Source organism: Orcinus orca, chromosome 3 (genome assembly GCF_937001465.1).
Source record: "Orcinus orca chromosome 3, mOrcOrc1.1, whole genome shotgun sequence".
Classification (NCBI taxonomy): Eukaryota; Metazoa; Chordata; class Mammalia; order Artiodactyla; family Delphinidae; genus Orcinus; species Orcinus orca.
Window position 1 is genome coordinate 6,158,142 of NC_064561.1, and position 229,580 is coordinate 6,387,721.

General features: G+C 51.4%; 10 protein-coding genes and 3 long non-coding RNA genes across 36 annotated transcripts; 6 read left to right on the forward strand and 7 right to left on the reverse strand.

Moving 5' to 3' along the window:
* Window positions 1-7,408: 7,408 nt before the first annotated feature.
* Window positions 7,409-8,041, reverse strand: LOC101290477 (60S ribosomal protein L18a-like). Its single transcript, XM_033400993.2, has one exon. The coding sequence runs from the start codon at window positions 7,990-7,992 to the stop codon at window positions 7,462-7,464; it is 531 nt and encodes a 176-aa protein (XP_033256884.1). The 5' UTR covers window positions 7,993-8,041; the 3' UTR covers window positions 7,409-7,461.
* A 6,835-nt stretch (window positions 8,042-14,876) lies between these two features.
* Window positions 14,877-20,105, reverse strand: LOC117195704 (uncharacterized). Its single transcript, XR_004475482.2, has 3 exons — window positions 19,965-20,105; window positions 16,946-17,216; window positions 14,877-16,042 (listed from the first exon to the last, which is right to left on the reverse strand). It is a non-coding gene; the product is annotated as an uncharacterized LOC117195704 (long non-coding RNA).
* On the forward strand, window positions 20,013-25,413 carry ANGPTL4 (angiopoietin like 4). Its single transcript, XM_004277317.3, has 7 exons — window positions 20,013-20,348; window positions 20,524-20,634; window positions 20,761-20,878; window positions 23,120-23,233; window positions 23,561-23,656; window positions 23,745-24,026; window positions 24,748-25,413. The coding sequence occupies exons 1-7, from the start codon at window positions 20,013-20,015 to the stop codon at window positions 24,927-24,929; spliced, it is 1,239 nt and encodes a 412-aa protein (XP_004277365.1). The 3' UTR covers window positions 24,930-25,413.
* A 117-nt stretch (window positions 25,414-25,530) lies between these two features.
* Window positions 25,531-29,963, reverse strand: LOC125963924 (uncharacterized). Its single transcript, XR_007476374.1, has 3 exons — window positions 29,666-29,963; window positions 28,154-28,308; window positions 25,531-26,067 (listed from the first exon to the last, which is right to left on the reverse strand). It is a non-coding gene; the product is annotated as an uncharacterized LOC125963924 (long non-coding RNA).
* A 4,358-nt stretch (window positions 29,964-34,321) lies between these two features.
* RAB11B (RAB11B, member RAS oncogene family) lies at window positions 34,322-45,161 on the forward strand. Its single transcript, XM_004277320.1, has 5 exons — window positions 34,322-34,757; window positions 41,768-41,963; window positions 42,828-43,021; window positions 43,373-43,453; window positions 44,116-45,161. The coding sequence occupies exons 1-5, from the start codon at window positions 34,718-34,720 to the stop codon at window positions 44,259-44,261; spliced, it is 657 nt and encodes a 218-aa protein (XP_004277368.1). The 5' UTR covers window positions 34,322-34,717; the 3' UTR covers window positions 44,262-45,161.
* A 6,862-nt stretch (window positions 45,162-52,023) lies between these two features.
* Window positions 52,024-66,366, forward strand: MARCHF2 (membrane associated ring-CH-type finger 2). Of its 3 annotated transcripts, none has more exons than XM_004277322.4 (5): window positions 52,024-52,178; window positions 56,003-56,230; window positions 61,633-61,828; window positions 63,295-63,504; window positions 65,750-66,366. In XM_004277322.4, the coding sequence occupies exons 2-5, from the start codon at window positions 56,055-56,057 to the stop codon at window positions 65,906-65,908; spliced, it is 741 nt and encodes a 246-aa protein (XP_004277370.1). In that variant the 5' UTR covers window positions 52,024-52,178; window positions 56,003-56,054; the 3' UTR covers window positions 65,909-66,366. The 3 variants fall into 3 exon arrangements, with proteins under 3 accessions (XP_004277370.1, XP_033256897.1, XP_033256896.1); XM_033401005.2 differs by lacking the exon at window positions 52,024-52,178 and adding an exon at window positions 52,270-52,842; XM_033401006.2 differs by lacking the exons at window positions 52,024-52,178; window positions 63,295-63,504 and adding an exon at window positions 52,228-52,842.
* Window positions 66,367-68,875: 2,509 nt separating this feature from the next.
* HNRNPM (heterogeneous nuclear ribonucleoprotein M) lies at window positions 68,876-107,951 on the forward strand. 12 transcript variants are annotated; one of them, XM_049708722.1, is made up of 17 exons: window positions 68,876-69,021; window positions 77,587-77,756; window positions 85,154-85,206; window positions 86,108-86,115; window positions 86,201-86,294; window positions 87,411-87,449; window positions 87,567-87,602; window positions 88,265-88,418; window positions 89,285-89,334; window positions 90,217-90,277; window positions 92,851-92,952; window positions 94,215-94,259; window positions 94,713-94,790; window positions 102,311-102,364; window positions 104,419-105,221; window positions 105,883-105,934; window positions 107,525-107,951. In XM_049708722.1, exons 1-17 carry the CDS (start codon window positions 68,909-68,911, stop codon window positions 107,686-107,688), a joined length of 2,076 nt encoding a protein of 691 aa, XP_049564679.1. In that variant the 5' UTR covers window positions 68,876-68,908; the 3' UTR covers window positions 107,689-107,951. The 12 variants fall into 12 exon arrangements, with proteins under 12 accessions (XP_049564679.1, XP_049564678.1, XP_049564671.1 ...); XM_049708721.1 differs by having other exon boundaries at window positions 87,411-87,602; XM_049708715.1 differs by lacking the exons at window positions 68,876-69,021; window positions 77,587-77,756; window positions 85,154-85,206 and adding an exon at window positions 98,788-98,886 and having other exon boundaries at window positions 85,385-86,294.
* A 1,227-nt stretch (window positions 107,952-109,178) lies between these two features.
* On the reverse strand, window positions 109,179-117,309 carry PRAM1 (PML-RARA regulated adaptor molecule 1). 4 transcript variants are annotated; one of them, XM_049708723.1, is made up of 11 exons: window positions 116,682-117,308; window positions 113,910-114,263; window positions 113,147-113,837; window positions 113,000-113,057; window positions 112,850-112,938; window positions 110,284-110,341; window positions 110,060-110,168; window positions 109,748-109,910; window positions 109,626-109,659; window positions 109,507-109,541; window positions 109,179-109,369 (listed from the first exon to the last, which is right to left on the reverse strand). In XM_049708723.1, exons 1-11 carry the CDS (start codon window positions 116,682-116,684, stop codon window positions 109,329-109,331), a joined length of 1,635 nt encoding a protein of 544 aa, XP_049564680.1. In that variant the 5' UTR covers window positions 116,685-117,308; the 3' UTR covers window positions 109,179-109,328. The 4 variants fall into 4 exon arrangements, with proteins under 4 accessions (XP_049564680.1, XP_033256892.1, XP_033256894.1 ...); XM_033401001.2 differs by having other exon boundaries at window positions 113,147-114,263; window positions 116,682-117,309; XM_033401003.2 differs by having other exon boundaries at window positions 112,850-112,926; window positions 113,147-114,263; window positions 116,682-117,306.
* A 999-nt stretch (window positions 117,310-118,308) lies between these two features.
* ZNF414 (zinc finger protein 414) lies at window positions 118,309-128,328 on the reverse strand. 2 transcript variants are annotated; one of them, XM_049708724.1, is made up of 8 exons: window positions 124,459-128,328; window positions 123,442-123,751; window positions 123,023-123,130; window positions 122,813-122,918; window positions 121,931-122,274; window positions 121,800-121,850; window positions 121,195-121,368; window positions 118,309-118,689 (listed from the first exon to the last, which is right to left on the reverse strand). In XM_049708724.1, exons 1-8 carry the CDS (start codon window positions 124,459-124,461, stop codon window positions 118,472-118,474), a joined length of 1,314 nt encoding a protein of 437 aa, XP_049564681.1. In that variant the 5' UTR covers window positions 124,462-128,328; the 3' UTR covers window positions 118,309-118,471. The 2 variants fall into 2 exon arrangements, with proteins under 2 accessions (XP_049564681.1, XP_049564682.1); XM_049708725.1 differs by lacking the exon at window positions 118,309-118,689 and adding an exon at window positions 120,929-121,101.
* Window positions 128,329-128,454: 126 nt separating this feature from the next.
* On the reverse strand, window positions 128,455-159,873 carry MYO1F (myosin IF). 4 transcript variants are annotated; one of them, XM_004277328.4, is made up of 28 exons: window positions 159,719-159,873; window positions 151,579-151,716; window positions 151,089-151,178; window positions 150,911-151,005; window positions 150,434-150,521; window positions 150,217-150,306; window positions 148,145-148,276; window positions 147,845-147,979; window positions 147,473-147,605; window positions 147,070-147,266; window positions 146,221-146,301; window positions 146,026-146,112; window positions 145,113-145,199; window positions 144,465-144,632; window positions 143,210-143,295; window positions 139,819-139,900; window positions 138,227-138,333; window positions 137,679-137,777; window positions 137,446-137,590; window positions 133,190-133,304; window positions 132,927-133,096; window positions 132,128-132,273; window positions 131,620-131,766; window positions 131,285-131,433; window positions 130,678-130,761; window positions 129,889-130,084; window positions 129,642-129,811; window positions 128,455-128,914 (listed from the first exon to the last, which is right to left on the reverse strand). In XM_004277328.4, the coding sequence occupies exons 1-28, from the start codon at window positions 159,719-159,721 to the stop codon at window positions 128,838-128,840; spliced, it is 3,297 nt and encodes a 1,098-aa protein (XP_004277376.1). In that variant the 5' UTR covers window positions 159,722-159,873; the 3' UTR covers window positions 128,455-128,837. The 4 variants fall into 4 exon arrangements, with proteins under 4 accessions (XP_004277376.1, XP_049564665.1, XP_033256902.1 ...); XM_049708708.1 differs by having other exon boundaries at window positions 145,113-145,259; XM_033401011.1 differs by lacking the exon at window positions 159,719-159,873 and adding an exon at window positions 158,261-158,323.
* Window positions 159,874-159,944: 71 nt separating this feature from the next.
* Window positions 159,945-202,351, forward strand: LOC105748395 (uncharacterized). Of its 3 annotated transcripts, XR_007476816.1 has the most exons (5): window positions 159,946-160,230; window positions 160,377-160,800; window positions 200,294-200,440; window positions 201,349-201,439; window positions 201,706-202,351. It is a non-coding gene; the product is annotated as an uncharacterized LOC105748395 (long non-coding RNA). The 3 variants fall into 3 exon arrangements; XR_007476815.1 differs by having other exon boundaries at window positions 159,945-160,800; XR_004475484.2 differs by lacking the exon at window positions 200,294-200,440 and having other exon boundaries at window positions 159,946-160,800.
* Window positions 161,190-180,575, reverse strand: ADAMTS10 (ADAM metallopeptidase with thrombospondin type 1 motif 10). 2 transcript variants are annotated; one of them, XM_004277329.4, is made up of 26 exons: window positions 180,521-180,575; window positions 178,109-178,187; window positions 176,609-176,795; window positions 176,024-176,370; window positions 175,517-175,673; window positions 174,301-174,518; window positions 172,748-172,831; window positions 172,504-172,649; window positions 172,042-172,085; window positions 171,788-171,893; window positions 171,556-171,702; window positions 171,218-171,359; window positions 168,248-168,355; window positions 167,706-167,851; window positions 167,545-167,608; window positions 166,714-166,816; window positions 166,349-166,482; window positions 166,127-166,250; window positions 165,039-165,119; window positions 164,787-164,950; window positions 164,565-164,691; window positions 164,340-164,469; window positions 163,794-163,998; window positions 163,378-163,554; window positions 163,125-163,284; window positions 161,190-161,961 (listed from the first exon to the last, which is right to left on the reverse strand). In XM_004277329.4, exons 3-26 carry the CDS (start codon window positions 176,694-176,696, stop codon window positions 161,852-161,854), a joined length of 3,312 nt encoding a protein of 1,103 aa, XP_004277377.1. In that variant the 5' UTR covers window positions 176,697-176,795; window positions 178,109-178,187; window positions 180,521-180,575; the 3' UTR covers window positions 161,190-161,851. The 2 variants fall into 2 exon arrangements, with proteins under 2 accessions (XP_004277377.1, XP_049564667.1); XM_049708710.1 differs by lacking the exons at window positions 161,190-161,961; window positions 163,125-163,284; window positions 163,378-163,554 and having other exon boundaries at window positions 163,855-163,998; window positions 164,340-164,465.
* Window positions 202,352-222,845: 20,494 nt separating the features above from the next.
* Window positions 222,846-223,709, forward strand: NFILZ (NFIL3 like basic leucine zipper). Its single transcript, XM_033400710.1, has one exon. The coding sequence runs from the start codon at window positions 222,846-222,848 to the stop codon at window positions 223,707-223,709; it is 864 nt and encodes a 287-aa protein (XP_033256601.1).
* The last annotated feature ends 5,871 nt before the right edge of the window (window positions 223,710-229,580 follow it).

Genomic DNA, 229,580 nt, shown 5'->3' on the forward strand with positions numbered 1-229,580 from the left:
TGGTAGAACACATGACCCTTCTCTGTTCCACCCTATCCCAGGCTGAGGCTTGAGCCAGAGGAGAGGAGAGCTAGTCTCCTGGCCACTCCATGACGCACGTGAGCCTCTTGGGAGCCACCTTCAGCTCCTTTGCCAGTTCAAGGGCCTACTGGAAACTCCGGAGCAGCCCTGCCCTGGTCTGGAATGTCCAGCTGTCCCAGAGAGTCTGTGTCTGCCCTTCAACACTCACATCCCCAGCCCTGAGGGCTCATCAGCCCCAGTTGAGGGTCTCAAAGGGCAGCATCTCCTTCTGCCCAGTCCCCCGCTTCGCCCTCCACCCTCCTCCCCAGGCTCAAAATCTAACTGGTCCGTCCACATCCTATTAGTTTCACCACCTGAGTAGTTCTGGAATTTATCCGTCTCCCCATCTAGTTACTCAAAGACCCCACCATCCCAGGCCTCCCTGCTGCCCTCCTGCCCCCCACGCCCGTCCCCAGCTTTGAACAATCCATGTTTATCCCCAGGCAGGAACGTGCTGGGGTTTCACATATGCCGATGTATCTCTTTCTGAGCCTGGTTGAAATTTACATGGATGTGCATTTCATTGTTACTCTTCCCACTTCACATGTATGTTAGAAGCAACCTTTTCAGCCTGTTCAGTATCTATTTAAAGCAGTTATTAAGGGACTTCCCTGGTGGCACAGAGGTTAAGACTCTGCGCTCCCAATGTAGGGGACCTGGGTTCGATCCCTGGTCAGGGAACTACATGCCGTGTGCATGCTACAACAGAGTTCGCATGCCACAACTAAGACCTGGCACAACCAAATAAATAAATAAATTAAATAGATATGAAAAAAAATTATTAATATCAGGACAGTTGATTCAGGCCAGAATCCTCAATGGATGAGATAGTCAGTGAAAGTTCCGTGAGGAAACAGGATATTTGTGTAGTTTCAGTGTAACCACCCATAAAATACCCATTCATGACAGAGGAAAAAGTTGTCACTTCACAGAGGAGAAACAGAGAGATAATGCTTCATCAAGTGATCATAGTTAAAATGACCAGGAATGGGGCAAATGGACAAATCAAATCCTAATATACTGCATAGAGAAGGACACACCATCACTTCTGTGGTATTTCTTCCAAAGATGCTTAACCTGAATCTATTCATGAGGAAAATCAGACAAATGCAATGTCCCCAGACAAATGCAATGTCCCCAATGTCCCAGACAGGGATGTTCTACAAAACGACTGGCCTATGACCTTCAAAAATGTCAATGTCAAAAAGTCTACAAATAACAAATGCTGGAGAGGGTGTGGAGAAAAGGGAACCCTCCTACACTGTTGGTGGGAATGTAAATTGATACAGCCACTATGGAGAACAGTATGGAGGATCCTCAAAAAACTAAAAATAGAGCTACCGTATGATCCAGCAATCCCACTACTGGGCATATATCCAGACAAAACTCTAATTCAAAAAGATACATTCACCCCAATGTTCATAGCAGCACTATTTACAATAGCCAAGACATGGAAACAACCTAAGTGTCCATCAACAGATGAATGGATAAAGAAGATGTGGTATATATAAATACAATGGAATACTACTCAGCCATAAAAAACAATTAAATAATGCCATTTGCAACAACATGGATGGACCTAGAGTTTATCATACTAAGCATAGTAAGTCACAAAGGGAAAGACAAGTACCATATGATACCACTTATATGTGGAATCTAAAATACCACACAAATGAACCTATCTACAAAACAGAAACAGCCTCACAGACATAGAGAACAGACTTGTGGTCGCCAAGGGGGAGGGAGGTGGGGGAAGGAAGGATTGGGAGTTTGGGATTAGCAGATGCAAACTATTTTATACAGGATGGGTAAAAACAAGGTCCTACTGTATAGCACAGGGAACGATATTCAATATTCTGTGATAAACCACAATGGAAAAGAATATGAAAGAGAATATATATATATATATATATATATATATATATATATATAAAACACTGAATCACTTTGCCGTGCAGCAGAAATTAACACAACATTGTAAATCAACTATACTTCAATAAAATTTTTTTTAAAAGTCAATGTCATGAAAGACAAGGAAAGGAGAAAGGACATTCCAGGCATGACATTTGTCTGCAATGTGTGATCCTGGATTGGACCAGAGACCAGAAAATAAAAATTACTAAGAAAGACATTATTGAACCTTTGATAACATTTGAATATCTGTAGTTCAGGTAGCAAGATTAGATCAGTATTAAATTTCCTGATTGTGATCATTATACTGTAGTTATATAAGCAATGGTTCTCCACTGGTTGGGGGAGGGGCACTGTCTGTCATCCAGGGGACATTTATGTAATGTATGAAGACATTTTTGGCCGTCACAGCCAGGGTGTGTGTGCTACTGACACCTAGTGGGTGGAGGCCACGGAGGCTAAAAATCCTGCAGTGTAGGACAGCCCTCTACAGCAGAGAATTATCCAGCCTCGGTGTCAATAAGGTAGAGAAACCCTCCATAGGAGAAGGCCCTTTTTCTCAGGAAATATAAATTGAAGTATTTAGGAATAAGAAAGAGTCATGTCTGTAACCGGCTCAAAAAAGGTTCAGAAAGAAAATGTGTATCTATATCTATACCTCTCTCTCTATATATACACACCTAGATGTGTGTGTGTCTTCCTTACAGCAAATGCTAACCTGTTGCCACATTTGTGTATTTTTTTCTCTGTCTGATTCTGCCCCCAGCCCCCCACCGCCAACCCGAACTTCTTAGTGTTCCTCGAACTCATCAGGCACATTCCTGCCTCAGGAACCTCAGGAACCTCAGGGCCTTTGCACTGGCTATTCCCTCCTCCTAGAATGCCCTTCCCCCTGATATCTGCCTGACTGACCTCTTCACATCCTTCACTTCACTACTCACACACCCAGTGAGACAGTTCCTGACCACTCTAGTTTAAATTGCCAACATCCCCCCATTCTGTATCTCCCTTCTTCGATTTATTTTTCTTTTTAGTACTTATCACCACGTAACATGCTATATATTTTCTTTATTTGTTTACTGTGTCTCTTTCACACAGCCATTGTGCCAGCTCCATTAGGGCAAGGCCTTTGTCCCTGGTGCTTAAAAAGGGGCCTGGGGCTTCCCTGGTGGCGCAGTGGTTGAGGGTCCGCCTGCCGATGCAGGGGACACGGGTTCGAGCCCTGGTCTGGGAGGATTCCACATGCTGCAGAGCGGCTGGGCCCGTGAGCCATGGTCGCTGAGCCTGCGCGTCCGGAACCTGTGCTCCGCAACGGGAGAGGCCACAACAGTGAGAGGCCCGCGTACCGGAAAAAAAAAAAAAAAAAAAAGGGCCTGGCACACAGTAGGCGCTCAGTTCATTGATGAACGGATGAATTGCTGGTAAGTAAAAGAGATGGCCTGAAAGGAGGAGGAAGTTGGGGGCGGGGAGGAGGGAATAAGAGGAAAGTTGCTACTCATCACCTCCACATCTCCCTTTGCCTCCTCCTTTGAATCCTTCATCTTCTAGGACAAGACCTCGAGGCCACTTCTGGGGGGCCCCTCGGCCCTCAGGAATCGCGCACAGGGGGCGCTCAGCAGCCACGGGCACTTTCCTTCCCTCCCGGGAGCCCGTGACAGCGGAAAGGAACGCGCGTGAGCTGCTCTCTGATTCGCCACCAGGAGGCCACTTCGGGTAAGAATTATTCTTCAGAAAATTTTTAAAAGAAAGGAAGGAAGGAAGGAAGAAAAGAGAGAGAGAAGGAGAAAAGAGAAAGAGAGAGAAAGAAAGAAAGGAGAGAGAGAAAGAAAGATAGAAAGAAAGGAGGGAGGGAGGGAGGAAAGAAGGAAGGAAAGAGGCAATCTCTAGCTTTTTCTTATTGTTACAAAAATACTTTCTTAAAATTAGCACATTCATGGGATTTCCCTGGTGGCCCAGTGGGTGAGACTCTGCGCTCCCAATGCGGGGGGCCGGGGTTGGATCCCTTGGTCAGGGAAGTTGATCCCACATGCATGCCGCAACAAAAGATCCCTCATGCCACAACTAAGACTTGGCGCAGCCTAAATAAATAAATATTTTTTTAATTAGCATATTCATCATAGAAAATTAAGAAACTAAAGAGAGAAATAAAAATTGCTGCGCTAGCCCATCAAAATTGGATCTACCAGGGACTTCCCTGGTGGTCCAGTGGTTAAGACCCTGCGCTCCCAGTGCAGGGGGCCCGGGTTGGATCCCTGGTCAGGGAACTAGATCCCTGATGCCACAACTAAAACCCGGCACAGCCAAATAAATAAATAGTGGGGAAAAAAATTGGGGGACTTCCCTAGTGGTCCAGTGGTAAAGAGTCCGCCTTACAATGCAGGGGATGAGGGTTTGATCCCTGGTCCGGGAACTAAGTAAGATCCCACTAAGATCCCAATTGAGCCCCCGGGCTACAACTACTGATTTTGGAGAATTTTAAACCAAAAATAGTAGCAAAATGTACTTGATGCCACTAAACTGTACACTTCAGAATACTTCAAATGGCAAATTTTATTTGATGTATATTTTTCCACAATGAAAAAAAAGTAGATTGTATAACATGAACACCAGTTATCAACTCAGTCTTGTTTCATCTCCTCCCAGGTTCCCACTTCCTCCCATCTGGATTACTTTGTTTTTGTTCTTGTTTTTTTTTAAGTGTTATTTTGGTGAAATCACATACAACTTAAAAAAAATAAACTTATTAATTTATTTTTGGTTGCATTGGGCCTTCATTGCTGCACGCAGACAGGGCTTAGTTGCTCCACAGCATGTGGGATCTTCCCGGACCAGGGCTCAAACCTGTGTCCCCTGCATTGGCAGATGGATTCTTAACCACTGTGCCACCAGGGAAGTCCCTGGATTATTTTGAAGCAAATCCCAGATGGTCCCTCACCTGTAAATATTTGAGCGTGCATTCTAGGAGATATGGACTTTTTTGTTTTGGGAATCATTTCTTTTTAAAATACCCATAATAGCATTATTATACTTTAAAAACTTATTATCGTCAAATGTCCAGTAAGTGTTCAAATTTCTAGTTGTCTCATAAATGTTATAATTTGTTTTATCTTTTGTTTTATTATTTTAGAGATGTTTTGAATAAAGATATTTAAATATCCATACATTGCATTTGGTCAAAATGTTTTAAAATCTCTTTTGATCTAAAAATTTTCTCACCAGCTTTTTATTTTTTATTTCTTATTTATTTATTTGCAATTTACTTGTTAGAAAGAAAAAGATTTATCCTCTCACAGTTTGGATTTAGCTGACTGCACACCTGTGGTGTCATTTAAGATGTTCTCCGTCTTCCATATTTTGTAAAATTTGTTATCTAGATCTAGACCAATGCTGTCTAATAAAAATATAATGTGGGGCTTCCCTGGTGGCGCAGTGGTTGAGCGTCCGCCTGCCGATGCAGGGGACAAGGGTTCATGCCCCGGTCTGGGAAGATCCCACATGCCGTGGAGCAGCTGGGCCTGTGAGCCATGGCTGCTGAGCCTGCGCGTCCGGAGCCTGTGCTCTGCAACGGGAGAGGCCACAACAGTGAGAGGCCCGCGTATCGCAAAAACAAAAAAACAAACAAAAAACCAAAAATATAATGTGAGCCACAAATATGAATGACGTGCAATTTAAATTTTTCTAGTAGCCACTTTAAACACAAAAACAAAGAAGATGAAATTTATTTTAATCATTTTTTATAATTACTTGTATTGAAGTATAGTTGATTTATTTATTTGTTTCTTTATCTATTTTTAAATTTTTTTAGCTGCACCACTTGCCCCCAAGGGATGGAACTCTTGCCCCCTGCAGTGGAAGCACAGAGTCCTAACCACTGGACCGCCAGGGAATTCCCAAATATAGTTGATTTATAATGTTGTGTTAATTACTGCTGTACAGCAAAGTGATTCATTATACATATATATACATTCTTTTTCATATTCTTTTCCATTATGGTTTATCACAGGATATTGAATATAGTTCCCTGTGCTATACAGTAGGACCTTGTTGTTTAGCCATCCTGTATATAATAGTTTGCATCTGCTAATCCCAAACTCCCAATCCTTCCCTCCCCCAGCCCCTGCCCCTTGGTAACCACAAGTCTGTTCTCTATGTCTGTGAGTGTTTCTGTTTCGTAGATAGGTTCATTTGTGTCATATTTTAGATTCCACATACAAGTGATGTCATGCGGTATTTGTCTTTCTCTTTATTTTGACCAGTTAATTTTAACCTAACATATCCAAAACTTGATGATTTCAACATGCAATGAATATTAAAAACTTAGATATTTTAACACTTTTTTTTTTTAACCAACTCTTCCAAATCTGGTGTGTTGTTTACATTTAGAGCACATCACATGTCAACTTGGAATGGCCACGTTTCAAGTGCTTGACGGCCACAGGTACCTCATTGCTGCAATTTTGGATTTTGGACATTCTAGAGAATTTTTTAGGTTCAAGTTCGATTTTTCAGCACAGTGACTTCATTGGTGGTGATGGGCACTGCCAGTAAGAGATGCAGAGCTGCCTCCCTTTTGTGATCTGGGCATCAACAATTATCTTAATGAATAAATGAATGTTCTCACAGAAACCCTGCCTGAGATTATTAGTCCATTTCTCTGTTTCTCGCCAGGCTCTTTTCTCATAAACACGTTTAAAAAGAAACATTGGAACAGAAACACTTTGCTGTACACTTGAAACTAACACAACGTTGTAGATTAACTGCACTTCAGCTAAAAAACAGGAACGGAAGAAATATTGGAACGCTACTGGATACACAGTTTGGATTTCTTGTTTAACACACCCTATATTTTTCCTAGGTCACTAAGTACTTCCTTGAAATAGTTTGCAATTTGAAATCTTGTTGCACTTGATGGCTGTTCCTTCATGTTGGAACACTTAGGTTGTTTCCAGACTGTCAGCCAATCGCTGTTACAATAAGTCATTGGTTAGGGAAGTGGTGTAACTGACTCATTAAGATGTTGTAATTTCAATCAAATAACTAAGCATGAAAATAAAACCATAAATGTTCTGCAAGGGAAAAAGAGGGAGAATTTTATCTTGCAATAAGGATTTTCTGTGACAAAACCTAGAAGACCTTTTTTTTTTTGGTCTTTATTTTTTATTTTATTACTATTTTTATTTTATTTTTTTTTTTTTTGCGGTACGCGGGCCTCTCACTGTTGTGGCCTCTCCCGTTGCGGAGCACAGGCTCCGGACACGCAGGCTCAGCGGCCATGGCTCACGGGCCCAGCCGCTCCGCGGCATGTGGGATCTTCCCGGACCGGGGCACGAACCCGCATTCCCTGCATCGGCAGGCGGACTCTCAACCACTGCGCCACCAGGAAAGCCCTGGTCTTTATTTTATTTTATTTTATTTTATTTTATTTTATTTTATTTTTGTTTTCCCAGCGAGTTTTATTTGGGCAGACCTGGGGACAGGGAGGTCCTGCATCTAAAAGAAGGTGTTGGGCCTCTTGGTGCTGAAGCGTGGCTTGTGCTGGCGACGGAGGACCCGGTGGGGCAGTGGGAATTTGATCTTGGGGTCGTAGAATTGCTTGACTGCTGGTCGGCGGCACTTGCTGGCTGCGATCTCCTCCACCTTCATGATCTGGATCGAGTGGGCCCGGGCACGGTGCCGGGCGCCCATGTCTCGGTAGCACTGGGTGACAGCACCGGCTGTGGTCAGGTCCCGGTACTCCCGGTACATGTTGTGGGTGCCACTGCGGGAGTCATAGCGCAGCCAGATGCCGAAGTTCTTCACCCGCAGGGGAGATTTTTCAAACACCTGTCCACAGTAGACAATTTCCCCTGAAGACTTCTTCATCTTCTTCAGCTGAGATACAAAGTACCAGAAGCGGGACTTGGCAACAACATGGTTAGGCACAAAGATCCGCATGCGATAGAGGGGCGGCGTGCGGCACTTCGGGGTCGGCAGGCAGCGCCCCACCACTTTGTATTCTCGAAGCGTGCCCGAGGCCTTCATAGCGCCCTATCCACGCTCGCCACCACCCTCGAAAAGCTGGTCTTTATTTTTTTAATTGAATTATAGTTGATTTACAATGTAGTGTTAGTTTCAGGTTACAGAAAAGTAACTCAGTGATACATATATATGAATACATGTACATTTGTATATATAAATGTATACATATACATTTTTATATATAGATTCTTTTACAGATTCTTTTCCACTGTAAATTATTACAAGATATTGTATATAGTTCCCTGTGCTATACAGCAGGTCCTTGTTGGTTATCTATTTTATATATAGTAGTGTGTATCTGTTAATCCCAAACTCCTATTCTATCCCTTCTCCTGCAATCTAGAAGACATTTTTAAAAATTGATTAGTTTGCTCTCTCTCATACACACATAAAATTTCTGTATGGCAAAAAATATTTAAAGCAAAGTCAGAGACAAATGAAAAGCTGAGAAAAAAGTTTGCAATTCATATCACAAAGACTTAATCTGCCTAGTAGAAATCAATAACAGAAAGAAAAAAAAATAACAGAAAGAACAACACAAGAATTTTTTTAATAGGGCAAAGGAAATACAAATGGCTATTAAGCATCTGAAAAGGTCATCTCATACTAAGACAGATGAAAATTTAAACTATGTGAGGTGCCGTTTTCCACGTATCAGAGTGGCAAAACTCCAAAGTTTAATAAGGTAATTTACTGACAATGCTGAGAGAAAATAAGTGGTCTCTCATTGTTGGTGCCAGTGTATACTGGCCCAACTCCATGGAGGGCAATTTGGTAAAATTCATCAAAATTACGAATATATATCCCTTTTGACCTAGTAATTCCACTTTGGGAAACTCTTTCTCCAGGTATAATTGCATAGGTACAAAATGACAGTCTGCAAGGTTATTCATTAGTGCATGGTTTGTAATAGCAAAGGATTAGGGACAACGCAGGTCCTTAATAGGGACCTGGTTAAATACAGTACAAGTATAAATGGAATACTATTCAGCTACTATATAAAAAATGAGGAACCTTCTATGGGCTGATAAGAACTCTGAGATTTATGTCAAGTGAAAAAAGATACAAAACAGTGCATGTGACATGCTATCTTCTGTGTAAAGATAGTGGGGAAAATTGCTTATATCTGTATAAATAAATGCAAGAATGACAGAGGAGAAACTATTGACAGTGATTTTGGGTATGAGTGAGGGGAACTGGACAGATAGGGGACAAGAGTGTTAGGGAGATTGAAATTAAAATTTTTAATTAAAAAATCTTCCGGACTTCCCTGGTGGAGCAGTGGTTAAGAATCCGCCTGCTAATGTAGGGGACATGGGTTTGAGTCCTGGTCGGGGACAATCCCACGTGCCACGGAGCAACTAAGCCTGTGTGCCAGAACTACTGAGCCTGCATGCCACAACTACTGAAGCCTGTGCACCTAGAACCCATGCTCTGCAACAAGAGAAGTCACCGCAATGAGAAGCCTGCGCACCGCAATGAAGAGTAGCCCCTGCTCACCGCGACTAGAGAAAGTTGCGCACAACAAAGAAGGCCCAACGCAGGCAAAAATAAATAAATAAATTTATTTTAAAAAATTTCCTCCAAGAGAAATGAAAGCACTCTCCCATCAAAAACTTGTATGTGACATTGGATGCAACTAGAGATTATCATACAAAGTGAAGTAAGTCAGAAAGAGAAAGACAAATACCATATGATATCACTTACATGTGAAATCTAAAATATGGCACAAATAAACTTATCTATGAAATAGAAACAGACTCACAGACACAGAGAACAGACTTGTGGTTGCCAAGAGGGAGGGGGGATGGGGGAGAGAGGGATTGGGAGTTTGGGATGAACAGATGCAAACTATTATATATAGGATGGATAAGCAACAAGGTCCTATTGCATAGCACAGGGAACTATATTCAATATTCTATGATAAACCACAATGGAAAAGAACATAAAAAAGAATGTATATATATGTATAGCAGAATCACTTTGCGGTACAGCAGAAATTAACACAACATTGTGAATCAACTATACTGCAATTTTAAAAAATTGAAAAAAAAAAGTGTATGTGAATGTCCATAACAGCTTTATTTTTAATAAACAAAGACTGGAACAACCCCAATGTCCTTCAACAGATGAATGTATACAGAAACTGTGGTTTATCCATATCAACGTTAAAAATAAATATACTATTGATACACACTCCAACAGAGATGAATATCAAAATAATTGTGTTAAGTAAAAAAAAAGCAGGCAAGAAAGGAGTACATTCCATGTACTCTATGTGATTCCATTTATATAAAATTCTAGGAAATGCAAACTTACCTGTAGTGACGGAAAGCAGGTCATGGTTACCTGGGGAAGGTGGGAGGAGCCAGTGGGAGAGGTTCTTAAGAGGCACAAGGAAGCTTCTGGGTGTGATAGAGATTTCCATTACCTTGATTATGGTGATAGATTCACAGGTGTTTACATAGGTCAGAGTTGATTAGATTGTGCACCTGAAATATGTACAGATTATGGTATGTCAATTACACTACAATATACTGCCAAGATGCTTTCCCCACCATTTTTGTCTTAGTCCTCTTGGGCTGCTATAACAAAATGCCACAGGCTGGGTGGCTTAAACACAGAAATTTATTTCTCACAGTTCCGGAGGCTGGGAAGTCCAAAATCAAGGTGCTGGTATATTCGGTTCCTGGGGAGAACTCTCTTCCTGGCTTGCAGATGGCCACCTTCTTACTGTATTCTCATATGGTGGAGAGAGAGAGAAAGCTCTCTCCTGTCTCTCTTTCTAAGGGCACCAATCCCATCATGGGAGTCCCGTCCTCATGACCTAATCATCTCCCAAAGGCTCCACCTCCAAAGACCATCACACCTGGGGATTAGGGTTTCCACATAATGAATTTTAGGGGAACACAAACATTCAGTCCATAACAATTTTGAAAAGGAAAATGTTTAGACATACAAAAAAACTTCAAAAGTGATTATGAATAAACCTGGATAAACATTCTCAAACAAAGTTTTAGGTGGACACACAATTAGGAAAAGGGAGACTTCTCCAGCTATGGTTTTTATTTTATTTATTTTTAAAATTAATATTCTCTTTTTTAAAAAAATATTTATTTGTTTGTTTGGCTGAGCCAGGTCTTCGTTGCTGCATGCGGGATCTTTAGTTGCAGCATACGAACTCTTAGTTGCGGCATGTGGGATCTAGTTCCCTGACCAGGGAGTGAGCCCAGGCCCCTGCATTGGGAGTCTTAGCCACTGGACCACCAGGGAAGTCCTCCAGCTATGATTTTTAGAGTTTTGGGGTTTGGCACAATGCAAATGCCTTCCCCATTCAAAATTGTAACTTACAAAAACAGACAGGATTAAAAAAAAAAAAAGATTGATTAGTTTGGAACTAGAGAGAACTAGGTTGAAATCTTGGGCTTTCTAAGCTGTCTGTCTTTGGCCAAGTATGTGAACATCTCAGAACATCACAGTTTTCCTGTCAGTCCAAAAGGGAAAGGAATGCTTTCGTTTTCAGGGCTGATTAAAGGGTGACAAAACATAGACTATGCAAGTGCCTAATGGGATAAAGGTGGGTGCTAAATTAATGTGCACTGTTATAATTATTATTCTTACCTTAGTGAGTTCAGGGCTGTTTGCCCTGGTGTCCAAAGGCGGCAGGTTCACACACACGCAAGCTCCCAGGCTGGGAGGACTCTGGGAGACGGGTGGCGATGGGGAGAGTGTCTTGGGCAGAGGCCACTCCATTCCTTTCTGGAGCCCCAGCCCAGAATCTGAGTCATTCTTTCTGCTCTGAGATTCTGAGGCTCCTGCCCTAAAACTGACCTCTCCTGATGACCTGATGTGACTAAAGGCTGACAGGAAAGGGCATGGGCAGTTGCCAGGGGTGGCGGGGGCCACTCCTGGGGGGCCAGCAGCCTTGTTTTGGGATGTCCACATACAATGTCCCTCTGGGCTCGTCTGGGAAGAATCAGTCACATATCCCACGCTACAATGCATTACACATGCTCTTCCCCAATCTGGGTCACCCATTCCATATCCTTTTCATCTGGATAATCTTACTGTTCCTCAGCCCCAGGGCCCCTGCCCAAAAAGCCTTACCTGCTGGGATAGGTCCCTTCTCTGACCTCTTCTAGGCCCCTGTGCTTCCCCATTACAGCACTGATCATCCAATATTAAAGTTAAGTGGTCAAACAGACATAGAGAACAGACTTGTGGTTGCCAAGGGGGAGGAGGGGTGGGACAGGGAAGGACTGGGAGTTTGGGATTAGCAGATGCAAACTATTATATATAGGAAGGATAAAAAACAAGGTCCTGGGCTTCCCTGGTGGCGCAGTGGTTGAGAGTCCGCCTGCTGATGCAGGGGACACGGGTTCGTGCCCTGCTCCGGGAAGATCCCACGTGCCGCAGAGCGGCTGGGCCCGTGAGCCATGGCCGCTGAGCCTGCGCGTCCAGAGCCTGTGCTCCCCAACGGGAGAGGCCACAACAGTGAGAGGTCCGCGTACTGCAAAACAAACAAACAAACAGAAAAAAACACAAGGTCCTACTGTATAGCACAAGGAACTATGTTCAATATCCTGTGATAAACCATAATGGAAAAGAATATGAAAAAGAATGTATATATACATATAACTGAATCACTTTGCTGTACAGCAGAAATTAACATTGTAAGTTAACTATACTTCAACAAAATAAATGTAAAAAATAAAAATGCTTAAAATAATCAAAATTAGGTCAAAAGATACAAACTTCCAGTTATAAAATAAGGAAGTCCTGGGGTTGTAACATACAGCATGGCAACTATAATTAATAATACTATTATATATTCAAAAGTGGCTAAGAGTAAATCTTAAAAGCTCTCATCATAAGAAAATAATTTTTATTTTTTGGCCGCTCCGTGTAGCTTGCAGGGTCTTAATTCTGTGACCAGGGATTAAGCCCAGGCCCTCAGCAGTGAAACCACAGAATCCTAACCACTGGACCACCAGGGAATTCCCAAGGAAAGAAATTTTGTAACTCTGTATGATGATGGATGTTAACTAGACTTATTGTGGTGATCATTTGGCAATGTATATAAATATCGAATCATTATGTTGTACATCTGAAACTAATATAATATTATGTCAATGATGTCTCAATGAAAGAATTTTTTTTTTCTGCGTTGGGTGTTCGTTGCTGAGTGCGGGCTTTCTCTAGTTGTGGCAAGTGGGGGCTACTCTTCGTTGTGGTGCGAGGGCTTCTCACTGCAGTGGCTTCTCTTGTTGCAGAGCACGGGCTCTAGGCCCACAGGCTCCAGTAGTTGCAGCACGTGGGGTCCGTTGTTGTGGCGCTCGGGCTTAGTTGCTCTGTGGCATGTGGGATCTTCTCGGACCAGGGATCAAACCCGTGTCCCCTGCATTGGCAGGAGGATTCTTAACCACTGAACCACCAGGGAAGTCCCAAGAATAAATTTTTAAAAATCACAATTAACGGTGCTAATATGGGCAAACAGATTTGCCCCCTGGTACTATGCCCGGAGGTCACAATATCACTGCCAAAAAATGCATAGTAATCAGGAGGAAGCATCAGACAAATGCAAAGTGAGGAACATTCCACCAATAACTAGTGTGTGCATTTCAAAAAAGTCAATGTCAAAAAAAATGGTACAGGGCTTTCCTAGTGGTTCTGTGTTAAGACCCCACATTCCACTGCAAGGGCCATGGGTTCGATCCCTGGTCGGGGAAGTAACGCATGTCGCAAGGTGTGGCCAAAAAAAAAGAAAAAAAGGTACAAATGAACTTATTTACAAAACAGAAATAGAGTCACAGATGTGGAAAACAAACTTATGGTTACCAAGGGGGAATGGAAGAGGGATAAATTGGGAGATTGGGATTGACATATACACACTACTATATATAAAATAGATAACTAGTAAGAACCTACTGTATAGCACAGGGAACTCTACTCAATACTCTGTAATGACCTATATGGGAAAAGAATCAAAAAAAGAGTGGATATACGTATATGTATAACTGATTCACTTTGCTGTACACCTGAAACTAACACAACATTGTAAATCAACAATTTTTAAAAAGTCAATGTCGTGAAGGACAAAGAATGATTGAGGAACGGGTCCAGATTATGGAGGACTAAGGAGACACAACAAGTAATTGCACCATGTGATCCTGGATGGGACCCCAGAGGGGGAGAAAACAGCTGTAAAGGACATGATGAAACTGGAATCTGGACTGAAGATTAGATAACAGCAATATGTCAGGCTCAAACTTCCTCAAGTTGCTATCTGTGCTGCAGTTACGTAAGTGAAAGGCCTTGTTCTTAGTAAAAGCACTAATCATGTCTGCAGCATACCCTCAAATCATTCACACACAAAAAAGTGTGTGTGATTATCTTTTTTCTATGTGTATTTTATATATACATGTATATGTGTGCATTATATATGTGCATGTGTATAATAGGTGTGTGTGCATATTATATGTATATACATGTGTCTCTCTGTATATAAATGTTTCTCTCTCTCTCTCTCCTCCTCTCTTTTTTTTTTTTTCGGTACACGGGCCTCTCACTGCTGTGGCCTCTCCCGTTGCGGAGCACAGGCTCCGGACGTGCAGGCTCAGCGGCCATGGCTCACGCGCCCAGCCGCTCCGCGGCATGTGGGATCTTCCCAGACCGGGGCACGAACCTGTGTCCCCTGCATCGGCAGGCGGACTCTCAACCACTGCGCCACCAGGGAAGCCCTACTCCTCTCTCTTTTGTACAAGAATCATCTCTGTTTTATTTATTTCACAGAGTAATGATTTTAATTGAATACATTTGGACACAGTAAATATTTGACATGAAAAGTAGTTGTATCAGAATGGGCATCAGAAAAATAGCAATTCATCTTTACACATAATAAGTAGAAAATATTTTTTCTGTCTGTTCATGTAAGTGTTACAAATCCTGAGAATGTTATACACTGAACTAGGCACTACCTTATAATTAAATCTTGCATACATATATATAGAGAGAGACAGAGAGAGACAGAGAAGAGAAATATATATGGAATATATATATATATATATATATATATATTTGTGTGGAATATATATATATATATGCCTCTCTTCCTTTATGTGAGGGAGGATCACCAGGGAAAAGAACTGCTCAGCTGAGTCCACTGGATGTGGTTTTGAGCCACTAAGTTTGGGGAATGTTTGTTACACAGCAAAAGAAAACTGATTGGGCTTCCCTGGTGGTGCAGTGGTTGAGAATCTGCCTGCTAATGCAGGGGACACGGGTTCGAGCCCTGGTCTAGGAGGATCCCACATGCCGCGGAGCAACTAGGCCCGTGAGCCACAACTACTGAGCCTGCATGTCTGGAGCCTGCGCTCCGCAACAAGAGAGGCCGCGATAGTGAGAGGCCCGCGCACCGCGATGAAGAGTGGCCCCCTGTTGCCACAACTAGAGAAAGCCCTCGCACAGAAACGAAAACCCAACACAGCAAAAATAAATTAATTAATTAATAAACTCCTACCCCCAACATCTTCAAAAAAAAAAAAAATATGCTCCTGATTTCTAAAAAAAAAAGGAAAACTAATACACTAATGCTGTTAAATAATAAAATATGTTCTATCCTCCCAGTTTTAAAAATATACCTTCAAAACAATATGAAAGGCCAGATTCAAATTTATTATTTCTTTTTTGTTTTAATAAGATTTGGGTTTTTTTTAGATTAGAGTTTTTAAATTGTGGTAAAACATACATAATAGAAAAAGTTTAACCATTTTAATGAATACAATTCAGTGGCATTAAGTACACATACAATGTTGTACAACTTCTACCTAGTTCCAGAACTTTTCCACCAGCCCAAATGGAAACTCAATGGTCTAAAAGGAAGTCTATGGGCTCCAGTAAATATACCCATTGCTCCCACAACTCCTTGCCTGGTGGAGGCATTCACCCTCCAAAGTGCAGTGCCATAACAGAGGTCCCTCTTGCCCTGGTCTGAGGCTGGCACTGGCAACAGAAAAACACCAGCCCAAAGGCAATGATCAGAGGCTTAAAGGATCTGCAAAAAAACAGAACATGGAATGGCCTGTGTCGCACAGCAGTGATGGGGCGGGAGGGCTTCCCTTGGCCAAAGAGGGCAGCTCCCCTTCAGCTTTGGACCGTTGCAAACAAGCAGGACTGCAGACCACTCCTGTTGGACCTTCCAGTTTTTCAAGAGAAGCAGAAATTCCGGATTTTCATTAGAAATCTCCTGATACTCAAAATTCTGGGCAGAACAAACCAAGCATATCTTCAGGTGGAGTTTGACCTGTGGGGTCCAGCATAGGATCATGCAGGATCTGTGCCTAAAACATGGGTGAGGGAGACTTCCCTGGTGGTCCAGTGGGTAAGACTCCATGCTCCCAATGCAGGGGGCCCGGGTTCGATCCCTGGTCGGGGAACTAGAGCCTGCATGCATGCTGCAACTAAGAAGTCTGCATGCTGCAACTAAAAAGATCCCATGTGCAGCAACGAAGACCCGGCTGAGCCAAAAAAAAAAAAAAGGGTGAGGGATGGGGTGGGTGGGAGAGCAGAGCTGGCAGAGGGGGCTTGGCTTCTGTGCAAATTTGAGCAGGAGACAGGATTGCAACTCATGGGAGCAGCATTAGTTGCACTCCATGTCCGCCACTGGCAGAATTCAAAATAAAGCATGGTTGGAGCAGGTTTAAGCTCAATAATAATCCTAGTCTTCCTGGGAAACTTTATTCCCCCCACACCTCCTCTCTCAGACTATGTGATCTCTCTGTACCTCTGTTTCCCCTTCTTTAAAATAGAGACCTTACAGGATATATTAAGTGAATGAATATATATAAAATACATAAAATAATGCCAAGTGCAGGGTGGGCACTACTTAAATGTTGGCTACTGTATTAGCTGCAGAATGAGTGGCTTAAAACAACAAGACACATTTATTATTTCTTACTTTTCTGTGGGTCAGGAGTTTGGGAGCAGCTTAGCTGGGTGGTTCTGGCTTGGAGTCTCATGAGGTTGCTAACAGATGCCAAGTGAGGCTACATCATCTGAAAGCTTGACTGGGGCTGGAGGATCTGCTTCCAAGATAGCTCCCTTGTGTGGCAGACAAGCTGATGCTGGTTGTTGGGTGGAGGCCTCAGTTCCTCACCTTGCAGATCTCTCCAAAGGGCTGCTTGAGTGTCCTCACAGTATGGTGGCTGGCTTCTCCCGGAGCAAGTGAGCTAATCAAGAACAAGAAGGAAGTCACATGTTTTTTATGACCTAACCTCAGAAGTCACACACATTGTCATTTCAACAATATCCTCTTGGTTATATGATGGAGAGGAACTACACAAGAGTGCAAATATCAGGAAGCAAGGATCACTGCGCTATTATGAATAAAGGTAGCATGGCTGCTAAGAGCAGAGCTGTGAGTCAGGCAGCCTGGTTTCAAATCCTAGCTCTTTCTAGATAACTGTGAGAACTTGGACAAGTACTTAACCTGTCTTTCACTGCATCCTCATTTATAAGATAGAATAACAGTATCTGCTTCATTTGCAGTTGTTATTGGGATTAAGGGAATATATAATCACTTTAGAACAATTCCTGGCATATAACAAGTGCACAATAGTGCACAACTTTTTTTTTTACTTGAGTTGTACACTTCATTATTTATTATTTATTTATTTATTTGGTTGTGTCAGATCTTAGTTGTGGCACGTGGCTCCTTAGTTATGGCACGCAAACTCCTAGTTGCGGCATGCATGTGGGATCTAGTTCCCGGACCAGGGATCAAACCCGGGCCCCCTGCATTGGGAGCATGGAGTCTTAACCACTGCACCACCAGGGAAGTCTCTGCTGCTACTTTTTTATACACAGCCCCTCCAATGACAGATCAGCTCCTCCCATACAACCCACCAGAAGCCCCAATGATTGAAGACTAGTACAGAGGGACTGAGGGGTCCCCAGTAATCTAGGTCCTAGAGATACATACAGATGGAAAGACACTGTTCATGAGACTGTGTCCTGCTCCAGACTGAAATTTCCCAAAGGCAGGGATTTTCCTTTCAGCTGCCCACAGACAGACAAAAATAAAGAGTCAATTTTACTGCTTCGCTTTCTGATGAGAGACTCCAGCCCGCATGTCACCTTTCTAATGCCATTTACTTCACCCAGAGTAGCCTACATTGGGTGGAGGGGGCATCTTGCCCACCATTATGGACCCAGCATAGTAACCAGCACACAGCAGGTACCAAAGAAACAATTGATCACGGTGATATGTTATTGCTGGGTCAGAAGTATATTCCACAGAGCAGTTTTTTAAGATATAATTCAGGGCCAGCTCTGGGTCCCTGGACAAACTCTTTTGTAGCCTGCTCACTGAAGGTGCCTCTAAGAGGCTTGGGTGTACTTTGTACCCTCTGAAACACAGCACAGAGGTAGAAGCTACTTCAGAGTGGATCAGAAAGAGGCCTTCAGGTTGGGAAGGTAATTGATCATTTTTCTCAGTGCAGGGAGGAGGAGAGCTCACTCTTGGATAGCTATGTCCCCCACTCAGAAGGGGGCCAGGGGCTGGGGGCTGGACAGGCCGGCTGCCAGGCCAGATGGTGGCTATCTGGATCTATTCCTTGCCAAGGTTTTCCTCTGTGCCCTTCCCACCTGCCTGTCACTGCTGCCGGGATCTGCTATCCTGGCATCTGGCCCAGCCAAGTGTATGGGGCACACAGTGTTAGATTCCAGAGGCTGAGCTGGCTCGGAGCCCTGCTGAGTCAACTCTGTTTTTCTTGCCTGTTCTCTGAGCCATCGTGCCCTGGGTTTTTCCTGGCAGGCAGGTTTTCTATGCCAGCCTCAATTTTCAGGCAAGGTATAGGGAAGTTGGTGGGAATGGAGGGGGAGAACTTTGGTAAAAGTTTGTTGAATAAATGCTTAGCCTTGTGAAATGAAAGTGGTCCACCTCACAGCCTCACTCAGTTCTTCCTCTGTCCCAACTCTGTCCCTACCCGAGGCTCGGAGTGTTGGGGTCTCTCCACCAGCCTGGGAACTCCATGTAGGAGAGCAGAGGACTGTTTTTGAATGAATGAATGAATGAATGAGGGAGAATGGGGAGAACTTCCTTCCATGTATCCCCTCTTTCTGTTCCAAGGTTCCTGCTTTGATTCAGGCAAACACTCTGAAGACCCTGAGGGTAGAGAGTGGGCAGTGGGGAGAGAGGCACCCGCTGGAGACCGAACAAGACAAATCTGGTCCCTGCCACCTGGGCACTAAGTTGTGCGGAGTGGGATGAGGGACGTTAAAGAATCCCACAAACGCATCTGCAACGACCAAGCCTTGAGCGGGAAGGAGCGCGAAAGCCCGAGATGTCTCCCCGGGAGACCAGCCTGGTCTTGGGATGCTCTCCGGGAGGCGTTCCGGAGGCGGGGATGTTTGAGGGGTCCCGGGTTTCCGCCTAGCCCTGATGGACTGAGCGTACCAGGACCCTCTTCCCCAGCTTTTGACTTGGGGAGGGGGTCAGGAATGCAGCCCGCACGCCCCGTCCCCGCTGACACCAGCGCCTTTTCCCCACTGGGCGCGGCGGGGGCTGGGGGGGGGCTCGAAATTCCGGCGCTTGGAAAGGGACCGCGGGGAGAGGAAGTCACGTCTCCCACGGTCGACAGAGAAGGCACGGCTGACCACGCACGTCCGGGCCTGGTGGGAGGAGCCAGAGTTTTGCACCTCCCAGGGCACCCCTCACCCCCAAAACTACCCGGCCTCCAGCAACTGAACCCCACCCCCGGCCGCACGCCCCGGCCCCGGAACTCCACGCGCCCCGCCTCCCAGGCTCCGCCTTCTACTCCCGCACTGTGCTTATAATAGAGGGCGTAGCGGGCACAAGCCAAGCTGTGATTCGAGTCTTTGCTCTCTGGCTTCTGCACCCAAGCGAGACTCCACCAGGGCCCCCGCGTCTCCACCCCTCTCATCTCGACCTCCGAGTCCCCCTTGCGCCCCCTCACCCCTGCCTCTCCGATCCCCGCGTCCCGGCGTCCACACCACCCGGAAGGATGCGCTGTGCGCCAACAGCCGGAGCAGCCCTGGTGCTGTGCGCTGCCACCGCCGGGCTGCTGAGCGCGCAGGGCCGCCCGGAGCCTCCCGAGAAGCCGCGCTTCGCCTCCTGGGACGAGGTGAATGTGCTGGCGCACGGGCTCCTGCAGCTCGGCAACGGGCTACGCGAGCACGTGGAGCGCACCCGTGGGCAGCTGGGCGAGCTGGAGCGGCGTCTGGGCTCGTGCGGGGCCGCCTGCAAGGATCCTGAGGGGTCAGCCGCACCGCCGTTCGCCCCGGAGAATCTGGTCCCTCCTGGCGGCGATGCAGTCCCGGAGACCCTCCGCAGCTTTCAGGTACGTACGCTCCTACTGCCCTGGAAGGGTGTGGACGGGAGGGGGCGCATCCCGGACTCCCTGGGCTCTCCTGCCCGGGCCTCAAAGGATGGAGAGTTGGGAGTAGGACCGGGGATGAATGGAGAAGTTGGCGGCGGAAGGCCAGATCCTCACCAGGGTTTTATACTCTCCCCAGACTCAGCTCAAGGCTCAGAACAGCAGGATCCAGCAACTCTTCCAGAAGGTGGCCCAGCAGCAGCGGCACCTGGAGAAGCAGCACCTGAGAATCCAGAATCTGCAGAGCCAGGTGCCCGATGCTTGCCCCAGGTGGGGAGGGAGGTTGAAGTTGGACCTATGGGTCTGGACGTGGAGCTAAGCAGGTCGAGCAGCCTGAGCCAGCCAGACCTGACCCCCTCCTCCTGTCCTGTCCCAGATGGGCCACTTGGCCCCCATGCACCTGGGCCATGGGGTGGCCAAGCGTGCCAGGAGGAAGAGGCTACCCAAGATGGCCCAACTTGCTGGCCCAGCTCAAAATATCAGCCGCTTGCACAGTGAGTGTCCAGACCTTTGCTGTTCTCCGGAAACCACCCCCCACTATTCTTGCCCCCCACCCTTGTCAGGTCCACCTTACTGAGAAGGAGAGAGGCCCCGGCCCTGCGTCCCTGTGGGCTGACGGGCCTCTGGTGAAGGGGTGACTGGGACACCCCCTCCTCAGTCCTCTCCCTGCCCCACGGGGCCACCCCACCCTTCTTCCCAGCAAGCCACTGGGATTTCCCACGGGCCACTAAGTGGAGCAGCAGGCGGCTGGGAAACAGGGTCCAAGGGGGACTTGAGCTGCAGGGCTGTGGGAAAAGGGGTGGTACAGCTCAGGGCCACCTTCCTGGAGGTTGGAACCTTCTAGGAGGGACAGGATGGGGGACGAAAGGGTGCCAGCTAGGGAGGCTGGAGGCTGGAGCCCTCGTTGGGTGAAGAGAGAATGGCGGCCTGGGAGGGGAGGTTCTGATGTTTGGCCACCACCCACCCACCATGGGCTTTTAGAGTGTGGATCTAGGAGGGGAGGCTAGGGCAGGGAACCCCCATCTCCTTGGCCAGATGCATCACTCTTGCATCTCTTACAAATCCAGGGCTCCTGACTCACACACCTCTTCCGTCCCACAACCTTCTATTGGCCCGGAAGTCCCTGATCAGCCCTTCCCACGCCCCCCCCCCCAAGTTCTGGTTCCTTTATTGTGTATGCCCCGTAGCACCCCAGATCTCCTAACATGTCTGTAGGTATCTGACACAGATTCCCAGCTCCCGGTGTCTCTGTCCTACTGCTCCAGAGCTGGCTGGCTTCCTTGTGGTCCTCCTACCCCATCACCCACCTTGGCATCTGCAGCAGTCTGCAGCCAACTGGGTGAAAGTTCAGATCTCCCTCTTCACACCCTCGGGCTGGTTGCTGGCTTCACGCCCTCTAGTCTTGAGGGCTCTGGCACCTCCCCGTCCCACCACTTTCCCTCCCCTCCCCAACCAGGAAGGGTCCATTACACCCTCCCAAACCGTAGCCCTGGTATGAGTGGCTTCTGGGTGGGGCCCGCAGGCATAGATCCAGGCTGGGGAATGTGATGGGGGGGGGGGGTCATGTGTAGGTTTGGGGACTCCAGGCTCGCCTCTGCCAAGTATGGGAAAGTTCAGAGCTGCGGAGACAAACAGCTGGTGTTAATGGAAGCCACATTGGTGGTTTGGCGGGCTGCCTGTTGTGATTGGAAGAGAGGAAAGTAGGGGAAAGGGGAGCTGCTTCAGGGACCAGAAAATGCCTCCAGTCATCCGGGCCCGCCCCCACTCCCACAGTGTGGACACATTCACCCCGCGACCTGAGCCTTCCCCTCCCCCTGCGACCTTTCCCCTACTTTCCGGGCTGGGCTGGGGCTGGGCTGGGGCTGGGCTGGGCTGGGCATGGGACGGGCTGGGGGCGGCGACTTCCCCGGTCTGCCGATGTGCCCTGGCCATCCTTCCGTTTTTTCCTCCCTCCTCCCTCCTTCCCTCCTCAATCCTTCCCCCTCCCTCTCTGATATCTGGGAGCCCAGGCAGGGCCTCTGTGGTGTCCCCAAGCCCCATCCGGGCCTGATTCCCCTCCCGCCACTGGACAAAGCAGAGCCCCCTCCTGTTTATCGCAGTTCTTGCCCCATCCCCACTCTGGTCCAGCTCCTTCAGTCATTCCTTCATGGCATCTTTAGTAAACACCTGCTGTGGGCTGGGATCAGCCTGGGCACCGGTGCCAGATGGTGGGCAAAGAGCCATTCATTGTCCCTAGCCTCATGGACCTCCTTCAGTGTGGGGAGTTGGAGAGAGACCATCAGATGACCCCAGTGTTGGGGAGTAGGAAGTCCTCAGTGCCCCTAACCTGGTCTGGGTGGGATGGTCAGGGACATGATCCCTTTCAGAAGCTGGGACCTTTAATATGAGGCAAGGAAAGGCATGAGGGAAGTGGGTCTCAGAACAGTAGCACGTGCAAAGTCCCTGTGGCAGGAGGGGGGTGTGGTACCAGGAAGGCTATGTGGCCAGAGGGTGGGCGTGCAGTGCAGGAGAGGGAGGATGGGTATAGCAACCAGTCCTGGGGTGCCTTGTAGACTGTGTCGAGGAAAGGCATGGGGTGCTATGGAAGACTTTAGGCAAGTGGGGGGTGTGTCATGAGCTCTAGATTGCCCCCTCCCGTCTCTGTCACCCGCTGCCCAGCCCCCAGACATGCCTGTTTCCTGGAACCCCCAGGACTGCTCTCTGCTTCAATCCCCCCACCCTTGTCTGCCCTGCAGGACTGCCCAGGGACTGCCAAGAGCTGTTTGAAGAGGGAGAGAGGCAAAGTGGATTGTTCCAGATCCAGCCCCGGGGGTCCTCCTCATTCCTGGTTAACTGCAAGATGACCTCAGGTAGGGCTGCTCTGGCCCCCCAGGTACCCCAAATATCATGGGCCCGGTTGTCTTTCTGTCAAATGCAGCTCACCCCCCCTCCCTCCCTTGCTCCCCGCTTTCTCCTTCCCTGCTGGATCCTTGGGACAAAGATCCAGGCAGAGCCCTCCGCCTGCTGACCAGCCCATCTTCCTCCTTTAACCATCTTCCTCCAGTCCTGCTGGGATGGATGAGAGGAACATTGCTCTCCCCTGGTTTAGAGGTGGTTTGGGGTTTGGGAGCCAGATGGGGGAGTCAGGGTCTCTTGTAAAAAGAATCCTCCTGGTGACTTTGCACCTTTCTGGGCAGATGGAGGCTGGACTGTAATTCAGAGGCGCCAGGATGGCTCAGTCGACTTTAACCAGCCCTGGGACGCCTACAAGGATGGCTTCGGAGACCCCCAAGGTGGGTGTTTCCTGCAGGCCAGAGGCACAGGGGGAGGAGGGGGCCACGGAGGTGGGTCATTCTCACAGATGGGCCTTTCCCACTGTAGGTGAGTTCTGGCTGGGCCTGGAGAAGGTGCACCGCATCATGGGGGAGCGTGGCAGCCGCCTGGCTGTGCAGCTGCAGGACTGGGAGGGCAATGCCGAGTCATTGCAGTTCCCTGTCCACCTGGGTGGCGAAGACACAGCCTACAGCCTGCAGCTCACGGCGCCCGTGGCCAGCAAACTGGGTGCCACCACCTTCTCACCCAGCGGCCTCTCCCTGCCTTTCTCCACTTGGGACCAAGACCACGACCTCCGCGGAGACAAGAACTGTGCAAAGAGCCTCTCTGGTGAGCAAGCAAGCTCTGTCCCTCCTTGTCTTGCCCTTTGCCACACAGCTGGGACCTCCCCTCCCTACCTTTCTGCATCCGTCCCCTGCCTTCAACTCCATCTATTCCCTCCCCACTTTTCTCCTTACGTGCAGCATACCCTTGGGCAACTGACTTAACACTCACTTACTCCATCTTCAAAATGGGTAGAACCATACCGTCCACGCCATAGGATTATTATGAACATATGATGAGATGACGTTTGTGGGATGGTGGCTGGTGTGTGGCAAAGCCATGGAGACAGACCCCATCTTGTTCTAATGAAATCGGAGGCAGAGCCCGGGCCCTGTGAAGTGAAATATATGAAACTGCCTTTTGGTGGGTCAAAGAAGGATGGAATAGTGGTTAATTTCATATGGTTCAATCTAATATAAACTAGTGAGATGCATGACAGTCATAGAGAGGCTTTAATAAATGTTTGCCATGTGCCAGGTGCGGAGAAGTCACTCGCCAGGGTCACAGGCATAAAAGCTGCAGTTACCGGGAAGGGGGGTACCCAGAGCCCCTGAGGTGCCTTTGTCACAACCTGGGGTTCCTCAGAACACAGTTTGACAACCACTGCCAAAGACATCTCATCTAAAGTGTGTGACATCCAACACCCAGCCTCATCCCCATCCTGGGCCCAGTGGAGGCCCAAGGACCCATGGGCCTAACCAAGTCCCCTTTTTTCTGACCCCGGCAGGTGGCTGGTGGTTCGGTACCTGCGGCCACTCCAATCTTAATGGCCAGTATTTCCATTCCATCCCGCGGCAGCGGCAGCAGCTTAAGAAGGGCATCTTCTGGAAGACCTGGCGGGGCCGCTACTACCCGCTGCAGGCCACCGCCATGCTGATCCAGCCCACAGCGGCCGAAGCAGCCTCCTAGCCTCCTCGCTGGGGCCTGGTCCCAGGCTCCTGGAGGACAGGGACTCTGATTCTGGCCCAGCATGTGGCCACTCCCTGCCTGGGCAGGGGCTCCAAGCAGGGGCCACCTGAAACCTCATGGACAGAGAAGATGTCCACGACTGGAGATGCCCCCGCGATGAGTGGGGGGGCTGCAGGAAATGCCCTCTGAGAAGAACAGAGCTGCAGGGCTGCAGGGCACAGACCCCGAAAGCGTGGGACATGGGGGCATTGAAGCCCACTCCTCGCCCGCCCGAGGAGTATGGGACGCAGAGGGACCACTCGGGGGCAGCCAGGCCGGCCCTTGATGGCGGATTCAGTCACGTTGACTGGCTGGGGGACCAGGACTCCCGTAGACCCCGGGCGCCCTTGTGGTGCTGTAGCGTGTGGGTGCTATAGGCGAGCCCACGCCGACGGCATCTGGGCTGAGCCCACGGAATTCTTGGAATAAAAACAACCTCAGAACATTTCGTTCCTTTTCGTCCTTTGTTTTTGTTTTAAAAAGTGGACAGTTTTCAAAGTCCACATAAACATGTTCCCAGGGTGGAGGGTGAATGCTTCCGGGGCTCTTGAGGGCAATGCTGGTTATCCCTACCACCTCCGACAGCTGATTTCAATTTCCTTCACTTATGATTTCATGATGTGTATCTCATTTTTTACTTTCAAAGTTACAAAATAAAACCCTCATTCAGTCCTTCTGGAAGCAGGTAATAGAGAAAATAAGAAGCTCTTCCTGACCATACTTAGGCATATGAATCACTATTAACTTTTTAGTGTCCTGCCATCTGATAGAAATATGATGTGAGTTGTGTGTTTAATTTTTTTTGTAGCCACATTTTTTTAAATATTTATTTATTTTTGGCTGTGTTGGGTCTTCGTTTCTGTGCGAGGGCTTTCTCTAGTTGCGGCGAGCGGGGGCCGCTCTTCATCGCAGTGCGTGGGCCTCTCACTGTTGCGGCCTCCCTTGTTACGGAGCACAGGCTCCAGATGCGCAGGCTCAGTAGTTGTGGCTTATGGGCCTAGTTGCTCCGCGGCATGTGGGATCTTCCCAGACCAGGGCTCAAACCCGTGTCCCCTGCATTGGCAGGCAGACCCTCCACCACTGCGCCACCAGGGAAGCCCTGTAGCCACATTTTTAAAAAAGAAAAAAAAAAGAAAAACAAGTTTTACAAGAAAGTAAAAAAAAAATTTAGGAATATACGTCATTGAACCCAATATTTCCAAAATATTACTGTTTAAACATGTGGTCAATATAAAAGTTATTGATAAAAAAAAGTTATTGATGAGATATTTGACGTGGCTTTTTGTACTGAGTCTTCCAAATTCAGTATGGATTTCACACTTATGGCGCATCTCAGTTTGGACTGGCCGTATTTAAGGGCTTAGTAGCCACAGTGGCCAATGACCACCATCTTGGACAACCCAGCTCTACTGTGTGACATTAATGCAGTGTTTTGGGTAAATCCTTCCCATTTTTGGCCATGTCTGCAGAAGTTTTCCTTTAAATTGGCTTTAAAATATATATATATGTGTGTATATATATATATATATATATATATATATACATATATATATATATATATATATATATGTATCTTGGGACTTCCCTGGTGATCCAGTGGTTAAGAATCCACCTTCCAATGCAGGGAACGCAGGTTCCATCCCTGGTCAGGGAGCTAAGATTGCACATGCCACAGGGCAACTAAGCCCGAGCGCCATAACTAGAGAGCCTGTGTGCTGCAACTACTGAGCCCGCGCACTCTGGAGCCTGCGTGACACAACTACAGAGAAGCCTGCTGGCTGCAATGAAAGGTCCCACATGACGCAACTAAGACCTGACGCAGCCAAAAATAAATAGATATTAAAAAAATATATATATATATATGTATCTAAAATTCAGCTAATATTTCTTGAGCACCTACTACAGGTCAGGCCCTGTCCCAAGTGCTTGGGCTACTCTAGTGAACAGAAAGATCCCTGCCTGCACCAAGCTTGCCTTCAAAGCCCCTCCCATTACAGAGAAGGTGACCTATAATTGATGGTCCAAACTGGAGACACTGTTGAGAGTGAAAGGCGGGGTGTTGTTAATAATTACGCCAGATGACAGATGTAAAGCAGCTCACCCCCAGGCATATAGGGACTTACTGACCCAGTTTCTAAAAATGTAGTCATATATCTTACAGTGTGTGGAAAACCCTGCCATAAATAGGTTAGTAAAACTAAACTCGGTGAAAACAAAACAATGTAAATGCTTTCAAATTCCAGCTAGAGGGAATTCCCTGGCCGTCCAGTGGTTAGGACTCCATGGCTTTCACTGCTGTCAGTGTGGGTTCAATCTCTGGTGGGGCAACTAAGATCCCACAAGCCCCGCCGCCTGGCCAAAAAAAAAAAAAAAAATCCAGCTAGAAAACTGATCTATGGTGAAAAAAAAACCCCACAATAAACGAATAGTGGTTGCCTCTGGAAGGGTGGGAGGTGGGATAGGGATTGACTCGGAAGGGATATAAGGGAACTTTCCCAAGTGACGGTGATGTTCTGAACCTCAGTAGAGGTGGGTTACTCCCGTGTTCACCTTTGCCTAGGTGAGTATACACTTAAGATTTGTGCATTTCATTGTATGTAAATTTCACCTAAAAAAAAAGCTATAACAGTCATAAAAAGACATGGAACTCTAGTTAATGGTATGCATGCTGAAGTGTTTTAGAGGTGCAGTGAACTGATGTCTTCAATTTTGTTTTTTTAAATTTTTTCCAGCTTTATTGAGATGTGATTAACACACAATAGGACTTCTCTGATGGCGCAGTGGTTAAGAATCCGCCTGCCAATGCAGGGGACACGGGTTGGATCATTGGTCCGGGAAGATCCCACATGCCGCGGAGCAACTAAGCCCGTACTGAGCCTGTGTTCTAGAGCCCACGAGCCACAGCTACTGAAGCCCACGCACCTAGAGCCCGTGTTCCACAACAAGAGAAGCCACTGCAGTGAGAAGCCTGCACACTGCAACGAAGAGTAGCCCCTGCTCACTGCAACTAGAGAACGCCCGCGTGCAGCAACAAAGACCCAATGCAGCCAAAAATAAATTAATTAAAAAAAAAATAAAACATTGTGTAAGTTTAAGGTGTATGACATGTTGACTTGATACACATATACTGTGAAACGATAAGCACCCTAGCATTAGCCAATGCCTCCATCACATCACACAATTACCTTTTCCTTTTTGGTGGTGAGAACATTGAAGATCTACCCTCTTAGCAGCTTTCAGGTACACAATACAGTGTTACTTGTAATCACCATGCTGTCCATTAGATCCCCTAAATCTTCAACTTCCTTTGAAATGCATCAAAAAATTAGATGACGGGTGGCTAGAGGAATGGATATGCAATAAAGCAAAATGTTAATAGTGCGATCTGGGTCTGGGTATTCTCTGTACAATTCTTTCCATTTTTCTAAATGTTTAAAAAATTTCACAATGAAATGTATGTAGGGAAGAAAATCCTAACGAGATCCTGTTGCCTTCTAAAGGCTCTCATCCTTCGTCTGAGCTCAAAAAGGGAGATGAGGATTAGATAATTGTTGAAGAGATATGAGCAAGAGAGAGTGAGCCTCTCTCCTTGATGGGTAATAAAGGTCTTCAAGAATTGAATAAAAAGGGAGAGGGATAAATTAGGAGTTTGGGATTTGCATATACATACAAGTATATATAAAATAGATAAACTACAAGGACGTACTGTGTAGCACAGGGAACTCTACTCAATATTTTGTAATAAACTATAAAGGAAAAGAATCTGAAAAAGAATGTATATGTGTGTGTGTGTGCGTGTATAACTGAATTACTTTGCTGTACACCTGGAACTAACACAAAATTGTAAATCAACTATACTTCAATAAAAAATTTAATTCATTAAAAAAAAGGAATTGAGGGCTTCCCTGGTGGCACAGTGGTTAAGAATCCGCCTGGCAATGCAGGAGACACGGGTTCGAGCCCTGGTCCGGGAAGATCCCACATGCCACACAGCAACTAAGTCCCTGCGCCACATCTATTGAACCTGCACTCTAGAGCCCGCGAGCCACAACTACTGAGCCCGTGTGCCACAGCTGCTGAAGCCCGCGCGCCTAGAGCCTGTGCTCCACAACAAGAGAAGCCACCGCAATGAGAAGCCTGCACACCGCAACGAAGAGTAGCCCCCTCTCGCCGCAACTAGAGAAAGCCCGCGCACGGCAACAAAGACCCAATGCAGCCAAAAATAAATAAATAATTTTTAAAAAATTGAAAAAAGGAATTGAAAAAAGGTAGGACTTTCACAGTATGTGGTTCAATGTTATTTAATGCACTGCTTACGATTATCACCCCTATCATATGGCGCATTATCATAGGGCACGTTTGGGAGAAACAGTATTTGCCTGTGCCCTGAGCCCCAGCTGCTGTTTTAATAGAGAACCTATTTTTCCAATATTCCTAGGGGTTCCTTGGGAAGGTAGTGGGGGCCTCTTTCACTAGAGGAGAGCCTCTGTGTTGGGGACACACTAGCTTCCCTGGGGCCCTGGCTGAGCATGGGTGACGATCTCCTCAACACTTGGAGGCCAGACCCTCTCCAGGATCCTTGTTTGGGGGTGTCCTGTATCGGGCAGGCTTGGAGAGTCTCCCTTGAGACCACTGTGGCTGAACTGGTGGGGAGTCCAGTCTGTTGAGGTGGGGGCAGAGCCCTCCCAGTTACGTACTCTTTATTCTCAGGTTCGGCCAAACAGGGCTGATTGCTCCAATGCTGCTGCTTCTTCTGCTATCACCTCCTCCTCCAACACAGCATTTCCTGCCCCTCCATCACTGGGAATGACAGAAAGAGTAACCACCATGGCTGGGAACCAAACAAGAGCCAGGAAGTGAATCCTGACCCAGCCAACTTCAGAGCTGGCGCCCTTAACCATATCACTCTCCTGCGGAGGGGCCAGGACAGGACACTCAAGCTCTGTGGCCTCAGCTCCTGCATCTGGAAAATAGGGATGGTCTGGTACCCCACCCTCCCATCCGCACCACCCCTTCCTGTTCTCCAGGTACTGTGAGGATTTCATGTAGCATTACATGAAAAGCAGTCTGAGTAGTGTCTGACTCATGGTGAGCACACAACATAAACGTGAGCCATCATTACTAACACTATCATTACTGTGAGCCATGCTGGATGGGCGCTGGAACAACATGACCTAGACAGGAGAAATGCCTTCATGGTGGAGGTCACTTTTGAGTCAGTTTTTTTTTTTTTCCTTCTTATTTAAAATGTTTATTAAGAAGGTTTACTTTTTTAAAAAATATTTATTTTATTGAAGTATAGTTGATTTACAATGTTGTGGGGCTTTTTGTTTTGTTTTTTTTGGCCATATGGCTTGTGGGATCCTAGTTACCCGACCAGCGATTGGACCCAGGCCCTCGGCAATGAAAACACGAAGTTCTAACCACTAGACCGTCAGGGAATTCCCTACAATGTTGTGTTAATTTCTACTGTACAGCACAGTGATTCAGTTATACATATATATGTATAATTTATATATATATACATATATATAAATTCTTTTTCATATTCTTTCCATTATGGTTTATCACAGGATATTGAATATAGTTCCCTGTGCTATATAGTAGAACCTTCTTGGGTTTTTTTTGTTGTTTTTTTAAGGCCTTTATTGAATTTGTTACAATATTACTTGTTTTATGTTTTGTTTTTTTGGCCCCAAGGCATGTGGGATCTTAGCTCCCTGACCAGGGATGGAACCCACACCCACTGCATTGGAAGGCGAAGTCTTAACCACTGGACCACCAGGGAAGCCCCGACCTTCTTGTTTATCCATTCTATGTATGATAGTTTGCATCTACTAATCCCAAACTCCCGATCCATCCCTCCCGCATGAGTCAGTTTTCAAAGGATAAAAATTCTACAAAGATGGGGGAGGGGTGTGGCACCGCAGCAGGAGAGCACTGTTTGAGAGCAAAAGCCTGGCTGCCTTGGAAGGAAGCACGGCTCCTGTCTGGAGAACTAGTGCATTGCCCCACCTGGCTGCAGCGAGAGGCAAGAAGCTTGGGTGGTGAATGCGGGTGGGGTGGGGAGGGGGTTTGGGTGGGAATGTGCTGGGCTTCAAGCCAACAGCCCAGGAGTGTGCAAAGGCCACTAGGGTCCTCCTGGACTGGCTTCCAGACGGCCTCAACTTTTCCCCTAAGCTCATCTCTGGGCCCTTGGACTCAACTCTCCAGCCACTGTGGCCTCCTGGCTGTTCAGAGCCATTGGGCTCTCTCTCACTTCTTTGTTTTGTCTGTCTAAAATGCTGTTCCCACCACCTCCTCCCCCTCCCTCGGACTCAGTGTAAATGCCACCTCCTCCGGGATGCCTTCCCTGCCTCCTTAACTAAGTAGATCCGCTGTCACATAGCCCAGTTTATTCCTGGGCTCACTGCACTCTGAAATTTCTTGTGCGTGCTGTTGTTTACTTGCTTCTTGTCTGCCTGTTCCACTAGACTGTCAGCTCCCCAAGGGCTGGGACTTGGTCTCCTTCAACTCTATGGCATCTCCAGCCCATAGAGCATTGCCTGGCCTGACTTATGTTTTAAAAGACTCTCGGGGGTGGGGGGGATAAATTAGGAGTTTGGTATTAACATATACACACTACTATATATAAAATAGATAACCAGGGACTTCCCTGGTGGTCCAGTGGTTAAGACTCTGAGGTCCCAATGCAGGGGGCCCAGGTTCGATCCCTGGTCAGGAAACTAGATCCCGCACGCCGCAACTAAAAGCCCGCATGCCTCAAAGAAGATCCTGCACACCGCAACTAAGACCCGGTGTAGTCAAATAAATAAATAAATAATTTTAAAAGTATATAAATAAATAAAATAGATAGCCAACAAGGGCCCACTGTATAGCACAGGGAACTATATTTAATATCTTGTAATAACCTATAATGGAAAAGAATCTGAAAAAGAATATATATGCCACTGAATCACTTTGCTGTACACCTGAAACTAACACATTGTAAATCAACTATACGTCAATTTAAAAAATATTTATTTATTTATTTTTGGCTGTGTTGGGTCTTCGTTGCTGCGCACGGGCTTTCTTTAGTTGCGGCGAGCAGGGCTACTCTTCGTTGTGCTGCACGGGCTTCTCATTGTGTGGCTTCTCTTGTTGCACAGCACAGGATCTCGGTGTGCGGGCTTCAGTAGCTGTGGCATGCAGGCTCAGTAGTTGTGGCGCACGGGCTTAGTTGCTCCGCAGCATGTGGGATCTTCCCAGACCAGGGCTCGAACCCGCGTCCCCTGCATTGGCAGATGGATTCTTAACCACTGTGCCACCAGGGAAGCACCCCCAATTAAAAAATATATATATATATTTATTTATTTGGTTATGCCGGGTCTTAGTTGCAGCAGGCAGGCAGGCTCCTTAGTCGTGGCATGTGGGCTCCTTAGTTGCAGCATGCAGGCTCCTCAGTTGTGGCACACAAACTCTTGGTTGTGACATGCATGTGGGATCTAGCTCCCTGACCAGGGATCAAACTTGGGCCCCCTGCATTGGGAGAGCAGAGTCTTAACCACTGCGCCACCAGGGAAGTCCCTATACTTCAATTTAAAAATACATAAATAGGAATTGCCTGGGGTCCAGTGGTTAGGATGCAGCTCTTTCATTGCTGAGGGCCCAGGTTCAGTTCCTCGCTGGGGAGCTAAAATCCCACAAGCCATGCAGCGTGGCCAAAAAAATTTTAATTTAATTTTAAAAATAAATAAATAAAAGACTCCATGTGGCTGCTATGGGAAGAACAGACTGTGTGAGGTGAGCTCAGATCAGGGAGCTTTGGGAGCAGGAAACTACACAGGTCCGTGAAGTGATGACAGGGCCAGTATAGGGGTGGTGGCAGTGGTGAGGGTGAGAAGTGGTCAGAAATTTAAGAGGGAGGAGGGACAGAGTAAGGCAACTGAGGGAGGGGTTGGGAGAGAGGGGCGGGGGAGTAAAGGACGAGGAGGAGAGGGGAGTCCACCACCTCTGGCTTTGATGATGTGGGTGAATGGATGGAGTCACAGGAGGAGGAGAGGATATGGGAAAAAGAGGCCAAATTTGTGTTTGGGATGCCTGATGGACATCCCAAGGATGACGTCCAGGAGGCAATAATAATTATTATTATAATTAGCACATGAGCTATACTTACATGATCACTAATCAAACATTTCTGTGACTTTCCTGGTGGTCCAGTGGTCAAGACTCCGCACTCCCAATGCAGGGGGCCTGAGTCTGATCCCTGTTCAGGAAACTAGATCCCTCATGCCGCAACGAAGATCCCACGTGCCACAACTAAGACCCGCGCGGCCAAATAAATAAATAAATAATTTAAAACAAAACACGTTTATTGCCCACTGGGGACACAGCAGCGACTGCCACAGACACAGCCCCTGCCCTCACACGGCTGATGTTCTGTTGGTGGGGGACAGAAACTAAATAGGATTGTGAAAATTTAAAAGAGGAAACCTTAACTAAAACTGGAGTCAGGAAGTCTTGCAGAGGGAGCTCTTATGCTCTGCCACTCCTCAGTTACCCCAAACAGGAAGACATCAATTACAGACCCCAACCAGAAGAGATGTACGTACCCTGTACTCCCAAACAGTAACTGCAATTACTTTACTAAAACTGGAGAAGAGATTTTCTTCCCTCCCAGCAACAAGCCCAGCCAATGGAAACACCACAACTTAGCCAATGAGAAGCTGCCCTCACCTGAACGCTTACTTTCCTCCAAATTAACTTTCATTTCACTATTGTCCGTGACTTCTTGTCTCACCGTCTTTTCTATAAAAGGCTTCCATTTTGTACAACCTCTGGGAGTATCTCTGCTTGACAGATGAGATGCTGCTTGATTCATGAATCTTTTAATAAAGGCAATTAGACCTTCACACTTAGTAGAAGTTTGTTTTTTAACAGGATCGAGAAAGAAATGCATACTTTAATGTCAAGTAGGGATAAATCCTTGGGGTGGGGGATGGAATAAAACAGGATAAGGGGACAGAGAAGGCGAGACAGTCTGACACCGAGTAAGGATTTACGAATATTTGTTAAAGACTTAATGACAGACAGTGGGTGGTTGATTTAGTATGTGTTTAGGTCAACGATCTAGTCATACTCCAAAGATTCCATAAGGTGAGTTTCTCCCGTTTTACAGAGGGAGAAAACTGCAACCCAGAGAGGAGAGGAGACCTCTAAGCTAAAAAAGTCCCCACTCAGATGTTCCCCCAGAAACTGCCATTTCTGGGGGCAGCGGGCGTGGGGGTGGGGGTGGGCGGCCCGCAGAGCAGCGCGCATTGACCTATGACGTCATCGGGACGGTAAATAGCGTAACACTACCTGGACGTAGCCCCATTTCCCCTCCCGGACAGGTCCTCTGCTGGTCCGGTACTGCCTGAATCAAACCCCTCATTGGCTACTCTTTCCGTCAATCCGTTTCATTCTTCCAGTTTTTCCGCCCCGCCTTCCAGATCTCGCCTGTGATAGGCTGGCGAGGCCGTCACTTCATAAAGGTCCGCATTCCTTCCGCCTTTCTCCAGGAGACCGAGAGAGAAGAAGGTGGATCTCCGGCGGCGCCCACCCCGGGGGCTCTGCTTCCGCCTCTTATTGGCTTCTCTGGGTGCCGGTCGCTACGCCATCCATCGCTGATTGGCCATCCGGCCGCCACTCTGCGCGGCGCCGGCTCCGCCCCCGTCGGGTGTTTGTGGTGGGGCTGCGAACTCGCCAATCCCGCCGGAAGCGCCAGGACAATGGGGACTCGGGACGACGAGTACGACTACCTATTCAAAGGTGCGGTTGGTGGGGCACAGACGGGCGAGCGGGCGGCGGCTTGGCGCCGGGCAAGCACCCAGGCTGCGCTCCAGGCCTCTGGGCCCAGGCCGGAGCCCGAGGCTTGGGGCCTGGCAGGCCAGGCAGCCGGGATGGCCAGTGCAGGCCGGGCTTGGTCAAGTTCGGGCCGGGATGCGCAGCCATGCGGGGCAGGCTGTCCAGAGAGGTTTGGGGGCCCGGGATGCTCCGAGGCGGGGCCAGGGCCCAGGGGGGTGGGGCCCGGGGCAGTGGGAGAGGCCGTTAGGGGCGGGGCATTCAGAGGGGGCGGGGCCGCCCCAGCATTTGGCGGGCCGGGCTGGGTGGAAAGCTTCCTTCGTGATGGGGGCGTGTCCGTCAGAGGCGGGGCTAGGATGTGGTGGGCGTGTCCAATAAGTGGGCTAGGGTGGGCGGGTGGGGGTGGTGCTGTCATGGAGTAGGAGGAGCCAGTCTTGATTGGTGGCAGTGCATCTGGGGGCGGAGCCCTGGAAGGGAGGGGCGGACAATGGGGGTTGAGGTGCGTGTGTGGCAGGGGTGGGGGCGTTTACCCTGGATTGGGGAGCAGAGTCGGAATTGCGTGTAGGGGCACCTGGGGTGGTGGCGGGGGACTGTGTGTGCTGAACCCAGGCCTGGTGGTTAACAGCAATAATTATGTCTTAACTCTTAGAGCTCTTGAGAGCGCTGTCCAAGCACCTGCACTTTTCTAAGCACTTTACACACATGAATTCATTGAAATCCTCACCACAACCCTGTGAGATCCATATTATCCAGCATCTCTCTTTATGGACCTGGAAACTGGAGGGACAGTTTAAGTATTAAAGCAAGATTTGAACCCAGACCACTCAAGGAGTGTATCTGGGGGGGCTTGTGGCCAAGATCTGGGACTGGGGTTGTCAGACGGGCTCCTCCAACCTGCTGGAGGATCTTCCCTGCCAAGGCAACAGAGGACTCTAGGAGCCTCAAGTAAGGCCTAGGAAGGTCAGGCAGCTTAGGGGTCACTGACTTTCCAGTACCTTCTGTGTCCACCTAGGCTTTGGCCAGGTCCTGTGCTGCTGTGCTGGGCTCCCTGGCTGGCATTGGTCACCCTTGAGAGCTAACCCCTGGATGCACACAGGACACTTTTGCCATGCTGCCTGCTGCGTGAGGGTGTGCTTCCCATGCCAGCCATTGACATCTTTCCCTTGTTGGGGGAGCTTGGCCATCCCTGGGAGTGTGGCCTGTGTGACACTGTGTGTCTATGGTATTATCCCTGGTTGGGTCTGGGGTTCTGGGGACCTTGGGAATGTAGAAAATGGGATGGAGCACTTCCTACCTGGGATATCCACGTGGTAAAAGGTTTCTGGGCAGAACGAGTCCCCATGCAAAGGTCCGGAGTTGTCACACAGCACCATGGGCTCGAGGAGCTGCCTGCAGGCTGATACGTTGCTGCCAAGTGAGGCTGTGTGGTCGGCAGGCATTGGGCCCAGGCCCTTGTGCCGACTGAACCTTGGGGTCTCACTTTAGAGGCAGAGGAAGCTCTGTCAGGGCCTTGGGGACGGGTGATAGGTGGACTGGACGCCAGTCCTGCTGCAGCTGGTGCCTGTCTCTACCCAGCCCACCCTGAGGCAGCTGCTCCCCAGGTCCTGGCTGGCACCCACCTGGATGTGTTACTACAAGGGCAGGGGGCGTTCTTCCCAGTGTTTCCGTGGTCATTCCCCACTTGTTATTTTCAGCCGTTTGCTGTTGTAAATAACCCAGCTCCAAGTGTTTGCACGAGTCATCGTTTGCCCTTTGGGTTATTTCCTTGAAGTATGTTCCCAGAAGTCCAGTTATTGGGTCAGGGGCAAGGGAGCAGGCTGTGCGCTTCTCAGGATTCATCTCCGGAGTCCTCTTCCTGGAAACACTAGTACCACAGCTGGTGTGGGGGGGGCGGGGGCGGTGCCTGCCTGCCCCGCTGCTCTCTCCCACTGGGCTCCTTTTCTGAGTAGAGCAGGTGCCCTGCTGACTGTCTCAAGCCAGGTCAGAAGCGAAAGTGTAATTCACAAGGTCAGTGTTTACCAAACGGGTCCTCTGAGACCTCACCTTCACATGTAAAGCCTTGTTGGAGGACCCTCTATTATGTTTTAATATTTGTTTGTTTGTTTTTATAAATTTATTTTTAATTTTTATCTGTGTTGCGTCTTTGTTGCTGTGCACATGCGGGCTTTCTTTAGTTGCGGCGAGCGGGGGCTACTCTTCGATACAGTGCGCGTGCTTCTCATTGCAGTGGCTTCTCTTGTTGTGGAGCACAGGCTCTAGGTGCATGGGCTTCAGTAGTTGTGGCACACAGGCTCAGTAGTTGTGGTGCATGGGCTTAGTTGCTCTGCGGCATGTGGGATCTTCCCAGACCAGGGCTTGAACCTGTGTCCCCTGCACTGGCAGGTGGATTCTTAACCACTGCGCCACCAGGGAAGTCCCCTAATATTTGTTTTTAAATCCACTCAGTTTTTGTCTCACTTAAATAGGAAAAGGAAATTCTTTCTGACTCATGGAAGGAAGGAAGCCAGCAGGTAGGCAGGCCGCCACCATGGCATCACTGGCCATAAATATGGCAGGTAGACTGAAACGTGAATACACTGCACCCCACAGACCCTCCTGAGACCCCGTGGCCTGCAGAGGGTCAGGCCTAGGCAGTACAGAGGTGTCCAGGACACAGCTGTGCCAGAAGGGTTGACAAGGACCAGAAGGGTTGACAAGGACCGGTACTCTCACCGTACATCTCCCCAGCCCTGCTGCCTGGTGCGGGGATTCCTTCAGGAGTGGAGGGGGGCTGTGATCCTCTCATCCCCCATCCCGTGCCCAGCCTCCCCCAGGCTTCAGTCACCTTCCCCAGGCCCTGCCCTGGGCACAGAGGGGCCACACCTCTCACGTGGGACGCTGGCTGCCCCCTCTCCAGCCTTCCCACCACTGACTTGCTTTTTTTGGCAGCCACGTCACAGGTTGGCTCTCCTGACCCCCCAGCAGAGGCCAGCAGATCCCTGTGGGTGTTCCACCCCCCCCCCCCACAGTCCCCGTGTGGCTTGTTTTCCTCCCTGCTCATCCCCAGCCCCGCCAGGAGTGAGGCTGTTTATTTGCACCTAATTATAGATCCTCACATTTATCCTGCTAACATTTTATCCTTTTCAGCGAGGGGCCATTTTCCCAGCCTGCCGATCAATCCCCGGGGGCGCCCCAAACTCTCCTCTGATGGACTGGGCGGCAGGGGCCACAGTGCGAGCAGCTAGGTCCCCAAGGGCCACCAAGGCCTTCCCAGAGCTCCCACCACTCACTCACTCCCAGGGAACAGGCCGGCCCCAGTGCTCACCAGGTGCTCCCGAGGCAGCCTCCTGGCTCTCCAGCCTGAGCAGACCTCACACCTGGCCGGCTGGTCTGGGACCCGAGCACACCAGCTCCCCCCATTATGAATGGTGGCCCTGCCTGTGCCCCGGTTTGGGGCACCTGTCCTCTGCTCTCTGATTCCCCCGGGGAATAGCTCCTGGGGGGAGGGGTGGAGCCCTGCTCTGCCTGGAGTCGGGGAGCCGAGCGCCCCCAATGGCCACTCGGTGACCTGAGTGTCAGAATGGGGGCCCCAGATGTGCCACGCTGTTGTGGGGCGGGCCAGAGGACCAAGGGCTTCCAGGAGCTGCCAGCTCTTTGTTTTTGCCAACTGGGCTTGCCTGCTCTGCCAGCCAACTGGTGTGCCCAGGGGGACCGTGTCCCGGCCAGTGATGCCACCAACTCCTGTGGAAATGCTGGGGGCTGCGTCCTCAAGGGCCCTTTCTTTCCCGGAGACAACAGATGACTTGTATCTTCGACAATGCCATTCTCATTCCCAGCCTGCACACGGGACCAGCCCGGCCGCTGCCCTGCTGGCCACTTCTGCATTGGGCACCGCGTGCCAGGGACCGCGGGGGCAGCCCCGCCTCCCCGCCATTTGTCCGGGCAGCGGCTGGTGGCCGTTGTTCTGCTCTGGCCTCCACTGTTCTCACTGGGTGACCTTGGGCCAGGGAACTTGGTCACTCTGTATTGAGTGTCTCCAACTGTACACGATAACATGAACATCTGTCGCTGGGGTGGCCCTGAGAGCTCCGTAACAAAGCCTTTAGGGCTGGGCCCGGCCTGAGGGGCTGAGGAGGTGGTTGGCTGGGCCGGGGCAGAACCCCGATGTGGCAAAGGGGATCCCGAGGCTGGACAGCTGGACAGGGCAGGAAGGGAGTGAGAGGGTGGGGAGGATACAGGCAAGGGCCCAAAAGGACCCTCCTCCTCATTTCCTGTTCTGTTCCTGAGGATATGAGAAGTATGTACAGACCTCCCTGGCTTTGGCCAGCTTCCTGCAGCCGCCGTGGGCACGAGGTGATGGGGTGAGAGTGTGGACAGTCAGTCCAGTCATGGCCCCACTGGCATGGCTGGGCGCCCTTGACCCTCAGCCCCAGGCCCATGTCCATTCACCTCTTTCCACCTTTCTCTGAAGTCAACTTGGCATTCTTATGCTGGGTGCCCCCAGTGTCAGGGGAGGACGCTGACACTGTCATCACAGATGTTGTGGGCTAGGCCACGTGGTGGTTTGGGAGAAGAGGAGAAGCCTGCACCCAGGGATTCTGAAGGACAAATAGGAGTTTGCTAGCTACTCTAGGGGTTCAGGATACCCCAGATGGTGGGAGAGGAGGAAGCTGAACCCAGACCCCTGAGCTCAGCCCTGGATCCAGAAAACCTGCGTTCACATCCTGCTGGACCACTCTCCAGCTGGGTGGCCCTGGGCAAGCTGCTGCTCGCTGCACTTGGTTGGGGGATGGGAGTGAGCCTGCAGTCATGCACGGACTCGGACCCCAGCTCTGCCTCTGGTGACCACGTGCCTTAAGCTGGTCATTCCCCCGTCTGCACCTCAGTTTCTCATCTGTAAAATGGGTCATGTGATGCATATGTGAGATGATGGCACGGGACGTTCTTCCTGTTCTTGTTGTTCTTGGCTCTAAAGCAGCCTGTCCAGAGAGGGTGCTGGGTCCTGGGGGCTGCCTGGCCCGCCCCCTCCTTACTTGTGGCCCAAGGATGGTGACCTGGCCATCTTCCAGTGTCGGAGGAGGTGGGCCTGGGAAGCTCCGCCAGCCACTTTGGCGTTTGTTCATTCGACAGGCATTGCTCAGGTGCGTCCCGTGCGCCGGGCAGTGCACCAGGTCCTGGGGATACAGCAGGGAACCAGACTGTCTGAGATGGCTGCCCTCGAGGCAGAATGACAAAAAAAAATCTATAAGGGAAACCTGGTGAGTGTGAGAGGGTAGGGAGAGCTATGGGGGAAAGGTAGGGAAGGGGAATGGGGAGTGTTGGGGGGAGTGGGTTTTGGGGTTTTTTAAAATATATATATATATATTTATTTATTTATTTGGCTGTGCCGGGTTTTAGTTGCGGCGTGCGGGATCTTTAGTTGCGGCATGCCGGCTCGTAGTTGCAGCACGCGGGATCTAGTTCCCCGACCAGGGATCGAACCTGGGCCCCCTGCGGTGGAAGTGTGGAGTCTTAACTACTGGACCGCCAGCGAAGTCCTGGAAGGGGGGTTTTAAGAGGATGGCTGCAGGGAGCCTCCTCGATCAAGTGCCATCCGAGGGGCCACACAGAGGAGATGAGGGCAGGAACCTGGTGGGTACCCAGGAAAGAACACTCCAGGCAAAGGGTAGCGTTGCAGGGAGGCCTGTGTGTCTGGAGCAGAGTGAGCGAGGGAGAGAGAGGCAGGAGGTGAGGGCAGGGAGGGGACGGGGCAGGTCATGCATGGCCCTGTGGGCTGCCAGGAGGACTTTGGAGGTGGGAGCCCTGGAAGGCTGTAGGCAGAGGAGGGATGGGACCCACGCAGGGTGCTCACAGGCACCCTCTGGCGGCCAAGAGGAAAACAGCCTGTTGGCTGAAGCTGAGAGTAAATGTAAGGGCGGGCACTAGGGAGGAGGCTGTCACAGCAACAGGGAGTGACGGGAGTGATGATGGCCTGGGGTCGGGGAGCAGTGAAAGTGGTAAGAAGCAGCAGGAATCTGAACACGTACATGTAGAAGTTCTCATCAAGGAAAAACTTTACATCGGGGCCTTGGGTGACCAAGTCTGCAGCCCCCGTGGCTCCCCACGAGCCAGAGCCACCCTGGGGTACCAGAGCCTAAGGCCCACACTTGGGGGTCCCTGTGGTTTCCAGCTGGGACGTCCGGAAAGAAAGGCTGTTTCTTCTGCGCCGCACACACACCTATGCACACACTGACACGAGTCCCCATTGTGTCCTGGGTCTGAGCACAGCCCTCCAGGCCCGGGCCCCTCCAGGACCCTCCAGCCTAGAGCTTGGAGCAGCTGGGCCCCTAGAGGCAGGGCTTCTTCAGGTGGGGGCAGGAAGCTCAATAAAGGGAGGGATGGAGGGAAAGACCCGCCTATGCCTGCCCTGCTCTGCCCTGCGCTGCTCAGGAGGGCCCTTGTTCCCACCTCCCTGCAGGACGATCTGACCCCCCCACCCCCGCCCCGTCTTAGCGTACGAGATGCTGGCTGAGTTCTGATCCCAGGCATTCCCGTGTGCCCCTCCCCGAGGTGGCTCTTGTTACTGTCTCCCTTTTCACACCTGTGGAAAAGGCAGCCCAGAGACGTTAAGTGACTTGCCCAAGGTCACCCAGCCCTGGGGCTTTCTCAGGCATGCCTGGCTGCCCAGGTCACCAGGGCACTGTGGAGGTTTGGGAGTTGATGGATCCCCAAGCTGCCTTCTGCCGGGATGCCTGGATCCCGTGTCCCATCAGAGCAGGGGCAACCCTGCTCTGAAGGACCCTATTCGCTTCTGTACCAGGAAGCGTGGTTCCTCGGGCCAGTGGCCCCAGGACAGCTCCAACTCTGCCCCGTCACTGGCTGTCGCGTGTCTGCAGCACCCGGGGCGCCACTGTGAAGGTTCTGTGGGTGGACGTGGGCAGCGCGTGGGGTCTTGGCTCGGGGGCGCTGCCCCCCTCTGACCCTGGGAGGCTCACTCGTATCCCTCCCCGCCCCCACAGTGGTGCTCATCGGGGACTCGGGCGTGGGGAAGAGCAACCTGCTGTCGCGCTTCACCCGCAACGAGTTCAACCTGGAGAGCAAGAGCACGATCGGCGTGGAGTTCGCCACCCGCAGCATCCAGGTGGACGGCAAGACCATCAAGGCACAGATCTGGGACACCGCCGGCCAGGAGCGCTACCGCGCCATCACCTCGGCGTGAGTGGCGGGGCCGGGGAGGCCGAGGGCCCCAAGAGATGGGTAGGAGTTGGGCTGGGGGTGGGGGCGGAGGAAGGGGAGAGCACAGACCTGAGAGCAGGGGGCGCAGGGTGGAGGGACAAGACCCCCAGGAGCTGTGGGACCCTCTGAAAGGCCAGTGCCCAGGCTTGGTCAGGCTGTGACCCCAGGTGGGCATGTCCCACAGCCCCTCTACCCCTGGCGTCCCACTGAGGCACTGCAGTGTTGCCGGGTGCTGGCTACACGGTGAGGGCTGTTATCAGGCTCTGCCCGCTCCCCAGCCTGCCTGCTCGGCCCGCCCTGCCCAGCCGTGTTCCCAGCCTTCCTTTTCCAGATGCAGCTCTGGCACCCCTGGCCCTCCTGTGGCCACCCCACCATCAGGACCCCCTCGACTGCCTCTTCCCTGACCCTCCCAACTCCTGGCCCTTCCCTGTCGGTCACTTGCTGTCTTCTGGAATCCCTCCACCGGGGCCTGGTCACCTTCTCGGCTCCTCGATCCCTTGGAGTGGATGTGCGTCCATCCATTTCCTTGGTGCTCTGGGCGGGCAGGGCCACGGCAGGCATTAGAGCTTCTGCCCTTTCCCTGCATAGTCACTGTTTTCCTCCTCCCCTTTTGATGGCTGACCCCGTGGGTGTCTTCTGATCCCAGATCCCAAACCTCCCTCCTTAGGCCTCCCCATTCCTGAGCTGAATCTGGGGAGTGGAGCTGGGGCCTCAGGACACGCACCCCTCCCTCGAGGCCCTGATGGCCACCCCTCGGGCCAAGGAGCCACTGCCCACAGAGACTGGGGGGCCCCCAGGGACACGGGCTCGGCTCACACCTGGGCCCTGCCCCCATCCCTGCAGGTACTACCGTGGTGCCGTGGGTGCGCTGCTGGTGTATGATATCGCCAAGCACCTGACTTACGAGAACGTGGAGCGCTGGCTGAAGGAGCTGCGGGACCACGCCGACAGCAACATCGTCATCATGCTGGTGGGCAACAAGAGCGACCTGCGCCACTTGCGGGCCGTGCCCACGGATGAGGCCCGCGCCTTCGCAGGTGAGCGCACGCCGGGCCAGAGGGCATGGCCAGAGGGCTGCTAGGTGTCAGTCCGGGCCATCTGCTCTGGCCAGGGCCTCTAGGTGCCACACTTCTGAGAACAAGACTCTGACTGAAGCATCCGAGAAGCATCTGGAATGCAGGCAGCTCCCCTGCACCAGGTGCATCTTCCCTGGCCGTGCCCATGGCTGCAGGGGTGGGCATCTCCATCCTACCCCTTCGGCCCCAGCCCTTCATTTCCTGGGCCAGGTGAGCGGACAGGCAGCCACGGCCCCCAAGAGGAGGGTATAGGGGACCACCCTCCCCCGCCTCCACCAGCTGACTCACCTGGGCAAATATTCTCTCTTTCAGAAAAGAACAACTTGTCCTTCATTGAGACCTCAGCCTTGGATTCCACCAACGTAGAGGAAGCTTTCAAGAACATTCTCACAGGTGGTCACAGGGCCCAGCTGGGATCACAGAGGGTGGGCGTGGGAAGGGCACCAGCCACACGGGTCATGTGCTCCAGAACGCAGCCCCTGAACCTACCTTCCTTCCTTAAAACTGCTGTTCAGTCTGGACACGAGGACAGACAGGGCACCTTGCACAGCGTGAGGCCAGATCCCACCCCTGCTGGCACTCAGGGCACAGAGACCCTCTCAGCCCAGCTCCCGTAGATGGGCCCTGCCATGGCTTCACTAGAGAACAGCCCACAGGGTCAGCTGGGGAGGCAGGTGGCCTCAGGGTCCCAGAGCCGCTGGGCTTCTGGGAGTTTCTCCTGAGGGAGGAGGGCCTCTGATCTTAAAGAATGCGATACCTGTGCTGGGAGTTACATCTGCAAACAGATATGGGTCCTTCCCTTGCTGAGTACACAGCCAGCATTGGGGATGGGCAGGGAGCCTCCAGGAGCCCAGCCCATGGCATGGCTCCCCCTGACGTGATGGGGGCGCACAGGGCACAGTGGGAGCCTTTGGAAGGGGTTCCAACTCAGCATCCAGGGCGCTACCGTGAGGAGGTGACATCCACATGAGTCCCGTGGGAGGGGGAGGTAACCGAGATTGGGGGCACACAGTGCATTCACCCTGTGTCGTTCTCCCCACCCCCGCCCACCGCAGAGATCTACCGCATCGTGTCACAGAAGCAGATCGCGGACCGCGCAGCGCACGACGAGTCCCCCGGAAACAACGTGGTGGACATCAGCGTGCCACCCACCACCGACGGACAGAAACCCAACAAGCTGCAGTGCTGCCAGAACCTGTGACCGCCCCGCGCCTGGTCTCAGCGTGCGTGCACGTCCTCATCCTCCGCCCACCCCTCACTGCCCTGTCCTCCCTGCCCACCCCCTCCGCCCCTCTGTGACTGGCTCCTGCCCTCCCATCGAGCTCCGCACGAAGAACAGGAGTTGAACGGCATCTCCTGTCCCGCCCAAGGAAAGCTAGAAGCCCCGGCTGCTGCACCTGCTGTCCTTGGGTCCCAGTGGGCATCTCAGCGGGGCGGGGAGGGGAGGGTGGCAGGATGGACCGGGCCGGCCAGAGGCCAAGAGGATGGGCACACCGAGCAGGCTTCTCCAGTTTTCCACGGTAGCCTCCGGGGAGCCATCGCCGCCCTCCCTCTCTGGCCAGCTGGCCCAGCTGGCCCCTGGTCCCCACCCAGAGCCCCATTCCAGGCTGAAGCCCGAGGAGCAAGGCGCCAGGGGCCAGGCAGACGGACACTCTTGGCTCTTGGCATCCCGCTCCCCCGCGCGCAGCCAGCAGCGCACATGCCTTCGACCTCTCCCGTGCGTGCGCAACTCCAGCTCCTGCCTGTAGATTTATGCTGGGAGAAGACCCTCTCCCCACCTTACCCTCCTTTTTGCACGCGGCGCGCTCTCCACCCACCACCCCCTCCCTGTGCCCTTCTCTCTGTCTTGTCTCCCTGTCTGGTCAGGAACCTGTTTGCAAGTGAAGCAATATCTCCGTGTTTTGTATATACAACCGCTCTTGTAGCCTTTGGTTTTTTTGTTATTGTAGAGAAACACAGATTCTTTATACACTTTGTAAGATTTATGCCAAACCCTAGCTCTCGATCTCTTATTCTTCCTGTGGCCCCTGCACTGTTGTCCCGATGCCTCGTTTCTCTCGCCCGGTTACTAAAATGTATAATCCGACTTCCTGTACAGAAACCTGCCGCTGCGCCTTTGTCTTCTTTCTCTCCACCAGGCGGCGCTCCCGAGCCAGGGTCCGTCGCTGCAAGCTCCAGCAGCCCTGGCTCAGCCCCACCCCCCACCCCCGCCCCGCGGACAACGCGGAGCACCCTGAGCTGACCACGGGGGTCCTGGGGTGGGTGAGGGTGTTGTTGGGTGGACCTTCTTCTTGCTGCCCGTGTGGCAGGGAGGAAGGGAAGGCGAGGGCTTGGGCAGGTAAACTCCCTGGCCCTAGGACAGCCAGCCCTAAGACCAGAGGGTGCCCCTTGGGAAGGGGTGGGCTGTGCCCGCTGCTCCCTGTTCTCAGCCCCCCCGGTTGGGTTCACTGCTTTCATCCACTGCCCACCCACCTAGCCACCACCTCACCTGTCACCTTGCCCAGGGAGGTTGGCGATGCCAGTCCCACCCCTGCTCCCTCCATCCCAGACTGACCTATGAGGAGGGCCCACGGTGGGGGGGGGGGGGACACTGGTGATAGAGGAGAAGCGCACAGGCCGGGGGGCAACTGTTGCTCTGCCCCTCCTCAGGACCCAGCTTCTCCCGCTGGTCTGGGTGGCAGGGCTGGCTTGAGGGCCACTTGCCACTGCAGAGGAGGCTTATAGCCATCCCCCCAGGCCTATATGGGCCCTCCACCCTACCCTGCACTGATCACATGACCCAATGTGTGTTTCCTCTCACCTGAGTTCCGGCAGCTGTTCTAGAAGCTCCAGCCTCTGGCTAAAGCCACTTGTGACCTTGACCCCTAGGAGAGCCACCAGAGAGGGGGATGCACGCCCTCCAGGCACTGGCTGCCCTGCCTGGAGGGATGGGCGAGCCCAGATACATCTCTCCCTAGGAGCTCAGAGCCACAGGGAATGTTCCGAAAAGGGGGGTGGAGTAAGTCAGGGTGTGTGGTCCAGGCCAAAGGGGTATCCTGGGCCAAGGACGTTGGTGGGAGAGCTGGGGGTCTGGTGGGAGCCGTTCATAACAGCCCTTGGGGGCGCTGACTCCCCTGGGTTTGGACAGGGCAGGGCCTGGAGAGGGTGGGTGGTGGAAGGTCGGGAGGGCCAGGAAAAGTGGTGAGGCACCCTGAAGGGTTTCAAGCAGCCAGAAGATGAAATCTGGGACTTCCCTGGTAGTCCGGTGGTTAGGACTCTGCGCTTCCACTGCAGGGGGCACGGGTTCATCCCTGGTTAGGGGAACTAAGATCCCGGATGCCCTGCAGCGTAGCCAAAAAAAAATCAAACCTTTCTGGAGCCTCTGTGATTGGCCAGCCCTGGGGCACATACCTGAGAACAAGAATGATGTGACCCTGTGCCCTTGGGGGTCACAGTACAGCGATGTTGTTTCAATTACTCTACATTCAGTGATTTACTAAGCACAGCGTGTTCTCTCTGTGCCAGGCACTTTTTAAAAAATATATAAATTTATTTTATTTACTTTTGGCTGCGTTGGGTCTTCATTGCTGCACACGGGCTTTCTCTTGTTGCGGTGAGTGGGGGCTTCTCATCGCAGTGGCTTCTCTTGTTGCGGAGCACGGACTCTAGGCGCGCGGGCTTCAGTAGTTGTGGCTCGTGGGCTCTACAGCGCAGACTCAGTAGCTGTGGCGCAAGGGCTTAATTGCTCCACGGCATGTGGGATCTTCCTTGGATCTCGCCACCAGAGAAGCCCCGGGAACCAGGTTTTTCACCGTCACAGAAGGACTTTAGAAACATGTAAAGCGGCTGGAATAAACCTTGGTGTTGAATTCGAATTAGAGATATTGGTGTGCACTCATGCGTTTAAAGACATAAGATAATATGGGGACATATTGTAACATATTACAATGAGAGAAGCAAGAAATAATGATACTGGCCTTCCCTGGTGGCGCAGAGGTTAGGAATCCGCCTGCCAATACAGGGGACACGGGTTCGAGCCCTGGTCCGGGAAGATCCCACATGACACGGAGCAACTAAGCCCGTGCGCCACAGCTGCTGAGCCTGCGCTCTAGAGCCCCGTGAGGCACAACTACTGAAGCCTGCATGCCTAGAGCCCGTGCCTAGAGCAACAAGAGAAGCCACCGCAATGAGAAGCCTGCGCACCACAAAGAAGAGTAGTCCCCGCTAGCCGCAACTAGAGAAAGCCTGCGCGCAGCAACGAAGACCCAAGCAGCCAAAAATAAATAAATAAATTTGTTTAAAAAAAAAAAAAACTTAAAAAAAAAAAGAAATAATGATACTGTGGTAGCAATGAGCCCACCTGGCACCCAGATCTTGGTTTCTAAATATTATTCCCCACTAAACAGAAGGAAAGCTCCTTGGAGAAAGGGTGGAGTCCAGAGCTGGGCCGGTAAAATTTCAAGAAAAAACCACTCTGGAACATCTTGTTGAGCCAATAAGGAAGGAAGTGCCAAAGATGGAATTAGAAAACAATCATCATTTAGCAACCATTATCTGATAGAAGAGACAGACCTGGTGGACACCTCCGTGCCACTCCCTTTTTCCTGCCTTCATTGAGGATGTGCTGCCTGGAGCCACAGCAGCCATCTAGCTACATGAGAAAAAGGCCAAGAGAATCTAGGTCATTAACCCTAATATCATTTGACCAAATCAATGCCAGCAGCCATCCTCCTCCAGAATTCTTGTAAATAAAAATAAAACCCTCTTTGCTAACAACAGCAACAAAATTTAATTCAGGCAAGAATCATCAATGAATATTAAATCTGGTGGGTGAAGGTCTGTTGAGGAGCAGATATTTAATCAGTTTCATGGTATTTTCCAATAAGGCACTTACTGATAAGTGCAACATGAACTCATGCTGGAGAAACCTGGAAGACACCATTTAATTAATTAATTAATTTAAAAATATATATATTTTTTTGATGTGGACCATTTTTATTTTTATTTTATTTATTTATTTTTGGCTGCGCTGGGTCTTCCTTGTTGCGTGCGCACTTTGTCTAGCTGCGGCAAGCGGGGTCTACTCTTCGTTGCAGTGCGTGGGCTTCTCAGTGCGTTGGCTGAGCACGGGCTCTAGGCACGCGGGCTTCAGTAGTTGTGGCTCGTGGGCTCTAGAGCGCAGGCTCAGTAGCTGTGGCGCACGGGCTTTGTTGCTCCGTGGCATGTGGGAACTTCCCGGACCAGGGCTTGAACCCTTGTCCTCTGCATTGGCAGGTGGATTCTTAACCACTGCGGATGTGGACCATTTTTAAAGCCCTTATTGAATTTGTTACAATATTGCTTCGTTTTATGTTTTGGTTTTTTGGTCGCCAGGCATGTGAGATCTTAGCTCCCCGACCAGGGATGGAACCCACACCCCCTGCATTGGAAGGGAAAGTCTTAACAACTGGACCTCAGGGGAAGTCCCTGGAAGACACCGTTTTAACATAATCAGGTTAATATAATTAGGGTAGGTTATAAGTAGTGGAAGAAATCAACATTCTTTGCCTCCTGATACATGCACTGAGAACACAACATCACTTCTGTGGTTTCTGTCCTAAATGCATGTCATGAGGAAATATTAAAGAAAAGCAAATTGAGAGGCTTTCTACAAAATAACTAGCCAGTAATCTCCAAAAATATCAAGGTCATAAAAGACAAGGAAAGAATGAGGAGTTGTTCCAGACTGCAGGAGACTGAATTAGACAGCAAAATACAACATGTGATCCTGGGACGGATGCTGGAGATTTAAAGAACTTTACTGAAACTCTGAATGGGATTTGGGAATTACCTGGTGATATTGGATCCATATAAATTTCCTGATTTTGAAGATCATACTGTGATTATGTGGAAGAATGTGCTTTACTTAAGAAATAAACTGGGGGGCTTCCCTGGTGGCACAGTGGTTGAGAGTCCACCTGCCGATGCAGGGGACACGGTTCGTGCCCCGGTCCGGGAAGATCCCACATGCCGCGGAGCGGCTGGGCCCGTGAGCCATGGCCATTGAGCCTACGCGTCCGGAGCCTGTGCTCCGCAATGGGAGAGGCCACAACAGTGAGAGGTCCGAGTACCCAAAAAAAAAAAAAAAAAAAAAAAAAAAAGAGGAATAAACTGGGACTTCTCTGGTGGTGCAGTGGTTAAGAATACGCCTGCCAATGCAGGGGAAACAGGTTCAAGCCCTGGTCCGGGAAGATTCCCCCATGCTGTGGAGCAACTAAGCCTGTGCGCCACAGCTACTGAGCCTGCGTTCTAGAGTCTGCAAGCTACAACTACTGAGCCCACGTGCCACAACTACTGAAGCCTGTGTGCTCTGCAACAAGAGAAGCCACTGCAATGAGAAGCCCGTGCACCGCAACGAAGAGTAGCCCCTGCTTGCCACAACTAGAGAAAGCCCAAGGGGAGCAATGAAGACACGATGCAGCCAAAAATAAAAATTGATTAATTAATAAATTTTAAAAAGTTAAGAAAACCAATCGGTTAAAAAAAAAAAAAAAGAAAGAAACACTAGGGACTTCACTGGTGGTCCAGTGATTAAGAATCGGCCTTCCAATGCAGGGGATGCGGGTTCGATCACTGGTCAGGGAACTAAGATCCCACATGCCTCGGGGCAACTAAGCCTGTGCACCTCAACTACTGAGCCCACTTGCCACAACTAGAGAGAAGCCCGCCTGCCTCAAAGAAAGAAAGAAACACTGAAGAATTAAGGGTTAATGAGACACCATGTGTGTATCTTATACTCAAAGGATTCAAAAATGTTAACAATTGGGGAATCTGGGCAAAGTGTTTATGGGAGCTCTTGCATTCTTTCTGCAACTTTTATGTAAATTTGACATTATTTTAAGATAAAAAATTAAAAACCCAAATGCACAAAGTTGAACATTTGATGCATTTTGATCTGCAATCATTATCCTTATTGAGGATCAAATTGTCCAGTTTGTGGACAATGGAAGCTTCTTATTGGCTCCCATTGACATTATCTCACCAGGTAATGTCTTTGATAACTCCCTTTCTGGTATATCAAGATGTGCCATTTTTGTCTGTACATTTCCTGCCCCTGACTCAGAATCAGATTTTTCCTCAGTGTTCCTGGCTTCTTTCAATTGGAAATGGTATTTAGAGACCACGATCTGGGCTTACGGGGTGCTTATTAAGAAGGTTGGTCTTTGTTTCAGACTTTTTTTCAGTGGACAGAGGTAGGAAATGTTTGCTTTTTATAAAGATAAAATATATCATGATACTCCCAATTCAAATTCAAGACCACAGGGTTTTTCTTTAATGTGATCAATCTTACATCTGTACCTCCTTCACTCCCTCTGAAAAGCTCAGTTCTTGACACCAACATAATCACTCCTTTTCTTTATCCCAGACTAAATGTGCAACAAGCTCAGAATAACAATTTTAACACCACCACCACCAATATAGTGGTATGTACAATCAAACTGTGGAGTTTTAAAGTCACTAGTTCATCTCTGCGTTGTTTTGTCACCAACTGGATACACAGGTTAATTTGTTTTATCTTATTTTTGTTTTTAGGGATATCTTATATTTAAAATTTTGTTTTAAAGTTATATAAAATATTTACATGGTTGTAAAGTCAGATATCCAAAACAAGGTACAGTTTTAAAAGTCTAGCTTCTATCTTTGTCCCTTCTATTTTACCCCTTCCCTCTATAGGTAACCTTTTAAAAACTGTTATGATTTATTGTTCCTTTTTTTTTTTTTTTTTGCGGTACGCGGGCCTCTCACTGTTGTGGCCTCTCCCGTTGCGGAGCACAGGCTCCGGACGCGCAGGCTCAGCGGCCGTGGCTCACGGGCCCAGCCGCTCCGCGGCATGTGGAATCTTCCCGGACCGGGGCACGAACCTGTGTCCCCTGCATCGGCAGGCGGACTCTCAACCACTGTGCCAGCAGGGAAGCCCTTATTGTTCCATTTTTGAAAAATGTAAGCTAGTACAGCACAGAAGAATTTGATTAAGGTAATTGAGCTGATCTACATATTCAATAAAGGCAGGGGAAGAAAGGAGTATTGAGGCCATTCTCCATCCCACCTCAAGCTCTTTGCATCCCACCTCAAGCTCTTCACCATTGTCAGTTCCATTGCTTCTTTAGGGAAATATTTTTGGACTTTCCAAATATTCCATGATATGCCTCCCTCACTCGCTATAATTTATCACCTTTGAAATTAAGAATTACATAATTGACTGCTTAATGTCTATGTCATTCCCTAGACTGAGGTCCATGAGAGCAGCAATATTTACTCAACATTGTGTCCACAGCGCCTAGCACAGTGCCTGGCTCATAATAGGCCCTCTTATTGATGCTTATTACATCTAATGAATGAATTTGTTGTATGTATGAATGAATGTGAATGATAAATAAATGATGTTGGCTTTATGCTCTTCCACGGCCCCTTAACCTCTCTAGACTTCTGTAGTTCCTCTCTGTAAAATGTAATCGGACGGTTCATCCCTCCCCCAGGATTGGCGAGAAGCCTAAGAGAGGTGACGAACACTTACAAATCCCTTCGCTAGTGTCGCGTTGAATTCTTTTTGTTTTTTTTAACATCTTTATTGGGGTATAATTGCTTTACAATGGTGTGTTAGTTTCTGCTTTATAACAAAGTGAATCAGTTATACATATACATATGTTCCCATATCTCCTCCCTCTTGCGTCTCGCTCCCTCCCACACTCCCTCGCGTTGAATTCTGTAACTGGTCTTCTGCAGGTGGCGCCACGTGCCCCGCTCGTGCCCCGAGTCGGCATGGGGAGGGGCCAGGGATGGGGGCGGGGCATAGACTGGGGTGGAGCCAGGACGCAGCAGGGGCGGGGCCAGCAGCTGCGGCGCCGCCGGGCCTGTGCGGCCCAGGACGTCCCCGTCGCCTCTGGCCCCGCCTCCCAGGGCGGGAGTTCTACGGCGACTGGCCAGTGTAGGCGAGAGGCGGTCGCCATTGGTTCGTGGCGCCGTCTGCTTGGCGGGCGGTGTCCCGACGCAGGTGCCGGCCGGAGCGGAGCTAGCGGCGCTGACGAGACCGGCCGGGCCGGGACCAGGGCCGGGGCAAGCGGAGGGGCCTGCGCGGCCGCCCGGCCCGGCCGCGGATCAGGTAGGCACGGGCGGGAGGATGGGGCCGGAGGGTGCCGATCCGCGGGCCGGCCCCGAGTTTGAGGCCCGAGCCCGGCCCCCAGGCGGGACGGCCGGGCTCGGACAGTCGGCCTCAGCCTTCCCAGGGACTAGGTGATCGCAATTTCCGTCTTTGCAGAAGTCAGGAGGTCCTCTGGGGGCCGCACACAGTAGGTGCCTCTCTGCGCCTCGGTCTCCTCATCTGTGAAACCGGGTCATCCTAGTACCAACCTAATTGGGCTGTTGGGAGGAATCAGGAGGTGGCAAATGAGGAAAGCGCTCTGCACACAGTAGGCGGTCAGTAAATGACCAGTCACCTTCCCCAACCTCCTCCTCAGAGGGGCTCTGCCAGGAAAATAGTAAATATAATGACCCAGGCACTTGGTTAGCAGAGTGCCTGCCTGTTCGTGTGTGCTCAAAACGGGATAGCCAGAATTTATAGGATTAGGTCATTTAGTCCTCTATCGACCATATTAAGTGGAAGTACTAGAAACGTTCCCTGCTATACGGATGAGGAATCAAGGCTCAGAGAGGTCAAGCCTTTTGCACAGGGCTACACAGCGAGTAATGATCAGAGCTGCGATTAGAGCCTGGCCTTCAGTGCAGGGCCATTCAAGTACTGAAGGGCATACAGGAGCCTCTCTGTGGTAAGTGAAGAGGAATGAATGCATTTGACAGGCTCCATGTTTATCCTAAAAAATAATAACAGTGAGCATTTGTTGAGTGCTTACTGTGTGCCAGGCACTGGCTGTGCCTTGTCTCATCAAACCCTACCAACAGCTCTATAAGCTGATGACGGTAATTATCAATAGAGCTAATATTTATTGACTTTCTCATATTTATGCATGTATGAGCTGGGTTTCACTGGGACCCCCATTATACAGAAGAGAAAACTGAGGCCCAGAGAGCAAAGCAGCTGGACTGAGATGACACTGTGGGGAGCTAGGGCCCTCTGACTCTTCTTCCCTTGGATTCCTGCCCTCAGAAAAAAGGAGTCTGGGTAGGTGTGGAAAGGTTGTGGTTCCCCAGCGCCACCCCAGACAAGCCTAGCCAAGGGCGAGCTTCGCTGGAGGAATTGAGCCTGGCTGCTCCTTCCCAGGAAGCCCTCAGCAGACACAGTCCACTAGCTTCATCAACTTATTTGACAAAGGAGAAAAATGAGGCCCAGAGAAGCCAAGTGTCTTGTTCCAGGACAGACAGCATTAGTAACAGAGTCAGGACTTAAAAGAACCCAGATCTCTTGAGTCCCAGACCCACCCACTGGACTAAGTTCAAATCCTGGCACTGTCCTGACTTAGCTGTGTGATCTTGGGCAAGAAGCTGCCCCTCTCTGAGCCTCAGTCTCCTCACCTGTCAAGTGGGGGTAATTATTGGACTTACGTCATAATTTTGTTGTGAAGACTCAGTGAAATCCATCTCTCAAGCACTGGGCCAAGTTTGCTTGAGGCATGGGCTCGCTCTGCCATCCCAGCAGCCCCAGAGCTGCAGCCACCCTATCCTTGCATCCAGCCTCGAGTTTGGCCTCTTGCAAGCCCAAGCCTCTGTGCTTTGCACAGATCTCTAGCCTCTAAATATTTCTGATTCCCGTCATGGGTGCTGGCAGACCAGGGTCTGGGGGGCGGGGTCAAGAGACCTGGCTCTCCCAACCCTGCATTTACACAGAGGAGGGGCTGAAAAATTAATGCAGGAACTCTGTACTAGACACAGGGCCAGGTGCTGGAGAGACTGATGAGTGGAAGACAGACGTGGTTAAACCAGTAGATGGAGAAATAAGAGCATTTCATGGGAATTCCCTGGCGGTCCAGTGGTTAGGACTCTGCTCTTTCACTGCTGAGGGTCCAGGTTCAATCCCTAGTCGGGGAGCTAAGATCCCACAAGCCGTGCGGCGTGACCAAAAAAGAAAAAAAGGGAAAGAAATAAGGGCATTTCAGGCCCGTAGGCAGAGAGTCTTCTGCGCTGTTCCTAAGGCCGCTGAGTCACTGGACCCCCTGGGTCTGGCCGTTGCCCGGTTCTTGGATGGATCGAGAGGGAGCCCACTGCGGCCGTATGCCTGAGCACCCTCTCCAGTAGCTGCTGACTCAGGAATAAAGGCGGCATTGGCCTCTCAAAATAAAAAGGAAAGAGCATTTCAGAGAGGGGTACATTCTGTAAGCGCAATAATGTGGACACCAATGGCACTTTGACCAGAGTGGTCAGGGAAAGCCTCTCTGGGGAGGTGACCTTTGAAGGGGACACTTATAACAACTGTTTGAGTTCAGTAAGCTTAGAACAGTACCCGGCTTGCAGTAGGTACTTAATAAACAGTAGCTGCTATTATTATTTTGGTGATTTGCAGGCCTTGCATTAGCAGATTTTACCAGTGTTTTTGTTTTTCCCTTGACAGTAAAAGAAATGATAGAACTTAATATACAGTAGCTGTGATGTTTCTTGTGATGCCCAATTACTTGCAGAAATGTGAAGGCCAATCCTTGGAGGGGCAAGAGGAGTGGATTCCCCTCTGCCTGCATTCCCTTGGGTAACCCAGCGACTTCCCTGCTGGCCTCTGAGCTGGAAATTCTGGTTGCAGGCACTCGGAAGGGACAGCAGTGTACACAACATGGCAGGCCTGGCCACTGCCCTGAGGATGTTATCTCAGTCATGCAGCCTTCCTCCCAGCCTCCTCCTGCCTCTGGGCTGACACTTGCTTATGTGGCCAACAGCAGCCCAACTATAGAGGCTCAGAAGGGCCTGCTGAGCCTGGAGGTCTTCTGGCTGAGCTGTTCAGAGACTGTTGATCTGGCAGCAGACTGTCCTGGTGCAGAAAGTTAGCCAATGACTTACACTGCTTCCCTCCCGCCCCTCTTTGGGTCTCAGAGTTTGACTGGCAAGGGTTGGTGAAAAACAATTGTGGGGGGACCTCAGCGAGTGTTTCGGGGGTCTCTGGATCATAGTTCCTAGGGACAAACGGTGGAGTATGAGACAAGTTTGGGACAGAGATCCTTAGCTCCAGAGCACCTGTATTGGCTTCAAGAGGCCTCTGTTACTTTCATGAAATTCTCCAAGGGAAACACACAAGACTCGCTGGCTGGTTCTGTGACGGAAGAAGAGCTTGCCAAGGGTTCCTTTTGTCAGGTCAGACCCTGGGGTGGGGGACAGAATCCTGCTGAAGTCTCCCACCCAGAGCAGACTCCAGATTGCTCCGGTGGCCTTTCCTTGGGGACAGAGGCATGGGTTAGAGCAGCTGCTTTGGTGGGTGGGGACAGAGACTGTCATGGTCCTCCCCAGCCTGGGCCACTTCCTTGATAGCCTGAGTTATCAAGGAGTTCAGAGCCCCACAAGAGGCCGTCAACCAGGAGGGTCAATGTGACTCACCATCCTGGTCTGCTGGGCCAAGTTTCTAGCTCAGTTCTGGCCCACTCAAAGGTGGGCGTGAGCCCAGGCCCAGCAATCCAGTCCATGGAGAACAGTCTCTACATGGTTGGCGGACATGGTTCTGTTCCTGGAAAGCGCCAAGCACAGGGCCTGCTACACAGAAGGTGTTCAGTCACTGTTAGGTGCTGTTATTATGTCTGGAAAGGTGATATTGGGGGTGACCTGCATGCTTTGCAGGCTGGGCCGGGCTGGCCTTTCTTAGGAGGGTCAGAGGTAATATAATCAAGCCCCTGAGACGTGCCAGGCCTGGGCTGAGCTGCATGTGTGACCTTATTGAATCCTCACAGCCCCCTCCAAAGCCCCATTGTATAGATTGGGCAACCGAGGCTCAGAGAGCTGGATTCGGTGTGTGGCTTGCTAACCTTGCCCTTAATCTTCCTGCCGGCCTCTCCCCAGGCTCCTGGGACCATGGGCCTCGGGCCCTGAGGACGCGGGGCTCCCTGTGGCCATGACGACGGGTGACTGCTGTCACCTCCCTGGCTCCCTGTGCGACTGCTCCGACAGCCCCGCCTTCTCCAAGGTCGTGGAGGCCACGGGCCTTGGGCCACCCCAGTATGTGGCACAGGTGACTTCAAGGGACGGCCGGCTCCTCTCAACTGTCATCCGGGCCTTGGACACACCGAGGTTAGTGGTGGCCAAGCAGGGATCTTTGCCTTCACTCACTTCGCTCTCGGGCCCACGGGATTTCCTCCCAGCCCTGCCTGGGGTCAGAAATCCAACTGCGGGAATCCCCCGGTGGTCCAGTGGTTAGGGCTTGGTGCTTTCACTGCCGGGGCCTGGGTTCAATCTCTGGTCGGGGAACTAAGATCCCACTAGCCGCGGGCCAGAAAAAAAAACAAAAAAGAAATCCAGCCACCTAGAGGGGCCAGGTGGGCAAATAAACCAGTAATCACCACGTGGAAACTGGCTAGCCAGGTCTGATTCTTCATGAAAAGCAGAAACTCCAGATTACTGGGTGAAATCTGAAGGTCCAATGTTGATGAGTAGCTCACGTCTTGGGGAGGCTGCTTGAGGAAATGGCTGGCTGTGGACTCAGGGTGCCTGGGCTCAGGTCCTGAGTAGAAGCCTCTCTCCCTGTACAACCTGGGAAGAGTTGCTTCACCCCCGTATCTCTAAACTGGGGACACCTTCCTCACTGGGTTGTTTTGAGAGTACGTGGCCGTGGTCCACATAAAGTGCCCGCAAGGGGCTTTGCCACCTCCTAAGCAGTTGATGAATGTATTTAAACCTCAGTGCCAGCCTTCCAGACCCACGTGTGAGCTGAGTCTGCCTGGTTCACCAACTTGTCACCAGTTCCAAGGAAAAGAGATTTAAGGAAACCCCACACAAATTTAAATCCACTTTAACTCATTAAGATTTAATCTGGCCCCAATTTTTCAAGTTTAATGTATTTTCATGATGTTTACTTGAGACAATTTAATTCATAAGCTTTTCTTTCCAATTTTTTTTTATTGTTACGATATAACACAATTTATCTTCTTGGCCATTTTATTTTTATTAAATTTATTTATTTTATTTATTTATCTTTGGCTGTGTTGGGTCTTCGTTGCTGCACGCGGGCTTTCTCTAGTTGTGGCAAGCAGGGGCTACTCTTCCTTGCGGTGCGCGGGCTTCTCATTGTGGTGGCTTCTCTTGTTGCAGAGCATGGACTCTAGGTGCGCAGCTTCAGTAGCTGTGGCGTGCAGACTCAGTAGTCGTGGCTCGTGGGCTCTAGAGCGCAGGCTCAGTAGTTGTGGCGCACGGGCTTAGTTGCTCCGTGGCATGTGGGTTCTTCCCGGACCAGGGCTCGAACCCGTGTGCCCTGCGTTCGCAGGCGGATTCTTAACCACTGCGCCACCAGGGAAGCCCTCTTGGCCATTTAAAAGTGTACAGTTCAGTGGCTTTAAGTACATTCACAGTGTTGTGCAACCATCACCACCATTCAACCCCATAACTGTTTTGATCTTGCAAAACTGAAACTCTGTCCTCATTAGACACTCACTCCCCAGCCCCCGGCCCCCACCATCTACTTTCTGTCTCTGTGGATCTGACTCCTGTAGGGACCCCCTGTGAGTGGAATCAGACAGTATTTGTCCTTTTGTGACGGCTTCTTTCACTGAGCATCATGTCTCTAGGGTTCATCTGTGTTGTAGCAGGTGTCAGAGTCAATTCATAAGCTTTTCATTCAAAACATAAAAAGAAGCAGATGGAAGCCTTGCAGTGCTTTGGAGGGAGCCCACTGCCAGTCACCCTGTAAGTCTTTGCCTGGCATCACTTCTTTCAGGAAGCCTTGCCTAAGCCCAGATGAGATTGGCGTTCTCCTTCTGGGCTTCCTCCAGGGTCTTGGTTTTTATGTCTGCATCTCCATCAGACCCCCTGAAGTCAGGACAGGGTCTGTGCTGCTTGAGCCAGGCTGGGAGCAAGGGGACCCTTGGTGGGCCCAGGGGCCTCCTAGCCAGAGCTGCCGGGGTGGGGGGCAGGGAGGAAGTCTCCCTCCATGGGGTTCCTGGGGGCCACTGAGTGAGTTGACGTCACCTTGCCCCACCCTCCCTTTTTACACCTGGGGAAACCGAGTCCCAGAGGGAGCTGGACCCCTGCCAGTGTCACTGAGCAGAGCTGAGGCTTGAACCTAGGGCTCCCCCTTGGGTGTGGGGGGCAGGAGGAGAAGCCTGTTCGGTCCCATCAGCCTCCCCTGCAGCCCTCAGAGACCCAGGCAAGCAGCAGTACCAGAGCGGCCCCTCCGCGGGCAGCTGGTGGTCAGGACAGCTCTGCCCACTGAGACCGACCGCAGGGCCCTCCTGATCTGCCCCTCTGCCATTTTTTTATTTTTTTGGCTGGATTGTATGGTAGTGCTATTTTTTTTTTAATTTTTAAATTTTTATATAATTTTTAAAGGTTACAGTCCATTTACAGTTATTACAAAATATTGGCTCTATTCCCGGTGCTGTACAAGACATCCCTGTAACCTATCTTACACCCAATAGTTCGTACCTCCCGCTTCCCGACCCTCACGTTGCCCTTCTCCTCCCTCTCCCCTCTGGTAACCACTAGTTTGTTCTCTATATCTCTGAGTCTGCTTTTTGTGTTGTTATACTCACTAGTTTCTTGTATTTTTTAGATTCCACACATAAGCATATAGTAATTGTCTTTCTCTGTCTGACTCATTTCACTCAGCATAACACCCTCCAAGTCCATCCATGTTGCTGCAAATGGCAAAATTTCGTTCTTTTTGACGGCTGTCTCTTCTGCCTTTTTGTTTTGTCTTGTTTTTGGGCTGCACTGTGAGGCATGTGGGATCTTAGTTCCCCGGCCAGGGATCGAACCCGTACTCCCTGCAGTGGAAGCACGGAGTCTTAACCACTGGACCGCCAGGGAAGTCCCCCCTCTGCCTTATTTTTTTTTTTTTCTTGCCGTACGCGGGCCTCCCACTGTTGTGGCCTCTCCCGCTGTGGAGCACAGGCTCCGGACGCGCAGGCTCAGTGGCCATGGCTCACGGGCCCAGCCACTCCGCGGCACGTGGGATCTTCCCGGACCGGGGCACGAGCCCGCGTCCCCTGCATCGGCAGGCGGACTCTCAACCACTGCGCCACCAGGGAAGCCCCCCTCTGCCTTTTGATGCAGCTCAATCCCAACTTGCCCAGACTGAAGGCCAGGGCAGAACAACCCTTCCTAGAGAGAGGGCTGCTGTTTTCCCAGAGGGTTGTCATCATCCAGGGATGGGGCCCTCTTTACAGCCTCCTGGCCGATCTCCCCAGGAGGAAGTGAGGATCCTCCACTGCCACTGCTGGGAGGTGCTGGGGTCGGCAGAGGCCACACAAGCAGGTCACTGTCCCCCTCCTTCTCTTCACTCACCCTGTAACTCCTCCTCCCAGCCAGCCTGTGCCATCTGGGAGCAGCAAGGGTGGGGCTGAAAGATACTGTCCCCAGCACCTGGCTGGTTCCATGACCATAAAATCAAGCCTTCCATTTCACTTCAGAGGAGACCCTGATTCCTGGGGGTGCATGGCACCCCAAGTGGGGCAGAAAGTTCTGGACCCTGAAACCTTCAGAGGACAAAGAGGAAGGCCCAGGAGGTATCTCCAGGCCCCAGGACAATCCACAAAGGCTCAAGGCTTGAGGGCCAGCACCTGGGGCCCCTCTGGCCTCTGTGAGGCCTCCATTCTCTCCGCCCCCTGGTCTGTGAGCCAGGCCCTCCTGGAAGCTGCCCTGAGCATTTCCACACCCCCCAGCCCTTCCACCTGGCCTCCTCCCGCTGCCCGATTCCCCATGGCTTCCATTTCCATCTCCCTTCTGCCCATGGAGCATGCTCTGGTCAGCTCCACTGGGATCTGTGGATGTCTCACCCGCTCCCCCGTCCCATCTCCTCCTCAACTGTATCATTTGCATAATTTTCCTCCCAGAATTTCGGGAGTAAAGCCCATTTCTCTTGCCCTACTACCGGTGGCAGGCAGCCTAGTGGCTCAGAGTATACAGGCCTGGAGTGACTTCCTGGGTTCCAATCCCAGCTGTGCCCGACGACTGGCTGTGTGACTTCTGCACAAACAGGTTAACCCCTCGATGCCTCAGTTTCCCTGTCTGTAAAACAGGGGCAAAAAGAGCACCTTCCTCCCCGGCTCCCTGTGAGAATGAGAAAAATTAACCCAGATGTTGCCCTCCAAATTGTGCATGGGACCTCATCAGTGCTCAATCATAAATCAGTGTGTGCTTTGTTTTCTTGTGTTTTGTTTTCTCTGAACTTGCACCTCTGAAGTAGGGTTCTTCAGGGACAAACCCCAAAACCGACGTGGCTCTCCCTCAAGGTCCTCGTCACTTCCACTTCCCGGCTTGGTTTCCGGAGCAGGGATCCCTTTCCTGTTCACTTGATGTGTGTGGGGAGTGTGGGAGCAGAGGGGAGCCGGGCATGCCCTTTTGACCTTGGAGGAAAAAGTAGCAGCCCAGGCACAGGATTGAGGACCAGAAAGCAGACCTGAGGGGTCAGCTCAGCTCTTGGGTTTCAAAGCAGCCAGGCCCCGTCCCACAGCAGGAGACACTGAGAAAAGGATAGAAAGTTTCTGAGGGGAAACTGGCGTTATCTGGAAAACAGCTCTCCTGCTCCGCCTCCTCCGTGTGTTCCCGCAGTCCTCTCTCTGGGCAGAAATGTCTGGAAAACAATGACTCATGTGCTGGACAGCCGCTGGGGCCACCAAGGCCACGCCCCTGGCCCTGAGCTGCCCCAGGAAGGACCCAGCATCCCCAGAGACCAAGCTGGGGCCGAGACTTCCCTGAAGCAGCTTCCTGCAGACGCTTTTTATGTCTGTTTTCCGAGCCTCACTAGAGCAGAAGAGCCAGGGAGCTCTTCTCCCTGGACGCACAGGTTTCTTAGGTAGCATGGCCTTCAGGTGCGGCTGGATCCAGAGCTTCTGATGGTGTCCTTGAGACTCTGCTTCTCCTTATCTCTTGGCTCCACCTTCCTCTGTTTCCCTCTGTTTTGGCATCATTTACAGACTCCACGTGGGGACCAGGCTGCTGCCAGCAGCTCCAGACTTACATCAGCCATGCTGCCTGTAGTTCTGGAGTTTAGGGAAAAAAAAAAAAAAAAAGAATTTCAGGAATCAATTCCCAGTGGCTCTGATTGCATCACACATGCTATTCCCTGAATCGGCCCCTGTGACCAGGGACGTGTGGTGTTTTGATTGGTCAGGCCTGAGGTCATTAGGGGTGTCGTCTTGAGGACCAAGAGTTGAGAGTGGATTGGTTGCCCAGTACAATCATGGTGGCATTGTAGGAGAAGGAGGAGTGGACGCTGGGCAGGCAGGTACAAGTGATGCTCACCCTGGGCTGAAAAAGGTGCCACGGGAAACTTGGGGAGGGAGCACATCACTCCACCTGTGGGAGTCTGTGAAGACTTCCCAAGGGAAAGGATATTTGGAGCCGGGCGTTGAAGGATGAGTAGGAGTTTGCCAAGTAGCAGCATATAGGGGTGATGCTGAGCTTGTGATCCAGTGCATGTGAAGTAGGCATAGACAGGAAACTTGATCGTTACTCATGTGTCCCATCTCTGTGTCTAGCGATGGTCCATTCTGCAGGATCTGCCATGAGGGAGCGAATGGGGAGAGCTTGCTGTCTCCATGTGGTTGCACCGGCACACTGGGCGCTGTGCACAAGAGCTGTCTGGAGAGATGGCTTTCCTCATCCAATACCAGCTACTGCGAGCTGTGCCACACGGAGTTTGCAGTGGAGAAGAGGCCCCGGCCCCTCACAGAGGTATGCTTGGGAGTCTGAGGTTGGAGTGGGCAGAGGGGAAGAAGGTAGGCGTGGGGCAGGAGGAGGGAATTGCCCTGGAGGATCCTGGGGGGCTGGGGAAGCAGCTTCTCTATAGAGAGGAACCTTTCTCCTGTCCCCAGGGTCAGTTCTGCTGATGGGGGTGGGGAACCGGGCCTGAGATTCCAGACCTGACAGACCCTGTGCCTCCTCCCTGTTTTGATCACTTCAGGTGACCCTAAGGCTTAGACCTGAGGAATGAGAAGGGAGTGCCCAACCTGAGGAAGGGCAGTCCTGGCAGAGGGCACAGCAAGTGCAAAGGCTCTGAGGCCAGGAGAAGCTTGGTGTTTTTGACAAAGCCCACGTGGCTGGAGTGGAGCTAGTTAAAGGAGGAGGAGAGTGGCCCAGAAGGAGGGGTAGTGGCCTTGCCGGGGGGCTTTGTGGGCCAAGCCTGGGAGCTTAGACTGTAGCCTGAGTGTGCTGGGTGGGGGTTGAGATGGGATATTCCCAGGCATGACGGGAGCCACATGGCTTTCCAGAGCATTGCTGGTTGCCCGGGTGCCCTCCAGGCTCCTCTCTGCCCAGCTTGGCTTGGCATGGGGCAGCTGAGAGCTGCAGGGGGATGTCACTGTGCCGAGGTGTGGGCTCCTGGAAATGCCCCTGGCCCACCCGGGACATTGGGCTCTTAGGAGAACAGTTGGAGGGAGAGCCAGCCTGCCTGCACCGCTCCCCCCCACACGCTCCCACCCCAGTGCCTTTGCACATGCTCTTTCTGCAGCCTCGAGCGCTGTCCCCCCCATTCTTCACCAGGCCCCTTCTGCTCATTTGGTTCTCTGTGGTGTCACCTCCTCGGCATAGCCTTCCCCATCCGGATCATTCACCCTGTTTCATGCCTCCCCCGACTAGCATGGGAGCTATGGGCAGGGACTTTTTCCTGCCATCAACTGTGGCAGGCAGTGTAGCATAGAGGCCAAGACGCACAGGTCCTGGGACAAGACTTCCTGGGCTCCAGTCCTGGCTTTGTGGACGACTAGCCATATGAGTTTGCACAAATGGGTCAGCCTCTCTGTGCCCTCAGTTTCCCCCATCTATAAAACAAGGTCATGGGACTTCCCTGGCGGTCCAGTGGTTAAGACTCCGTGCTTCCACTGCAGGGGGCATGCGTCTGATCCCCTGCACGGCCAAAAAAACCAAAGAACCAAAAAACAAAAAACAGGGGCAGAAGTGCCCCGCACCTATCCGGGCCTGGCCTGTCATCGTCATCGTCTCCATAAATATTTGAAAGAAGGAATGAACGCAGGGAGGTGCCAGGCAGGAGGCTGGTCCTGCAGGGCCCAGTGATGAAGATGGGCATCAGCAGAAGGGGCGGAGGGCCTGGCGGTCCTGCACCCCATCCCCCCGCAGAGGCTCGAGGGAGGGCGGTGCATGACGGTCTCTCTCAGCGGCTCCCCCTCCCTTCTTCCCCGCAGTGGCTGAAGGACCCAGGGCCTCGGACAGAGAAGAGGACACTGTGCTGCGACATGGTGTGCTTCCTGTTCATCACGCCTCTGGCCGCGATCTCAGGCTGGCTGTGCCTGCGTGGGGCCCAGGACCACCTCAGGCTCCATAGCCGGCTGGAGGCGGTGGGGCTCATCGCCCTCACCATTGCTCTCTTTACCATCTACGTCCTCTGGACGCTGGTGAGTGGCTGCCTGCCACAGAGCAGGCATCTGCGAGCAGTCAGGCCCGGGGTTTGGTCAGTGGCTTGGAGGGGGTAGGGGGCGCCCTGCCTGCCTCGGTTTGTGGCTGGCCCTCGGGTGGAAGCAATTCCCAGCATCTCATGGAGCTCCAGATTCCAAGCTGGTCCAAGGTCCAGGGAGCCAGGCGTGAACCTTCTGCCCCAAGGATACAAGGGCACGTGATCACCTCTGCTGAGTGCAGGCCCTGCCAGCCACGAGCTCCACCAGGACTGTACTGGCGGTGGAGGGCGGGTGAGGGGGTTGGGGGGGGAGAGGCAGAGGGACACCAAAAGGCTGCGGAAGAAAGAGTAGGAGAAAGAGAGACAGAGAGAGAGGACCATCAAGAGACAGAGAAGGGACTTCCCTGGCGGTCCAGTGGTTAAGACTCCACGCTTGCACTGCAGGGGGCATGGGTTGATCCATGGTCCGGGAACTAAGATCGATCGCCCCACACGGGGGTGGGGTGGGTGCTGAGAGAGAAAACGACTGGGGTTGAGAGAGAGGGAGTGTAGTGGGGTGTTGTCCCCGGCTTCTGGCAGGCATGAGAACCCTCACTCAGAGAGGAAAGGTCCCCAGAGTCTGGCCCCTCAGACAGAACCACTGGCCTCCAGCTGTGGGGCACTCCCTCCTCAAGAATTGTTTCCCAGCACATCCACCAAGCAGGTTTTTTTTTTTTTTTGTGGTAGCGGGCCTCTCACTGTTGTGGCCTCTCCCGTTGCGGAGCACAGGCTCCGGACGCGCAGGCTCAGCGGCCATGGCTCACAGGCCCAGCCACTCCGCGGCATGCGGGATCCTCCCGGACCAGGGCACGAACCCGTGTCCCCTGCATTGGCAGGCGGACTCTCAACCACTGCGCCACCAGGGAAGCCCCAAGCAGGTTTTTTAATACAAGTAGGATGAAATCATAGGTCCTGCTTTGCAGTCTGCTTGTTTTCACTTTGCTAATGTCCTTTAAAAAAAAAAAAAGGCAGCCACCCAACAATCCTTGATTGTATGGGCATGCTGTATTTTTTTAACTAATCCCTTTTGATGGACACTGGGATCATTTCCAATGTTTTTTTTTTGTTGGTTTGTTTTTTTGTTTCCCTTCTTTTTTTTGCCGTTATAAACTGTGTTTTGGGTGCCACCTGTGCAAATGTTTCTTGGAACTGGCTTGGTTAAAGAGTATGAACCATTGACATTTATTGGAAAAAAAAAGTTTTTTTTTTTAATAGATTTGACTCATTAGAGCAGTTTGAGGTTAAACAGCAAAATGGAGCATAAAGTACAGAGTTCTCCAAAATCCTCCCCCACACCTGCAGAGCCTCCTCCACGATCAGCAGGGCACCAGAGCAGTGCATTTATCACAGTCGATGAACCAACACTGACACATCATCACCCCCAGCCCATAGTTTACATGGGGTTCACTCTTGGTGTTGAACAATTTGTGGGTTTAGACAAATGTATAATGACATGTATCCACCATTAGAGTGTCATACAGAGTATTTTCACTGCCCTAAAACCCCTCTGTGATCCTCCGGTTCATCTCTCCCTCCCCCAAGCCCTGCTAACCACTGCTTCTCTTACTGTCTCCATAGTTTTGCCTTTTCCAGAATGTCCTATAGTTGGAATCATGCAGTCTATAGCCTTCTCAGTGAAAGCACCGAGTCCTAACCACTGGACCGCCAGGGAATTCCCTGTAGCCTTTTCAGATCTGCTTCTTTCCCTTAGTCATATGCATTTAAGCTTCCTCCATGTCTTTTCATGACTTGATAGCTCATTTCGTTTTGGTGCCAAATAACATTCCATCGTCTGGATGTCCCACAGTTTATTTATCCACTTACCCACTGAAGGACATCTTAGTTGCTTCCACATTTTGGCAGTTATGATCCATTGACGTTTGGCCCCTTCCAAGAGGCTTTATCACTTCACTGCCACCCTCTGAGAGACAGAAGGGGACCCCCCCCCCTTCCACACACACACACACAGACTCTCTCACCTTTGCAGGGCCCTCAGTGCTGGTGGGGAGGTTCCCCAGGTGAGGGAATGGGTGTGTGTGCACTGTCTGTGTGAGAAATGCCTGGATGCTGCCCCTGCTTCTGCAAGCAGGAGCCTGGTCCTGGTTAGGTCGAGGCAGATGCCTCAGGGGCCCGCTTTTCCTCTCTTGGGGGTAGAGGCTGGATGGCCAGAGGCTGGCCCTCCCACTCATCTCCACCCTGCCCTGCAGGTCTCATTCCGCTACCATTGCCAGCTGTACTCCGAGTGGAGAAGGACCAACCAGAAAGTGCGCCTGAAGATCCGGGCCACCGATGGCCCCGAAGGCACCCAGCACTCCCCTCTGGCAGCTGGGCTCCTGAAGAAGGTGGCAGAGGAGACGCCTGTGTGAAGGCCGGGCTGGCAGGGCCAGAGGCAGCTGGCGATGCCCTGGTGTTTGGAAGGACAGAAACTGCCCGACACTTCCGCACAGCTGGAATGCTTCTTAGGCCAAGAGATGCCAAAGTGGAGCTGATTCCGTGATTCCCGTGTGAAGCTATTCTCAGATCGTTTTGCACACTCTTACACACGAGGAGAACAGACGGACGTGGTCCCGAGCTTCGGATGGAGCAGGCACCCTGATCTCATTCTGAGGTCTACCTGGCCCCTCCTGGGCCAGCAGCCATGGCCAGAGGCGAGTCGCGGGCACCCATCGAGCTGGGAGGTTCCGCAAGCTTCTTGCACTTTTCTGCACCTGGCAGGCTCACATTCCCGGCACCCTCAACTTTATAAAGTTGCACCGTGTTTCAAAACCCAGCCCCCTACCCCACCCCCCCCCCAATGAATAAAAGGAGCCCTTGCTGGACAAAACGGACCTGTCAGTCACGTTTCTGAGGCCTCAAAGTGAGGGCACGGGGACCGAGGGGAGTCAGGACCACACAGAGGTAACAGCAGCAACAACCAATGCTCTCAGCTGGTTTGAGGGATCACAGGGCTAGAAGCAAAGTGCGAGTTTTCAAGTGAAGAGCAGGTAGCAAGGCTATGTATTAAATGATTTAAAATAAATATACATAAGAATAGTGTCTACTTCCTGTGTGTCTCCCGTGGGTCAGATACCCCGCTGGGCCCTTTACACTCACTCACAAGTAATGTCCACACTTACCGAGGGTCACCCTGAACAGGGCCCAGTACTTTTTTTTTTTTTGGCCACATCATGCAGCATGTGAGGTCTTAACTCCTCAACCAGGGATCGAACCCTCACCCCCTGCATTGGAAGCACAGAGTCTTAACCACTGGACCGCCAGGGAAGTCCTGAGTTGTAGTTTGGTGCTAGGCTGACTTTCATGACCCTTAACCCTAGCAGAGAGAGAGCAAGTCTTAGACTCAGATGCTTTGACAGAGCGTATGACTGAATTTACACTTTAACAGCATCATTCTCTTATTTATTTTTTACAATAAGCTATTTATAGTAGGGTTTCAATGTGGGCTGTGAGGTAAAGCAACATTTTAACATCCTGTTTTTCTTTGACTTCACTGGGAGGCTTGCAGGATCTTCGTTCCCCAACTAGGGATCGAACCCAGGCCTTGGCAGTGAGAGGGCAGAGTCCTAACCACCAGACTGTCAGCGAATTCCCAAAACATCCTTCTTTTAAAGAAAATAAAGTGTCAGTTACAGGAAAGAGTGAAGGAATTAATAGTGCAGGCGATGGCTAAACCCAGGAATCTGGGCAGTGTTGGATTAAATCAACCAGCCTATAGAGGAGCACAGCCTAGTAGAAGGTTTGTCTCCTCAGCCTGGGCTTGGCTTGTGGCTCATCTCCAGTCACACCCACTGCCGGAGAAGGGATCAGAGAAAAGGTGGCTTCTTGTCCCCGCTGCTTTGTATTCGGCCTCCTCTCCATGATTCTGACAGACTGCTGTGGCCTCTTCCGCCATTTCTGAGCCCTGTTGGGCGAGGGAATTCAGAGATTCATGAGGCTTCTTCTGGTCCAGGGGCCCCTCTGGTCTAGAGAGATCTAAGGGGGAGGGGGGAACTTCCCTGGCTGTCCAGGCCAAAAAAAAAAAGAGAGAGAGAGAGAGAGAGAGAGAGGTCTAACGGGGAGGAAAGGAAACTGAGGTAGATTCCAGTGGGACCATGTGAAGAGGGTTGGTGTGCACAGGGGATTTTAGTAGATCAGAGATTTCCGGGGGGAGGGGCGGGGTGGGTGGGTGGAGATGAGAGGAGGGGCTTGCAGATGGGCAAGAGAAAGGAGTTCTGAGACAGGTGAGTCTGGGAAGTTCTTGGGAATGGGAGCTGGAAAGAGAGGGTGGGGCCTATCCTCTGCCTTAGCCTGGGCTATTGGACTTATTCTCCGGGCCTGGAGTTCTCAGCCTGGCTGGATTAAGTATTTAATTTGGAGGAAGGTGTGGCAGGTGAGATAGTTCCTCAGAGCCTGATGAAATGTAGTTATTTTGTGAGATAGGGGGAAAAAAACCCATTTTTCCCATTGTGAGCTTAGAGTTTGGTGGTTAGATGGGAACTTCTTCAAGATCCAGTGAAGCATTTATTTCAAAGTACCAGAGACAACAGAGACCAGGGGTGGCTGCTGGGTAAGGGAGCCTGAGACCTCTGAATGCTGGGGGCTCTGGCCTCTTCCCAGGCCACTGTGGCTGTCCCAGGACATGGTCCTGTAACAGCCCTGAAAACCCATTTGTGGACAGGGCCAAGCTCTCAGGGCAGAGGGACCCACGGTCAGGCAGGAAGGAGCCTCCATCGTGTGATTTCTATCACCATGTTTGGCTTCTTGCTTGTTCATTCACTCAAGAAACATTCATAAGCACATTCAAAGTCTCCAGCTAGGCGTCTGGTTGTTGACGGCTGTTAGTGAGAGAGACCTAGGCCATGGGCTCTGCGCCCAGGACTTCTCAGAGTGGTGGGGAGACAGGTCGGATAGAGCCCAGATATTCTTGGTGCAGGACGATACTTGCTTAGAGAGAGAGCATTTTACACATTTGTCCTACGGCCTGGTCTTTCAGTGTCCTACCCTTGCCTGCCTAACTCCTTTCTAGCCTAGTAAACAGAACTTTCGCTGCCCTTCTGCCCTAGCTGTGATTACAGAAAGCTGGGAGTGACGAGGTCCACGTGTGGGGGGGTGGAGAGATGGTGCCTCTACCAGACCTGGAGAGCGGATGGAGTATCCAGTAGGCGCCAAACGCAAGTTAGTTGCGAGAATGAATTAGTAACAGCTGACGATGCGCGCCTGCGCGCGGCGGGGGCGTGGCCCGGAACAGGGGCGTGGCCCGGGGTTGGAGGGAAGGAGGCGGGAGGCCGCCGCGGCGCGAGCAGACGTTACTGGTCGAGCTGGATCACGTGAGCACGCAGGCGCAGCGCCGCGCATCCCGCTCGCTCACACAAAGCCCAGACGCGGAGAAAATGGCGGCAGGGGTCGAAGCGGCAGCCGAGGTGGCGGCGACGGAGCCCAAAATGGAGGAGGAGAGCGGCGCGCCCGGTGTGCCGAGTGGCAACGGAGCTCCGGGCCCGAAAGGGTGAGTACTCCACGGCTCCTTGTCCCTGGCCGGGCACTTCTGCGGCGGCCGGCGGCGGCTCTGTTAGGTCTTGGCGGCTTCCCACCGGCGCGGCCTCGGCCGGGCTTTCCCCTCAGGGTCTGCCGAGGGTGGGGGCCGCCCAGGCCGTGAGGGATGAAGCCGGGCGGCCCCGGGAGCGCCTCTAGGACAGCTCCTTCTTCCCAGGTCTCGGGCCTCAACTCCCCCGGTCCCTCCAGGCCGGGTCCGACCCCGACCCCGACGCAAAGGCCTCAGGCTGGGCCTCTGCGCGCGGGGATAATGGCGCGCGGGCCACGGAGCCGATGAGCCCCGGAGTCCGCGACCCGCTCGCCTGTCGGGTGACCTTGGTTGGGCGCGTGGTTTCACGTCTCTCCGCAATGGCCCGGGGCCTCAGTTTCCCGATCGGTAAAGTGGGGGGAGGGGAGGGATTGCGCACGCAGGATCTCGCCCGTGGTCGGTCCGGGTAAACGGTAGCAGAGGCGGGTGGGTATCGGGAAGGACCGCGAGGCCGGCTCCGGGAGCCTCCTCCCCCCCCCCGCCCCCCGGCGCGCGCCGTTCTCCTCCTTTCCAGCCCCCCCTCCCCCGTCCCCGCGATAAGTGCCTCTGTCGGAACCGCCCCTCGCTCCACGCTCTGGCCACGGCTCAAGTCCCTTACCTCCTCCCCAGGTGCGCAGTAGGTATTTGTGGAGAGATCGGACCTGCTGCTCAATGTTCAGCCGTAGAAACAAACTATAGGGGGAAAAAAAAAAAAAGGAAACATTCTCTTCCGTGTTCCAGGGGAAGATTTTTCCATCATCAGGCGGGTTCACCCATTTCCAAACTCCGTCACCCTTTCAGTCCTGGTTAGAGGTCTGTCTCGGGTCCTCGGTTTTTAAAGTTTCCATAAAGCTTTAAAGCATCACCTTATGTCCCCTTGAACCCCATTCATTCTGATTACAGGCGCCTGAAAGATGGAGAGACGTTTTGCCTCCTCCCGGCAGCTGTCGGGGGGAGGACAGGGGAAGGCTGGGCACACATTTGATTTGCCACATACGTTTTTTTAAAATTGTGGTAACATACGTAAGGTGAAATTTACAGTTTTAGCCATTTTTAAGTGTACGATTCTGTGGCGTCAACTGCATTTGCGGTGTTGTGCAGCCATCACCAGTATCCACATCCAGAACTTTTTCATCATGCCAATTAAACTGTAACTTCCTCTTCTCCCCCTCTCCTGGTTACCTGTGTTATACGTTCTGTCTCCTATGAATTTGCCTTCCCACAAATTTTTAATTGGAGTTCGTGGGGATTAAAAGTGAATGTAGTTAAAACGCTTTGTTAATGAACACTCACTAAATACTAGCTATGTTGTTGAACTTTCTCTCCTTAGGTGGGGAGGAACAAAATACCGTGGTTACTGGTCCTTGGAAATCAAGAGAAAGGCATCTTAGAAGTATTCCCAACCCTTTATTATTGAAAACTCTGGAAAAGGATGTGTTCATTTAAACTTTTTTCATTACCTATTTCCTTTATTTCTTTATCACAGGATGGAGTGCTGCTAGAATCGTGCTAGGTGAGAAGTTATTAGTTATAGATTATAGCATCTGGGGTACATTTTTCAAATTTCCCATTTTCCACTGTCCATTTCCAAATAGTCATTTTGTGACTGATTCCAAATAGTCATTTTGTGACGAACGTTAACACATGGGCTATTAGAAAGAATCTGAAGGTTTCAGAGCTAAAAGAGCCCTTGTTGGAAAGAACCTCAAAGTCTAGGACTGCTTAGTAGAGACTATTTTAGAAAGTTACGAACACTTAGATCTGTTTGGGAGGGCCATTGGAAAAGTTAGTGTTTGTTGTGTTTTTTTTGCATCACAGAGTTTTTAAAGCAGAGTTCTTTAGAAAACAACCCCCCTACCCCCACAGGGAAGGCCAAGGAATATTTTTGTAGTAAAGTAATTGTTCTGTGGTATTAGTAAAAGGAGTTACTAGGTAGGGAGCATGGAGGGGCTCCCCTCCCCCCAACCTAACCAGCTGGGGGCAGTTAAGAGGTGTTCCTCTAGGGGGAGGAGGATGAAAGATGATGGAGAGAGGCACAGGAGAGTGTCCAAAGACTAGGGATTTTTATATATTTATATATTTGATATGTATTTATAAAGAACCCAAACTGCTGGAGCACTGGGGGCCAGCTGGTGGGCAATGAATTCCAGACGAAGGAATTTAGATTTTTATCTTGAAAGCCTTTGAGGGATGGGAAATGAGTGAGACTGGATTCTTCTTACCTTTGTCTCCACCAGGAGTGGAGTGTGCTGTAAACCAAAAAGGCAGTGAGATAGCAAGCTTGATGGGGACCCCAGATGGGACAGCTTGTTTTGCAGTTCCTTTTCTTCTGGGTATAAGAGGAGGATTTGTTTTATTTTGATGAGAAATCTGTTCCATCTAAAGACAGTCAAGGGACTTCCCTGGTGGTGCAGCGGTTAAGAAGCCGCCTGCCAGTGCAGAGGACACGGGTTCAATCCCTGGTCTGGGAAGATCCCACATGCCGTGGAGCAATTAAGCCCGTGCACCACAGCTACTGAGCCTGCACTCTAGAGCCTGCAAGCTGCCACTGCTACTGAAGCCCGCGTGCCTAGAACCCGTGCTCTGCAACAAGAGAAGCCTCCACGGTGAGAAGCGCGCTCACCACAACTAGAAAAGCTTGCATGCAGCAGCAAGACCTAATGCAGCCAAAAATAAATGAATAAAAAAAAATAAATTAAAAAAATAAATTCTGAAGTTAAAAAAATAATCAAGATTCAGAGTTAGAGTATATTAATCAGGAGGTAAAAGCGTTCATTTTAGAGGACTATGTAGGCTTAGGTTTGATTTTTTTTTTTAATTTAAAATTTTATTTTTTAAAAATAAAGCTTGCACTGTCCATTTAAAATCAGTGACTTAACCTACTCCACTTTCAGAGTAACCTTGTGGCTGAATCAGAAAACTGAGAGAGAGGCTATTTTAAAAATGAAACTTTGTATTTAGTATAAATTCCTGGGGATGTAATGTTAGTGTTGACACTGTTTTACAGTCAAGAAAAACTTTTTTTTTTTTTTTTTTTAAACAATTGAGAAGACCCAGGTTAAGGAAATTGACCCAAAGAATCTGGGGGAGGCCATCTTGACTCCAGGTCCTTTGCTGCTTCCACACACCACCCTGGTAACCTCTCACTGAACACAGTTATTTAAAGTGTTTTTTTTTTAACCAGATTCTCCGTGCTTTGCAATGATTTGAGTGTTTGCTGTACTTTAAAAAGTGATGGTATACTTGATAATAATTTTGAGGCACATTTGATTGTGAGCTCAAGATTAGAATAGGGGCTGTAGGTTGTTTGAATGCATGCTGCCAGCTCTTTGCTTTCACTTTGCTCTTTGATTTTATTCATGGCTAGGCAGGGAGATGCTAGTCTGCAAAGATTAGGTTGCTTGTTTCATTTAGGAGTTTGCAGATGGTCTCTCCCATTACCGTGTTTTGCAGTCATAGAGGTGAAAGCTGAATTGCTCCTTTGGTAGTCTGTAATGAGTACAGTGCCTAGGTTTCCTCAGCCACGGCCCCAGTGGGCTTATTTTAAAGCTTAATCAGTATGTGCAATGGTAGAAGGCAAGGAGTGAATCATTCTCCAGAAAATTTTTGGTACAAAAATATATCATTGCCACAGTTAGTGTGCCAAGTCTCTCCTTTAAACTTGTCAGGGTGGATAAGTAACCTCCTTGCACAGATGAAGGAACTGAGGCCTGACAAAGAGTTGGTGACATTGGGGTTCAGACCTAGATAACCATACCTCTTAGTCACCCGTAGTACTGCTCCCTTAGGTATTGTGCTTAACATTTACCAACCTGCTTTTTGTTAGGCTGATTGTTGATTCTCAAGACATCCCTGTGAGCTACATGGATACAGGTTATGCTGGTTTTGCTGGTAAAGAACCAGAGACGGAAAGCGCTTAAGTCACATGGGTAGTGAAGAGGTGGACCTGGAGCTAGAATAGTGCTGTGAATAGTGCTCTCCACATCTTAAATGCATTAGGGGAAACTCAGGATTGAAAGGGTTTCTGTGAAGAGTCATTTTACATAAGGGATGGTTCTCAAGGGAATATGGGGGGTGGGGGAGTCTTTTCCCTCAGGAGATGTGGTCAGGATTTCAAGGTATCGGGGTTGCCGTTTCAAACTACACTTGATTGAAAAACTGTGAGAATGAGAGTATTATATGTGAGAGGGAATGCCATGGAGGCGTAAGGGAGGGTAGGGATTCACTGTTTTACATGGTGAATGTGGCAGCCCTTGGTGAAGTAGGCAGGCACTCAATCTTTTTACTTGTGATCTTTATGTACAGTATAATTCTAGTATGGTGGAGCAGTGACATGTTAAATTATCAATTTTCAAAGAATGCAGTCAGTGAAACAATTCCAAAGCCATATTAAACATACTTAATCTGTTTTAATGATTTGAGAGGTTCTTGCAGATACTTTGGCCTTATCTTTATTGATGTATCATGAATTAGGTTGATAGAATGTCAGAAAAAGTTTTTTAACATATTGGGTCTATTTAGAACTTCAGGTAGATGATTGGGTGCCAGAATCAGATGGGGTGTTCATTGGGAATTGGGAGCCACTTAGCAAGGAGAATATTGGTAAGGCATTTAGCTTGCTTAGGTAGCTTCAGTTTCTTTGAAAGATGACAAATTTGTTACTTTATATAGGAGTTAAAAGTCAAGTTATATTGGGGTCAGGTTTGAAATTTAAGAAACTAGTGGAAACTTAAAAAGTGTATAATTGGGGCTTCCCTGGTGGCGCAGTGGTTGAGAGTCCGCCTGCCGATGCAGGGGACACAGGTTCGTGCCCCGGTCTGGGAATATTCCACATGCCGCGGAGCGGCTGGGCCCGTGAGCCATGGCCTCTGAGCCTGCATGTCCGGAGCCTGTGCTCTGCAACGGGAGAGGCCTGAGTACTGCAAAAAAAAAAAAAAAAAAAAAAAAGTATGATTGGCACAATAAACTGAATAAGTTGGAAGTGTACGATTTGATACCCTCACTGAATCAAGATAATAAATACAACCATAACCCCCTTTGCTCCCCCTTTGTAATCCTCTGAGTCCTTTTTTTCCCCACCCCCAGGCCATTAGTATGCATCAGTGGTTCTCAGTGGGGTGATTTCTTCTTTCCCTTCAGGGGACGTTTGGAAGTGTCTTGGAGATACTTTTGGTCTTCATTTTCAAGTCTGAGGAATGGGGCTGCTACTGGCCTCTCTGGGGTAGAGGTCAGGGATGCTGCTGAACATCCTACAGTGTACAGGGCAGCCTCCCACAACAAAAGGATTATCTGGCCCCCAAATATCAGTAGTGTTGAGGTTGAGAAAACCCACTATAGATTAGTTTGCCAGATTAGATTTTCTCAAATATAGTTGTATATGATGAAATATTACCATATGTACTCCTCTTTTGTCTGATTTCGAGTGTAAGTATTTTGAGATTCATCCACGTTGTGTGTAGTTCATTACTTTTTGCTGAGTAGTATTTCAGTGTATAGATATACTATAGTTTGTTTATTCATTTACCTGTTAGTAGACATTTAGATTTCCTTTTGGGATATTACAAGTAATGTTGATATGAGCATTCGGGTCTAAATTTTTGTATGGATATATTTTCTTCTGGGTAAGTATCTAGTTGTGGATAATGTATGGTAGGTGTGTTTTAACATTTAAGATTCTATAATCTAAATTTGGGGTATTTAGGATAAAGCAGTTTATTTCATCAGTGTAGCTAAATTATAATCTACCTATAAAAATGTGCTTCTAAAAGGTTTTCACAGTTAAGTGTTATATGTATTTTAGGGCTAGAAGCATATTCCCCTAATTTTATCCCGAAGGTAAGTGAGAAAATTGAATTAAACATTTAATAAATGGGCTTTTCTTAAACTGTCACATCATCTATACTTGAACATGCGTCACGTGAGGTTTCTTTGAGGGTGGTTTTCTACAATTCTGTCAAGAATAGAGTTGATGGTGATTATTAGAGTTACAAAAAGGTCAATTTTTTAAGAAACTGGAAGTGATGAGATAGGAGGAAACTTCTCAGAGAGAGGAAATGATTAGCCAGAGAAAGACTTGGGTGTAGTAGTGCTTTGCTCACACCTTGGCCATAACCCATTTGAGCTGCTTTCTTGATGATGAGCCATGTGAGGTGGATTAACCCCAAACCAAATCCCCAGCTTCTGGGGTTAGATTGGGTAGTTTATTCTTAGCAGTAATGATGCATGGCAGAATATGGCCTAGACACTTTGTTACCTACTATGTCTTGTAATTCGTTATTTATACATTTTGTAACTAATAAGGTGAGCTGGGCAGTCTTTGAAAACCCAGGCTGGAAGCATTACTGTGTCATGAACCCTGTGTCAGAATAATGTTTTTTAATGTAGATTGTAGAATATTTGGGTTTCAAAAGAAACCAATTCTAAAATATATTCCTACCCACAGGCCCTCTGTAGGCCCATGAAATGTAGGTTGATCTACATTTTATGAATTGTTGTAACACACTTCCTCCTTATGTAGGGAGGGTGAGATGCATGCTCTGTCTGGCAGACGGGTGCAGGGCTTTCATATGGAGTGGATGGGTGGACTGTGCTTGCGGTGTGCAGTCAGCCTGAGGAGGGTCTGTTGTGAGCCTGGGTAGACAGAGTGAAGAATTCTAGGAATCTGGGGATTGGTGTGGCCCTACTCCCCCTCCCCCATCTGCCGGCCCATGTGAAGGTCTGTTTATTGCATGTTGGTATAGTTCAGATCATAGAGGAAGTTGCTTTCCTTAGTTTTGCCTAGGGTGATAACTTCACTGGGTTACCACTTGGCACGGCTGTGTTTGGATATGAGGGACCAGTAGAAAAAAATACTTTGGGGACTACAAAAGGTTGCTGACTTAAATTTTTCCAAGTACACTGAAAATCCTCCAGCTACCATTGATGTTTGAACAATACCCCTCCCCCACACAGGGAAGACATATCTTAGAATAAAGATCAACCCTTTACGTTAAAGAAGGTGGTCTTATAAATCATCAATGCTGTAATCTTGACTTTTTGTTTTCTTTCCATTTTTGTTGTGGATCACAAAGTCTCTGCTAGAATCTGTAGTTTGGGAGTCCCTTGATTCTCACTGGTGGAAAGCATAGGGCTTGGGAAGCAGAAAGTGCTGGACTTAGTGCCCTGAGAGGACTTCTGTGGCTGCTGCCTCCCCAGTTGTTCCTGGTCAGCTCTCACAGGTGTCTGCCTATGGTCAAAGGGGGCTCGGAACAGCCACACGCAGCCGGCACAGGGCCTTGCCCTGCTGTGCACACCGTGTCCGGTTCCTGGGCTATGGACTGGGCTTCCAGCCTGTCTTGTTCTGTGCTTTGGGAGCCTGCGTTTCTTGTGAAACTTTTCCTGCCCACTCTTAAGCCAGATTCATACCTGTAGAGCTTAGAAATGTTAACTCCATGGAAGCACCTAACACACAAAGGTAAAGAGGATTACAGGAAAGGCCATGTCAGAAAAACGAATCCACCCTTCTTTGCCAAAGGTGGAATTGTTTGCGTGCTGTCTTTTACCTACCAGCGTTGCTCAGACTTCAGTTTCCCTAGCCTCAAAGTAATAGGGTTGAGTAGAGAATGGTTTCTTTCCCTTAAAAATTTTGTTTTTAAAAATTGTGGTAAAATATATGTAAATTTTGCCATTCTAAAATGATTACGTGTACAGTTTAGTGGCATTAGGTACAGTGTTGTACACTATGCCAATAGCCACTCGCCATTTCCAGAACTTTTTTCTTTTATCATCCCAAACAGAAACTCTAGCCATTAAACAGTAACTCGCCGTTCCCACCTCTCCCCAGTCCTTGGTAACCTCTATTCCTTTTGTCTCTATGTCTGGCTTATTTCACTTAGTATAATGTTTTCAAAGTTCATCTGTGTTGAAGCATGTATCAGCACTTCATTCTTTTTTTATGGCTGAATAAGTAATATTCCATTGTATGGATCTACCACATTTAGTTTATTTCATTCATCTGTTGGTGGACACTTGGGTTGTTTTCACTTTTTGCTATTGTGAATAATGCTGCTAATGGTGTACAAGTACCTGAGTCCAATTTTTTTCCGCCCACAATGAAAGACACTTTTATTTGTAAAGCTAAGATTGGTTGGACCTATGTGTACCACCTCATTTCTGTTCCATGAAATGTTATAAATCTTCTTTCTCTTTTCCTGTTTCTGTCTTGGCGTTAAAGCACCTTGGGCAGGGAGTTGGCCTGTCTCCCCCACCTCTGTTAGAGCCCCACAGGAGTGTGTGAAGGCCTAGGAAAGCACATTTGTCTTGGGAATGATTTTTTTTGATAGGTGGGTTTTAAGGAGCGTACTACTGCAATATTCTGCTGTATGGACCACTTTAGTTTGTTTCAAATCAGAATCAATATTAGTCTTGTGTTACATGTAACTTTGTGTGGGATTGTAAACCTGGAAAATCAAATATTGTCTTTAGTATTGTGCTAACATATGGACTTTTTTTCCCCCTCTCTTTTGAATTCAGTGAAGGAGAACGACCAGCTCAGAATGAGAAGAGGAAGGAGAAAAACATAAAAAGAGGAGGCAATCGCTTTGAGCCGTATGCCAATCCAACTAAAAGATACAGAGCCTTCATTACAAACATACCTTTTGATGTGAAATGGCAGTCACTTAAAGACCTGGTTAAAGAAAAAGGTAATGGTACTGGTGGTTGAGTAGGGTCAGAAGGTTGGTGTGTCATCTTCTCTGTGGATAATTCCTTGGTTATTTTTTTGTCAGTGAAGCTGTTCTGGGTAGAGCATGTGTTCTCTCCAGGCTTGAGAGTGAAGCCCCCCCATCCTACTTTTTTATTTTTACTTTTTGTGGTCATGCACTTGTGTGTCAAACAGGTTGTTTGTTTGATCCCTTGGCCTATGAATGATTTTACTGGCTTAATATGGTTAATAGGGCTTTGATTAAGCTTGAGGGGAGCCTCTTTGTGTTAAGGAAATTTTTTGAATTCTTCATATGAGGTGGGAGAAATTTTTTCTTTTTCCTTTTTGTTTTAAAGTTCTGGCGGGAAGGTAGTTTGTTTAAATTTTGTGGCTGTCTTCCTGGGATCAAAAGTTGGTAGCTGGAACTTGTGCTGCTCAGATCCTAAATTATAAAACCGTAGCTTGTATTTAAACTGTTAAGCTTCCCCACCCTGGGGAGGAAAACACAGAGTAGATTGGCAATTGGATAGCTCAAAATAAAGCATCTGCTGTGTAATTTGGTGCCTTTAGGCACACATCGGTCACAGCCCTGGTGTTAAAGTCTGGCCTAGGGCAGAGGAAGCAACTGAATGAAGCTCTGCTGCCACCAGGAGGTCCTAGGGGGTTGGTTGCCCCCATGGTCCTCTGCTTTACCCACCCCCCATTCCCACCCCCACCCCCGTGCACACCACGTGTGTCTTTCTTTTCATACTCTTGTTCTGCTTCTTTTGTCTTCTTTTCCTGATTCTGGGCCCTGCTGGTGGCACACAGGGCTAAAGAGATTGCTCAGCCCAGGTTTAAACAAAATTATTGATAGAGAACCATTTGTGTAATGCGTTGAGGTCTCCCCTCACCCCTACCCCAAGGGAAACCTAGAATCAAATTATTCTTAAATGGAGTCTTTTTGAAGGACTGAAAGGTACTGGTTTTTCTGGAGCATTCATAATGAAAAGAGATTTGAGCTTGATTTGTCAAATGATTAACATTTCAGTGACAGATGCCACTTGGATAGGCCATTTTGGTATGTGTACTGGTGCTCCCAGCATTGGGTTTTGAAATTATGAATGGCCCACTGCCATCATTGTCCCATCACTTAATTCAACCATGACATGCCAGAAGCACTAGGCACCATGAACCTCTGTACAGTCATGTAGGCTGCTCCCATGTAGTATTTCTCCAGGTAACATGGATGGAAAAACGTTTTGGTGTGAGATTTGTTTTCCTGCCTTGATCAGCCAAATCATTCCTGCCAATGCTCCTAGGGCAAGAGTGAAGTTTCTTCTTTTTGTCTGAAGGGCGTGTCATGTGGCATCCCAGATGCAGTGTTCTTGGTTTTTGGGACTGCTGCTTCAATAAAGCTTAGAATTTCTGTTACAGTACAGTTGGGTCTCATTCGAATTAGTTTTTGGAATAACCCCCAAATTTGTGTTCTCGTGATTTGGTTGAACCGCTGAATTGATACTTCCATTGATAATAAGGTATAGTAGTTCCAAGAACCAGGAATGTGGCTTTGAAAATGCAATTGTTAGAATTTTGTAAGAGATTGCAGGCCAAATTATTTTTCCATTTTTAGGAGTGTGTGAACCAGTTTTGGGACATGATGGATAAAGTAGGTGACATTTTTACTGCTTTACCATTCAGTAATTCAGTTTTGGAAGCCTTAAAGCTGGTAGCAGCAGCAGCCATGACGTTTCTGGATGTAGAAGCAGTTCACCTCAATTTCCTATTTTGCACTGTATTAAGTGTGGAGCCAGCCTGGTGGTTTATTCGGATACTTCCAAACTGGTTCTCATATTCCCTTGGCATACTGCTATTAATGCCCTGGCTCAGCCCTTTCAGTGTATTTTTGGTGGTGTAATTTAGAATTACAGGTGTGCAGTAAATCAGTTATTCTTAACAAACCTTAAAATGTTCTTGTTTAGAGCTCCCCTGTACAGGTTAAATTAATTACTTTCCTGTTTAATTAAATTATTAGAAGTATTGGATTGTGGTTAAAGGGATGCATAAGAGAAAGGTAATCTTTTTATGGTAAATCTTATACTCAGTATGTGAAGTCTAAAGAAATTTACTGTTTACATACGTACGGTTTCTTAAAAATGTCCTTATTTTCATTATGTGGTTTTAAAAAATATTTTAATTCATGTCTTGGTATACCAAAAATATGTTTCAATGATTATTTGAAATCTGAAATATTTACATGAAATGCGTTGCACATGTTTTAAGGTTTTTGAAGACTGTTGTTGCATAGGAAAAAAAAGTTGCGGATAGAGGCACTCACACTCTAAAAGTATTAGTCTCAAGATAGTCTCTGAAGTGGGCAAACCACAGAGATTTGGGCTGTTATAATCCAACCACTCTTTATCAGTCTGCATTTCAAGAGTCTATTCCTGATGAAATCATAGTCCTGTTGTTTCAGGAAACTAGTGGAATAGCTAGAATTAGTTGTCCTCGGCTTAAAGATCTGAAAAATGCTCTGTCATTGCAGCACTGCCTATAATTGCTGCCTGTCAGAACTCAAGTAGTAGCTTTGAGATGGCAAGAAGAGTTTTTTTCCTAAGGATAATCATGCCTGAGAGTGCCTCATGTACCCCTCCCTAGTTCCCGATCTTTTCCCCCTCCTTGGACACCAAGTGTATATTCTCCATGTTTGTTAGCATTTAACAGCCTTCTAGGAGATCCTATTAATAACGCATGTATTATGTGAACAGGCCACTTATGCCTTTTCCCCTGGATGGGATCACAAAGCTTGTTTGGTGGCACTATCATGAAATCAGCATTGCTGACTTTAAAGAGAAAAGGTACTGAGAGCTTTGTTTAGTTCTGTGCCAGGGTGCTTCCCCCGCCCCCTCCCCCATCACATCATTCAGGGACACGGATTAAACAGCCTGCAGAATTGAGCTTGAGCTTTCCCTGAGCTTTCCCCTTCCTGCTCTAAGTGTCTGATGGAGCAAAGGAAAGGTTTCTATTGTCCATCCTTTTGATCATGCTTATTTTTAACGGAGATACTACATGGAACAAATGACTGCTGTGAACACTGAAGAGTGGATTTGAAACAAAAATTGAGAGCCAGTGTAATAGGAAATTTGAATTGGAGATTGCCAAACCAGGTTTGAAAGTAAACAGTCTCAACAGCTACCTCATTTTCATCACTGGATCGATATTGGGATACACATCTCAAAAGTGTTTGACCATAAGGTCTGGGCAAAAAATTAAGACTTCCGTGAACAAAAGGTGATTGATCTTGGGAATTCTAAACTTAAATAGTGTTGTGCTGCATTACTGAGAAGTCCTGTGTGGATGAAGAAAGCTCGTCGTCGGGCTGTTGTTCTCGTGGCCTAACCAGGGAGCCAGCAGCATTGAGGTGGGGCAGCTGCAACCTAGGCAGGACTGAGCTGCAGGAGCAGTGAGTAAACATGGAGAACAGTTTGAGGAGGAAAGAAAGGAGGGTCAGTGATACAGCTTACTCTCAATCAGTCTCAAGTTTAGCAGCAGTCAGTTTAACTTGTGTAAGCAAAGATTTCTTAAGAACTTAATCCTTCTGTTTTTATTGAATACATCACTTTAAGTCAGTTTCAAATTCCAGCTGACAGAAAACTGAGGCCCAGAGGGCAAGTATAGTCCAGTAGTAAGTCTCTGTTGGCTCTCGAAGATCATCTACATTGTGGGCCTGTGGAGCAGAACTTTATTTTCAATTTAAGTAAAAATCCCTACTCAGTCTGTTTGGCTCCTTCATAGTTTCCTTTGTTGGAAATTCAGCCTGCGTTTTGGAAAGGCCTGTTGATGCTAAAGCATTCATATCTGTGGGTACTTGGGTTAAACCTTAATAGTGCAGCCTGCCTGGCTTATTTGTTGGTTTTTGGTCGAGTTAGAGAGGCAGAATTCTGTTCTCGTCCATGGAATTAGGAGCAAGAAGGTGCTTAATCATTTTCTAATTTTTCCATAAATTGAGTAATCATTGTATAGTATAATTATTTTGCCGTGTTTCAAGTTGTCTGTGTATTAAAGAAACAGGCTTTCCAAGTTAAAATATGCATTTATTCCATGCACCCCTCCATTAGAGCATGCCCTGCTTTGGAGCTACTCCCCCACCCCCCTTTGAATTCTTTTCAGTGAAGCTTTAGCCCCTGTACTCGTGTGTGTGTGTGTGTGCGCGCGCGCGCGCGCGCGCGCGTGTGCGTGTTTGTTTCAGCCTTGAGCAGTAAATGAAATGAGAATACAGAAACAAATACTCTTTGTGATATAAGTATGTGCAGGAGTGTTAAAGTAGCTCCAAGGGACTGTGTGAATTCTTTTGGGGTTGCTCATTATCTTACCCTCATGATATGTTTTATTCTTGGGGTAGTATTTTTAATAATCCACCTAAATGTCGGTTAATTTTCTTTGAGCATTTTAAAGTAAAGGTAGGGACTTCTTGGTGGTCCAGTGGTTAAGACTCTGTGCTCCCAATTCAGGGGGCCCGGGTTTGATCCCTGGTCAGGGAACTAGATCCTACTTGCCGCATCTAAGACCCGGAACAGTCAAATAAATAAATATTAAAATATCTTACCTTAAAAAAAAAATAAAATAAAGGTAGGTGATGACATTTGGCATTAGATTTTTCAGAGTCTTAGTTTTTTCATTTAGATATTTTGATGTTTAAAGCTGCAATAGAATTTGTCTTAGTAGCCTGCTCTTGGGATTCCATGGATTCCATCCATGTTCAGGAATGAGAGGAGCAGCAGTATTTTTCATTAATACCTGTGAATTCCGTGTCTATGAGACTTGCTACTGCCAATTTGTTAACTCTGCCTCAATCCTAACTGATCTGCTCTGGTTGATTTGCTCTTTTAAACTTCATTTCATTGAATGTGACCAGACTATGAATAGTTGGTAAATTTTGCCTTCAAAGTTTTGTTGATAGTTGTACTGACTATACTAAACAGGTCTTTGCTTTAATAATGTAGAACTAAAAGAGAGGTGGTCTTTTAAAGGTTTTCTTATTCTCTTCCTGTACGGAAGTATGAATTGGCAACTGTTGCAGATCCTGTAACAGTGATTTGCTTACATCTCTGAATTGATGTGGTCTCTCAGGGTAGAGATCAGAAAATTATGAATTCATGAGGAGCATGGTCATTATTGATGATACTCGGGAGCAACACTACTCGTGGTAGAGCCGCAAGGCTTGCCTAACCTATGGCTAAACTGATAGGTTGGAGGCTTTTTTAAATGTAATTTTTTGTTTTTAATAAACTATACCATTTGGGGAAAAAGAGGGAACATTTTAAGCAGAGTATTGGTGCAGAGGATTGAAGTTGGATTTGTGCTGTCTCTAGAATGTTAAGTAGAAAAAGTCCTAATTTCTAAACCTGGCTTTTTGTAAAAATGGTTATGACCATGGAAAAAAGTTTGGTTTGGACTTGCTTGGTTTCTGGGTTGCAATGACAGCTTTTTGATATAAATCAGTGTCTTTATGGGCACAAACTAGAAACTTTGAAAATGCAACAATATTTGAATTCTGACAACATAGTTACAGCTGTCAGTTAGATACTGTGATTGTTTTAGTTATTTTTAAGGTTATTAGGCGGTAGTCATAGCTCTAGGAAGTAAACTTGGGGTTGGGTCTCTTTACTGTCTTGACACTACTTGGCATTTTCATCAATGTGGAGACAGGGGCTGTTGGTCCTCAAATGGCTGCTGCTGTTGAAACAAATGGCTTTTAACATGGCCTCAGGAATGACCACAACATTTTGGGAATTGCTTTATTTTTGTAAGGATAACAGAAGGCCACTTTGTATGACTGTCCCTTGGCTGTGATCATTTTTCAGTTGTACATAGTCCAAAAGTTAAACTATACCAGTCCCTCCTAATTCGTTTCTTCATTTCTTTGCACTGATTCTCCTTCCTGTTTTGTGCAAAGTGCTGGTTTGGTTTGTAATATTTCAGGAAAGGACAAGGGAGGTGAGGCTGTACAGTTAAACTTTGAACACTTGGCCTTCTTGCTGTCAACTGCCATGCAAATATACTACTAATAAATATGCCCTTCAAATTTTTAAAAATACTTTTACTTTACATTTCAGTCTTTCCTTGGTGTATTAATTTTAAAATCTTCATAATAATTTTAATATCCTTTGAACAAAGGAATTAGACTAGGAAGGACTTGGGCCCATTAAGAGGGTTATTTTTACCCTTGGCTGCTAAACCAAATTGAAAACTGAATGAGAGAAGGCTTTACCATCATAAAAATAATCGTTAAAAAAGAAAAAGTATTTCTTAGAACAAAAGCCCTTTCTTGACTTTGGAGAGCCTGCTTAGATATTGTTTCCACAAAGTTAACACTTAAATTTCTGGGGGTTTTTTGGTGTCTGTGTGCCATCTTCAAGTTCAGCAGCCATTTTGGTGGTTGTCTAGGTGGGTTCTAACATCTGGTTGTGGTGGTCATGAATTGGCAATCCAAACCTTGAGGAAAATCTGCAGAACCTTTTGAAATGCTTTGTTTTTCCCCTTTTGTATAGATTAGCATCCTAAGTGAGTCTGTGTAGCTGTTTAGATGCAAACTGAGCTCTGAGTTTGCATTTATCTGTGTCCTTAAATGAGAAGGTTGAGAGAGCAGCAAGAATACAGCCTGGCTTAATTTTAATTCACTGAAGAGAATCCAGATGCTGCTCTGGTTTTGTGATAGAATATTTACACATCCTACTTGTGACGGTTGTGGAGCCTAGTGCTGTGTGCAGGACCAGCCACAGAATCTGTGGGGCCCAGTGCAGAATGAAAACACAGGGCCCCTTATTTAAAAATTACTGAGAATTTCAAGACAGCAACAGAGCATTAAACCCAAGTGCATGGCCCTCAGTGCAAAGTCCCATGCGATTGGACAGGTTGCACACCCACGTAGCCGGCCATGCCGTGTGTGCACCTTTGAGGATATATATTATACATATACGCGTCTTTGTAGTTAGCATTTGAGCTCAGTTCAGTGGCATTGCAATTTGTGTGCTGTTCACCTTCTTGCAATATTAAGAGTGTATTTGTAAAATTGTTTTCCTCTTTCCCCAAAAAAGTGAATCACGCAGACTTCTTTCCTGTAGATTTGGATTGCCTCTAGTCATGAATGAGTATTTCAGACAGGGAAATTGATATGGAAATCTGTGGAAATAGCTTGTTTGAGGTGGGAGGAAAATCAAGGACATTGTTAACAAGTTTCACCTACTTTTACTGCACACCTGTAATGCCTAGTGTGGTGGTTTAGAGAATATGGAGTGTTTCTGGGCTTTCTTATAAGGCAGAGGCTCCATACAAGGTTGCTGATGATTGTTCTAAATTCCCATTGTTTTCTTGGCTTTTCTCCCTTGGTTTATGTGTCGTCTGGAAACTGATTTGTAGTTGGTGAGGTAACATACGTGGAGCTCTTAATGGACGCTGAAGGAAAGTCAAGGGTAAGTGTCTGAGAGAATTTCTTCTGTGGATTTACTACATGAAAAATGTAACTGTATGGTGGCGTGGAATCGAATGAAATCAGGAAGGCAGTGAGTGCTCATGTTATAGTAGCTATGTTTGATTTTGCCAAACATTTGAGTGGGGTGGGAGGGGATTTGCAAACGGGAGTCCCGCTTTTCCAAATGGCTGGGCAAAGAGCTTTTTGGTATTCTGTTTGGATGCCCAATTTGGATAACTGGGGACCAATAGCAGCATTGTCTCTTTGTTAACAGAGGAATTGGCTGTGTGTGAATTATGCATGGAATTTTAGCGGTGGTATATTAATGTAAAACGTGTGTTCTTGTCTAGAAAATGTTACTTTTGGTTGTTTGCTGTATTTGAAAGTTGTGTGAACCAAAGATTCTGAAAAGTTGCCTTTGTGCCAGTAAATTGTAAAACAAATACTAAAACTTGAACGTTTAAAATTGGCCTAGTTTAAAGAGAAAATTAACTATTTTCTGTCGTGCAATAGAATGGCTTAGAATAATCAAAAGGATGAGCTTAATTTATGGAAGGGATGGATTTAGGAGGAGTATGATAAGGAATTGATTGAGTACAGAGAGAAGCAGATCTAAAGTTTGTGTGATTTCTCGGAGAACCTGAATTTAGGTCTGCTCATTATAACTTCAGCAGCTATAGTGCAATGCTGGTAATGTGAAGGAAGAGGAGATACCAAGGAGCTGAGCTCTTAATAAGGAAGGCTAGGCAAGACACTTCTGTCAGCTTCCCCTTAGAAGGGTTAATTTAAAAACTGTTACATAAATCATATTTTTAATTTATAACTGTCATTGAAATTTACTATTTTTTTTCTTTTCTTTTTTTTCCCTTTGCTCTTCTGACTGTCTGTGGCTTCTTCCAAAGGGATGTGCGTAAGTATTGTCTAGTTACTTATTGGCACTTGAGCCTTCTAAGTTGTAGGACTGGTTTCACTTATTTCCTTTTGACTCTTCATAGCGTTGTTGAATTCAAGATGGAAGAGAGCATGAAAAAAGCTGCTGAAGTTCTAAACAAGCATAGTCTGAGTGGAAGACCACTGAAAGTCAAAGAAGTAAGCTCATGAAACACCGTGGTGGATACCATTTGTAGTTGTCGAGTGTCCCTGTTTCGAGTTAGGAAAAGACAGAATAGTCCTTGATGACATTTTACGGAGCAGAACAACCTGTTGTCGTTAACGAGGAGGGTCAGTCACAGGCTTCAGCAGTCATTCCTGTAAGCACTTTGGGATAGTGGCTGAGCACATCTTGAGCCACTGCTGACTGCCTTCCTAACATCTCTGATTTGTATTAGGCCAGCCTGCCTTGGTTTTCTCAGGGGCAGTCAAACTGAGTCCATCGTTTTTTTTTTTTACTGTGTGTGTTTGTTTTTTTGTTTGTTTGTTTTAAGGTATTCTACATCTACAGTTTTACTCAGTCTGAACCCTGTTCTTTGCCCATCTTTTTTCTTTTTTAAAATGAGTTTAAATCCTTTTTCATAGCTAATCCAAATCAGGTATCTTCTCTCCCTGTAGGGAAGTGGGAGACTTTTTGTTAATTCAATCCTTCCTTGACTTATTTTTACCTCTTATTCTTGGAGGAAGATCAGTATATGCGAGCTCAGAGAGGAAAGCATGGTAGCGCTTAAGTTCTCTTGTGTGAAGGTAGCACGCAGAAGAGCAAAGAGTTTAAGAATATTGTCAACACCAGAGATGCATAAACCTTTCCAGACTTTACACATGAGTCAAATGCCTGAATACTTGAAGGATGGAGTACCTTGGTGGTCTAGAGCTGTGTTTTCAAACTTTTGGGAAAATCACCAGTTGGGTTTGCAGAAATTATAAAACCCCCTTGAGTTAGTGAGGTTCAATTGTACCAAGCCCTTGAAGATCTTATTTCAACCTGGAAGTTTTAATCATGTCATCCCCCCGCCCTCCCTTTTTTTGTTTTTTTACTTAGTTAATTGAGAGCTAAATTCTACACCCTTTCTTTCTTCCTCATTCTTTTGGCTAGAATTGTTCCTGGCCTGGTGGTTTAGTTTTACTTCATTTGAATTTTTTGTTACAGATTTTGAGAAATGGTTTCCAAACAACCTCTCAATCTCTGAAGTTTTGGGGGTATCACTTACTGTGGGAGCGTGGTTTTAATTGTCACTGGGTCAGTTAAATGTAACCCTTTTGTGCTTGTTTTAGGATCCTGATGGTGAACATGCCAGGAGAGCAATGCAAAAGGTGATGGCTACGACTGGTGGGATGGGTATGGGACCAGGTGGCCCAGGAATGATTAATATCCCACCCAGTATCCTAAATAATCCTAACATCCCAAATGAGATTATCCATGCATTACAGGCTGGAAGACTTGGAAGCACAGTATTTGTAGCAAATGTAAGTAAATGGAAACATTGTTTCATAAAGTTTGATTTTCTACTTTAGACAATCTTGTCAATGTGTTATAAAAGTAGTTCTGACATTTGAGAAGAAAAACTTAAAAGAGGGTTATGTTATCTTCTTGATTTATTTAAAAAATCATCCTTGGGCTTGGCTTTGTCCCCTAATGACCACTGCAGTCATAAGTCACACAGGCTTGACCATGGTCCTCTTGGGGCCATGTTTATGGAGTTTTGCTGGTGTGTATAAAAGTAGGTGCAGGGTAAAGTGTATGAGCAGAGATTGTGTATTGACATTTCCCTCTTCCTGTTAATGTCTGGGTGAATGGTAATACTTTGCCATTTGCACAGGGAAGTATTTTTAAAAGAAAGTGGATTGGGGAGGATGATGGTAAACCTTATCTGGGGAACAGCATTTTTTAGTATTCACAAAATAAGCATTAACTTGAAAGGTATGAGGTGACTTAAATTGTTATTTCAGAGAAAAGAGTAAGTAGTAGAAGGCAAACTTTCGTAATCCTGTTTGAAAAATTATACTGACATATTTTTGTGACATTATTTTTGTGACATTTTCTAATGCTTGTTTTCCAACCAGAGCATGTCACATTCATGTAGTAAAAATGTTTACAATGAGATTTTCCTCTCCTTTCTCTTGGTTAGCTGGATTATAAAGTTGGCTGGAAGAAACTGAAGGAAGTTTTTAGTATGGCTGGTGTGGTGGTCCGAGCAGACATTCTTGAGGATAAAGATGGAAAAAGTCGTGGAATAGGCACTGTTACTTTTGAACAGTCCATTGAAGCTGTGCAAGCTATATGTATCCTTTGATCGGAATTCAACTCCTGGTGAATTTAGTTTAGCCTAAATGTTGTATTAGTAAGACAGGTTTGTGTGGGGAAGTGGTGATTTTGTGTATTAGTATTTCCTATGTGACTCGAGAGAATACGTTACTATGGATATTACTAAGGGAATACAAAGTATCTACATAGTATTGTACTTATGTAGATAGAAGAGATGGTTAGAAAACAGGCACATATCCATGAGTGGTCTTTTCCATTGTCTCTTTTTAGAGGAGACTGGTTTGAAGGGAGAAGTCCAAAGAATGTGCCACTGGAGAGAAATTCAGTGTTATTTCATATGTAAGCCCTTATAGGGCCCTATCTCTTCAGTGGATTGACATTCTGGAAGAAGCACTTCTCTCTGACCCTAGGCTGCTCACCCTACTCACCCGAGTTACATCTTTGTAGTCACAGGGAGAATACCACACATGAACACTGTCAGTAAACTCAGGCACGATTGTCACTCAGTGTATTACCCGGAAAACATGGTACTCCAAAAAATGGTAGAACACCTGGCTTATTGGACACACACAGAAAACTGATGTCAGTGCTTAATTTAAGAGGAGGATGGTTTGGTGAGAAGTGTAAGGTTTTATGAATGGCGCGCCACACCTAAGGAGTAAGCTGAGGTTTCCTTTTTTTCCCCTTGAGTGTTATTTATTGTCCCTTTAATGCTTACTGTAGGAATAAATACTTGAAAGTATAAACAGGAATCAAAATTGCTCATAAATTCACCACTTAGAGGGACTGGTAGCAGCAGTTGGAGTATTTTTCTCTTAGGTATTTCTGTTATGCTGTGCATGTTTCTAGAATTGCAGGAAATAGCCTTAATTGTAAATATCAGCTATGTTTAATGGCCAACTGCTATTTGACAGACCAATGCACGTGAAAATGGTAAGTTAATAGGATCTTTCCTTTAATATACTCAGATAAGTTTAGCAAAAACATGGGTTTATTAAGAGTATACATACACATAGCCACTGTACTTTCTTTATGGATCAGTCCAAGTTAAAGGGTACAGCACATTGAGCAAATTTATGACAGAAATAACTTTTTGCTCATGCACCTCCTCAGATAGTTTTTCCTTTGCACAGTTACTGGCATGGTCAGGAGGTCACTTGCATATCCTGCTTGAGCAAGTGATCAGTTTCACAGAATGGTTTTATATATATAGGTTGCCAGTTTTCAGAGTATTGCAGTACGTTTAATTAGCATCATATCTATTGTGAACATAATTAAATCTGATTCAGAAAGCCTTTAAAGTTCTGTTGAAGCGTTTCAGTATAAACATTAGCCCAGCTATGGCTGTGCCCAAGATGCCAAAGATAACAGTATTAATACAAGCATGACCAGAACGTGCTGAGGGCAGTCTAGTTAGTTAGGGTTCCAAATCAGGAAGGACATAAAAGGAGCTCTAAAGGAATTTTTTAGTTCCTTTAAACATTCAGTTTAGTTTTTTGAATAGATAATTGCTTCACATGCTTCAAAAGTCAAAAAGCATGAAAAATTCAGTGTGGGAGTCTTGTTCTTACTTTATGCCCAGGTTCCATCCATCCCCCACAGTGATATGAATGTATATTTTTTAAATCTTTCCCCCTGTACATAAAAGGTAGCAACTAACTCTCACATATTCTTTTTATACTTGCATGTTATTCTGTGGCATGGGTGTATCGTAATGCATCTAACCCGTCCTCTGTTGATAGAAATGGTTTCCATCTTTTGCTGTTGCTAACAGTACTGCAGGGAATACTGAGATTTATTCATTTTCTCTTTCAGGATGAGAGGGCCTTACCAAAGGGAGATTTTTTCCCTCCTGAGCGTCCACAACAACTTCCCCGTAAGTGTCTCAGTTATTATGGCTAAAATTTTGAATTTGATTTATTCTAACCAGAAAACTGCAATTACCTTTGAACTTGTGCCATGTCATTCTTGTGCCGTGTCAGTTATCTTGACCATTCTTGAGTAAAACATTCAAGAAGGTTGTTTGTTTGTTTGCCCTGTAGATTTTTCTGGGTGAAAAAATGAGTAGAGAGATTCACAACTTAGGAAGGATTGTTAGGATTACACTGTGGTGTGAGGCAGGCTACTCAGGATGTAGAGGCTGTAGTTGGGAAGAAACAAACTGCAAAGGGAATTAAAGCCAGGTTGCACTTTGGTTCAAAAGAGATTGGTTATTACCATGTGGCCCAGCAATTCCACTCCTAGGTATACTACAAGAGAGCTAAAAACTTAACATCCACACAGAAATTTGTGCACAGATGTTCATGGCAGCATGATTCCAGCTGATGAATGGGTAAATAAAATGTGATAAATCCACACAGTGGAATAGTACTCAGCCGTAAAAAGGAGTGAAGTACTGATACATGCTACAGAATGGATGAACCTTGATTCCATCTCTGAGAAATGTCTAGAATAGGCGAGTCCACAACAGGTGGATTGTGGTTGCCAGGGGCTGGGGAAAGGGGTGAGTGGAGAGTGACTGCTTATGGGGATGGGATTTCTTTTGGGGGTGATGAAAATGTTCTGGAATTGGATAGTGGTAATGGTTGTATAACTCTGAATATACTAAAAATCACTGAACTGCACACTTAAATGGGCGAATTTTATGGTGTGTGAAGTACAGCAACCAGAAGTTTTACATAGTGTTATTTGCAACATGCAGGTGAAAATCTATCCTGGGACAGGGAAGGCTTGTTGGTTGGTTCGTCACCGCGTGGGTGGAAACAGCGCACAGTAGTGAAGTCCTAGGCACTCCCTCTGGCAGGCCCACAGAGAGCAGCAGAGCCTGAGCACAGACAGCCCAGGGAGTGGGGGTGAGGGCCTGCTGTAGCATGAGGGTTGGGGAATCTGCGGTGCGGGCAGGGCTAATCTGTAGAAGGAAGACTGGGTGGTGGGTAAGGGCAAAATCTGCTTGTGCTGTGCTAGGGAGGACTTCCCCCGCTGAGGCTGCTGGGGTGGAGCTGTTTGGAGGGCTGGCCAGTCCCTCCTGTCTGGAGCTGTGGTTCAGCTGTGGGAGATTGAACTGAATGGGAGCCTAGACTAGAACACTAACTCTTCTTCGCACTTTAGGATTGTAGAAGCATCATAGAGGCAGATTTGAGCGGAGGTCTGTGGTTTCAAGAATAGGAGATGGCTTATCTGTTGAAAGTTAAGGACCCCATTTCCTTGTCATAGTCAGTGTGATCACTTGCAGTAATTACCCAGGAACAGGGCGATGGCTCTTGTTGACTTTGGGCCTGGAGGAGGGGGGTGAGGGCTGCTTGGCAGCCTCGTCTGGCACACTGGGCTCCACGGAGCCCATTATCTGTGGCTTTTGGTCTCCCCAGCACATTTCAGAGGGTTGACTTCAAAGTCTTCAGTGCTTTGGGGAGTAAGTAACCTTGGTGAGCTCTTGCTGCTGTTTCTATGCAATTTAAGAACAGGGATTTTAATCAGATTAAATATTTGGGAACCAGTGTCAGGTTGTTTTAGTGAACTTTGTTCCCGTTTCAGAAATCTCACCTGGTCTTGGTTTAAGCCTCCGACCCATGGTGACCCAGAGCACTGTAAGTGTCTTAGGCTGTCAGGCCTTGTTGGCTGCTCCCTGTTTGTGGAACAGGGAGTTGAAGGTGGTTTGGGTACAATGCACGCCTTAGGAAGCTTTCTGGGTAGAAGATATGTTCTTTGAATACACTAGCTTCATTGTTGTTAAAACTGCCTGCAGCGGAGTCAGAATAGTGTATGCCCAGTGTGTTAATTGGCTGGTTTATGACATTGTTTATCGTGAGAAAAGTCCTTTGGGTCTGCAGGTTGAGAGGTGTGGGTTGGGCATATGTGTACCGCTTGCCACCTGATGTCTCCAGTTGCCTGTTTTGATTTTAAACATTTCTCAGTTCACGATTTAGGGAAACAAATCGGTGTTCACAATTCTCGTTGAGTGGGCTGTTCATGGTTCTACTCTGTAGTTTTCACGTGAACTGATTTTTAGTTGCCCTTGTTTTATTTTTTAAATTTAATTTAATTTTTTAAAATTTATTTTTCCTTTATTTATTTTTGGCTACGTTGGGTCATTGTTGCTGTTCGTGGGCTTTCTCTAGTTGCGGCGAGTGGGTTTCTCATGCAGTGGCTTCTCTTGTTGCAGAGCACAGGCTTTCGGCGCATGGGCTTCAGTAGTTGTGGCACGTGGTGCCCTTGTTTTATACATACCTCACACTCTAATCCGTAAAGTTGTATAAGAGCTTATGCCTTAAAAGGGAGAGCTCCTAAATGCGCCCTTGTTGACTCATGGATTAGACCCTGGGTTTGCTGGTGGAGGTGGGCGGTGGGATAAGCATAACAGCTACACGGTAAACCAAGGCTCTTTTTGGCTTTGAGAGTCATGGTTTCCTGAGTAAGTGGAATCAATACTCTGACTTTCTCTTCTCCTTTCAGATGGACTTGGTGGTATTGGCATGGGGTTAGGACCAGGAGGGCAGCCTATTGACGCCAATCATTTGAATAAAGGCATTGGAATGGGCAACATAGGACCCGCAGGTGAGAAATACGGTGTACCTCGACTGGGGATTTTTGGGGAAGTTAAAGTTATTAAAGTTAACTATTGGGATAATTGGACATTGAGTAGTTCAAATGGAATGAGGCTTTAATTGGGACAAAATTAATTCCCTCCTTATTTATCTTTGATGCATTTTGATAAAAACAGTATTTTGTATTTTTACCAAGTTGAGTGTTCTTTTCTAAAGCTATTATGCTTGCATTTTATCCTCACGAGACCTGAGCTGAGGTACTCAGTTAAACCTTTTGGTAAAAGGAGGCAAGCCAGAGGGTTGGTCTTGCTCAAGGTCACACTATCAGTTAGTGACAGAAACTGTAGGTCTCCTGATCCTGGGACCACAGCACTGCCACAGTCTATTACCCAGACCCCCTTGGGTTCTCACCTGGTGTTGACATGGCTTCTAGAGGTAGGGGCGTTGGTGGATGCAGAAAGGTATGGAGGGCCTCATTGCATGACCGCATAGCTGTCATAGGCCACAAGGACGAATGATGCACAGTGTTGTCTTTGTTTAAGAAGAAAAATAGCTAATGAATAAAAGCTTTGGCATGTAGAATAAACTTTGAACTTCACTTTTTAGCATTTTCGTTTTCATGCAACGAAGTATTCGTATATCATTTTAAAATATTTCATTTTTATAACCTCAGGCCTATGTCTTTCTTGAAATTCTTTGAATTGCAAGATGGATGCCCTCTACCGTACTACTGTCAGTTCTGCATATCCTTTGACTCCCTCCCAGATTAAACTCTGGGACTGACCAAAACGTCTTGGCCCATCACCTTGGGTGGCCAGTCTGAACACCACATCCCCTGATACCTCAGAGGAAAGGCTGCGGGTGGCGGGGAGGGAAGCCTCAGCGTTTTGAGGAACTGCTTTTTATTTAGAGCGTTTTACCTTTAAAAGGGAGTTTTAAATCTACTTCTGTTCCGTAGTCTGTACCTGATATTTATATTTCATGTTTAAAACTGTCTACCTTGGGCATTTAATGAAACTATGTGGACACTATAAAATTTTGAGTCACATGGTGATTATTTTGTTAAAGGCTTAAATAGTTTTCCTGGAATGTACTAGTTTGACAGTTGAAATGGAAGAGCCCCCACCCCATTTTTTGCACTTGGCAATTAAAATATATTTGTAGTCAGGGATATTTTTGCTCATTTGCTGGTGTGGAATTTCTTGTGCTTTTTAAGTTCAAACTTTACTGCTTTGACATAATTTTAGTTTGCATTGACTTTTTCTTTTTAAGGAATGGGAATGGAAGGCATAGGATTTGGAATAAATAAAATGGGAGGTAAGAAATTTAAAATGAAGTACAAATGTAATTACTTTTAGGTATGGTTTTCCCTCTTTTTTTGCCCCCTTCCTTTTCTCTTAAGCCCTGCATGAAATTCTCACTTAGGTTTCCAAAAAGTTTGAGTCTAGAAATAACTTTTACCTGTTGATCCTTCTAGTGGGTGTCTTGGCCTTTGGTTCTGGCTTTCTCACTAACTAGCTCTGTGACCTTGGGCAAATCACTCCATCTCTCTGGGCCTTCTTTGCTTGTCTCTTCATTGAGGGGGTTGGATCAGATCAGCCTTTTGAAGATAGTGATTTTTAAGTAAAGGCACTAGCCTTTTTTCTCCCAAAGCCCTTAAGTGAGTTTTTGGCAGACAGTGCCGTAGGTGAAACTTGTAAAAACATTTTTCTTTGCTTGTTCAGTCTGAGTCTTGTTAGGCTGGTGCTAAAATGCGAATGTCTCTTTCAGGCATGGAGGGACCCTTTGGTGGTGGTATGGAAAACATGGGTCGATTTGGATCTGGGATGAACATGGGCAGAATAAACGGTAAGATTTGTGTTTCCTTCCTGCTTATACCTACCTTTGTTGGCTGTTGGCTCTCAGGTGACCTTTAGGCAGCAGACCCATTTTTAATAAGTGATTTCTCGCTTCCACTTCTGTACTGAATCTGATATCTTTGAATTGCCTTAAATAGTTTGTATTCCAGAAGCTAGACTTAGTGGCAGGGAAGTGTTAATTCTCTTAGTTACTTAATTCTTGAGGTTTTCTGTGTTTCAGATCTTCCCAATAATTGTCCAATAAAACTTTAAAGCTTTCCTGTTGCCTCCAGCACTTGTCTCCCCTGGAGTGCTGGACTGGGTGAGTTCTTGACCATCTGCTCTGATGTCTCCAAATTGTGAGCAGAGGCATTTGTTTAATTTAGCATTTATATAATGCAAAATTTGGCATACTATTATTTAACTCTTCCAGCCCTCCCAACTTAATAACCGAAATATAATTATATCACTTGTAGTAGTAACACTGTGTTATTTCATTTAGTCCTCGCAAGAACCGCATGACGTGTAGGTACTGTTATCCCCATTTCATTGGAAACTGAGGCCCACAGTGACTTGCCTAAGGTCCGATGGCTAGTAATGGTGGGATATGGACCCCGGCTGTCTGGCTCCAGAGCTTGGCTCTTAATCACACTGAGATTCTGCCTTTTAGAATTGCCTTCAGGCGTCACCCCCCGCCCCCCGCCCCCGCCCCCGCCCACCAGCAGGGCTGTAAAATGCCAGGAGAAACTTGCTGTTATGAAAATCTGTCTTTCTAAATCCTCTGGGTGTGGGTGGACTCTGACCCACACCTGTGGGAATGCTGCTGCTTTTATACACAGACTTTTCTGGAATGGGAAGTTACTAAGGACTTGGGGTTTCTTTTGTTTTTTCCTTTTTAAATTGAAGTATAGTTGATTTACAATGCTGCATTAATTTCTCCTGTACAGCAAAGTGACTCAGTTATACACATAAGGACTTGGGTTTAAATGTTTCTTTGCTGGTCTGTAGTAACATATCATGTGAAGATGGTACAGAGCAAGCAAGAACCTTACTAGGATAGATATTAACTGTCAAACTGCAAAGAGTGACATTCCTGATGAATAAGCTGCCCTTCTTCATGGAGTGCCTTGTTCTAGATGATGATGAAGAGATTCAGGAAGGTTCTTACCATTAATAAGGAATGAAGGGACAAAGGTCTGTGTTTCCAGTGTGCTTTCAGGCTTGCCTTTAGCTCATGTGTGCATGGAGTTTTTAATAAAAAGTGAGAGTTGGAGAGGTCTGGCTTAATAAAGTGTTTGCTCAGAACAGATGAGCCATTAGAAAGGAGATTTGGGTTGCTGCTCTGAGGAATTTAGTGATGCGACTTAGAAGTAGATGGAAACGAGGGTAGGAACTGTGCTGAGCCACGGGGACAAAGTCTTTGGTAATCTGGCAGGTGGAATGCAGCAGTCACTCTTCTGAGCCTGGTGATTCAAGGTTCAGAGTGCTGATTGTCCTGAAGAGCCACAGTGGAAGATGTGTTCTTACGCTGTGTGCTTATTAGTTGCTCTCTGATACAGATAGATACTCAGAGTCCTCCTTCTCCATCCTCTACAGCAGAGAACAGGGCCTTCCTTGCCCTGGAGCTGTTTTGAGATTTGGGTGGAATTGGCTCTAGAGCCCTTGGGTGCTGCGTCCAAGGAAGGTTTTGATCACTGGGAAAAAGTTGATAGGGATGTTTCAGATTTAACTTAATGTTTAGTTGATTATCATGATGCATCACATTATAGTCACAGGTGCTGACAACATTAGACTGATTAGAAATCAGATTCTCAGGGCTAGTCAACCAACCAGTAGAGGTCAAATCTTTATAGAACGGGTACAAAAATTTTAAATTGAAAGATCATCAAATATTAAATGATGACTGGTTTGATGCAATATTTGACAATGAAAATTCTTTCTCTGTCTCTCTTGCTCTCTTTTTTGTGTCGGTGGGGAGTACATTGGAGTTCGTACAGGGTTGGTTCCCTGTACTCTACACTCTGTTGACAGTTGGGAAGATAAATTCTGAGGCCTTTGCCAACACATTACTGCCTGCATGTGACTTCCTAATGTGTGTGGGGGGTGTCTTCTTCACGGGCTTACGGTAAGGATTAAAGGAGTGCAGGAGAGCCCCCATCCATTACGGTGCCACTCTGGGATTTCTGTTCTGCATATACAGGCTCGCACAAGTTAGATATATTTCCAGCAGATAGCATGCCACCAACCTATGGGATTCAGTTGGGTGGATTCAAGCTATGAATGTAAAGTCCACCATTGTCATCTGCTGCATCTTCTTATTAATTCATAATGCTAGTCCGCTTCCACGTTTGTAATAGACTCATTTACTTCTTTCAAAGTATAGGGGCTCCAGCTGCATATTTTGTAGTTGTGCAGTAAAAGATGTCCATTATGTAGCACATGTATACCTGATATTTCTAAGGAGCAAGATTAATTAACTGGGTTTTCCAGGGACCTCTCGGTATGGAAAGGAGACAAAGTGTGATGCACATTTTAAGTCTTGCTTTAGATGAATATACAAGGAAAGAAGTAGCCAGTGACAGGAGTCATGAAAGGGTTTCTCAAACAGGTGACAGCTGTGGCGGGGCTTTTCCCCCACAGAAGCTAAGACCTTGTTGTTGTTTTTAAATAAATTTATTTATTTAATTTTGGCTGCGTTGGATGTTCGTTGCTGCGCACGGGGTTTCTCTAGTTGCGGCGGGTGGGGGCTGCTCTTCGTTGCGGTGCGCAGGCTTCTCATTGCAGAGCATGGGCTCTAGGTGCGCAGGCTTCAGTAGTTGTGGCTCGTGGGCTTAGTAGTGGTGGTTTGCGGGCTCTAGAGCGCAGGCTCAGTAGTTGTGGCGCACGGGCTTAGTTGCTCCGCGGCATGTGAGATCTTCCCGGACCAGGGCTCGAACCCGTGTCCCCTGCACTGGCAGGCGGATTCTTGACCGCTGCGCCACCAGGGAAGTCCGAAGACCTTTGTTTTTAAAAGACATTGTGGGACTTCCCTGGTGGCGCAGCGGTTAAGAATCCGCCTGCCAGTGCAGGGGACACGGGTTCGAGCCCTGGTCCGGGAAGATCTCACATGCCGCGGAGCAACTAAGCCCGTGCGCCACAACTACTGAGCCCGCACACCGCAACAGAGTAGCCCCCGCTCGCCGCAACTAGAGAAAGCCCATGCGCAGCAACGAAGACCCAACACAGCCAAAAATAAATAAGTAAATTAATAAATTTGTTTAAAAAAAAAGACACTGAAAAACAACAAATACTACTGCAATCAGCATAGAAAAAAATAATGAAGTTACCAAACCCCATTATGTAGATGAAACCACTCCAGTTGTCAGTAGAGAAGTCATGTTGTTTGCACACAGGCGTCTTTCTCTGTTCTCATGGCTGTGCTTGTGATTGGAACATGGGTTTTTGTATTGGAGTTAGGTTCCAGCCTTTGCCTCACTCCTTACCAGGCATGTGACCTTGGTCAAGATGCTGTCATTTGAGCCTCAGTTTCTTTGTAAAGGGGCAGTGGTGATGGAGGGTAATGTAGGTGTACAGTCTGGTTGTGAGGATTCCATGAAATAATAGCACATATAAAGCCCTGGGCAGGGCAGGGCATGTGGGAGGTGCCCCAGAAGTGGTACCTGCTGCTGCTGTAACATAGGCAGGCTCTCCTGCAGCCTACCTTTGATGCCTCATGCACTGCAGCCTCCCCACACCAGTTACTGCAGTACTGGGTGCTTGGTGTATCCATTGTGTGACTGTGTGTAAGCTGGAAATTAGTCCTAATGGACTAAAGGTGGGTTGTTTTCAGGGATTCATTTGAGGTGACTTCCTTTTTTAAGGAATAAAGGATGAACGATGGTTTCCTATAGAAAAACTAAAACATGCTGACTTGCTGGTAGCTGTTGTGTGTTTATAGTTTTTTGTTTTTAATGTCTAAAACATGATGGTATTCTTGGAAAGGCCTAGGGTAATATTTTTTTCCACAGAGATGGAGCGTGGCATGGGTGGAGGATTTGAGAGAGACTTTGCCAGAAATGAAATGGGAATGTCTCGAAGCTTTGGAGAGCCCCTTGGCAGAGGAATGGGTAAGAAGGCCCCATGGGCCCCTATGTGGGCGGGGTCAACCCCCCGGGGGTGCAGGCTCACCCTGATGTCGGGAGGTTCTTAGGCAAAGTCAGCTATTTTTCCTTAGGCTTTAAAAAAATTGTATGTTTTCTGGGTCTAGATACGAACTTTTGGTCCTTGAATTTTTTTATTGGTATCAACAGCACCATTTGTCTTTAGTCTTTTCAGATGGCTGCTTTTTTCACATTGGTATAAGGTGTTTTCTTGCTGTGGAGTTAAAAACTGCTGTGTTTACATGACGTTGTGGCTGTGTAGTCACGGTAGAGATCTTCAAGGCCCTGCTCAGTGGGGGTGTGAGTCTCCTTAGTCCAGGGGCCTCTGGTGTTCCAGTTAACAAAGGATGACGGTGTGCTTGCTGATGCAATTGAAAGAGATCTTGGTGAACAGGGAAGTTTCCTAATGTTGGAAGGCCTGGAGTATTGGGTCTGTCTAAATGTAGTTTTGGTTAGTTTGCAAAGCAGTTTCTTCTTTACTTTTCCATGGATGTCTTCCCCTGTTTGGAGTTTAGACGTTTCTGAGAATCTGTCAGCCTGATTCTTAGTTTGGAATAAGGAGATTGTCTATTCCTGGGCTCTGAAGTTTGTTTCTCTCAAAGGAGATTTAGAGCATGGATAACTCTCTCCCCAACACCCCCTCCTCCATCTTCATCAGCTTCTCAGCCTGTGCAGATAGGCGGCTACTAGGTGATAACCTCAAAGAGTGTTCAGCCTGTCTTTATGGGACACCTTGGGCTAGCTGTGAGGATTTTAAGCTTTTTTATGTCTAGTTTGTATGAGCTGAGCTGTATTTATCTCCAGGAATCCTATCTTCTTTGTTTCCTTCATGGAAACCAGGAATTATTAGGAACTGTTTCTCTCAGAGTAGACTGTTGGCTTTTGTTTCATTTGTCCCCCTGACCATGGTTAGGATAATTAAGTGATTTTTCTTGCATCAAAACTAGCTTTGCTTTCTTCTTTAAAAAAAAAAAAAGAAAAAGGAGGGAAAAAAAGAGGAAAAAAAAGTAGCTGGTACTGAAGATTTACTTTTTCTGTACTTACTTGATATGACTGTAGCTTTATTCTAGATTGTTCCAGAGCTTTAGAATTTGGGGGTGAGTTCATAATCTGTATGTGACTAGGTCAGTTAAAAGTTTCTTGTTGCCATGACTGGCTTTGTTTTTTGTGTCTTGAAATGGTAGGGTATTAAAAATTTTTAATTTATTGTCATTTGGCTGCAAATACTAATTTGTGGATGGATACCTGTGGTGAGAAGAACAAAATGGCACGTGACTTTCCTCCCACAGGCACTTTGTGCTGCTCTTGAGCCTTCAGTCCTTTGCTGCTCTGGGTCCTCTCACCTCACCTCTGTGATGAGGCTTGTCAGCCTTGTCCCAGATCCTGTGGAGGCACAAGAGGTGGACTGGTGAGGTTATTTCACGTGGCATCAGGAAACACGTCCTGTCCTGACCTGAATATAGGAAGGTCATCTGCAGGCCTATCTCCTGCTACTTTGGCACCTTCTTTCTGATTGAGACCATGGTCTGTTTGTCCTGAGGCTTCCCAGAGTGACATGGGCAAGAGCAAGGAGCTTTTGTTCTCCTGCTACTTATGATCAGACTCAAGTTAGTGAAATGGTCTTTGTACCAAGTAAAATCTTTAAGTCAGGTTTTCAGAGTAGTTGCCTGGATTGTTTTTTTTTTTTTCAGATTCAGTTCTTGATCTTTTTTTTCTGTATTATTTACTTGACAGTTGGATCATTTTGGTGTGCTACTTTTGTAGTGCTCTCCCTATTCAGTATCCCTTCTTTCCTATCAAGGCAGTAGTTCTTTGTGCAAACAACTGTACTTGGTGCTCCAGGGCTATAGATAGATATGTGATCCTTAACTTTGAAGGATGTGGTGTAGCTGAGGAGACGGTGCTCAGAGTGGCTTGGGGCAGCACCAGAGATCAGCACGTAGAAGTGGCCTAGTTGAGGGAGCCAGTGGAGATGTTGATTCCCGGGCTCTCGGCAGCTATGTGAGCACCACACAAAGGCGATCATTTTCTGTGTTAAGATTTGAAAAAGCACTGCTCTAGATGCTTGATTAGAAGTGTTTTGCTCAGAGAACACAGGATCCAGGCAGGGGTGTAAGAAGACCATGCAGGAGATGCAGTTCACGCTGGAGGGGCTGGACTTCAGCATAGGTAGAAGTGGGGTACTGGCCCACAGAGAGGGCGGACAGCATCAGGTGCAGAGGCTTGGAGATGTCAGTCTATTTGGGGTGGGAAGAACAGAACAGATTATAAAGTTTTAAGTCAGAGCAGGGGGCCCTGTGAACACCCATGAAAATAATTTGGCCTTTCTCTTCAAATCGGTGGTCGGCTGATTGTGAAGTCTTTTGCCAGGGAATGGTTTGATCCAAGTGCTGTTTTAGGAGCTAGAACCTAGGCCTGGGCGTGCTGAGTAGGCTCCCAGGCATCATGGAAGAATAAGCCCCGGTCTTGCTTCCTGGCTGGAGGTCTGTTTTCTTGGTGTACTTTCCCATCCCCTTCCTTTAGCAGGTAGTTGTAATACTTGAAACAGCTGCAGGGCTAGGGTTTAATCTCTCACGGTCATGGTCAAAATATGATATGTGCTCTGTGGCTGTTGTCCATGTTGCTCAGCACACTTCAGGACCAGAGAGGGGGTGGGTACAAGTTTCTTTTATATAGTGAAAGACCCAGAAGAAACTTAAAAGCTAACACTAATGATAGCATTAGACAAACTTAATAGAGGTTTGAATGAACTGCCAGCCAGCAAGCAGCAGTATTGCTGTTTTGGAAAGCTGAGTGTGTTGGGGTTTTGTTTACCTGAGGCTTTGTCTGTCACTTGGTTACCATCACATTTAGCTCCTTCCAGGCAGGGCTTGTAGGCTCAGTTTGCTGCAGTCTTCCCTTGCCTGGCTCGTTGATTAGGTCATATTTCCAGCACTGCATGCGGTTGCTGCTGGTTTTCTGGGGTTGGGCTCTAAGTGTAGCTACAGCGGTAGTTTGTTGAAGGGTAACTGTGAGGTGCTGATTGGATCTGGGTGGGTGAGTGCACGCTTCAGTCTGTGAGTACTGAGTGTCTGGACCAGCTTTAGAAAACTGTGCTACTGGCCCCATTCTTGCTCTAACCTTCCAAGTTCAGCTCGTGGGTGCAGTACCAGAGGCCCTGCCAACTGGGCCTCAGACTCTGGAGCTACATGGAACTCTAGCATCATGACCCATCATCAAGGACCCTTACAGTTTTCCAGTAAAATGACCTTGTCTGTGTGTATATTTCTCAACCCCTTCCCCTTTCCTTTTTTATTTTTTAATTAGTAGTAGTCCTGCTCTGGAATCTGTAATAAATTTCTATTACCATAGAGGAATTTGGCTAATTTTTTTTTCTTCCTGATTTCCTTAGAAATCCTAAGTAATGCACTGAAGAGAGGAGAGATCATTGCAAAGCAGGGAGGAGGTAGGAAACGCTTAGTTTTGATGTTTTGATTTTTAGAATAGGCCTGTGTTACCGGGGATAGTAGTGTAGTGGTGAAAGCATGGGCTCTAAAATAGACTGCCTGGGGTGGGGAACCAGCTCTGGCTCCTCCTAGCTGTGTGACATTTGGCAAGTTACTGAACTTCTCTGTTTTTCGTACTGTAAAATGGGGATATAATGGTACCTACCTCATAGGGTTGTTCTGTAGAGTAAATGAGTTAATGCATAAAAGAGGACCTACGTATGTGCTGCGTACACGTTAGCCATTGTCAAAATGTCTGTGTAATCTGGGGGCTTTGTTTCTAGTATTATAAAATTGTAAATTGCTAAAAGTAAATATTTCACCTGATTATAAAAGTGTACACCACCTAATCATAGCATATGTTTCCTATGTACACGTGTACTCACAAAAATTCAGAACATTATGAAGAAAGTAAATACCTGAAATCTCATTGCCCTGCGATGAATGCTGTAAATATTTTGGAATATATTTTCCCATTAATACACTTTTTTTTAAGGGGTACCTAAAACTAAATGTACTTTAATTCAGTCTGATTTTTTTTTTTTCCCTCATGGCTCTGAGCATCTTGGCATTTCCTTGGTAACTCCACTTGCTGGATTTATTTCTGTGGTGGGCTGATTCTAGAACTCCATGTGGGTACCGTTTCTTCCTAGTTCTCTGCTGCTATTGGCATCTGGAGTGTCACCCTCATTTTTGGTACTTCTGGGGATGCTACCCACCCTCTCTAGGTCTCTTACATTTTTTATAGTTGCTGAGATATTTCTGCTGTGAAAGCTTAATATTCTTAAAATTGTGTTTATATTTTGCCACTTGGTGCACTGTTATTCAGCCAAGGAAACAGTCACCGAGAAGTGGCATGACTCGTGCGAGGTCACAGCTTTGGTCAGTTAGAGAATCAAAGAAACGGCTGAATTTCCTCTTTTGGTATTTGCATCTTGGCCTGGGCTGCTTGATTCAAGAATGGGCTGGCTGAGGGCCCAGCTGCCCATTTTTCAGAGGCAGGTGGTGGTGGTCGTGAAGCTTGAGTGAGGGGGACTCTCGGGCTCTGCATGTGGAAAAACTTGGTGGCCAGTGGCCTTGGTGGTGGAGCCCGACCCTCCTTCTCCAGAATTGTAAGCATCACAGGGTCGGCTGTGCACTGCTGACCTGCCAGCGTGTGTCCAGCTGAACCATGACAGTGAGGGACTGATCCCAGGCCTGTTACTAAATCTACTCTGCAGTGCCATCAGATTTTTTTCCTCCAAAGCTAGCAAAGTTATACACAGCAAAGTCGGTTGGCGGTTTCCGTGACAGAGTAAGGTTCCCTAGAAGTGGCTGGCTGTGTTCATTTGTACATGAGGATCTGTATTGGTGTTGGTGTTTGTTTTCTTTATCTCTGCCTGATTACATGGCTGTGTAATAACTTACTTATGCCGTGGAGGTGCTAAGGAAATGCAGCCAGACTGGTTACCAGCAGGGCATTGTAGAGGGACAAGTTGGGAGAGGATAGAGGTTGTGAGCAATTTTAATTGTCCCCATTATAATCCATGTAATCCATTATGTCGGGTGACCATCTGAGTGTGGGGTTTCTGTCCCTCGCGCTCCCCCCCCCCCCCCCCCGCCGCCCCCCAGAGCCTTTATCAATGTCTGGTGGTGGGGAAACTGCAGAGTTCTCAAGGAGTTGATGCCTGTTGCTCACAAAGCTTGTCACAAGTATTAGCACTTTCGAAGTAATGTGGAGAACATTGTTGATCAAAGTTCTCGGGGTGGGTTTTTTCCCTCTTTAAATTTTATTATGGAAATTAACTGTGGCACAGAAGTAGGAAGAATGATGTACTCACTACCCAGCTTTAACAGTTGTCAACATTTGCAGGATATCTAATGATAACTTATTGTGGGACTTAAAATTTCTGAACCGTGATTGAGCTTGTGAAGTGCCCAGGCCTCTGCACCCAGGGAACCCTCCTGGCATGGTGTGCACACAGATCCTCAAGTACCTGACATATGCCTGACACATTTCATGTCTCTGTTTTAGGTGGAGGTGGAGGCAGTGTCCCTGGAATTGAGAGGATGGGCCCCGGCATTGACCGCATTGGGGGTGCCGGCATGGAGCGCATGGGTGCAGGCCTGGGCCACGGCATGGATCGTGTGGGCTCTGAGATTGAGCGCATGGGCCTGGTCATGGACCGCATGGGCTCAGTCGAGCGCATGGGCTCCGGCATCGAGCGCATGGGCCCACTGGGCCTCGACCACATGGCCTCCAGCATCGAGCGCATGGGCCAGACCATGGAGCGCATCGGCTCTGGTGTGGAGCGCATGGGTGCCGGCATGGGCTTTGGCCTGGAGCGTATGGCCGCACCCATTGACCGTGTGGGCCAGACCATCGAGCGCATGGGCTCTGGCGTGGAGCGAATGGGCCCTGCCATCGAGCGCATGGGCCTGAGCATGGAGCGCATGGTGCCCGCAGGCATGGGGGCAGGCCTGGAGCGCATGGGCCCTGTGATGGATCGCATGGCCACCGGCCTGGAGCGCATGGGCGCCAACAACCTGGAGCGCATGGGCCTGGAGCGTATGGGCGCCAACAGTCTCGAGCGCATGGGCCTGGAGCGCATGGGCGCCAACAGCCTGGAGCGCATGGGTCCCGCCATGGGCCCGGCCCTGGGCGCTGGCATTGAGCGCATGGGCCTGGCCATGGGTGGTGGTGGCGGTGCCAGCTTTGACCGTGCCATCGAGATGGAGCGTGGCAACTTCGGAGGAAGCTTCGCAGGTTCCTTTGGTGGAGCCGGAGGCCATGCTCCTGGGGTGGCCAGGAAGGCCTGCCAGATATTTGTGAGAAATGTAAGTGGCTCTTCAGGAACTTCTCAGGGGTTGTATGCACAAGGAAGGAGGGGGCAGGAAGCCAGCAGGACCGAGTGGTAACAGGTCGAAGTCAGAGGGAGAGCTGAGTAGCGTGCAAGGGCCCTTTGCCACTTTCCCCGAAGTTTGGTGTTGGGAGAATGAGGAGGGAATGTGAGAGCTCGTGAATACTCGTGCAGCAGAAATAGTGGGTTTTGTGAAATCCTAAGCTTCTCTGACTACTGGATGGAAAAGCCAGTGATGTGAAGAATTTGAGTTTCTTGAACTGTCAGCTTGATGAGCTGCTAAATGACATGGCACGACAGTTCAGGGGTGGGGGGGAAGGGCTGTGTCTGAATTATCTTTACCAGATTGACCACCTTTAGCTACTGTTCAGTGGTTCTGTGGGCTGCTCACCACAGGCAGCTGTGTGTTCTGCTCTGTGCATGGTGCTTCCACAGACAGATGCAGACAGGAGGGAATGAACTTGCTGTGCTAGTTTAGAACCTCACGCAGACAGACTCTTTGTTCTCTGCTGATCAATCTCAGTGTGAAGGTCAGCCAGTTTCTCTGTGTGATAAGTTTTAAAGGCACTCTGAGACAGTTGATGTTTGTGCATTAGGATTTGGTTGAATCACTCACCAGTCTCCTTTTTCTCCCTCAGCTCCCATTTGATTTTACATGGAAGATGCTAAAAGACAAGTTCAACGAATGTGGTAAGTATTTGAGAGGCTTTCTAGGTGCTTCCTTGTGTTGTGGCTTGTTGGTGCTGCATTGGAGTCATGCAGCGAGGCTTCCATCCTAGTCTTCACAGACACCTTCCGTGACTCTGGAGGATGGATGGGACTTGCCATTTTTCTGCCTGTGCAAATATTCAAGCAGGTTGTTGAGTTTCCTTTTATGTGTCAGATACTTTTTCACCTGTGTTCTCATTTCATCTTTGTTTTTCTCTTTTTTTCCCCCTTCCGGTTTTTGAAAGGAGGTAGTGTTGACCCCATTTTACAGTCAGGCCAAATCATGTTCCCAAGGTCACATGGCTTCTAAGTGACAAAGCTAAATAAAATAAATACATCTGAGACAAGGTTGTTTTCCACAATAGCACTATTGGTTTGCGCCTCAGAGAGCACTCGCCCAGCAGGTCCCTTGGGTGAGGTTTCACAGGCTCTGGGCACACGGTAGCTTGTGTGCGATGAAGCTAAGGGTCTGTGATAGAGGTTTCCTGGCACACCAGGCAGCCATTCTGGAAGGGTCACTTTGTGGCCAAAAAGAAGTTGTCTCCGGTTGAGGCCCTGCCCCTCACGCCTACCACCTCTTTTCTTTTAACCGTGTCAAGTTGGGAGCCCCAGCCCTAAGCCAGAGGTCTGGGTAGCTCCCTGGATCAAGGCTTCCTCAGTGTTTTCTCATTTCCTTTTGCTGCAGTGACTCAGATTTCACCACAATTGCTGCTTCTCCTGGTTCTTCTCTCGGGTCAACTGTTGAGCCATAGCCTGCCTTCTTGCCCTGTTCTTGTCCTCTTTCCACTCCTTAGTTCCCAAGTTGTAGTGGATATTCTGAAAAGTCAAATTGGATCACTTCCCCCTGCCACAGATGCCCGGAGGTGTCCCTCTGCTGTCAAGAGAAAGCCCAAACTACGATCCCCTGTACGACTTAATGTCACCCTAAGCTGTTTTAGACCCTTCCCGTGAGAAGCCCTCCAGGATGTTGACCTCTTAAGCAGAGTTGATGGCCCTAGAATTGTGAGTGCCAGCACCAGTTACACTGTGTGTTCTTGGCCCTGTGTTTCTGTGGCTCTTCCCTTGTAGATTGTTTCCATGGTGCTTGACACATACCTGGATGCTTAACCGGAGCTTGAATGAATATTTGTAACCTGTTTGCCAATTATTACAAAGCTTGTATTTGGACAGTACAGAAGTGTCCATGGTATTGGCATTGGCCTTGTAAATGCGGTGGAGCAGTGTATTAAATAAGTGAAGCCTCTGTGAAATTTGCCTGTAAAGCTGGCTTCACACAGCGTCTTTTTATAACTCTTGAGAGTAAAAGTGTGCATTTGAAGCCGCCAGGAATGCTCATGGTGGGTCAGATTGTTGTCCTGTGGCAGAAGAATGGCAATGTGGCTGAGGGCCATAGTAGCTGGGTTCCAGCCGCTGTGTTCTGAGCATTCATGCGCCAGGCGCGAGGGCCACCCTCCCTTTTGACTCTGTCAACCGAAATCCAACAGGTGATCTGGACTGAGTGGAGCCCAGACTGAGGCTGAGCTCTGGGTTTGCCTGATGAGTTGTGGTCTCTTCTTCCCTCCCTGTGCCCAGGCCACGTGCTGTATGCCGACATCAAGATGGAGAATGGGAAGTCCAAGGGGTGCGGTGTGGTTAAGTTTGAGTCGCCAGAGGTGGCTGAGAGAGCCTGCCGGATGATGAATGGGATGAAGCTGAGTGGCCGAGAGATTGATGTTCGAATCGATAGAAATGCTTAAGCAGTTGCCTTTTTTAAACATCGATACCAGACCTCTGAATTTGTATTTTTTCTTGTTAACCATTTTAATTTGTTGGCTGGATGTATAAAGATGTTTAAAAAATTCAGTTGCTTTTTGGGGTAATTTGAATTACTTTTTTAATGACTGGGATTCCATTTGACTGTTTGCATTGAGATTGCAATGTGCGCAATTTTTTTTGTAGTTGTGGCATCTTGTTGACATCGAATATGACTTTGATAATAAATACCAGTTCCTGAAAGCTGCTTGCTTTTGTGTGTGTGTTGTGGGGTAACCGCCCGAGTTTGGGGGAGCTAGAGCTGCTCAGTCTCCTTTCTACCCTTGGAGCTGTGGACCCTTGGGCTGGGAGGCCACTGGCCCCAGCCACTTCAGAAAAATTTCGTGGAAACGGAATCCTGAGTGGACCTCAATCCCCCAGGGCTCGTTAATGGTGCACTTGGCTGTCGGAGCCATCCTGTCTCCCCTGGTGCAGTTCTGTAGGGCACAGATGCTGCATCAGGCTCGTTTCCAGTTAGACTTTTGTCTCAGTCTGCTCTGGCTGCTGTAACAAACATTTGTTTCTCACAGTTCTGGAGGCTGGGAAGTCCAAGATCAAAGCGCTGGGAGATTCAGTGCCTGGTGAGGGCCCGGTCCTAGTTCGTGGATGACACCTTCTAGCTGTAACCTCACATGGCAGAAGGGGCCAGGGAACTTTCTCAGACCTCTTTTATTTATTTTTAAAAAAAATAATTTTTTAGCTTTATTTGTTTGGCTGCGCCACACAGCTTGTGGGACCTTAGTTCCCCCACCAGGGATTGAACCTGGGCCCTCAGCAGTGAAAGTGCGTGCAGAGTCCTAACCACTGGCCTGCCAGGGAACTCTCAGACCTCTTTTGTAGGGGCACGAATCCCATTCATGAGGGCTCTGCTGCCACGACCTAATCCCCTCCCCAAAGGCCCCACCTCCTAGTACCATCATGTTGAGGGTTAGGTTTTCAACGCAGGAATTGTTTTTGGCAGCAAGGACACAAATGTTCAGTCCATAGCAGCTTTTCTTTGCTAAAACAGACCAAGTAGGGTGAGAGTTTCTGAGCATATTTTGTCCTGTCAGAGGTTTAGGCTGAACTTGATACCTGGACTCTTATCAGAACTGGGTCACATTCCCCCCAAGATGTGATCTCATACGTAAGTCCACTTGGGCTGTGTAGCCTGTGAGAAGCTGCAGCTGCTGCTTGTCACGTTGGATGTGGAGGGTCTTCACTCTGGCTGGCGGCTGACACGGGGTACCATCACGGGGACTCCCACCTCTAAGTCTAGCAAGGTGCCAGCTCCCTTGCTACCTTCTCCTGCCCTACTTTTCTCCTTTCTGGCCTATATCCTTGAGGGGTGTGACCTTGGAGAAGGGGGGTGACCCCACAGATTCCCCCAGGTGTCTGATCATGGCTCCACTGTGTGGTGCCCATCAGGAGGGAGAGACAAGACAAGAAGCAGGAATTGCTTTAAAAGAGGGGCTTTATGTGGTCTGTGTCTGTGGTCAGACAGGAGCCTGGGCAGTTCTGTGACGGCCAAACTGGGATCCAGGGCTCCTTCGGTTAAGAGGTGGCTGGATTGGTGGGTTGTCCTGGGTCCCCACCCCTGTAGGCCTTATCGTCCCCCGGGGAATGGTTGGTTATCCAGAGGATCTGCCGAGGAGGGGTGACTTCCAGTGACCCTTGCCCCATAAGCAGGTAGCCAGCAGCCCCTGGTGGAGTGGGATGGGACCTTACCCCCTCCCAAGACACTGTAGTCCCTTCCAGTCCACCCGGAGCATCCCCATACATACCCCAGGAACCGACGTCGTCATACACCTCTGTTTCCCTGGTTGAGAGCGCAGTTAAGGTCAGTAAGGGTCACCCCACCCCTCCCCCCTAAATCCCCCACCCCATCAGGGCCAGCACTCACAGGGGCAGTAGAGCTGTTCTGGGTACATAGCCATCTGCAAGGAGAGAGCGGGGGTGGGTGAGTTCTCCACCCTTCCTGGTGTTTGGCGTCTTCCCAGGGCTGCCCCTGCTGGGCTCACTCACACTTGCCCTTGGTGTCCCGGCACAGCATCTCCTCCTTGCTGGTGAACTCTATCACCTCCAGGATCTCCCCACGCCGAAGCGCCAGGTGCTTGCCACCCCCGCGACGGGTCTTGGCGTTGGGGTCAATCATCATCCTTGTCTGAATCACAATCTCCCCCTCAAACTGGGGAGGAAGACATCAGAGCTTTTGGTCATGCTGCCACCCCGAGGACCCCTGCCTGGCTTCTTTCTGAGGATGGAATTTGTGGGGCTTTGGTCAACTGGGGCTGAGCACAGCCCTCCCAGGACTCTTGCTTTGCTTGGGGTTCACACCTTGAACTTCTTCCGGAACTCCCGCTCAGCTTTCTCTGCCTTCCGGATCTGCTTCAGAGACTTCAGGTCCGTGGGCGGCAACTGCTGTGGCTGGGGGCCCTTCTCCTTCCTGAGCCCCCGGGGAGTTGGGTGCTCGTGAGCAAGACGTGCTTCTCAGGGACCCCCTTTTACCGTCCTCCCAGAGCTCAGCCCCACCCTGTCCCACTCCCTTTGCCCTCTGGTACCTGGGCTCTTGGTCTTGTGGTGGCCTCCTGGGGGGTTGCTGGGTAGACAGCACTTCATCTGGGACAGTCAGAATGCTGAGTTAGGGCAGGGACCATTGGTTCGGCCTCTGAATCTGGCGGCCTGCTCTTTCCCTTGTCAGTTCTCAGGACCTTGGTCCCCTCCCCACCCCGCTGCCCAGGCCTTTCTCATGAGTTGTGAGTTCTAGTGGATTGCCTTTCATTTTCTTAACTCCTGTCGCAGGACAGGCGTGGCAGAAACGTTACCACTCATTTCAGCTGTCTTGACTGTCATCCCAAGTTGCTTGCCGAGGAGGACCTAAGGGTTCAGAGAGGTAACACAGCCTGCCCCAGGTCACCCAGCAGTTAAATGGTAGAGGCAGGATTTCTCTGTAGGCTTTTGAGGCCATTTCACGCCTGCCTTGTAGAGCAGGTGGGGTTCTGGGAATTGTGATGAGATTTGGGTCAAAAAGTAAGGCGAAGAAAAGTAATTCCTGGAAGCAAAGAAGTCTCCCTCTAAGAAGGGGCTGTTGGGCTGGGACTCTTGCCTGGCCTGGCTGATGATGAGACTGGACTGTGAGGGGTCTCCCAGGTGAGGACTGACTACCCCGCAAATGACCAGCTTTCCAGGTATGAGCCCTGTTGGCCAAGGGTGTGGCTTACAGTGAGAGCCTTGTGAACACAAGGGGAGTGAAGGATCCAGAACCTGAAGCCCCTAGCTTTTTGCAGTCCTCTCTGAATGACTTGAAGTGCTGCTCTGGACATTTCTAGGCCAGCAGACCCTTCCATCAAGCTGCCCGAGGGGCATCTGCATGGGGCCCTTCCACCCCTTCAGACACTGAGTTTGCCTCCAGCCTCAGCTGGGTGGTGCTCGGGTAACGGTGCCACCCAGAGGCTGCCCAGGCCGGAGATGGTCACCCGGCTGGGAGCAGCCTTGACTTCACCCCAGGGCCCCTACAGACCTGCCGCAGCCAGAGAGTGCAGCCCTGGGCACGGCAGTGCGGGGCAGACCCTGGTGCCCTGTGTCCCCAGCTTTCTGGCAGTGTGATCCTGAGCACGCTACCCTCAGCTCCTGAGAAAGAGCTAGGCCCGGCCCCTCCAGAGGAGCCCCCAGCTGTGCAGGGAGCCTCTAGTGGAGCCGCCACTGCTCTGAGTGAGGCAGAGAGTGGGAGGGGGGAGCCCAGAGTCCTTCCAACTGGGGACAGACTTGAGAAGGGCAGAGCTGCCTTTGGGACAATCACTGAGCCCCACTCGAGAAGCGGGGAGATCTGGGGAAGCATGTGGTATCGGCTCAGAACCTAGAAGAGTGACTGGCGGTTGTCCAGTGGCTGGGACGGTGAGCAGAGGGAGGAAAGTGCCTCGTCTACTTGGGGTTGGGGAAGGGGAAGCGGTGGGCCATGCCTGCGGAGCTGCTGGAAGTGGATGGCCAGAGGTGCTCCCTCCCCACGTCCACATCCCCAAGACAGGCCCCCCAGACCCAAGCCACAGAGCTTAACTGGAGCGGAAGCAGGAGGGGCCCTGTCAGGAAGCTCTGTGCTAACAGGGGTGTTGCAAGCAGCCCCTGGGGAAAGCCCAGGAGAAGCAGAAGGGGCTGGGGAAGGAGTAACAGCTGTATAGGCAGCAGACTTTGGAGGGTGGGCTGGTGAGGTGGGAGCGGTAGCTGGGGATCCCAAAGGCACCTCTGATGAAACGTTCCCCTGCAGGAGACCCTTCCAAAGACAGGGCAGGGAAGCAGCCCGGGAGCCTAGGGTCTGGGCTCCTGTGTATTGGCTGTGCGACCTGGGGCAAGTCACTTCTTGCCTCAAGCTTGTCCTCAAGCTTCCACTCCTGTAAAATGGGCAGGACACTGCCTCGGGGGTGGTGGGCTGTGCACATTCGGTGAAGTGCTGGCATGGGAGCCTTGGTGTTTTCACATGGGGTTGGTGAATGCATCATCCGCGAGCTGGGCCTGCTTGGCCTTCATCCTGCTCTCCAGGAGCAGAGTTGTGGAAGGGAGAGAAGAAGCATCCTTGGAAACCCAGAGCACAGAGAGAGAGTTGCCTGGGACTGCAGACCTGGAGGGTCGGCCACACCCTGTCTCCAGCCCCTGCCTCTGAGTTCAGGCCCAAGTCCTGCCTGGATATCCCTCAGGCACCTCCAACACCACGGGTCCCTTACTCAGGTGCAGGCTCAACATTTGGGCCTCAACCCTGTCATGAGCTCGCTCTCGTCCCTGGTGATGCACCACCAAGTCCTCTTGCTGCTTTGTACCTGATCCTTCCACTGCTCTCCATGTCTTCTGCCACCACCCTGGCCCACACCCCTGCCCTGGCCACACCCTGGTCAGGCTGCTGGCCTCTGGGCTGCCCTTACTCACATTGTTCCACCCACCAGGAGCTGGTGTGACCTTTCTGAAAGGCCCCTCCTTCTCTCTGCTTCCTCCCCTGGTGCTGCTTTCAATCCATCAGGGATATGGATTGCCACTTGGCGTCTCGCTAGCAACATGGCAGAACACACCCTTGTGACAAATGTTCCCCAGGTGCCTTGGCAGACTGGTCTGGCTGAGGGCCTGGCCCTGTCACCAACAAACCTCTGCCCTTGGGGCTGGGGCTGGAGTCGTCTGTGGGCTCCACGTCCTCGTACAGCTTGTAGGCCTCATCTGGGTCCCTGCGGGGATACCTGAGATGAGGGCCTCTTTCGGTCCCGTGACCCACGCCTGTACCCCCTGACTCCTACTCACTGTGGGGTGTCTTCAGGCTGTCGAGCCAGGAAGCCGGCAGAAAAGCTCCTCGGCAGAGCTGTGGGGTGATGAGAACAGGAGGGAGGGAGGCGGGCACTGCCAGGGAGCCTCCACACCCTCCTTTCTGCCTGGGCCGCCCTCACCCACCTGTGCCTGCTGCCAAGGTCCTTCGAAATCTCTGGACGTCCCTGGGGCCTGGGGGCAGTGGGGGCTTGGCTGGAGGGGCGCCCAGGCTGCTGACTGGGGGGAGAGGCCTCCGCCGGGGTGGGTGGCCAGGTTTGAGGCCCAGCCTCGAGCCTCCACCGCAAGTGAGGGCTCCAGATCTCTGCTGCCTGGCTCCAAACCCTGGGCTGAGTGGGAACCTAGGGCTGGAGCCTGCAACGGCAGTGGGCAGTGAGCTCTCTGAACGGGAGCCAGGGAGTGGAGGCTTTCTAGGGAGGTCACCGAAGAACTCTGCCTGCTTCCTGGGCAGAGATCTGGGCTTGGGCTGGGAGGACTTGCAGGGCGGCCCCCGCCACTCGGGCTGCAGAAACTCCTTGGGGAGCAGGCTGCACTCGGGCCCCGAGGACGTCCTGGGGAGGTCACCACACTCGGGCCGCGGGGGCTTCTCGGGGAGGTCACTCAGCGGAGGCTGTGGCATCTTTCCGGGGACTGTACTGAAGTTGGGCTGTGAGGAGTGAGGCTGGGGCTCACTGGACTCGGGCTTTGAAGGGGGCATTGGGGGGACCTCAGTGGACTCGGGCTGCGGCAGGGACTTCTCAGGGAGACCACTGACCCCAAGCTGCGGGGGCTTCTCGGGAACGGTACTGAACTTGGGCTGGGGGGGCTTCAGGGTGGCCTCATTGGACTCAGGCTGCTGGGACTTCTCGGGAACGGTACTGAACTTGGGCTGGGGGGGCTTCAGGGTGGCCTCATTGGACTCAGGCTGCTGGGACTTCCTGGGGAATGCACCGAACTTGGGCCCTGTGGGGGGCCTTGGGGCGTGGCTGAGCTCAGGCTGCAGGGGCTTCCTGGGGAATGGAGTGGCCTTGAGCTGTGGGACCTTCTTGGAGAGTTCACTGAACTCAAGTTTGCAGGGCTTCTTGGGCAGATCAGTGAACTCGGGCTGGGGGTGCTTCTTGGGATGCTCGCCTAGCTCAGGCTGTGGAAACTTTTTGAGGAGTTTGTTGAACTCGGGCTTTGGAGATACTTGGGGGAGTTTGCCGGTCTCGGGCTGAGAGGCCTGGAACTTTGCTTGAAGGCTCCGAAAGTCCTGATGACTCCCCTAGGGGACACGGAGTCAGGCAGGGACTCAGACACATGCGGGTGGTGGAGAGACGGACGTGGGACAAGCGGACATGGTCACGGACACGCACCCCCTTCCCCTGGCTCCTGTTCAGTTAGCTCCTCTCCCCCACCTTCTGCCCTTGGCCGCCATCTCTGTTGGCCATAGACTCCCACGTTTTTGTGTCTCTAGCCTCCCGGTGGGTCGCAGGCCCTCCTAAACTACCACACCCTCTGACCTCGCCACTCAGGACCAGGATGCGCACCCAGCCTCATCCCACTCTGGACCCGAGCTCCTGGGGCCCCTGGGGCCTGCTGCTCCCATAGCCCGCCCCGCCCCCTCAGTCAGGGGAGCATCCTCGAGCTCCCCGCCCCCCCCCCCCCACCATGCCCCCAGGCCCTTCTTTTCTCATTTCAAAATACATCCGGAATCCAGCCACTTCTCACCGCCTGCACCACTGTCCTGGCCCAGAGGAGCCCAACCGGGTAAGGCAGTATCCCCTGTTGCCTGGATCATTTAATAGGCTCCTCCTTGGTCTCCTGCCCGCCCCCGCCCCCGCGTCCCCATCCCTGGTCAGGCCCCTCACAACAGCCGGAGGAGGCCAGTTAACCCAGAGTCAGTTTGTGCACCTCTGCTCAAAATCTGGCCGTGTTCCTTCATTTCCCCACAGTAGAAGCTAAAGATCTCACGAGGAACTTCCCTGGCGGTCCAGCGGCCAAGACTCCGCACTCCCAACGCAGGGGACCCGGGTTCGATCCCTGGTCAGGGAACTAGATCCCGCGTGCCACAACTAACGATCCCACATGCTGCAACCAAGACCCAGTGCAGCCAAATAAATTTAAAAAAAAAAAAAAAAATCTCACAAAGGCCCTGAACGGTAGATTCGACCTCTCCTACCCAGTCACCTCCTTGGCCTCCCCTTCTCCCATCTCCTGCCCTCTGCCTGGGACACTCTCCCCACTGCATGGCTCTCCTCCTCTTCCAGGTCTCTGCTCCCATATTCCTTATTAGAGAGGACTTCCTCCCAGACCACCCTAATTAAAAAGAGAAGATTGGATTCCCCCTTCCCAGGATTCTCTATCCTCCCCAACCTGCCTGATGTTTCTCTTAGTTAGTACCTGACACCTTGTATCATTCTATTTATTTTACTTAATACTTTTTTTTTTTGGGCAGGGGGCGGGCGGCGGTGGCCATGCCTCACGGCATGTGGGATATTAGTTCTCCGACCAGGGATTGAACCCACGCCCCCTGCATTGGAAGTGCAGAGTCTTAACCACTGGACCGCCGGGGAGGTTCCAATACTTGTTTTTTAAATGTGTTTTGACTATTTGTGGGATTTTTTTGTTTTGTTTTGGTCTCTCTCCTCCTCCTTTCCCCAGCCCCTGTGGACTGTCAGCGCCCCAAGGGCAGTAGCTTGTCTTGTGCATTGCTGTCCTCCTAGTGCCTGGCCTGTGCTAAGATGCTCAGTAATTCTTTGTTGAAATAAAGAACGTACAGGACACAGAGACAGGCATATGGGCGGCCTGACCATCACGTTCTCACACAGACTCACGTGGAGAGACACTAAGAGACCTAGAGGCAAACCTGAGGGCAGGGCCCCACAGTCCCAGACACCCCGACTGATGGTCAGGGATGCCCACCAGGCCCGGCAGGCAGGCTCCCGAGCGTGGGCACGCGCACCAGCCCTGGCACAGGAAGTCCGTCCCAGGTATGGTCTTGACCAGCCCCACATCCTTGGTCACGGACACAGGAGATGCACAAGTAGGCCAGGGCTGCTCTGACCGACAGGTCACCCCAGAGGTGGCCCTGCCACAGCTCCCAGGCCTGGCTTTACCTGGGGTCGAGGAGACCGGGGAGGGGAAGGGTACGACCTCGGGAACTTTGCCCCCGCCTGTGCCTCACTCTGCCCTGATCCAGAGAACAAGGAAAGGTGCCGGGGCCTGAGACGCCTCTGTGGAAGCCCCCCTAACTGGTGGGTTGTGGCAAGGCTCCCAGGTGACCCAGGGGGCCAGAGAAGCCGGGGTCAGCAGGTCAGGCCTTGGGGCGCTGCTGGGGTGGGGGGTTGGCAGCGTGTGCGTGACCCGCTTTGTCGCCCCCAGGAAGGCCCTGCCCCTCACCCTGGCTGCCTGTTACCGGGTTGCTATTCATGGCGGGGGGGGGGGGTCGTCTGGGCAGTGCCACCCATCTCCCTTCTAGTCGCAGCCTCAGCCTCTGCTACAGGCCCCTCGGGAGCCTGAGCTGTCCCAGAGGTGGGTCTTGGCTGCCTCCTACCTCTGGGCGTTTGTGTCGGTCACAACCCTGAAAACCTGCTTGCCCCTCTGCCGGCCTGCTCTTGGAATGTGCCTTCCAGTTTCCACCCGTGGCATCCCTTGCCTCCGGCCAGTGGGGGGCTCTCCAAGGGCTTGGGGGCTCACTCACCATGGCTGCAGGCGGGTGACGGGCCACAGGGCGAGTGGGACCTGAGCCAGGGCTGCTGCCTTCAGGAAGTGACTGTAGCTTCTGCTCCACGGGCCCCACGGGGTGGGGTCTACTGGCCAGGCGGGAGGGCAGAGGAGGAAGGGGAGGAGGGGGGAGAGCCCCAGCCTGTCTTCAGGTCCTGCTGGGAGCTTCTTGAATTCCTGTCCTGCGCTGCGCTTTGTGCATTTCTCAGCAGACACCCAACAGTCACTCGTTTCTCGACTCTGCTGGCCCCCCCTCTCCCACCCCATGCCCTGCTGTGTGCTGACCTCCGGACTCCAGGAAGGACTCATGCCAGGCCCTGAGGACCTCCTGCCGACAGAGGCAGGCCAAGGCCAACTCCTCCCAGGGCCTCTGCGGGAGGCGAGTGGTAGTTCTCAGCGGGAAAGGGGCACGGCCAGTTCCGGGCCGTGAGACCCCAGGAGTAGAGCGAGCCTGACGGGTGAGGCCCTCCTGCTGGCTCTTGTTGCCTCAGTCCGCCTTCCTCATTTCAACACTTCCCTGTAGCCTGATTTCCAGCTCTGAGCAGGACTTAGGACTTCCCTGTTACAGGGGCAACTGTAACAAGGGCCGAGGGCCCAGGTTTGGTGGTGGGTGGGTGGGGAATGTCCAAGGCTCCCAGAGGACAAGAGAAGGAGGAAAATGGGGACAGCTGGGAGGCCAGCAGAGAGGGGGTGAAGGTGGTAGGCAAGATTAGAGCTGTGAGGGTGCAGGGTGCGAGGCCAGACAAGGGAGACCCTGATGGCAGGGCTCGGTCCCCAGGAAGTCAGTGACCTCGGGCTCATAGAGAAAGGGAGAAAACACGCAGTGGGAGAGTGCAGAGCCCCGATTTTCGGTTCAGCTATGCCACCGGGATCCTTTGAGTTCACAGAAAGACAGAAGCTCCTGGAGATTTTGACTTAATTGGTCTGGGTTGTGGCCTGAGCCTGGGGATTTCTTACACACCCTCAGGGGGATTCTAGTGTGCAGCTGAGGAGCACTGGTGCCCACAAGTCACCCTGAGACCCCGAGAAAGTGTGGGTTGTGCCTCGGGTCTGAGGTAGGGCCTCAGATTCTGAAACATCCCAGGTGAGGCCCATACTGCTGGTCCAAGGATCACAGCGAGAGTAACAGAGATGTACTGAAGTCTCCAGAAAGATCCACAGGAGACAGGGACGGAGGCTGGGCATTGCATCCCAGCAGGAGCCCTTCACTCGCCGCTGCCATGAAGGCCACAGACGGCAGTCGGCAGTGACTCTGCCTGTGTCTGCTCTTAAGAGCACAGCTTGGGGATTCTGGAGCCTCTGTGCCCGTGCATCCCTGCCCTTGAACGGACAGACATGCGCGCTGGGTCACATTTCCGGATGTTGGTCCGCCTCCGAGTAGGAGGCTGGGGATGATGAAGAGGTCTGGGTCCTGGAGCGGCTCAGCCTGTTCAACGTGAGCCTGCAGTCTCAGGCCAACCTGCCCACTCTGCGGCGGCTGTGTAAGGTGGGTGCCTGCTTGGACGCGCCGGCCCCTCATTCATTCTCCCTTCAGACCGACACTCTTGGGCGCCCTCTGCCGGGCGGATCCGGGGCCTTAAGAGGACTCAGCTTTCAGGCATCCTGGAGTTGGGGTGCGGTGGAGGGACCCTCTGTGGGGCTCCCAGCTTGGTTGGCCAGAGGGAGGTCAGGGGCTGCAGGAGCCCAGAGGGGACAGTGGGAACAGTAAGACTTCCCAGGCGAGCAGACAAAGGTTGGATGGGAGTTGGAAGGGGGTGAAGATAGGGGTCAGTTTTCAGAGTGAGCCAACTCCCTAGGCCTCAGGGCAATTTCAGCTTGCTCCAGAGGGCAGCGAGGGGCCCAGGGGGGACTGTGGACCCACTGTACCCATGGGAGGGGCTGTTGCATCTTTGTGGGTGACGCGGTTGGGGGGGGGCGGCACCTACCTGGACCAAGATACCTGGGTCTCTCTGGGAAGGTCCTGACAGACTGCGAAGTGGCACTGCCTAGATTCGGGGGTGCCTGAATGAGGGGCTTGATGGGGGAAACTCCAGGGGCTGGGGGACCCTGGTACGCTGGAGATGGGACACCAAGCCCTGAAGATGCAGGAAGGGATGGGCCTAGAGCCATATTCCCAAGGGTGTCTAGGGGCCTTGTGAGTGCAGGAAAAGGAGAGAGTGCCCTTTGGGCCTTGCTGCCTGGGTTTTCTCATCAGTGGTAACTGCCCCGCTTCTGGGGTGGTGCAGAATCGGTGACTTGGAACCGGGCCCGGCTAGAGTCAGGGCTCAGTCAGCTTACCCTCTTAGCCTCACCTCTATCTGTAAAGTGGGCCCCGGGACCCACCTCCTCCCCAGGTTCCTGAGAGGGTCCCAGGCAGCCGGCCACAGGCTTGGTGGTTGGAGTGATGTCAACCACCTGCGAACATTTCCCAAGCCCCCTCCCTCGCTCCCCATCCCTCTTTTGAATCCTCACAAGAACTCCAAAGGATGAGCATTCATGACACTCATTTTAAGGAGTAAGAAACTGAGACACAGAGAGATTGTCTTTCCCAGGATCACCCAGCTGTGGTTCCAAGGCTTCTGGCTGAGAAGGGGGAGGGGAGCTCACAGGGGGCCTGAGCCCCAGGGTTCCCTGATGGCCCATCTGGCCCTACAGCAGGTGCTCAGTGACAGCCGCTTCTGTGGGGGCCTGGAGGTGCTAGCAGAGTGGGCGCCTGGCCTGAGCCACCTGCGACTCAGCTGCAACCCCATCAAGGACACTGGAGCCCTAAAGCCCCTTGTGAGGCTGAGGGCAGTGGGGCAGGCAGGCGGGCAGGCCGGCTCCTGGGTCCAGGTGGGACAGGTCCAAAGGGTGCCCAGATCTCCCTGTTGCCCTTCCCAGGAGAAGCTGAAGGGCCTTCAGAACTTGGAGCTGTTCAGCTTCGAGGAGTCACAGCAGCTGCGCTAACGGAGCAGGATTTTGAGTCGTTACCCGAGCTTGGCTACCTGGATGGCTTCGATGCTGGGGACCCTGCTCAACTCTGAGGCTGAGGCCAACATGCTGGGGAACGAAGATTCTGAGGAGGACTAGGGGGAGGATGGTAAGGGGGGCGAGGGGAAGATGGGAGGCTGGTGAGGGGTGTGAGGCCTGGGGACTCCACCCAAGGGGTGACTAATGTCTTGCTGGCCGCAGATAAAGGACAACTCTGATGACTTGGAAGATGGAGGAGATATGGAATGAACAGGGTGGGGTGGGGCTGGGGACCTGCTCCTTGGGTTCTTGCTCACAGGATGTCTATGTTCCCCAGGAGGAAGAGGAGAGAGATGCTGACTGTGGTCCTGAGAAGAGGAGGTGGAGAGGTTCAAGATGGGGCCTTGTGGGCTACTAGGAGAACAGGATCTTCATCCAGAGAGCTGAAGGGAGCTGTGGGGAGCGGTGGGGGTACTAGGCAGGGGAGGAGCACGATCGGAAGAGTTCCCTGTTTCCAGAGGTGTTCAGACTGGGGGGAAGGGCGGGGGGGTGGTTGCCTCCAGTGCTCCAGAACGGGGTGGGGGGAGTGGCGGGCGGGCGGGCGGGATTGAAGCTTGGGCTGGAAGGGAGCAAGATGCAGGAAGTAAAGCCGGCCTGAGGGGTGGCTGCCAGCAATGCGTGGGACTTCCATACCCTGGAGGCTTGACCCTCAGGTTCTGGTGACAGCAGTGTGGGACCAGATTTTGAACTCTGCCCCCAACCTGACTTCCCAGGAAGGAAAGGAAGAAGAGGACCTATATGGGGGAGAGGTGAGAAGGGAGGAAGCCCAGGCTCTCCAGGGCTGGCCTTGACCCACCCTCCTCCTCAGAGCTGGGGCAGGGGGAGGAGGGGAAGTGGGCAGCCGAAGACAGTGAGGAGGATGATGATGAGGCCTGAGCTCCCGCCTGCCAGAGTGCCCAGCCCTGGGGGCCCTGGCACCTCCCTTCTACTGCTGGGACTGCCCCACCACCCTGTCACCTCCCTGAGAGTCAGTGCTGGCCTCAGGACCTGGGGGGCTCCAGCTGGGCGGGCGCTCCTGACTCCTGGAAGTTTTTAAATAAAACTGGAAAACTTCCGTCTCATATGGTTTCTGGAAGTGGTGGGACAGGAAAGAGGACCATCTACAGCTGTCCCACTGCTGAGGTTGACAGGGGAGGTGGGACACAGGTGGGCTGTGAGGGGGAGGCCTGCCCCCTTCCGAGGTGGGAGCGCCCCAGGACTGCACTGGAGGGGCATGGGACCCAGACACAGCACAGGCTGGCTCATCTGCCTCCTTTATTGTCCCGCCACCCCGCCCATCGCAGGCCCCCCTAAAATTACAAAACTACCCACAGCCCACCCGCAACGCGGCGTGGTTCAGAGCGGCGAGAAAACCGGACACTCCCCCTCTGACAGCAGCGGCGACACCTTGGGTGCCAGCGGGGCCGGGTCTGGGTGGAGCAGAGGAGGGGGCGCCTGAGCCTCAGCCCCGCCCCTCGCCTCAGGGCCCCCGCCCTCCCCACCCGTGCGCTCCCGGGCCTTACCCGCCGGCGCGTCGGGGCGCGGCTGCCCGGGCGCCGGGGCCGCAGGGGCGATGGGGCGGTGGTCCTCCAGGTGTAGGGTCATGGCGGGCCGCGAGGCCGTGGAGAAGGCGCACTGCATGCACGAGTAGCGGCCGCGCGTGTGCTCCCACACGATGCGGCTCGGGGCCGCGTGCCCTGCGGGCAGGCGGGACCCCGTCAGCCCCGGGCCCTGGGCGAGGGCGAGGACCGGGGCGAGGGCGGGTCGTACCTTTCTCCCCGCCTCCCCCTCAGCTCCCAGGCGCCGGGGCTCTGGAACGGCTGATCCATTTGTCCCGGGCGTTTCCCCATGTATTTGGGGGCACCAAACTTGACTTATCCTCTGAACCCTCTCCCATCCTCTGAACCAACGTAGGGGGAAGGACTCGGGAACCGGGTGAGAGTTTTACACGGAAACGCCGGCGCAGATAAAGAGCAGGGGCCGTAATTTTTTAAGGCAAAATCCTGTATTTCGGGGGTGACATTTCTGGCCACCTGGGAAGGGGGTGGGCACCGCTGCCTCCCAGTATCCCTTATGCCCCGCAGGGGAGAAATCCCCTCCACCCTCCCCGGTGATCACCTGCACGCACCTGAGGGCGTATCGGAGCCGCCCTGGGGTCTTCGCGGGCTGCCGCCGGCACCTGCGGTAAATGGGCGGGTCAAGGTCAGAAGTTAGAGGGAGCCCAGCCCACCCTTCAGGCGTCCCTGCCCCCACACTCACCTTGGCTCTTTTTCCAGACTGCGGCGCTGGAGGCGGGCGGCCCGGGAGCGGCGGCCAGAAAGGGGCGCGGGCGTGGTGGGCTTAGGCCAAAAGGCGCGGGGTTCAAGTACGGCAGGAAGGGCCCGGTGGGGGCAGGGGCAGAGGTCGTGAACGGCTCGAGCAGCGGGAACTGTAGCCCAGGCGCCAACGCAGGGTCGGACTCCGGGGGGCGCTCGGGCGCTGGTGGCTCCTTGTCGAGGGCGGGGGGTGGCGGTGGGGCTGGGCTCTGCGCATGCTCGGCGCAAACATGCAGGTGCTTGAAGAGGGAGCGGTGCGTGCGGAAGCGCAGGAGGCAGTTCTCACACCTGGGGGCGGCACAGGGCTGGGCTGGGTCTCCTGCGGGACAAGGGAGGGGCCTATCCGTAGTAACCTGCGGAGCCGCCGCTCGAGGGTGGTAAGGGAGCCCGGGCCCAAACAACAGATCCCCCATCTGCGGGGGAGGAGTCTGCCCTAAGCGTCCCCCTGTTGTGGTCGCGACCCTTCCGGACCCCTCCAGGTCGGAGCCCTGGGAAGATGAGGAAGGAAGTCTCAATTGTGACTTAGGGGATCGCTTTTCCTCTTGGGAGGTAGAGGGCTGGGCGGAGCCGCGCCAAGAATGCCCCCCCCCGAAACCCCTTCCGAGCCCCGCCCTCGGGGTCCCTGGAACTTGCTCTAGCGACCAGTGTCTCTTCTGGGCAGGTTAAGGGCAAGGCTTGCCCTAGTTCATGCCCACTTCCCCGACCCAACCCCCTGGACTAGGAAGGGAGAAAAGCCCGGACCCCCGGTAGTGGCTGTCAAATCAGTGGTGGGGGGAGCTGCCTGGTCACCGAGCGCCAGCAGACGTGGGGGTGGACGGGGTCTCACTTGAAGTAGCGATTGGGTTTGTAGTGCAGCTTGCCGTGTGCCACCAGTTCCTGCATGTTGGGGAAAGTCTCGGTGCAGCTCAGGGCGGAACAGCGGAAGAGCTTGCCTGGCAGGGCAGGGATGAAGGACAGAGGAGTGGAGAGGGGTGGCCAGTCGGCTCTGCCTGCCTCCCGCCCTAACCTGCCTCCCCACCACCTACCCTGGCCCTACCTTCCAGGGACTGTGTGGGTGGGCAGTGGGTACGCAGATGCTGTGCCAGGTCTCGAACGCTGGGGAAACTGAGGCAGCAGCCAGGGCTGGAGCAGGGTATCTGCTTCCCTGCAGGACGCACAGAAGCGAGGGGAGGGGTGTGTCACCATCCCTTCTCCATCCACGCTGTCCAGGGCCCTACCCCAGAGAGGCATGTATGGGGTTGCAATTACCCTATGATCTCTTACTGGGGCCTTCACCCTCTGCCTCCCCCAACAGAGGGTTGGGGCTGAGTTGGCCTGGCTCACAGCCTGGCATACACCTGGGGCTCAGTAAGTGGTGATTCCCTCTAGATGGGCCCCAAGTCTGGAGATACTCTGTATTCTTCACTTCTATCGTTCCAGGCCTGTGATCCCCCAGAAGGCCCCATCACGGGTCACCTGGTGGTGGGCGTCGTCTGGGAGGCCGCAGGTCCTCACTGGTTCCGGAGACAGTGCTGGTCAGGCCAAGGCCGGGTCCAGGGCCAGCATGGCCACTGTCTGGGGCTGGGGAGGCACCCTGCTGGGTCCCTCCAAGCCCTCCACGTTCCCACACTGGGGGTGTGGCTGCCTGGTCAGAGCCTGGCTCCTCCCCCATGGAAGAGGAAGTGGCTACAGCAGCCACAACTGGGGACACCTCCTTGTCGGTCTCACTGGAGCTGGGCTCTGCAGTGCCCGGCCTGTCCGGGCTGGGACCCGAGGTTTCCTCCTCCTGGTGGAAGGAAGAGGTGGGGAGAACCCCTCTGGGCCCAGGGTCTGCCTGGGCCAGCCAGGGGAACTCCACCCCGCCAAGACCACTGGGCAATCCTGAAGCAGCAAATGCCCCGGAGACGTCACCCAGTCAGCCCCCATCCTAAGGAGTGGCAGGGGGTGAGGGTGGATAGAGCTCCTGCCTCCTGTGTCCCCATCCTCTGGGAGGGAGCTTGGAGGTGTTCCAAATGTAGAAGGGGGTACCTTTTTAAGAATCATCTATATGAAAGAAGCATGCCTTTGACCCTAACTTGGAAAGGTGGGAGGCCCCCTACAAGGCAGGGGCGTGGCCCATAGGGAGTGGGCGGGGCAAAGGCGGGGCTCTGAACCGGGTGCGGTTAGGAAGGTGCTGGAGGGGCCAAAAGTGGCCGAGTGGGTTGTTCGAGCACGGAGATATATCTACCAGCTGGGCTCGAGCTGTGCAGGCGAACTGGAAGTGCTGGGGCCCCGGCCGTATGAAGATCTGGGGCGGTGCCCCAGCCCTGTGGGCGTGGCTCAGTCGAAACCAGGCCCAGAAGTAGGGGGTAGGGTGCTCCCCGAGTGACAGCCAGCGGCGGGCGAGTGCCCGGATGTGGGGGCGGGGTCGGCCGGAGGCTATGTGCGCTACAGGGCCGCTCCCCGCCAGTCCCCGCTGGTTCGCCGCGTCCGCGTCCCCGGCGCCGCGCTCACCATCCTCGGCCTGGTTCGGCTTCTTGTTCCCGCGGCTCCGGCGGCTCCAGCTAAGGCTGCGGTGACTCCTTCGGTGGCCGCAAGCTCGCGCTCACGTCGGCGCCATTTTTCGCCTCCCAGGTCTCGCGAGAACGGAGGAGGGGGGCCTGTGCACAGTGCTCCGCGAGGAGGCGGGGCCTGAGATCCGGGATTGTCCTGGATGGCGGAGCGTGCGCCGTGGTGGATTTGCAAGCCGAGGGCAGTCGTAGGGTGCAAAGAATCTGCAGGCAGAGATCTAGGATTAAAATCTCCCCAGGCCTCTGTGTTCTTCTCTGCAAAATGAGCATCTTCATCCTCTCCAGTCCCGTCACCATACCTCGAAAGGGGATAAACAGCGGTTCTCTTTTTTGAAGAGGTCGTGTTTAGAGAGCCTCCTCTTTGGAAGGAAATTGGCAGTGGCCGTCAAAATATTCAATGCACTTAGTTCTGACGTTGGAACGGGTCTGCTGAGATAGCCAAGGGCGGGAAGCAAGCCAACTGTCCGTCCTCGGGACACCCGGAACGGGTGTAGCCTAAGGATGGAGAGGTGCGTGCTTTCAGGAGGATGGATGGAGAGCCTTGGGTATACCGGCGTGGAATGAGTCACCTATCCAACCTACGTTTCTTTCTTTTTTTTTTTTTTAATACAGCCTCACTAAGTGTCACTACATCTCAGAAAGTCACTCTAGAATTTAACAGTACTGTTTTTTGTTGTTTTTTTGTTTTTATTTATTTTTGGCTGTGTTGGGTCTTCGTTGCTGCGCGTCAACCTACGTTTCTTGAGTGCCTACTCTGTGCTAGGCGCTGGGGACCCAGAGATGAACAGGACAGACCAACATCCCCACTCCCAGAGTCCGCTCACGGTTTAAAATGGGGAAAGAAACAATGAATCAACACATGCAGCAAACGATCTTACGTTATATTAAGTGCTACAAAGGAAAAGCAAAACAAAACAAAACCCCAGAAGGATGTGATGGTGATGGGTCAGGAAAGTTTCTCTGTGAGGTGACTTCTTTTTTTTTTTGCGATACGCGGGCCTCTCACCGTTGTGGCCTCTCCCGTTACGGAGCACAGGCTCCGGACACGCAGGCTCAGCGGCCATGGCTCACGGGCCCAACCACTCCACAGCATGTGGGATCCTCCCGGACCGCGGCACGAACCCGCGTCCCCTGCATCGGCAGGCGGACTCCCAACCACTGCGCCACCAGGGAAACCCTGTGAGGTGACTTCTGAGCTGTCACCTGATGGTCAGGAAGGAGTGAGCCAATGGAAGGTCAGGAGGCCACAGCACTCTGGGAAGAATGGATAGCTGGTGCAAGTGGCCTGAGTTGGGGAGGGACAAGCTTGTCTTTTTCAAGAAACAATGAGGTGATCAGCTTACTGCTGGAGCAGAGTGGAGGCAGGGAGTGGAGGTCAGAAAGTGGACATGGTGCAAGAAAGGTCATGCAGGGACCTTGTGAACCATGGAAAGAGAGGCATGTGATCTCTATTCTAACCTTGAATCTTTAGCAGGGGGAGGTACACCATCTGATCGCCGGTTGTCGTTCGGAGGATGGGTCATTGTGGGGACGGTAAAGTGGATCTTTGATCTCAGATCTCTATAATACATTATTTAACCATTCAGGAAGTATTTCTTGAGTTCTAGGCAAGTTTAGGCTTTACGTACGGTGTATTTCCGTCTATATATACATAAGATGTACCTATCTGCTTTTATACGCTAAGAATACCACTGGAAGGAGATGGACATTAACAAATTGCGGGGGACAGGAATTTTCGAGTGAGGGGAAGACAGATTTTTCACACTCTTGGGCTGTTTGAATTTTTTTTTGGGCCGCACCATGCAGCTTGTGCATTGCGGCCAAAAAAATTCCTTGTGTCTTAGTGCCCCGACCAGGGATCGAACCCGGGCCCACCACAGTGAAAGCGCGGAGTCCTAACCACTGGACAGCCAGGGAATTCCCATGGGCTGTTTGAATTTTAAAAAACTGTTTTCTTTTGATTATCATTAATACAGTTAAAACTCATTAACTGTATTAAAAACTCCTTAATTAAAAAAAACCATCATTTTGATACAGGGTGGAGGTGTGTGTGTGTGTGTGTGTGTGTGTGTGTGCAGGGGAGGTTGGTGCAATCTGGGGAAGGGTGGGGCGAGGTCCCAGAAAGGACAGGGAACCAAGAAAGAGAGAGGAGGGGCCCAACTTAAGAAATTTTGTGACAGAGTCAACAGGATGTTGCTGAGTGGGGGGGACCAAGCTGACTGAGGTTTGCAGTCCGAAGATGCTATAACCTAGATGTGAGATGCTGTCTGTTAGAAGATGTCAAACCCACTCCCTTCTTCACCCCCAGTGCCTCACCCAAACCTCACCCATCAGTCTTGCCCGGAAGGCCCCACTTCCTGCAAACAGGGTGCCTGCTGTGGCAGTGGGGCCACAGGGCTGTACCCCAAAGTGCCAGGAGGGGGGGCAGCCTGCATGATGAATTCTAGGGCAGAGAAGGGAGACAGAGGCCCTCATTCCCCTTCAGCACCAGGAAATGCCCAGCTGATGAGGTTGTGGCTCACACAGTCCTCCCCGACTCTGTCCCCCAGTCTAAGTCTTGCAGAGAGACACTCACAGCGGTGACTGGGCAGTGGAGGGGCAAAAATCAGAGATGCAGAGAACCAGGGACATTCAAGGGACTGGTTAAATGCTTTTGTATAGTGATTGGCTAATAAAAGGCTGTTGAGACCCAGTTGCAAAATTGGGATTTTTTTTCCCAGCCACGCTCAGTTTCCCAGGTAGGTGTAGATTCTACAGAAGGCTCTGCTGACCAGTCTTTCTTTGATACCTCATCTCCCATCCCCCAGGTGGGTAGGTGTCCTCTGCCTGGAGTCCTCCCATCACAGCATAGATCACTCTGTGTGGTATTTGCCATCAAGATCTGCTGACCCAGGGCTTCCCTGGTGGCGCAGTGGTTAAGAATCCGCCTGTCAATGCAGGGGACATGGGTTCCCAGCCCTGGTTGGGGAAGGTCCCACATGCCGCGGAGCAACTAAGCCCGTGCGCCACAAATACTGCAGCCCGCGTGCCTAGAGCCCATGCTCTGCAACAAGAGAAGCCACCGCAACGAGCAGCCCGCGCACCGCAACAAATAGTAGCCCCTGCTCACCACAGCTAGAGAAAGCCCGCGCACAGCAACAAAGACCCAACGCAGCCAAAAAATATATGTAAATAAATAAATTTTAAAAAAAAAAGGTCTGCTGACTCTTTTCATCCTTCTTGGCTCCTCCAGCAATGTCCACACTCTCTCTGCATCTCCCTCCCCTGCTCCAAGCCCTGTCCCTTCTCTGGCACAGTCCTGACCCCACCCATCTGGCTCCATCTCTCCCAGACTGACTGCTCTTCGTGGGGCTGAGCACAGAGCGGTTGTTCATTTGGAAAGGTCTGAAAGGCTCAGACTCCGGCACTGGTTTGGAGACAGCTGCGGGGACCAAGAGACAGCTGGAGGGGACTGGTAGCTAGGCTGACCCCCTCTTCACCATGACAATAAGTGCAGAGGGCCTGGGCCCTCGAATGTCAGAACTGGTCCTGACGCCAGGTGAGTGAGGGCTAAGTAAACACAGACATGGGGTGGGGGTCAGGGTTCAGGGGTGATTCAGGGTGAATTATGGGGGGCCATGTGGGACCTGCCTCCTTTGTCAGGGTCCAGTAGGGTCCCAGTTTGTTTGGCAGGGGGTGCAGAGTCAAAGCTGACAGGACCCACTGGAACATTTGCTGCAGGAAAGCTAGCATGCAGCTTCTGGAAGCTAGCAGGTGAGACAAATTCAAGCTTTGTGAGGGGCAGAAGCATATCTGAGTTCAAGACTTGGCTCTGTGCAATCTTGGGTGAGTGACTAAACCTCTCTGAGCCTCCATTTTTCCATCTGTAAAATGGGATATTCACTGCTACCACCCCACAGGGTTGTGAGAAGGTGGTCCTTGTTCAGTAAGTTAACTCATGTTTTCACTCGGCAAACATTTATTGCCTCAGTGGTGAGAAAAGGAGGGAAGTCAAGCTTGTCAAGGTCCCCCTGACTGTGCCCGGCACTTTGCCTGCAGGACACAGCTCACTTCCTACTCACAAGGCAGCTGGGAGGTAGGTTCTGCTGTTAGCCCTGTTTGATACAGGAGGAAACAGGTGTGCCTTGGGGGAAGCCAGGGCCCGGGGGTGGCTTAAGTGGTGATCCCTAGACCCAGGACCTGGGCTAGGCTGGGCTGGAGGCCACAGGACTGGACCTTCTGGCCAATGCAGCCAAGGGAAATGAGACCCGCATTGCAGGGCCTGGCTCCTGGCAGGATCCAGGCAGGCAGGTGGGATGGCAGGATCCCAGGCCCCTGTCCTGCTCAGATCTTCTCCACGTAGTTTCCTGGGAAAAGGCCCTCCTGGCCATGCAGCCGGCCTTTCCACCAGCCTGAGGAATCTGTGGGAGAGAAGAGAGCGTGAGGCTGAGCCCAGCCCGCTCCGGAGAAAGCCTTTCATGCTGGCTCTGTGTCTGTCTTTCTGTCATTCGTCTGCCCTGGCCTGGCATAAGGCAGAAGCTGAAAAGAGAAGACAGAAGGGCAATTCCCCAGCGGTCCAGTGGTTAGGACTCTGCGGTCTAACTGCCGAGGGCCCCGTTTTGATCCCTGGTCCGGGAACTAACATCCCACGAGCTGAGCGGTGCGGCAAAGAAAAGAAAAAACATGTCTTTTAGGGGACTTCCAAAAAAAAAGAGAAGACAGAAGGAAGGGAGGGAGCAACGCGTGGGTTTTCCTTGCCACTGGCTCACACGCTGACATTTTCTTGACCATTCACTTGTGCTCGTCCCTCATCCATCTCCTCCTATAGGTCCCTCCCCATAATCCCCTTGGAGGAACCAGGAATGACCCCTAAGGGTTCCCCTACCCACCTGCAGAGGGTGCTGTTGAGTCCCAGGCTCCTCTAGGGGCAACCCAGGGGCAAGGTAGGAGGTCTGGAGACCTGGGCCATCCAGACATGGCCCATTTCCTACTCACAAAGTAGGTTCTGCTATTAGTCCTAGTGCTTGACAGGTGAGAAGAATGAGGCTGGGGTACAGGGTGCGATACAAGTGAGGCCAGGCTCCCAGGGTGGCTTAGGAGGTGACCTCCAGGCCCTGGCTCCTCCCATTTCTGCCCTGGCACACACACCTTCCATGAGGATCTCGATGACCTCGTTCACGTTGAAGCTCAGCTCGTCCACATCTTGGCTCACGTACTGGTACAGTGCCCGGCACCTTGGGCCGTGTGTCCGTGGCTGGGGCTTAGGTCGGCCCACACCGGGCACAGGTCTCTGCCCTATGCTGCGCTTCCTCTGCATGCTGTGGGCACATGGAGGCACTCGTCATAGCCCCAGACACTCCCCCACCTCCTGGGGCTGCCCTCTCACACCACCTACCCAGCCATGCCCTGGTCAGGAACACTGAGGAATTCTGTGTTGTGCTCCGAGGGAGGCCGTGCCCGTTGGCGTCTGCTGGCCCCCAAGGCTGAGGACGGAGGGCCCTGTGGTGGCTTCTGGGAGCCCCGTCTGGATGTGAACTCCAGGGGTAGGGGGCCCCCTCTGGCAGAGGGAGGCACCCCATTGTGATCCAGGCCTGCAATGAGATGGGGGCATTTGTCAGGGTGATGCTAGGAGGATTTGGGGGGACTTGGCTCCAAGTTCCCTGTCTGAGGGAAGAGGCAGCTACTCTTAACCCAGTATGGTAAGGAATGGCCTGGAGAGAGAGAGCCTGGGGCTAGGAGGCCCTAGAGGGAGACTCTGAAGGGGTAAGATTTTCCCCTACCCTCTTCTGTAGGAGGGCTTTTGTGGGTGGGTCTTGGAGGATGAATAAGAGCTCAAGTGGAGCAGGAATTTGGGAGACAGGCAGAGCAAACAGCCCAAGCAAAGGCCTGGAGGTAAGAACAAATTTGGTAAGTTGGCAAAATAAGATGTAGCTTGCATGACAGGAGTGTAAGGTGGGAGGAGAGAAGAGGTCAGTGGTTAGCTGGGTTCGGATTCTGAAGGGCTCTGAATACCAAACTAAGCTTTGGCTTTATTCTTTGGGAGATGGGGAGCTATGGAGAGTTCTGGACAGAAAAGAAGAGCATGGTCATCTCTGCTTGTTAAATCCTGTCGACAAGAGATCTGGCTTAGGCCTTGGAGCCCACAAGAGGCAAGGAAGACACTTAGTGGGGGGTGTCTCTTCACCTCTAGGGGGCCCGGGAGCTGCCCGGGTAGGGGCCTGGGCCGACCTTCTGGGTTTTCCCTGGGCCATTCCCTTCCGTGTAGGCTCTGAAAGGGAAAGGGGAAAAGATGTAGGGATTTGAGTGATGACCAGACAAGGTTCTTGGCCCCGCCCACAAGTCCAATCCACTCTGTGGCTCCGCCCCGGTCCCCGCTCCCGCGGCTCACCGGCTCTCCCACCAGGAGGGACCCCCTTAGTTACTGGAACACTGGTTCCGCCCAATAATTGGCTCCGCCCCTCCGGGAACCTATCTCTCATTGGCTCCTGGGTCCACCCACTCCAAGGCTCTCCCCATTCATAGCCGGCTCAAGGGTGGACTCCCTGGCCTCGCCCCTTCCATGTTTCTCGCCCCCTCATTGGTCACCTCGCGAGCCCTGCCCTCTTCACGGCCGTGTTCTCTCTTTAGGTCTCTCAAGTCCCGCCCCTCCATGGCCTTCACCCACCCTTGGCCCGCGCCACTGGCTCCGCCCCCACAGCCTTGATTGGTCCCTATGGATGGTCCCGCCCCTAGGGGCCCGCCTCTTCCTGAGCGCCTCTTAGTCTCCGTCTCCCGGTTCGGCGTAGACTCACTGGAGCTTTTGGGCAGTCCATCACCCACGCTGACCGAGAGGGTCCGACCGCTAGCCTTGAGCATCGCCACGTCGCCGGAGCCACGGGAGAAAGTGACGCTGCGGGTGCCACCTCCGCCCCAGCCCTCCTTCTTCACCCGGAACTGTAGTCTGTGAGGAGAGGAGGAAGCTGTGGGGGTCCCCACCTCCCCCCAAGAGGGGATCACCTCCCCATTCCATCCTTTCCGGACCCGGGGTGGGAGGGGGCGAGGCACGGGCGCATTTCGGCCGATCCGCGAGGCGGAGGAGGAAGCACTGTGCCCAGCCCGAGGATGGTGCAGGAGGTGAGGGTCGTACGTGTCGCTGAAGGTGAGGGGCAGGGGCCTCCGCACCGCCTCCTCGAAGCGCTTGCACAGGAGGCTGACGAACTCGGTCTTGAAGACGCTCTCCAGAAAGCTGTCGGCCGCGTCTTCTTGGAGGATGAAGAAGTCGTCCTGCCTCGTGCTGGGGGAGGGGCGGGAGGAAGGGCAGGTGAGAGTGACAGGTGAGGCTGGCAGGACTGACATTTGAGATGCGACAGAGTAGGGTCAGGGGTCAGGTTAGGGGCAAGTGAGGGGTTACACAGGTGGGGGGAAACGGGAGAGGTGGCAAGGAGCTGGAAAAGGTGGTAAGGGTCAGGTGAGGGGACAGGTGCTGTTGGCAAATAAGGATCATGAATGCGAGGGCAGGTGAAGGTGACAGGTAGGACCAAGTGAAGGTTGCAGGTACAGCAGCAGGTAAGACGTTCAGGGTGACAGATGGGGTAACAAGTAAGAGGGCAGCTGAGAATGAAGGGGGCTGGCGGGGGTGCCTGTGGGAGCCCCACCTGAGGGAAACTCCCCGTAAGGCCTGGATCTCCAGCTTCTTCTTCAGGACCTCACGCACCTGGCCCTTCTCAGGTCCCTTCTTCACCTTCTCCCGCCCGATCACATACACACACTTGGGCGTCAGGATCAAGTCCCTCTTGATGGCCTATGAGGATGCAAAACCAGAGAGACTGGTGGCAGGAGCCCCGGGCATCGGCAGCCTGGCCCCAGGGGATCAACCCCAGGCAGAGAGGTAGCGCTGGCAGGTCAGGTGAAGGACAGGTCAAGTGAGGGTCCCTCCATGTGAAGCTACATGAGTGGTTACTTTATATAAGAAACAGGAGGTTAAGTAAGGGTATATTGGCTAGAAAGGGGTTTCTGGGCAGTGAACAGGTACAGGGTAGGTGAAGGTATGCCTGCTGGACATGGGCGCCCAGGACCGATGAGAGTTGACCTGTGCACAGGTGCATTTGAGCCAAGTGAAGGTGTGTCTCACTGAGAGGTCTGTCTAGACTGGGTGAGAATGTACCACCTAATGGATAGGTATGTCCAGGATAAGGGAAAGTGAATCTGTGGTCAGGGCTTCTGAACAAGGTGAGTGTGTAATTATGGACAGATGTGTCTGGCCAGGTGAAGATGTATCTGATGGACAGGTGTGTCTGGGCTACACGAGGGCGTATTTGATGGACAGCTGTATCTACATTAGTTGAGCCTACACCTGTGGGCAGGTGTGTCTGGGCCAGGGGAGGGTGTACCTCTGGTGGGGGGTGGCCAGGCTGGGGTCAGGGTCCCAGATGTGGCCGCCTGCTAGTGCCTCACCTTGAAGCGGCGGTCGTACTTGTTGACCGAGTCAGCAAAGTCCACTCGCTCCCTCTTGCCCAGGAACTGACGCAGCTCCGGCCGCTCCTCCAGCCCCAGGTAGTCCCCAACGAAGTTCCTATTGATGCTGTTCCGTCTCCGCTCCTTCTTGTTCAGCAGGATGTTGGAAGCTGCGGCGACACAGGGTGAGGGGCAGAGATCACAGCCTGGCTCCTCCAGGCCCCTCTGTCCTCAGCCCCAGCCTCCCACCTGCAGCCTCTCACCTTCCTCCCGCATCTCCTCGTACTTCCGGATTGCCACGTGGCGCCGCCAGGCCTTCTGGATGGTGCGGGCAAAGCCATCGAACTTGCGCTCTCGCATCTCCTCCAGAAGGAAGAGCTGGGCAAGAAGGAGGGCCGGTGGGTCCTGGCATCTCCCCGGGGAACACAGTCTCCAGTTTCCCCCGAGCCCACCCCACCCACGTGCTCTTGCTGACAGGCACCCGCACACATGCTCTTATGCTGTGGGCAAAAAATTTTGTCTTTCTCCAAATGACCGGACCCAGGGTCCCAATATGGGGCACAATCTTCTGCATTAAATTATAACTGCAGGTTTGTCTTGCTGGGTTCAAATCCCAGCTCTGCCACTTACTAGCTGTGTGGTCTTACTGGAAACGGTATAACATCATGGTTTCTCATGCTAATTAGGCTATGGCATGTCATCCATGTGAGGTACACTTCAGTTTCAGAGATGTTAGAAATGCAAACCAGTGTGCCTCTTGGAAAACCAACAAAGTACTGCAGATGTGCAAATCTGATGGATAGGACTGGGATGTGACCGGCTACCACATGGTTGTGCAGTATACAACCTGCACACCCATCCGTGGCAGCCCTGGAAAGGAAGCTTTCATAGAAAGCAGAGAAAAGTCTTTTGAATTTTTTTTTTCTTTTTTGCGGTATGCGGGCCTCTCACTGTTGTGGCCTCTCCCGTTGCGGAGCACAGGCTCCAGACGCGCAGGCTCAGCAGCCAAGGCTCACGGGCCCAGCCGCTCCGCGGCATGTGGGATCTTCCTGGACCGGGGCACGAACCCGTGTCCCCTGCATCGGCAGGCAGACTCTCAACCACTGCACCACCAGGGAAGCCCAAGGCTTTTGAATTTTAAGAGTCTCCACCCACAGGGGACTTAGAGAATAAACTATATTAGAGCAGGTCATCTGGAATAATAACTGGTGACTATATCAGGGAAAGAAAACTACTGGATATGAAAATATTACAAATCTACAGTAATAAAAACAATGGGGTGCTGGTCAAAGAATAGAACAACCAGTTGGACCAGGATGGATGATGGGGAAATGTCATAATTCAAATGGAAATTTAGTGACAGAAGGTACAGCATTGTCAATCAGTGAAAATGGGAAAAGTATTGAAAATAAAGTCGGGCTTTATTTAGAAAAATAATTGACATTTCATCCAGAGGGGTTTCTCAAATACACAAATATCACATCACTGCTGAAAGCATGGCTGCCACTTTGCTGACCAAGGTGGCTGATGTCTCCCAGAAACCCCAGGCTTCCCTGCCAGGACTAAAAGAATTCTCACTTTAAAAATATATACCTTGAAGGACTTTTAAAGCTGTGGGTGTTTAATAACTGTTCATAAAAAGTGGAGAGTTCTCACCAGGAAAAAAAAAAATCTCAGGTTCACAGGTTGCTGGGAGTTGACTAGCATTTACATCTTCTTTGGATTCTCAGACCAATACTTTGTGGGTCCATGGGTATGTGTGCAAAGCACGTTCAAGTAATGCCTTGTATAGGGTGTCTGGAGGGCACGTAAATGCATTCTGTGGTTTGCCGAGGGAAGGACAGTTACAAGTAAAGGGAGACCAGCCATGCAGAACTGGGGGTGGGCCAGTCAACCAGGACAAGTGTCCTCCAACCTTGTGATTTCTGCCCAGTGAAGAGGATGTGTTTTCAGTTTGGGAAATGTATCTTCCTGTCTCCAGAGTTTTAACGGCATCTCCTTTACGCTGGGACAGGCAGGGGTGGGCGTGCCCCAAATCTGAGCTTGGCCCTGGTGTACTGGGTTGAATAGCGTTCTCCCAAAACTCCTATCCACTCGGTGGGAACTTATGATTGTGACCTCATCTGGAAAGAGGGTCTTTGCAGATGTAATCAAGATAACATGAGGTTATACTGGAGTAGGGTGAGCCCTACATCCAGTCTGACTGGTGTCCTTATAAGAAGAGGGAAATTTGGACCCAGACACACAGAGGAGAAGGCCATGTGATGCCAGAGGCAGAGACTATAAGGATGTAGAGGTGATACGCCTACACACCAAGGGATGCCAAGGATTGCTGGCAATCGCCAGAAGTTAGGGAAAGGCGAAGAAGGATCCTTTCCTGGAAACTTCAGAGGGAGCGTGGCCCTGCTCTTGGTTTTGGATTTCTAGCCTCCAGAAATGTGAGAAATTAAATTTCTGTTGGGTGAAGCCATCCAGATACTTCGTTATAGTAGCCCTGGGAAACGAATACACCTGGGATGATGGGCCATGAAGGCCGATAGGTGTGTAAAGCATTCAAGGCATTTTGAGTCCACGTTTAGAAGAAACAAAACCCAAATCTAACATAAGTGCCTTTTTAGTTGAGAAAGGCTCCAACTCCATTAAGTAATTTAATTCTTTGATCAATTTTTGATCTAGCGCAGTTAAATTGTTTCCGTTTTACTAAAATTATTCTCATCAGGATCAGGGTTTTTTTCCTGTGCAAAATTTCAGTCTTTTTCCTTATAAAACTTTCCCAGCAAGCTTTTCCCTTTGTGAATTTCATTATTTCCAGCTGGTTCCCCTTCTCCACCTCAAAATGTGCAGACTGCAATTTTGGTCAAAATTTGATTTTACCTTCTATCGTCTTAGGCAGCGCTAGCGTTATTTTGTCTGTTTTTTTTCAGCGTCAATTTTTATCTTTTCCTTTCAGAGTCAGATATTGCAATCCGCCAGTAACCAGCAAGATGGATTCTCTTTCTCTCTCTTTCCCTCCCATTTTCCTTTTTTTTTTTTCCCTTCTGCTCCCTCTTTCCTTTCTTTCTTCTCTATTACCACTTAAATTCTTCCAGGTGCAGTTTTAGCCTTGGACAATTTTGGTTTGTGCTTTTCTACTGCTAACAATATCTACATTGTATGCTTTTGATTCTAGACTGTTTTTATTTCTTGGAGCAAAGCGCCTCCATAGGGAAAAGCTCTAGGAGGTAGATGCAGTCACATTTGGGGGATGAAGAATCTGGACCTCCCAAGATAGATTAGTTTTGTAGCTATGAAATCTCTAGAGGCTCCACCCCACTGTGTTATGTTTTTGCTTTGATGAGAGAATAGTTACTTGTAAGTTACAGTAACATCAAGGGAATCATGCAGACAATCTCCTGGTTGTCTTCATAAAGTCCCTGAGATGCTATAGAGCAGGTGCCGTGATTATGCAGGTGATGGGCACCCAGCTGGGCCTGGCCCACGTCCCCAGCATACCTTTCCCTGGTGCTACAGCTTGTCCTGGGCTGGGGAACCTAAGATTCCCTTGGGAGTCTGGTGAACCAGTACAGCTCATTGAGATGACCATTTCCCTGTGTGCTTTCCAATCCGTGCACTGAAGCAGGGGGCCAGATGGGCCCTTAGGGGATTCCTAGCCTTGTTTTTTCGTTATTCTTGTCATTGTTGCTTTTTAAAAAAACTTCCCCCGCCAGCTTTATTGAGATATAACTGACATATAACACCGTGTAAGTTTAAAGTGTACATGAGTTAATTTGATGCATATATATGTTGCAAAATGATTACCACTTAGGTTAGCTAACCCCTCTGTCCTGTCACATAATTACCATGTCTTTCTTGTGGTGAGAACATTGAAGATCTACTCTCTTAGCAAATTTCAGGTATATAATACAGTACTGTCAACCGTAATCACTGCACTGTACATTAGATCCCCAGAACTTCTTTGTCATTGCTGCTTTGTTTGTTTCCTTTTGCCCCTGGAAGCAGAGGTGGCATAATGTCAGTGGTGCTTCTAGCCTTTTCATAAAAGGCTAAGAGCTGGGAATTCCCTGACGGTCCAGTAGTTAGGACTCCATGCTTCCACTGCAGGGGGCACGGGTTCAATCCCTGGGGGGGAACTAAGATCCTACAAGCTGTATGGAACGGCCAAAAAAAAAAAATATAGAAAAAGACATATTCTGGATAAGCTGTGAGTTCTTATCTCCTCCAAGGGGATGTCAGCACAGGCGGCCATGCGTTTCTTCACCTGCTTCCTCGCCACCATGGACCGTTCAGCTAATTTAGTTTTTTCTGAGCACCTACTACATGCCAGGCACCATGCCTCGGACTTTCTGTTTTGTCTTATCCTCGCCCTGATCCTGCAGTGTGGCTATGACTCTCCCCACTTTCCAAATGGAGAAACTGAGGCTTGGAGGGGAGAGGAAGCATGCCCACAGTCGCACAGTGGCCTGAAGAGCAGGACCGTGCAGGTGATGCTGGTGTCTGTCTGTCTCTCACACACACTTACGGACTCAGGGTTCTTGACGAAGACCTTGGTGCTCCCCATCTGGTACTGGTCTGGCTCCATGTTGACCGCCCGCAGCAAGTGCTGGACCCCCTGACGCTCGTCCCCACGCCAGTGCGGCCACGTCTCGGGGGTCAGAATAGCATACCTGGAGGGGGAGAGCAGGGGAGGGTTTGAGCAGCTAGCAGGGCGGCTGGGTGTTGGGGCCAGGGTGTGTGTGGTGGAGGGCGCCTCACCTCTGCAGGAACTTGGCAAACTGGCGGCGGTAGGCGAAGCCTGCCCGGCGCACCCTGATGTTCTCCTTTAGGCCCAGATACTCCACCTGGTGCTTGACCCTGGAGGGAGGGCAGCCTGAGTCCCCTGGGAGTTGGGGGGGCTGTCTGGATTCGTGCTGGAGGCAGTTTAGGGGGGTGAGTTCTGAGGTCTAGGGAGGGAGGTTCACTGCTGGACACAGGGGCCTGCTTGAGAGTTAGTTTTGTGCATTGGGGGGGGCCTCGGTTCTGGGGGATCTGTGTTCGGGGGTCAGTTTCAGTTTCAGGGGGTGGCACGTGGGGTTTGGGGAATGAGGAGGACTGTGTTAGTCCCTGGGGCATCCTACAGACAGTCTGGGGTCCTCCCTAGGGGTCTTGATCAGTGTTAGGTATAACCCTGGGGCCCTGAGGGGTTTTGCACTGGTCCTAGGGGTCGGCTTGGGTGAGCCCTTTGATGGGTCCCATGACCCTGGGGGGGTTGTGGAGGGAGGGTCAGCTGGTGTGGACTGGCCCAGGCGGGGCGGGGGTGTCACCTGTTCTCCTCCCAATCACGGGGCCTCTTGGTCTCGTTGGGCTTGATGCAGCGGATGTAGTGGGGGGTGCACCTCTTCAGCGTGGATACCAGGTCGTTGGCTTGTTTCTAAGGGAGCGGGGAGAAAGTGGGGGTGGGGAGCACAGATGGGACCCTCTGGCCCCTCTCTCTTCCCACCCTGAATACAAGAGACAGGACACACTGGCTGGGTGTGTGGCACCTGACGGACCACAGGCTCAGGTGTCCCTGGTCCATTCCATGTGTGACTCTGTTAGCACATATCACATGGGGTTGATATCGTGCGTCTACCTGGCCCTCAAACCGAAAACCAGGAGCTCACGTGTCTGCCATATTCACCACTTAGCCTGGCACATAATAAGTGCTCAGTGAACTTTTTTAAAAAATTAATTAATTTATTTTTGGCTGCGTTGGGTCTTCGTTGCTGCATGCGGGCTTGCTCTAGTTGTGGCGAGCGGGGGCTACTGTTCGTTTGTGGTGCGCGGGCTTCTCCTTGCGGTGGCTTCTCTTGTTTAACGTTTGTTGATGGAGTAACTGAGCACGCGGGAACATGTTGCCCAGAAATTTCTGCTTGTCCTTTGGGGCACAGTACTTTGGAAGCAGAGAATCATGTGTGTGTGTCTGAGAGGCTAGGGTTGTGCATTTTAGTCCCTCAGGGGAGACTAGAAAGGAAATTATTCCAGGTGGGAGGATCAGGGGAGCAGCAGGAGAGACCCCGGTGTGTGATCACAGTTCTGGGCCAGTGACTGCGCCTCTCTGAGCCTTGGCCTGCCATCTGCCAGATGGGACTAAGTCCCACGTCTGTAAAATGTCTTGTGTTTGCTGCCAGCACTGATAAGTGCCCCATATATGGTTATTGAAATATTATTAGGATGGGACACCCATGTTCATAGCAGCACTATTCACAATAGCCAAAAGGTGAAAACAGCCCAAGTGTCCATCAGTGCAGGAATGGGTAAGAAAAAACGGTATATCCGTAAATGGAGTATTATTCAGCCTTAAAAAGGAAGGAAATTCTGACACATGCTTGAACCTTGAAGATATGCTCAGTGAAATAAACCAGTCACAAAAGGATAAATGCTGTCTGATTCCATTTATAGCAGGTCCCTAGAAGGGTCAAATCCATAGAGACAGGAACTAGATGGTGGGGGCCAGGGGCTGGGGGAGGGGCTGAGGAGTGAGTGTTTCATGGGGACGGAGCTTCAGTTTGGGAAGATGAGAAAGTTCTGGAGATGGATGGTGAGGGTGGTGGCACGAATGCAAACGTACTTAATGCTGCTGAGATGTATACTTAGAAATGGTTAAAATGGTAGATTTTATGTATATTTTACCACAATGAAGAAAAAAGTGACATGACCAAAATACCAAAAAAACAAAAAACATTAGGATGATGGTTCACTTCTGGAGTTAGGGAGTTAGGAGGACATTAAGGAAGCTGGTCCAAGCTCCTTAACCCCAGAGCTGGAAGAAGGCCCTGGTGAACAGAGGGTGCCAGAGGGAGGGGCAGAGGCCCTGGGATGGGGGAGGGATTGACATTGGAATGAGGGAAATGGACCCATCCCTCCCCATGCCCACCTTGATCTTGGAGCCGGCTGTACTGGGGCGGCCCTTCTTTTCTACATCCAGCTTCTCGGGAAAGAGCATCCGGAGGAAGGCCCTGGGCAGGGATAGAGGGGAGGTCGGAGGTGCAGCTAGAACTTGGATGCCCTCCCAGAGGTGGGCTGTCTAGGTGCCTGGGACCCAGAGGACATGCTGTACAGTACGGTTCTTCCTTAATGCTAGGGGGTGTGAATCAGAAAGTTGGTTTTGTCCTTCTGGTTCCTTGATTTATTTGTACTGTTACTTTTTCCTCCATGACCATGTATGACTTGGGTAGCAAGTAAAATAGAACAAAGTTAAGCTAAGTGATGCAGCATCTCGGGCAACAGGGGCAGGTCCCCTGGGAGGAACCGTCTTACAGGCACAGGCTTGCACGTGTGTGCAAAGAAATAGGGACAAGGATCTTGTCTCTGTAGCTCTGTTTGTGATAACCATAGATGGGCACAACCTAAGTGTCCATCAACAGGGGATCTGTTAAATTCACTCTGGTGAAACCGAGCAGGACCCTGTGGGGCCTTCCCGGAGACAGAATCCCCCCGCCATGTCCCCTGCCTCTTGTTTTTAGAAAAGCTTTAGCCTCCCAGGCCTTCTCTGAGCAAATTTAATCAGGAAAGTGAGAACATGCAGAAACAAAGGAAAGCAGCCAAGCAAGACAAAATAATAATAGTTCAGCCGTAAAACAAAGTTAAGGACTTTTAGTTCCTCCTCAAGGGCCATAGATAATATCCTGAGCCATATCCTTGAGTTGTTTTGCAGATATTAAAACCCCCATCAGGTAGAAGAAGGTAACTATATGCTGACCACCAGTGCATAGACCCCAGATTGGCTGGAACCAGAAGGTTGATGATGGAGATTCCAGAAACATCACTCTGTTACCTCACCATCAGCCAATCAGAAAATTGTGCACGGACCTGATCACACACCCTGTGACCCTCTCCCTCACACTGTCTTTAAAGACCCTTCCCTGAAAGCTATCAGGGAGTTTGGGTCTTTTGAGTATGAGCTGCCTATTCTCCTTGCTTGGCCCTGCAATAAACGCTGTGCTTTCCTTCACCACCACTTAGTGTCAGGGGGTTGGCTTTGCTGCACATCGAGCGAGGGGCCCAAGTTCAGTTTGGTAACATTGTTACATTCACAGCTTCTTCCTCCTTCTCAGTGAGATCTTCCCTAACCACCGTAACCCAGAAGAAGTGGACTGCTTAATAGATGCCGAGTATGTGTTTAGGGTGATGAAATGTTTCTGAACCTAATCGTGGTGATTGTTATACAACATTGTGAATGTACTTAATACTTAATGCCACTGAGCTGTATACTTTAAAATGGGTAGAAAGGTACATTTTATATTTTGTGTATTTTATCACAATTAAAAGAAAGCAAAAAAAAAAAAAATGAAAGAATGATGCCCTTCTCACTGTCTACCCCTTACCAACTTAGTTTTTCTTCACACTCGTCCCAGTGGTTCTCACACCTCAGTGGGCACCAGAAGCACCAGGGAAGCTTGTTGAAACACAGATAGCTGGGCCTCGCCCCTGGGGGTTCTCATTCACAGGTCTGGGCTGGGGGCCAATAATTTCCAACAATAATTTCTGGTGATGCTGAGGGTGCTGGTCCAGGGACCCCACTTTGTGAACCACAGCTCTAACTCTGTGCTTTACAGTATGGCAGCCATGGGTCCCACGTGGTTCCTGAAGCCCTTATAACGTGGCCTGTCCAAACTGAGATATGCTGTGAGTGTTGAAACACACACTGGATTTCAAAGAGTATGCAGTGTGGAAAAAGAGAATGTAAGTATTTCATCAATAATTTTTTAGTACCGATTGCATATTAAAATGCTACTTTGGGTATACGGAGCTAAAGAAAACATTAAAAAAATTTCACCTGTTTTACTTTCTTAAAAAATTCTTTCACTGTTTAATATTCCACAGACAATTAGTTCTATGGTAAATCTCTTACTACAATTCTGTTTTTTAAAAAGAACAAACCCTAGACGAAATCTGACCAGCAGATGTGTTTTGTTAGGTACACATAGCTTTCTTTTTTTCTTTCTTTTTTTTGTAAAATACACAAAACAACATACAATTTACCATTTAAATCATTTAAAAATGTACTATTCACTGGTATCAGGTACGTTTACATTGTTGTGCGACACCTTTTTACTTTTTAAGTGTGCTTACCAGAAAGTTTAAAACTACATGGATGGCAGGAATGGGGATTGACTGCAATGTGGCATGAAGGATCTTTTGGGGCGATGCACGTGTTCCAAACTGGATTGTGGTGAGGGTTGTACAACTCTGAACATTCACTAAAAACCATTTCTTAAAATGGATGCATTTAATGGTATGTAACTTATACCTGAATCAGGCCAGTTAAAAATAACTACGTGTGTGGCTTCAGTTCTATTGGATGTGGAATAATATTGGACAGCATCGTTCTACATCAGTGGTTCCCAAACTCTAATGTACCCATGACTCCTGAGGTCTTGCTAAAATGCAGATTCTGATTCAGTCCATCTGAGGTGGAGCCTAAGGCTCTATGTTTGTAATCAGCTCAGAGGATGCTGACGTTATTGGTCTAGTAACCACACTTTCAGCACTATACGAACCACTGTCTTAGAACTTTCACTCATGCTATATTCTATTTGCCTTTTCTTTTCTTTTTTTTTTTTTTTGGTATGTGGGCCTCTCACTGTTGTGGCCTCTCCCATTGTGGAGCACAGGCTCCGGACGCGGAGGCTCAGTGGCCATGGCTCACGGGCCCAGCCGCTCTGCAGCATGTGGGATCTTCCCGGACCGGGGCACGAACCCACGTCCCCTGCATCGAGGCGGACTCTCAACCACTGCGCCACCAGGGAAGCCCTCTATTTGCCTTTTTTTCCCTCTAGTTCAATGTCTGTCTCGCCACTTGGCTGTCAGCTTGATGAGAGCAGCTGTGTTCTCTGACCTGTTCAGTCCTCTACCCCCAAAAGTTCAAATGATGCCTGGTACACAGCAGCGCTTGAATAAAATTTTGAGGTATAAAAAGATGGAATCCGGTCTGCTGCTGTGATCAGGGAGATGAATCCATACATATTAATACAGAAAAATGCATAGCGAGATGTGTTTTCACTGCGTAAAAAGGGAAGCTGTCCACACCAGCACAGATGCTTGGGTTTGCAGAGGGCAGCGTTGGAAGGGCCATAAGGAAATGCTGCTAGGGCTCCCCCTGTGGACCTCGGGCTACTGTTTAATCAGAACCAGTCATTAGAAACACAGCCACCCCCCCCCAAAGTTTATGGCGTGATGGGAGCTCTGGGGAAGACGGGGTGGTCTCTGGGCCTCCCCCGTCCCCACAAGGAGTTGCCCAGAGGCTCCCGCCTGGGACCACTCACTGCTCACTGGTCTGCATCAGCTCTATGAGGTCGGAGAAGAGGACATCACGGTTCCTCTCGCAAAAGCCGTTGACATCATAGGATACCTGGAGGAAGGCGGCGTGGCGGGAGTGAGGGACTTAGGCAGAGGGTCGGGGGGGGCGTCCTGTGGGGGCCTGCTCTGGGGTGAGAGGACTGGGTGGTGTCTACAGTTCAAAATAGGGGGTCGGGGGCAGCATGGACCTGGGGGCCCTGGAGGTCTGATGTTCAAGGTGGGGTTGGAGGGTTAGGGCTACAGTCTAGGTCAGAGGTGAGGGAAGATGGGGGTTACAGTCCAGATTAGGAGGCAGGGGCTGCAGGCTGGATCCGAGGGATGGGGAGGTGACAGTTAGAGCTCAGACTGGGGGGTGAGGGGCTGCAATCTTGGCAGGGGTGGGCCCCGGGGTTCCACGACTGAATTTGGTGTCAAAAGGTCAGATTGAGCATCTGTATTGGGGTTGGTTGGGGGGCAGGGGGCTGGGGGACTGTGTCAGGAGGGTTACAGCACTGGCTGGGGGCTGGTGGTGGTGGGGGCTTTGGCCAGGCTTGTGGGCTGGGTCTGCCATCCCCAAGGGTGGGGGGCCCTGCATAGTTCCTGTCTGGGCTACTTCCTGCTGAGGGAAAACGGGAGCTCCAGCCCATTTTAGGGATTGGTGGGCTGCAGTATGGCCAGGGGACCCCTGAGGTTCTTCGCTGCCCATGTTAAGGTCAATGGGAGAGTCTTCAGTCTTGTAAGCTGGGGAGGGGGACCATGGCCAGGGTCGGAGGCCACTGGATTTCGAAAGCCTTGGCTAGGGGTCTGTAGGTAGGGGGCTCCAGCCTATCGTGCAGGCAGTGGCTGGCAACATGGCCCTGGGGACTCCAAGTTGAGATCAGAAGGAGGGGGGCTGTGTCCTGGTTCAGGGGGATGATGGGGCTGACAGCTCAGATTGGGGCTTGGGGGTCTGCTGCTTAATTTGGTGTCGATGGGGGGGGGAGTTTGTGTCCTGTAAGGGGGGGCGCTGTCCTGTTAGCTGCGAGAGCTGTGGGCTTGATCAGGGGCCAGTGGGCTCCACAGCCCTGGCTGAAGGGCCATGGGTTGGGGTGACAGGCCAGTTCTTGGGGGTCAGTGGGAGGGGGTCTGTGTTTTTGGCCAGTCGGGGGAGGGCTGGAGAAGGGGGTCGGTGGAGCTCTTCAGCCCTGGCTGGGGGTCTGGACCGAATCCCCCTGGGGCCCATGGGGCGGAGGTGGGGCGCACCTTGCCCGCGTAGTGGTGGATGACGAAGCCGGCACTCCAGCTGTTGAAGTGCTCGTGGGTGCCCACGGCCGCCTGCAGCTTCTGCAGCAGCGTCTGGTCGGCGCCGCCGCCCGTGGCGTGCATGGTGGCGCACACGTCGTCCAGGACGCTCATGATGCCCGGGGGGTTCTGCGGGAGCGGGCGTCGGGTCGGGTGGGCGGGGTGGGCGGGGCAGGGATCAGCCTGGCCCGGCCCTGCCCCCATCTCGCTCATTGGGGAGGGAGAGGAGAGGCTTCCGAATACAAGAGCAAAAAGGTGCTGGTGGGGGGCCCAGCTCGCTGGCAGGATAGGGTGGGGGACCCCATAAGGGATCCATGCCTGTATCCCTTCCCCAGACTGAGATGGTGGGGGGACCCGTCAGCTTTGACCCCTCTATCCCCAGCAGCCTGCCTGGGGGGATGTTTGTTGAGTGAATAAGTGAAAGGTGAGCAGGTAAGCAGAGTGAATGGGCAAGGTGGCCGACAGGTATCGTCAGTGGGGCTCCATCTGCCCAAGGGGGAGCATGAGTGAGAAGGGCCTACGGGGGCTGGAACCGCCCCGGCTCTCCCAGCTCTCCCAAGCCCAGCTCCAGGGCCCAGTGAGAACCCCCAGATCTGCCCTGGCCCTCACCAGCTTGTTTTCGATGAGGTCACAGACGATTTTGTTGTTGAAGTACTGGATGGGGGTCCAGCGGATGCCCTCCTGTACGTACTCCTCCTGGTGGCGGCAAAGGAGGCAGGGATGGGACCAGGTGTCTGGGCAAAGGTGCCTGTGTTTCTAGAATTTGAGCTTCAGGAGGATGGGTGAAGGAGGTGTGACAGATGTTCCCCCCACCCCCCATATAACTCCTCTTCCCATCTCATCACTTAGGACTGTCTCTGATAACAAAGCCCATTCCCCCGTGTGGGGCAGGTCAGAAGGTTCCCCAGGGGTCCAAGAATTGAGCCCCAGTTGCCTGAAGTGTGACCTTCTCATGAATACATCCTATTTAGCTCTTTAAAAATAAATCCCTTTCTGGGGACTTCCTTGGCGGTCCAGTGGTTAAGACTCTGCGCTTCCACTTCAGGGGGCATGGGTTTCATCCCTGGTCGGGAAACTAAAATCCCACATGGAGTGGCCAAAAAAAAAAGAATGGTGGTTTAAAAAAAAAAAAATCCCTTTCTCACTTCCTCAGTCACGTCCTGGTATTTGCCCTGAAACCTAGTCTCAGGCTCTGCTTCTATGGGACAGGTTGAATGAAAACAGCAGGGATTTTTGTCTGTCCTGTTCATGGAGGTCTCCCTAGCACTGCAGACAGTGCCTGGTACACAGCAGGTGCTCAATAAATAATTGAGGTGTGAAGGTGTGAACAAAGAAGCTATTCCCTAGCCCTTGTCAAACCTTCAGAGGCAGAAAACCTCTCCTGAAGGAAGGAGCTTGGACAGGTCAGCAGAGACAGGTGCCAGTGCAGGGCTGGGGTGTCCCCGGTTGCTTGGCAACCTTCATGGTCCTGCCCCCACCCCCAGTGTCCCCTGCTCCTGGCCACTTGGATGCCCTTGCCCACCTGTTCAGCCTTCAGGGTGAGTTCGATAAAGATCTGCTGTAGCTTCTCGTTGACGAAGTTGATGCAGAACTGCTCAAAGCCGTTTTTCTGCCAAGAGAGGGAAAGAATGCTTCCCTAAGTGGGCTGATACTGGAGGTTCCGGGGCCACTGGGCCACCCTAGAGTGGCCGTGGGCCGGTGGCAGTGTCATACGTACCTGGAAGATCTCAAAGCCGTAGATGTCAAGCACACCGATACTGTACTCCTCCTGGGGCTTCTGCATGGCACGGTTAATGGCCTGTGATGCGGTGGGGACACTAGGTGAGTGGCCTGCCACTCTCTTGAAATGCTCTTAGCCATGTTCACAGGCTGGGTACCCTCCCACCAGTTTCTCTCCTGCCTTCCCCACCTCTGTGCATACCCATACCCCCATCGGTCATTCCTATGAGAAATCCAGGTGTGAGAACATCCGGGTTCCTGCCTTGGGAGCTGGCTCTGCCCCTTAACCACTCTGCACCTCTACTTTCTCATCTTTAAAATGGGTAATAGTAGCAACTCTCTTAGAGGTCTATTCTCTAAGAGTTAAATAAACTGGTGCATGGAAAACAGAACCACAGTGGACACGCATTAGGTGCTATGGAATGTTGGCTACTGCAGTCACTATTCTTGACCTTGACACGTCCCATTCTCATTCACCCCTGTCTAGTCCATCACTTTGTCCTCCTGACAGCCCCCCCCCCACCTCGTGGCTCTCAAATGCACCCACCCCTGTCCATCCCAACAGCCCCCATCTCAGTCCAGGCCTGGACGTTTCCAATAGACCCCTCCTTCCTGGGCTCCACGCCACAGCCAGGAAGCCCCTAAATCTCCCATCAGATCACCTCCTGCCCTGTTTGATGCCTCCTACGGCTGGGCATTGCTGAGGTCATGCCCACCAACCGGTCATGACAGTCCAGACGCCGGCCCCGCCCCCCCGCGCCCCCACCCCCACCCCGCTGCTGGGCTGGTCCGAGCCCAGGGCCTGGTGCTGTCCCTGAGCTCCTCTCCCACCCCCAGCCCCACTTGCCTCTACGAGGAAGTCGAAGAGACGGGAGTAGAGCCCCTTGGCCAGAGCGTCCCGAGTGTAGGCCGCCTGCTCCACGTTCAAGGTCACGTCAATGGACTCGCTGCGCCCGCCCCAGCGGCTGTCCATCTTGCGGCTGGTCAGCTTCTCCTGCAGCCGCCCGCTGTCAATGCCCAGGAGGTAGGCGGGGAAGGCCAAGACTGCCAGGTGATGGGGCGGGTGGGGGGAAGGGAGCAGCCGGTTGGGCTCTTGGGTTTCGTGTGAGCGCCCCCCATCTCTCCCCATTATGCCCAGTGACACCGATCTTGTCCTCATGGAACCTTACCCCCAGGGGGCCACCCAGGGAGGAAGCAGGTCACACAGGCATACACGCCTCCACCCCGCCCTCCACAGCACCCACACTCACGGTCTGCGCTCTCCACCCGGGCATAATTCCCATCTTCGCAGAAGCTGATGTTTCCCAAGTGCAAGATTCCCGCCACAAGCTGCAGGACCAGCTGCTGGACGTTGGCTGGGATCCCGATGACCTGCATGGCGCTCTGGGGGCACAACAGGGGCAGAGCCTGTGCCACAAGTCCCGACCTCCAGCCTGCCCCCTGGCTGAGGTTTTGGGGGCCATGGCACAGACTTGGGGAGTCAGGACACCTGGGCCTCTGTCCTGGCTCTTTCACTCATTGGCTCTGTAACCTTGGGCAAGTTCCTTCCCCTCTCTGGGCCTTGGTTTCCCAATTTGTAACACGGGAAGTTTCCCGGGGCTGGAGGGGCAGCGGGCGCTCACCAGAGTCTCGCTGAAGTCGCTCCGGTCATCGGTGCCGTCGACCTTGTAGGTGTCTGCTTGGTTGAGGTAGTAATAGTAGTCGGGGGTCATGAGTCCCAGGTTCTGCCGCTGCTCCTGAGAAGCCCCTTCCAGCAGCTGGAGGACAAACGATCCTCACGCATGTGGTGATGGACCGGCACAGCCCACGTAATCCCCGAGGCTCACTGTCGTGGGCTTCCAAATGCTGACCCTCCCACCGTCTCCCCCCGGGCTCCAGGTGGGGCTCCCTCTGCCCCAGCCCCACGGCCCCCTTCCGTGCACCTGGTAGTAGATGTGGAAGTTCCTCTCGTTTTCATTCTGCATGACCACTCGGGATTTCTCCAGCAAGAAGTTGGAGATCTTGCCCCCGTCTGGCTCCCCACCGCGGCTGAACTGGATCTCAAAGTACTTGCCCTGAACCCGAGAGAGTCACGTCAGCCCTCCCAGGGTCCCAGGGCTGCAGGTGAGGAAGGATTGGGGATCGGTCTTGTGAGCCTGGCCTCTTTGTAGCTCTTCCCCACGTGACCTCAAGTTGCTTTCCTCTCCTCACCTCCCACTTATTGTTCTTTTCACCAGCTCTTCCCTCCAGCCTTTGCTTAAGCTGGGTCCTGGGCCAGGAATGCCTTTTCCTCCCTCTCTGATGATTCAAGCCCTCACTTGGGGCATTTAGCCCTGTGCCTGGCACAGAGAAGTATCACAGTTTATTGACAGCTCCCCAGTCCCTTCACCATAACACAGAGGGCTCCATGTCTCTGTGGAATGCTACTGGTTCCAGTGATCCTGGGTGTATCCCGTATGTTGTCCCTGAGCCCAGAGCAAGGGACCCACACCATCTTTGGTCTCTGACACCATCTGGGTTCCACTCTGGCTGGAGGTTGGAAGGCAGACAAGCCCCTTATTTCTCCTTTCTGCCACCTACATCCAATTACAATACAAATGACATCATCATACTACACAATTAAACACCTATAATGTATGACAAATACTTATTCTATTGTATAATAAAACTATATAAAATAAAATAGAATTACATATTTTTGAGATTCATTCATGTTTTGGTGTGCATTAGTAGTTTGAAAACACAGACTGTGTGATTCCATTTATACGGAGTTCTAGAACTGCTGAAACTAATCCACAGTGAAAAAAGAAATATCAGAGTGGTTGCTTCTGGGGTAAAGTAGGAGCAGAGATCAACTAGAAAGAGACAAGAGGGAATTTTCTGGAGAGATGGTGATGTTCTGTATATCAGTAGGGGTGTGGGTTGCACAGGTGTATGCATTTGTCCAAACTCAGTGAATGGTCCCCTTCAGATTTATATATTTTGCTGTTACTTTAAAAGAAAGAAAAGAGAACTGCAAAATTATATTGGACTATAATGATCTACATGCTGAAGTGTTTGGGGGGAAAGGTATGATGTCTACAGCTTAGTTTGCAGTGCATCAAAAAAAAAAAAATGGATGACGGCCGCTGGGCCTGTGCGTCTGGAGCCTGTGCTCCGCAATGAGAGAGGCCATAGCGGTGAGAGGCCCGCGTACCGCAAAAAAAAAAAGAAGAAAAAGGATGAATGGAGATACGATTAAGCAAGTATAGTAAACTATTAGTGGTAGAATCTAGGAGATGGGCATACAGGCGTTCACTGTAGTATTCATTCAACTTTTCCATGTATATGAAAAATTTTACAATAAAATGTTGGGGAAGATACTTCAAATATAATTATATTAGAAAATATATTAGAAAATAAAAATAGAGCTAATAACTATAACTAATAATATTTAGGGAAATTAAAAAATATCATTAGTGTCGTAATCCATTAATCCAGTTCCACGTTCAGGCATTTACTGAAATTATCGAGGTCTATAAGATGGATATTAACATCATCCCCATCCCAGCAGAGGAGCCCCACAAGGTTACATTGTTTTTCTTTGTCTAAGCCGTGACAGAAACTGATGACAAATCCAAATCCGTTTACCTACTCTGTCCTCCATTAGGCTCAGCATGGACCTGACACAAAGAAGGACTCCAAGAACCATATGATGAAAGAAAGAATGAACGAGGGAATAAATGGGACCTGAAATGTGAATAGGAACAGACGTAGCCTGGTTGCAGCCGGGGGAGGAGTGTTCTTGAACACTACACAGACATGTCATGGCCTCCACAGATATGCTGATGGGGGACTCTTTTTCAGATGAACCATGAACAGGAAATGAGTCTCCCAGTAAGGAGCAGTATTTCCTGTATTCTTGAGAATACAGGTGGGAGAGAGAGAGAGAGAGAGAGAGAGAGAGAGAGAGAGGGGGAGTTCAGTGAGTCAGTGTGGAGGGAGCATGTGCTCCAAGCAGGCTGCAGAGACTCACAAAGCGACTGGAATTATTGTTGCGCACAGTCTTGGCATTGCCAAAGGCTTCCAGCAGTGGGTTTGATTGCAGGATGATGTCCTTCACATGCTGGGGAAAGAAGCAGGTGGGGGTGGGAAGAGGTCAGACTGACGGGGGGTGTGGGAGCTCAGGGTGGGGGGGATGAAATACCGTGCAGAGTGGGGAAGACTCAGCCCTTCTTTCTGTTTCGCCTTACCTGGACCTTCTGGCCTCCGCCCGACACCTTGGAGATGTAGCCCATGATGTATTTAGCTGCCACCGTCTTCCCAGCTCCACTCTCTCCACTGGGGATGGGTGAGGGAAGGAGTCATGAGTGACCAGGGGGTGGGGGAATTGCTCTTTCAACTGTCTGATCAATCATTCATTCATTCACTGAATGAATGACACCTACTGTGTACCAGGCAATAGTCCAGGCACTGGGGATACAATAGTGAACAAGGCAGATCCAAGTGCCTGTCTTCCTGACACTTAGATGGGACAGATGGGCGATAACAGAATGAATACATAAAATATATCATGGGTCAGATGGTGACAAGAAAAGTAAAGCAGGGCCAGAGGCGGAGAGGGGCAACAAGGCTCTGTTTGGATCAGGAGTTCCTAGTACCCCTCCCTGGGGTGATGATGCTGTTTTAGCGGGACCTGGGCACGAGGGTCTGGGACCCCCACTCCGTACCTGATGATGACACACTGGTTCTCACAGTCAATGAGCATGTTCCGGTACATGTTGTCTGTGAGGGCATAGATGTGCGGGGGATTCTCGTACTGGGCCTGGCGGGGGAGGTCTGGGCTCAGCCTAGGGCTAGGGCCCCGGGGGTCCTGGGGCTGTGCCTCCCACCCGGCCCCGGCCTCACCGCGCCCTGGTAGAGGTCGATCTCACGGTCAGTGAAGTAGGGCATCTGCTTGAAGGGGTTTACAGAGATGAGCACGGAGCCGATGTAGGTCTGGTTGGGGGAGGGTTAAGGGCCATGCAGTGTCCCGGCAGGCTTTGTCCCTCAGATGCACCCTGGGTCTCTTAGGAAAAAACTGATCCGGATCCAGAATGGGGAGAATAGAACATGCTGTGGCTGAGCTACCCCTGGGGCAGAGGGAGCAGTGAGGGCCAGGGCCACCCCCAACCGGAGCCCTGCTGTCACTCCGCTGTCCCCTGTCCTAACACCCAGCGCTCTTACTGCCCATCCCCCCACCCCATTCCTGTGCTCAGTTATGTGTGTCCCTTCCATGCTTCAGTCCCTCTGCCATCCTTCTCTGCTCTCATCCGCACGCCATCTCTCCATCCATTGGTCAGTCATCCTCCTGTCCCTCTGTCTTTCGTCTGCCCACCCCGCCCGCGGCCCAGGGTACAAAGATGTAGTCGTCCATGAAGCGCTTGCGGAGGTTGCCCACGATGGCGTCCTCGGTGATCTGGGGCAGCAACACCATGTCGTCCACACCACTCTGCTTCACGTTGTGGCTCTGCCAGTGGAAACGCTCCTTGCTGCCCTGGGGGTGGGGGCCGCGGGGTGGCGGTGAGCCCCTGCAGGGGGTGTGGCGGGGGATGGTGCCTCAGCACCCCCTGCTGGCTCACCTCCATCATCAGCTTCTGATGCTGTCCCCTTCCCCACCACCTCCCTTCCTTCTTCTGCATCTCCGGGACACCAGGAGAGGCAGGCAAGGTCTAGTCCCAAAGGAGGAGGCCAGACAGAATGACAGCTCGGATACATCCCTCAACCCTCTCTTTTGGTCCCGCCATGCCTCCACTTAGTATCCCGTTGCCATAGAGGAGACAGTGATGCCTGGCCCAGCAGGGCAGAGTGTGCTTGGGACTCTGGTGGCTGTGGGAGGAGAGGAGGGTATCAGAGAAGGCTTGATGGCGGAGTCCCCACCCTGCTTCTCACGTCCCCAGCCCCGCTCTCCCTGCCTTGGCCCAGGCTGAGTCCCTGACTTCTCCATGGCATTTGACCTGCTGCCACCCCTTCCACCTGGAGATGGATTCCTTCCTCCCATTCCCATCCTCCTCCCTCGGGGTCATCCTAGCCCATCCCTCTGAGATTCTCTCAGCCACCATGTGTCTGTGATCTCTGCTTCTGTGCCTGGCTGGGACTCTGGTCCTCAGCTCGCACAGCCTTCCCACCACCCCTGCCGTGGGCTTGTCCATCCTCAGAGAGTCAGCTCCTGCACCTTCCCAGGCTCCCACTTTGCCTTCTCATTTCCTCCCTCAGCTTTTCATCAGATGACACCTTCCTTAGGCCCCAACGAGGAGACTCAGACACAGGCGCTCCTCAAAACCCTTCCTCCAGGAAGCCTGCCAGGAATGCTCTCTCCTTTCAGCCCAAATGAACTCATCCAGTGCCTAAAACACTCAAGCACACTGGCTCTCTCAGGTCCCCTCTGCCTCCATTCAATATACCCCTGTCATGGAGGAGTCCAGCACACAGAGTGATGGTGGCTTGGAGCTCTCCTGTCTGGTGAACTCATGCTCAGACAAGATGTCCCTCCTCTGGGAAGCCCCTTACCCGCCCCAGACCTGGAGCTCCTGGAGGGCAGGGATTGGGATTGAGTCCTTGCTAGTCCCAGCAGGGAGGACCTATCGAACAAACAAGGGACAAGGGCAAAGAAAGAAACCCAGCTTCAGAGGAAAAACCCCCAAGAGCAAAGATGCTGGGAACCAAAGTCAAGTCTTCAAAGATGACCAGGGTTTGCCAGGCAGATTCTGGGGAATGGAGATGGTGTGCTGGGCCCATCTGGGAAGGAATTCAGGCAGGGATCGAGCAGGAGGGTCAGGGGTCCAGATGCGCAGGCTCAGCGGCCATGGCTCACGGGCCCAGCCGCTCCGTGGCATGTGGGATCTTCCCGGACCGGGGCACGAACCCGTGTCCCCTGCATCGGCAGGCGGACTCTCAACCACTGCACCACCAGGGAAGCCCCGAGAAAGGTTTTGATCAAGAGCAGGGAGAAAGGGTTCGCCAGGCAGAGTGAACTGCCTGGGCAAATGTGCAGACGTGTGACCGAAGCAGGAAGAGAATTCAGAGGAGGGGGGTGGGCAGGGCTCAAACCCCTGAGACTGCTTCCAGCCTGAATATTGAGAGTGAGGTTTTCATATGACAAATACCATCTCATTTCTCTGTCTATGGCTTCCCATCATTGCCACCTCCATGCATCCACTCTACAAAGAATTCCTGAGCACCTACTTTGTGCTGGTAACTTAGGACTTTGGGAGGAACTCTTTCAGTTCCTCACCGTGTTGCCTCTAAGCCTTTGCACAGGCTGAGCCCTCTGCCCAGAACACCCTTCCTGCCTGGCTAATGCCAACCCATGCCTTAAGGCTTGGCTCAGGGGACGCCTCCTCCGAGAAGACCTCCCTGACTCCAGGACAGGTCAGGTGCTCCCTCGGAACCCCCCAGCCCCCAGGCATCCCTCACCATAGCCCCATCCACGTTCTGGATGTCATGCACAGTAGCTGGGCTGTACTGCTCCTGGGGGCACTTTAAGAATTGTGGGGGACTTCCCTGGTGGTCCAGCGGTTAGGACTCCACGCTCCCACTGCATGGGGCACGGGTTCAATCCCTGGTTGGGGAACTAAGATCCCTCATGCTGCAAGGCGCGGCCAAAGGTAAAAGAATCGTGGGAGCATATTTGGTTGTTCCAGGGATGGGGACACGGCTGGGGACATGGCTGGCATTTAAGGGGGCCATAGGTCCCCTTAAATTTGCACATGTACCTAATTACATTATTTTACAAATACATAATCGTCCTGCCCTCAGCTCCCCACCCCAACCCAGCAGAAGTTCATGTAAGTGACAAACCTGTTTATAACCATTGGAACCGAGAACCAAAACCTATTTTATGTATAAACAGAAGACCTATGTATTTTGTGCATGGTCGATACCCACTGCATTTTACAGGAAAGTGGCTATTGCGTAGCAAGGGAGGATTTAGTTTTGTTCAGATTTCACTAAGAAATGTCCAGCGTTCGGAAGCTCATGCTGCTAGTGAGGTTAACGTGTCCTGCTTGTGGCGGGGGGGCTGTCTCGCTCGCTGAGTCGCACCTGTGTCCAGGTGTGAGCACCTGGCCACTCCAGTGGACGTTCTTGGGCCACTGGCCTGAGCACTTTCATCTCTCCATGCAATTTTATTCTAAATAACTTTCTCCTCGCCTTGCAGGGGGCCACATTAAGTGTTTTCAGAAGATGGAAGTCTGTGTGTTTCACTATTCCATTTCAGCATTTCAAGGGCACCTGCCAGGATGCTTGTTATAAGAAGGGGGTGCTGGATGTGATGCTCTGAGAACCCCAGAATGCAGTGGGAAGGGTGGGGTGGTGGGAAGACAAGGTTGTGAGAGCACGAGGACGGAGGTGTTGGCAAGTGTGCCCAGGGCAGAGGCTGAGGTTGGAGGAAGCCAGGACCTGGGAAGGCCTGGAGGTGACAGGGGCTGGTTGGGAGAAGCAGGGAACTGTTGACCGGACCCCCAGCTGCTGAAGAACTTCCACGCTCACTGGAGACTCAGAGGGACCCCATGGAGAGCGTTGTTGACCTCAGGGTCAGAAGTCGGATCTAGAGGTCAGGGAGAGAGGACTGCTTTTGGGGAAGAGGGAAAGAGACTTCGGGGAGAGGAGAGGTCAGGGGAGTGTATTTCCTGTTTTCAAGATGGGGAGGCTCTCCAGTGTGTTGGTGAGAAGAACCCATGTAATTCGAAATTCAGGGGTGAAGTGGTGTCATTCACGGACCTGGTGGGGTTGCTCTTTCCCTGAGATGGTGTGGGGAGGTTGGGTAGGGGTGTGTAGGGGGAACTGGAAGTGGATTCTCTCTCTGGAGACCTCAAGGGGTGGGGCTTGGGTGGTAACCATGGTAACCGAGAACCATACACAACAATAGTTCACACCCCACTGGCACTTATTCTGCGCCAGACTCTGGTTTAAGCTTTTTTCAGTGAATTACCTCACTGCATCCTCTGGGCACATGCCGAGGTCAGTACTCTGATTAGGTCCATTTTGCGGAAGAGAAAACTATGGCCCAGAGAGGTTAGGTGTCCTCCGCAAGGTCACACAGCAGGAAGGGAAGCTGGGTCTATGTCGGGGCTGGGGGGTGGCTGGGGTTGGTGCTTCAGGTCATATGAGGACAAGGAGAAGACGAGATTGGTCCTGTCCACCGTTTCCCCTTTGGGGTCACCCCAGTCCCCATGCTCTTGGGACCCTCAGGCTCACCTGAGACTCAAGACCACTTCCTTTCTCTGAGGTCAGAAGCCCCGAGGCTGGCTGTGTCTGGCTGGCTCTCCTGACCCCGAGGACTTGGTTCCTCTTCCTGTCCCTTCCTCCTTCCCCCACCCAGCTGAGTGGGCCTCTGCCTCTAGTAGTCCCTGTTATCTCTCCCTCTGTGTCCCGCCCCAGGCACCCGGGACCCCCAGATCCATCCTAACTCTATGTGATCACAAAAACCACGGGGTTGTTTGTGGCAGAGCGAGAGGTTTTCCTCAAGAGGGTACAGTGTGAGGGAGGAGAGTCGACGATTTTGGCAAGGGATGGATTGGGTGTGAGGCCTGGCTTAACAGTCGGCTCTGTTGACCCCAGGGAGGCCACTTCCTTTCTCCAAGCCTCAGTTGTTCCATCTGTAAAATGGATTCCATAATAAATCTCCTCTGTGGGTTTGCTAGGGGAAGTAAATGAGCCAGTGCTGAGAAAAGATGCACTGGGGTGCCTCAGGAAATGGCAGCCGGTGGCCCCAAGAGCATGTACTAGAAGTGATCAGTGGCTTGACAGGATAGAGGAGCTGGTCGATGTAGACTCGTTGAATGAATAAATGAACGAAGTATCATTGGGATGAGACTGCCCCCTGCCCTGTGTCATGGGTGTCCATCTCTCTGTGACCCCCAAGTCTCCAACCGTCAAGTTGAAGCTGTTTGTTCCTTCCTTGGAGGGTGAGGGTACCACAAAGAGGTTGTGGTCATAGTTGACCGCAAGTCAAGGATGACTCAACTGGCTGGGGTTCTTGTGAAAGATAGTCAGGGGTCAGAGGTGGCTGGGATGGGAGTGGGGACGTAGATTCTAACTTCAGCTCTTCAGAGAGGCTCCCCTCAACCCACAGCAGAGGGTGTGGAGGGGTGGAGCTTCCCTGGTGCCAAAGGAGGGAGGGCCAAGGTGATGGCTCCTGTGGGGCTGGGGCATTGGGGGCACTAGAGTGAACACACTTCCTGAGCCCCTACTGTGCACGGAAGTAGGTGGGGACCAGGCCTAGACTCTGCCCTTGAGTAGTTCAGAAGCAAGTTGCCCAGAGGAGACAGTGATCCCAGTCAGACGGTGCTAAGGAGAGCTGAGGCAATCAGAGAAGGCTTCCTGTAGGAGGCAGGCTTTGCAACATGAACGTCCCAGACCGTGTCAGGGGTGGCAGCAGGAGCCATGGGCCAGGAAGGCCTTGGGTGTGTGTGGGACACCAGGATCCTAGTTTCTTTGGAATAGAGAATGAGGCAGGGGTGGGCAGCCTGGAGAGTATGGGGGTCAGCCCACACCCCCAGGTGGCCTCTTACCTGGCAGGAGGAGGAGGAGGTTGTAGGTCAAGGTGGCTGTTAAAAGTGTGACCCTGGGGATCACTGAGTTGAAATCCTCTGCTATTTTGGGTTGTACGGCAGCTCGCCTAACCTCTCTGCCTCTGTTTTCTCATCAGGCAAATGGGTATATTGAGGGCCATGGACCTCACGGGGCAGTTGTGCAGATTCAACAAGGCCAAGCTTGTCAAGAAGAAACACTAGCTTCCCTCCATCGGCAGCAGCAGCAGCAGCGGCAGCCTGAAGCTGGCCGATCCCACAGGCACGGGGCACAGGGTCAGGAGGAAGGGCTGGATGAGGGTTTTGCAACTTGCCCTAACTGCTCTGGCCTCCCTGTTCCTGGGTGGTGATGAGCAAAGCCCCAGACTGGAGAAAACAACGAAACAGCCACTTCCTTCCTCGCCGGGGTCCTGTGCACTGTGGCTGCCAGCCAGCAGAGAGGCAGAGGCGAAGCTGCTCTCCAGCCCTGGCCACGCCCTGGCCCCCCGGTGTGCCCCTGGAGCCTTGGTCCTACTCAGTGGGGTTCTGGGGCTACACCCTGTGTCTGTACACCATGCAAACAACATTCTCGTCTCTAAAGGCTCTCAGGTCTCCCCCTCCCTTGGGAGGGGTGTCTCAGTTTTCTTTTGGCCTAAACAGAGGCTGTTCTCCAACATGTGGGGACCCTTGTCCTTCTAGAGTCTTTCTTCCTAATTCTCTCTTGACCTGCCAGCCTTTTCCATCCATCCCCATGGCCGCCGCCCCTCGGTCAAGCAGCCGCATCACTGGTCTCCCTGCTTTATATCTGTACTTTCAGAACAACCACGATTACCCTCAGGTCACCACCATTATCAACCGAGGACAACAGATGGCTGCCTGTACCTGCCCCCCCAACCAAAGCCCAACAGAAACTGCTGATAACCTCAATGCCAGCACCACCAGCTCACATCAGACAGAAAAACACTGACGGATTCCACCACCTGTTTCCCCATCATCACTCACCACCATCACCACTTATCACCAGCACCAACAACCCATAATAACCAACCACCATTGACAGTAACAACCGCGATTGCAAGATACTAGCCATCAACAACCACACATGACCCCTTAAAGCAGCAGTCAACCATACCCCTTTCCAAAACCAGGGACGCACCACCACTAGTCCCAAGACCGTCACCCCAAATCAGCAATGAACGACCAATGGCAAACAAACATCATTGTGACCACCTGACTTCAAAGGATGGCCAGCTGCCATCGTTCCACAGATCAACCCTCCAGCTGAAGACAACCAACCGCCAACCACCAACATTCAACACTCGCCAGCACCAAAAGCAACCATTACTATCACCAGCCCACCCACGAGAACCGTGGGCACCACCAACTTGGGACAACTGACAGCAATGACCACCATCACAGCCAATGGCACCAACAACCCAACTCCTCTACGGGAACCAAGAAGGAGGCACATCCACCCACCACCACCGCTAACCCCCACCGTGAATGAGCGTCACCCACAGCGGCAGTTACCGTGCATTGAGCACGTATTATGTGCTCTTTAAAGCACTTTACGAACATCGTTTCACTGAATCTTTCGACACTCTTCCTGGCACCCATGACACCTCCAGGAAGATGTCAGCACCCCTAGACAGAGGGATTGGCCTCATGGATGGATTCCACTTTTTTTTTTTTCTCTCTCTGTGGTCCTCTTGCATGAGTTTCTCCCTTCCCAGACACGGTTGGCCAAGCAAATCATTGACTAAGCATTTCACACAGCTTCCTCAAGGGGGGCTGCTTTTCTCTCAAGTAGCAAATCATTTCCTGTGTTCTTTTGATCAAGGAGTCTACCTGGCTTGGCTCTGTCTGGGAAGAGTTTCCATCCCAAGCCCAGAGCTCTAGCTGGTGGTTTGCTTGTGAATTAATCAAAGGGGTCCTTGGACAGTGATGCCCAATTTATCACTGACTTTCTGAAATAAGACATTCTCTCTCAGGCTAAGGCAATCCTTGCCTCCACCTTGGTTAGCCGCCTGCCGCAACTGCCAGAAACACTACAGGTGTCACCACCAGCTCTGTGACTGTCCCAGCCACCCACCCTCATTAACAGAATGACAAAAAATGAAAGCTGAAGTGGTTTGCAGAGGCACGGAGTCGTGGAGTGACATAGCCAGCCCAGGCTCCCTCTTGATGTGTGTGACATGATGCTACTGCATCTAGACCCAGGACCATGACAGTCTCCCCAACCCTGTCACCACAGTCATCATCAGACCTCAGTCTCCCCAGGTGGCAATGCTTCTGGCTGCAGTGTTTTTCCCTGCCACCCTCCCGGAGAAGGGTACCGGTGGTGGGACGGACATGCTGCATCTCACCAACTCCTGCTTCTGTGATTGCTACAGCCAGACCACCCCGTCGCCCACACCAGCATGCTGTCACGCCACCATCACTGCAACCCACCGCCCATGTGACCCATCTGACACAGCTTCCCCTCCCAGCTGTGGACGCAGAGGGGCTGAATCCCAAACCCTCTGAACGTTCCAGTGGAGAGATTCCCCCAGACACCTTCCACATCTTGACAAACTTCCAAATATGACATATGTGGGAACTGAGACTCACAGAGGGGAAGTGACTTGCCCAAGGCCACACAGGAAGGTGAGGCACCAAACTCGGCTGGGAACTGGGTTCCCTAAGCCCCAGGAAAGGGATCTGTCCCTGTCCCTGCAGGCACTGTGTGATCCCTTAGGACCATCTTCTGTCCTCCAGTTACTGCTCCGTCCTTTGGTGCCCCATCCCCATTCTGGCATCCTGTCCACCAGCCGATGGGAGTTTGGTCCCCTGTGAGGGATGCTGGCAGCACCTGAGCTGCACAGAGGGACCCCAAAGGGTCTGCTGTGCCCATTCTCATCATCCCACTTTCTGATGGTGGCCTCTAGGTGCCTCCACCTGGCTGGTGCCGCCACCCCTGCACTTGAGGGCCCACCCTGAAGGACTTACCATGGTGGGGGCTGGTGTCTGGGTCCCTGGGGGATGTCTGAATGGGTCGTGGCAGGGATGCAGGCTCAGGGGGCCCCAGGGGGCGGCTTGGGCATGGCCCTGTTCCTGCTGCTTCAGCGGACTCCCAGACCTAGTTCCTCTTATGACAGCCCCCTTCTCACTTCCTTTGGCGGGAGGGGCCGCGACTAGAGGGGAGGGAAGCTGGGCCTGGGGGGCGGGGAGAGAGCCCAGGCAGGGCCGAGGGAGCTGGTTGTTTGGGGCTCTGAGCCTGAAGGGAGAGGTTAAGGATGGATGACAGCCGCTGTCAGACCCCAGAAAGCCGCTTCTCCAACTCCTCTGGGACGCGGCTGCAGCAAACTGCGCTGCAGGTCAGCTGGCTGCAGGACTGACTGCTCCTTCCTGGGCTTCGAAACCACTTCAGATGTATGTCTCCTCTGGGCATCCCCGAGCAAACTCCCACCTCCAGAGCCGCTTCGGCTGGTCCTTCCTCCAGAAGGGACCTCGGGAGCCAGGTGTGTTTGTGTCAAGGGGAGGGCAGCGGGAGTGGCGGGTACCAAGAACTGAGAGCACCTGGAAGGTCCCAGACTTCGGATGTCACACCTGGAATTAATGACCCCCAGCTCTGTTACTTCCGGATCTCCCCATTTTGTCATCGTAGAACGGCGGCACCTGGCACACGTGGGATCCAAGGGTCGGCCCATCTCCGGATCTTTGGGAGACCAGCAGGAAACGGCAGTTCTTAGAGGCTGTCATCTGATACACATCGAGGAGGTGGCGGGGGCAGAAGCCGACCCTGGGTGAGCCTGGCAGGGAGGGCTGTGACCAGGGGTATCCCTGGGCTCCCGGCAGCACACCACACCCTGCCTAGAGGCTGGCACGCCTCGGCGCCCCCTAGTGGCCACATCTGGGGAGAAGCCCGTTTCTCCCTGGACCTCCTGCGCAAGTTTGCTCAACCGACTGGCTTGGCTTCCGCAAACCTCAGCAATGCTTCCAGCCACTAGGAGTGAAGAGTCTGGAGGACCCCCACCTCGTTGAGGGCGTCAGGGGAGGCTTCTGGGAGGAGGCGATGTTTGTGCTGAGAGGTGAGTTGGAGTTAACTAGGTGAACAGGGAAGGGGAGGGTACACCTGGCAGAGGAAACAGCTCTAGCAAAGGTCCCAAGATGGGAAGAGGGTAGGGAGATTGAGGGACTTCCGGGAGTCCAGCGTGACTGGAGCCTGCAGAGTGACAGGGAGTGTGGTGGCTGGAAAAGCAGGCGCCAGGCTGTGTTGCTTAGAGCGCCTCCGTGAGAAGCTGTATTTTTGACCTAAAATCACTGGTTTCTAGTCTGTGTTGGAACAAGTCCCCTTTGGCCTGTTGGGGCCGACCCGCGGGGGGCTGTGGTCGCTTGCAGGATCGGGGGTAGGGGACAGCTGAATGTGACCCAGTCTCACTGACACACACCCCCCCACGCACGGAAATCTACACAAGACAGAACTTTATTGATGTAGGGCTTCCTGGCGAGGGGTGTGTGGGCCCCAGGGCAGGGCCTGTAGCACCATGATGGGGGTGGCCTGGATGACATGGTCCCCCTGGGGCAGGCAGGGCACAGGATGGGGTGGATCTTCCCAGCTCTGCCTCACCCTGTAGCTGGTCTGGTTAGGTGGAGGGTGTCAGGGAGGTCGTGCTAATCCCCTCCCCCGTGGCGGACATAGATTCCCCCCCAGCTCAGAGTGGAGGGGTAGGGCAGTGCTGGGGCGGGGGGCAGGGCACCGGCTGACCCCCTCCCCACCCCCACTCTTCACAGTACATATTCCGATCAAAGGCGGGGGTTGTGCTGGGGGTCTCCCTAAGGGTGGGTGGCAAGAGCATTAGGGCGAACAGTTGTTCCCACCTCAAACCCACCCTGGAGGGGGTCTCATTCTGAACTGGGAGACGGGAAAAGGAGGGGCCGTGGGCGTGGCCAGCCCCTCTCCATCCCCCTCAGCCAGGAGCCCCGCAAGAGTTCCCAATAAATAACTTCCGGCTCCGTCTCACCCTTCACTCCCAGCTCCTGCCCCCCTCGGGCTCCTTCAGGCTGGCCAGCTGCAGGCCTGGTCGCCCCACCCCCATCCCCAGCCGGCCCCCAGCCTTGGCTCCGAGGACCGTGCGCCCTCTAGCGGCCTTGACAGGTTTTGCAGCACATTTGGCGGAAGTAGGCTCGGCTGCAGAACTGAAATTTCAGCACCAGGGGGCAGTAGGCGACCTTGTTCACATCCTTGCACTCTGGAGGGGGCGGGAGAAGAGTAGGTGAGGGGAATCAGGTCTCAGCACCCCTTCTGGCAGCGGCGCGACCGCAGGCTGCACAGCGCTTCCTAGCTCCTCTGTGCCTCGGTTTCCTCACCTCTCAAAGGGGGCTTATACCAGTAACTATGTCATTAGGTTGTTTTGAGGATGTTGGGAGGGAAGTGCAGGTCTGGGGCTGGGACACCGTGCTACACCACGAGAAAAGTGTTCCTTTTCCAGTTATCTGTTTGGAGCTGTAATCCTTGCTCGTTTCCCTTTGTAACAGACTGAGAACCTTGAGCTCCAGAGCAGTCACTCCTCTCAGGGTATTTGTGTAGTTTGTGTTCAGGGTAATTGACAGTCTGTTCATGACAATGGACCAGGGTTCCCAGTTAGCAGTTAATGATGTATGACAGGGCCCGGTGCTAATAAAGGGCTTCACGTGCATTATTTTAGTCCCTCTCCCTAACAGGGCACTCCCTCAAGTGAATATATTAAACGCCTCTTGATAGATAAGAATACGAAGGCACAGAGGTGGAATGTGAATCCAGGCAGTTTGGTTCCGGTGCCCTCAGTAAGTAACCTATTGCTCTCTATGAAACATAAATTTACTTAGGTAGAAAAAAATGGGTATATTTAAAGCAGTGGTTCTCAAGGAGATGCGATTTTGCCTCCCAGGGGACATTTGGTGATGTCTCGAGACATTTTTCAGTTTTCACCACGGGGAGGAGGGGTACTATTGGCATGCAGCAGGTAGCGGTCAGGGATGCTGAACCCCCGACAATGCATAGGGCAGCCCCCGTGACAAGGAATCATCTGGCCCCAAACATGAATAGTGCCTGAGGCTGAGAAACTGATTTAAAGAAAAATATCGGGCAGATAATGTTATACATGGAGACGATCAAGGTGAAGGTCATGGAGGTGGCTGGAGGAATGACCTGAGTTTGGGCCCCCAGAAAAATCAGGTGCCTACAACGCCTGGCGCACAGTGGCACCTAATACATGTTGGCAGGCAGGGAATGGTGAAAGATGGTCTGGAGAAGACAGAGAAAGGCATTTCCGTGGTTGCAGAAGCTCTAGGGCCAATGGCCTGGAGCCCCAGCTCTCCTATCTATGGCGTCCTCTGGACAGGACCCTCCTGGTTCCCTCCCCGCCTCACATACCTTCCAGGCCGTCGCCGGGGGGCGCGCTGTCACACTTGGCCTCGCACTGCTGCGTGGCGGGGGGCCGCAGGGCGTCCGCGCACTCGCGTGAGGGCTGCCCTGTGTGGCTGGAGCAGCGCACCGGGCGCTGTTGCTGCCCGAAGCCGCACTGCGCGGAGCACTGTGGGGAGTCGCGGATGAGCCGCAGCCCAGCGCGGCCACCCACCCTGCCACCCGTGCCCTGGTTCCCGCCCTGCAGGGCGCGCCCGCCTACCTCACCCCACTCTCCCGCCACCCAGCGGGCCGGCGGGCAGCGGCGCAGGTTGCAGCGCATGGTCGCCGGCGGCTTGGCCGCGGGCGGGCAGTGCGTGGGGGGCAGTGTGGCGCGGTGATCTGCGCTCTTACAAAGGACGACACGGTGGCGGAGGCCCGGCCCGCAGCTGGGGGTGCACTGCAGTTGGAGGGGGCGTTTCATGCTCAGTGGGCGCCTCCCTCCCCGCTCACACAAGGAGTAGGAAGGATGCTGGTCCGCTGGGAGGTGAGGACGGTACAGCTAACTTTGGACCAGTCACGGTGGGGGCCGGGGGGCTCACTAGGGCTAGCGGGAGTGGGGAGGCGCCTCAGTGTGCACCCGACATGGGCAACCCAGGCCCCTCCCTGCTCTGCACAGGGCGGGAAGGGGCGGCTGACCTCCGACCAGTCGAGGGCGGCCCACTCTGGAGGGCAGGCCGGGCCGTGGCAGGCCTCCAGCACCGGTGGGCGCGGCTGCGGGCAAGCGCTGTCGTCCAGCGCCTTCTCCTCGGCGGCCGACACGCGGCGCTGGCACACGACGGAGCGGCTGCGCACGCCCGCATCACAGCTGCGGCTGCAGCGCGACCAGTTTCCTACGACCCAGCTGTGGGGGGAGGGTTAGTCTGAGACAGGACGCCGGGCAGGCCACCTTGAGCTTGGGGCACGAGCAGATCCTCCTCCTCGTCAACAGGTAACATCATTGTGGAAGCTGGCACCGGGATGCCTGCTGCTCCCGTGCCCCACACCTCGAACTCAGAACAACTTTCTTCCGCACCCACGTTGGGGGCTGGGAGGCGCATCATCCCCAGGGGAGTTCACCTGGACTTGGCCAGGGAGCACCATTGCTCTTTGACCTCACCTTAGGGAGCACCCACTCCTCCGATCCCAGTAGCACCGTCACTCCAGTGCTTGCCATCCCAACCCTGCACCCTGGCAGGCACTCACTCGGGTGGGCAGGGCTCTGTGTTGCAGGCGCGCTGCCTCTTGGGTAGCTTGCTGTGGGCGCTGCAGTGGTGCGGAGCCACGGCTGAGCTGTCCAGCTGATTGCGGCACTCCACAGCCTGCACCTGGCTGCCTGGGGACGGGTGAGAGGTCTGCTCAGCCCTGCCCGACCCAGAAGGTCAGCCTGGTGACCAGGACCTGCCCCACACCGTCCCACCCCGGCCTCACCGCCTGCACACTGGGCCGAGCACTTGGTCCAGGGCGCGTAGTGCCAGGAGTACGGAGGCAGTGCATCTCGGGTGATGGGTGCATTGAAGCGGTAGCGGAGGACCGGCAGCTCAGTCCGGGCCAGCACCTGGGGTTGTAGGCGGGGATCAAATGGAAATCAAGTTCGAGGCCCCACAAGGATGCTAATGTTCTCCTGCACCTTGCTCCCAGCCCTGCTGTTACCATGATGATGAGAGATGCGTTAATGGGTCCCAGGGCTTCTAGGCTCTGGGTCTGATCCGGCCCTTGTCGCAGCTGAAAGGTGGTCCCGGCCAGGGGCAGGCGGTGAGGCTGGGGGGTCCCAGGCAGCCCCTCCAGCAGCAGGGACTCCTGGTCCCCCTTCAGGGCTGGGGGACAGCATAGGGGTCAGAACCCCAGCCACGCTGACGCCGCCCCTGCTGACCCCCCGTCCTCATCCTCCCACCTCTGGCTCACCCAGGTGACTGAGGGAGAGGTTCAGGTCCTGGATGAAAATGTGGACGGAGCCTTTGGGGATCCAGACGACTTCCTCGTACCCTGGACAGTGGAGCTCAGATGTCACCCACTTGGCCCTTCCCTGCACCTGCCTGTCTCCCCCATTCCTGGTCCCTGATGATAACAACTAACCATTACCATGCTAAGCACATACAGAGACATGCCACCTCATCCGCAGCTCTGACCTTGTGAAGTTAGATGTGTCATCACACCCACTTTACAGATGACAAAACTGAGGCTCAGAGAGACAAAACAAATTGCTCAGGTTCCACAGCTAGGAAGTGGCTGGGCTGGGATTTGAACCCACACTTTCTCACCTCTCAAACCATCAAAGTGGCCCGACCCGCCCCCCACCCCCCAACAAGCAGCAGGGCTGGGCTTCGGCAGAGGGAAGGGGGCACCGCGGGGCCCTGACCCACACAGGGTGACTTGGCGGTTTTAGCAGTCAGAGTCAGGTTTGCAGTGAGCTCCATCACTTACGACCTGGATGATCTTGGGACCCTGTGAACCCTCTATCCCTGCCCACCTGTGTCCCCCCTAGTTTATCTGTACCCCAGGACTATCCCCTGAACTCCACACTTGGCCCTCAGTGTGTGTTTGGTCCCTTAAGCCCACCTCCCCTCTCCCACCTCACGGGGGTCTCTTCCCTTCAGCCCAAGGTTGGGAGGCATTCAAGTTCGCCACACCCTGCAGCTATCCCCACCCCTAGTAAGCTCTGTGCTTTAGCACAGAGGGTCCCTCAGCCTCCTTGGGGGGTCAGGCGCCTGCCCCCTCAAGACCCGGTTTGAGGCCCTCAGGATGGGGCAGGGGAGAGATTTAGGCCTCCACCCCCTTGGACACTTTAATTGCTGAGCTTTAGGCACCAAGAACCCAAGCCAGTCCCTGACCCTGACCTGGGGCATCACGTCCGGGACCTTTTGGGGTCCCTTACACCCCAGTGGGCCCTCGGCTCTGAGGAGTTGCTGATCTTGGCTACTGTGGTGGGGCGAGCCCCGCCCCCAGCCACCAAGTGGGGAGTGTGAAAGGGAAGCTGGGGGGGGGTCTCTCACCGGCTCCAGGCCAGGCTGGGCTGAAGACCCCCTCGATGGTTTCGCAGGCGCTGCCATCACCCCCACACACTCTGCACTTGTCTTCCCGCAGGTCAGAGCCCAGGACCCGGTCGCAGCCCACGTGCTGGGGAGGGCAGTGGTGTGCGTGGGGGAATTCAGGGAGCCGCCCCCCTCCACCTCCGGCCCCCTCTCCCCTCCCCTCTCGCGGGGAGTCCCCTCCACCTTGCACTCGCCGCTGACACAAATGTCCACTGTGTCTGGGCGGCAGGGCGTCCCGTCCACCACAGCCGCCGCCCTCTCCGTGTAGAAGTTGAAGCCTTCTGCTAGGCACGTGAGCGAGCAGGCCTTCACGCCCCCTGGGGGGCACGGCCCCATCAGACTGAGGGCCAGACCCCAGACCCAACAAGGACAGGCAGGTTGGGCAGAGGGAGCGGGGCCTCCCGGTGTTCAGTCCAGGCGCTGCTGAGCCACATCCCGGGCGCGCTGGCTCCTTGGGTGAGGGGAGGGCTCAGGGCAGACCCCATGATATGGTCTCCACCTGCGGCTGTCCCGTTACTGCCCCAAGGCCTTCTGAGTCCCCTGCTCACCTCCCCGGTACGTTTTCCACGTGTAGAATTTTCCACGGAAGGGGACACTGTCAAATTCAGAGCACTGCATTTCCCTGAAGTCCTGGGAGCCTGGGGGACAGTCCTGGGGCACAAAAACGGAGAAGTAGGGAGGCCAGGTGTTGGGGGGGATGCAGTTAGGGCAGAGGCCTGGGGACGGAGAACTAATGCTCTGAGCAGGGGTGGGTTGGAGGAGTGAGGCTGGAGGCAAGGAGGCCAGGGAGGAGGCCGGGGAGGGGGCGTGGTGTCTGAGATGGGAGGAGGTGACTCATTAGAGTTTGTGGGCAAGCTGAGGATAACACCTGGGTTTCTGGTCTCAGACCATGGGGCCTTGAGAGAGCTGGCTTAGGAAGGAGCAAAGCCCACTCTTCGTGAGTGTGGGGGATGTGTGGACGGAAGTGTTGGACAGGAGACTGTGGTCTTTGGGCAGAAGGCAGTGCAAGCAGGGGACGAAAACTTGGCCACTGGATTTTGGGGCAGGGAGCTCGGGTCAGCTTTGGGGCAGGAGCAGGGCTTTTGGGGGGAAATTGGGCAGTAAAGGGAGGAACGCGTGTAGTTGGAGAGGGTTGTCAGGGGCCAAGCAGTTATTTCCAGGTGGGAGACGCATCTACTGCAAAAGTGTGAAGAGTTGGAAGGAGACAGGGCCCAGGGCTGGTGTAGGGAGGTCCGGGAAAGGAGGGGGTGGCCGCTGCAGGTTTCCAGAGGAGACGGTGGCCAGCTGGCCCAGGCTCGTTGGAAGCTGATGTATGCCTTTCTTTTCCCGCGTGTAAGAGGGGCCAACGGTACCCGGCTTGGGATCCTGGGGGGACTCACATCGGTGTTGCAGGAACGGTGCCTCCGTCTCTCGCCCAAGCAGTACTTGCCCCCGATCGTCGGCCTGGAAATGGGGGTGGACGGCAAAGAAATGGGGCAGGGGGAGTAGGGGGCGAGGACCGCCCGCCCCGCTCCCCCGGCATTGGGGCCTGGGGGCTGACCTGGGGCTGTCGCAGTGACGGCTGGAGGAGGACACGCCGCCGCCGCACGTCCGGCTGCAGTCGCCCCACGGGGTCCACGGGCCCCAGGCGCCGTCCACGCCCTCCGGCCGCGACCCGAAGGGGACGCAGACCCGCTTGTAGCACCACTGCGGGTGGGATGATGGGGAGGGTGAGTCGGGCTTTGCGGACTCTCTGGGGTTTGGCGCTCAACCCTACCCCCATCCCAGCCCCCCAGCCGGAAGTCTGAGCCCTCCTGAGGTGGAGCGAAAGCGGGACGGAGGTGGGGTCTGAAGACCGGGATTCTGTCCGGTAATATGGGGGCGTGGCTAGGGTGAGACACTGTTCAAAGAAGGGGCGTGGCCTAAACTTTGGGTCCGGAACGGGTGGTGAAGCTAGTGTCGGGACGAGCGTGCAGGGCACGGCTTGAAAGCGAGTGTGGCCTCAGGCCAGGGGTGGGGCTTACAAGCAGTAGGCGTGGCCAAAGCCGATGGAGGGGTCTGGGGGAGGTGGTGGGGGCGTGGAGGCTCTTGGCCTGCGCTCACCCCCTTGTCGATGGTGTGCGTCTGGCACAGCGTGCCCTCGGCGGCCGGGATGCTGTTGGTGATGCACCGGTTGCTCTTGCTCAGACACCACAACTCGCTGCAGACCTCCTGCGGGCCAAGGCGCCCGCTCAGCCTCGCCCCCCTCCCACTTGCCTTGGGAGGACCGAGGCGACCCGCTCACTGCCGGCGGACAGTGGGGCCCCCGCGTTCCTTTCCTGGGTCTCTTTTTGCAAGCCCTTGTGGGGGCATGGGCTGGGACCTCTCCTCTGCCTGTAAGCAGCACTTATAAAACACCTAGGAGTGCCGCAAACTCCCTTAGGCACCACAATCCCCATTTTACTATGAGAAAACCAAGGCTCAGCCAGGTAAGGTCACTCGCTAGAAGTCACACAGCTCCTAAGGGTTAGTCTGGATCCTAACCTAGAACTTAGATCGCAGCGTCTATGGTCTCATCCCTCTACAGTTCAACCCGCGGCGCCTCCCAAGTTTCTAGGAGAAACCTTGGGACCTGCTGAGAAATGAAGAGGAAGGACTTTTAGAATGGGCAAAGCAGCCCGCCCAAGAGCAGTGGTTGAAAAATCAGGCCTGATGACGGCTCAGGTCAAGGGCCCTGTCTCTCATTCTTTTTCCAGCTGGTAGTGCTCACCGTTTCCCCCACCTAAACTGGGGAAGCTCCCAAAGCTGTTAATCTATGGAGGGTTGAGAGGGGATAAGGGCAGGCTGGGTTTATGTGGAAAGTTCCTCTAGTTCTCCCAGTGAAAAATCAGCCCATCTTCCTCCTGAGTCTTACTTGGGCTGGCCCAGACCCTGGCATCAGGTCCTGTCCCTGGCAGGAGGCTGGACCAGTCCCAGGGAGTCACTCAGAGCCTTTAGGTTCAGGTTAATTAATACCCCTGGACAAGCCCCACTGGGTTCAGGTGTGGCCAAATTTGATCCTCTAGCCTACATCCCGCTCCACATCCCAGGGTCTTTCCTCTGAGAAGTGAAGATCCTTCTGTCCCCTTTTTACAATCACGTGTAATCTTCTCTTAGAACCTGATCCTTCCAAACTTTGAAGATTTGGGATTGGACTGAGCAATGGCGGTAAGAAGGAACTTTCCTGTGTTAGCCTCTGAGAGACACCTGCACACACATGAGAAGTTTGGAGGGTTGTTCTCAAACCTGCTCCCTCAGAAGATACTTCTCATCTAAAAACTCAGCCTGGTTTGCTGGCTTCACTTGGCTTATGTTCTCCTGGCCATGTGTAAAAATATCACAGGCCCTGATCCCACTTCTGACACCTCTTAAAGAGAACTGCCTAATCCAGTCCTGCTCTTCCTCCTCTCCACAAGGAGGTGCCATGGTATATATGAATGAGTCCTGGGCCACTCATGGAGACTTCAACTCCACCACTGACTTGCAACACATTTCCCCTCTCTGGGCCTCATCTGTTAAGATGGGCCTTGTCTACATATGGCTGAGGGGCATGTAACAGAGTAGATATGAAAGGGCTTGCATAAACACCCTGTTATTGAGTAATAAGACCACAACTATCTCTGGACCAGGCACCAGGCCCAGCTCTTTACACATATTAACTGGTTTACATGTAGTCAATCATTTACCCCTTTGCCAGGAAGGCCAGGAAGATGTTCCTTGGAAAAATAAAAGGAAGAATCAATTCAACATACAGCCAGCAGTGGTCCTTGCTTGATAATCTGGCACTTTCTCCACTTACCCACCCCTTTATAAAATTTAGATTCATAGAGAAACCTAGATTCCAATCCCAGCTCTGTCATGTTCTCGAATGGTGGCTTTGGGCAAGGCATCCTCCTTAGGCCTCAGTCCCTTCTTCTGCAACATGGGGGCAACAGGGTTGTCAGGAGTTTAACTGAGATGATACATATCACATGCTTGGCATACAGTGAGCATTCAATAAATGTCAGCCATCATTGTCATCGTTAGGACACCTGGACACAGCAGATGCTCAAGAGTACCTTCTGAACTCTTTAGGAATTCATCAGAGGGAGCTGTAGTTAGTTACCAGCCAAGTTGGGTGGGGTGGGGTGCTGAGAGTGGATTAAACATGAGTTGACCCAGGGTTTGTCTCCTTGTCTTGCACTGGAATAAAGCGAGGGCATTTTAACAGCTGCCTGCTCCCTGTTTTGAGTTAACATGGCCTTAGCTTGGGCAAGTCATTCCAGCTGATCTTTTTGAGTCTTGAGGGTGTGGAGAATTGGGACTGCGTCTGGGCTACGAAGGCTGAGGCTGTGAGGAGTTAGGGGGTGTGTTCAGGGAATTGGGGGAGGTAGGCAACGGAGGGGCAGACCCCGGATGAGCCGGTGGTCCCTGGTGGCTGAAGAGGGTCACCAGCTTCCTCGGGGGAGCTGGGAGCGGCATCCCCAGCTCACTTCTCTACGGGTGGATGGGGCTTTGGGAGCTGAGTATAATCCTCCCGCGAGAGTGGGGAGTGATCAGGAGGCTCAGAGCTTGTCCAGCTAAGGACTGGGGTCGAGAGATCTCGTGAACCAGTCAGTGGGGGAAGGAGGGAATGCAGACAGGGTATCCCTAGAAGGATCTCTCCAGTTTTTTGCCAAGTGGGGAAGATGGTTCATCCCCAGGGAAACTAGTTCCACCAAATCTGGATGTTTCGTTAAAAATGGCCCAGTTAGGGATCTTGGGACTTCAGTCCTGCTGCAGCAGAAGGTGGACCCCCAGGCTCTCCCCAGCTCAGTCCCCAAAACAGGGGTCTGGAGAACCAGGAGATCCCGTTCTTGTTCCCGAGCATTGTGACTGTGGGTGACACTCGTATAACCCCATGCACCTCTGTCCTCCCGTCCCCCACTGAGGCCCACTTCCCTTCCCAGCTCTTCCCACCCCCACTGCCCGTGTGTGGGGTGCCCACATGGAGTTTCCCACCCCCGGTGGCCCCCCCACCCTGGTGGTGGTGGCCCCCTCCCCTCCCAGGAAGGAAAGCAGGAAGGCTCTCTCTACCCCGTATTTACACTGACGCGATTTGACTCCATGCTGGAAGCGGCATTGTTCGTCTGCATCATAGGCCTGGCCGGGGGCCACTGTTGGGTACACGAAGTCCTGTCTGGGCGGCCGGTTGTTCAGGCAGAGCCCCAGGCCCAAGCTGTGGCGAGAAGAGAGCAGCTGTCACGCTGGAGGGCTGCAGGCCAAGAGCTCAGAGGCCCCAGCCAGGTGCGGGTCCCGGGGAGCAGCCCTGGGAGCACATGACCCTTCTCAGAAGCGGCCCTGATTGCCAGAGGTCCTCCCCTCCCCCAACGTGAGTGTGTGTCCCTGGGTGGGACAGGCAGGTGGGTCCTCACTCCAGAAAGCTGGTGATGTAGTCACGGCTGCAGGAGGACCACACAAACGGGTTGGTCTTCATGGTGATGTGCGCGGCCATGAGTTTGGCCGGGTCCTGGCCACGGGCCCCGCAGCTGTTCCCCACGCCGTCATGGTTCATGCCAAACCTGGGGAGAGGAGCGGCGGCTCTGCCGGGTGTCGAGGGACCTGCCAGGCTCCTCCCGCCCGTCCCCTCCCGTGTCCCCGCCTCACGTGTGTCCGATCTCGTGGGCAATGGTGAATGCTGTGGCCAGGCCGATGTCTTCGTTGATGCTACAACTTCTCTCTCGCTCACACATCCCGCCCACTGGGGCCAGGCCTGGGAAATGGGCGTGTGGGGCTGCAGCTGGGGGCTCGGGGCTGCGTCTTCGACCCTGTCCACTCTGCCAGGTCCCCACCCCCACCAGGGCCAGTGTCACCCAGCCCACTGCCTTCAGACGTGCCTGAAACCCAGGGGACCCGGGTACCTAGTGTGCCGCAGGGTTTGTTCTTGTAGATGCAGATGTCATAGCTGTGAAAGGAGAGGGGGGGCCGTGAGGGAGCTGGGCTGACTCCCTAAGCCCCGCTGCTACCATCCTGCCTGTCTCTGGTGGCTGAGTCCTGCCTGGGAAGCGTTCCCTGCCTCGGAACTGAAGCCTCATGCTCTTGCCCCAGCTGGCCTTGGAGATGCCGGGGTGCATGAATGACCGACGGAATGAATGACAGAGTGAGTGAAGGATGCGTCAGTGTCCGAACAGCCCCACACCTGCCTCCCCACATCCTCAGGCTCCCCAGCAGCCCCTCCCCCTCCCTGGCTCCCCAAGCGGGTGGCTGCACAGTCTCGGCCTCTTCCATCTCTCAGCAGAAGTGATCCCTGCTTAGACCTGGACAGTCCCCTGGGCAGCTCGTCCCCCGGCTCAAGTCCTAGTGGAGCCGTCCCCGCCCCTCACCGTGTGATGAGCACCGCTGTGTCATGGTTGGCCACGCCGTTCTCTGGAATGGCATTGCCATGGCCGCTACGGTTCACGATGGATTTCTGCCACTTACAGAAGCTGTCCAGGGACTTCCCAGCATGGTGGGTGATCTCCAGGGTGGGCTGAGGGTGGACAGAGAGAGGTACATGGGTACTAGCCACCCAGGGGAAGGTGGGCAGCGCTGGCGTGCAGGGGAAGGTGGGCCCCCCCCACCCCGCACCTGGTCCTCCGTGAGCAGGATGAGGCGTGTTACCAGGATATTAACGATGTTTCCCAGACTCGAGTCCTGGAAAAGTTTGGCAACCTGACCTCCAAGAAACAAGAGAGACCGAGTCTTAAGAGGGGCCCAGAGTAGAAAACAAAAAGTGACACGATGACAATAGCTTGCTTCAATCTAGTACCTACTGTGTGCTGGGGCTCAGGCTACGCCTGCTGCGTAGATCTTCACAGGAGTACGTATTATCATTCCCATTTTACAGATGAGCAAACTGATGCTCAGCGGGTTAGGATGCGCAGCTGGCAGGCGCTGGAAGTGGGATTCAAGTCCGGCTAAGCCTGCCTGCCAGTGCGTTTCTTTCCAGCTCACTCCTACCCTGCTCAGCTTGTCTGTCTACTTGTCCTCCTTCCTCCCTGCCCACCCGCCGGCTGCCTCTGCCCAGAGATGGCCTAAAGGATGTGCTCATCTGGCCTCATTCCATACTGTCTGAAGGTACCAATTTGAGCATCACCACCGGAAGGTGGAAGTGTGGGGGCAGGAAGCTCTGGAGACAGTGGTCAGAGGGGAGGAGGAAGTGCCCAGGGGTGAGTGGGCACAGATGATGGAGGCCACTCTGTGCAATGACCTTGGAGCCCTGAGCCATCACGGTCCCATGTGGAAACCCCCAGAAACCCTGGCAGGTTTTAGGGAACTTTGGAAGCCCAAGGGAGGAAGGCGGGTCCTGGGCAGAAAGCAGGGGTATCAGATATGAAGTTATGTCAACATAACGGGCCAACTGTCTGCGCTAAACTTCTTGTCTTCCCTTTTTGCTTTAGTGGAACAACAGCATCACTCATCAAGCCCTTACTGTGTGCCAAGTGCTCTAGCTGGCTTCCCTCTCACTATCTCTGACCCTTTTGTGATAGATACTAGTATAGCCCCATTTTACAGAGGCAGAAACTGAGGCTCAGAGAGGTCCACCGTCTTGATCAAGATCTAGGATGGGTGCTGACTCTGAGCGTGGGTCAGCCAGGTCAGCCTGTATGCATTTATAGGTAGGCGCTTGGGCGAGCCCTGCATGAAGACAGATGTGCACCAACGTGTGTACTGCTAACCTGGGCAAGTACCTGCAAGTCGCCCATTTATTTTTTTATACAGCAAATAATTACAGGGCACCTTACTGTGTGCTAGGTACTGTGTTAAGCTTTAGCAGTTCACTGCATCCACCTTAGCCTTATGAAGTCAGTACTATTATTATACCCATTTTACAGATGGGTAAACCAAGGCAGAGAGGTAAAGTAACTTGCCCAAGGGCACACAGTTCAAAAGCGGCATAGCTGAGATTTCAGGCCAGGCTGGTTTGCTCCCGAGTCCATGCTTCTAGCCACTGTGCTAGGCTGCTTCTCCTCCTTCCTGGCCACCAAAAGCCCTCCTTTCTCACTTACCCTGTCCCCTCTCCATTCTCTTTCACTGGCCTCAGGTCAGGGATGGGGGGGATGGTGACACCCCTTTTCCTAACCTCTGGAGTGAGCTCTACGTTCTTGGCGCTCCACGCCCAGGGAGGGGGAGGCACTTACAATGTTCATGATGGCCAGCACATACTGTTCCACGTCTCGGCGCCCGTGGTAGGCCACCATCATCTTGTCAGCCACCACCAGGGTCTCCACATAGCGCTCTCGGCTGACCGAGCGCTTCAGGCCTGGCTGGCCGCGCTCTGTTTCATTCCCGAGGGGCCAGGCAGGTGGCGGTTTCAGGGTGCGCAGCCACCAAGGCCGCCCCTTCCACGGTTTCTCATCTGGATGGACAATTTCTGGTCATTCTGCTGCTTGCTCTGATGGTCCAACTCCCTGTCTGATGATTCATCTGGCTGTCAAATAGCTCATTCTTTTGCTGCTGGTTCTACAATGATGTGGCTGTCTCTCTGCCAAACTGGTTGGTTGAACAGCCGCCCAGCATCCCATGACAATCAACATGACCGTGCAACTTCCCGACAATTCCACGGCTCGAATGGATGTGTGTAGCAGCCTGCCTCGCTGCCAGAACTGTGTGCTTGTACGGCTCCCTGGCCTTCTGACTGTGCAACTTTTTACTCACCCTGCTGCCAACTGTCTGGCTGTAAAACAATCCACCTGCCTGACGGTCTTATTGCTCGGCTGTCCCAGCGACTGTCCAATTGTGACACCATACACTTTTCTGTTTCTACAACCCCCTGTGGTGGTGTGTCTGCCACGGTGTGCTACTCTGGGACTCTCAGATTATGCAACTAATTCGATGTTCCAGTGGCTCTGCCTTTCCACTGGACAGAGATCATTTTTTTTTAGCTGTATGATTGTCCTGGGGAATCTTCTGTTGTCTAGCTAGTTTCCTTACTTTCCCATTCCCTAAACGCCTGATGTTACAACTGTCCTCCTGCAAGTCGGGTTGTAAATCTGATCCTCCGAATGGTGGCTAAGGTCTCCTGGTGTTTTCCTTGTGCAACTGCCCCGATATTGGTTACCACCATCCCGCTGCTTAACTGTCTGATCAGACGATAATCCTAGAGATGGATGGCTTTACACCTGTGCGCCTGCCTGGCTGTCCAGCTGCCCGTCTCACTCACTGCTGGGCCATCGGACTACGGCAGTGACGGATGCGCTGTTCCACTGTCTGCTGCCCTGCTGACTGTCTGCACTGCTCCCTGGTGTAGCTGCCTGCCGACCTTCTGGATGGAGGGACACTGCCAGCTACCTCTGCCTCAAGGCAAAGATGTTGTGCACCCCCTTTGCCCAGCCCCAGAGAGAAAGATGTATGTACCTCTCACTCCACAGGCTGTGTCCAGGTGGGGGTGACGCAGGGAGGAACGCTTGTACACCACGTGGGGACCACTCTCCTCTGGGCCCCGCTGCCCCTTGGGCCCTCCTTGCAGGGGCTCGATTAAGTATTCTTCTTCATCTGCCACAATCAGGCCATGCTGGGGGTTGGGAAGTGGGACAGAGGGCTCGGCTCAGGTTCTGGTTCCCAGGACCCCTGGGACCCTATCTCTGTCTCTATGATTTAATTCCTTCCATTTTACTGGGTTTATGTTACTGTTCCTTTTCCAGTTTCTTTGACGTTCAGCTCATTAATTTTTAGCCTGACCTAAGGCTACACATTTTCTTCTACGGACTGCTTTAGCTGCATCTTAAAATAGCTAATCCTTTCGATTAGCTCGAAATGCTTAAAGAACTTCCACTGTGATTCCTTCTCTGACCTATATACGTGTTTTTCTTAACTCCCAAACTCGTGGGCATTTCCCCCTACCGCCCAGAACCCTCCACTCACCAGGCCCCCACAGGTGCTGATGGCCACGTGGGAGCTGCTGGCCTGGCCCTGCAGGTGGCCGGCGTAGAGGCAGTGGGGCCGGGCGGCCCTCTGCCAGGCCAGGCCCTCTCGAGTCCAGTACTCCACGGAGACATGCCCCGCCAGGAGGCGAGGGCTGCGGGTCAGGTTCAGCAGGAAGTGGGTGCTGGGTGCTGCCACCTTGTAGAAAAGGCGGGACTCTGCTTGGGGCCCTGTGCCCCGACGCTGCCTCCTGGGGGTTGGGGGTGAGAAGGCCAGCAGTGCCCCGTTGTGGTCCACTCGGGTGGGGAAGGCGATCTCATAGCTCTCCAGACTGGACAGGAACTCATCTGTGGGTGGGGGTCAAAGGCTTGGGGACGGGCCCTGGGAAGGACCCCTGTGTCCTGCCCGCTTGGCTGCAGGGTAAACGATGCTGGCTTCAGTGAATCCTGAATCCAGGTCACCTGCTCCAAGACTCTGGTCTCACTGACCCCAGGGCCTACCCCACCACGACCACCGGCCCAGCTGCACTGACCCCTCCTCAGTTCCTTGCTCGGTCCCCCACCACTACCCCCGAGCCACCCCTACCTTGAGACCGGAAGGCGTGCGTGACCTCGAACGTGAGGCCCAGCCCCAGGGCGAGGGCCCAGCGGAGGATCTGGCAGGCAGGAGCCATAGAGGCCACGTGTCCACATGTCTCTCCCCAGCCCCGGCTGCCAGCAGCCCCCACAGCGCTGCCTTCCCTGTTCACAGCCTGGGCAGCATCACCAGGATCCTGGGATGGGAGAGCTGGGTCAGCGGGGCCTGGTCCTGCTGCCGGGCAGAGCCAGTGCCAAGGTCCCTCACCAGGCAGACAAAGACACCTGCAGCAAGCCCTTCACTCCCAGCCTCACGGATGCCCATGGCATTCCCCCCTCCACGCCCCTGGTTTGAAGACTCTGAATGCATTTCCTTACTCAGTAGCCTCTCTGTCCCCCCCCTCCCCCCACTTCCCCACTATCCTCTGTATGCTCTTAGGACAGGCGGGGACCTTGACTCCGTGAGCACTTACTATGTGCCAGCGACTGGCCAAGCTTGTTCATGCCATCTCATTTCATTTCTGCAATAACCCAGGGGATTCGTTCATCGGGTGGCGACTGTGTGTAATATGGATACAGTCCCTCTCCTCCCACTCCCCCCCACCCCGTGGGGCTCAGTCTCACAGGAATGACAGATGACAGACAAGTAAACGAAAAGACGTGTAATTCAGATCAGGACACGTTCTTCATGAGAAATAACCAGGAGGCTTGCAAGCAGAGGTGGGAAGGATGAGAAGTGAAGAGACAGGAGACAGTGCAGTGGTCCAGGCAGAGGAACGGCAGGGGCAAAGGCCCAGGGGCAGGCAGGAGCTTGGTGTGGACCCAGGACCACAAAGGGCCAGGGCAGGAGGGCAGCAAGGGGCTGCTGGCCTGGGACACACTTGAAGGCTGGTCAGCGTGAATTTTCAACCCATATTAAACCCGAGGCCAGTGCTCGGAGCACCCCTTCCCCCGGGGGCCCTGCCTTCAGATTCTGTGTCACGGGTAGCACAACTCACCCCACCAGCGGGGCTGCAAACCCCTGCATCGTGGTCTCTCTTCCTGTGACCTCTCCTCCACCCTACATTTCCAGCCCGGCCCCTAGTCCTGCTTCCTCTCATTTCTCCTCGAAGCTCCGGGCCTGCCGGGCAGGTCTGTTTCTCCAGCATCTGCCCCAGGCCGGCCTGCCACAGACACCACTCTGGGCCACCACCCTGTGCCAAACCCTCCACCCCCCTCCTGTCTCCGCCCTCCTTCTCCTACTCTGTGCAATTTCCCCCTTAATCACATACTGTCTTGTTTTCTTTGCAGCCTGGCCAAGTCTGAGAGTCGATCCCCAAACAGGGCAGTTCAGCTCCTGAGAGATGGAGCCAGGTTTCCTCCAAGATGCTGACTTAGAAGCTGACACCCACCCCCCGTCCCCGGCCACTTCTGATTGGACCCCTCCAGCTATGGGGAGCTCACTCCCACTCTATGACTGTGGTGCTCATTTCAGATGGGCTGATGCTTGGGTTTCTCTTTTTTTTTTTACCTTTTGGGGTCTTCAGTTGGTGGCGCGGTGTCGAACCTGTGTGTGAGTCTCTCTGGGCCTCAGTGCCTCTTCTGGGAGCCTGGACAGGGTGGGAGGGGGCAGTGAGGAGAGCAGAGCTGGGTCTGGAGTTCAGGGGTCACTGAGGACACCCTGCCCTTCTCCCTGGCCCTGGTGATCCTCCTTTTCGCTTTCATCCTCCCTCTGTTCCTAGTTCCCCATCCCCACCTCCCTCCTCCCAACTTCTGTCCCCTCCCATCCCCATCCCCTCCCCTATTCCATCCTTGACTAGCTCTGGGATCAAAGCCCCTTCTGTGTGTGTGGGGGGGGTCCCTCGAGCCCCCTCCTGCCTTAACACCCCTCCCCATGCCGAGGCGGCAGCATTCTCATTGCAAGTGAGGCTGGAGCCCCCCAGCCCCCCAATCCTGCCCCTTTCCTCCTTCCCATGCTGCCAGGCCTGGTGCAGAAGCTCAGTGGCTCTGTGGCTCTCTGAGTCCTCACCTCGGTCCTCTGAAGCTGGGCCCCTCCCCCCTACAACCTCTCCCATGCCTCTGGTGCTTCTAGCTCAAGTGGGGTGTGGGGAGGGCAGAAGGACCCAGCACAGGTGGTGGGTGAGGTGCAGGATAGGAGGAGTCTGGGGGGGGATGTACAGGTACAGGTGTCTGCCAGGGTGAGGCCAGGGGGAGAGAATCTGGAACAGTGGTACAGCCCACAGTGGGGCTGGGAGGTATGACCTGCTCTGGGCATTGGGGGGACCACGAACAGATTGGTGGCTCTGGTGGGGGGGAAGAGAAGGCTTGGGGGTGGGTAGAGGATTACTGGGCCTGAGCCTGGGGTGGGGGGGCCACAGGATGTCAGCTGGGGGTCTCCCCTGGGATGTGTGCGGGTGACTACACATCCATGACTGTGCATGGCTATAACTGTGTATATGTGACTTTGTGTGTGGTGTGTGCCCACGTGACTGTGTGTGTCTGCCCATGTGACCCTGTGTGTGACCATAAGAGTGTGTTTGTGTGTGTGTACCCAGGCCTGGCCATCTCCTCCAGCCCCTCCCTCCTACAAGGCAGGAGGGAGATGGCCAACGTGGGGGAGGGTGCCAGCCCGCTGGAGGTGGGGGAGGAAATACCGGCGGAAACAGCCTCTGGAAACAGAGGCTCCATCCCATCCCCGGGATCCTGCAGGGATCTGCCGCTCTACACCCAGATGTCCAGGGCCGGGCTGGGGGACAGGGCCGCGGAGCCTCCCTGCGGAGGCCAAGGCCGAGACTGCCCAGGCAGAGGCCCGGCCAGCCCAGGCTCTGCACATCTGGCCGGGCAGGCAGGAGAGGCGGCAGCCCCTGCCCGGAGAGCAGACAAAGGCCCGGCCTGCAGGAGGAGGGGGCCCGGCACCCGGCGGGTCTGCAACCAGCCGCTAATTAAAGGCCCTGAGCTGATGGCTGGAGACACTCGGAGACAGACGGTTGTGGCCCCGATGACCAACTCAGGGGAAATGGGCGGCGCCACTCCCACACCCAGACACACAAACACACATTGGCAACGACGTGCACGCACACACACTTGAGGGTGACCACACCTGTGAGGCTGGGGACCAACAACCAGACACCGCAGACCCACAAAGGACCCCCCAACACTCAGGACACACTCACACCCTGAGACAAACATCCGAGACACACAAACTACACATTCCCCAGACCTATGTGCATACATACACACACAACCCAGAGTTACACACCCAGGCTTACGTGCAGACACGTACACACTCATTTCCACACTCACAGCAGACCAGGAACAAATTCACTTAGTCCTCCAAACCTTGAGACCCACCAGATGCACGTACACACAGGCATTTACGCACATGAAACTCAGACACACACGGAGACACACCGGCAGATGTTTGGAGAGACACACTCATCCAGACATTTACACCCAGGAGATGCTGACCTACGTGCACACACTGGCTTACACTCACACTTCCGCAGACATAACACCCAAATCACACATCACACACAAATTCAAACACAGCCAGGCACTTACATTTTCATACAGCCACACACGCGCAGACACACGGCATTTATACAGACGTGGATGTCCACACACACACACACACAAGCCAGGCACTTACATTTTCACACAGCCACACACGCGCAGACACACGGCATTTATACAGACGTGGATGTCCACACACACACACACACACACACACACACACACGGAGCAAACAAACGCAGACAGGCGCTCCCAGGAACTCAGGGGCGCGTTGTGTGTCGCACACGCTTAGGGACATCGCACACCGCCACAACCCCCATGGCCCGACGTTCATCGTCCGGCGGCCCACGGCCATCCCCGAGCGACGACGCGGACACACAAAGTCCCCCTTAGTCCCGCACCCCCGCCCCGCCCCGCCCCGCGCCGTTACCCGCGGCCGGCCGCCCGCCCGGGCCTCCGCCTGCAGTCCCCGCCGCCGTCTCGCCGGCCCACGCGCAGGAAGGGAGGGAGCGAGCGCGGCGGCGTGGCCGGGGGAGGGGGCGCGGGGACGGCACTTCCTGAGCAGCCTGCCAGGGTTATAAAAAACCCCCAAACCGCGCGCCGCCAAGACCCCGCCCGCCGCCGCCGCCGCCGCCGCCGCCGCCGCCGCCGCCGCCGCCGGTGCAGGGCCGCGGGCTGGACCCGAGCCAGGGACCCGGGAGCTCGGGCGGCCCCGCCCGGACAGGCGCCCAGTCGTGGGGGCGGGGGAGGGATGGAGGATGGGGGTGAAATACGGTGGGGGCGGGGATAATGGGCGGCGGCGGGGGGGGGCGGGGAGAAAGAGGTGGAAGGGTGGGGGGAGGGGAGAAAGCCTAGGGTAGGGGGCTAGAGAGGGAGGGAGAATTGGGTAAGGGTAAGGGAAATGGAGGAAGAGGAGAAGGGGGTGGTTGGGGGAGGGGGAAGTTGGAAGGGAAAGAGGCGGGGCAAGGAGGAGGAGGCAAAGTGAGGGGGGGCGGTAAGGGGCAGGAATGGGGCCAGAGGGGGATGGGGGAAGAGGGTGGGGGAGGGGAGGGCCCACTCCCTCGCCGGCATCCACAGCGTCCACAACAGCTGTTATTTATTGAAGGCGAGTCCTCGCTCAAACAAGCATTTATTGGGCGCCTCCCGTGTGCCAGGCACAGTGCCCGGGGAGGCTGAATACATCTCAGCTCGCCCCCGCCCTCCCAGCGCTCCCCTCTGGAAGTCTGACCAGGACGGAGCCAGGGCTTGGCCTGGCTGGTCCCATTTCACAGAAGAGGAAACTGAGGCCGGAGAGGGGGTCCCATTTCACAGAAGAGGAAACTGAGGCCGGAGAGGGGGCGAGTGAACGCTCCGTGAGAGGGGGTGGCCCTGTGGGTTTTGGTTACCCCTGGAGCAATGCTCATTAGACGTGGAGCTAAGGCATGAGTAGGGGTGACCACAGTCAGGGCCGGGATGGGATTTGAACCCCACGTGGCCGGCTGCCCCCCCCAGGCCTCTGGGTGCCTGTCTAGGGGCTGGTGCTCCGGGAGGGGCAGGGCGGTGACCCGCAGACCGCAGGATTCCAGGCATTTTCCAGGCCTGGCCCCCAGGGAGCTAGGCAGAGGCTGGCCTGGCCTTGCCCTTGGCCTTCTCATCTTCCTCATCCCTTGGTGGGGTGGGGGGTGGTGGGGGGCGTAGTAGCCTTTACAGGGCCAAGCGGGAGGGGTTCAGCCAACAGCAAACATTTGTTTTCTTTGCCTTGAACTTGGAATGACATGTCAGGGCTCCTGCATACAGTAGGTACTCCACAAATACCAGAGCCCTTCCGGAGCTCCCACCAGGTTACAGCTCCACCTCCACCCTATCCTCTCCCCAGGCCAGGCCAGAGGGGCAGCCCATTCTCATTTGCTACCCACTTTCCACCCCCCGAGGGAGAAGCAAGTCTAAGAAAGCCGTCTCTGCCTCTGCCAGCCTGTCCCTCTGTTCCCAGCATGGGCCTGTTGGGAGCCCACCCTGAGCTGCCTTCTGTTTACTTCTTTCTCCATCGGAGGGGGTGGCTGCCTTTGCATTCTCAGTTTGCCCTGATGCTAAAACCTCCTCCTTTCAGCCCAGTGTCTGCTCCAGCCACAGGTCCTTAGTCTGGTGATGGGTGGCCACCAGACAGCACTGAGAATTTCAGGGCTGCTTTGTACAAGGAGCTCCCAGCTTCTGCCACTTACTAGCTGTAAAACCTCCTATAATCGTCTGGGAAACTGGCTCTTTGCGTCCATTCCCCTTCCCTGACGTGCCACAACCCCAGATGTCCCTTGGGTGCTCCCTTTCCCCGCTAGGTGTGGTCTGGGTGTAGGACATGTAACTTGGCCCTAAGCCACACCCACTTCCCATCTCCTGGCCTCCTGGACTGATTGGAGGATGGGCACATAACCAACCCGCAATGAGCTGTGTCAGGGCTTTTGCAAGGAATCCTGGGAAACAGATTTTTGCATCTTGAGTAGCATTTGAAGCTGAGTCCCCATCTTAGACGACAGGGAGAGACCTCTAATAAGACTGAAGCCAACAGACTTGTGGTTGCCAATGGGGAGGGAAGGATTGGGAGTTTGGGATTAGCAGAGGCAAACTATTATATATAGGATGGATAAACAACAAGGTCCTACTGTATAGCAGAGGGAACTATATTCAGTATCCTGTGATAAAGCATGATGGAAAAGAATATGAAAAAGTATATATATATATAACTGAATCACTTTGCTGTACAGCAGAAATTAACACAACATCGTAAATCAAGTATACTTCAATTAAAAAAAAAAAAAAGATGAAGCCACCCAGGTGGAGGAGGGCAATGGCCCCAAGGCCATCATTTCAGCCCTGAGCCAGCTGTTCCTGAAGCCCATAGCTGGGCTTTCATTCATGCAGTATTTATTAAACAGTGTTTTGTGCCAGGTGCTGGTGCAGGTACCGGAGACACAGCCAGGAGCAATGACAATCTCCATTCCCCAGAGGTAATTGACCTGCCTCAGGGCCTTTGCACTTGCTGTTTGCTGTGCCTGGAAGGCCAACTGCATCTCATTCTTCAAGTCTAGTCTCAAACATAGCCCCCTCAGTGAGGCCTGCCCAGCCACCCCACCCCCCATACTTCAAGATTACACCCCCCCAACACACATACCTCCTCTCCCATTTCCTGACTTATTTTACTCTCAGCGTGAGTCACCACCTGACCTACTCTGTGGCATACTTGTGTTTGTTGATTCTGTCTTTCTGACGGGAATGTCAGCTTTGAGGATGGAGTCTTCATCTGTGAGGTCCACAGCAGTATCCTGAGTGCCTAGAACAGGGTTTGGTACAGAGCTGGTGTCAGTATTGAATAAATAGGGAGCTGTCAAAAGGCTCCCTGTGGAGGTGGCATCCACATCCTGGTTTGAATGTTAAAGAAGGAGGAAGTGAGGCCCCCCCCCCCCCCCGTAGTGAGGGCATTCTAGGAGAAGGGCACAGCAAGTGCAAAGGCTGTTATGGCCAATACATTATCTTTGGACTTAAACCAGCTTGGACTGATTTAAAAGATTCTTTTTTTTTTTGTAATTTGCAACCTTTAGAACCCAGAGTGATGTAATGAGTTGTGCCTGGAGGGATGCAGTACTCCAGGGCTGCCACAGGAGGGTGCGGCAGAATCTCATTCTTGCCCTTGGACTGTAGGAACTGGGAAAAGAAGAGAGACATAATAATAATAATGACCACGATGCTGACGCACTTGCTTTCAGGCCCGTTTTAACGTCACATCAGTCCTATGAAGTGGGCACCATTATCATAGCCATTTCCCACATGAGAAAACTGAGGCACAGAGAGGCTCAGTAACTTGATCAAGATTGCCCAGCAAGGAGTAGCAGAACCAGAATAGAACAACCAAGATAAAAGTCACAGGTTATCTGACCACCTAGGGGGAAGGCAGGTGAGCTTCGAGGTGGAAGATCTCCCAGAGTGGGAGGGAATCCCTGAGGTGCCCTGGGATCATTGTGTTGCGTGGTGATCCCTTTCTCAGGGCCTGGAGCCCCCATCTGTAGCCCACCTGCCAGATATTTTTCCCAGCCAGGGAGTTGGTATCCTCTTAAATGCTGAGACAAATCGCACCCGCTCAAGGTCAGGTGAAACTGACAGAAAGGCCATCCTTTTCTAGTTGGGGGTCAGGAAAGGCTTTCTGTAGGAAGGTTAGGAGAGGCAAGGAAGAGAGTTTCAGGCTGAGGACACATCACGGGCAGAGACCTGGAGTGGGAGAGGGAAGGGCGTGTGGTCAGTTTCCTTTCAGAGAAAGACAAATACTCTATGACCTCACTTTTTTTTTTTTTTTTTTTTTTTTTTTTGCGGTACGCGGGCCTCTCCCTGCTGTGGCCTCTCCCGTTGGGGAGCACAGGCTCCGGAACGCGCAGGCTCAGCGGCCATGGCTCACGGGCCCAGCCGCTCCGCGGCATGTGGGATCTTCCTGGACCGGGGCACGAACCCATGTCCCCTGCATCAGCAGGCGGACTCTCAACCACTGCGCCACCATGGAAGCCCCATCTATGACCTCACTTTAATGTGGATTCGAAGTGGAATGGTGGTTGCCAGGGCCTGGGGGGTAGGGGAAAGGGGGGATGTTGGTCAAAGGGGGCAAACTTCCAGTTAGAAGATGAATGAGTCCTGGGGATGTAAATGGACAGCATCGTGATTACAGTACTGTATTGTATACTTGAAAGTTGCTAAGATTGTCAATGTTCTCACCACAAGAAAGAAATGGTAATTATGTGTCATGATGGAGGTGTTAGCTGATGATATATAACTGTATCATGTTATCACAGTTGTACACCTTAAACTTACACAATGTTATATGTCAGTTATATATCTCAACAAAGCAGGGGAACAAAAAGCAACTCAAAACCCCCAAAGTCTGCCTAGCAAAGGTGACATAACCCTCCTGCCTTCCCCCTTGTTTCCAATGAGACCTGGAGGTTCCCTGCTCCCACTGCCTCCCCAACTGCCCCCTCCCCCTCATCACAGCACACACAGATCCCCTGCCCCTCCTCCCCGGTTTGGGGCCAGCTGTTGGAGACATCACCCCTGATCTCAGAGTGATGATCTGAGCGCTGGCCTCAGTTTCCCCTCTGCTGCTGGGACAGACAAGGCTCAGCTGTCCCCCTCTGCCACCCCCAGAACCCGTGGCAGGCAATTTTCTTCAAGCCCAGCACTTTGTGACTTTGACGTAAACTTCAAATGTGGTTGCCTTTCTTGTCCTGCCCTGCCTGGGTCTCGGTGCTGCTCCTGGCTTATCCACATGAGTGGGCGTCATGGGGCCACTTAGAACAGGACCTGGCACCCAGTAAGTACATAATAAACAGGCTCAGGATGATGATGATGATGTTGGTGATGCCTCTGATTGCCCACATCATTTCAGGGATTCTCACCCTTAGCACTACTGACATTTTGGGCTGGAGAGTTCTTGCTGGTGGGGGATAGGGGGATATCCTATGCATTATAGGGTGTTTGGCAGCATCTCTGGCCTCCACCCAGCAGGTACCAGTAACACCCTCCAATTCTGAGGACCAAAATCATCTCCAGACCCCGGCCAGTGTCCCCTGGCTTGGGAGGCAGAATCGGTTGGGTGAGAACCACTGATCTGAGCCTAGGTTGTTTTCTGTCTATACCAGATCCACTAGGATGAGCCGTGTCCCTCCCAGCCCCGGGTTGTTAATTCTTTCAGTATCCTGACTTTAGACGCATAAAAGCCTTTTTCTTTTTCTTTTTCTTTTTTATGCTGAGACAGCCTCTCTCTAAGAGACAGTGGAAGCTGACATACTGGCTGTTACTTAAACGAAGGAAGATCCTTGGTAACTGGAAAACCCCCATCATCAGACAAGCATCAGTGAACACTTAAAATCCTGCCCCACTGGCTTTCCCAGTGACAGCCATTAGCTGACAGGGACCCGGAGTCTCAGAAAGGCTGGTACATAGTGCGTGACAGTGTGAGTGTCTGAGTGGCTGCGCTGGCCTTCCTGCTCGAGTTGGACAGACACCCCCAGAACCATGCGTTTGACCATCCCCTGGCCTGTGTGTCCGCCATCCAGCCAGGCTGGACACCTACAGCCTCTGTCTCGCGGTGAAACCCCCTGGCTTGGCCATCCGTGGGAGTCTGGCCTCTTCCAGGCCCGAGTTAGAGGACACACATTTTCATCCACTGATTGGTACATAACCTTGTGTGGTGTGTGTTGCTGTTGAAAGATCCCTTACTTAATATACACTGTTGATTCATTTCCACTGAATTCATGGCCAGCAGCTTTATAACTCCTGTCTGAATCGACCCCATCTGGGACTGTGCACCCCGGGCGCCCTGCGTGGCCGCGAGAGTCCCACCGGCATTGATTCCGCGGTTACCCATACACGTCAGTGAGGCAGCAAATTTGCGGTTGTGGGATCTGCGAATCCTGAGGACAGACTGTGTACTGTTTCAGGTGGTAACGAGTGCTGAGAAGAGACTCCTGGATTGGGGGGATGAAGAGGGAAGATAGGGGTATGTTAGTTTCCTAGGGCTGCCCTAACTAAACGGAAGTTTATTCTCTCACAGCTCGGGAGGCTGGACGTCCAAAGTCAAGGTGTCAGCAGGGCTGTGCTCTTCCTGAAGGGTCCAGGGAAAAATCCTTCCGTGCCCCTCCCTAGCTTCTGCTGGTTGCCTGTGACCCTGCGAGTTCCTTGGTTTGCAGGTGCATCTGCCTCCCTTGTCACATGGCTTTCTTCCCTGTGTACATGTACCCAATTTCCGCCCCCCCCCCCCGCCACCTTTTATGATGGATTTAGGGCCCAGTATGGCCTCCTGTTAACTTGATGACATCAAGACCCTGTTTCCAAAGAAGATCACATTCACAGGTTCTGGGTGGATGTGAATTTGGTGGGGGGAACCCTATCTGACCTAGTCCATGGGGCTGTTTTAGCGTGGAGACATCGTGGGTGACCTCCTGGAGGAGGTGACATTTGAACGCGACCCGATGGAAGTGCGGGAGATCTGGGGGGAAGAGGCAGAGGGAAGAGCCGGTACAAAGGCCCTGAGGTTGGGCTGTGCTTGACTTGTTCTGGTATCATTCAGAGGCCCACGTGGCTGGAGCAGAGTGAGCGAGGGGGACAGAGGAAGGGGGATGAGGGCAGGGAGGGGATGGGGGCAGGTGGTGCAGGGCCTTGTGGGTCTTGGGGAGGACTTGGGCTTTTACCCCAAGGGAGATGGGAGCCCTAGAGGGCTGTGGGCAGAGGAGGGACAGGAGACTCCACAAAAGGACAAAATGGCACAAGAGCAGGCCAGGTCTTGGGTTCCATATCTTACAGAATCCCCGCCATCTTCCCGTGATGGACTCATTTGCTGGCCCCATTTTGCAGATGAGATCTGGTGAGTTTGATTCACTGCCCCAGGATCGCGCAGCTGCTAACTGTTCCCTGATCGATCATGTTTGATCCATGTGAACTCAGTGAGTTTCTCTGGAGTCACCTGCTGTTTCTCAGGGCCTCCAGAAATGAGTATGGGACATGTGAGACATGCCTAGGGTTCCCTCACCTGCATCTGGGGACCCTTTGGGTGGTCTGAGTTCCTTAGACAGAGTTTTTAAAGGAAGCGGGGCTCCTGCTACAAGTGAGCATTAAAGGCTGCTTGCCTTTGCCAAGGACGCCTGAAGGTCAAATAACACCCGTCTGTTCTCCTGGTGTCAGGAATAATAGATGAAGGTGTTCATTAAAGTCTAACTCCTGTCACGAAATTGGGTCATTTGTAGACACGTGGATGGACCTAGAGACTGTCATACAGAGCGAAGTAAGTCAGAAAGAGAAAAACAAATACCGTATATTAACGCATATATGTGGAATCTAGAAGAATGGTACACATGAACTGGTTTACAAGGCAGAAATAGAGACACAGATGTAGAGAACAAACGTATGGACACCAAGGGGGGAAGGGGGGTGGTGGATGAATTGGGAGATGGGGATTGACACGTATACACTAATAGGTATAAAATAGATAACTAATGAGAACCTGCTGTATAGCACAGGGAACTCCACTTCGCTATACAGTAGAAACGAACACAACATTGAAGAAAAACTATACCCCAATTCAAAAAAAAAGTCACTGCTAATCTGATAAACAAACAACCAACAAACAAAGTCTAACTCCCGTCATTGGTCTTTCTAACGTGGCCGCGTGGCATTCAGTTGGCTGCCAATGCCTGTGATGCCTCTGTTAGAGCCCTGTGGATGGGTACAGTGGCCCGCGCCACGGCCACATGGTGGTAGCAAGAGCAGGAGACACGGTTCTGGGGGAATCTGAGGTCTTGGGTGCAGGAACGGGGGTTTGATCAGAGAGCCAGGAGCTTGAGCAAGGAGCAAGGTGGTGGCAGTGAGGTCTGAGCCCCCTTCCCGTGCTTTGGGGATGTTTCTGGTCTCTAACCGAGGGTGGCATGCAGGGCTTTTGTCCTCCACATCCCTTCCGTCCAGGTTCAGTCGAAATGACTTACTCCCTCTGTAGCTTGATGGTCCCCCTTACCCCTCTGGGCTGTCACAGTGGGCATTTAATTGGGGCCTTGGATGCCCAGAGCATGTTCCGTGGAACCAGAGCCAAGTGTGGGGATTAGGTAGAGCTAAATGGGGCCGTTCCGTGCGGGTCTTCTCAGAGTCTTTCATGTGCTCAGAGCTTTCCAGAACTTAGGTGCCCCCCTTGACATTTTTTCCCCTCTGAAGCATTTTTTAGGGGTCTAGGGGGGTCCTGGAATACATAAAGGAAACAGTGCCTTAAACCAAAGGGGAAACTTGTATGGTGGAATTTCAGGCAGAGACTTCTGGCCGAGCATCAAAGATTTCCTGCTTTTCCCCTTCCTCTTCTTCCCAGAACCTGGGCACTGAGAACAAGGCTGGCATCCCACGGCCCTCTCTGGGGTGGCCCAGTGGGGTTGCAAACTCTGGGCAACCCAGCCAAATTAGGAGCTCAGGATGAGGCTGGATGGGGTCAGTCCAGGCGAGACTGAGGGGCTGGGCTTGCAGGGCTGACCGGGCTCCTGGGGGCGTGGAGACACAGGATTCCTGAACCCGGATAATGTCTCTTGATGTCTGAGGGTTCTCGAGGTGGGCGTGTCTTCTGGGAAGGCCAGAGAATCCCCTGGGATGAAGCCCAGAGATTAGCTCAGGAGAGAAACATCTGATTCCCCGCGGACCCCTGAGTCCAGGGTCACAGTGGGAGGCTGCAGATTGGCCCCTCTCTTCCTAAAGTAAACACGCACTGCTGGCCAGGCCCCCTCGGTCCAGCTGCCAGGCCTCTGCCCAGCCTCCTTCGGCGGCCCCTCCAGCATGTCAGCCCCTGGCCTTGCACCCTCTACCTCCTTCTGCCCACCCGCTCTGGCCTCTCCCAGCATCTCTGGCTGTGGGGACCCCAGGGACTCGGTCACTCCAGGCCTTGCCCCTGTGTGGCCCTGATGGGCACAGTCTAGAATGGCACAGGGAAGCGGAGGCAGATGCAAAGGTGGCTGCCCCCGGGCTGTTATTATTACTGTTGTTGTTGTTATTGCCAATAAGACAGGAATGCTGGGACATAGTTGAGAACGCAGAGAGAATGCATCATCTCTGGGACATCTTGACCTTGGGGCCCTTGACGGGGCTCCGAGGGTCCGCCCCCTACCTCTGTCTCTGCCTCCCCTACCTCTGGCTTCTCGAGCTGCACCTGCAGCTGCCGTGGGGAGGAGCTTCTCTAGCTCTACAAAGGATGGTTTCCTGCCTCAGCTTCCTGAACCGAGACTAGCTTAGCTATTCCTACCTGGTCTCGGGTCCCAGGACAAGCCCCCTACCTTGCTACCTTGCGCTGATTCTCCACGGGGGAGCGTGTCTGTGAGTCTGCAAGGCAGGGCTGGTGGATTAGGGGAGACAGAGAGGGGTGGAGACAGTGCCCCCAGTGGAGGGCATCCCATGTATAAAAGTGTGTGAGGGTGGGTTAGAGGGAAGGCCAGGGACCCAGGCCGGCTGAAGCAGAGGGCTGAGATGTTTAGGTTCAATGAAGTAGTAAGAGGGAGCTATGCAGGCTCTTTTAAAATGTTTAAACTTATGGTAAAATAACATAACACAAAATTTACCACTATTTTTAAGTGTGCAATTCAGTGGTGTTAACGTGCATTCTCAGTGTTGAGCAACCATCACCTCCATCCATCTCTGGAACTTTCTCATCTTCCCAAACTGAAACTCTGTCCCCATGAAACACTCACTCCCCATCCCCTCCCCCAGCCCCTGGCGCCCACCATCCCACTTTCTATCTTTGCGAATTGGACTCCTCTAGGGATCTCATGTAAATGGGGTCATACGATATTTGTCCTTTCATGTCTGGGTTCTTCCACTTTACATGTTTTTCAAGGTTCATCCATGATGGAGTATGTGTCAGAATTTCATTCTCTTTGGAGGCTGAATAATATTCCATTATATGCATGGACCACATTTTATTTATTGGGTCATCTGTTGATGGACGCTTGGGTTGTTTCCAACTTGTGGCTACTGTGAATAAAGCTGCTATGAACACTCATGTACAGATACTTGTTTGAGTTCCTGCCTTACATTCCTTTGGGTATATACCTGGGAGTAGAATTGCTGGGTCCTATGGTAACTCTCAGTTTAATTTTTTGAAGAAACACCAAACTGTTTTCCGCTTTACATTCCCACCAGTAACACAAGAGGGTTTCAATTTCTCCACATTCTCACCAATACTTGTTATTTTCTGTTTTGTCTTGTTTTTGTTTTTAATTGCCATCCTAGGGCTTCCCTGGTGGCGCAGTGGATAAGAATCCGCCTGCCAATGCAGGGGACGCGGGTTTATGCCCTGGTCAGGGAAGATTCCACATGCCGCGGAGCAACTAAGCCCGTGCGCCACAACTACTGAGCCTGCACTCTAGAGCCCGGGAGCCACAACTACTGAGCCCGCGAGCCACAACTACTGAAGCCTGCACGCCTAGAGCCCATGCTCCGCAGCAAGAGAAGCCACTGCAACAAGAAGCCCGCACACCACAACGAAGAGTAGCCCCTGCTCGCCGCAACTAGAGAAAGCCCGCACAGCAACGAAGACCCAATGCAGCCAAAAATAAAAATAAATAAAATAAATAAATTTATAAAAAAAATAAATTGCCGTCCTAGTAGATGTGAAGTAGTATCCCATTGTGGTTTTGACTTGCATTTCCCTAATGACTAATGCTATTACACATCTTTTCATGTGCTTATTGGCCATTTGTATACCTTCTTTGGAGAAATGTTTGTTCAAGTTCTTTGACCAGTTTTGAAATTTTATTGTTGTTGTCAAGTTGTAAGAGTGCATTATATATTCTGGATATTAATCCCTTATCAGGTATATGATTTGCAAATATTTTCTCACATTCTGTAGGTTGTCTTTTTGCTTTATTAATAGTGTTTTTTTAAAATTTATTTATTTTATTTTTGGCTGCGTTGGGTCTTTGTTGCTGTGCGCGGGCTTTCTCGTTGTGGCAAGCAGGGACTTTGTTGAGGTGCGAGGGCTTCTCGTTGCAGTGGCTTCTCTTGTTGCGGAGCACAGGCCTCAGTAGTTGTGGCTCGCGGGCTCTAGAGCGCAGGCTCAGTAGTTGTGGCACACGGGCTTAGTTGCTCCGCGGCATGTTGGATCTTCCCGGACCAGGGCTCGAACCCGTGGACCCTGCATTGGCAGGCGGATTCTTAACCACTGCACCACCAGGGAAGCCCTAATAATGTTTTTTGATGCAAAAAAGTTCTCAATTTTGATGAAGTTCAATGAATCTATTTTGCCTTTTTTTGCCTGCGCTTTTAATGTCATATACATGAAATTGTTCCCAAATTCAACATCATGAAGATTTCTCAAACTTTTATGATTTCCCCTAATGTTTTCTTCTAAAAGTTTTATAGTTTTAACTCTTTTTTTTTTTTTTTTTTTTTTGCGGTACGCGGCGTCTCACTCTTGTGGCCTCTCCCGTTGCGGAGCACAGGCTCTGGACGCGCAGGCTCAGCGGCCATGGCTCACGGGCCCAGCCGCTCCGCGGCATGTGGGATCCTCCCGGACCGGGGCATGAACCCGTGTCCCCTTCATCGGCAGGCGGACTCTCAACCACTGCGCCACCAGGGAAGCCCCTAACTCTTAATTTTAGGTCTTTAAATCCCACGGAAGTTTCTTGAACAGGGAAAGTTCAGGGAAGTCCTGCCAAACAGTATCTTGAGACTTCAGAGCACAGGTCACGTGGGAACCAGACTGGGGGTTCGGCTAACGACAAGGCACAGTGTGAGTCAGATATGGATCCCAGGTCGTATTAATAGAAATATGTCGTGGAGAACTTGGGAGGTGATGTTACTGCAGATCCAAGTCAAGAGATGCCTGGGTGGGCGGGGGGGAACTGGGTGTGGTTGACATGTTGGCAGCCTGTGAAACCACAAGCAGGATGGCCCAGCTGGGGGGGGTGAGGAGTTAAGGGAGGGGACAGAGCAGGAGCCATCAGAGCTGGAGATGGGGGAGGCAGGCTGGAGAGGTTGCGTAAGAGAAAGCTGTGATTCTCGAGCAGGAGAGAGTGCTCCCCAGCATCTAAGGGACTCAGCAACAAGAAGCGCAAGGAGAATGAACAGGGCGTCGTTGGGGAGCTAGCCATTTGCCTGATACTCAACCAGCCAAGGGAGCAGGGTCCCATCAGGGAGAGAGTTCGAGGCTGGATGAGAGGATGGGAAGGAGGAAGTGGATCTGCAGAGTACAGACAGCCTTTCCTTTCCTATTCAGCTATTATTTTTACCGCATAGTGTGTCTTTTCTACCGGCTCCTTCCCCGCTCTCATGAAAAAAATAAGGTATAATTTACATATGGTAAAATCCAATTTTAGTATACGATTCTGATTCTTGGCCAATGCATGCAGTTATGCACCCATCACGTCAATCGAGATACGGAATATGCCCCCATCCCCAGCCTCTGGCAAGCACTGATCTGTTCTCCGTTACTACAGTTTGCCTTTTCCAGAGTATTGTACACATGGAATCATATAATATGTAGCCTTTTGTGACTGGCTTCTTTCATGAAGCATAATGTTTTCGATGTTCCTGTGTAGTATGTATCTTAATTATTGGTATGGTTGAATAATATTCCATTGTATGTATATATGTATATATATATGTATGTATTTTTTTTTAATCTATTCATCCACTGATGGGGATTGCGATGTTTCTGCCTTCGGCTATTGTGAATAATGCTGCAACGAACATTCCTGGGCAAATATTTGCTTTAATACCTGTGTTCAATTCTTTTCGGTATAATTTCCGGGTCATATGGAAACTCTATGTTTAACATTTTGAGGAACCGCCAAACTGTTTTCCAAGCGGCTGAACCATTTTACATTCCCCATGGCAGTGTATGAGGGTTACGATGTCTCCACAGTCTTGCCAACGCTTGTATTTATTCGACTTTTTGATTCTAGCCATCCCACTGGGTGTGAAGTGATATATCACTGTGGTTTTGAGTTGCAATTCCTTAATGACTAGCGACATTGAGCATCTATTCATGTTGGCTGTTAGTTTATTTTCTTTGGAGAAATGTCTGTTCAGGTCATTTGCCCATTTTCAAGCTGATGGATGTGCTTAAAACAAATATGCTGGCTCTTCCTTTGGCCACTCCGAACCAGCCCTCACCAAATTCCCACTCCTGTGTCTTCCCAACAGGCAAGAAACAGACAAGTCTTCTGTGTACATCCCCTGACTTTGGAGCGGCGCAGACACCCGTGTAATCCAACCTCGATCAAGATAGAGAACATTGACGTCATCCCCAGAAAGTGGAAGGTAGGCAATTTTAAGTTATCTGCCTTGCTAGATATTAAAGTACCTTTCATCACCAACCCCCCAAACAGGGTCATACAAACTTCCTATTTCCCTCCTACAGATAGATGTTTCGATCCCAACCCTGAATCGTATATCTCATTCCAATCCCCTGTTGATAGACATTCAGGTTAGCTCATGCTTTCTAGAAACTTGTCTATGATGGGGGGATGGGACGGGAAGAGGCACAGCAAGGAAGGGATTCTCAGGACGATGGAGAATCTCTGAGGCTAAGGGGGAAGAGTCCGTGGAGAGGAAGAAGGGAAGGCTGAGGAGCAAGGTCCTTGATGGCAAAACTTGTTCCAGCCTCAGGGCCTTTGCACCTGCATGATCCCTTGCCTGGTGTGCTCTCCCCTGGCTTTTTGAACTGTGAGCTCCACCGTCCTTCAGATCTGAGCTCAGATGCCACCTCCTCAGAGAAGACGACATCCCGGCTACAATCCCTTGTCTTTTCTCACGCTGTTCCCTGTTTATTTCTTTGGTGGCCCTTACCTCAATCTGTCGTTATGATTTTTGTCTCTTCCTTGCCCATCGAGCTCCCCTCTCTCCCCTAGAGTATTAGCTTCAATAGGGCAGAGACGATGGTTGCTTCTTCGTCCCCGTATCCCCAACACTGGGTCTAAACACAATAAGAATTCAACACATGTTCATTCAAGGAATGAATGGCTCCAGGGGTTGGGGCGTGGGGACCAGTGGAGGCATCGAGGCGCTCCGTACAAGGTCTCTAAAAAGTCAGAGGTAGGTTTAGGGGTCTCTGATCTGAGCCCAGCAGGCTGGGGCTCCTCTGGTTTAGACCAGGTTCTCTAGATGGATCTGCAAGCTCAGCTCTGCGCCACGCCCGCTACTTCTGCCCAGATGGATGGTCAGGAAGGGCAGTCGAGGGCTTGACTTGCTTCAAAGCCCCTCTGACCCCGCAGGATCCAGTGAGGCTCACGGGTGCGTATTGTGCGTGGGGAGGCGGCGGCGACTCGGGGTCCACACCTCCCCTTCTTCCTGGGCAGCATCTTGCAGGCCGAGGCCCAAGGGAACCTGAGCTGGTGGGCAAGGCCCGCGCGCCCTTCCGGCTGCTCCAGGTCCGGCACTCGGGGTGGCTAGGTGCTCTCAGACTGCACCGCAACGCGGACGGATGCCTGCACTCTGCGCGGGCCGTGGGGCGCGATACGTGCAGGGCAGGACGCGGGGCAGGTGCGGGCGTGGCCTGGGAGGGTCCGGGAGCGGCTGAAAGGCAGAAGAGGCTCCGGGAGCGGCTGAAGGGACCATGATAGCTAGGTCGAGCCGGGCGTCTTCGCCAGCCGGTGCGTGGCCAAGTGCATCGCACCCCGAAGCTGTAGGTGACTGGGCGGGGCCAGAGGGCGGGGCCTAGGCTGGAGTGGGGAGGGGCCATTGGGGGTGAGGGGGCCACAGTTCGCCCTTCTTGGAGGCTGGAGGGGTGGGGTGGGGCTGGCTGGGGTGGGGGCCTGGAAGGAGCCCTAGGAGGCGAGGTCTTCAAGGTGGCAGGTCTTCTTGCAAAGCTTCAGTGATGCCTTGGTGCTGACTGTGCACCTGTCCTGGAAGGCTACGTGGTACTTGAGGCCGGGAGGGGGCAGGGCTTGGGCTGAGGGAGGAGCCTGAGGGGACCCCGGGGTCCAAGGAGGATGGGAGGCAAGGACGGGGCGGGCGATAGGGAAGGCTGTGCTCTTCTGCAGTCTGCCCTGTGCCACGGTGGGCAGCTACCTGCCTCAGACCTGGAAGCTGGAGAAGCACGGGGAGCCGGGCTCGGATGAGGGCCTGGGTTGATGGGAGAAGGGACGTGAAGACAGTGGGGTCTCAGCAGCCTGCCCCACGTGCCCTGGGGGCGCCAGAGTAAGGGTGCTATGGGGACACGGCGATTGAGAAGGCACAGAAGATGGGAAGGCCACACCAGCAGCTCTCCTGGGTCTTCCCTCCCCAGGGCGAGGCGCTGGACCTGGTCACCATCAGCCCGGATCCCAGGTGGGTGGCCCGGAGCCGCTCACGCACGGTTGCCCTGGTAAACAGCAGCCTGATGCCCTAGGAGGCTGAGCTCAAGTTCTCCAGGGCGCAGACCGAGGGCTCTTCCCTGCCTGGGGTGTTGGGGCGAGGGGCTCGAGGAGGTGAGCGCTGGGGGCCAGGAGTCTGGGGGCTGAGGGTGGGCCTGAGTGAGGGGGTGTGCTTGTGGGAAAGCCAGCCGCGGAGGCACCTGGCGGTAAGCAGCACGCGTTTACGAATGTGTTAGCCATCGTGTGCGTTTGCGGCTGTGCGCGGGAATGTGTTTAGGGAAAAGAGGCGCAGTGACTAGGAAGCCTGGGAATTCAACTGTCTGGGTTCGAGTCCAGCTTCTAAGGACTGTGGGCCTTGGGTACGTGGCCCAATTTCTCCCTGTCTCCGTGTCCTCTTTCATCGGGGATTATTCACTCTGCAAATACTTGCCGAACACCCACTGTGCGCTGGGCACTGTTCTAGGCACTTCAGGCACAGCAGTGAACAAGACAGACACAAATCCCTGCTCTGGTGGGTCGTGCTGACAATAGAGATGAGGAAATAAAAGTATACAACATGCTAGATGAGGAAATCAAAGTATGCAATATGCTCGATGGTGCTAAGTGCTGTGTATGTGCATGTGGGGAGGGGGGTGACATTTGTGGGTAAAGAATGAAAGGAGGCGAGGCGAGAGCTGTGCGGTGCTTCAGTGGGGAGAGCCTCTTTGGCAAAGGGAGGAGCACATGCAAAGGCCCTGGGGCAGGAATTTACTTGGGGAGTTCACGTGACCGGAACCGAACGAGCGAGGGGGAGAGGGAGAAGAGATCAGGGCAGGGAGGGGATGGGCCAGGTCATGCAAGGCTCTATGGGCAAGGATGGGGGTGGCTTGCGCTTTCACCCTGGGAGGGTGTTGGAGCAATTCCCCTGCCTGCTATGGGAATGAGGATAGCATCGACCCCAAGGAGTTGTTATAAGAATTATATGAATTACTATGTGTAGAGTGATCGTACCCTGTCTGATGCACACTGCACATGCATGAAATATTGGGCTATTATTATATGTGGCGGACATGTGTGTCTCGGGGTGTGTCCGTGCTGCAGCTGAGCGGTGGCTCTTAGTGAGTTTGTTGTTGTGAAAGAATCTCTCTAAAGCTATTAAAAAAACCCTGCTGGGTGTTTGAAAGCCCTGCTGGGGTTACTGCTCCCTGGCTGGGACAGGCTCTTTTGTATAACAGCTGTTCTCCAGATGTCAGCTGGGGTTACTCAGGCCTCGGAGCTTTGGCGCCTGCCTCACTCCCACGACCTGCGGGAAGCCCAGCGCCCTCCCCAAGATGTCTGTAAATTCCCAGGGCCTGTGTTCTCATGCTTGCTTCTTGGCCTGAGTTCCTGCCCGCTGAACCCTCGCTCTTACCCACCTTCCCGGGGCCAACGCTTTGGGGAAACCAGTTCTGTTTCCTCGATTTTCCCCGGGCCACCCATGCGTGAACTTTGCATACTTACCTGCGGGTGCCCCCCACCCCCATGCCCCCCAAGATGCGGTGCTCTCTCTGAGGTCCTGCCATCCCAAAGGCTTTCGCGGTGTTTGAGTTTCCGTAAGATGTTGCTTGACAAAAATTCCACCGCCCAGAGGAAAAGTTTGCATACTCGCACCACATAGCAAACTTTGTGACCAGCTTAGAGTGAACTGGGCTGTCATGGGAAGGGGGGATCTCGCTCAGGGACACCTGAGGCCAGTGGCTGTGAACAGCTGTAGGTGCTTCTGACGTCAGGCTGGCGTGCAGATTTGGAGGCAAGTAGGAGGACCTGTTGGCTGTGGGAACTCAAGGCGGGGGCAGATGGGAGCTGGTACAGAACGGAGAGGAGGCTGGGGGGTGAGCAGTTGTGAGAGACAGCAGCTCATTCTGGGGAAACATCAAGCCACCAGAAACAGTTACAATGAGTCAGACTCCTGGAAAATTAGGCAAGGCTGCTTCAGACAGAATTCGCTGTAGACTGTTTTGGTAGTTCCTGTAATCATCACTAACTGCTTTCTCAGGGTGTGGATAGGTAGGGCTCAGAGGTTAAAGCTATAGAAACAGAACCTTGCCTGGGGCAGGGTGAAAGCACGCCCCCCACCCCGGGCAGGTCGTGACTCAGTGGGACAAGCCCATAACTGGTCTAGTTCCAAGATAAGGGCACAGGGTGTGTTAGAAAGAGGCATTCCATTCAAGCTTGGAATTAAGACCAGGGTCATGCTGAACCCTGACCACAGTTCAGTACCGCTGCGTTATGGACCACATGGTCCCTGAGACTGTTCTCTGTAAGGCTTGCACGGTTTCTGTGCAATTGTAATTATAGCATTTGGTATCAACTTGAATAGGAACTTGATTCCTGGAATAGGTCTTCTGGAGGATATTATACAATGTTTCTTAACCTTTTCTGGATCATAGACTCATTTGGGAATTAACTGAATTTAAAGACCACCTCCAATCCATTGCCCTCAACTCTCCCCCTCCAAATATATTTACCCCCAAGATTTTTTTGGACAGTTATATGGTATCATAGCTGTTCATTCCAGGTTAGGAACCTTTGGTTTTAGTTCAGCTCTCTCATTTCACACGAGATGAAACTGAGGCATAAGAGTGTAGCGCCTTGCTCAGGGTTACACAGATAATCAGTGATAGAGCAGGGTGTCAGTCCAATGTAGTAATTAATTGTAGAGTCAGCCTAGATGCAAACCCTGGCTTCATCCCTCACAAGCAAGAGATGTAAATCTCCTCATGCCTAGGTTTCCTCATCTGCAAAATCAAGATAATGATTGCAAGATAAAAGTCTTTTTTTTTTTAAGTGGAAACACAAATTGATTCCTTAGCCTGTACTTCTAGCTTAAGTGGAAGTTTGAGCCAGATGAAGAATTCCTGCCACCTAGTGGATGGCAGGATGAATAAATTAGAATTTCTGGCACTGAAATTTACACGTTGACCACACCAATGTCTTCGTGTGGTTATTGTTAAGAGAGTTAGCGGCTGCACGTTAGAGAGCTTGTGTGTCTCCTTTCAAAGAGACTGTGTTTCAACATTGTAGCAGTTAGCCTTTGCTGTGTAACAAACTACGCTAACGTGTAATGGCTTAGAAGATGGTCATTTATTAACACTTGATTCTGTGGGTTGGAGATTTGGGCTGAGTTAAGCTGAGTGATACATCTGTTGGTCTTTCTTGGGGTCACTCATGGGACTGCAATTAGCTGGTGGGTGGGCTGGGGCCAAATGCCAGATGATCGTGGAGGGCTCCCTGCGTGTGTCTGGTAGTCACAGGCTGTTGGCTAGGGTGCCTTGGTTCTCCTCCATGTGGTCTCTCCAGCAGGTTAGCTTGAACTCATTTCCACCGTAGCTGCAGATTTACCAGAAAAAGCAGAGAGACTGCTAGCATTTTTGCTCCCCATTGTGTCATGTTTGCTAAAGTTTCATGGGCCAAACAAATCACATGGTCAAATACAGATTCAGGAGGAAGAGAAACAGAATCCATATCTCCTTGATGGGGGAGCTACCAAATAGAGTGGCAATTTTCCCCCTTCAATACCCCACACGCGTTTGCTGGTGAGTGACTGGGCACTGAGTTGTCAGTTTAAAACTTAAAGGGTTTGATGCTAAGAAATGTTTTCACTTCTCAAAAGAAGCGAACTTATGGTTAGAGACCATAACCTCCAGGCTAGCCCATCAGTCTAGTTATGGAAATTGACCTCTTCCTTATGGGACATTTCTCTTCCTTACCTGTCTGTACTCCCCCCGTCACTTCCCATCTATCCCATCACTTTCACCTGCCTTATGGGCTAAGTAGACTACTGTGGGCTAGCTTGGGAACTATATAGCTTTTCCCTGCATTGTTTTCAGTAGAATGTGCTGTTCAGGAATGGAGGGATGGTCATGGCCACCCTCTTGTCCCCTGCCATGGTGATCTAGGGACTGTTTCTCTCTTCCGTGGCTTAAGAAAGGGCCCACTGGCAAGGTGGGCTCACATCTGTCTTATCCACCACTTGCCATAGAACAGTGCCCGGGACATGGCTGACACTTGATAAATGAATGTCTGCAGGCAGGACACAAGCCTCATCCGAGAGTTTTCACTTCTGAGGGTGTCCACTCTCGCATCATCCCAGTGGCTATTTCCTGTTGCCTGCCATCCTCCAGCCCTTCTGTAACTGTGTGTGTGACCCCTTAGCAACTGTTGGTCAGCTGTCCACGATGTCCACAGGCTCCCACAGGACAAGCTGTCCACCCCCTTCCATTGGACATCTTCACTTAATGCTAGACTCCACACTTGCACCAATGGCTCAAAACCAAACTATTTAAAAATATATATATTTATTCATCTGGCTGTGCCGGGTCTTAGTTACAGCATGTGGGATTTTTTTTTTTTTTAAGTTGTGGCATGCAGGATCTAGTTCCCTGATCAGGGATGGAATTTGGGCCCCCTGCATTGGGAGAGCGGAGTTTTAACCACTGGACCACCAGGGAAGTCCCCATACCAAACTCTTTTGTGAGCTATGTCAACTAGTTTCACTGTGGGCTGTAAGTATGCAAGTGTTTGACTAAGTTGGTTTGTATGTGTTTTCTCCGCACTACGGTGCCACCTTTGAGGGGTTTCATTCACAGCAGGAACACGGTCGATTTGTCTATTTATTTTGACTACTTTCCAGCAGAGGGCAGTCAAGGGTCTCATTCTGTCAAAGTCAGTCCATTGTGATGACTTTGAAGTCTACTGTGATGACAAGGTGACTTGTTCTAATTTGCATACAGGTACAATTTGCTAGCCACAGACCTGTACTTACCTGTGTGGTGTCCATGTGCATATAATGCCTGCCTCACCCAAAGTTGTGCACGTCCTAATCCCCAGAACCTTGAGTATGTTCCCTACATATTCATGGCAAAAGAGATTCTGCAGATGTGATGAAGGTTACTGATTTTGAGAAGCGGAGGTGGTCCTGGATTATCTGGGTGGGCTCACGCTCATCACGTGGACCCTTAAAATCAGAGAACCCTTTCTAGCTGGGTCAGAAGTGAGATGGGAGAAGAGGAGGGGAGATAGGAAGGGTGCGAGGGACTTGATCTGCTGCTTCAGGCTTTGAAGATAGGAGGGGGGCACGAGCCAAGGAATGCAGGCGCCTCTAGAAGCTGGGAGTGGCTCTCAGCTGACAGTCAGCAAGGAAATGGAGAACTCAGTCCTACAACTGCAAGGAAGTAAAATCTGCCAATAACCCACATAAGCAAGGAAACAGATCCTCCCCAGGAACCTCCAGAAAGGAATACAGCCTGTGCACACCTTTTTATCCTGGTGAGCCCTGGGTGGGGTTTCTGACCTCTGGCACTGTAAGATAATAAATCTGTGTTGTTTAAGCTGCAAAGTTTGTAGTAATTTGTTATGGCAGTTAGAGGAAATGAATACAGTGTGGAAATGACTCTCTCCCTTTCCCCAACAGAATGGTTTCAAGCCCACCTGTTGAAGGCAGTGTGTCCCTCTGTGAGTGGCTGAGGGTCCACCATGGATGGCCGGGCATCTGGCTGTGGCTGGTGAGTGACCACCATGGACAACTGAGTGTTTGCCTGTGAACACTGTCATTCCCCTGTCCCCTGCTTCCTCCCACCTGTTACCTGGGGTTGTGGAGGCTAGGTGGGATCTGCCTTGCCTCCCCCAACCCTGCTGCTTCTCCATGAAGCTCTGGTGTGCGGATCCCAAGTATGTTTGGGAAACTGAGGCCCAGAAGGGGGGGGACATGACGGGAGGGGGTACGGGTGGCTGCAGTGGTGACACCCGTCCCTTGCCCTTCCACTCCTAGACTCAGGCCCCAGAAAGAGCAGGGCATATATAAGTGGTCCCTGATCTGTGGGAAAACCTCATCAGCCAGGTAGGTTCGTCCTGCTCTTCTGAGGGGCTGAGCTTGATGCTCTCCCATCAGCCCTGTTCTTGGAGGGTCGGGCAGACGCTGTGCTGTAGGACTCAGCGTCCCGGGGAGGAAGGGTGACCCTGCTCTGATTCCACTGCCCCCAGAATGGTAGAAGCTTGCCCAGTGTTGGTGCCTTGGCAACTTGAGGTGAGTTGGGGGGGGCGTAGAGGGCAGGGGGTAGGAGAACTTGTCCCTCACAACTCTCCCTGTCCCTCTTGCTTGCCCTGGGTCTGCTCCTCTCACACCCCCAGCCCATCGGTCCGCATGGATCAAGTGGACACCTCAGAGGTCGGGGAGCTTGGGGATGGAGCCACATGGGTGGGAGAAGAATCCTGACCCCAGGGGGGACTGGGATGGAGGGGAGGAGTCTTCTGTGGGGCTGAAGAAGGTCCCTTCCCAGTACCATTCCTGTGGAATCCTCAAAAGAATGTGGGTCTCCTTCTCTATATATGTATAACGGAATCACTTTGCTGTACACCTGAAACTAACACAACATTGTATATCAGCTATATTTCAATAAAAAATTTTTAAAAAAGAATGTGGGTCTCATGGGAGCATCAGGGGACCCCAAGCTGAGACCCTGCTGACCTCATCACCTTTACCCTCAGAGATGGATGGATGCCCTCAGCTCAGATAGAGACCCCGTTCCTGAGCCAGGTGAACTGGTGGGGAGGGGTGGAGCTTGCGCCAGGCTGGGAGCAGGGTCCCTGGGCATCAGGCCTGAAGGGAGGAGATTGGGGCCAGGCCAGGCCCAGAGTGGTTGACATGTTTTGCCTCTGTGTGTGTGCCATGCCTGTAGCTGGACACACAGGTGTGTGGACACACAGGTGCACGCCTGCCTGCGTACACACACATCTGGGTAAATGGCACCTGGCCAAGGACCCCTGGCCATCCATGGTGGACCCTCAGCCATGCACTTATTGAGCATCTACTGTGTGCCAGTCACCTTCCAAGCCCACCATGTGGGTAAGCTCATTGATTGCGATGATTATCTCCACTTTCCAGATGGGAAAGGTGAGGCCCCAGGAGGACAAGAAAGTTGCTTTAGATCCCAGCTGCTGGGCAGGGGTGGAGTTGGGATTTGATCCCAGGCACCTGGGTCTGCTCTAGACATTGGGGACACAGAGGGGACCCATCTTTGCCCTCCAGGGGATGTCATTGTAATGTCATTGTAATGGCAGAGACAGACACTACACAAGTCAATCAGTCAGTAACAAGATGGGAGGTAGTGATAAGTGCCCTGAAAGCAAGAAACAGAGAGAGTGAATTGAGGAGGGGGTGTGGTCATTCAGCCTTGGGGTCAGAGGAGGCCTTTCTGAGGAGGTGACTTTGAGGAGAGACCTGAGGAGGTGATGGAGGGAAGTGTGTGACATCTGGGGGAAGAGTGTTCTAGGCAGAGGGAACAGCCTGTGCAAAGGCCCTGGGGCAGGACTGTGCCTGGTGTGTTGGAGGAACAGTGAGGAGGCCCGTGTGGCTGGATCATAGAGAGTGAGCTGGAGAGAGGGAGGAGGGGAGGGCAGGGAGGGGATGGGGCAGGTGGTACAAGGCCTCATGGGCCTTGGGGAAGACTTGGGCTTTTAATCTTGAGGGAGGTGGGAGGTAGGGGAGGGGGCGGGGCCTGACTCAGGTGCTCACAGGCACCCTCTGGTGGCTGCTGCAGGGAGGACAGACTGTGGGGGCGAGAGCCAGAGCCGAGGGTTGGACCTGACTCAGGTGCTCACAGGTGCCCTCTGGTGGTTCTTTTGGGGAGGACAGACTGGGGAACGAGGGAGGACTAAGGTGGAGGTGACTGTGCCCGTCTAGGTGAGCGATGATGGGACTGGACCAGGTGGAGGCAGCACGGGTGGGAACAAGTGGGTTAATTCTGGCTAGATTTTGAAGCAGAGCTGCCAGGACTGGGTGTGGGGTGTAGAAAGAGGAGCTGAGGGCCACTCCAGAGCTTCTGGTGAGTAAATGTAAGAACAGATTTGTCTTGGACTGAGCTGGCTAAGACAACCGGGGTCATATTACCTTTGAGATGTTCGTGAAACCCGCACAGAGGCCAGCGAGGATGCAACCAGAGGTATCGACGTGGGAATTGTGGCACAAGGGTGATTTTTTTTTTTTTAAGTTTCAGCTTGTCTTGAATAATTCCTTGGCCAAATTTCTCTCATTCCTTTAAATGTGCAAATGTTTCAAACCTGTGAAAAGTGTCTAGATAGCCAATGCACTTAGTTTTTTTTTAAGCACTGAAGATAACTTCTGCCAATAATTGTTAACAGTGAAATAGTCATAACAGTTAAGTGTTTCTTGAGTAGTCCAATTTTAGTTGGTGACAAAACAAAAGGGAAGGACTTCCCTGGTGGCGCAGTGGTTAAGAATCCACCTGCCAAGGCAGAGGACACCGGTTTGAGCCCTGGTCCGGGAAGATTCCACATGCGCTGGAGCAACTAAGCCCGTGTGCCACAACTACTGAAGCCCACGCGCCTAGAGCCCGTGCTCCGCAACAAGGGAAGCCACAGCAATGAGAAGCCCGCGCACCACAATGAAGAGCAGCCCCCGCTCGCCGCAACTAGAAAACGCCTGTGCGCAGCAACGAAGACCCAACGCAGCCAAAAATAAATAAATAAATAAAAATTATTTAAAAAAAAGGGAAGAGAGTGTATACCAAATATTTAGTGATAGCGGAAAAGATCCTTACCCCAGACACGAAATAGTTTAAATATTAGAATGTGGTCCCTCTCTTATTGTCACTGGTAATGAAAGAAGTTCCTGAAATTGCATATTTATTTTGTAAAGTCTAGGGCTAAAACACAATGAATTTTTAAGTTGCATCCATAGCAATTGCTTGTCAATCAGAGTAAGGGCTAACACAGAGTATATGCTATTCAGAAATCTTATCTTTTCCTCCAAAAGAGACGTGGCATTGTGTTGTGTTGCCAAGTATTTTAGTTGGGTTTCTTCACACTAAGCAAGTAGGTGGTTCTGGGAGTAAGATATTATTTTTATTTAAATGTTTTGTTTGTTTGTATTTGGATGGATGGTTCAGTGTTTATTTAACCAATCAGCTGTTGTTACACATTTACATTTGCTTTTCCCTGAGGTTAATCCTTACTCCTTTCCCTGCCCCCCATAGCTTTATTGAGATATAATTGATATATAACATTGGGTAGGTTTAAGGTGTACAACGTGTTGATTTGATACACTTACATGTTGCAAAATGATGACCACCATGGTGTTAGCTAACCCCGCCGTCCTGTCACATAGTTACCATTTCTTTTTTGTGGTGAGAACATTGAAGATTTACTCTCTGAGCAAATTCCAAGTATATAATACCATATTGTTAACTATAGTCTCCATGCTGTCCAATAGATCTCCAGAACGTGTTCATCTTCTAACTGGAAGTTTGTACCCTCTGACCAATGGCACACAAATGATATTTAAAACCATGGGGTGGGTGAAATCAACTGTAATTTTCCCGTTTTGTTTTTCTCCTTAGCACTCATCACCGGCTCATGTAAGACATATAATTTCCGTATTTATCTTGTTTATTTCCCGTCCCATCTTCGAGGGCAGAGATTTTTACCTGTTTTTTTTTTTTATTGTTTGTGTTCCCGGCTTTCAAGACAGTGCCTGCACCCATTCTGTCCTCCCTGGCTGGGGGGGTGATAGAGGAAGACCCGGGGAAGATAGGTCTTCTCAGACTTTCACAGGCTGTGTAGCCTGGTCCCATGCTGGTATCTTGGGGTCCCTATGGAGCTGGAGAGGGGGTGTTGCTTATGTTGAGGAAGCCCCTTCCTTTGGCCAGGGGTCTCCAGTCAGCAAGTCCTAAATGGCCAAAGTAAACTCAGCTTCTCTGTTGTCTACACTGCTTTATCTGTCCCTGGGGCAGGGGGCTGAGGGTGGGAGCTGGGAAAGGGTGTGTGGGTCACTCGGGGGCGGGGGCTGTCGATGGAAGAAATGCCCAAAAATGATCCCTGGGAGGGTGAGGCTGGTTTCCCCATGTCTTTGCTCTGGAATCAACTTGATGCAGCACTTGGGGGCTTGGGGCAGTGTGGGGAAGCTGAGGCAAGGTGGTGATTCTCTGTGCATCCAGCACAGAACCCAACAGTCCAGGTGAAGTGGAGTTAGGACCCTGCGTTTCTTTCCTGACCATGCTCCCCCATCATCAGCTGTGACTGGCTCTATCCCCAGCTCCCAACCACTACCTCATCCTTTTGGATACAGCGATTGTCTCAGGAGTGGGCATGTAGCCCACTTAGAGCCAATGAGAGGCAGGGAGACTTGGTGGGGATTCTGGGGAGGCATATCTTCCTTCCATTGGGGCAACCGGAAGAGACCCCCAATCTGGCCCTAGGTGGTGTGGTTTGAGGACGGGAGAAACTGCAGTAGCAGTTTTGTGGACCACCGGGTTGGGACTGGGGCTTTAGCTGATGTGTGGAGCCATCATATAAAGCCTAGGCAGCCTGTGATGGCAGAAGGAAGACTTGGTGATATCATGTGAGCACCTGGATCAAACCTCACCTGAAGCTGTCAGGCTCCCAGTTATGTGAGCCCATATTTATTGTGACAAGGAATATAATGATATGTGACATTATGTAACCCTTACTACCTGCCAGACCCTTATTCTAACCCCTTGTCGTGTATTAACCTATTTAATTCTCCTGTGGTATGTATTATTATTATCCCCTTTGCACAGCTGAGGAAACTGAGACACAGAGAGGTGAAGCAATTTGTCAATGGTCACACTGCTGGGGTGGGCAGACCCAGGATGCCTAGACCCCTCATCCTGTGTAAGATTCTGCCTCCTGCTTCTGTTGTTTACACCCCAAAGAGCCCTACTTCCTCGTGGCGCCAGATGTTGCACAACAGAAGGGAGGAAATTAGAGTCACGCCTCCTTTGCCTAGAGCCTTTCGTGGTTCCCTAAGGCCTTTCATGATGCAGCCCCTGCTGTCATCTCCCACCTTATCTCCCACTACAGTCCCCACCTCGCTTGGCTCCAGCCCCACGGACCTCCTCTCTATTCCTCCAACTCATCAAACTTATTTCTGCCTCAGCGTCTTTGCCACTGTCATCCCCTTTTGCTAAAATGCCCTTCCTCTACTCTTCCTGGTTAACCTTCCATGTTCCCAGGGAAGTGGTCCTTGACCACCCTAGTATTGACCCCAGTCCACTCTGATACGTCAAGAACACACATCCTACAGGGAGTCGGCCTGGGTTCAAATCCAGTTCCATTACTTCCTTGCTGTGTGATCTTGGGCCATGAACTTGACCCCTGTGCCTTAGTCTCCTCATCTGTAAAATGGGGTAATAATAGTGCCTGCTTCACAGGTTTGGGGAAGGATTAAAAGAGGTTATGATGTATAAAGCGATTAGAACAGTGCTGGACACTTAGTAGTCGCTCAGATAATAATAATAACTTTCTTTGACCGTTTGATTTATTATGCTTATTAAAACAACAAAGTATTGCAAATCATGAGTTACAATATTTTTTTTGTTGGCAAGTGTAAATATTAGCTCATCCATGAACTATAGTGCTGAATTTGAATAATATATATTTTTAAACTTTTTTATACTTATTTAATTTTAGTTTTTCAGCTTTATTGAGGTATAACTGACAAATAAAATTGTAAGATTTAAAGCGTATGAAACCTGGGAATTCCCTGGTGGTCCAGTGGTTAGGACTCCGAACTTCCTTCGTGGGGGGCACGGGTTCGATCCCTGGTGGGAGAACTAAGATCCTACAAGCCATGTGGCACGGCAAACAAACAAAAACAAAGTGTATAAAACCTTCTTTTTATATTGTTCCTTGTTTGTTTGTTTGTTTGTTTGTTTTGGTTCGCGGGCCTCTCACTGTTGTGGCCGCTCCTGTTGCGGAGCACAGGCTCCGGACGCGCAGGCTCAACGGCCATGGCTCACGGGCGCAGCCGCTCCGCGGCATGTGGGATCTTCCCGGACTGGGGTACGAACCCGCGTCCCCTGCATCGGCAGGCGGACTCTCAACCACTGCGCCAGCAGGGAAGCCCTGTTCGTTGTTTTAACACTAAAGAATGAATCAAGAAAATAAAATGGTACATCAATGGAAAGATTTTGTGGCTTCCCAAATTGTAGTGTTTGCAGATATTTCAGTTTTATTAAAATTCATGTAGTTACCGGACAGTTATTTACGTAAAATATTAATTAAATTTTCACTGCCTGCATTTCTTTTACGGCCATTATTATTATTTGGTTCATTACATGATTATTGCTTAAAGTGAATTTATTGTATAGGAAGGAGGAATTTAAAAATATTTTAAATTAAATAGATAAACAACAAGGACCTACTGTATAGCACAGGGAACTCTAGTCAATATTTTGTAATAACCTATATGGGAAAAGAATCTGAAAAAGAATATATATATGTATGTAAGTATAACTGGATTACTTTGCTGTACACCTGAAACAAACACAACTTTGTAAATCAACTATACTTCAATAAAGATAAATAAATAAATAAAACCCCAAATCATCAGGTATATATATGGCTTATAAAATTATAACAATATTCATAACTTTGAAAAAAATATTTTAATACACCGGGAAGGCCGCTGGGCTTGCAATAAATGTCTGTTGAAGGAACCCATGAAGGAGGGTGCAGTTCTACAGGGCGACCACCAGGGGACGCTGTTTCCAAATCAAGGCCCGCTCAATCCCACCTCGGAGTGATTCTTCGTCGAAGCAGGCCAGGTTTTGGGCACCGACAGAGGATGCGCAGCGTGCCTCAGGCTCTTCCCCACCTCCAGGTCCCCGTCCCGCCCCTGCAGTCTGTTCATCCGCCTCCCGGGGTTATGTGTGGGACTTTTCCTGCAACGAGCTCTGCCCACGTCCCTCCTCCTTCCAGGGTTCCCTGAATGTATAAATGCTGAGCCTTACCTTTGAGCCTTTGCATTGCTGTTTCCTCTGCCTGGAATGCCTTCCATTCCCGTTTACCGATGTCCACTCAAAAAACCCGTACTGTAAAGATTTAGACCCACTTTCTCCTGGTGTTCTGTGCCTCAGTTTCCTCTGATGGGAAGGCTGTGCAGAGAAGGTATGTTCAGAGTGAGAGATCAGAAGATCTGCAAGGCAGTGGGGAAACACAGAAGGTGTTTGAGCGGGAGAGAAAAGGCCCTCTTCCTTTCGCCCCTGGCCCTATCTTGAAGAGTCTTGGGGGGCTGGAATGAGACGCTGTAGCTTTGGCCAGCCCAGACTCTCTCCTCCTTGGGTCCCCAGTGGCTAGATCAGTGGGTCCCCCTCCCCGTGTGCCCTCCTGGTGGGGCTGTTTGCTCCCCCGTGACCCCCTGAGCCTGAGGCAGCCCACAGCACCTGCTCCCTGGGTAGACACCAGGTGGGAGGTGGGAGATGCAGCCCTGCAGGGAAAGCCACGAACTACAGGCGGGGGCCAGGGTGTCACCTCTATAGAAGTGCTGGTGACTCCACCACGGAGGAGTTTGAGGCCTCACGCGGCTGACGTGAATCTCGCAGGACTCGCTGGGGGTACAGCCACCCGGAGGTGAGCCTTGCAGGCAGGTAGAGGTCCAGCCAGGCTGGTCAACATCCAGGGGGCGGGGGGCCTCGGGAACCCCACACCCAGTCTACCTCCCCGAGCCCATCTCAGCCCCTCTGCTGACAATGTCCCTTCCCTCTCGCACTGTCTCTGAGTCTCTTCTGCCTCTTACAGTTCTCCCACCCTGGTGCTAGCACTTTCTGTGTCTCTCTCTGTCTTAGATCTCTGTCTCTGGTACTCTGGCTGTGAGGGTCTGCGGCTCTTGGGGTTTCTCTCTGTGTGACCCCGACCTGCGTGTCTCTCTGTTCGCCACCGTCCCTGCTGCCCCATCTGATCCCCACGCGCTGGCTGGTGGGGGAGGGGAAGAACAGGCTTCTCCACCTTCCAAGGGTCCCCTTCCTCTCCCTTCTTAGTTTCTGCCTCCTTTGACAATGTTGCCCTGAGGGGGAGCAAAGGGGAGGGTATTGCCCTAGGGAAGGGGCCAGGAGGGCTGCCTGGTGGAGGTGGCATCCAGGGCCAGGCCCCATGCAGTCGGGTGTGGGAGCATCAGCCTTCAGATCCCGATACTGACATTCATTTCGGGGGCCCTCCTGCGGCTGCCTTCTCCCCGAGCCCACTCTTCTCCTCACTTCTTGCCCTTTCTGCCATCACGGGGCTCCCGACCTCCTGCCGTGTGTCTCTGCTCCTTACGTGGGTGTTGCCCCATGTGGGGGACAGGGACCCGGCCCCTGTCCCCCACGTGGAGCAGCTGCTGGTGGCTGATGTCCGGCTAGATGTCACCCGGTTGGCAGTAATGGGATGAAAAAGCACAGGCTCCACGCACATCCAAAAAGGATGCAAAAGCGCCGGTCCTTAAGGGAGATGGCAGCCCCTGTGGATGTTGGGGAGACTGGGAACTGGGTGGGAGGTTGAGGTCTCAGAAGAGGCTGCTTCAGGGACCAGAGAGGGCCTGCTGTTGGGTGGTCTTCTAGGGGTCTGGTGTAGGGGAGGGTCAGGTTTGTTCCTCAGGAGTCCAACTGTGTTCCGGGATCTGGTGGTGAAGCAGTCCCAGCAGCTGTGTAGACCTGTCTGTGTTTGTGCAGGGTCGGTATCTTGTGGGGTCTGACTAGATAATTACTGTGGGGAGCCAGTTATTGTAAGGGTTTGGGGGTCGCTGGGGTCTGGCATGTTGGTGGTGAAGTTCCAGTGGCCATGGAGGATGAGCAGGACTTGTAGATCTGGGATGTCGTTTGCTGGAGTCTGTTGAGTGCGGGGTTGTAGTTTGTGGGGTGGTGGCCATCAGCTCTCTCTCTCTCTCTCTCTCTCTCGCTCTGCCTGCCTCTATCCTTCCCTCTCTGCCCTTCCTGCTTCCTCTGTCCATCTCTTTCTCTCCCTCTCCTCCTCTTTCTTTGTCCCACTAGAGTCCACGCTCATCCACACGTTTATTGAGCAATTACTTTGTGGCTGCCATCTGGCTGCAGCAGGTGCCTGGGAGCTTATGGTGGGTGCTGAGGGTGCCACCTCAGGTGAGCAAGCCTCAGTTTCCTCACCTGTAAAATGGGAGTCTGGGGGAGATGCCAGGATGCAGTACACTCATTCATTCAACGAGTATTTATCAAGTACCTACTGTGTGCTAGGCCCCGGGATGGGGAAACACTGGGGAGAAGAAACACAGGCCCTGGCCTCATGGGAGAAAGAGAGATATGAGTCAGTTAATTACACGAGTGAATGTAAAATGACTTCCATAATAAATGTTAAGAGGCAGAAACACCCTGTGCTCAGTAGAGGTGGAGAGTACGGGCACTTGATCTATCTTGGGAGGTCAGGAAGGGCTTCTCGGAGAAGTTGCAATCAAAGGATGAGAAAAAGGAATCTAGGGGAACAGAGGAAGAGCATTCCAGGCAGCAGGACTGCACCTGCAGAGGCCCTGTGGTGAGTCCGAGTGGTCGGAAGGCCAGAGTGGTTGGGGCTTGGAGGGGACCAGCTCCACCTGGACTGTGCTGGGTCCTATGGGTGGGGCAAGGGAGTGTGGTATTGATCTGTTGAGGATTTTAAGCTGGAAAGTGGCATAATCTGATTTGTGTGGTGAGCAAGATCTCTCCAGCAGATAGTGGCTATAAAGTGCTTAGGACAGGCAGGGCTGGGTTCCCAGATAGGGCCTGGATGACGCCAGTGGGGGTTTTGGGGACCCAGAGAAGTCACAAGGTCCAGTCCCTACCCTTTGAGGTCCCCAGGGACAGCTCTGGCCTGTCTCCAGGAACCATTGTGTCTCTGGGCTCTGGGAGTTGCAGGGGCTGGGAAAGTGGGATGTTCCTGCTTTAAGTGTAGCTGTAGAGATAGGGGAGGGATAGCACCCTTGGGGGTGGAGGGCAGGGCTCCCAGAGCCGGAAGCTGCTACTCCCAGTAAGCTCCTGGGCCTGGCTCAGAAGGGAGACTGAGGCCCTGGGGCTCCATAGACACTGAGCCCTGAGCCAGGAGATGCGTCCTGGCCTCAGAGTGTCTTTGGGACCTGCCGCACCTCCGGCTGTATCTCAGAGCTCCAGAGAGTGGGCTCTGGGGTCCAGCTGCCCAGGTTCCAAACTCACCTGTGACCGGCTGTGTGACTCTGGGCAAGACACTGTACCTCTCTGAGCCTCTGTAGCAAAAATGGGACAACCTGCCTTCTAGAGAAATTGTGAGAATTCAACAAGATGGTTCATGCTGGTTCATTCACTCAACAAATAGTTAGTTATATGAATAGTTATTAAGCAATGGGACTTCCCTGGTGGTGCAGTGGTTAAGAATCTGCCTGCCAGTGCAGGGGACACGGGTTTGAACCCTGGTCTGGGAAGATCCCACATGCCGTGGAGCAACTAAGCCCGTGTGCCACAACTACTGAAATCCGTGTGGTGATCCACAACAGGAGAAGCCACTGCAACGAGAAGCCCACGCACCGCAGCGAAGAGTAGCCCCCGCTCACCACAACTAGAGAAAGCCCATTGTGCAGCAACGAAGACCCAACACAGCCAAAAAATAAATAAATAAAAAAGCGCCTACTGTGTGCCAGGTGCTGTTGTAGGCACTGGTGACACAGAGGGGTGATGTGCCTGCCCTCAGGGGCTGGTGTTCTAGTGGCAGAGACAGACACTAAGCAAATCAGTCAGTAATTAAAAAGTAAGGGAGTGATAAGTTCACTGAATAAACACAAAACAGGATAAGAAGGAGAGGAAATGAATGGGGTTGTGGGTGACAATTTAGCCTAGGGGTCGGGCAGGTCTTGCTGAGGAGGTGAAGGAGGTGAGGGAGGGGCCATGTGAGTGTCTGGCAGGAACAGCATTCCAGGCAGTGGGAACAGCCTGTGCAAAGGGCCTGAGGCAGGACCATACCTGGTGTGTTAGGGGAACAGTGAGGAGGCCCATGTGTCTGGAGCAGAATGAGCCAGCGGAGTCATAGCTGTTAGGCTGTGTGTAGGGCCCAGGGGAACTGGATGGGGTCCAGCCACCTGCAGGGCATTTGGGGACTCAGGTGCCTGGAAGAGAGATCTTCTTGGCAGGGGCCTGAGTGGGAGCAGAGGCCGGCTGGGTCCTGGCGTTGGTTGGACATGGGTCACCTCTGAGCTTCCTTCTCTAGAGTCTGAGTGATGACTGGGGCCAGGTGCCCTCAAGCCCTTCCTGGTGACACCACCTCCGGGCTGGGTAGGGGGCCTGCACTTCTGCCAGGCAACTGGACCCCAGCCTGCCAGGAGGATCAGAGCCTCCTCTCGTTTTCAGGGTTGTTCTGGTTTGGGCTGGAGAGAAGGCAAGGTAGAGCCTGAGCGACTCGTCTGGCCAGGGGTGGAGAGCTTAAGGTCCTGGAGATGATTTTTTTCCATGGGAGTTGCAGGAGGTGAATTTCCATTGAGCTGACACTCATGGGCGGGCGACATGAGCCTGCCATTGGATCAGACCCCGTGAGACCTGGAGGCCTCCCTGAAGTTCTTGGAGTTGATGAACAACACCCATAACCTTTTGTGACTAAGCATGTACCTGGGTTACTTACCAATCCAGGCACCAACCTTGTACCCATTTGACAGGTGAAAAGACTGAAGTTTGGAGAAGACCAGGCATTTGTCTAAGGTCACGTAATATGTCCTCGGCACAGCAGGGATTGAACCCCTGGCCTGGCTCCTGACACCCCTCCCCTGCCCACCCCGCCCCCTCCCTGCCCATCAAGCCTGTTCCTGGCTCTGGGAACTCCAGCTGGGCTTGCGGGCTGGGCACAGAGGTACCAATGGCTTCCAGCCACTCTCTGTGCTCCGGGACGGGGGAAGGGGAGGGCTGGCGGCAGACCCAGAGTGCCTTGCATTTTTCCCCTTGAAATCTGAGTTCCTGAACAGGGTTCTCAGTTTTAGAGGTCGGTTTCACTGGGGTTTTATGAAGTAGGGGTTCTCTCAGAGTGAGAGTGCAGGGCCCCGAGGCTCACTTGGGCGCCTTGAACCGGATGAGAGTGTAGCCTCTTGTGCCTCTGAGGCTCTTCCGTGGAATGGGCTGGGCTGCGCTAGACAGCCTCTGTGGGTCCCCTGTTTTCCCTGGGCTTGGGTTGCCTTCTGAGTCAGAGGAGAACCATGTGTAACAGCTCGGGGAGGAAGGCACCTCCTTCACCCCGGGCCCCCTGAGTCTGGGCAGGGAAGGATGGAGAAGTCAGAGAGAGAGACTGAAAGAAGTGGTTTTTGACTGCCCACCACCACTTGCATACCTCCTGTGATGGGTAGCTCATTAACTATCAAGGCAGCCTCTGCTGGGTTAGTGAGCTGGAATTTTTATAAAATTCTTTCAGATGCTGGCCCCCAGTTGAACCTCCACCCCCCTCTCTGTGGTCCTTGCTCCGCCTTCTGGGACCACACAAAGCATACCCCTTCTCCAAATATTTCACTCCTCCTGTATTTATTGAGCACCTATTCTGGAGACCTGTGGACATGGGGAGGCAGACCCAGAGTGATCACTGTGGTGGTGATGGTGAAAACCCCTGGGCACAGGGAGCCCAGAAGAGGCCTCTGGCCTAGCTAAGAGGGGTCAGTCTGGTGGGCTTCCTGTAGGAGGTAACATCTATGCTAAGTTCTGAAGGATGAATAAGATTTGGCTGGGTAATTGGTGTGGGAAGAGGAAGAACGTTTCAGGCAGAAGGAACAGTATATGGAGGTGAGAGAATATCTTTTCAGTAAATGAAAGAGGTTCTAAGTGGCTGGAATTGTGTGTCTGAGGAAGGATATCGGGGCTGCTGCGGACAGGTGCTTGAAGCAGTGATCTAGATGGGAAGGACGGGACACCTTTACTCCTCAAACAGGTATGAGTCCAACTTTGTTTCATATTGTCTAATTGTTTTGCCAGGAAGCAATTTACGCCTCCACCTTCTAGATATAGAAGTGCCCATCTCACCACATCCTTTTTAGTACTGGGTTTTATCATTTTTTAAATCTTTGCCAATTTCAGCTAGAAAAAACCAGTATCTCACTGTGTAAATGAAAACAAGTGAGTATTTCTCTTATAACGGATGGGGGCAAACAATCTTTCCACATGGCCATGGCCCATATGAATGCCACCTCTTGTCTGTGACTGTTAAGAAGTCTCACACCCACTGAAGAGTCTGTGTTCATTTTTAGCTCCCCACTCAGCACGGAGCAAGGGGAAAGCCTGTGGGCTCACACATGGGTGGGGAATTTGTGAGGCAGCCTACCCTCTCTTCTTTGGTTCATGTTTTTGTTTTCCTCACCTTTTTTTTTCCTTTCAAAGTTTTAAATTTCTTTCTCCTTTGTTGGTGGCTGTAGTTTGTCCTCATCTGGGGTATCTTTGGGCTCAAAGAAGGAGTTTGCTAAACCCCAGGAAGGTGTTCTGTGTGAGACCACCTGGACATGCCAGGTGTCTTGTACACACAACTTACTATTTAATTCTCAAAACATCTGCATTTGATGGGGACCCTTGAACCCATTTTATAGATGAGGAATCTGAGGCTCGGAGACCACCATCAGCGTCCCATGGCCAATATTGGCTAGTCCTCTTAGTTTCACTCAGTCATTTCCTCTTCTGACATTAAGATTCTGTTTAATTAAATTCTAATTTCGGAGGAGACGGCTGTCCATTTCTCCATACCTCTTGTCCAACACTGCCCAGTCAGGCGATGGAAGCCCAGTTTCTCATTAGGGAGGAGCTTTGGAGTCTAGCTCAGCAGCAACCTTATTATACAGGGAAAGGAAAGAAAAACAGAAAAGAGAGAGGGGGAAGCCACAGAACACCCTTGGAGAGCCACAGATGGCTTCAAGGCTCAGGTCCTAAGCTAGATTTTACTTCTGGGCTTTTAAAAACTGAGCTTGGCATACTAGTTCCACCTCAGCCACTAAAATTCCATGTGAACTTGGTAAGTCTGTCCCCAGACCTGGATCTCAGTTTCTGCTTCTACTAGTCAACCCATCTCTTGAGCTTTCTCTTAGTAACTATCTTTTTTATATCTGAGCAATCAGTTCTTTTTTAATATCTATGTGTTTTTGTTTCATAACCTCCTGTTCTTGTTTTATGGCTGCTACCCCTTCCTGTATCTTTTTGAATCACTTAATCTATTCACTGTAAAACTCTTTGAAGATTGTACTAATTATCTCTATTTCCACAGATGTAAATTCTTCCATTTGGGAAGTTTGTGGCAACTTCATGAAGTGATTGTAAATTCCTCATCTCTTTAGGTTATTTTCCCCTGTCTCCTGAGTCTTCTGAGAATGTGTGTCCTTGATGATATATATTAAGGGGCCCTACGTTTCCATGGGTGGGGGCATCCTTGTCACTGGGCACCTGTGCTTTGGTCTCTGGTTCAAGTTGGCACCTCCTTGTCATTTCCAAGTGTTTGGGGGTGGAATGGGGGAGGTCTCAGCATGTCCTTCATTTGCCATCTTGAACGCAAGTCCAATCTCATCATCTGTAAACTGATACCATTGTGTTGGGCGGTCTCTGAGGGTTCTATGGGTATTTTAAACACAGTTAACCACTGGGTTCTGTGGGAGAGGGTTCTAGCACCACCACCAAATAAAAAGTAGCCATGTGGCTCATTTTATACTATTATTGTGTACTGGGTCTTTCTACTTATTTATTTATTTAGGTTGCGTTGGGTCTTCGTTGCTGAGCCCAGGTTTTCTCTAGTTGCAGCGAGTGGGGGCTACTCTTCGTTGTAGTGTGCGGGCTTCTCATTGCAGCGGCTTCTCTCGTTGTGGATCACGGGCTCTAGGTATGTGGGCTTCAGTAGTTGCAGTACGTGGGCCCTAGAGTGCAGAGGCTTCAGTAGTTGTGGCTCATGGGCTCTAGAGAGCAGGCTCAGTAGTTGTGGCTCAGGGACTTAGTTGCTCTGCGGCATGTGGGATCTTCCCGGACCAGTGATCCAACCCATGTCCCCTGCATTGGCAGGCGGATTCTTAACCACTGCACCACCAGGGAAGTCCTGTACTGGCTCTTAACACATATGATCTCATTCTTTACAGAACCAGTGAAGTAGGTACTGCTATTACCCTCATTTTAGATGAGGGATTGGAGGCTCAGAGGAGTGTTGGGACTCGTCCCCCCACACTCATTTGGGAAGGAGAATCTGAGCCCAGTTAGAGGTGGCTTACCTCTTCACTCTGTCCATCCTGTACATCATCCTGACAGCCAAGGTGTTCATCTCAGCCCTGCCCCATTGTAAGCTATTCGGCTTCTGGACCCCTTTTCCCTCTGTGGACACTGACGTCTATTCTTCAGAGGTGCTAAATGAACTCAAATCTGTGTTCTCAGTGCAAGAAGTGGGGAAGAGCCAGGAAGGTTTAGCTGGTGTGTTAAAGTGTGGGCTCTAGGGTCTGTTGCACTTGGATTCTGGCTGTGTTGACTTAGGCAGGTCACTTGACCTTTCATCTGTTTTTTTCATCTGTCAAATGAGGATAATGACTGAACATTTCTCTTTGAGTGGTGGTGAGTACAGAGTGAGACTTTGCATGTGCCTGGAACATAGCAGGTGCTCAGTAAACATTACCGCTGTCCTTAGAGACTGGAATAGGAATGGAGGGATATGATCCTTGAGCTGTCAAATCCTCAAAGCGTCTTAGGGGCCAGAGAGAGGAGAAGTTTTTCATGGACTCACAGAGAGAATGCATTCTAACAGGGAAGTCTAGTGAACGTGGATTTTGCTCCATTCCAGGAAGATCTTCTTCTTCTCCTTCTCCTTCTCCTTCTCCTTCTCCTTCTCCTTCTCCTTCTCCTTCTCCTCCTCCCCCTCCCCCTCCCCTCCCCCTCCCCTCCCCCTCCCCTCCCCCTCCCCCTCCTCCTTCTCCTTCTTCTCCTCCTCCTCTCCTTCTTCTTCTTCCTCCTCTTCTTCCTCTTCCTCTCCTCCTCCTCCTTCCTCTCCTCCTCCTCCTTCCTCTTCTTCTTTTTCTTCTCCTTCTCCTCCTCCTTCTTCTTCTTTTTCTTCTCCTTCTCCTTCTTCTTTTTCTCCTCCTCCTCCTCCTCCTCTCCTTCTTGTTCTTCTTGTTCTTCTTCTTCTTCTTCTTCTTCTTGTTCTCCTTCTCCTCCTTCTCCTCCTCCTTCTCCTTCCTTCTCCTCCTCATCCTCTTCTTCTTCTTCTTCTTCTTGTTCTCCTTCTCCTCCTTCTCCTTCCTCCTCCTCCACCTCCTCCTCCTCTTCTTCTTCTTCTCCTTCTTCTCCTTCTCCTCCTCCTCCTTTCTCTTCTTCTTCTCCTTCTTCTTCTTATTCTTCTCCTCCTCCTCCTCCTCTTCCCCCTCCTCCTCCTCCTCCTCCTCCTCCTCCTCCTTCTTCTTCTTCTTCTTCTCCTCCTCCTCCTCCTCCTCCTTCTCCTCCTTCTTCTTCTCCTTTTCCTTCAACATTTTACTGAAGTATAGTTGATTTATAATGTTGTGTTTAATTTCTGCTGTACAGCAAAATGACTTACATATATATATATATAATTCTTTTTCATATTTCTTTTCCATTATGGTTTTTCACAGGATATTGAATATAGTTCCCTGTGCTATAGAGTAGGATCTTGTTGTTTATCCATCCTATATATATAATAGTTTGCATCTGTTCATCCCAAACTCCCAACTCTTCCCTCCCCCACCCCCCTTGGCAACTACAAATCTGTTCTCTATGTCTGTGAGTATGTTTCTTTTTCATAGCTAGGTTCATTTGTGTCATATCTTAGATTCCACATATAAGTGATAGCATATGGTATTTTTCAGGAAGACCTTCTTGACCATGAGAGGTCACCCAGCCTCATAGCTGCTGGCTTTAGTGAATGAGTTGCACATCACTCAGGGGAACCAAGAAGAGCTTTGATTACCACCAGTCAGTGAGGCAGCAGAGGCTGATGGGGTGGAGTTGTGCTGGGCCATCTCTGAAGGAGACACTTTTCCGGTTTCCTCATCCCCCACCAGCTGCTTCACAAGGAGAGTCCCCTGTCTTGCCCACCCTCCACTGGTGCCACGACCACAGGAAGGCCCAGCCCAGCACTTGCTGCATCTTCTCTAAATAAACTCGGGCAGCTGAGCTATCTACCTCCCCATCTCCCTCTGGGTTTCTGTGGAGGTGTTGGGGTGGTGGTTAGGGGCGGCTCAGGCTGAGCCACAGAGAGGAGAGACTTGGGCAGGGAGCTGCACAGTGAGGCTGAGCCCTTGTCTGCTTCATGGGCCTGGCATGAAAGCCTACTGTTCCTGCTCTAGCTGACCTCTAGCCCATGCACTGCCTTCCTCCCTGGGCATCTGCTGGCTTTGACTCCGCCTTAGAGGACCCCTGGGCTGTGTCCTCCTCCCTTTCCAGTCCAGCTGGCCCTTGGGATGTGCCTTTGACACCCATCAACTCTTGGCTTTGTGAGGGCAGGGAGACTGTTTAATTTTCCTCTGCTGTCCCAGTAACCACCTTAGAACCTGACACAGTGTTGTATGCGTGAATGAATAAATATGCATCCCAAGGTGTTTTGTGAAGTCGATATTTTGTGGCCAAATACATCTGAGAGCTTCGAAGTCAAACAAAAGTTAAACCTTTTTTGCAGGACTTCTCAGAGCCTTTAATGATTCTCATATCTTTGTGATTTTCATATAAGGAACAAGGAATGCAATATTTCTCAAATGTATTTGTATCTTTTTGGGGGGGGGGCGGGGCAGAACACTGTTGCTACCAGGGTTCTTGAGAATATACTTTGGGAAATGTGGACCTAGGATCACGGTCAGAATTCCTAGGAGTGTTGTTATTTGACCGTTTATGCCTCTACCCTTTTTCAAACATGACCTGCATTAGCTTATGCAGACACAGACACTAAAGCCAAGAGCTGTTAGCACAAAATAAGACTAAATTCAAACAATAATATTGGAGAAGAAAAACTGCACTCCCAATTCAAGAAAGCTACCAGAGTTCATCTCAAAACAGAGTGCCGAGGTTCCTGGTGGCCAAAGCAAACAGGGTGCTGAGGTGGGTTTCATAGTTTTAGGAGGAGAAGGGCCAAACATTCTCTATGTACGAACAAGTTTCGGTTTTCATTCGTCTATCTGTCTACTCACTCATTCAACAAATGTTTATTTACCAATTACTATCTATGAGCCCAATGCCAGGCACAGGGATACAATGGTAGCCAAAAAAGACACATACCTGTCCTCATGGAGGTTAGTCAATGGTTTTTCAGAACAAAGATGCCAGCCCTCAATGTCCACTTTTCTCTGGAGCCCATTCTGAGTTCTCAGGCAGAAGCCTCCCACCTTACTCTAGTTTTTCTTTTTTCTTTATTTAAAAAAATATTTATTTACTTATTTGGTTGCACTGGATCTTAGTTGCGGCAGGCGGCCTCCTTAGTTGTGGCATTCGAACTCTTAGTTGCGGTATGCATGTGAGATCTAGTTCCCTGACCAGGGATCGAACCCAGGTCCCCTGCATTGGGAGCGCAGAGTCTTATCCACTGTGCCACCAGGGAAGTCCTGCTCTGGTGTTTCTCTCCACCTGTTTTGCATCAGAATCACAGAAGGTGATGACATCCTAGGTGCAGGGAACCCAGGTGGTCAGTAGAATCAGACCGTTGTGTGAGGATTTTCAGGAAAACCAATGTGGGAAAATGGGCCGTGGCAAAGGAGGTGGTCCCCCATCCTTGGGGGGGTGGGTATCCCTGGGGCCCTGGGCATCTTTTCTGAGCTCCAGCCTAGGAGTTGAGAATCTAATGACTTTGCTTCTTTTATCTGCTCCTATTCTTAATATTCTGGTTCTTCAACACTTTGCATGTGGGAAGTTCTTGTCAATTGCTTTTTGTTGGTTGAAAGAATGGATGGACTCATGGAGGGATATATAGATGAATGAATGGATTTGTGGAAGGTTGATTGGCACATAGGAAGGAACTGTTGGTTGAATGGAAGAATAGAAGGCGGATGAGTGAAGGGACCAATGAATGAATATGTGGATGGAAAGATGCCTGGCACTTAGTAAAGGTACAGTATTATTATCATTAAAATATTCTTAGTGTGGTAAAACACACATAATGTAAAATTTACCATCTTAACCATTTTTAAGTATACAGTTCAGTGGTATTAAATACATTCACATGACATGTATTGTGCAACCATCACCACCATCCAACTTCATAACTCTTCTCATCTTCTAAAACTGAAATTCTGTATCCATTAAATGCTAACTCCCCATTCCCCTCCCCAGTCCCTGGCAACCACCATTATACTTTCTGTCTTTATGGCTTTGACTACTCTAAGTACCTCCTATAAATGAAATCATACAGTATTTGTCCTTTTGTCACTGGCTTATTTCATGTCTTAATGAAATAACGTCCTTAAGTTTCATCCACGTTGTAGCATGTGTCAGAATTTCCTTCCTTTTTAAGGCTGAATAATATTCTACTGTATGGATGGACCACATTTTGCCTATCCATTCATCTGTTGATGGACACTTGGGTTGCTTCCACCTTTTGGCGACTGTGAATGATGCTGCTACGAACATGGGTGTACAAATGTATCTTTGAGACCATGCTTTCAAGTCTGTTGGGTATATATCCAGAGGTGGAATTGCTGGATCATATGGTAATCCTATTTTTAATTTTTTTTGAGGAACCATCATACTGTTTTCCACGATGCCTACACCATTCTTTACATTCCCACAAACAGTTCATAAAGGTTCCAGTTTCTCCACATCTTGGCCAACCCTTGCTATTTTCTGTTGTTTTGATAGTAGCCATCCAAAGAGGTGTGAGGAGGTATCTCATTGTGGTTTTGATTTATATTTCCCTAATTATTAGTGACACTGAACATCTTTTCATGTGCTTTTTGGCCACTTATATAGCTTCTTTGGAGAAATGTCTACTCAGGTCTTTTGCTCATTCTTGAATTGGGTTGTTTGGTTTTTGTTGTTGAGTTTTAAGAGATTTCTATGTATTCTGGATATTAATCCCTATGTAATCTGGGTATTATATCAGATATGTAATTTGCAAATATTTTCTCCCATTCTGTGGGTTGCCTTTTTACTCTGTAGATAGTTTCTTTTGATGCACAAAATTAAAAATCTTTCATAAGGTTCAATTTGTCTATTTTTTCTTTCTTTTCTTTTTTTAGGCCACGCTGCGCGGCTTGCAGGATCTTAGTTCCCTGACCAGGGATTGAACCCAGGTCCACAGCAGTGAAAGCGCCAATTCGTAACCACTGGACCGCCAGGGAATAATTCCCTGTCTATTTTTTCTTTTACCTGTAGGCACAATATTATTTTTAAAATGAAGCTATCAGTGAATGAATGGACAGTTAGATGGATGAGTGAGTGGGTGGGAGATGGACAGAGGATTGTACAATCGGGTGGGGGATGGACGGGTATTTGAAGGAATGGATGGATGGATAAATAGATGGTGGATGGGTGGATCAATGGATAAATGGATGGAATGTGAGTTGGTTAGGTAGGTGGGTAGAGGGACGGAGAGATGAGTGAGTGGGTGGGCGAATAGAAGACCTTATGAATATATAGGTAGGGTGGCTGGGCAGGTGCAAAATTCTGGCCACAGATGGAGGACATCTTGGTGCACAACCTTGGCTCTTTTCAGATGAGTAGTAGCTTATCTTCTGACCCCACCTTGGCTCAGTTTAACTCCATGGCCACACATTCTCTTTTTCTAGGTTAAGCTTTCCTCCTATGTCTCTCTGGTTCTCCAGGAATCTTACCCTGGAGCTCAGATTGAACTGAGCCCTTGGCTTGTCTGCTGGCCTTCTCAGTGGTAAGAACTCCTGGAAAAGAGCCTGCGTCCTCCTGAGGATATGGTACCCAAGCAGCTCTCCATGACGACTGTGGTCTGCTTTTAAGCCTTATCCCAGTCAACCAACCTCTCTCTGCAGCCTCACCCACTTCTCCATCAGGCACTAAAGCATCCCACCAGGTCCTCACTCTCCCTGCTACACCTCTTTCTGCTTCCACCCTGGTCTCCAGCCCAATTCCCACTCCACCCGCGCCCCTCCCCCTGGGGATGGCGGAGACACAGGATAAATTAGAGGAAGGAGTCACCCAGGTCAGCCTCCTACCTCCAGTCCAAGAACTTTTTTCTCCTCCCCAGGGTCCCCAGGCAGCCATGGATGTGGGTCTCTTGGTCCCGCCAGATGTGCCCCAGGGTTGCGGCAAAACCCTGAGGCGACCGTGGGGCCGGCGTACGGCCGTGCGTCGGCAGCGGGAGTTCATGCCAGAAGAGAAGAAGGATACGGTTTACTGGGAGAAGCGGAGGAAGAACAACGAAGCGGCCAAGAGATCCCGGGAGAAGCGACGTCTCAATGACGCGGCCCTAGAGGGCAGGCTGGACGCATTGCTCGAGGAGAACGCTCTGCTCAGGACTGAGCTACGGGCTCTCAAACATCGCTTTGGCCTCCTGCCCCCCACTGGTGGTACCTGGACCCTGCCCACTCTGCTATGGGAGTCGCCCTGGGCTGGAGACCCCCACCCTAGGGCTGAACAGCTCCCCTCTCTTCCCGCTTCCCATGGCTGCCTCTTGAGACCGTGTTCCTTGGACGCTGGGGTTCCAGGATGCTGGGGCTGCCTGGTGGCTGCCAGCTGGACTGGCCTGGCCACTTCCCCCAGGTCCCTCCAGGACCCTGCACCCCCTACCCCCAAGAGAATGGACATGGCCTTGCAGAGTTCCCTTCCAGCTGCCTTCTTCAGCTGTCACCCCCTGGATAGACATGAGGGGCCCAGACCCGAGCTCAGGCCCTGCTGGGGGCTGTGGTCACCCATACCCCCTGGTTGCCGGGCCTCAGGGTGCTCAGATGTGTTGCTGACGCCCAGTGTTGATCCCGTGGGGTTGCCTCCTGGGGTGGCCTTCCCGGTCCCTGGGAAGGATCCAGAGGGTCTGGCTCAGCCCTCCCTGCCCCACAAATTGCGTATCAAGCCCCAAGCCTCAGGCAGAGTACCTTGGGGCTGGGGGGGTGGCTGGGCCCCCATCTGAAAGCTTCTCCTGGGCAAGGCCAGGCCTGCCAGGGTGCAGTGGGGGCTGATCGTGGGTTTGTCTGGGGGTATGAGTGGCTTGGCCTTGACCCAGCTCCCAAGACTGGGAAAGGCCTGTGGGAGGCCGTGGGTGCCCTGGCTGGGGGGAGGGTCCACTTCTTAGTGTCCAGACCAGACCTTTAAGAGGAGAGGCTGGGGTACCTTGGATCATACCATGGCTCCTATCCTGCCTAAAATATTTGTTTTGGGTAGTCATTTTTTCTTCCTTCTTCCATTCATCCATTCATCCACCCACTCATCCATCCATCCACCCACCCATCTACTCATTTGTCCATCCATCCATCTATCCACCCATCCATCCTTCCATCAGGCCATCCATCCATCCATCCATCCATCCTTCCTTCCATCCATCCATCCATCCATCCACCCACCCACCCATCCTCCACCCATCCTTCCATCTATCCACCCATCCATCCTTCCATCAGTCCATTTATCCATCTATCCATCCACCCACCCATCCATCCTCCATCCATCCTTCCATCTGTCCATCTATCATCCATCCATCCTTCCTTCCATCTATCTATTCAGCCATCTAACCACTCAGCCATCTAACCACATCAACTCACCCAACCATTCTCCCTTCCTTCCTCCCTCCCTTCCTTCGTTCTTTCATTCGTTCGTTCGTTCATTCATTCGTTCCTTCCTTCCCTCAATCTATCGATCCATCCTCCCAACCACTTTGCTATGAATCTACACACCTATCCATTCATCCATTTATCTATCTACACATATGTCTATCCATTTGTCGATTCTTTTATTCATTTAATCACTCATTCACGTGCTCATTTGGTTATTCATTCATTCATTCTCTCACTCATTTATTTACAATTCATAGTGCCCAACTTAGTAACAAGCATGAAGACACCTTCCTGGCTTTGGGGTTCCTGTTCTAGGGGGGATGATGGGGGGCTGGGAACAGACATACTGAGGGCCATATTTGAAGGAGGACGTACTGTCTCAAGATGTCTGACCCCTCATTTCTTAGGGTCCCCTTGGGGTGCTTGCTTACCACCCAGTTTGGGGATCAGACTTATACAGTTCAGATGGCTTTCTCTGTGCGTTGGGTCAGGGCCTTGAGCCATTGGAACAGGCCAGCAATATCTGAAGGGGGGTCAGTTTTCTCTCTGTCCCCAGCTGCTTGTGCCCCTGAAGACCTCTCAGCCCCAGCCTACACAGTCCCAGCTGGATGGGAGAAAAGACCACTCTCCAGGTACCCTGGAGCCCCCAGAGCTCACCAAAACCCCTTCCGTCATCAGTCCTCACTCAGAACCCTCCTTTTTTAAAAAAAAAAAAAAATTATTTCAGAGCATTTGTTAGATTCTGGTTAAAAAAAGATCCCAGCTCCAATTGTGGGGAGAGCTGGGGTGGGGTGGGGTATGCCTCTGGGCTGGTGCAGCCGCTGAGCACCGGATGCCCCTGGTCAGCCAAGTCATTGGGCCACGGGTGCACCCTCCCCCCTCCTCCCTTACCAGGTTTGGAGGCTGGGCTCGTTCTCAGCCAGCCCAGTTTTATCATGGTCGCAGCACAGGGCACCCTGCATATCACGGCCTGGCCCTCCTCTGCCTGTTCACTCCTTGTTCTGGTCCCTCACCCATTCTCGACCCTCCAGTGGGAGAAAACAAGTACCCAGCCAGGCCTCCCATCCTGCTGGTCACAGCTGCAGCAATCAGCCATGGGGGCCTTGGTGGGCACCTGCCCTTCTGAGGACCTGCACTGCCAGTTCAGCTGCGCCCCTGAGCGAGGGTGGGGGGCGCCCAATGTCCTGCCTTCTCCCCCACCTTTGGGCTGGGATTGGACACTTACATCTCCCAAGACTGTCCTGGGGAGGCAGGAAGGAGGGCTGCCTGGAGGAGGCAACTCTGGCTTGTCCCTCCTCAGCCAGCACCCACAGCTGGGAGGGGGTAGACTGGGGGTGCAGAGGAGCCAGTTCTCAACACAAAGATGCCACACAGGGACTTCTCCGGTGGTCCAGTGGTAAAGGATGCACCTTCTAATGCAGGGGACTCAGGTTCGATCCTTGGTCGGGGAATTAAGATCCCACATGCTCTGGGGTAACCAAGCCCAGGCGCCACAACTACTGAGCCCGCCCGCCTCAACTAGAGATCCTGCGTGCCACAAAACTATAGAGCACACGTGCTCTGGAGCCTGCGTGCCACAACTACAGAGAGAAAAGCCTGCACACCACAACTAGAGAGAAGCCGGTGCGTCGCAATGAAAGATCCCACGTGCCACAACTAAGACCCCCCCCCCAAAAAAAAGATGCCACACAGTTGTGGCTGATCCTGCCTAGAGGATTTTAGTGCAGCCCTGGCCCTGGAAATATTAAAAAATGCTAACAAGGAGAGGGAAGGACAAAGTGGGGGCATAGCATCTTGCTGCTGGGAGATGTGGGTAGCTTAGTGCTTCCTCTTGGTGATTCCACCCACCAGGTGTGTCTAAAGTGTCTGGGCCCAGCTTACTCACATCCCATGGACTCGGGGGTGGGGATTGGCTGCGCTTGGGTGACTCAGGCCCCTTTTAACCTTCCTGCTCCAGTTGGAAAAGCCTGGAGAAGGATCTGCCTAAAACAGATCATAGAATTTTGACATCAGGAGGGGCTCCAAGAATCTAGTGATGAGTGGTCATCCAGTCTCTACTTGAATTCCTCTAAGGATGGAGAACTCACTTCCTCCAAAACCCCATCACCATTCCTTCTCTAGAGCCAGAACCCACTTCTTGCAAACTTCTATCTCTGATCCTATTCTTACCAAGGGGGAGCCATTCAGACCCCCTACCCTCTACCTGGTGGTGGCTGGTGGAGCCTCCTGTTCCTCTTCTCCGAAGTAGAGACCATCACACCTACCTCAGGTGGTTTGAGAAGTTTAAAGCTCATTTACTGTGTGCATAGCATTTCATACACAAGTGCCTGACAAATATTAGCTCCTCTCTCCTTTTCCTTTTTAGTAAGCACTCATGCTCCCAGCCCCAGAGTAGTGCTGTCTTCAGGGGAAATGTCCTCTCATTCTTCAAAATTGTTTCCCTTCACTCTGGCCTGGCTCTTATTATTTTTTTGTCAATGCTGTTTATATATGATTGCTCTTGGAACTGAGTATGAATCATTTCTGCATTCATCACATACCTATATTTTTTCAACAAATATTTTTTGGAGCTCCTACTGTGTGTAAAACAGGAACTGGATGAGGGAAAAAGTACTCCACACTGAGGAATTTGCAAGTGGAAACTTGCACAAATGTCTAGAATGTTCACCCAAGACATGTTGATTACTGTCCTCCTGTGCTGGGCTCTGGGACCACAGGTGTGTCTTCTGCCCTCTGAGAGCCAGTGGGCATCTGGCAACCTTGTGTGTGGCTGCCTGGGAGCTGCTGCTATAAGAACTATCCAGTGCCACGTTCCACCCTGGGGCATCCATGGGTCCCTTGGATCATGTCTGTCACACCATGATTGACTCGGGGACTGGATTTTAGGACCCTGTGCAACTACATGTTATGTTTCCTCTTCCACCCATCCTTGAAGGCTGGGGAGATTTCTTTGGCTATCAATGCATGAAATTCCCTTCCTGCTTCGGGTGTGTCTGGCTCAGGTTGAGATTGCAACAGACGTTGAATGAATGAAAGTTTCTGCCCACTGAGTTGGTGATTGCTGGGGGCAGAGATAAAATGAGTTGAAGATGCTGATCAGGCCATGTTTATCTGTCTTGTCTGCAAAGATTCACAGACACATCCTGGCTGAACCCTGTGCTACCTGGATCTTTGACACTCAAGTCATGATCCACGGACTAGCAGCATCAGCATCACCTGGGAGCTTGTTAAAATGCAGACTCTTAGGCCCCTCCCAGAATAGGTAAATCAGAACCTGCATTTTAATAAGATGCCCAGAAGATCCACATGCACATTGAAATTTGAAAAGCATGGATCCAGAGTAGGGGGTTGGCAAACTCTTCCTGTACAGAGGGGCCACAGAGTTAATATTTTTGACTTTGTGCGATGGCCGCTGTTGCAGCTACTCCATCTTTTCATTGTAGCATGAAAGCAGCCGTAGAAAATATGTAAATAAGTGGGCATAGCTGTGTTCCAATAAAACTTTATTTCTCAAAACAGGTATAGCCAGATTTGGCCCATGGGCCATAGTTTGCTGTTGGTGTACAACTAGGAGGGAAACTGCAGATCCTCAGAGTGTTTGTCTAGAACCTGGATATTGCCAAAGTGTTCCACCGAGTGGTATTACCAACCTACAATTTCTTGCATGTAAAGGAAGTTCGTGTTCTGCCAAAACATGGTTTTTATGGACTGTTTGATTTTTGCCAATCTGGTGAGTGTAAAATGAACTTAACCTGCATTTCTGTGTTGAACATTTTTGCCAAAATCTGTTGGCCACTTGGGTCTCCTCTTCTATGAATTGCCTGTTCTGCTGGGATATTTACTTTTTTCTTGTTGATTTCTCAGAGCTCTTTATATATTCCAGATATGCATCCTTTGTCACATATGAACATCTCAGCATTCTCACCTAACTTGTCTTTTCACTTTATTTCTGCTGTGTTTTGTTGAACAACAGTTTTTAAATCAGATGTTGCCAAATGTATCCATCTTTTGTATTATGGTTTGTACATTTTTTTCTTAAGAATCCTTCCATGCCTCAAGGTCATAAAGATAATCTCCTAAATGTTCTCATAACTGTTTTAGAGTTTTGCTTAGTCCATCTCTTTGTGTGTATCTTTCTCTCTCACCTTGTAGCATCAAGTGCCATTACTCAAACTTCTTTGATCAAAAGAATCACCCACAGGTGCTTGTTTAATTACAGACCTTTTGAATTCAAACTTTCCAGGAGACAGGCCTTGGAATCTTTTTTACTAGCACCTAGGTGACTCTTATAATCAGACCAGTTTGGGAAAAGCTGGCTTAGTGGTTAACAGATGGGTTTGGGAGCTGGGCAGGACCAGCTGTAATCTGTAAATGGGTATTCTGAACACGCTCATCCTGCAGGGATGTCTTGTGAAGATTAATTGAGAGGTACATAAATGGCTGGGCACACGCCTTTCCCTGGGAACTGGATTGTTTCATCCTCATAGAGAATATAACTAATCCTGTTTCCATTTTTGTTTTGACCACCGGGGGGCTTGGGGCTAAACTTATGGCTCAGTCATAATAACTGTTCATTCACTCATTTAAAAAATTCCTTTACTCATTTAGAAAATGTTTATTGATCACATACAATGTTCCAGGCACTGGAGAAAGAGCAATGAACAAAACAGATATGGTTCCTCCCTCTGTGGTGCTGGCAGCCTAGTGAGGGAGGCAGATAAAAAAATAAACAAGAAATACATATAGTAGGATCACTGGTGATAAGTGTCATGGAGAACAAATAAACATGTATTTATTTTTTTATCTGCCTCCATGACACTTATCTCCATGACAAGTGTCATGGAGATAAGTGTCATGGAGGCAGATAAAAAAATAAACAAGAAAAACGTATAGTAGGATCACTGGTGATAAGTGTCATGGAGAACAAAGAAGTAGGGGGCTTGGGAGAGGTAGTTTTGGGTGAGTTATAAAAATTGAAATTGAGAGGTCAGGTAGGTCCTTGTTGAGAAGGTAACACTTGAGCAGAGACTTGAGGGAGCTATACATGTGCTGGGGGAAGAGACTTCCTTAGGCAAAAAGAACTCTCTGTGCCAAAGTCCTGAGAAAGGACCATGCCTGCTGAGCTGGAGAAACATAGAGGAAGCTCATGTGGCTGAGGCCATGATGGAGGGGGGAGAGTGGGAGGAGGTGGGGACAGGGAGGTGAGGGGGGGCAGGTCACGCAGGGCCTGTGGG

What these genes read in the sequence shown, in the direction of transcription:
- LOC101290477 (XM_033400993.2), bottom strand. Translation starts at nt 7,992, where the DNA reads ATGAAGGCCTCGGGCACGCTTCGAGAATACAAAGTGGTGGGGCGCTGC.
- ANGPTL4 (XM_004277317.3), top strand. Translation starts at nt 20,013, where the DNA reads ATGCGCTGTGCGCCAACAGCCGGAGCAGCCCTGGTGCTGTGCGCTGCC. An exon ending in TCCAGAATCTGCAGAGCCAG is followed by an intron (nt 20,635 to 20,760) that starts GTGCCCGATGCT and finishes GTCCTGTCCCAG; the next exon opens with ATGGGCCACTTGGCCCCCAT. An exon ending in CTGTGCAAAGAGCCTCTCTG is followed by an intron (nt 24,027 to 24,747) that starts GTGAGCAAGCAA and finishes TGACCCCGGCAG; the next exon opens with GTGGCTGGTGGTTCGGTACC.
- RAB11B (XM_004277320.1), top strand. Translation starts at nt 34,718, where the DNA reads ATGGGGACTCGGGACGACGAGTACGACTACCTATTCAAAG. An exon ending in TGAGGCCCGCGCCTTCGCAG is followed by an intron (nt 43,022 to 43,372) that starts GTGAGCGCACGC and finishes TCTCTCTTTCAG; the next exon opens with AAAAGAACAACTTGTCCTTC. An exon ending in TTTCAAGAACATTCTCACAG is followed by an intron (nt 43,454 to 44,115) that starts GTGGTCACAGGG and finishes CGCCCACCGCAG; the next exon opens with AGATCTACCGCATCGTGTCA.
- MARCHF2 (XM_033401005.2), top strand. Translation starts at nt 52,706, where the DNA reads ATGAGGAATCAAGGCTCAGAGAGGTCAAGCCTTTTGCACAGGGCTACA. An exon ending in CGGGCCTTGGACACACCGAG is followed by an intron (nt 56,231 to 61,632) that starts GTTAGTGGTGGC and finishes CTCTGTGTCTAG; the next exon opens with CGATGGTCCATTCTGCAGGA. An exon ending in GGCCCCGGCCCCTCACAGAG is followed by an intron (nt 61,829 to 63,294) that starts GTATGCTTGGGA and finishes TCTTCCCCGCAG; the next exon opens with TGGCTGAAGGACCCAGGGCC.
- HNRNPM (XM_049708721.1), top strand. Translation starts at nt 68,909, where the DNA reads ATGGCGGCAGGGGTCGAAGCGGCAGCCGAGGTGGCGGCGACGGAGCCC. An exon ending in AGACCTGGTTAAAGAAAAAG is followed by an intron (nt 77,757 to 85,153) that starts GTAATGGTACTG and finishes ACTGATTTGTAG; the next exon opens with TTGGTGAGGTAACATACGTG. An exon ending in GCCAGATATTTGTGAGAAAT is followed by an intron (nt 105,222 to 105,882) that starts GTAAGTGGCTCT and finishes TTTCTCCCTCAG; the next exon opens with CTCCCATTTGATTTTACATG.
- PRAM1 (XM_033401001.2), bottom strand. An exon ending in AGTTCCGGAAGAAGTTCAAG is followed by an intron (nt 109,911 to 110,059) that starts GTGTGAACCCCA and finishes CTTCCTCCCCAG; the next exon opens with TTTGAGGGGGAGATTGTGAT. An exon ending in CCGGGACACCAAGGGCAAGT is followed by an intron (nt 109,660 to 109,747) that starts GTGAGTGAGCCC and finishes CTCTCCTTGCAG; the next exon opens with ATGGCTATGTACCCAGAACA.
- ZNF414 (XM_049708724.1), bottom strand. An exon ending in AGTCTGGAAAAAGAGCCAAG is followed by an intron (nt 121,851 to 121,930) that starts GTGAGTGTGGGG and finishes CATTTACCGCAG; the next exon opens with GTGCCGGCGGCAGCCCGCGA. An exon ending in CGGCTCCGATACGCCCTCAG is followed by an intron (nt 121,369 to 121,799) that starts GTGCGTGCAGGT and finishes GCCTGCCCGCAG; the next exon opens with GGCACGCGGCCCCGAGCCGC.
- MYO1F (XM_049708707.1), bottom strand. Translation starts at nt 158,308, where the DNA reads ATGTTCGTAAAGTGCTTTAAAGAGCACATAATACGTGCTCAATGCACG. An exon ending in TCGTCAAGAACCCTGAGTCC is followed by an intron (nt 133,305 to 137,445) that starts GTAAGTGTGTGT and finishes CTTCTTGCCCAG; the next exon opens with CTCTTCCTTCTGGAGGAGAT. An exon ending in AGTACGACCGCCGCTTCAAG is followed by an intron (nt 132,274 to 132,926) that starts GTGAGGCACTAG and finishes GCATCCTCATAG; the next exon opens with GCCATCAAGAGGGACTTGAT.
- ADAMTS10 (XM_004277329.4), bottom strand. Translation starts at nt 176,696, where the DNA reads ATGGCTCCTGCCTGCCAGATCCTCCGCTGGGCCCTCGCCCTGGGGCTG. An exon ending in TCAGCACCTGTGGGGGCCTG is followed by an intron (nt 175,674 to 176,023) that starts GTGAGTGGAGGG and finishes CCCAACCCCCAG; the next exon opens with CATGGCCTGATTGTGGCAGA. An exon ending in ACCGTTCCTGCAACACCGAT is followed by an intron (nt 166,817 to 167,544) that starts GTGAGTCCCCCC and finishes TTTGTGCCCCAG; the next exon opens with GACTGTCCCCCAGGCTCCCA.
- NFILZ (XM_033400710.1), top strand. Translation starts at nt 222,846, where the DNA reads ATGGATGTGGGTCTCTTGGTCCCGCCAGATGTGCCCCAGGGTTGCGGC.